We start from the raw sequence: 238328 nt of genomic DNA on the forward strand, positions 1-238328 counted from the left end.
AGTGAAACTCGTGCAATAGATTCAACAGAAATCACATTGACAGACGCGAAAACAACACAACACGGCACTATACAAATTCGACCAGGTATTTAAAACGTGCGTTCATTAAAAACCCTGCATTATGGGCCATGAGGCAGGCATGAAGTGCAATTTCAAGAGGCCGGAGAAGAGCAGACAAAAAGAGCCGGACATCAGGTCATCCAAAAAGAACTCAGGAGCAATGATCTTCCTGCTTGGGATTTAACAGGGCTTCAGTCTGATCAGATGAACAAAATGGCAGAGGAAGACAAAAAAAAATAAAAAAAAAATGAAACTAAACAAAAAATAAACAACAACTCAGGAATGAAAAGGGACTTTATTTATGTCAATGAAAGACAAAAAAAAAAAAAAAAAAGTTAAACACAATCCCACAATTTCTGCTTTTAATTTTCACCATGCTGAATAAACTCCTTATGGTCTGCATCAATAATTTACAAAACATACAGTGAGGAAATCAGCATAAATGGAGGTTCTCCTTTTTTTGGCATTTTATGATAAATATAGATAAGAAAAAGTTGCTGCATTGCTCCCCTGGGCTGATACACGGGGATGATGGCGCTTCTACTGATTACATATCTCTAAATATATACTGCATATATCTCTGTAACAGAAAAATAAGGATAAAACGATGCTTATATGAATGTAGCACACATAAAAAAGCCATTAAAGCCAGGAAAGCTCCATGACAAGACAACGCAAAGGTGAAGAGGATCCTGAACACCAAGCATCCCCACTAGAGGTCTAAGACGTGTGGCACACGCTGACACATCGTTTCTGAAAGGCCGCTGCTGAGCTGAGTTTCCCAGGCCAGATAATGAGACGAGCCAAGGCGTATGAAATCAGGCTAAGTAGTTCAGAAGTACTCTGGATTTGGCTGCTCTTCAGTCTGGCTGAGTGCTCAAGATAAAGGATTTGAGTCTAATACACTCAGACATTTGCTTTGTGTGCACAACCGCCCCATAAACACCAAACAAAAGACTCGGGTCAAAGTCTACCAGCTGTTTGTCTGAAACATGGCACACAGTGACCACAAGGGGGAGCTGTGAGAACAAGAACGTCTCTCTGCATAGCAGTGGTGGTGCTGCTAAATATACATGAAAGTTTATTTCTTGAACTTGGTTTAACTTAGCTAAACCAAGTTTTTTTTTTTTTTTTTTAAAGGGCCTTTGGTGTAATCCAAAAGCGGTACTCTCATAGGTCGCCAAATAAACGTGCATTTTAAGACACATTGTTCACCACAGGCAGGGCTGCTAATGCATGCCGAGCTTTTAACTAACGTTATAGTTTTAAAAAGACAAAATATGGCTGAAAGAAAGAAAATGTGGAAAAGCTGTGCTCAACGGCATGTGCCAAGGACCAGAAACTGAAGATTACCATGGAAACCCCGGCTCGTGATAGAACCCTTGCACATCTTGAGATCTTTCACCCTCCCTGAAGCTCACGATCATATATTCACTCTCTCGCTCACGCACACACACTGCCTCCGGTGACGGGATAATAGAATAGTAATAGACCCTAATTAAACAACATCGCTCCTCAGTGCCCCGTTACCTTGCAAACCCAGCGAGAGTATCAACATTGAGCCTGCATATAAAAAGCATTCGGTCTGAAGCAGCTGGACCCTGACAGCGCTCAAAGGAGAATAACCTCACAAGCTTGTTAAGAGTCACTCAACAAGGAATTAGTAACCCACTCACACACACAAATAAGCAAGCAGAGAAACACGATGCACATTGTTTCTTCAGAAGGGAGCACACAGCAACGGTGTGGAACTTGTGCTGATGATTTTTAGCAACACACACACACAAGCAAGCGATGACCACACTTGACCTGCTGGAAGGTCAAACTCAGACTTAAAGGTATAGTTCACCCAAAAATGAAAATTCTGTCATCACGTACTCAACCTTATATCGTTCCAACCTAACCTTATAACTTCCTATCTCACAAAAGATGGTATTTTGAAGAATGTTGGTGACTAAACAGTTTTGACTATCATTGTCAAGTCAATGGGAACCAAAACGGTTTGGTATCAACATTCTTCCAAATATATATTTTGAAATGCATACAGGTTTGAAACGACATGAGGGCGAGTAAATGATGACAGAATTAACATTTTTGGGTGGACTACCCTTTTAAGTGGGCTGAACCTGGTGCAAATAAATGCGAAAGGATTAAGCTTACAAATCCCCCAAACCATTCTGATAACAATGTGCACATGACTGACTGTTATAAACATGTCATAACAGCTCTATAACATGCCTTACAGGTGTAAAGAGGAGTTTTGTTTTGTTTTGTTTTGTTATAAAAAAGGCTTATCACAGGTGGAACTAAGAACTGCATTGCTTGGCAGAAGGATTATTTGATATATCAATAAATTAAATGTTTGAAACGTTTCTATCCTGTTTTATAAAAACCATGTGAATCCATGGTTTGCAGTGATTTTAGAACAGCTAAGCGGCGTTGTTAAACACAACCCAGAGTGGAGATTCTACAATCACTGTAAACCACGGCTTCACAGGGCTTATTGCTTTAATTTACTATGGCACAACCGCAACCACACTGTATCTCCACTGCCGTTCCATCAATCCATGCAGAATAAAAACTAAACATAGCATGAAGAAACAAAGCAGGAATTATGGGATGATGTGAAGGCTGGAGTGGAAACCTGCTCTATAAAGGGTTAAAGGGATTTCAGGAGGATAGAAAATGCTTTGGCTGCAAAAGCAAAAATAAAGATACCCTGTTAACAGTGCCCCGCATTTGAGGAACTGTACGAAAACAGACTAAAAGTAGATTTTAGCTATTGATTTTGGTTCCAAAGTTGGCAAACTCCAAACACGAGAAAGAATCGTGGTGTCAGGCGCTGGGTACAGGAGCTAGCTTATGGCATTTTTCGAATTACAAATGTACATAATTTGGCAACATAAAACAGACCAGTCATTCTCCGAAATAATCATGAAAAAAAAAATATATATATATATCTATATATAACATGCTTTCTAGGAAAAAAAAAAAAGATAAAAAACAAAGGATTGAACAAAACCCTTATTAGAAACAGATTTTTCTCCAATGCTTCCGGTCACCTGCTCTCAGGGTGGGCGGTACATGTGGGAGTGGTCTCAAAGTGTGAGATGTAGTCGTAAATACATGCATGTTTGGATAACACACAGAAGAGCAGGAGCAGATATGTTTATCAGTGTCCTGGAAGTGACAAAACAATGTGGGAGGCCAGTAAGAGGGGGCTCTTCATGTAACAACAGTTAATGTGCGTGCGTGCAAGACCACCATCGTGTCTGAAACGACAACCCCTAAACCAGTATAAACAAAGAAGAAGCACAGACGCCATCAGTAACGGTAAGACATGTTAATTGTTAACATTAGACTACTAAAGTTCTAGATATAAGAGACAATCTCAATGTTGTATATTATGTTACACATAAATGCATGTGTAAAGTGCTTGGGGGTGCAGAGCACCTTAAATAATGGGTCAAATTCTTTCCTTTTCTGTTCTGAAATGAGAAGCCAGGGCATTGTGTTAATGAACCATTTAAACAGGTTTATGATCTAGCAACCTGCATTTTCCTGAACTCAGCACAGGCATCTTCATAAGACAGCAAAAGATGAAAGTACCAGAAAGTCCACTGTAATGGGCTTCAGATTTAATTAATATTAATTGTGAAGAAAAAAAAGAAGAGTGCTTGGTGCCTGGTAATTTAATACTGGCAATAAAATCCACGATTTCCATGATGTATCACACCTGCCAGTAGACACAGTGCCCCAGGAAAGAAATAAACCCTAAGAGATGAGAAATGAAACACTGTGTGCACTCTCATTTGGTGTGTGTGTGTGTGTGTTGGGTGAGTCGTTTCAGACAGTGAGGTAAGCATTCTTGACACAAACACATTTCTCTCTATATGCACACTCTTTCTTTTTGTCTCGCCCTCCTTTTATCCGGTGGTATTCGGATCCTCCTCTCACTTGCTTGGTGTTCCTTTCAGACGTCTTGTTTGGCGCTCTGCTGAAGTGCTGCTTACATGAACTGCATCTGTAAAAAGACACACAAAGAGTTATAAATGAAGAAAACGGCATCAAATCGCTCAGTAAAGACAGTGTGAATGCAGCAGTACTGAATGTCTGTCAATGGAGCATCTGTGTACTTGCCACAGTCATGGAGCTGTGTGTGCGTGTGTGTGTGTGTGTGTGTGCGCGTGTGTGTGTGTACCTGGGCTCCGGGGATGGGGGTGAAAGGGTTAGTGGGTCTGAGAACAGGCTGGCTGTACAACATGGGTTGTTGGGTCATCACTGGAACCCCTCCCATCTGTCCCAGCTGAGGAGGGACCTAAATCCACACAATCATAACATCCAGTGTTAATTTCTTTTCAGCCACTGACCATTTAATTGTAAGGTCACAGTGCTCACCATTCCATACACAGGCACTTGAGGTGATGTCATGGGAAACGCCATGGGAGCAGGAGCCTGTGGGTAAAAAAGAAGTCACAAATCAACCATCAATGCGCTGACGGATCAAACAATGCTGCACTGATTAAGCGAACAACGACATACTGATCAAACACTACTGTATGCTAATTCAACACCATTGTGCTCACTAATCATGTTCATTTAAAGATCTGCTTTAATTGCACTCTTTTGTACCCACGACAGGTCAGGGGTACTTCAACTTTCCTGCATCTATTTCCTGGTCCACTCAACACATGCAACACTGGAGCAAAAACATATGACTCAAGGATTTGACACGTTCCTATTACTTAAAGTTTCACTGAACAATGACCCTTCAAAAGTTTGGGGTCAGTGTGATTAAAAAAAAAAAAAAGAGAGAGAGAGAAGTTAATACTTTTATTCTGCAAGGATGCATTAAATTGATCAAAAGTGAGAGTGAAGACATTTATAATGTAACTAAAGACTTCTATTTCAAATAAATGCTTTTCTTTTGAACTTTCAGTTAATCAAATCAATCATGGTTTTCACAAAATGATTAAGCAGCAAAACTCTTTTTAACATTGATAATAATAAGAAATGCTTTTTGAGCAGAAAATCTGCATATCAGAATGATTTCTGAAAGATCATGTGACACTGAAGACTGGAGTAATGATGCTGAAAATACAGCTTTGCATAAATGGAAACGGTTACATTTTAAAATGTATATCAAAATAGAAAAGTTATTTTAAATAGTAATTTTTGATCAAATAAATGCAGCCTTTCCAAAACATTAAAAAACAACTTACCAACCCCAAACTTTTGGATGGTAGTGTATGCCTGAAAGAGTTTTCCCTAAAACACTTACTTACCCGAATAACTGTCATGCACTTAAAAGCCTAACACCTCATTCTGAACATGACAAGCATTGATTTTTACTCATTGGCATATAGCATGTATTCATCAGTTTTGAATTGTAAGCAAGTTACGTAAAATGCAGTCCCTAAACACACATTTGCACAGGTCTGGTTTGCAAGTCAAAAGATGAATGCATCAAATGCTACAGAAAGGGCACGAAAGACCGAACAAACATCTATATGTCACAGGGAAATCAACATATGACATTTTCTGTGTTTATCAGGCATGAAGTGGAAAAAGAGGGTGTTGGAAGTCAGAGTAAAGGCCTATTCACACAGAGTATCCATTTTCAGCCTCTTCACACAGAATGTAAAAAATGCCTTTAAGTCAAAAGGTCTGGAACCAGAGACTCAAAGAGACATCAAATTATTGTTTTTTAATTAGTCTCAAGAGTGCATGAAACAAACAGTCATTGTGGTAAACAAGCTCAAGCTAAAAAAGAGTCACATTAAAAAAAACAATGCACCATATTATTAACAGCTTTGCCATAATTACTATTATTAGTTAAGGATTCGCCAATATTTAAAATCTGTCTAATGCTGTGATGTTTTATGTTACGCTTTTGTTTTAATCTATAAACTTTTTGTTTTACTATTTTGTCTAAATACATTAAAAACGGTAAAAACTAAAATCAATCATTTTAAATTATACAAGTGATTTTAGGCATCACAACATTATAATTTGACAGGGGTTTGTATGTTGCTTCAAAGTACATGAACATATTCATTTTCGTTCATAAACACAAGCTTTTCTAAATAACTAACCATTTTCACCCATGATTCATATCACTTTACTGAAAACCTATTTCATTAGACTGAATAGGTGTAGATAAAAAAAAAAAAAAATTGGTGTGGAGAAGGAGAGGGTAAATGTGAGGGAATAAAAGTCGATCCCTCTCAAATGATACTCAAGATAATAGAATTTTCAGTTATAGGAGGTACTTACATAACTAGTATAGAACATTCCAGTCTGCTGGGTTAAGCACAAGAAAGAAGATAGAGAGAAAGACAGAAACATACAGAGTGAGGAGAGATGAAGACGTTAGACGCGCGGAGAAACAGGCCAGAAAGATGCAGACCAAAGAAAAGGTGGAAGGAGACAGAAAGAAAGACATTGAAGGTTAGTCATTCACAGACATCTGCTCTCTCTCAACTCATGCAGTTCAGAGCTCAATCTACACTGAACGCTCTGAGTGAGACAGAAGAGGCGCCAAAAACACATGTAAACAGCTAAATCATCCCATCTCCTTCCTGTCTCAGAACACACTAACATCTCACCTGCCCGACTGGATCAATACACACAGCTTGAGAACAGGAAGTTAACACACTCACACTCATACTTCCTGAAAATACACATTATAGTACAATAGCAAATAAGAGTAGAACTTCTTGAAAACTTCTTTGGATCTAAATGAAATCTGGATATTTGCTGTGAATTAAGCTTTCCAGCAGATGGATTCTTTTATGTTTATAAATTTAAGAGTAGTTGAAATTGTGTGTGTGTGAGAATAACTGTTTACATCTGCAAGAACGTCTGTATATATTAAGTAGTGGTTAAATGTACAGTCATCCGGTCACAGGGTGATCAGGACAATTTGGCTATGACCCTACTTACATGGCTACAGTACTAATAAATACATGGACATGAAATATTGAGTGGAAATTATTGTTATGTGAGAAGAAATAGACTGCAGAGTGATATGAGAGACAATAAAAACTGCACAGAGATGTAGGAAATCATTTGCCTTGTAAATTATAGAGTTGAGTGTCCTTTGTCCAAAATAATTTGACTGCAGAAATCAATCTATTAGTGTTTGAATATACACTACCATTCAAAAGTTTGTGGTCGGTAAGAAATGAACACTATCATTCAGCAAGGATGCATTAATTTGATCAAAAGTGACAGTAAAGACTGTTAAATTGTTTTACGAAAGATTTATATTTAAAATAAATGCTTTTCTTTTTAACTTTCCACTCAAAGAATCCTGAAAAACTGCATCAGGGTTTCCACAAAAATACTAAGCAGCACAACTGTTTTCAGCATAAATAATAATAAGAAATAATAAGAAATGTTTCTTGAGAAGCAAATCAGCATATTCGAATGATTTCATGTGTCACTGAAGACTGGAGAGATGATGCTGAAAATTCAGCTTTGATATATCAGGGATAAATTACATTTTAAAATATATTCAAATAGGAAATGGTCATTTTAAACCATATTAATATTTGACAATATTACTGTATTTCATCCAATCAATGCAACTTCTTTCAAAAATCTTACTGACCTCAAACTTTTGAACAGTAGTGCAAGTATGTTTAGATTATGTTTGTGTGTTGGTGTATTTGCATGTGTGTGTTCTCACCATGTGTGGCATGGGCATGGCGGCAGGTGGCATGGCAGCGGGTGGCAGGGGGGCGGGGCTCCAGGCAGTGGTGCTGCTCATTGTCTTTGACTGCCAGTTAGTGCCACCAGTCAACTTCTTCTCTCCAGGCTGAGTCCAATGCATGTCAGATCTGCATGCAAACACACAAAGGGAGTCAGAGAAGCTAGACACTGCCTCTTATAACAGGTTGAAGCACACAACCAGAAATTATTCAGATAATTAAATGTAAATCCTCACTTTTTGACTAGTGCTCCCCCAAACTGCAGGTCTAAAAAGAGAGCGCGAGAAAGAAGAGACTGTTAAAACAGCCTCACATCAGCGTAATGTTGGAAGAGGTACAGCAGTGGAGGCATCAGAGACCTATTCATTTCCCATAAGCTGGGTTTAATTCATCTCTGTCCCACAAGCACACACACATAGCATCTAGCACCATATGGCTGCTGACTCTCTGTTCAGTAGAGTAGCACAAATGCAATTTGAAGGTCAGGGACTTATGACCAAGTAAATAAAACAAAGCCACACAAACAGACAAATAATGCCGCGAGGGAAAGGGACTCACTGCCTACGAGGTGAGCCAGAGACGAGTCCAGGTCATTGGCCAGCAGTTTACTGTCTGTGTGATGGGACATGACCGGCACCTGACTGTGAACCGTCACCGTGGGCTTCAACAAGTCTCCTAACGCATCATAACCTGAAAACAAAAAGACTGATTATTCCATTGATGAATCCATTAAAGTATTATGATATTGACAAACCACTTATTTTTGCTGCAGACTGGCACCTAACCAGAAGCGACACATCAAGCGACCAGCAATAAAAGCCATTAAGGACGTTTCATCATACGTTTGGTTACCAATTCTGCGGTGTTGAGTTTTTTTTTAATGAATTAGGTATCAGTTAGACTTGACCAAACCAAATTCGCTACTGTGTGTTAGTCGTGATTGTTACAATTAAGGATTGTTAAGGATCAAATTTCATTTGTACAGCAGTATCAGATCAGTGTTCTGTGTTCTACTGGTCTCGGGAAAGAAAAAACAGGATCAGCGCAATCAACTCAATATAATTGCCCATGAAATATCATACGCTCTCAATGGAGGTGAAAGTGTCACACTGAGTAGCTGTAACACTTTCAGCATGGACACATAAATTGCTAGTTGCTGGAAACTTAAATCGCATTGGGCTGGTTAGATCATAAATGTTATAGAGCAGACAAACAGGAGTAGGAAGAGAGAAAGCGTGCTGAAGTCCTGCTGATCTTTATAATGATGTGAGCAGCGGGGATGAGCCCTTGTGAGCCCACTCATGGCATGACAAAAGACCCACAAAGATGTAGAGTAGAGCATGAGGTCAGGATGGGAGGAACCACACTGAGATCTAAGAGGAAATAACATGGCAGGGGTCCTTAAAGAAACTGGAAATTTATGACATCCCTTTTTTCTTCTTATTGAGGCATAAAATTCAACATGAAAACAAAATACTGGCCCCATTTACCTTCTTAATACATGTTTCAGGTCTTATTGTGCATGATTAAAAATGTAATAAATCTTAAATGATTTTCCCTTTTTGGCTGACATCACATAGGCAACACAGGATATTGATTAAATGTTAACCAATAGGTATTTAATCTTCGTTTTGGACTTCTATGGTAGGTAATGCAGCCTGACCTTTAGCATCCACACATTTTTTGTTACCCTTTTTACAACTGACTGCATATTACAGCTCTGTCTAAATTTTTTTATATATAGATAGTCCACTTTTTACAATTCAATTAATATCAAAAGTCTTATACGGAATATAAAAATAAAAGCCAATGCAAAATATGAACAAATATTCTACTACATTTGTTTATAAACAATAATAAAATAGCACTGTTGTGAATGTCATTTCATGTTGACTCAAACAGTTCCATTAATTAAAGAGGCCTTTGATGGTTTTCAAATGGTAAATAACACAGGGCCTTTTGCTAATTCTTTCAGTAAATGAGAGAAAGCGAGAGAGGCAGTCTGCTGACACATGCCATATTTATACAGTTCTACTTCCTGCTTCGCCAGCAGGAACAAGACGGCCAAAAAAAAAAAAAAAAAAAAAGTACACTCACCACATCAGATCAGCCATCACAACCCAGGAGAGAGAGCAAAAAAAGAGGAAAAAGGGTTGGTTGGAGACAAACAAAAAGAGCGAAAGGTAAGAAAAAAAGAGGCCAAGGAAATTAAAAAGAGGAAGGAAAAGGGGCAGAGAGAGAAAGAGTATATTGGTGAGTGGAAATGTGTGTGCGTCTGTGTTCAGATAAGGAGTGTAACAAGCGATTAACAGATGGAGAAAAATGCCAGTCAGCACCACTAACACACACACACACACACACACACACACACACACACACACACACACACACACACACACACATAGTGGATGGATGAAGGGATGATAACAGACTGTCCACAGCCACAGAGCAGCGAAGTGAGCGAGTAAGTGGGGGGGGGGGAAAGCATGAGCGTTTCCCCAAAGAACATTCCCAATCTCTCCAGAACCGAGTCGGGCGGGCAGGTGCTGCAGCCGGCTGCAAAATTCGTTTCAGCTTTCCAGCAGCAAAGCTCCACAAACTCACCATACAGCAAAACCAGCAGAAGAGATTTATTTTGGGTGAAGGTTACTAAGTTTTGCAGATTTTAAGCGCCACAGCAAGGATCAAACTTTTAAAGATTAATAAGCGCAGTTATGAATAGATCACACTTGTGAGATATTTTACCAGCTGATGGCTTCACATCACTATTGGAAGCTTTAGTCCCAAATACAGCATCAAAATCTACATTCATGGTGGGAATGGAAGATGGGATGGGATGAAGAGTGCTGCTCTCTAGACCTGAGAGTAACACACACACACAAAACATGGAAAGATGTCACACAACACATTAGGATTGTTGCTCTCCAAAATACCTATGATACTGTTCCCAAATCTTTAGACCACTAAACTCCCATGACTTTTCCAGGCATTTGAGATTATTGGATAAGGATTGAAAAAGTTGCTTAGCAATTCACTATCAAAATTTCCTTGATATTCTATTGATTTTCATGGAATTTATTTTCAACCTGGAGGGGAGAATAAATCAATCAATCAATTCATCACAATTGCACCAAAATTAAAATTGGTTAGTTCAAATTCTCATCAAACATATATTATAGCCAGTATGTGCATGTCTCATTTGTGTATCCTATCGTTGAAAAGTTTAGGTCACTGAGAATTTTATTCAGCAACGGTGAATTAATGTCAATACAGATATTACAGACATTTATAGTTACAAAAGTAAATGCTTTTTTGAACTTTCTATTCATTAAAGAATCATGAAAAAAATATATATTTTACGGTTTCCGCAAAAAAATTAAGCAGGACAACAAAAAAGTATGAGATTTATTACTGTCCCCAAGTTTTTAAACGGTAGTGTACATGACCTCTTTTCTGGCAATATATCACAGATGAGCCACCATTTAAATAGATTTTATTTTGATGAATTGTGCATCTCTAGAATCAGAGTAATGATATGGCCTATTAAATCGCTGGCTTGTTAATCTAAAATGGCCTATTATTAATCTTGTTATTTTGTATATGTATTTTTGCCTGGATATCTAAATAACAGCAATTTTTTTTTTTTTAAATGTTCATCATATCACAATTTAAATCTCAATGCGTGTCTTAGTAAATCGCAATATACATTCTTTGGGGGCCAAATTGTGCAGCCCAGTTAAACTTGGACCATTTTACATGCATACTGTATCCTGTATATTAAAGTTTCTGATAACAGTTTCCATCCATCCAAGAATGCCATTAAATGCCGATTTTGTCTGAAAATGTTACTAAATACCATTTTCAGCCCAAGTGCTTCAGACAGCCGAAAATTCAGTGGATTCCTATAGTTATTGCACAATTTCTAACGTAAATAACAATATACAGCTTAAATCTGTGCCTGTGGCTCTTTCTCACTCCTCTGCTCATTACTCAGCAGTCCTTCCCTTTTTTTAAAACACCTCATTCCTCCATCTGTCTGCATTGGTGTGTCTTTGCGCTGTTAGTAGTATATGTGGGTCTCTAGAGGCCTGAATCTCATTGTGCGTCTGGCTAGCCCTCGGCGCACCTGCCCACTAGCTGTAAAGCGTACGCTCCAAGTGCATGCTGTGACCTACAAATCCTGGCATAGTTAAGAGTCTGGCAGTGTGTCTACACTCTGTACCTTGTGTCCTCAATTCACACTATCCCAGCAGATGTGCTGAACTGCTGAAAATGAACTTCTGACACTAAGCAAGGCTCCCAACCACAGAGATACTTGGTACTAATACTAATGGTACGCAAACCGGTCACGCTTCAGAATATCTAGAAAATGTTGTTCTAAACCGACACAATAGGATGGATGGGTACGAAAAAAAAAAAAAAAACATTGGTTAAAAACATTAACATCTAGACAACACTTCAGGACATCACCGGGCCTACGATGCTCTAAAATGATTCCTTACAGCACTGTCCTAAATGACGCACTTGATGTTGACTTCTCTCAAGTGTTTTCGTGAAGTCCACAAAATTGTAGGGTGTCTCATTTGTGATCTTATAAACTAGAAGAGTGCTCCCTTTGTGGTCGTGATGTACTCTTATTATGCATTTTTGCAAAACAAACATCACTGCACACAACAACCCAACAGTCTATACGACATTACACTATCAAAAGTTTGGAATAATTAAGAGTTAAGTTTTCAAAAGAAGAATCTCACTCACCAAGTCTGCACTTGTTTGAACAAAAATATGGTGAAATATTATTAACATTTTAAAGAACTGATTTCAAATGATTTTAAAATGTCATTTATTATTTAAAAAATATTGTTCATTGAACTTTCTACTCAAAGAATCCTGAAAAAAAAGGCATCACTGTTTCCACAAAAATATTAAGCAGCCGAGTCAGAGTTAAGATTGATAATAATAAGAGCCATTATTAAAAACTGAGCGCCAACAATTATTGATAATAACTGAGCAGAAATCAGCATATTAGAATGATTTCTGAAGGATCATGTGGCACTGAAGACTGGAGTAAAGGCTGCTGAAAATTCAGCTTTGCCATCACAGGAATAAATTAAATTGTAAAATATTCAAATAAAAAAAATAAAAACGTTCTTTAAACGGTAATATTTCACAATATTACTGTTTTACTGTACATGCAGCCTTGGTGAGTATAAGAGACTTCTTTCAAAAACATAAAAAAAGTATTTATTCCACATTTTAGTGTACAAAGTGTGAACTTGGAGGACACCCAGAGTGGCAGCATTTGGGAACACAAATACAGCTTGCAAGGATTTGAAACGGGTACATAAAATGTACATAGGAATGAACTAGCAAGTGAACAAATAAATAATTAAATGAACATTTACTGCAAGTTAACAAAGGATTGATCTGTTCTAATGATTTTTCCGGGACTATATTAAAGGTCAGCGATCTAAAGTGGTAAAGCAACAGAGGCGGCATTAGTGATGGGGTGTGTGTGTGGGTGTGGGTGGGTGGAGTGGGCCGCACCTCCCCAGGCACTGCTGCTGTTGGAGATAGGAACGCTCTGCACAGCAGGAACGAAGGCAGGCTGGAGGTCAAACAAGTCACTGGTGAGGTTTGGCATGCTGTGGGAAAAAAGGACATTAGTTCAAGAGTAATATATTCAAATACAACCACAGAGATTGTGTATATTTTGTAAATATATTGCAGTATTTTATGCTATTTTATAGAAAATGTTGTGTGTGAAAATATTTGAAGGTTTTCCATTAACTAGATCAGAGGTTCTCAACTTACAAGACAACTTATAAGCAACATTAAGACACACTGCCTTTCAAAGATTTGGGGAGGGAGTAAGTTTTTATTTTATTTTATTTTTTAAAGAAATTAATACTTTCATTCAGCAAGCATACATTTAACTTTTACATTGTAGATTTGCATTTCAAATAAAAAATTCGTTTGAAGTTTCTATTCATCAAATAATCCTGATATAAGGAATTTCCGATATCCACAAATATATTAATAAGAACCATGAATATTAAGAACCATTATAAATATTTGATCGCCAAATCTGCATATTAGAATAATTTATGAAGGATCATGTGACAAAACTGGAAAAATGGCTGATGCAAATTCAGCTGTGCCTTCACGATAAATTTAATTGTAACAAAATATTTAAATATTTATTATTTATTTTAAATTATAATAACGTTTGACAATTTTTACTGCATTTTTGATCAAATAAATGCAGCCTTGGTGAGTGAGACTTCTTTCCAAAAAAGAAACTTGCTCCAAACTACATACAGCGCTCCCCCAGTTTGAGAAATTATCGATTTACTGAGTTCGAGCGAGTGCCAAAATACGCACGGGGGGGACAGCGAGTATCAGTTTTCCGTGACAAAAACGCATGTCAAACCGAAAAATATCAGGCTTTTTCAAAGCCCTCATCTCTATCGAGCAACAACGCTGACGGCTGTGTCAGCATGAGAGAAAACAATGGAGACGTGTCAATGAATGAATATGCAAGTACTCTAAAAGTGCAGGAAGGCAGCATCTATTCCGTGCGCACAACGTGGATAAACTACAACAGATAAAACATCAGTTAAAAACGTCATTTTTAATTGATACTGATATGAATTCTTGTCCTAAATATCTTTTAATCTTTGCTGTTTTCTGTTACTGCTTGAACTTCACATTATTTGTAGCGCAGCCATCCATAATCGTACTTAACTGTTACCTTTAATATGTCACTTTTAATGTTTGTTAAGTTTAGTAAACAAATAAACTTTCAGCTTTCAAATTCTGTCAATTTCATCTCAAAATACAAGCAATAAATGTAGTTTTGGTGCTTTTTAATGTCCTGACAGATCAGACAATCAGCATTTCGACCTTGCAAAGAGCTTGTATAAAACAACTTGAGAACTTTTTACCTCAAAAAGGCCATGCTAAAACTCGTTAGTCAGCTAGAAAAATAACTATAGAAAGGGGCATTTTGCTAAATATATGCACTATATATCACATAATCCTTATATTTGAAACATGAGAAAGAATGGAATGGGCTAAAAAAATTATTCAATGCCGCCAATATAATTGCATGTGAAGGAAAGCCAATTTTTTTTCCTTCTAGGAGGCAATGGCTCCTTAAAAGATTTTTTTTGTCTGGAGCACTGTACAAGGCTTTTTCATTCTCACCAATGGCACATTTTCAGAGTCCAGAGCCAAAAAGCATTAAAAGTCAGACTGGGTGAAAAGATTGGGTCGTGACCACCTATCCACATCTTACGACAACCAACTCACATCATCGGCGAGGCTGACTCACACAACAATCACGAGATTCATGATGCCTACAGGAGTTTAAAGCCAGCAATCAACCCAAAAAGAGCCAAATGCAGTGTATAAATTCAACCAGACATCTTTAAGATTATTCAAAATCTCAAACTTTTGGACACTGTGTACTGTATTTTTTATGTGTTTATGCTGTGTGTCAAACATATTGTAGACGTATTGTGTCTTGTATTATCGTCTGGTATAAAATCTACTGCAGTCAATGACCTGTTTGTTGAGGGTGGGCTTGTGGTGTTGGTGAACAGGTCCATGCCCGCACTGTGGTTGTTGACACCGCCCATTGACTGTGTGCTGGGGGAGGCGGAGGGGGTGTGTATGCCGATCTCCTTCAGACGCTGGTTCTATACAAACACACAAAGCACAGGAAAAAACATTCACAGAGAATGTAAAATATGTAAAGAATGGGCTGTTTGGCTGAATACTATTGTAATGGTCACTGTAGAGAAGGACAGCACAGAGCATTTCCTTATCTGAGCTCTGTGAAATCAGACAGATTACAGCAACTCAGGCAGATGAAGTGGGTCTGTATTGTGGCTGTATCCACCGTTTTTCATGTTGCGTTTTGAATCATGGGAGGTACTCCTGGGTTGGTGAACTTCCACTCAAAAAGACTGAAACAAATTATGATGTTGCGCCAAAAATAATCCTTATCAGTCAGTTTGACTAAATGAGCTGTCAATTTACCTCGTTTGTTTTCAACTGATGCTTTAAAATGTAATTGTCTCTCTTTTTCACCTTTTATCCCTATTAGCAGTATGTTCTGGAACGTTGCTAAAGCAAGTAAATACAATATTTGCTATCAGTCAAAACGATGGAAAGAACTTTGAAAATATTATCACTCAGTGCTAACATTACATAATATACAGTAGATATAGACATATTACTATAGTTGTTTCACTCGTCTGTAATATTGCTGCAGAAATAATCAAGATTTTAGGGTTATTCATGGTCTGTTTTAGTAATCTGTTAATGCTTTTACACTTTTAAAGTTTCCTTTTAATGTTCGATGGTTGAAGGGTGAGTAGAAAAATGTTACTTCATTGTACCCAGCTATTTAAAAAAAAGGATTTATTGAGCTGCCGCTAACAGAGCGAGCCTTTCACTGATTGTTTACAGTTTAAAGGAAGTTACTCCCATAATTCGCGGAAAGCATCATGGGGCGTGGGAAAAAGGTGGATAAGAGATGGCTGAAATCAAAGAAGATCTCCCAAGTTACTTCCCTTGGCAGAAACTAGAACAGCCAAAACCAACCATATGAAAAGAACAAGAAAAGTCATAAATCAATAATATGTTGGACCATTTCGAGCCAAGCAAGTAACTAGAGTAAAATTTGTTGCCTTTAGATCAACCAAAACCTAGAGTCATGTCTGGTCTAAATGCTGCCCAGAAAAACATTAAACCAGGAGTGTCTTAAAAATGCAACAACAACAACAATAATAGTTATTATTATTAATTATAGTCATATCGACACAAAATATTTGGCCAAATGCAGCCCTACAAACAATCACAGCAAACCTGGAGCTTTTTTATTTATTTAAAATCTCATTTTAAATTGCCAGCTTTAATAAGAAAAACTGAACTTTTTCCAGCCCTAGATTTTCTAAAGAGAGAGGAAGTAGGTTGCGACATGTTGAGGTTTTATGCCTTTCGATATGCCCTTTACAACACTGAGAAAATGTGGAAAGAAAATAAAACAAGAGAAAGCGGTAGCTAGAAAACTTGCCCCTCCAGGAGTGTTGAGAAAACAATGAATCAAAAAGAAACACCAGTTCAATTTCACACAAACTTATTCGAACATGGGCTGTGTAAATATTTTGATGTTGGACTTTGAAATTGCTCTGAATGTTTGCACTATTCAGATACGGAGCCACGGTGCATCTGGGGCATACATTGTACATTGTGCGAGTCTGTGTGTGTATTTGTGTCCCACAAGGTATGACAGAACCTCCTGATGGGGACAAAGAAGTTTGATTAACCTCGCTCACCACTGACTGCTGGAGGCTAATCATTGAAGGTACAAGGGCGTATTGTATAAACAATCACGTATGTGTAGGACACAATGTTCCCAGAACACCAGCTCCAATCCAGCCAAATCTCGGTTGCAACAGCCTTCTCTAGGAGGAGTTGGGATATGCCTATATTGTATACTCTTTATATTCTCTCTCTCTCTTTTATATATCTCTCTCTATTTCTTATATATATAAAATCAAGAAGAGAACATGTTCATTCACAGATAATAATGGGAGAGATCAAGGCCTACCTTGAGTGCTTGCAGACGGGCTTGCTCCTCCTCCAGGGCTTGTTGCTTCTCCTTCTCGTCCATCCTGCTGGATGAGAAGGAGAAGGACATCCCGGTGTTGGACAGGGTCGACACCGCATTGGACAGAGTGTTGGCTCTGCAGACAAAAACACAGACCCACACAGAAGTGAGATTTCCCTTTCATTTCTTTAAGACCTGATCAATTTAACACTGTTCACAACCCCAAAATAAGTCAGTATGTGGCTATATATATAAATCTCTTGCTAATGGTTGTTGTTGCAGTTTCATTGCAGTGCTGTTAAGAGGTGGCATGAATTTGACTACATAATTTTGTTTTTCTGTTTTAAAATGTTGAGATAATTGAGATGCCATTAGCCTAATTAAAATTTAAAGTTTATTGCCAAATAAAAGCTGTTTTATTTTACACAAAATGGGGCGCTTATTGTGCCCCCATATGTTATAGTATGACCAGCCTGCTACTCAATTAATCTTATTCAATCAAGTGACTTTAATGCGCTATATTTATGATCAATAGCAGTGCAAAGTAATGGCAGTGAAAACCAAACACATGGTACCACCAAGAAAACATTTTTACAGTTTTTAAAAATATATATATAAATGTCAGTGAATGTTAGATTTGGTAGGTTCTGTAAAAAGGCTTTCTGGGACCTGTTATGGATCAAATCCAATGATCAACGCTTTTCTTGTTATCTCTGTTCATTACCATTAATTCATGGTAATGCAATCCTTTTTTCCCATCTATTGATAAATATGGTAAACATGGAAGGTCAACCGTGCTTGCTTCATGCGCAAGAACGAACCTCATTGGTTCTCGCGCATCATGTCAGCGCAGTTAAGTGTCTGTGTTTACCATATTTGATTAGCTCTAAGTGAGTTGTGTGAATCAAAGCCTAAATTAAACCTGTTCAACATGTATAGCAGTCGTGTTTGTTCAGAAGACTTGGATTAACAGCTCAATTCATATGGATTCATATAAGTCTTTATGAACCTTTCAAATGCGTGAAAGTTTAATTTGGTTGACAATTACTTCACAGACAAATGCCCAAATAGGGCTTTACAATGTGATTCTGGATTGTTTGGATCTGTAAGGTTTCGAACCTGTTGTCAGCGGAGAGCTCCTTGGTTTTCTTTCCCTCCAGAGAGGCCAGGTGCTGCTCAAGAGCCTCCAGGAGACTGCTGGGAGCCTGCAGGAGAAAAAAGATGAGTCAAGAACTCAACAAAAACATACAGCAACCGGTTTAAAGAGTACCACAGTCACACAGTCAAACACACTTAACACACACACACCCACTCGATCAACCCAAGTTTCAGCAAATAATAACAGGAGCATGCTTTAAGCTTTTGTGAAGAGGAGTACAGGCAAAGGATAAACAAGCTCAGAAAAGAGAGGAAGAGTACAAATATAAAAAGAGAGGAAGTGGCATGCACACTTGAAAATCCAAACCTCAAACTCATGACAGACCCATGAGGTCACCAATATAAAAATCCATGACATTAACCTCTTTACACTGGCTTTTGGAACTAGCACTTCAGGATTTCTGCGAGACATTCTTGTGTTTTGAGTCGCAAATCTAACTAAAACCTTCCTTTGAGCCTTTTATACCGATCTAGGATTTGTTTCCTTCGAAAATAATTATCTTAACGACATGAGGAATCATTAAACGATCCAGATCAGCAAACACGGAATGTGTATGTTAGCACCTAAGAGCAGAGCACACACACCTCGTGCTGCTTCATTCAAATGAGAGCAAATGTTAGCACAAGCTCAGAGCTCATGGTTGGTGAAAAGAGCAGGTGCTTTGAGCCAAGTTTCCAGAACAGACAAATCGTGTATAAACTGCTCTTACGAACTAAGGGGAAGGTAAGCTCTTTGACTGGGCCTAGCTGGCAGCGCTGGCCAACATGTCTGGATCTGATCTAGGTTGGCTTTTTCTCCACATCGCTGAGAGGGCAGTTTGGGTTTAATCCATCCCACACAAAACAGAAGCCAAAAGAGAGGAAAAATACATGTGCAGCAGTCTACTAGAAGTAGAAAACGAACATTTTAACTAAGCGGGAAAATGTATTACTTCCACAGAAGTGAGATAAAAAAAACAGAGATGAAAGGGTAACAGCTTTTAATTTGCTTCTTTCCTGTCTGATTTGATTTCCTCGGAGAAGAGACGACGAGAACAGGCTTTTGATTAAATGGCTACATTATAGATGTGCGTGCCGGCAACGCAAAGGACAAAGTGAGGTTACATGAATACTTCATCACAATCCTACAAACGAAGGGCCGCTGGGGCAGTTTTCTCACGTAAAGGCGAAACCAGGCATCGGGTAAAAAACATACAGTATAGCTCTCGTTCTGTGCTAGAGAGCTCCACCTTCTTCAACTTTGATGGCCAGGGGGTTTACAAGCATGAAGCCGCCATGCAACCCAGCAGGGGATTTGCTTTTATGCTGATCTGAGCCAACGATTTGATCAAACCATAAAGAGACAACTGCACGTCTGGTCTCAGATCAGCAGAAAAAAGCAATGTACAGCCATGCCTGCAAAGTGACAGGGCAGAAGATGGCAGTTTGAGACACATTTAATCAGTTAGCCTGGTTTTAAAGGGATGAATCTGCTGATGCAGTCAGGAACAAACTAGGGCTGGGAGATAAAGCTAAAAAAAGTTAACTCAATATTTACCATTTGATGATCTTTGAAATCTCAATATATATTTGCTCTTAAATTAGTGACTTTTCATTTAAGAAATAATTATTTCGGCCAGACCATTCAGATTTAAGATTCAGACTCAAACATTTCAGTTAAGAAATGAATTACAAATAATGCAAATAATTGTAAAAAATGTATGCATTTTTATTATTTATTAATACATTTTATTATTTTACATTATATATATATATATATATATATAATTAATCGATATTACATAGTACTATTATTATTAGATAAATATGCATTTATATTATTATTTTTATTTTTTAAATCATTCTTCTCAGTCCAATACTATGTGGAACAGTCCAACAATACATAGTAATAAACAAAAATAATTACCCAAATATTATCAGTTTTATTTTTTATATGCCCCTGGTTTCATAATATTTTTGTTAAAATATGAACATATTTATGTACCTATGATGAGTGCAAAACTGCCACAGGTTTCTTATAAACATAAATATTATGGCTGGGCATTAACACAAATTTCACAATTCGATTTTAATTCACAAGCTTGCGATTGGTTCAATTTAGATTAGATAGTCTATCAGGTACAGTACATGACAAATTTTCTCCAATGCTGTAAACTATACAGGGAACCCCCATTGGAACATCACTATAATATTAAAGGTTCAAATTAAATGATTTGTAGGCTACTTACATATAATTTATACATAAGGAAGTTTTTATAGTAATAATAATCATTTTTTTCCATGACATATGTATGTTTCTACAAATTTTTTTTATAAACATTTAAATGGTGGTTTTCATAAAAACATGACGTATTTATTCAAACATATTAAATATTAAAGAACAGGTTAAGCAAAAATTCAATGAATATGCATCAGTGCATATATTTAGCAAACTGCTCCTTTCAAGACAAGAAACGGATTTCGGTAAGTTGTACTTTATCTTTCAAAATACCTTTTCATGTTCTTTCATGTTTACCTTGTGCTACAAAGTTTTGTTCATTCACCAACTGAAACCAGCACAGACTAACAGATCGATTCCTGGGATTACCTAGATTAACCTAGCACTAATATATATTAACGATGATGGTTAACAACATTTTTAATATGTGGTAAATATTTGATTTATCACCCAGCACTAGTATTAGCCCAGATTATGTCAAATACAAGCAGTGCAAATAACCCACCACCTACAAGGTAAGATCCTCTAGTCGTCTGAAAGGAACAATAAACAATGTGTTACCACACAAGGAAATAACCTTTCATTCAGTGTGTTAACCCCACTCTGAAATGTCAACACATTCAAACACAGAGATCAAATTTGCAAAGTGTAGCTATACTGAAATGGTGTGATCATCACTAAACACACAATTGAAAGAGAACTAAACAGAGAGGGAGTGTTTGATATTTGATCGAACTTTTTAAAACCAAACACAAGAGAGAACGTCTAAGTAACAGTGAGCATGGGTACAAAAACAGCACATCAGACAACAAGAGATAGGACGAAGACAGGTGGAACACAGAGAGAAAAGAAAAAAGGAAGAGCGGTGGTGTGATGGACGACACAGCAGCAGCATAGTGAGGAAGAAGAGGGACAAACAGAAAGTGGAGATGAAATGTACACTGACCTGAGTGAGATCTGGGATGTCACCCTGATCAATCCCAACTTGCTGTGTCATAAACAAAACAACAAAAAAGGTAAACAAACAAATAAACGAGGGGGAGGGGGGAAAATATGAAAAAGAACAAACATAACGGATCAATACCTCATGCAGTGACTTAAAAATTAAAGAAATAAAAGTAACCGTGGTGTGGCATGCCGAGAGCCACGGAGGACCAATGGGAACGGACACAGACATTGATAAGATCTCACACAGCTGACTGTGCCGTGTGGAGTGGTTAACATTCAAAAACAATTTTGACAAATGATGACTTTTAAATGAGACCCAATGGGGGTAAAACAGCAAATTAGACAAGCATCTTACATTGTGACGGACACTGACTCATTTTCAAATCAAATCCCTGAGATATTTGACGCATCAGAAGAACAGCCAGTCTGAAAATAAACCAGACAGTCTAACGGCTGGCTGAATGGACGGAGCGGGGAATTGTGGGAAAGAAGGCAGCAGCATGGAAATTCATCAGTGTCAGAGAGAGAAGAGGGAGTGAGAGTCCTATTAGCACCAAACACAGATCTTCTTCTGGGCCAGAAGGAGAGAGAGACAGGACTCTGAAACTTTAAGGGTCTCAACTTAAGCCGTGTGAATCCACAGTACGAATGACAGCCATCAACGACCACAGTATGAATGGCAGGAGACAAATGATAAATGTTTCCACACTGTATACAGCGGACTTAGTGGGGTACAATCCATGTGCAGTGTTCCCGCACTTTTGGACCAATAACTTTACAGTCGTTCATGATTGGGTGAATGTACATATGTGCACTACCGTTATAGGGTTGGTAAGATTTTTATTTAATGTTTTTGAAAGTCTTTTATGCTCACCAAATCTGCATTTATTTGATAAAAAAAAAATACAGTAAAAACATTTATATTGTGAAATATTACAATATATAATAATCGTTTTCTATTTTAATTTTAATGTTTTAAAAAGTCATTTGGTTCCTGTGATGGCAAGCTTAATTTTACTCTTCAGTGTCACATGATCCTTTAATTAGCTTATTTGGTGCTCAAGAAATGTTTTTTAATTATTATCAATGTTGAAAACAGTTGCGGTGCTTAATATTTTAGTGGAAACCAATATATATGTAGAATGTTTACAATTTATAACTTTGGATAGAAATATTTTGCAAATTGAAATCTTTTTTAACATTATAAATCATTATAAATCTTTACATTTTTTGTTCTATCAAATATATAACAATATCAAATCAAGGTGAATATCAAATGAGACGTCAAATGCAGTGACAAACAAATCACTTTTGGCAGAGAAGGCACATTATGGGCACAGTCCATGAGGATTGTGCAAGGCAATGTAATGCAGTGCCGCAACACTAAATATGGTCTCTGTGCATGCAACTATCCAGAGAATATGAATGCCAGAGCATTGTGGGATAGAGATATCAGAGAGGGAGAGGGAGGGAGAGAGAAATAGTGGGAGCAGAGGGGTCTAGACAGCCTGTCTAATCTCAGACCTGTCATATCAAAATACCCTTGATTGTGTGTGTGTGCGTGTGTGCGCGTGTGTGTGTGTGTGTGTGTGTGTGTGTGTGTGTGTGTGTGTGTGTGTGTGTGTGTGTGTGTGTGTGTGTGTGTGTGTGTGTGTGTGTGTGTGTGTGTGTGTGTGTGCTTCTCTCATTGGTACCTCAGCCACTTTAAGGAACTCTGACAGCTTGGTCATCCTGTACAGAAACTTTTTATATATGTCCAAAGCATCTTTACACTGGTTTTTCTTCATATCAAAGTATTTCTCTGAAAAGGGAAGAGAGAGAGAGAGAGAGAGAGAACAGAGAGAACGATTAGCAGAGTGACTCAAATAGATAAAGACTGCAATTATCCATCAGAGGACTGTCAAAACACTCTGGGCTGACGGAGCCAGGGGCATATAAAAGCTGCTATAATGGTTCGCTCAAGGACAGCTAGCACTCTAATGTCTTTTCAAATCATCAACCTAAACGCCGTATGTTACGACATAAAACAAAATAATTAAAATCACGGAAAAATTACTGGCTTAACGACTGAATAATAAGAGCTTAAACAAAGAGCTTAAAAAAAAGAAATCTAAAACTAAATCTGACCTCACTTCATTAAAGGGCCATGAAACCCTAAAACACCTTCTTTTCTTTCTTTTTTTTTTGTTTATGTTATCAGATATGTACAGGTTGCACATCAATGCAAACAACAATAACACTCATTATGTTTATTATTGAATATGTTAGCCTTAAAGTTATCTATACGCTAATGTTCTCCAAAACAATGACAAAATTCGCATTTAGAAGATTTAAGCATTCGAAACTTACAGTCTCTCACTTCCGCCAATACAGATCAACGATTTTGATGACATTGCCCTGCACTTCAGCTTCTCATCAGATTTTTTGTCCAATCAAATGCTCTCTAGAATCTACAGCATCCCGCCCCAAATAGACGCCGAAGCTGTGGCTGAAATCAGTCACTTGTTCACACTATTACTATTTTATATAGAAGATAGGAAACAATTCATATAGTGTAAATATGCTTTCCATTGGGGCGAATGTAGTCTAGTTTCGCATTAGTCACGCGAACCGCCGGAGCGTGCACAGTCTGCTCCGGTCCACAGACACAATAGCTAAAAGTGGTATTTTTTTCTTTTTATGAGCCATTTCGTTCTTCCGGTTTAAAAAGCAAAGTTGAACCAATGTCACGAAAAGTGAGGTTCAACATCAACTGTACGGTTCTTTGCTCAGAAAGCAGAAAGACTTAACCCCTAAAGCAGAGTATGAGAGAAGAACGCTCTCTAGAGTAAGAGGGAGTAGATTACTCTTACCCAACAGGTTGATGACGCCCTCATTATAGGCAGCAAACAGACGGATGGAGTCTTTGAAAAGCAGCATGAAGGCAGCGTTGATCACTCCGTTAGTCAGCTCATTAGGGTTAGCCTACAGACACACACCCACACATCCACACGAGAGAGTACATATCATACCAAATAGCTTGGACTGAATCAACATCAACGTTGTTCAGTTAAAGTAGGGTTTTGCAACCTGGGGCTTAAGGGTTGCCAAGCCTACTTGAATTTATCACTTCAATCACAAGAGTAATCAAATAATCTGCAATGTAAACATTGACCCATCTTTCCAAACAGAGTGAAAAATCGCTTTCATTAAAAGAACAGAATAAGAAGCTTTTCACACTGTACATATTCATGCATTCTGTCTGCACAGATTTTAATTGTTTACATATGCACTAATGTTAAAAATGTGAGTTCTTAAAAATTCAGTAAGAAATTAATACTTCAGCAAGGATGCATTAAACGGATCAAAAAAAGACAGTAAACATTTATAATGTGTCAAAAGATTTCTATTTTAAATAAATGCAAAAATAGGAGAAAAAAAAACTATTTTTACAATTGATGATAATAATAATAAATGTTTCTTGAGCACCAAATCAAGCATATTAGAATGATTTCTGAAGGATCATGTGACACTGAAGACTGGAGTAATGGCAGCTGAAAATTCAGCGTTGTCTTCACGAGAATAAATTAAACTTTAGCATAGCTCAATTAAATTGTAATAATATTATATCACAATATTACAGCTTTTACAGTATTTTTAACAAATAAATGCAGCCTTAACCCTCTAGCCGCCACAGTCGAGTTTACTCGACAAGATGCGGCACTGAATAAAACGGCCGATTTTGTCAAACAGGGTGTCAAATTTCGTTCGACCTCCCCTCCACTAGTTAGCATACATGTCATACTTCATCCCCGACTCAAAAAAATGTCATGTTTCTATACAAAATCTTCGAGCTAGAGCGTGTTGAATCAGTGCGAACAAAAGCGGAGCTAGTGTGCGAGTGAGCCATTTTATCAGATCAATATTGTCAACGTCAGCGAGTATTTGCATTAGATTATTATTATTATTATCATCTAATGGCATCAATAAAGCTTACCCGCAATGAAGTGTTGGGTGTTCTATTCGCGGACCTTGATTCTGAAGGGGAATAACGTTATCTGCCTTCAGAAAATGACGGTGATTCTGAAAGTGAAAGTATAGCCCTACACCAAGCACAAACGGTGAATCCTTTGCCCAATATATATGGTCCTTTGCCCAATGTCAGTGGTGGGAACAATGTTTCCCGGGGTCGGAGTGTTCATTGCGAAGTTAGCAGGCGTGTTAGTGTTGTGGGGAACGAGGCGGGAGATGTTTACCGCGCTCGCCATGGTGACCGCGTGCCTCTCCGCAATCGCGGCGACAGTATTGTGGTGGAGGCTTTGTCTAATGCCACTGGGTATGTTAGACGAGGTCGAAGTATTCATAGGACAGTTAGGGGGCAACGAGGGGGCAACGTGGAGGCAGGGTGGGGAGTCGCAATGACAAAGACAGTAGTCCGAGCTGTGCACACTCGGCGCGCGCGCGAGACAGATCTGGCCGCGCCCGCGCTGCTCGTAGCAAGAGCAGAGGCGGTGTGACACGGAGCAGAGGGGCTATTAGTCTATCGCAAGACCACACCATGAAACACTACAAGAAATGTCACCTGGATGGATAGGGAGTCATTATCTCTACAGCAAAAGCTCTGCAACATAAATTTTTTTTTTTTTGTCTGCCATTTATTAGTAATGATTTACACTGTTGATTTACTATCTATTTCCCTGACCATTTTAGTGTACAATATGTGTTCTTTTTTGTGTGTTCATGTCCTTATGATGTGTGCGTCTATGTCAGCTAAAAAAACAACCAAAAAAAAAAAAAAAACACACACAAAAAAAAAAAAACTAACACTGTCTCTCGTCTTGTCTCGTCATCTCACTCATGATCTGTGGCATGCCATGGCGAGTGAGCTTTTGAACTAAACAGGTTTTGTCTACTTGTGTTTGTGTGTCATATGAATAATATGTGCACCATAATCAGAGTGCCTACTGTTTGTAGTAAATGGAAAATCTCTACAGCAAAAGGCCAACCGCTACATGCATTCAGTTTGTTTCTATTATTAGTAATGATTTACACAGTTTGTTCACTACTTACTATTTACCTGAGCATTCAGTATTGTGCAATATAGCATACAGAAGGTGAGGGACATTTTTGGGGGAAAGAAGTGCTGCATTTTATCTTTTAAACATGTGACTTTTCATCAGGGCCGGCCCGAGGCATAAGCGAACTAAGCGGCTGCTTGGGGCCCCGTCGCCACCAGGGGGCCCCCAAGCGATTATTATTATTTTTATTTTTTTTACATATTAATTAAATTAAACAAGTGACATAAATGAATGAATGGATTAATAATTCAAGACAAGAAAATTCTGATTTCATGATCAATATACCTGCCTACAACTGCTGCGGTGTCTGCCAGTGTTTGAGTGATGCGCATAACCTCGCGTGCATAGACAATTCGTGCGCAAAGTCACGGTAATGTTAAGCCATGTCGCAAAAATTTGATTTGATCAATGATTTATCCTTTAAATTTAATGATATTCAGAACAGAACAAGAATAAAAAAACAACTAAAAACAAGCCAAAACGAAATAATTTAAAGCGAAAGTGCTGGGCTCACGTATCTCTCTCATTAGAATCAAAATGTTTTAACATTCGCGATGGATTTGGATGGTAAACTATTCTTTATTATAGGCTTCTTTGTACTTCACCCACGTTCCAATATCGAGGGGAAAAAAAATCATTCTCTTCACATGCGCAAAAATGTGCTTGAAATCCAATATCGAGGGGAAAAAAAATCATTCTCTTCACATGCGCAAAAATGTGCTTGCAAATATCACAGTTGAGCGTTGCTAAGGCTACGCAGCGCTGAATACGAATTGTTGGCTTATTTAAACAGAGCAGTGCAATTTTTATATGTTAGGTTGACTATTTTATTACTATATTTTATTACGGCTTTAACGAACAGTCTGCGATGTCAAGATTGCAATGCTTGAATATGTTGTGTGTGTGTGTGTGTGTGTGTGTGTGTGTGTGTGTGTGTGTGTGTGTGTGTGTGTGTGAGGCGCGGGCGCGATCGAACAGTGGAAACATAAAAACATACTCCGTCATGTTCATACAAGACATCATTCAAACTGCAAAAACGTTGGAGGATATTTTTCAAATAAGTTTTTTTTTATATGTTTTGTGACAATTTGTTTTCAGAAGTTTCAAAGAGTTAGTAAAAGAGTAAAGAAAAAGTTAAAACATTTTTAAGTATCTATTTTTTATTAAGTATTTATTTTGTATTAATACATAACCTCATTGTATTAATTTATAATGTAACATTATAGAGTGACATTGTGTCAATAATCGTCAAGCACAGGTGACTTCGCGTGGTGGGAGGGGGCCCCCAAACCAAATTCTGCTTAGGGCCCCCAAAAGGCTCGGGCCGGCACTGCTTTTCATGAATATTCTATAATCCAAGATGGCCGCCACTATATGACGTCATAATATGCAAATTAGATGGGAAAATGTAATTCCTACATAAACTTTGGGTCATCCTTAATATTTCTCTAATTTACAGAAAGTCTCTATCTTTTATCACTTTTAATATATAGCCTTTTGAAATTAAGATGTCAAAATCGAACGTTTTAGGAAAAAACCTCTGGCGCCTAAAGGGTTAATGAGCATAAAAGACTTCAAAAATGCCCAATATTTTGAATGGTACTGCATGCATTTTTTAAATAGGGGTTATGAAGCATATAACTAGTAAAACAAAGACAAGATTAAAATCATTGGGAAGTTTTAAAGCATTTATGCATGTTCTCCATCACAAACCTGGAAATCCAGCAGCGCGTCCAGCTGGTTTTGAATGATAGGCAACGTTTTGATCAGCTTCTCTGTGTTCATGGTGCGCATGACTCCATCAATACTGCTCCATAAAAAGATAAACAAACAATCAGTACTCGCCACTTACTCGCAATCTTAATTAGCGCTTAAAAAAAAATCTACTTTAAAAACAACTTAATTATCGGAGTAATGAGCTAGCATGATTAGATTGTGTCCTGCTGAGACAATATGTTTGAACACAATCTTGACTCCAGGCAGAAGTGAGGTTTACCCACCCTCTTTTCATCTTGGTGAAGTCCACAGCCACCAGCCTATAGGAAAGAGCTTTCTCGTTGAGATATCTGCTGTACCGCCTGATGAATGTGGACATGTCATAACCTGAGGGCCAGAACGAGGGGTTTATCATCAGTGTGTGTGTGTGTGCATACAATGCTTTAGAGACAGTAAAGGTGTTTCTTACATACCTTGCAATGCACCTTTGTCAAGGAAATTGTTCAGATTGAAGAGCGTGTTTCTTGAGGCCAGATACTGAATGAAACGCTGCGGGTACAGAGAAGAGATGACACAAAAGAGTAAAGTTATATACTAGACGTAATTCTGCAGCTCTTAATCTGTCACTCTGCGGAAGCGACTTCATCCCTGACATGCGGAAACTCCCCTCTGCTGAATTTGCCGTACACTGTGTGAAATCTAGACCTGTGTACAAGACCAGACTCCTCTGAGCTCTCTTTGAGCTGCCAAGTATGTCTGCTGCTGCTCCTCTCCTCCGTACAGCCCCATCCCACCAGCTCACACAGCTGTGGGCTGAAGAAGAGAGCAAAGAGAAGCACACAGCATTCTGAGTGCTGTTGTGAACAGACATGATGGGAGTTTTGGGAATGCAGCAGATTTACACTAAGATATGATGCATTCCGACCTCATTCATGCATGTAGAGGACATGACGGGGGAAACAAAGTAAAACAGACTCTAGACCTGTGTACATATATAAATGAAGGTGACTGTGTACATATATAAATGAACGTGACTTTTGAAAGTTCATTGTACTAGGGGTGTAACAATACATCGATATATCGATCAAACGTCTAACGATACAATGCATAAAATATCGATATACGGTTCCTTTATTTTGACACTCTCCACATACTCATGTATCTTTTCTCAGATGAAATAGACGCCTGACAAGATCGACTGAACCCTAAACACGTTTTGTCACAAAATCCGGTAGGCATCGCAAGTTCATGTTTTTCAGCAGAAACCGACAAGCAGCACCCTTGTTGTTAGTGAACACAACCCAAAAAGTCAATTTTAGCGAATCAGCGCGCAGTATTCAGGTCAGGTGACAAGGCTGTTATAGTCACTTCGAAAATAGACTCGCTAACTGATAGGAGTTTCGTCAAAGCTGACTAAAAGTGATCGAGGATGGATAATTTCAACGAACTTGATCGGAACCTTGCTAAAGCAGCACGGTAGCTCCCTTTGCGTCTAATCACAACTACAAAGTTTGTCAGAGGAGATTAACGTTACAAAAATGTACTTTAAATATATAAAAAAAACACTTTCGATGAATTTTAATTAAGTTACCTGTATTTTTTATTTTATTATTACTTAATCAAAACAACCCAGCTGCAGTTTGATTGATATTACTTGGAATGCACAAAAAAAAAAACATGATTTATGAAAATGAACAAGACCGGAGTTATCTGTTTTTGCAAATTAGCCTAACTCTTCTGTTGTAAATGTTCCAACTGGGAGAGGGTGTGCAATTTTCAGAGTTTTCAGGCAATGTGCAGAGTTTAATTAAATGTATTATATATTTTGGTTGCATTTGTGAGTTAATAATTGTAACTGGTTGTGTAAACTTGGCACATAATATCTAAATATCGATAAATCAATCGATATAGCCCTGAAATCAAATCAAATCATATTGCAGAATTTGAGGTATCGGCAAATATCGTATTGCTGGCTGAGAGAATCAATATCGAATCGTGATGAACTGTCCGATTTACACCCCTACATTGTACCCTTACACAGACCTCAAAACCATCTGGTATAAATATTGTTTAGTAGTAGTTGAAGTAGTTAGTGATGAATAGAGGAATAATCATGTTCTAAAATGTTTTGTGGTCTGATCACGCTTATCATATTGTAATATAGCTAAAACGCAAGAGATTTTGCATTTGTGACACTGATCTACACAAAGCAACAATGGAATGCCCACTCACCTGTCAATCAACCACTTTACTAAAACAAAGGTTTAAAGTCATGATGTGACGGAAGGAGCAACAGATCTTTTCTGCCGTATTGTGACGTACATCCGAGTGAAACAGATTACGAAAAAGATAAAAGTGTAGGGCGAGGACTTAGTTGATTACATGGAGGAATATCTGAAGTTGATTGTAAGAAAGAGTTTAAGCAGAGAATTCCAACACAAGTCATCAGAGAGAAACGTGTAGTTTCACAGGAATATTAAGTTATGATATTTGAATGAATAATTACAAGATAAAAAAAATGAAACGTATGCCTGGATAATTATTCACAATAAGAGCAATAATATGCATTAAAAAAATGGATAGGGTGATTTTTAAAAAAGAAAAAAATCTAGAAAAGACTAGAACGCGTTACATGATAAGCAGATTTAATTTAAGCTCAACCGAGCCTGCTTATCACATGAGAACAAACGTCTTGCAGAAGCTCAAACGTGCTGTGTAACACACAAGGAGGAACCTCATGAGCAAGGAGGAGCTCATGTTTGAGCTTCTGTTTACCATAACTGATCTGTGAGTTGATGAAATTGTATATGTGAATAAAAGCCTAAACTCAATCTGTTCGTCATATAAAGCGATTCGATATCTTCAGAAAATGTGGACTAAACCGCTCAATTAATATGGATTAGTTTTACGATCTCTTAAAGAACTTTATGAAGCGTCAAAGTGGTAGTTGCGTAGCTGTCAATCGAGGAAAGATCTTATTTGTGTTCCGAAGATGAACAAAAGACTTACAGATTTGGAACGACATGAGCGTGAGTAATTAATGACAAAAAATTATTTCTGGGTGAACTATCCCTTTAATAACAGGTGCAAACAGCCTTCAACTGCCTGAAACACACTATAAGCTGGTACATCAACAAATAATTAGTAAGAAATTCTGAATAAAACTAATTGTGTTTCCTGGAACTGTATTCGTCAATGTGATTTATGGGACACTACAAAGTTATCAGCCACCAGAATGCAGTAGGTGTAACCTTGATCTTATTTTGTAAATCAGTGCACCAGAGAAAGAGTCAGCAGGAAATGTACTAGCTTTTACGTACTGGGATGAAGCCTTAGGCTTGTTTCACCTCAGGGGAGAACCAGCATGAGGACCCGGTGACAGGCCCAGCGGTCAGGCAAAATCTGCTTGGCGCAGAGGAATAAAATAGACCTGGCAGTGGCCATTTCTGCCCGTGGCAAAAGTATTCAAAGGTCGAGAGCCACTGAAATCACAGAAGGTTCCCAAAATGCATCTGAAGGAACGGGAGGTAAAAAAAAAAAAAACTGCATTCCTAGAGCTTTGCTTAAGTTGGAGGATCAAGAGTGGCGATCCACGGAGCAGTGGGCTGATAGTCTTGCGTGTAAATAGAGGGAAAGAGGCCACCCACCCTTTGAAAAAACCAATGATCTCTGATCTCAAAGGAGCTCCTGGTGCCTAGGGTGGCCCTGGTCATGTGATGGCTTTGAGTGAGTTTCCTCAATCTCTTTTACAGTTTGTGCAGCTCCATTTTACCATCATTCTAATATTAAAAAACGGACAATGGGGGAAATACTGATGAGCATGAGGGGGTACTGGGGGTACATGGAAAATATCAGCAAAAAAGGTAAAAAACAAACAAATATTATGACCACAGTCAGTTATTATTGACATCAGCCATAGTTTTAACAGCAGAAAATGAATAGAAATCTGCAATGAATAGGAATCTATTTAATTTTGCAAACAAAATGTCAAAAATCACACTTGCTATTTTTTTTACACGGTATAAAAGAAAATATACAGTGTTAGCTGTCTTAATATTTTTGGGAGTCCCTCGCAAGGTTATCAAATTTGGGGGGCATTAGCATCAAACATTTAGAAAATCCCTGATCTTGCAGTGTGTGTTCCCAATCATTCTCAAAGAAAATACTGGCAGTACTTTTGCTTTGCACCCGACCCGTGCCTCAAATGCTGGTCTAAAATCTTTCGGAATCAGATGAGAAGCGGAGTGAGGCAGACCGCATTCAGACCATGAAGAAAATCCCCAGGAAAGCAGCTGTGCGGAGAATGAGCAAGCTCTCTCTCTGGCACCGTGGCTTAACCTTGGAGAGAAATCTCTTGGAAAATGCATGGCCGTGCCAGTGAGCACCAAAATGCAGAGAATTTTGCTCCATTCCGGAGCGTAGATCAATATGGATTACTAATTCAGTGGAGTCTGCAAATCCACGCTCGCTCACCTGCTACTCTGCATGAACGTCTCTATCTTACATTGTTTAGGTTATTCAAAATGGATGTCAGAAGTAAGGACGATAAATATAGATTGATAGGCCAGGAAGGGTCCCGCATTCTCTGCTCAGCAAATAATTAATGTGAGAACAAACCTCAAGTAGTGTCAGAGTGAAGCATCATTTATTATTAAGGCAGGAGGCACTTCGGCAGGGAGCTTTCTCTCCCAAACAGAGGAGCTTCTATTAACACAGCCAGCAGCTCAGGCTGAGGGAAGATATCAGCAATCTGGGAACAGGGATTGCTCATGTTTTAGCCGCTGATTTTGCAAGTGCAGTCGGGAACTGATCCAGAAGCAACGCTCGAACTGCGTGTGAAAACTGCGTGCGTGTTTGTGCGCGAGAGCACTAGCCCCTCAGGGAACATGTGTAAATATGCTGCATGATGATGCCCCGATAATGCGCCGGCTGCTGGTCTTCGCTCTCTCGATCCATACATGTTCTGAGGTTTCTATGGATACGGCCTGAGCAATTACTACGGTTAGAAAAAAAAGAAAAGCTTAAAGAATAATGGCGAGCACAAAAAGATAATGACAGGATGTGAAAGGAGGCGAGTTGTTCGATAGCGATTATTTTCAAACACTAAACCCATTTTGCTTGTAAAGTTAAGAGCTGGAATTGCATCTGATTCAAAATGAACTAGAAAACAAAGTGAAAATGGGTCACTAAATTGAACAAAAGTACCAAACTTACACACCATGCAAAGCTGAAGTCGTTTCACGCTCACAAAATCTCACCAGCAAAAATGTAAGAAAAACAATGTAAATGTAAACAATTAAAAGAAAAAAAGAAAAATGACCCTATCACACATCAGTGTGGGCAACAGTTTTTTATAGCAATGAAGAAGTGTGACAAAGCATCATGGATAACTCTGCCCCCATGTCATTGCCACTACGTCGACCACCACAGAAAACAAATGGTCAATGTTTCGATCCAACAAGGTGAGTTCACCAATTCCCACATGTAGTTTATCCATACTCCCTACTTAAGCATTACTGATTACTGAGAAGCAGGTGTTTGTTTTCTGCCAAGATTTGCCATTCCTGCCTGCAGGGTAGAGAGGGAAAAAGACATCAGGGGAGTGAGAGAATGTTTCATAAAGGTAATAATTACCTTACCTAGCGCACATCACTCACAAACAGCATCCATTATGCAAACAGATCCCACACAGGGACCTGAACTCAAGAGTCAGCACATGGCCAGAATGCTAAACAGCCCAATTCACAGCTATGTCAGAAAAGCCTTCGAAGTCAACATGAAATAGCCTTTGCAGTCCATTCCTTTAGCATGTTACTTCAATAATGTGACGCATTTCCAAATTTGACTGGATAAACCAATAAATGTTTGTATGTATTTGTATGTACGAGTGTGTGTATGTAATGTATGAATATGTGTATATAACAATCTTTTTTTACCATGTTACTTGACAGATTTGGTCAGATCTCTCGAACAGACAGAATTAAAAGCCCAGAAAACAGAAGCAATTTCTTACACCCAATTACATGCACTTTTGAATTATGAAGGGAAGCAAGACCTTGCAACTTCCACGACTCCATAGATTATACATTGCATAGCATTATATACAGCAGCAACAAATTAATCTAGAGACCGCTCTCTGTAGTTCTTCAGAAAAATGCACCAGATGTCAGACGCAGAATCCCAGAGCACGCGCTGAGCACCTGTGTTCACACTCGCAGAGCATATTCAAGCCTGACATTTACACGGACCTAATAAAATTAGATCTTTAAATGCTGAAACTCTGTGGTCTTGTGTTGACATTAATCTTCTGTGTTAACTATCAGCGAGATTTCAGAAAGGCTGCATTAATTACAGCAACAGCCTTAAACAATGCCTACAGCTATTTGGCTATTGATTAACATTATACAGGAGCCCATGCGACCTACGTGACATCAGCTGCGCAAGAAAGACGTTTCAGATGTGGAAGTTAATTAAATTTCGATGAAAGATAAGACAACAATTTTTTTCCTTCTCTGGATTAATATGCACTGCATAATGAGACCAGGAGTAAATAAAGTAAATAGAGTCCATTTTGATTTTCTATAGACACAGTTGCAAGTCCAGTGATGAGACAACAATGAATAACACTTCATCAATGAAAAACTGATCACACTTTTTTTTTTTTTGCTGAAGCAAAATTATTAATTGTAAGGGACAAATGTTTGACACAATGTTTATACCACATTCATTAATTCCATTCAATCTTCTGGTCAATATTTGTGTATTTCCAATTATTAACAAGTGTTTGTTTTGTCTATGGGAAAATGTGTCTATTCAACTCAAATAATAGGGCCCTATGACTTCAGCAATGAGGAAAGCGTGGACAGAATCAAGGAATCCAATCCATAAAAATGGAATTCACAGTATAATGTGGAATGTCACGAAATTTGGCAAATAAAAAGTGGGAATGCACACTTAAATCGCAATATTAACCAGTGTCTGTGAATATTCAAACGCAAAAAGGATGCTATTTACTTCTGAAGTCTGCATGTTTTGCATGTCTCTGTGTGAATGAGTGGCACGGTTTCGTCAAGCAGACACATACTGAAACACGTGTGACGCTCGTGGTGTTTTCAGCATCTGCGGTCTCACTATAGGTAGACACTTCCCAGGGCTGAATCTCCAGAGTAAAAATAAATAAATTAAAGTTAGTCAGGATTAGTCCATCAAACCGTGATTCAGAAATATATATATATAAAAAAAAAGGATTTTGGAAAAATATTAAAATGAAAAAATAAAGCAGAATTTGGGGGGGGGGGGGGGGGGGGGGGGGGGGTAACTAGACATGGATTTTGATCACTAAAATTTAATTTATCCATAAGAATCCAGTTAAATTTAAATGGAAAAAAGGAAACCAGACAAATTAAACCTGAAAAAAGAATAAAATAAAACTATTTTACAGGGCCCCAAAAAAGTATTGACAGAGAAGTTAATGATGAAACCAAAAAGGACAATACACTCTTTATTAAACCAACCTTTATTTGAGCCTCCAGCTTCTAATAGAACCACTGACCTTCCCTCACACACGACCTCCCTCAAACTTATTAGCTCACTCGCACACTCAGTCTTCCTTCGGTACCCGAAACGAACCGTTCTAGATGGACAGCATCTTGCTTAACATACAAGGTTAAGCAATTTGTCTACTGTGTGACCCCGCATGAACCAGCTGATTAAAATTCCACCCGCTTCTCTTGCTGTCCCTTGCAATTTCTCTCTTTCTGCAAGTTCCTTATCCCTAAAGTTATCCTACCTAGATGTTTTTTTCACACCCCCCCTTCTTCTCCTATCTCTACCCTAGACAACATACAATCCCAGTGACGTCGTCACTATAGCAAATTGTACGTTCAGTATCTGGGCCATCGTTGAGTGACATCGCCCTTTTTCTGTCCTATTCGCACAAACGCATGGGCAAACGCCCTTATCAACAATACCTTATCTGTGGCCCTCCTGTGCCCTCTCACAGGACTATTGCTGACAAGACAAATGTCCTCCAAATGTCTCTGCTCCTCGACAGACAGTGATAACCAAACGTGTGTTTTTGAAACCATAATGGGGTAAAGGATTAAGACCAGTCCTGACCTGGGCCAGACGTTCAGCTCCGATAACAAAATCCACCCCTGGCTGATTAGTGCCCCGTCATGCCATAGAACAGGGTGTGCTGAAGGACAGTCCTCCACGCTCACTATCTCTGACACTGGCGAGCACAAGACGTATAGTGAAGGACTTTTTATTTTATAGTCCAAGGGAATGAACAAGGACACATGTGAGAGTCGCTAGCACAGCCATTGTTTTTGTGTGTGCGTGTGCCATTGTTTCCTGCAGAATCTATAGTGCCAGAAAAAGTAATTATATCCATCCCGAGTTGTGAGCTTGCAGTCTAAATTGAATGTGATGAGATAAAAAGGACAGTTCACTGCGCAATAATGCCAGGACAATACAATAGATGTGTTTTCTTCATTGGCTCCCCTTAAAAAAAAAAAACCTGTGCGACTAGTGTAGTACTGTACATTTCACAAAGTAAAGTAATGACTCAACTCTTTTAACGAATCGTGCAAACTTCTGACTCACTGAATCCCACAAGTTATCTAACAGGCAAACCGTCTCTTTCAGGACATGCTAAAAAAGTAACGGTGAAAACGAGTCAAAAACGTGTTCTTTTAATTCTAAAAATGCCAACAATTTGCATTTCGAAGTAGTGTAGTAGTAGTAAGAAATTGTCATTATTTACTCACCCTCATGTTGTTTCAAACCAGTATGCCTTCCTTTCTTTTGTGGAAAATAAAAGAAGATATTAAGAAATGTCTTGCTGTTTTTTTGTCCAAGTCCATGGTCAACTTCCATTAACATATCTTATTTTGTGTTCCACAAAAGAGAGAAATTCATACACGTTTGGAAAGACATGTGGGAGGGTAAATGATGAAAGAATTTAATTTTTTAGGTTAACTATACCTTTAAGGTCTGTAATAATTACAATTAGCTTTAGATAAAAAGAGAACAAGTATTTGGTATATTTAGATATTGTAGCTAGGTAAACGTGTGTGCATTTCTAGATGAGCTTATGTAGTAACAATGCATTAAGCAGGCCATGTGCACATCTAGGTCACGTCCTACTGTATATATCATTAATGTGTGTGTGTGTGTGTGTGTGTGTGTGTGTGTGTCATGTTCTCACCTACCTGCTGTTTATCATTAGTGGACTACATGTTTGTGCTTGTATAAGTATCTATTTCTATCTAACTCTTGTTGCTGCGCATAAACTGTACACGCTTTCAAACTCAAACACTGTATTGAACAATTAGCACATAAAAATGAATACTTTTATTCAACAAGGAAGCATTAAATGTATCAAAAGTGACTAATGTTACAAAATAAACTCAGCAAAAAAAAAGAAACATCTTTTCCTTTTTTCAAACTTTTTCGGGTCCTGCTACAGGACTGCAGATGTGGCCAGAGCAATAAACTGCAATGTCCGTAATGTAAGACGCATAAGACAGTGCTACAGGGAGACAGGAAGGACAGCAAATCATCCTTGCAGTGCCAAACCACGTGTAACCATATGTCCCTCCATTATTCCTTTTCTGTTCATCAGATGTCTCGTTTAGTCTTTCCAAGATTTCCAAGCAGGTCACTTTGACTCATTTAAAACATCACAGATTTACTGCAACTTAACACCAACTTTTCAGGATGACAATGTAAAATGCTTTCACTGTCTGTCACCATGTCTCACACACTCAGTCACAAACGGCACATTGTGACTGCTGAGCTGTGATTTGTCATGTAGGGTCAATTTGACCGAGCTATGCTGGATCTTCAATGGTAACTGCACAGAAGGTTGTCTGATATGAACCACAAATCCCCCCCCCAAAAAAAAATAAATAAAAGTATGAAGTTCAAGAGCAGAATCTCACCTCATTTCCATACATCATTAGGTGGTGTGTGGTGATGAGCGCTTTGAAGACCACAACCCAGCTGCTGTTGGTGGTTCTCTCAAACAGTGTGTCAGCCAGCTGGGGAACATTCACATTCATCTCATTGGTGCAGTGGATCAAGTCTGAAAACACACACGACACACACGTTAGAGCAACACACATCACTGATTCACATCTCGAATGGTTCTAAGACCCTGCACAAGATGTTTCAATAAACACAGCACATAGCAGGGCATTCACATTGCGTGAAACATATGAATGTATCTGCAGCGGGTGCTAATGGAAGCAGATCTCAGCGGAGTCTCATAATATCTCTCAGTATTCTACACAGAGGGTTAGACGGGCTTCTAACCAGTCGTTCTGTTATGCAACTCACAGACAAGCAGAGAAGATCCATAAAGAGAGTCGCATCTTTAAATATGCAGGAGCACCCCAGTTTTGCTTTGCGTACTCGCATACGAAAGCAGCATCTTTTGAACGGTGTCAGATGCTCGAAAACTCGTTTCTGTTCTGTCCTGTTTGCATAATGAAGACATTCCTACTTAAACCCAGTGTTCTTTTTAGTTCTTCAAAGGCAAAACTCTTTTCTCCCTTCCCTTGAGAGAAACATTCTTTTCACACACAGAGCAGGTAATGAGGGAGACGACTCCTCCGTATCTGTCGGATTTTGGCCCTGTGGGCCTGTCTGTTGTTCTAATAGGGAGTTCTAGTAGTAAGTAGTGCAGCTCCCAATTGGAGTCTGATGATGAATCACAAGGATCTGGTAAAAGAGACGGCACACTAGTATGTGCTATACATCTACAAAACACACTTACAGAATGCCAGCAAGGCACAAACGGCCTATAAATTGAGGATGTAATGCACTACAGTGTGGAAGCTAGAGTGCGTGTTGATAAGCCTCAGCCATGTTTTGTATACATAGTGGGTCATAATAATGAATGCCATAATTGTTATAATTCTGTAAAGAAATGCAATTTAATGTTTACTTCAGTTGGCATCAACAGCAGTTATTTGTTGAGATGATTATTATGTCCGTTAAATAAATAGAAATTAAATAAATAGCAGCACTAAGTTCATGGGTTTGATTCCCAGGGAATGCATGTAAAATGCATACCTTGGTAAATTGGTGTATGTACTAATATAGCAAGTATACGAATTTGAGATTGTTTGATTTTGCTCATTTGGTAATACTGTATTTAAAGAAAGGCAATAAACAGATTATTGTGCAGACAATAAAAATATATATAAAGAATTAATGTGTTAAATAATGTTTTAGTCTTTCCTTCCTGTTACAATAGCCCAAAAGCCTTTTGAAGTGTAAAGAGATAGTTCACCCAAAAATGAAATTTTATCATCATTTACTCCCCCTCTATGTTGAACACAATAGATGACATTTTTCAGAAATGTTGGTAATCAAACATTTCCATAGAAGGAAAAAAAATACTAGTCAATGGTCAATGGCTATGGTCAACTGTCTGGCTACCAACATTCTTCAAACTATCTTCCTTTGTGTTCAACAGAAGAAAGAAACATGAGGGTGAGTAAATGATGACAGAATTTTCAATAGTCACATTAGGCAGGATCGTGAAATTTAAGACCTCTTAAAATAACTAAGATTGTCCATTTATTTTTAATAATATAAGATATAAGATTTAGATATAAGACTTTCAATGGCCTTAAAATTGTTCAAACTGAGTTTAAGACATTTTAAGACTTTTTGAGGAGCTGCAGGGACTCAGTAACAGTATAGGCCAAATGCATACATGTATTAACAGCATAGTTTGAGTTGTGCGACTTTCTTTTCTTTTGTGGAACAGATAGAGAAGATATTTTGAAGAATGAATGGAACAGTTGAAATAACTGTCGAAAAAACTTTGGACTTTTTACTGAATAATAAAAATAAAATAAAAACACTGAGGCATTTTTCAAAATATCGTCTTTTGTGTTTCTCAAAAGACAGGTTTGGAATAAAAGGAGGGCAAGTAAATGACAGAATTTTTATTCTTGGATGAACTATGCCTTTAACTGAGAGAGATTTTCTTTCATACATTTTAAACGACTAATAAATGAAATATTTTGGAAATTTGGAATTGAATTGAGAGTTTTGAATAGGAATCAAATCTGGAGATCTGGGTAGTTGCTAGGTGGTTACTAGGTTATTATAGGTGGGTGTTTACTGGCCCAAATGCAAATGATATTTTGATCTCTATAAAACGCTCAGGGTCCCTCATGTCTGTGGTATCACCCACCAGGGAGAAAAACCTGATCACTTAGAAAAGTAATAGCACACAGAGGCACGCTTTGAGGTATCATTCATACCCGTAGCACAAACGAGTTACGTGCCAACGTTTAGTACTTAGGCTGAGCAACAGTAATTGTATTGCAAGCAGCATTAATAAATCTGTGCGATCCTGAAGATTCAAGTCAACTCCACTAAGCTATTCAGCATCTCTTCCCAAGATGAATGCATATTCACGTACTGTGACTACTATTAAAAACACACTGCAGCCTGTTGGGGGATGAGTTACGAGATTGCTGCCTATTCAACAGTGTTTTCCCCCATTTCTCTCTCTCGCTCTCTTTCCAGTACTGAACTGCACCATGGCTTTTGCTTCAGAGCTCGGTCTCCTTTCTTCTGTCTTGCTTGTTTTCTATGATGGTCAGAAGGAGAGCCTACGAGCTGATTGGCTCCTTTGGCGGGAGGGGGAGGGAAAAAGAACGAGAGTGAAAAACTCTTCTGAAGTGAGGATATGTGTTGATTTAATCAGATAAAACAGGGCACATTTGGTGGCATTGATCAAACATTTCATTGTTTTAAATGGAGAAAGACTAAGAGAGGCACAAATAACAGTTAATGCGAGCAAGAAACTCCCCACTCTGACCGTTTGAAGCACTGGGAATGTATGTGGTTGTGTGGCTGATTACACCCTGGATAAGAGCTTTCAGACATTGCATATCAGGGCTGTTTTCTTGCAATATTGTAATAATACTTTAAATCCATATATCAAATGCATTTTCACTAAACCAAAAAAGCAGGTTGCCTAAATAAGCACAAGCTATTAAACAGGCATTCCCCAGTCCAGTTAGAGATAGTTTTTTGGTCAGGTTACCATCCACATATTTTTGTCTCGGTTCCCTTCAGAGATACATTCATATAATTATTTAATTCTTATTCCCTCAGCATTCGACTGTAAAGGTTGTAGAGGTTGTTAAACGTTTTACTGCCTTGTGCCATGTTTTCACACAAAACAAAACTAATGTTCCCCCTGCGTGAGACTGTTGCTGGTTTTGCTTAATGCGGGACAGTATAAATCCCATAATGAAACAGTAATGCTAACCATCAGGGATTTTTATCATGGTTTATCGTCAAACCGGTAACCATTTCATCCCTACTTCAATTCTGATCAAATTAAATTGTGATGCAAAGCAATGTACTGAATTATGAAATATATTGTATTATACAACGTGTATCGCATCATGAGGTAGTTAGCGATAGCACATGATACTAGTCTCCAATTATCTCCTTTACAATGCTTCTCAGTGTCACAAACTAAGTTCACAAAAGTAGATTCCCAGAGTGACAGAGAACAGGCAGCGTTTCACACCGCAGCCTTTAAATAGAGTTTCTGACAGTGTTTCACTAAAACATACAATCACACTTCCATGTTATCCCTTACAAACACACACACACACACCTGCATGGTTCCATGCTGAGATGTGTGCACCAGAGCATGAAATGATGTGCAGTGGCGAGAATCGAATCCGAGAAAGGCGGTGAAAGGAAGCTGTGGCCCAATGATGTCACTGCAATGCAGCAAATGAAGAGTCTTTGAGCGATGAGGTCACACACTTTCAGTCTGCCTGTGTCAAAGTCTTATTGTTAGCCTGAAAGACAACGAAACCCTTTGGAAACGTTCCTACCGGGCTGAGCCTGCCACCAGTCAGAGTTGACAGAGGCTCAAAAAATCCTTGAGTTTCAAACGCACGCGTCGCTGCCATAATTGGCCGGTGGAGACTGGTTTGGAATTAAAACCAGCTCTATGCAAGAGTGAAAAATGAACAAAATTACAAATTAAAGCACTTTTGATTCAAAGCATGATTATTCTCGGCTAACAAATTAATCTGGATTGAGCCTTGATGAGGCACAGGAAGTTTGGCAGGAAGCCTCTCGTGTGTGTGTGTGTGTGTGTGTGTGTGTGTGTGTGTGTATGTATGTACACAAGGAAGTAAATTGACCAGGTGGCCGGACAGTCTGTCCAGCTGTCAGCCAGAAGACCGTAGCTGGTGCTCACCTCTGAACCGCCACAGCTGCCATGCAAATTACTTGATCCAAGTGTACTAATCACTGACTCCAGGTCAGTTCTCCATGGCCCTCTGCTTCTGGAATAATGCACTAGAGGTGGAGTGGGAATTGACATTTCAAAGTACTGCAATATGTTACTGCACAATATTCTCAGACAAAACCAGATCCCCAAACCAGTCTCGTTCACTAAGCATGCATGCGCACTAATTTGTGCATGAAATCTGCGTACAAACATTTTCACGAACAAATCATGATTCACTGCAATCAGCAATCAGAGAGCACCTATGTTTAGCAACGAAAGCTGTGAAGTAAAGGTTCTGCGGAAAGCCCTTATATGGAGATGGTTTGGGCGTGACTAACCTTGTGCACGTGGCGCTCAAGTAGAAAACTCCAAATTCACAAACATTAGAACGAAATTAAGAAGAAATTAGGGCTGCTCGATTATGGGAAAAATCATAATCACTATTATTTTGGTCAATATTGAAATCACGATTATGTAACACGATTATTTCACATGACTGGGAACGTGTTGCATTTATTAAAAAGACACGGTAACACTTTACAATAATGTTAATTAGTTAACATTAGTTAATGTATTAACTAACATGAACTAACAATGAGAAAAACATTTGTTACAGTATTTATTAATCTTGTTTAATGCTAGTTAATAAAAATACAGCTGTTCATTGTTTGTTCATGTTAGTTTACAGTGCATTAACTAATGTTAACAAATACAACCTTTCATTTTAATAACGTATTGGTAAATGGTGAAATTAATATTAACTAAGATGCTGTAGAATTATTGTTCATTATTAGTTAAATTTTAACAAAGGTAAGTTAGTTATAATGCTAATTAATGAACCTTATTGTAAAGTGTTACCAAAGACACCTTTCAACAATTCTTAAAAATCGAAATGTGAACATTGATTGTACTTTTTGACCTATTAAAATAAATAATGTAACAGATAATACTTCAATGAGTATTTTAATAATTCCCGCAGGTCTACCACTTATAATGCGGAAAATTCCCCACAAACATTGATTCACTTTAGCATGTAGATTGTATGAATATCTTAAATGAATCCACACAGATTATAAAATCAAATCAATAATTTTAAAACTTTCTCCAAGACGCAATTTCACAAACCGCGTGAGTGTTCAGCGGCGCTGCGTCTCCTCTCTCTCTCTCTCTGCCTCTCTGAATGTGCTGGACAAAAGCAAGCGTCGAAACTACACTTTCGCGTTTATGAGTCGGGACATGATGGAATTGTCACTTGTACAATCGGGCCAGCATTGCATCGTAACTAAAGTTTATCATTTTCACTTCTTTTTAAGTCTTATCAGTTTAAACATTCAAGCTGAGAGAGTTTACGGCATCGGGAGGGGCGGATGTGCGCGTGCGCGCGTCATTCAGAACACAAGACAAAATAAGAGCGTTCTTTTAAAACAGAAAATGGCAAAATAATCGTTTTTACTCGATTATACTAATTTGGTGATCGTTGGGAGCAAAAATCGAAATTGAAATTGAAATTCAATTAATTGCACAGCCCTAGAACAAATTCATGTGCGTATTAGGCTTGCTGCGATAGTCTGTGTTACACGGTGTTCAGCCGCAACACCAGTTACACAACTTTACCCACCGCGGGCGGCGAGATTTTTTCTGACGATGACATGCCAACTATCTATGCTAGTTTTATTGCTCTCCAATGAAATAAAAGTAGAAAGCTCAGTACTTCTTGTGCAAAGCAGTGAAGTCCAATGAAGATGAATGGGAAATTAGTTCAAAGTTAAACGCTCGCAATTTCACAGTTCTAATCGTAATAAACTAAACACAAAATGAAAATACTACTCTATCATGACACCGACGTCAATATAATATTTGTGTAGTGTGCAGACAAGTTTACTGACTATATGGACCTCCAAAGCAAGAGCATGAAAAGATTTATTAAAACAATCATTTCACTAAATAAAAAATGTATATCAAAAAGACTGTGATTTCCTTTGTGGAAAAGCTAATCACTAAGATTAGAGGACCCCCAGACCTGTTGAGATTTTACTCTATGCTCAAAAACAAATGCTAACCTCTCTAACCTGTAGATAAGAACAGCAAACCGTTTTGGATTTAATGAGCGCAGAGAGTCTTTTATCGGCTAACCGCTTCAGCTAGCTTGAAGGAGAACAGCAAGGAGAACTCTTCTCCAAATAAACAACTGTGCTCCCTCTGTCTGGGGAACCTGGGACCTCTATTAAATATAGCTGGGATTCTTTTTGAGAGCTTGTTTGCTATGTTTGTATCTCTGCCTCCATTTCCTTCAAGATGTGTGTTGATGGCCTTGTTGCTGTGATTGCGAAGTGCTGGAAAAGGAAATTATGCTTATCTGGTGGATGGTCTGAAATGTGGTGAGACGAGGTCGGTATTTGATCAGCGTTCTGGGAACATAAATGTGATGATGGTGACATTTTTGTAAAAGGCCCTATATGGGATTCCTGAACAGTGAGTTCAGTGACACAGTTCTGTGGAATACCGCAGCTATTCCTCACATGTCATTCCCATATTTCTCCCTCTCTCCCTCTCTTTTCTTTTTCACCACAGCTTTGCAACTAATCAGCAACCTGGGAGCACAGCTTGTAGAATTCTATAAAGCTCCAGTCTATAATAAAAAGGACAAAAGAAAGCCACACAATCATATATAAGATCAGCCGCCCATTATTTCTCACAAAGCCCAAGAAATGTAATTTAAGGCAAGGAATACCAGAAAGTAGAAAAATCAAATGCAAATCTTTAAGCATGAATGCTGACACGTTAATGTCTAATGTCCAAAATAGCATGATCAAATTAGGAAAGGTTAGGAAATTAGGAAACTAGAATAAAGATCATTTATATTTGTAGCCTATATATTTTATATATGCTTTAAAAAGGATAAATGAGAGGTTTAAGCTTACTGGAAGTCTATAGTTTTATGTGAATGTGCACCTCTATATTCGCAAACACCAAAGAAGGGTCATTCCGTGTCAACTCAACCAGATGACCCAGGCTAAAAAAAAATGTTTTTTTTTTTTTTTTATGCTGAAAGAAATACATAAATGAAGAAGAAAGCTGAAATCTTAAATTTAATGAATGTATATTGACCAAGTAATCCACTATTTTGTAGAGGAGGGTCAAAATGACAATTTTAACCTGAAATTTGGAGCCAAATTACAGGGGGGTAAAAATGACTTTAGAAAGATGGCAGAATCATCATTTTATTTTTACACGGAGATTGGGAGGTCTGTTAGTAAAATCTGTTGACTTTAACAATCTCTGTTGCATTATATGCCAACAGCGACAGTTCAAAAATGGGGAAAGCACTTCTTGTGTTTTTTTTTTACCCCAAGTTTGCATGCCCCCATTTGGCTCCAAATCTCAGGTGAAAATTGTCATTTTGACCCCCTCTACAAAATAGTGGATTACCCAGTAGGGCTGCACAATTAATCGAATTTCTAATCGCGATTACGATTATGGATGCCACGATTACGTAATCGTTCAATGCCAAAAAAAACAAAACAAAACAAAAAACACTCTGCATGCATTTTGAGCATGTTATAAGAGGCGAATCACAACTACTTCAGAAAACCCAGCACAATAGGAACTACCAGGCAGCGACGTATGTGTACGCTGAAATAAAAAGTCTTTCACCTCAGAAAAACGGACGTTCCTGTCATGTCAGTCACGAAATAAAAGTTAAATACCAATAAATCACGTTACTGGTATGTCGTGTGTTAGCTGAGAAGGATTTGCATGCAGGTATGATTTTCATTCTATTCACCAGGAGCAGTTTCCATGTTTCATTAACAGTTCTTGTTAATATTGTGTATTCACCATGGTAACTGTCGTTTCAATATTAACCCCAAAATGCCACTTTATTTTCACTTTGTGTTATTTTTTATATTTTTAAATGACTGTGGTGGCTCATACCAACATTGTATTAACAAAAGCTAGTTTGGGACTGCTATTTAATAGCTTTAGCATCCATACCTATAATGTTTTTCTTAGGAGTTTTTACGATTAGTCATATTCTTACAATTTATGTGTATGTTAAGTAAAGGGGGACAGTGTGTGTGTTCACAATTTTTAAGTAAACATGTATAATAATATGTCTATTATTAATTACGATAATATATATATATTCAATGTAAATTGTGATAATCGTAATTAATAATCGCAATTACAATTTCAAGGGAATAATCGGCAATTATGATTTTTGTCATAATTGTGCAGCCCTATTACCCAGTTAATATCCATTTATTACATTTCATATTTTGGCTTTCATCACTATTTATGTTTGTCTCTCCTCAAAAACTTTACAAAATCAAACAAAATTTGAGCCTGGGAAGTTTCTGAAATTTGGTTGATTTGACATGGAATGACCTAAAAAGGAATGACCTTTTTTTTTTTTTTACTGTCTTCAACATTACATTTCAAGGATTACTCTCAGACTTCAAACTTCCAATTATTATGCTTCTTTAGGACTGTCTGGTTTTTTTGTGAGGACAAGGATAGTTTTGTGCAATAAAAGGTTATAGTTTTGTAGTATCCGAAACTGAAAATATGTAGTTTCGCACATATGGGCATGAGAGAAAAAAAAAAGAGCTTTGAGAATTCTCTCCTCTGAGATGCGTCATAAATAAAGTCCCAGGTTTTGCAGAGGAGATGTCAGAAGACGAGCCAAGGGCTCTTATAAGGTACAAAACAAGCTATCAAACAGAGCCAAAGGCCCTCAGCAACTATAAATAGGCCACATCAGCACTATGAGCGTGAAGGGAACAGAAGCAATGTGTCATGCAGCATGTGGAAGCTCTCTTAAAGTGGTGCAGTTGTGTCCTCAAACTGAATGAAGCTCAGGAAACATTGATCAACTGCTTCTCTACCTAAAAAAAACTCCACTGAATCTGTGCTTCAAAGACATCCTCTTTGATCAGTCAACGGTAGCTCCTGGTTCTATTTCTGCTTGCTTGCGTCTAATACAACATGCTTCGGTGCTTAATAAATACAAATACAAACATCCATCATCCACAAAATTACAATGAGTTCATAAGTAAAAGCTACTTATCTGTGAAGCAGTTTGCTCCTGCAGAGGACAAACTGTTGACAAAGCATCCTGAAGGGTAATCTGTATTCTGAAAAGCTGGGTGGTATTTCCCAAGACATGTTTGAGAATGGCTGTTTTGTCTTTGCTGCACAGCATCATTTCAGCTGTCTAGTTCTAAATCAGAAGCACTTCACCTTTAACCCTGACACACTCCAGATTCAGACTGCTGCTAGTTGGATAGTCTCAGGATTATTGACTATGGGCGTAAAAGTCAGCTTTAGGCATGTGTAGAACCACACACATTCAAAATCAATTAGTCTGGTGGGTTAATTGAATGGCTAGTCAAATGATCAATCCTATGAATGGTATCTGCATCAAATGAAATGCTTTTTAAGACCTGCACAAATACATTAATACTATATGGGCACATTGGGCAGGGAAAAGCAATGTCTATGGTAACATCGTAAACCATTTCAATTCAAATACAGGTTTGATGAAAGTAATTATTTTCACTATCGACTATTGTTTAAAAATAACCAATGATCAGGGACGATTACATCCTGTCAAACAAAATCCGCAACTCACACTGTGTGAAGAAAATGTCTCATTTTGAATTTAGGGCTGTCGAAGTTAAAGGCAGGGTAGGTGATTTGTTCCAGAAACATTTTTTTGTTATTCTGGTTAACATCCTGATAGCAATCACTAAGTTAAATGGTCTAAATGTATTTATATCTATATATCTATATCTATATCTATATATCTATATCTATATCTATATCTATATATATATATATATATATATATCATCTGTGGAAGGCATAGGGCCATAAAATGTTTGACCAATCATTTTAGTTTTAGTACTACATTAAACTACTAAATATAATGTTGAATATAATGTATTATATTGCAATGGGGGAATATTTGTGGGTCCTGATAATGCCAAATGTATCATGTTACCAATAAAAAGTGGCCTACATTATTTTAAATATATCTAGTCAGTGACCGAGTGCAAGCATATTTGTCTAAAATATTTCTGTATTTTCAGTTTCAGAATCATCATGAATATTTATTAGATTCTGGTGTCACCACTGTCCTGTGCATTGTGTTACGAGCACCAAGTAACTCCTAACGTAATACCAAATTTAACATTTTAATCAACAGTACATTTACCATATGTATTGGAGTAATAATAGCAATAATATTTTATCAAGAGTTCAATATCGTGATATATATCGAATCGTGACATGAGAGTATCGTTACATCCCTAATATAGACTATAGTTGCGCCGCCTCTATTGCCGTGACATAATCGTAAACGCGACAAACAAACGTGCAACACAGGAGCATATCGATGGAATGGTGTTCTTGATTCTCGGCATGTGGATGTTTTTCACTGCAAAACGAAGAAGTTTGTTTGTTCAAGTTTGATGTCTCGTGTCGCAAATCCAATGACGCTGGTAGTGATGATTCTCTCTGACCAATCAGTGATCTGCAGTGTTTACACGTCACATTTTAGTATCGGTTTGGCTCGCTTGGAACCTTAACCGAGGTAGTACTATTTAAGTGAGCTGTAACGAGCTGTACCATGCAGTGTAAAAGCGGCTTTAGACAGACGTCACTAACCGAGCACTAGGGTTGGGTACCGAACTTGGTACTTTTAAGGACACCGACCGAATTACGTCGATACTACCGAGTGCCGATTTACATTAAATCAATCTGTGCCAAATTTCAGTACCCGAGAATGCATCTGGGCACGAGAGTAAGACTATCTACCGGTAAATACAAATCCTGCATGTCTGTGTGAATGTTATCATTCTATCGTCATTACGAAAACTATCGTCATATCAAAAACACACGGAAACTCAAAGGTCTTCACGGCAACCCGTCAAAATAAATGTTTGGTTTAACTTGACAAATATATTACTGTTGTACAGTAGAATTTAGATACGTCTCAATGTAATAATAATACTAACACTAATAATAAATTATTATTAACACCGTCAACGCCGAAATGAATCTGCAGCAGTCAGGGGGTACAGATCAGTTCTCTACGTTTTTTTTTTGTTCATCATTATTGTAATGTTATGTGCTTTGAGACATGAGGTAGTTTAACACCATCTCTCGTGACACTTATGTTTGCTCCCTGCTGTACACGTTCACTTGTTTTGAAGGATGCGTGGGTTTAGACAGCGCTCTGAAGGGAGGGTGGGATCTTATGCTTTCAAAGCTAGCTTGCTATAGATAGCCTGATTTAAAATTGCCTACCCTACCTTTAATTGGACAATGCATTAACAATTAAAAAAACAGCGGCGTAAAAGCAGGCTCTACCGACCCACAGTACAAGCCAGGGTTGCCAAGTCCAAGTTTTTTTACCTACATCAAACATTATTTATAGCATGCCTCCCATCCAAAAATCGCAAAGAGTGTTGTGCTTTGTTACTTCTGATAAGAAACAAAGTCTCAGCTTTCAAATTGTCCATTTTATCACAAAATTGTGTTTTGATGCTCTTGAATGTGAAGTGACAGATCATTGTAGCACTTTATTTCAAGCAGCAGCATGGAGCCCAAGTCTTTTCTTTCACTTTTCTAGCACGAAAAACATCAAAAGGTATGTCAAAAGATTCAGTACAGCTTACCAAAATGTATAATGTCTCATGTAATCGCTCAATCAGAGTTTCAACCGCGGAAAGACGTCAATAAAACAGCTTCTGGACAATGTCACTTGACCTTGCATTTACCCCATACAAACATTTAAGTTTTAAACAAACATTTTTATTAGAGTGTAATTTTATCTGAAAATAAATAGCAGTTAAAAATTGGTTGGGCTATTATTAACTCTCAATATGGTTGGGCAAAAATGTAAACTTTCATTGAAGTAAAAGAATTGAAATTGGGGGGTAAATCACATTATGAAATAAATGTTTTTCTCCAAAACACGCTGGCCATAATTGTTGGCACCCCTAGAATTTTTTATGAGAAAAATATCTCTGAAGTATATTCTCATTAATATTTAAATTTAAGCACACCAGGGTGACTAGGAACATGAAATTGTCCAGCTATGACTTCTTGTTTCACAGGAGTTTAAATATGAGGAAACACAAAGGCCAAATTCCCTTAATCATCCATCACAATGAGTAAAACCAAAGAATATAGTTCTGATGTGCAGCAAAAGATTGTTGAGCTTCACAAAATAGAAAGTGGCTGTAAGAAAATATCTAAAGAATTGAAAATCCCCATTTTGACCATCAGGGCAATAATTAAGAAGTTCCAATCAACTAAAGATGTTACGAATCTGCCTGGAAGAGGATGTGTGTCTATATTGTCTTAATGGATGGTGAGGAGGAAAGTTTGAGTGGCCAAAGACTCTCCAAGTATCACAGATGGAGAATTGCAGAGATTAGTTGAGTCTTGGGGGTCAGAAAGCCTAAAAAAATTTATCAAACAACCCCTACATCCCCACATGTTGTTTGGGAGGGTTTCAAGAAAAATCCTCCTCGCTCCTCCAAAAATAAACTCCAGCATATTCAGTTGTCAGACACGACTAGAACTTCAAAAGGGACCGGATTCTATGGTCAGATAAAATGAAAAAAAAGGGCTTTTTGGCAGCAAACCCAGCATATGTGTTTGGTGCAAACAGGGATGAAGAGTACCCCATGCCTACGGTTAAATATACTGCTGGATCTTATATGTTGTGGGCCTATTTATTTGCTGGAGGTCCTGGACATCTTGTTCAGATACATGGTATTATGGATTCTAGCAAATACAAACAGATAAAAAATCAAAACCTGACGGCCTCTGCTAGAAATCTTATAATGGGCCGTGGTTGGATCTTCCATCAGGACAACGGTCCAAAACAAACATCAAAATCAACACAAAAATGGGTAACTGAGCACAAAATTAAGCTTCTGCCATGACCGTCACAGTTCCCTGACCTGATGAGTGGAGTGAACTGAAGAGAAGAAGCACCAAAATGGATCTGGGAATCTGAAGGATCTGGAGAGATTCTGTATGGAGGAATGGTCTCTGATCTCTTGTCAGGTGTTCTCCAAACTCATCAGGCATTATAGAAGAAAACTCAGATCTGTTATCTTGGCAAAAGGAGGTTGCAAAAAGTATTTAATAACAGGGTGCCAACAATTATGGCCAGCGTGTTTTGGAGAAAAACATTTATTTCATAATGTGATTTACCCCCCACTTTCAATTCTATTACTTCACTGAAAGGTTAGATTTTTGTGCATTTTTTGAATGAAAGATCAAAAGGATAAACAATGCAGATTAATTTTTTACAGACATTTTTTATCATATTTATCAGGCCATCAATTTTGACCACCACTGTATATATATATATATATATATATATAAGCTGACTGCAATCATTACACACATGACTGGCAGATAAAGCAAGGCAGCCCTGAGACAAATAGAAAAACTACAAAATAAAATTCCTTGATACATAAAAACTTTTTCAAATATAACACTGGTAAATAAAATGAAAATAAATAAACAATAGAAAAAATATATATTAATTAATCAGCTTTGGCTGTGTGTCTGTCTGCGCAAGCACCACAGAGTCATTTTTCGTGGCTTATTGTGATTAATAACACTCTAACGTGTCAATAACTTTAAGTAGTACAGCGAGGTTTAAGAAATGTAACAATTTAGGAATATCGATTTTTGAAATTTGTGAATCAATGCGAATGGGCAGAAGATTGATTTTTCCCCCACCCCTAATAAATATAAATATAAATATACATGCATATACTCTTGAAGAAAAAAAACGATTGAATAGCTGACCTCCGGCATGTAACAGCACCGCTGCTGGAAAAATGTATAGGGGAAACACTGAGCTCTCAAAAATAAATACGATGCTACAAAGCTTCCAAACTTAGCTATTAGTTCTTACTCAGAAACTCTCATTAAAGCTGCTTAGTAATTAGTAAACACATTTTCCCCAGTGGACTAATAAAATCCAGTGCAACCTGTCACCCAAAAATTAGTAAAAGTAGCCTAAATTAGATTGGATATGTTGATTTAAGCCGTCTTTTGTCATTTTTGTGTGCAATATCCATCGAGGGGTCCTGTAAATGTTCAATGGAAAGTGAGAAATCTGAAACTGAGACATGTAGCAGTGTTATTTCTGTACCAATCCGAGAACAATTCCCCAGTTAGCTTCCTGGTTAGAATGTAAGACTGAGCACAGATCCCAGTTCAGTAAGCTCAAGTTCTACCAAAAGACAGTGTCCCACTCACTGCTTCCGAAGAGGTCAGAGTGCAAAATCTGTTTGTTGACTCAGTACAAATCTCACTGCTGTTTGCACAGAACAGGAAAGTGAGTGCAAACTGGACAAAACTACATAATAAAAGATAGAATCTACAAGAGAGAGAGAGAGAGAAAAAGTGTCACGTTAACTACTTTGTTAGCTATCTAAATTTCCAATCTCACAGACTGCTTTAGCCAGAATGAAAAAGCAATGAATAAACACTGGGCTTATTCTGGGAGATAGCTATGATAAATTACAGGGATGCAGTAATATTACATGTCTGGCAGAGACACAACACATAGCCTAAACCAATAATTATTTTAAAGTTATGGCTAATAATAATCAATACATGTTGATACGTTAAAATTGTACTATGTTGTCTAAATAAATAAAAACTACAAATTAAACCATTTATAATGTTGTGTTGCTCAAATACAGGTAACAAGTGAATTTGAGCAACACAACATTATAAATATAGGCTACAGATTACAGAATTAAAAACAGATATTCTTTTTAAGATGTGTTAAAGATTTCATGTTATTCAATTGTTTTAAAATAGTAAGTTTAATTGAGCGTTAGATTACGGCAAAAGTAATTTAAATGTAAAAAGTGGGGAAGTTACCGGTCACAATAAAATTTAAAATATCAACAACAAACATCAATAAATTGAAAAGAAAATCTCTAATATCAGCCGATAACCAATACTAACGCATTCTAATAAATAATTATGACGTATATGGTCTTGACACAACATACGTCAGGCTTCTGAAATTCCCCAATTCTAAGAACCGGTTTGAACAAGTCATGTGGAAATGTTTCTGGATATAATACTTCTCTGCTTTGAGCAAAAAAGAGGAAGTAAGCAACACTTGACCTTGTGTAATTCTGAAAAAATATTGTGTTATGCAGTGTTTGCAAGATTAAAACAGAAGCAATGAAGCAGGCAGATACTAGTACTACCGTACTAGGCCACATAACCCAGTGGCTAACACAGGAAACAAATCCAGACTAAACATGAGGCTGTGTTCTGCAAACACGGATGAATCAAAGACACAAACATAAAACAAACCAATCAGGTTTTTTCGTTTTCTTGGCTGCAAGTCAGCCTGTGGTCTTACAGCACGACAGGTGCCGAAGCAGCCAGCCTCCCTCATTCCATCGGGGAATCACAGATAAAGGTCTAATAAGAAAGAAATCCCTTGATGAAGAGCATCTTGCACCAAGATGCATTTGGCTGCGTTCAGAATGTCAGACACAAGTCGTACAAATACTTCAGCAGCCCTCTGTTCGTAATCTCTTTAGACACTGCCTATGCGAAAGTGAAACTGACGTGCTGCATTCTGCATTAACCCTGCTTTTGTCAAAAGAATCAATGCCTCAATGCTTCAATGCACACACGCCTGTATTGACCTTCATCACTCCCACACCATCTCGACGACGACTGTTAAAGAGGGATCACACAACAAGACGTGAAGACATTACGCACACCACATGACTTCAAACAGCTGCATTTACCGATTCAAGCAGAAGTGGTTATTATGAAGCAGATATTATTAAATATAAGCTGCAATTCAACATTGCTGCAATAACGCATATATAATTACAACAAAATTTAAAATGGACCACAAAGTCAGTAAATGACCCTATACTGCCGCGCTACAGTGGCATCAGCTCCTTGAACTGACAGCGTCTGAAGAGAGATCAGCATTCCCATCACGAGCTTGTTCCAATTCATCACTGGTGTCCAGACAGCTGAGGATGTGCAAGCCAAGGCTAGTGGAACTGCATGCCAGGGATGCAGTAACACTTTGAGCCTTTAAAAAGCACCCAAGAATACCTGCGAAGAGACTGTGCAAGTACAAATACAAGGATTTTTTTTTATCTTTTTGGCATACTCACAATCGAGGTGTTTCTTTTTTGGTCCACTGACTTCATGCGTTGTGGCCTTGCAGAGAGCTTTGCTGATGGCTGATCCAGTCATGCTGTGCTGGGCCGCAGCGATGCGATCCGTGATGGACTGTCCTGACATTTTTATTCAGCTCTGAGATACGAAAAATCAACACTAAACTTGACCTGGTCTCACTTGTAGACGTGTGTATTCTCACAACGATCTAGTATAGGAGTTGACAATTTTACAAAAATACACTGACTACGTTTGAACCGCCACCAAGTCAACTGGCACTAATTGATACACTTGTAGTAAAAAAAAAAGGGAAGGAAAGGTTGACTTAACTAGTAAAAATGTCACAACTAGATATGCCGTAACTAAATTGGAGGGGCGATCTGAACTTTTGTTAGCTAATATTACTCATAAACCATTGGCACCAAGAACAGATACTGGTATTACTGAAGTCTGAAGATACAAAACAACTGTTGGAAAATGTCATAGCTATCGGTCAGGCCAGCTCAGAGGATTCAGGCAGAAAATATCACCTGTCAGCCAGCTTGAGCCTCACCAATTAAGACCTTTTAAAAGAAAACAAACTGGATATAAGAAGCACCAGCAGACTAGATTGAGATCAGATAAGCAAAACTATTCTGTGGATTTTCTTGCCTTTATAAACCTGCTATTACACTGGAACCAAGACTTAAGAACTGTGACCGGTTTTCTTGCGAGAAATATGCATAGACATACAAACCAAACCCTATAAGTGACTTGGCAAAGAGGCGGTAAGAAAGGTGGATTAACTCAAAAATGTAACTATACAGGTAACAAAACAAAAGTATTATGTAACCAATCAATTTAGGCGATTTATCTAATCAACAACCTAAACTATCTGCCCAGCCAGCTGAGTAGATAAATCACATCTGAGCTTGAATTATTGCTCCAGCTTTCTTATATTTAGACAACTACTAACAAAAACCAATCCTGCTCGAGCCTAAGCTATTCCTAAATGCATAATCTTCAAAAAGAATGGTAAATGTTGTTAAAAAGAAGTCCAGCGTGCATCGCGACGAAGACAGCTGAAAGTGTCCGGCTCAAGTTGGACTCCAGCCCGGTGAGCCAGCGCGTCTAACCGGATGCCTGGTTCTCTGCCCTTCCGTCCCGCTTAAAGTCTCCTTTTAGTCCGCGTATACGACACGGTTCCGCCCGTTGTGAGAACGAGAGACGTCGAGTTGCTCGGGACTGAATTGAGGGGTGGTTTTGCTACAACCCCCCTGTCTGTCGCTGTATCTGTGGTTCGAACTGTCAGCTCTGTGTTATTCCGGTTTGGTGAAGAATGCGCTGGCGGAGCCGTTCAGGACAAAATGGCTTCGCTGTGATCAGGTGAACGAAGAGCTGGAGTTTGATTGGGCGGGAGCAAGTGGCGTTCACTAGTTCGTGGGAAATAGCGTTGCCACTCTCTCTACTTAAACTCTTGTTGTGATTCTGTTCTTGATGTTATTCCATAAATGGAGATTGCTTTTGAGAAAAACATTTGAACGAATATAACGAATAACATATGTAAACATATATATATATTGATATATATATAAATATATATATAGTAGTTTGTATATATATTTTTATTCCTCTACACATTTTATTTATATTTTTTAAAAACTATCAAAAATATGTCATTTAATTTGGCATTTCCAGTTGACATCACAACTTCGCGAACTTCCTGACCTGCAGTTCAATCATTAGCCGTTAGGGACTCGAAAATCCAGCTTGGGAATCAATAATGTTCATGAATGACATGGCTTTTTATCGAATAAAACATATTTTATGTTTTCATGGGATACATTTGATGTAGGAATTTAAAGTAGGCTAATGTAATTTAAGTAGAATGTTTTGTGCAAGGATCTTGTTTGCATTCCAAGTAGGCCTATTTGGAAATCAGAATCAAACAATCAGAGAAGTCGCCGAGCTACTCGTTGTCCAACAGCGAGACAATCGAGTGTGCCTCTGTCGAAATATTCTTACAGTTTTGGAGTAAAAATCTATTCAAAATTAATAATATGTGACCCTGGACCACAAAACCAGTCACATGGGTCAATTTCTTGAAATTGAGACGTCGTCTGGAAGCGTACTAAATAAGCTTTCCATTGATGTATGGTTTGTTAGGATAGGACAATATCTGGCCGAGATACAACTATTTGAAAATCTGGAATTGTGATTGTGCTGCATTCACTCACAAAAATAAATGTTTTATATATTTACAGTAGGAAATTTACAAATTATCTTCATGGAACATGATCTTTACTTAATATCCTAAAGATTTTTGGCATAAAAGAAAAATCGATAATTTTGACTCATACAATGTATTATTGTTGGCTATTGCCACAAATATACCTGTGCTACTTATGTGATCCAGGGTCACATATTTAGAAATTATTAGGCCTATTATTATTAACCGCGTAAATATGAATTTTAATTAGTTTTATTGTATTCTCTTAGTAATAATATATCAAGGAACTGTAAACATTCTTGCATAATTGAAGTTTATAAGCTCATCAGTATGTTCAAAATGTATCATAGAAAAGATGTCTGTCTTTCTGAAAACGACATCAGAAGCACAACAAAGCTTCATGTCTCTTTGCCCTTGTATATTATAAATGACTGACATAAATGTCTTGCGCTTTTCTCCATGACACCCATCAAATGGAGCAAAGCACAATGAAATGAAGATAAGAAAGTGTCCACCAGCATGAACAGAGTTGTTTTCTTTGTTTGCCTATATACTTCAGAGCAGTGAGACCATGTATTTTGGTTTAAAATGCCACAACATTGTCTGTAAAAAAAAAAAGAAAAAGTTGCTGCCTTAAATTTTTTAAGTACAATCAACTTGGATGTTTAAGTCATTTCAGCTCAAATTAGCCTACATTAAACTAAATTTAAAAAACATATTTGAATCTTGCATAACTTGTAAAAAAAAAAATGTTGCAAATTGTTTCACTTATTTTGATTAGTTAAAGCAATGTAAAAACATTTTGTCAACTTATTGATCATATAATAATTTTTTTACAGTGAAATAATACTTTAATGAAACACTAACAAGACAATTAAATAATTAAAATACACTATAAATACACATATAGATTCCACAAAGGGCATCATATGGCCAGTTACAAAATGCAATAGATAAACAAACATTTCACACATTTTGCCTGAACCTTTTTTTTTATTAGATTTATAAATACCACAATTATGTAGTGAACAAATGAATAGCAGTTAAATAAAAACATGACCTGTGACCTCTAAAGCATTAAAACCCAGTGTCAGAGTTGGTGTGAGCAAAAGGAAATGTTTTTAAGGGGAAGTACAACATTCAACACACCTTTCTGTATGAGGAAGTGGTTTAAAGAGCAAACCCACAATGGTGTCAACCATCGACTTCATTTGGGAGGAGCATGAGAACATATATTGTTTTGAAATACACTTTTTATGTATAAATAGCTTCATTTGAACTAGTGTCACATATGGCTACATAGTATACTTTAAAAACTGATGACACTCTCTGACTTTAAAATGACTAAAAGACTATTCACGCTGTGTTATTCTTGTGCACAAGGACAATGCATTTGCAATGAACATTCATGTGTTTACACTGGAATACACACACGCAACATTTAAGTAATCTACAAAAGTATTTCTACAAGATCTAATCTAGTCAGTTTTTGAATAGGCCTAGTTGCAGTTAGGCGATTTCAACAGCTGATGTGCCAGCCCCATCTAGAGGTAAGCAGATGCAATTATTTCCATGGCAACTAGATCCAGCAGTAGCCCTTGGCAACTGATCACTTCCCCAGGGAGCATCCTCCTTAATGAAACAAGAGATGTTGATATGTAAATAACATGTTATAGTTCAGATTCTGCAATTAAATGTAATAGAACGATGCATTGCATCACTTTATGGATCACTTTATTCTAAATATATATATATATATATATATATATATATATTCTGGATCACTTTAAAGAAAAAAAATACATCAATTCTGTGGACCAAGAAATTAAAAAATTTGCATTTTTCACATAAATGGTTTCATTTTTGTTAGTCCTAGTTTTTACAGTCTTTACATTGACTGAAAGTACAAGTGGCACTGACTGTCATACCAATGCAAACAGAGGATTTGTGAGAAGGATTTCTCTTGATTGACAGAGCATCCAAAACCTGCTTAAATGGTTTACCCCTCCCTCTCGTTCAGTCAACCTTTGCATCATCCATATAGTCATATGTCTGATTCTGTAGAGGCTAAATGAAATGCATTCACTGCCAACATACAGTCAGGCTTTTGAACTGAATTTAGTGATCATGTAGCAGGTACTTTTATCTAAAGTGACTTACAAATGAGGGACGTCACAAAAAAAATATTTTGCAAATTCTATCTTACAATAACATTCTGATGTCCTTAAGATGAGCCTTCAACTCTGTTACATGAATGAAAAAAAAAGAATGATTTTTTTGTTGCACGCAAGCTAACATAAACAGTCATGAAGACAGACACGCGTGCTGTCACACCACTCCAGACATGCTCTCATCTTCAGATCCAACAACTACAGGCTGGCAGCAGCCGGTGCAAATGTAGGCCTATGCAGCACGCAGAGTCACACTGTCGGACAGTCTCACGGCCAGGACCAACAGGATCAGACTCAGGTACGATGGCCAAGGCTGGTATGCAATTTCAGTGTGCATGTCACTGTCCATTACAGCGGGTATTTCAGAGATCTGCACTGGTGGACTGAGTTTTATTTAGCAATTCATTTATTATAAAAATCATATTATCATGGTCTATTAGAAATATTTTAACTACTGCTGAAATCTCAGTTTGATATACTCTCCAAAAAATTAGAATATCATGGAAAAGTTTATTTATTTCCATAATTCCATTCAAAACGTTAAACTTCCATAGATTGTAGATTCAGGGCCCACAACTTAAACGATTTCAAGTATTTAGTTGTTTATTTGTACATAATTTGGGCTTCCAGCTCATAAAACCCACGAAAACAGGATTTCAAAAAATTTGAATATTACATGAAATCACACAGTAATTACACAGTGATACCATGGTCATTGAACCAGGTTTTGGTTATTCTGGCAGTGTGGGCAGGTGCAAATCCTGCTGGAAAATGAAGGAAGTAAAGTGCTCTGAAAATGTCCTGGTAGACGGCTGCGTTGACTCTGGATTTAATAAAGCACAGTGGACCAAAGTCCTCTTTTCTGATGAGAGCAACTTTTGCATCTCATTTGGAAACCAAGGTCCCAGAGTCTGGAGGAAGAATGGAGAGGCACACAATCCAAGATGCTTGAAGTCGAAGTCTCCACAGTCTGTGTTGGTTTGGGGAGCCATGTCATCGGCTGGTGTTGGTCCACTGTGCTGTCCACTCAACGCAGCCGTCTACCAGGACATTTTCAGAGCACTTCATGCTTCCTTCATTTTCCAGCAGGATTTGCACCTGCCCACACTGCCAAAATAACCAAAACCTGGTTCAATGACCATGGTATCACTGTGTAATTACTGTGTGATTTCATGTAATATTCAAATTTTTTGAAATCCTGTTTTCGTGGGTTTTATGAGCTGGAAGCCCAAATGATGTACAAATAAACAACTAAATACTTGAAATTGTTTAAGTTGTGGGCCCTGAATCTATAATCTATGGAAGTTTAATGTTTTGAATGGAATTATGGAAATAAACTTTTCCATGATATTCAATTTTTTTGGAAAGGGTCTGTATTTATTAATTTATTTAAAAAAAAGCTATCTTCTTTTGTACATTGTAGGCTATTGCATAATGCACATGTATTCATTTTATTCCTTTATAAGGCTTGTATATGTGTTAATGAAGACATTAATTTTATGTTTTAATTTTGATGTGTGTTGTTTCAGGTTGTTTTGTGACTTTTTCTATTAATTTTACAGGTCCACCTTGAAATTCACTGAAACACTTTTATATAACAGAATAGATACACCAGTTAATAGACACACAGCATACAACTAAAAACTGTTACACTTACAAGATTAATAAATGAAGAGGAAGGCTGTCTGATAAGATAAAAAGCAATAATAAAAACACAATGGACCATATAAACAATATTTTATAAGCAAATGATTCAAGGCAGTACAATGGGAAAATAAAAAGAAGCAGCAATTCTGTCCCCATCCACAGCATCCTTGGAGGCAGCAAAACAATCTTTTTCATTTTATTTTTGAAAATTATATTGATGAATCACTTCTAAATGGCCTGTTTTGGATAGGCAGACATAATACCACCGTCACCCAGTTGTGCTGCAACAAAATATCTGCTCAAACTTGATTTCAAGAAAACATCTTGCACCGCCTCTCTTTCCGTTTTTTTCAAAGGTGATTTGGTCCCAACAGTCGTTGACCTTTCGACATCCCCGATGAGCAGAAAGCCGGTAGCCAAGTTTCCTGACCAAAGCACTTTTACGGATTTCCCTTTGCTCAGTCCGTAAAGACAACGCGGCGTGACACTATCGCCTTCGCATCATTCGGCTGCATGGAGTGTCGTCGAATGAGCAAGACTCCTTCACGGTTTTACTCCTACAACACAACTGTAAAGCAATCAATAGCCTATCCTCCGGGAATGCTGTCAGACCTACAATTATTGCCCAAGGCTGGAAATACAACACGCTTACAGTTACAGCACTGTGCGATGCTCTAATGCTCTATCATTAGCGCGTCCAGCTCACCCCTCATATTGTTCCAAACGATAACCATTACCTCTCAAAATCATATAGCTATCATCACCCTTCAGATGCACAATTAATAACGTTGGAAAGAAATCACGCCTCACTTGTTCTTAAGCATTTGATGTGTGTAATGATCTTTCCTGTGGGTAATTCTTATGATTAAGTGTCATCACACAATGGATCATTCATGGGTTGTTTAAAAAAAAAAAAAAGTTTAAAAAAGATTTTAAGCGTTGTATCACACGAAGATGCAATTATATAGTTCATATAATGCTGATATTATATCCAGTTTCAATTCATCAGTTCTTTACTAGCTGTACAAAATCATGTTGAGGGTTGAATATTTGACTGTCTCCTGCTGACAAACCATAGCAGCAGGAGTTCTTCTTTTTTTTAATTTATAGAATTGTACACCATTTTAATAAGGGGAATAATGATGGTAACGGTTTATTCATAATAGGACACAGCTTCAAGTCTTTTTAATATTATGCTCACTAAATTCGGAAATTATTTAAATAATTACTTTTATTTATTGTGTTGTTATTGTTATTATATCAAAATGTGCATATTTGCTAATACTGCAAGTTCTCAGGATAAACCATTAAAAACAGAAAAGCTTTGCATTGCTCAAGCTGTTGTGTACACGACATGCAAGTCAGTTTAGTTTTTGAGGAAAGACTTATGTCATATATAAGCACCATAAAATTATTCATCATCATGGCCTCTGAATAAAAAGTATAGGCTTAGTTAAAGGTCACTGTTAGACACGCTCTATGTGGCAGACTCTAATGAGGCAAAGAGGACTAAAGCAGTCCAACGAGCAGAGAGCAACAAATTGAGACATGATTACTGTACTGTGAGATGATAAACACATTGTATTGTAGCTACAAGATGCAATTATACAGATAAACAGTCCAAAACACTTCCTCAGATAATGTGGGAAAAGTGAAGCCTATTTAGTAGACAGATGGAAAATCAGTGGATTATGGCAAGTCAGGATAAACACAGTGAAAAATGACTGCTGTGAGCAGACAGAAAGCATATGGGTAACATGACATAAAAACATTCAAACATCCAGTGACACATTTACACTAGGCACGCGCCTCCTCAGCGTCAGCCGAGACAATTCAGTGCAATTACTTGTCTGAAGCAATTGCTTTCCTTTTTTCTTTTCTTTTTTGCATATGGGCGCACACAGACATAACACTCGACTGTGTGAATTCCATGCTATTCACAGTAATGGGATATATTTTGAATGCTGGCACATGACTGCTTTTCTTTGAATTTTATTCATATAAAATCATATCATTTCAAGATCTTACATCATCCATCATCCGATATAAAATACCTTATACACATCAAATAATAACTTTCTTTTTTGTATAAGCTATAACAAGTCAAATACTGTCATGTGTGCAGGCATATCTCTAAAGAAAGCACTACAGACAGTATTTGGTCTAGCTGGTTCAGATGGGCTTTCCATCTTTGGTCTGCATCTGTCCTAAAATTCCAAAAATATCTCAGGTTGATAAGCAGCAATGGGCTAGTCACTTAAAGTCGGCATGAAACGGAAGTTGCATTAGTCTATTCTTCCCTATTGTGACGTATATATCCAAATGAAACGGCTTCTCAAACAAAACAAAAATGTAGGGCGGGACTTGGTTCTTCTGTCACATTTCCAGGGTTCTCAGAAGCGGAAGCTGTTACACTTGGGTAAACTTCTAGCGGTGAACGGGAGATGACAGCAAATATAATTTTTGTATTTCAATTTGATCCAATAGCAAAAGAAAAAAAAAATGTAATAGTTTCCACGATTTTCCAAAAAAAGGGAAAAAATAAAGATTGATTATGTTGGTCAGAGAGAAAGATGTCAAATCGCAGCAGCGTTATTTCGTTTCTTGACATTTACTAACATGGCGTTATAAATGTGTAGGCTATTAATTTTTTTTATATGAAAATATGAAATTTGGGATGTTGATAACTGGAAACGCAGTCTGTGAAAAGGGTCTATCGGGAATTGATTGGATGGTTGTGGTAAACATGTCATCAAAGAGATGTCGGGAGGGAAAGTTATTTTGATTAACGATTACGAGGGCACATGAATTTTTTAAAAAGTATTGATGTGCACGGATAAATTATTTATAATAAATATCCCATAAAAAAAATAAGAATTGTCCATTTTGATTTCATGGTGACATTAACTGTGTTTTTGAAGCTCAAGTATCTGTTGAGTGTACATGAGCTTATAGTAGATTGGATTTAAAACAGCACACCCCCACACTATGTAAATGCATGCACACATTTTTAGGATGCAGCATTTAAGTCTGAGGCTTTAACAGATGCAGATGTGCACACTGTTTTTTTGCTGCAAGAGCTTTATTTAGTTGTGAGTCTAACATTAAGTATTTATCAGAGAAAACTCTTTGTAAACGCTGCATGTTTTATTGATGACATTGTTGTTTTTGGCATGTCTAAATGTAAGTGCATGTAAGTGTTAAGGCTTCATGGTCTTGTCTTTCCCACAAACGCTTACTTCAGCACAATTTGAAGGCCCAACAAAGGGTGTGACCTCTCTCTCTCTTTCTCTCTCACTCTCTCTCTGTATTTTTCTTCCCCACTCTGTTCTTTTCGCCATCTCACTCTATAATTCACTGTTGGGTTTTCAGCTGGACTGGAATTTTGTGCAGGCAGAACATCTAGAGTCACTGCGCTCTTTTAGGTTATAATCAAAAGCAGGCAGGATCAGTACACTGTTGTCTGATTCCACAGGAACATTCTCCTCATCGACGGCCATTATATTTTGCACAAGACACATGATGGCTGCATCAATGTTTGTGTTGTCCTGTTAAAAAAAAAAAGAGGAAGGAAGAATATGAGTAGAAATGTCTTTTAACATGTGCAGCTAGTACTAGCAAGGTTAATATAATAGTAAAAAAAAAAAGCCTATAATTTGTACCTTCGCAGACGTCTCATACCAACCCACAAAATTATGGTCCTTAGAGAAATTGTCGAGTTTGGGCATTTTGGAGCATAAACCATATCTCTGTTGGTCACACTTGTTGGCCAGCAGGACAGCTGGCAGAGGACGCCCACTGCCAAGGGCAACTTTAGAATCAAGATCTTTTTTCCATTTCAACACAGCTTGGAAAGTGGAGGCACGAGTCATGTCAAAAACCACAAGTGCCCCTACGGCCTCTCTGTAATACACGCGTGTCATGTTGCCATACCTCTCTTGTCCTGTGAATAAAGAAAAAAATAAGTGAAAGATAGTTTATGTTTTTTTATTTAAGTCATATTTTTTCTTGTTTTATGGTCTTGAAGTGCTATTTCACAATATTTTTTTCTTTTCTTAGACTGGCAAAACTTGAAATGGTTTCCTTGACTGCAGACAACATAGACATGACATGAGCTTGACCACACGGGAAAAGCTTAATTCTGTCAGAACGGATCCATTTGCATTTGCATTTGCATTTGAGAGCGGTTCACCATTCATCCCAGATTTCTCAGCATAGTTAGCTTATTGTGCTCAACCGTGCTGAAGAATTTAAAGAAACTTTTCCACTAAAAAGAACCTTTTGTGCAATGGATGTTAAAGGGTTAGTTCACCCAAAAATGACAATTCTGTCAGTAATCACTCACCCTCATGTTGGTCCAAGCCCGTAAGACTTTCGTTCATCTTCAGAACGCAAATTAAGATATTTTTGATGAAATCTGACAGCTGGCTCACTCCTTCATAGGCTTCATTGTACGTCAGAACGTAGGCTCACTATTGGCCAGCATCACACACATGACCAGTGTCGGCCAACAGTGAGCCTACGTTCTGACGTACAACCCAGAAGCGCTGCGCTGTTACACTACGTGAACTCACTCAGAGGCCCACACAGAAGAAAATGAAAGATTTTTTGTCGCTTGATAAACTTAAGGTTGAGCCACTGTAGTCACTTGGACTATTTAAACGATATCTTTACTAACTTTTCAGGGATGGCAGATATCGATTACCTAGCAGCCTATGAAGGAGTGAGACAGCTCTCAGATTTCATCAAAAATATCTTCATTTGTGTTCCGAAGATGAACGAAAGTCTTACGGGGTTGGAACAACATGAGGATGAGTAATTACTGACAGAATTTTCTTTTTTGGGTGAACTCTCCCTTTAAAGGTTCTTAAAGGGATAGTTCGGCCAAAAATTATATTTAACCCATGATTTACTCACCCTCAAGCCGTTCGAGATGCATATGTCAATCTTTTTTCAGACGAACACATTTTCAGTTATTTTGGAAAATGTCTTAGATCTTTCAGTGGTTATAGTGTGAAGCTATGGGGTCCACCTCCTCCAAGTCCCAAAATGTGCATGCATCCTTGACAAAAGTAATCCATCCGGCTCCAGGGGGATAAATGAAGGCCTTCTGAGGGTAATCTGTGCGGTTTTGTCGTAAAAATATACATATTTAAAACTTTATAAATGAAAATAACTGGCTTCCGGTAGCGGTCGACGCGCGTTCACGGAGATGGATGCTGGCGTATGACGTAGCGTAGGAAGCGTCGTGACGTAGAACGAACATAGATTTTTTGTTTTGCTCTGCTCTCTGGCTGCGCTGTCACGTTCGTTCTACGTCACGACGCTTCCTACGCTACGTCCTACGTCATACGCCAGCATCCATCTCCGTGAACGTGCGTCGACCGCTACCGGAATCCAGTTATTTTCATTTATAAAGTTTTAAATTATGTATATTTTTACGACAAAACCGCACGGATTACCCTCAGAAGGCATTGGAGGAGGTGGACCCCATAGCTTCACACTATAACCACTGAAAGATCTAAAACATTTTCTAAAATAACTGAAAATGTGTTCGTCTGAAAAAAGATTGACATATGCATCTCGAACGGCTTGAGGGTGAGTAAATCATGGGTTAAATATCATTTTTGGCCGAACTATCCCTTTAACGGAACCAAAGATGCCAAAAAACAACCTTTATTTTTAAGTATTTTTCCACACTCATTTTCATCAGCGAGGCACATTACGCTATAAGCTAACTCATTAATATATTACTCATATAATATTATGTCAATAAATATCCTTTGTGGCTAGTCTGGGAACTTTTACCTTTCTAATTACCATTCTACTCCTGATTTCACAGCACCACATGGGGGAAAAAAGATGGTGACGTAAACATGTCTGGATCAGCACGGTTTCACAACGAGGACCATTCGGCCTGATGGTGGAAAAAATAGGAATTTTGTGGAAGATCTTATATGGAGGACCTAATATGTAGCTATTAATGCGTTATCATGCTGAAAATCAAGGCAGACTGAGGCTAGTTAGACTGTCACAGCTAATACACAGGGTTCGCAGTGCAGTATCTTGAAATTCGATCTTATAAGGTCCTCTGTGAGGTCATAAACTACTGCATTCAATTGGGGATGAGACTGTCGTGCAATCTATTTTTCTCAGTTAAGTCCATGCTCAAGGGTGCAGTCATCCATATTACATGCTTTCACAGTCAATAAACTATGCTGATAGAAATCTTTATTTAAATCGTATCAGTGTTTGTGAATTTAACATCTTATTACAAACATGACAAACAAAAACCTAACTGTAATTTTCAGAGTTTTGTAAACACATCTCTGAGTATTCCATTCTGTCAGCCATGTTGAATTTAAAGCATTGTTTTCTGGTGCGATTTTGTGCACGTGAGAGCGATGGAAAGGTTTTTGAGTGTTCTCACATGAGACCAATATAAGCACGAGACCAGACCAGTTAATATAAACACGGGACACACATTCCTGCCCCTGTGCTTTAGTTTAATCTGAGCATAAACACAAAGAGGGATTCATAGCACTGTGAGGTCACTCACAACAGCTGAGAGAAGAAAAAATATCCCAAACAAGGCATGCTTTGGAATGCATGTATGGTGTCCAAGCCAAATGTTTAAGGCATTACTCCAGTAATATTATTCATCTCTTTCTTTCTTTTTGTGTGTGATTATTTTTCTTAAGATCAAGTATTATGTTGTAATGGTGCGCGATTCACTGTGGATGGTCAATAAAACATCAGTGCTAGGAAATTGGTTGTTAGAAATAATTTTTCTGACATCATGTTTTTTTTCTAAACACGGTTACAAATGTTTTCATCTTTTTATCTAATTTCATTTCCATTTAATTTGTTACTTTATTTAATTATTGTTAGTTCATTTGTGAGTTTCCAGGCTTTTTGCTCAATTTTCAGTAATTAAATTCAAAGTGGTATAAAAAGTACAATGAATTTATTGCTGAACATTGTTTTAGCACTTGATTTTATATTTAAGACAACATAAATATATAGCCTTATGGAATACTATCTGACAGACATCACAACAGCGACGTTTTCTTATAGGCCTATATCAAGAGTTTAGGTTATGTCCTAAAAACTGCATAGATAATGCAAGGAATGTAGCTAAGTAGCCTATACACGATTTAAACGTTTTGTTGAATGGTTTTAGAATGGTAGGCTATAGCATGTCAAATTGTAGGACACTGCTGTCACTGCTTGAAATCTCCTCTCAATTACCCATATGTTCATTTCTTTACATAGGCTTATTGGTTTTTTGATAAGGTAGCCTGTGACTTAACTTACTGACAATCATTAACATTGCAGGCAAAGGCAAGGAATGTATTGGCTACATCAGTAACTGACCTGCAATGTCCCACAGCTGCAGTCGAATGACTGTCCGGTGATCCCAATTCAGGACTTTCAGAGCAAAATCCACACCGATAGTTGCGCGGTAATGTTGAGAAAAAATCTGATGCACATAACGCTTTATGATGGAAGTCTTCCCCACACCTAAATCTCCAATGACAAGTACTTTGAGTAACCGCTCCTGCTGCATTTCAGCAATCTCAACTACATGACAAATATATGCAGAAGAAAGAAAGCTTTTATTTTTATTTCTGTAAAATTAAAGTCGTGTTAGGCGGAGCTGGCTGTTCTCTGCGTCTAGGTTTACGTGGATAGTAAAACTACAAAACAGAACAAAAAAACAAACTGCGTTTCGTTGGAGCCTTGGACGCGCCTGACAGTTGTCAAACTGTCGTTTTAAAAATGCGTTTCTTCGGAGGTGAGAAGTTTCACACTTAATTTGCCAGTCGACAACTTTTCATCGAGCGGTGGATCCACTGTAAAGCCTTTCCAATCAAGTGTATTTAGCCTAAGCCTTTCTGACCGATCTATTCAAGAAGCTCATATCTTCACAGTCTGCCTAACTGAACTTTAAGACTAGGAGGAGATTTTGCTCCAGCGTTTGGTATCAAGAATCGCCTATAAACTACAGCTCCCGTCATACTGATAAACTGGGGTGTTTGCTCATAAAACTTCAAATAGATGGCGCACATGAAAATACATTTACACTTCATCAATTCATTAAACCTAAAGGAAGTCTCAAGACGAAGTAGCCTACTACTTTTTGTGATGTTTCAACCATCCTAAATGCAAATGTAGGCTATTAAAACAATATTTAGGCTATAATTTCCATGTGATAGATGTGTGATATACAACATTCTTCAAAATATCTTCTTTTGTGTTCAACAGAAGAAATAAACTCATACAGGTTTGGAACAACATGAGGGTGAGTAGCCAAAATTATGACCTTTTTTTTTGTTTGCTGCATTTAAAAAAAAAGTGTTATTTTTTAAAAGCAAGGATGTGGTCAAAACACTGATCTGTTTAGCCTATTCGGTGGGCCAAAAAAACTGGGAAGTTTAAGGTAACATTTTGGGTGTAAAAAACGCTTTGGGTGTAACGTTACAGTAGTAGGCTACAACGCTATATAAATGCCTCATCCATTCATTCATTCATTTATTCATTCATTCAACCAAACCATACTGATCATCAACATAGGCTATAAAAAACTATGTGTAGCCTATTATTTAGTAGCCTAGTCTATATGATTAATGTTTAAAGAACAGCATTTTAGTTTGATGGTGAATTTCCAAGATGAAAATGGTGTACGAAACAATATAAATATCTGAAAAGAAGGAGGGAATAGGCTAATGTATGGGGTGTATGAAACGCGTTTGTTTTTCGCTGCTATTAGGAGGCTTATGGTACTGGTGCTGATGCGGAATGAGTCAGGCTATATGATGCTCCTGCTGTCGCTTCCATTTCATCAGCACAAAACATCCAAACATTTCTCCATCTTCCAATCGTGGATCAAAACATGACAGGCTTAAATCATCTTTGACTTCCACGCGACTTTGATCCCGGCAGGGACCATATTAACAACACGTCGACTCATATTTAGCAACATCCAAGCAAAATAGACCGCCTACGCGGAGCAGTTAAGGTTTGCACCTGTTTTTTTCTGTAGAGACGAATGTTTTGTTTATTATTCGGTATATTATAGTTTATGTCCGTCATTTCATCCAGCGGTTTCTAAAGAGGCTTCAATCCTTTAACGTTAAAGATAATGGAATCTACCATTTGGTAGCTTTGAAACAACCAAACAAAACAAAACAAACCACAACGTAAGTAAAGAGCGCCGAATAAGGGGTATTTTACACAAAAGCTTCTACACAAAGACAACGCTTGTTAAACAGTTGTCTGTTTTGTAGATTTAGAATTAGAAACATTCGTTATTATGACAAGGCAACGATAGCCAGCTACTAGACTAGCCCAGCCACCAGGCGAGCCTCAGTAGTCTTCAGGCTTCATATTTTGGTCATGGTAACTGTTAGAGTTTGTATTGAGTTTCCTGCATATGACTAAGGACCTATAAACTCAAATTACCAAAAATTACTTCGTAATTAGGTTAAATGTGACACTTAAGATTAATCATTTGTATTATTATGTGTAGCCTATATTCTTCCATTACTGAAAAAGTGCATAACGTTCATCCAAACATAGTATGGACATGGAATTGGCTTTGCCAGTTATCCCACTTTACTTGTATTCATCCTATATTTTACAAAAATGTCACGTTAAGATGAACTTTAGGGATAGGTCAAGTTTAAACCACCGGACGCTTATTTCTGTACGCCTTAAAATCAAAGACTAAAAGGATGATTTTGTGCCTCAACTACCTTTCTGTGCAGAGCAAGGATAGAGTTGACTGAGATGATTGTCATGCCATGATCATGTAATTGCTGTAATATTTATAACTACAACATTCCCAGATGAGGTTATAAATGAATTACAAAAGCTTTAAAGCGAACTTTACTATATTTCCTCCTTTTATGTCAAGCTGATTTGGGTGAATAAAATAAGGAATGTTTCTCTTTCTTTTATATTTTGTCTTTGTCTATGTTTTGGCAGTATCTAATTCACAGTATAATTTCTCTTCTCCACTTTTTGCTTTGACAGACCTGAATAGACATGGAAGCAATTTGGCTTTACCAATTTCGACTGATTGTCATCGGGGACTCCACTGTTGGAAAATCATGTTTAATCAGGCGATTCACAGAAGGCCGGTTTGCGCAGGTGTCGGACCCGACGGTCGGGGTGGATTTTTTCTCCCGCCTGGTGGAGATCGAACCTGGGAAACGCATTAAACTGCAGATTTGGGACACGGCAGGCCAGGAACGCTTCAGGTATTGTAAATCTTTATCTTAGATTATGTTACATGAGACCTTTCTCATGATTCTGCATCTCTGTAAATAATTGCCCAATGTGTATTTATGGTTCATAGGGATGGTTTACCTCAAAAATTTTAACCGTATATACCCCCAGTTACATAAAGATATACAGTATGTCTATATAATATCACTGATTCAGAAAGATTTTTATGCTTTTTTTTTACATATTTAACTTGGTACAGTGTGAAATAGTTGTTTACACAAAAGAAACCTCAACCGTATTAAGTTTCCATTAGATAAATCATCTTATCTGATCAGGAGTCCTTATCCATCCACATGATTGGTGTTTCCATGGTATCCGTGCTGATATATTTCTCCCAGATGACTTGATGACAGACTGATTCACACGTCACTAAAAATATTTTCCGCCTTAGGTGATTCAGAGACACTGTCTATATTTATTTATTAATAAATGCAGCTCAAAGGCCTCTTTACCAACACAGGGTTTTGTAGATCTCCTATAGGAAATAGAAATAATTGATGAATCACTGCCATCTACAATGTCACAAATGTCTTAAAACTTAAAGTGATGTCAGTAACTCCAGAGGTCCCTCAGCATTCTTCACAGCTCAGTGTGTTCCCAGTTGTACTCCTACACAATCTCAGACCTCTTTTACAGTCTTCACTCTGATGCCTTTTTACTTCTCTGCATTCTGTTGCAGTTTTACATTTCCTGTTATACACATAAATACCTTTCTCGGATCTATCTATTTGGCCAATAAACCTCAATCTTAAAGCTTTTTTCTAAACTATAAAACAAGGCTTTTTGAAGCCACCATTTAAAGTCTATTGTTGTGAAATGTGCTTTTCTAGTTAAAATTACAGTTATATGAATTTATTTGAAAATCACATAAAGCAAATAACGGCAGATCTTTTCTTCCATATTGTGATGTACAACCAAGCGAAAGAGATTATCAAAAAGAAAAAAAAAGTAGGACAGGGTCTAGGTTCAATCCAGTGGTTGTTGATTGGATAGAGCCAGATCTGAATGCAAGTCATTTGCAGTCATTTGTAAGAAAGACGTGGAGTTTAAGTGAACTCAGTGTCTGGTCCACTAGAAGATCCTACTATTCAACCTGTGCTTAAGGTCTGTGTGGAGGACGTGAGCCAAGTTTAAAAAAAAACTGAAGACCAGGAAAGCTTCAGGCCCAGATGGTGTTGCACCTGCCTCTTCGCTGGAGCAGTGTGAAGTTCCCTGCTGCTACAAACGCTCCACTATCATTCTGGTCCCCAAAAAAACCCAAATCACTGGACTTAATGACTACAGACCTGACACTCTCACATCTGTGGTCATGAAGTCATATGAGAGACTGGTGTTTGCCTACCTGAAGAACATCACTGGACCCCTGCTTGATCCTCTTCAGTTTACCTACAAATCAAACAAGTCTGTGGATGATGCAGTCAACATGGGACTGCATTATATCCTGCAAAATCTTGACAGACCTGGGACTTATGCAAGGATCTTATTTGTGGACTGCAGTTCGGTCTTCAAAACCATTATCCCTGATCTTCTCACAGCCAAACTGACCTAGCTCTCTGTGCCCACCCCAATCTGTCAGTGGATCACCAGCTTACTGATAGACAGGCAGCAGCAGTAAGACTGGGAAAACTCACATCCAGGACTCTAATCAGCGCTGGTGCTCCTCAGGGTTGCATCCTCTCTCTACTGCTCTTCTCACTGTATACAAATGACTGCACCTCTGAAGACCCCTCAGTCAAGCTCCTGAAGTTTGCAGACGACACCACCGTCATCGGCCTTATCCAGGATGGTGACGAGTCTGCATGCAGACAAGAGGTTGGAGAACAACTGGCTGCCTGGTGCAGTCATAATAACCTTGAGCTGAACACGCTCAAAACAGTGGAGATTATAGTGGACTTCAGGAGGAACACCCAAGCACTCCCCCCACTCACCATCTCGAGCAGCACTGTGGCAGCAGGGGCGTCATTCAGGTTCCTGGGCACCAGAACTGGGACAATCACATTGACTACCAGCAGAGGTTGCTGCCACAGGAGCTGCTGACAGCTATTCATTATTGGTGCCCCTCCTGCCCACCCTCCAGGACCTGTACACTTCCAGAGTGAGAAAAAGAGCAAAGTAAAATCATCACAGATTTCACCGGCTCACCCTGGCCACAACCTGGACGGCGTCTCAGATCATTAGGCACTATAACATCTAGGCACAGGAACAGTTTCTTCCCACAGGCTATTTCCCTCTTGAACAGTTAAATGCCTTCCAAGTGCAATACCCCACTTTTTGCAATATCCTTGTAAATTAATTTAGTCCTATTTATATTCACAATACTGTAAATATGTTCTTCATAATCTATAAATGCGTATTCTGACTAAACCTATCTGTGCCTCTATACTTTTTTATATTTTTTATTGTTAAATGTTTTGCTATAGTTATATGTGTGTACTGGAAGCTTCAATACCAAAGTAAATTCCTTGTGTGTGCAATCACTCTTGGTAATAAAGCTCTTTTTTTGATTTCTGAACATCCAGTTGACATTTTGATAAAAATAATGTATGGATAAATTGTTCATCGATCAGACCAACAACGTGCATTTAGAAAATAGATGGGGTGAATTTACAATGCATACCAAATGTAATGCTACCTTACATTTAAATTGTATATTACCTCAATTCAAATTCAATAACATTATTTCATTCTGTTATGCTTTCTTCAGGTCTATTACCAGAGCGTACTACCGTAACTCTGTGGGAGGTCTGCTGCTCTTCGACATAACCAACCGTCGCTCCTTCCAGAACGTTCACGAGTGGCTAGAGGAAGCACGCAGCCACGTGCAGCCCCACAGCATTGTCTTCCTGCTGGTCGGCCACAAATGTGATCTGGAACCACAGCGTCAGGTGAGCCGGCAAGAGGCCGAGAAGCTAGCGGCTGCGTACGGCATGCGCTATGTGGAAACTTCAGCACGTGACGCCATAAACGTGGAGAGGGCATTTACGGAGCTAACACGGGATATATTCGAGCTGGTAAAGAGTGGGGAGATTACCATCCAGGAAGGCTGGGAGGGAGTGAAGAGCGGGTTCGTACCAAACGTGGTGCATTCGTCAGAAGAAGTGACAAAGGGTGATCGTCGATGTTTCTGTTGAGTCAGCAATCACCACCCTGGTACCTATCAAACCTTTGGGCCCTGGTGGACAAAAGAAACGCTTCCTCCAATCACAGGGTCAGTCTTCAGTTCCCTGATTATGACATCATCATCCCCTTCCTGCCTGCTGAATGCCTAATCGAGTCCCACCATGCCCTACTGCTTCACTTTTCTATACTACTTTGCTCATTTCCCTAATCACACAATCTTGTATATGGCCAAAATGAACTCTGTTGACTGCTGAGAATGTAAGGTTAGGAAATAACCTATCGCAGAACCCATACCGAAAAGGCCAGTCAGAACTATATCTGCACTTTAACTGTATCTGCACATCTGCCATTATTCTATTGAGCCACGAAAGTTAAACTTCCCAAATAAAGATGTTTTAGCTTTGGATATCTCCCGTATCCGGGACTAAGCTCCAGGTATCTTCTACTGGTTTTTATCATGGGAGAGATAAAAGACTAACAGAAGTTTAACTTGCTTACTTCACAGATGAATGCTGGGATACCCATTTCTGGTGACTCAAAGATCTCAGACTTGAAAAATGTGATTGCTGGAGGTGTGATGTGTCCGATTATTGACTTTTAGCAACAGGAAAGACAAAAGGAAGGAGATAAAATGCAATATACTACATGAAGAATTCCAAGACTGAAAAAAACATGACTTAATGTTTCTGAATAATTCCCATATCAACCAAAACTAGATTTTCAATTTAAGTATGTCACTCAGATGGTATGATAGTCCATAATATCACCCAAGAGGTTTGTTTTAATGATCTAATGTGAAGATTCATAAGGGACTACTGAAAGTATATCAATGATCCCCAGATGGATTATTCAATTTGTGCATTATTTTACAATTAATAACATTTCACTTATCACACATTACCACAAGAGGCCTCTGGTGCTCACCAGAATTACAAATTACCTTAATCTGTTGTTAGGTACATCTTTTACACCTTTTATCCCAAAGAGTGTTTCTGATGTTACAGCTTGTGATTGTACTATCTAATGTGAAAAAAGCAAGCTCTTCCTTTAGGTTTCCACACTGCCCAGTGAGGGCCTTTGTACACGTTCATATATTCTGTATCCATAGAGCTTGCATTGCCATGTATTTAACCATTACTTTATTCATCTATAGCATCTTTACTTTTTGAAATGACTTGCTCTTCACTTTCACTCTCATCCCTAACAAAATAAACCCATAGCCGCTTTCTCAAATCTGATTGGAGATGATGTGTCAATACTGTAAATAACTGCACAATTGGCTGAGTAGTTAATCTGTCACATTATTGGATAAAATGAAGCCATTTCTAAACATGGCTGAAACAGGGTCTCAGGGAAGGACCAAAAGATTTTGAATTTTGTTGACCACTCGCTCGCTCTTTAAACTTTTTTTGATGCTGATGTGGATTTGCAAGGACTGGCTGTACAAACACTACTGACTCTGTACCTCTTTATCAAGGGAACTTGAAATGTACTACAGATTAAAGTAACATGTTAAATATGTTCTTGTTGTATATTATACAATATATCTACATTCCACCCACTATTTAGGGGTCATTTACAGTTTAATGAGGATATTATCAGTTTAATAGTTGTGCTGCTCCAAAAGAATGTAATTGAAAGGCAATGGAAGTTTAACACAAAATTAGCAGTTTCAGTAATGCACAAGTGCTTGCCAAAGATTGAAAGAAAGGGAAAGAATTGCAGGCACATATTTAATTAGTTGCACTCAAAGCTTATTCATCTCGTTCACTGCCAGAACCTCAATCAGACGAGGAATTATAAAAAGCTACGCAGATTAAAAACACAGACCAGCTCATCGATTTTGTGCCTTCTCAAAACGCTTCATTATTAGTTCCTTGTTCAGTGTTTAATGGCTACAATGTGACAAATGAGCACAGATGAAGGACAAGAGATGAAAAATAGACATCGGAGGAGGAAAAGGGAAGTGGAGAAGGAAGGAGGCTATTGAATGAAACAAGATGTCCCCCTGATATTCTGCATGCTGCATTTTGACAATGATCTCACCAAGACATGGCAAGAAAAATTCCAGAGAAAGAAATAGGACCATAGGAGTTCAGCTTTACAGTTTAGCTTTAACACAACTGAAATTGCCAATGTTTACCAAACATCAAATGAAAGGAAAAAGGGCACAGAGGAAGACAAATGTGTAGACCCTATGGAGAGAAGCCCCATCTGAAAAAGCTAATAATTCATCATAAAAAAACAAAACAAACAAAAAAAAAACTACAGTTATTATTTTCTTTGATGTTTTTCACCTTTTTACTTGAAAAAATACTTTAAAAAGTAATAAATCAATAGATAACAGTTGGTGCAAACAGACAGATGTTGGTGAATTTTTTGATGGGGAAGGAATTCGAGTGCGGTGGGACCAAACTAGGCCTCCTTTTCTAGGACTGCTCAGCAGATTTGAGGAGGTTGTCTTTGCTCCTTCTCTTGACATCCCAATTGTAAACACGTGCCATATCTGTGAGTAGTGGTTAAGGTGTATCTGAAAACTCGGGAAAAAGTTATTTCTGCTTTTTTCCTTACTCCACAACCAGGAGGAACATGTTCCACTATTTTTCCATCCAAAGTTGCGAATTTAACTTGTGCGCAAAATTGAAATATTGCATAAAACATTTGTGAATAATGGACCGTTTCCATCATGTGTTCAAGAGAACAAAATCATCACTTCAGGGGAAATTGGAGCAAAATATCTGTAATAAAAATAGATGTTGCATCTAAGAGTGAGCAGACGAAACGCAATAAACGTTGTCATGTTATCTTGCGTTCGGATGCCTGGTGTTTGGGAATATGATCATTTGAGACGCTTCTGAGAGGGAATTAAACCAAATAATGTTGATGACAGCCTTCGGCTCAGGCATTTCAGAATGATCAAACCAACGTTTGAGATTCTGTGCAATGAAACTGGTCCACTGGTTAGCCCAGGTATCCAATCACATCCTCTGTTGAGGCAAAGTAATTTGAGTTTTTTGCTATGCATCGAGGGATTTATTCAGTAAATTTGTTTTCGTTGTAGTTTATGTGCATGTCTTATCAGATAAAAAAAAAATTTTATCAGCCTCAATTAAGTGCATAAGTTTTGTATGCACATTTTTAGATCTTGCCAAAAAAATAGGTGGCTGGAAACATAGCTCATCTCTCTCACAAATGGGCTGCATTTCCACTGATTTGAGAGCCCGATAATGTAATTGACATGACTGTCAAGTCATACTCATCATAGCTTTGAGAACATTTTACCAACTAAAGTCATTAATTCAGAATCTTTATGCAATCACAAGCTGGCTTTTGAGGTAACAGTCAGAATGTATAAAACAAAATTCATTCAACCATGTCACACACACGATATTTATAAAAAATAAAAATTATATATAAATGTTTTTGGTGGAAATGTGTAGAATGGACCAGGTTGGGCGCAAACCAGGCGCAGATGTGGACTATGAGAACACAGCTACATCTCATTAATTTTAACCTCAAGGCTAAATCTGAACAAGATTTACTATTACTTAATCAATAACAAGAAACAAAGGGCAATGTCTCAATGCTCTCCATATTAAATAGTGATAATCTAAATACTGAACAGATTCATCTCTTTCGGATACATGCATATTTTTTTTAAGAAACTGACCTTTTTAATCAGCAGGGAATGCATTATTTATAGACATAATGTTAGAAAAATATCTAGGCTATTTCACCTAAATGTAGTTCTTTTGACATTTCTATTCATCAAAGAATCCTGAATCATGGTTTCCACAAAACAATATTAAGCAGTGACTGTTTTCACTGTGATGATAATAAAAATAAATACTTTGAGCAAAGGACTAATCAAACACAATGAGCACTATGGAAAATTATTAAATCAAACCTGATTCTCTATATTTGCCATAGTTTAAGGATACTGACTTCAGTGGTTGTGAACTGGTCTCTGAGGAAGTCCAGGTCCTCTTCCAGAGAGTCCAAATTACGGGAAGCTGTACCCAGGTTTTTTTCCAACAGCGCCTGAGCCTCATCAATATCATACTCCAACATGACATTAGCCTAATGAACCAAAACAATACCCATAAGCAAGTTTTCATAATAACAATTAAAGACATGTTTCTGGACATTATCAACATGAAAGTTTTTCAAACCCAAAAAGTTACTTGAGTTTTTGTCTTTTAGCAGAAATATTTTATTACATTTCACATGTTCAAATATAGGCAGTAATTATCAATGTCGTCAAAACAGGAATATTAAAGTCAACGTGATATGGTGTTCACAACTCATTTTACTTCTATTAAGTGATGCAGCCAATGACACAAATTAAAACAGTGATTGATTTTATCAGTCAGGAAATGATTGGACATGAAAAGTAATCTCTATATGACAGATGGTTAATAAAAAAAGTAAATTGGATCAATTTTTGATACAGCAATCAACACTTACCCCAAGCCACAAACACACTTTATCTGTGGGTGGGACAGAGGCCTTGCAATAGACGTTATCAGCCAACAGAAAATGTGTCTCCATGGGATCTGTAGTGTCCTGTGATTGGACATACATAATTCAGAACAGAAAAACAAACAAAACGAAGAGACACAGTGCAAGAGTGATTGAAAATGACAATGAACAAAACACTTGCAGCATCCCATTAAGCATACTATCCATCCTAAGTAGTAATTAGAATTAGTGTCCCTAATTATAGTATGTGGAAATGAGTGTCCAAAAAGTACACGGATAGTCTACTATATCCAGTGAGTGCAGATTCGAATTTCAGATCCATGAACACTCTAATATTAACCACAACCTATTGCACTGTGGAGGAGCATTAAAAACCTACAAACATGGAAGACATGCAAGACTGATGTTAAGTAGAGAGGTTTAGATAAAAGGGTTTGAGTCATTCATTTCTAACCTGCAACAACATTGTTAAATTTGCATGCAGGACCCATGACTGGCAGATCAATGTGCTACTTCTTTTCTCTCCAATACGGTAAGAAGAATTGTTGAGTAGCATAAATTCAATTAACTGAAAAGTGGAATGTGCGTACGAGGATGTTAAAATCACAATACAACAAAAGTAGCAACAGATCACAATAAGATCTATAACATGCACTCAGCAAAAAATAAAGGGTGAACTTTCATTTTAAGCAGACCTTAACTGTGATAAGATAATTGACCCTTCGCTAAGCCACGCCCGAAAACCGCCACTGGCCAATCGTGGCTTAGCAACCGTAACTAGGCGCGGGAGGTCTGGCAAGCTTTCGAGCGAGGGAAACATGCCGAAGCGTTGTGCGTATGGATTGTGCGAATCTGATACCCGGTATCCTAAAAGTTTGGACGGGGTGGTGGATTTTGTTCCCTTCCCGAAACCTAAAACCCAAGGGGAGAAATGCCGGGCGTCATCTTCATTTATATAGCGCTTTTAACAATGCATATTGTTCCAAAGCAGCTTTACATTGATAATAGGACATTAAAAGAAAAGTGTTTTGGCTTTATAGCTCTAGAATAAAGTTATTGTCCAGCTCATGGATCAAGCAGTGTGATTAAAGGCAAGACGGAGGCTCACTGACATAACGCTACTTAAAAATATATTTCAGCATTTTGTTAATCGACCGCTAAACTAGTACCCCAATCCGATCGCAACTCTCCCGGTGTTAGTTCTAGTATAAGTAAAAGGTAGTTAGTAAAAGGAGGGAACATCAGTGGGCTTGCTGGAGATCTCCAAGGAAAAGGTTGGTATGCAAACTTAATCAGTTCATAACAGTAACGTTAGTCACTTATGTGACCCACGACGTGTGAGCAGTAGCCTGGCGCACTAAAAATATAAGCGGGAGAATGTTATCATTGCAAAGTGGTCAGGCTAATGTCTTGTGTTTATTCCACAATACTTATGGATAAGCTGTTTGATTTATAAATATTAGATGTTCAAATTTCACTCACCCTGCTGTGCATGCACATAGCTGTTCCTCAATTTGTGTGTTTCCCATTTGAATGGTCAGCGTATGAGGCGGCTGCTGCTTGCGCTGGGACCTAACGATCTAGGCTTTAGCTTCAATTTTGATGAAATTATTCTCTAATCGTTTGCATATTATGTCGTGGATATATCCCTCGAATGCATACTGCAGTCCCTTTTGTTTTGCTCTCTCAGATTTTCACCTGTTCGCCAAAAATGACTAATTATCTCCTTGGGAATGTCTGAAACCGGTGCATACATACTGTAATAGACGTGCCAGGCGCAAAAGCTTGACAGGCGTAGCAACAGTAACTAAGGAGGGCGGGGCTTAGCGAAGGGTCAATTGACAGGCCAGTTTACGGTGACAGGATGCACTATGTAACAGCGCAACCCATTAAAAACGCAATTATGACTTAGTAGTATGTTCCTAAACTTGCCTACTCTTCTGCTACACACTCTTTTCTAAACAAAAAGAGTACTCACTTTTAGGGCATAGTACAAGTAAAAGAATTGGGATGGGGCAACATTTAGAAGCAATATTTTTAGGAATTAGAAAGCGGATCTTTGATTTGCGTCACATATATGGAGATACAGGAGTTAAAGCTGATCTTAAGGAGTGATGGGCTTACCTTCTTTTTCTGCATGTGCCGTAGAATTTCTAACGTCTGTTTGATTTGTGGAATCTGGCTTTTCAACCTAAGAAAGACCAAAAACAGGTCAGCTTCTAGTAAATTCAGCAACAATATTTTTCCTTACTCTGTGTGATAAGTTAGATTCATTAAACGCAGTAGTAACCCTAACCCTTTAAAGGACAATAGTAGTCTACAACAATGCAAGGAACCCAATACAGACGCAGAGCATCCTTTAGAATTGACACAGAAACTAAACATCACTGTACAACGTACTAAAACGAATCATAGACAAACCTGAGTTTCTTCTGAGACAGATTGAGCTCCATATATTTATATTTCTGATATTGTTCATCCAGCTTCCTCAGCACGGCGTCTGCTGTGTCATTGCCTGGCTGCTTCATGAAGGCATCCACATCTTCCTACAGAACCACAGTAATAGTTAGCATCTTATGTGCTTCATTAATAAATTTATCCTATCAAGTATTTAAATACTGGTTAATCATGTTTTATGTGTCACTCAAAGCTCACTACTCCTTCAAGACATAAGCAAGCAATGCCTGCAGCCTTATAAGGAGAAGAGCAGGGCGCTTTCTACCTAAGAAAGCCGTTTAAAAAACCAACACAACAACACAGAGATTTCACGGGAAACTATCGACAATACGGACATGAAAATCAACTATATGTCATATTCCCACTGACCACAAATATTGCTTCGGGGATTCCGAGGTGTTTTTTCTTATTTGCAGCTCCTGCATTGCCACTCTCTATGGTCGTCGCCATTTTGGAGAGACTTGCGGCTCTTCCTCTTGACGCACGCGCCCGTTGCTCTTACGCACGCACGAGCGCTGCCTGCATAATAAAAGTTGAAGGAATCTGCCTCTAAACCGTGATGTATTTTAAGGGTCAACCTATGTTTTTTGTTTTGTTTTGTTTTTCATATTCTCATTAATCGTGCTTCGAAATGTTCCTGATGTTCAAATTCAGTACTTTATTCAAATTTAGTGAGCGTTTTGTACGCTTCGTCACTTAACAAATCAGCCTGCAGATGTCAGTGTTGCCCAAACGACCCCGAGAAAGAGCACGAGGCGGTGGCCGTGACGTATGCAGTGGGTGGTAGACCAGAAGTTTGATCTAATACATTTGGTCTGACATTTTTTTTTTAAATCGATAAATACAATAACCATTTATCTTCAATTTGATTTTCAATGATATTGAGTCAGGTCTCTGTTCTGCATATTAAAACAATAGGCTATACAAGAGGTGCAGACAGACACGTGTTTTGTTACTGCCACCTTCAGCACAGGCCTTCACTGTGTGCATTGCAAGTGAAAGTGAGTAAGTGAGTCTGCGCACGAGCCAGTGTGTGTGTGTACTAGAATAGGGCTGAACTCGGAACCGCATACTAACAGCATACTACTCTTACTATTTCTGCCATAGAAAGATGTGAAAAAAGTTGCACGAGTCGGAGTATGCAGTTGGGAAATCAGTATTGTTTAGTGTAAAACATAACATTATACATGCACTTTCGATCAAATGCAAATATTATGATACAATTATGCATATAAATTATCAACTAAATATTTTATAAAGCTCACAGACGTTTAAATTATTTTCATCACGTCCTCGTAGAGCTCGTAATTACAGCTCGTAAAATTGGGAATTTTCTGAGAGCTCATACTTGTACCACGTAACCACTGTTCCACCTGAACGCTGCAGATTAATTTCAGTCCCTGGTCCGTGGACGTGTGAACAGCTAGCCTTGTTTGTGTTTGATAGACTCGCCTTCCTTCTGTGATTGCTTGAAATGACTTTACCTTCATGCCTAGCTGTCATTGAAAAGACTTACAGTTGTATCCCTATGCTTGAATAAACTCCCGCAGTTGGGTTCATCACCCTATCTCTGACGTCGTGGTGAATCGTGACAATCACATTCGCCAGAAAAGATAAAAATGTCCAATTTGCCGTCACAGTCGTTGTATTAGAAACGTGTATTAGAAATTAGAATTCGTGTTTTTACTGACTGACAACAAGGTAGCCTAATATAACACAATATATAGCGTTATAAATGTGTATTAAATGTTTTATTTTATTTTTATTAAGTATGAAAAACTTTAGATTTGCAATGTTGATGACTGTGGAAACGTGTCATCACAGTCTGTGAAAAGGGAGGCTCTGTTTACGAGTGAATGTTTACTGTTACAGCTGAAAATCACATTATTTCAATGTGGCTGTTGCTAAAATCAGTGTCCATCTACATTCAAGAGCCCATTTACAAGATGGAGTTTATATGGCTTCATTTAAACCAGTGGCTCTCTAACTTTTTGACTCATATTGTCAATTCAGAGGCCCCTTCATGCCTAGGCAAGAGAGAATACTTCCTTGGATCTGCTGTAATGATGAAAAATATTGTTCTTTTTTATTCCTTTATTTGGTGAATATAAACTAGGAATGTCAGTAGATGAAAATAATTAACCATGCACTAAACCACAAATAATTGTATGATTCCAGATGTTTTAAGAATATATGATCTTCAATAAAAGTTGAGGAGACAAGATACACAAAATAAGAAATATGATGTCAGTTTACATTTTGAATCATTTTAACTTAGGTAGATTATTTAATATAGCCTGCTATTTATTTGGAGTCACCACCACAAATGCTGAAAAAGGTGAGGGCTCTTTCTATTTTAGATGATTACTGCAGTATTGATTATGGACTCTTCTATGGAAAACTTCAAACTGATTAAGAAAGATGTGAAGGTGACACCATCAAGCAGATTTTAATTGATGAGCATCTTAATTGATTAAACAGATATTAAATGAGGACTGAAAGATGTAGATGACAGGGACGTTACCATTTCCAAACGAAGAGCTAAATTAGGGCCTAAAAGACGTAAGACCATACATTGCTGGCAAAAGAACACAATAAAAACAGGTCCACTCCCAGTTTTTTTTTATGTGTGTATTTACGTTAATAGACCCACTGCAAAGACCATTTCACCTGGAACTTCTACAGACACGTTTGCTAACACACAAGCCGTAAACTCTTGGCAATCAAAATGATTAACAGGCCTGATCAGTGCGCAGGGCAGTGATTTCAGATGCTGTGTTCGTCAGAACTGCGTCAGAAGCGATGAACTCACTAGAGGAGAGAAGGATTGGGGAGGCGACGCTTTTCAGGCACACTCATAGCGCAGCGAGTATCAGCACTGGGCGGGTGTGAAGAAACCTCTGGGAAAGGAGGAAAATCTTGCTAGTTCTGTTTTGTATAACAACAATAAACAGGCGTACATTTTTAATCTACTACAACCAATAAATTATTCAGTCTTGTGTCTCTCTCCGCCTAAAGTGAAAGACGGGCGAGTGTAACGTGCGGTGAAGAATCGTGGAAGCATCTTTTCAGGACCTTGGACAGAGCGCGCGCATATAATGGCTCCAGTGACGACAGAAGAAGAACATTTCGGTAAGTAAATGGTTGTTATTTATCATAGTCGGTGAACAAATCTTATTTGTGCATGGCTAAAGATCTGTTATTACATTTTTTGAAAACGTAATGTGGCTCAGTAATGATTTCTCTGATGCGCGGGCACAGACATAAATAGGCGCGTGCTCTATTAGTAGCCTATGACATCACTGGTGTATGAAAATGTTTGAAACGCGTTGAGATCCTTGTCAGCAGCTTTTAAAAATTACTTAATAATCACAGAAAGGTACATGATTTGTTTTCTGAGAGAAAGACAAAATAAGGCTGACAGAGCACCTTAGCTAATTCAACACAGAGGTGCTGCACCCACCTTGAAAACGGAAATTTCCATTTTCCCAGACACTACTAACTGCACTACCACATGATTGTGAGTTCTCAGGCTTTCATAGCCAAATCGATATTTGCAGTCCAAATAGTATGATTTTATATTTTAGAAGTGGCATTATTTTTCTTTTGCATTGTTTTGCTGTTAACATCAGCACAACTGTTAACATCAACACATGTCAGTGTCTGTGTTGCCTATGATGCAAATACATTTATATAATCTCCGTATTCCTTTCCTGGTTGAAGGTGTTTTAATATTTCTTGGCAACAATAAGACTACATATATCTATAAAAAATCTAAATATATATTATTGTTTTTTCTCCCCCTCATTTTCCTGTTTCATACATAGCGGAGGTTCCTGTGAGTGTGGCAGTTGTGAGTGTGTTTGGCCTGGTCTTCAGCGTCTCCATCTTTGCATGGATTTGCTGTCAGCGCAAAACCAACAAGACCAATACCAAGACCCCACCCTATAAGTTTGTCCACATGCTGAAGGGGGTTGACATCTATCCTGAGAGTCTGAATGGAAAGAAGAAGTTTGGAGGAGAAAAGACACCCGAAGCCCATGGAAAACAGACCCTCAGTCCCAATGGTGGGCGGCCAGAGCTCCATCTGGACCTGGAGAATCGAGATCTTAATGGAAACTTTACCTCCAAGCCACCAACCCTCCAACTGAAAGTGCGCAGTTCCCCGGACCTGGACATCCCGCCTCTTGGGCTGTGTGGTAATCAGGATGCTGGTACTCCAGAAAGCATCCTATCCAGTCAGACACCAACACCGGCCGTGGAAAAATCTCAGGACAAAGATGGTGGCCTGGGGACTCTCTTCTTTTCAGTTGAGTACAACTTTGACAAGAAGGCTTTCATGGTTCACATCAAGGAAGCACATGGATTGTCCCCCACGGATGAACAGTCGTTGACCTCTGACCCATATATTAAGCTGACCTTGCTGCCTGAGAAGAAGCACAAGGTGAAGACACGTGTACTCAGGAAGACTCTGGACCCGGCCTTCGACGAGACCTTCAGCTTCTACGGAATCCCATATGCACGAGTTTCCCAGCTGGCTTTGCACTTTATGGTGCTGAGTTTCGACCGCTTTTCACGTGATGAGGTGATCGGAGAGACCCTCGTTCCTCTGGCTGACATCGACTTGTCTGAAGGGCGGGTCCTCATGAGCCGGGACATTATTAAAAGGAATGTCAGGGTAAGAACAGCTTTAATTATAGTTTCCTGTATTTCTCTGTTACAACCTATATATAATTTTATACTGTTATTATTTGATATATTCATTTTAATGATTGTATGTTTGTATATAGATTTATAAGTTTAAGTTAATGTCTATTTATATTTTTTTAATTTATATGTTTTTACATGCTCTTATAGATTGCACAGCTAATTTTAATATGAAAGCACATACATGTACTGTACCTTTGGAAGAGGACAGAGATTTTGGTTATTTTTTAAGGTCTTAACATACCAGTCCCAGCTCATGTGACAACTGAGACAATAGTTTGGTCTTATTTAATGTGGGCAGTCAATGACACACCCAAGCCTGGAAAGAGAAAACAACTAATGGTGTCTGGTTTTCCATTGGGGTCAATAATGAGTCCTTGCCATCCATCTTAAGGCCCACAGGTTGTTAATTTTTAATTGACCCTCTAATGGACCACTCACAGCAATTTTTTTTCTGCCTTTACAGACTTACTTAGTATTCAGGCTCATAATAACTGTACTAACATGTTAACAAAGAGTCTACATCAATTTTCTTGTCACATTTAATGCACTTCTTCATGCACAAACGACTTTAAAAGTATGTGGAAGGCTACTAATTTAAAAGATTGTGAACAGGGCAGAAGTCATCATCTTTGACAGTCTTGTTTTGGCAACACAATTGTACTGTTATGCACATAAGAATTCGCCCCATTTGAGCTGAAAGGAAGACTATTATGTTTCACTGGTGACTTTGACTGCATATAGTTAAACACACATAATGATGCTTCATCGGTTGAGAGACATTGGAAGTCATCGCCGTGGCAGCAGCAGAACCCTGCTGAAGTGTTGCCAGGGCAACATGCTGCCATGTTCACACATAATTGGAGTCATACATTGGTGTTGTGCCAAGGGAATGATTCGCAGTCAGTTTCTCGTAACAATAAGGCGCTGTTTAGAAGTTGCCCGCTCTAACCTGCCTAGGGTTAGTTGTCCAGACATGACATTATAAAATAAACCATTTTGGGTTTTTGATGCTGATTGTGTCCAAACCAGAAAAAAAACTGTAGACTTTTTCTTTATCTGTAGAGGAGTGCTGGTCGAGGAGAGCTTCTTCTGTCCCTGTGTTATCAGTCTACCACCAGTACTCTGACTGTGGTGGTCCTGAAAGCCCGTCACCTGCCCAAGGCTGACTCCAGCGGACCCTCAGGTGAGGTCAGAGTGTGTGGGGCAGATAGTAGTAGTCATTAGCAGAAGCATCATGCTTAATATAGTGCATTTTAGGTCTATTATATGGTCTATTTTATATATGGGATGGATGGATGAATGGATGAATGGATGGACGGACGGACAGATGACAATGGATGGATAGATAGATAGATAGATAGACAGACAGACAGACAGATGGACAGATGATGGATGGATGGATGGATGGATGGATGGATGGGTGGACGGACGGACGGACAGACGGACAGATGACGGATGGATGGATGGATAAATAGATAGATAGATAGATAGACAGACAGACAGATGGACAGATGGATGGACAGATAATGGATGGATGGATGGGTGGACAGACAAATGACGGATGGATGGATAGATAGATAGATATGGATAGATATGGGATGGATGGATGGATGGATGGATGGGTGGATGGATGGATTTCAGTTTAATTGGAGTTATAATAACCCTGATTAGTACATCAATGTGTCGGACACTAATGAAACCATACAGCAGAGATGTGATCTCCCAGTGCACAATGTATCATTTCCTGCACATCGACTAAAGTATTGATTTCTGTCTCACTCTGTTTATTTCTTTTTCTCCCATCTTTTTTAGACCCTTACGTGAAGGTGAACTTGTTCCAGGGGAAGAAGCGAGTGTGTAAGAAGAAGACGCACGTGAAAAAGTGTGCCCCCAACCCCGTCTTCAACGAGCTCTTCGTTTTCGACCTGCCCTCGGAAGACGGCCTGCGAGACACCAGCGTGGAGCTCCTCCTGCTGGACTCCGACAGAACGTCCCGCACACCTGTCATCGGCCGGCTCCTCCTCGGCACCTCGTCCCCCGGCACCGCCGGCGAGCACTGGCGCGAGATCTGCGACCACCCGCGCCGACAGATCGCTAAGTGGCACGCGCTGTCCGAAGACTAGCTCTGCTGGTCGCCATGCTGACAGATGCCCAGGAACTGTCATTGGAATTCATGGTTGAGTGGGCAGGATTTGAACTGTGGACTTGTCGCGAGTAATATCTGTCAATCAACTGATCTCAGTCATACAAGTCATATCATTGGGGTGGGGCTTCTTCTAAAGGGGGAGGCGCCAGCTGAACCCGGCCAATTATTGATTCCAAAGACTGTCTCAGATGACCAATGGCGCTTTTTCTTCATGCTTCATTCGAAACCTGATCGATCACCACCTTGTGCAGTACGAAATGTCATGTTGCTATTGCTGTTCTTCTCTACTCACTGTTAATAATACTCCATCATGCGATACAATTAAGATAATCCTGGTAATGTGATGATGTAAATTAACTGAATGATCTGTTTATTTTTTAAAAGATGCTTCTATCTTTTGTTTATTCTGATGTTGAAACTCATTTAATCTCTTCCTTTTATACTTGATTTCTCGACTTTGGTTTGTTTTTGCATTTTTTGCAAGTTAACACGGTGTGGAAGCAGCCTAAATTAGGCACAAACAAGCAGAGACTGATGTGTTAAAGCAGGACGACTGCACGAACTGAACAGGACCGCATGCAGTGTGCGTGTACGTGTGAATGTGAGCGTGTGTGCGTGTATCTGTGTGTTCTGTATATAAATGTGTATGTGTGTGTTAGTTCAGTTCCAGTGGAGTGTGCGACAGAGTATTGTTCTCTTCACTGTGAGCACAACGGTGGAAGTGATGTATATGTGTATTACTATAAAACATCAAGTTCTGAGAAAGAAATATTGTATGTCTCCTGTGTCATTTAGTTCATCTAAATTTATTCCATCTGATCATTTTAATGTTATTTACTGTGATGACTAAGTCTGAGTCAGTGGTTTTGCGTCACAGTCAAATCAATAATAGTAATTAACATTAGAGAGATGATGTAATGTGAAAAAATGAATCACTTTATTTAGCAAGGATGGATTAAATTGACAGTAAAGACAATTAGAATGTTACAAAACATATATATCAAATTATATATAAAAAAATATTGTTCTTTTTGAACTCTCTATTCATCAAAGAATCCAGAATTTTGCTATATTTTTTCAATACTTATAATATTTCTTGAGCAACAAATCAGCATATTATAATGATAAATGAAGGATCATGTGACATTGCCATCACAGGAATTAAATACATTTTAAAATATATTCCATTAGAAAACAAAGTATTTTAAATATTACTGTTTTACTGTACTTTTTATCAAATAAATGCAGCCTTGGTGAGATTACAAGATAATTATTTTGAATTATAGTGTATGTTTCCTCCCTCCTCCTTTCTTATTTGAGGGCAGTCAGCAGGAGTTAAAGTCATTTGATGTATGACATCAGGAAGAAATCTATACTCACAAAACCTGCGGGTGGGATGCCAAGGCTTAGAATATCAAGGGCCTGAATGTTCTGTTTCTCCTTGGATCTGTGGCAAAATGAGCTAAAGCTCTATTACTTGCCATCTACGTCAGTCCATTGAGTACAGTACTGGTGTGTCAGTGCGCCGTGCACGTTTCTAAAAAACATGTGTTATTTAGCACACGCGTGAGCACCCACGCTTACCATAAATAGTGAATTACCACATAAGGTTCACACACGTTTGTGAGACTATAGAGCAACAAGAAAAAGAGAAGCTGAGAGACGCTTAAAATGACACTCATGCACTCAAATAAACACACACACAGGCTGTCATGTTTATTGATTTCAGTCAAATTTATTTACATGACATTGCATGTACAGAGGATTGATAAAGGAAAATAGTGTGATAAAAGGGAGATCACATATACAGAGGTTTGTGTAAAGATCATTCCATGTCAAATTTGTAGATCTCACAGTAAGAGTCATGCTGAGGTGAGAAGAGAAATATCAAAAGAGTGAGAGAAAAGGTAGAGAGAGGGAAATTGTCAAGTGACAGGAATAGTGAAAAGGTGTGTGTGTGTGTGTGTGTGTGTGTGTGTGTGTGTGTGTGTGTGTGTGTGTGTGTGTGTGTGTGTGTGTGTGTGTGTGTGTGTGTGTGTGTGTGTGTCTTGTGCAGGCAAGTAAATGGATGAGATGACTGAAGTTCTGACGTCAGGCAATACAACGATGCATCAGTTGGCTGTTGTACATCAGAGTATAGGTCAGCATTAAGAGCACTGGTCAAACCACACACATACATACTAAACCATCAGACAGATCTGCCTCCACACCTGTCTGGCCAAAAAAAAAAAATGAAGAGAATAATGTCAAAAGAGAGATTCAGATTCTATCATCAGTTTCTGCACACCTGAGAAACTGATCCTCTCAGTCACTAGAACTGCTGGGATGGATGGATGGATGGATGACCAGACAGACAGACAGACAGACAGACAGACAGATAGACAGATAGACAGACAGATAGACAGATAGATAGATAGATCTTTCTACTGACTCTGAAAAACACCAGAAGAAAGATGCCCAGGGTCCCTGATCACCTGTGTGAACATGCCATAGTCCTGCTACAGGAAAGCATGAGGACTGCAGATGTGGCCAGTAAACTGCCATGTCCGTATAAGACGCCTAAGACAGTGCAACTAACTAGGTTTTGGAACAAAGCTAATATCTGAAAAGACCAGCACTGTCCACATTAGAGACCACCCCCTGCAGTCCGACACAAACCCCCGCCCTGTTCAGTCCAGCTCTGCGGGAGCTGCAATATCAAGCTGTGAATCAGCTCAGACGTTTGCGTGTGTGTGCTTGCACGCTGGGATTTTTTATAGCGCTCAGATGTAATGGAAATGCATTTTAAATGAGGCAGTGTTTCATGGAACGACAAATGAAGGATTGCTGTCTCCTGGCTGAGAGAGAGCGAGTGAATGAGGCAAAGAGGTTATTGTCTAAACTTTTACATCTTTGACAACACAAAAGTGCTTTCATTTGTCTTGCCGATAAAGAATAAAATGAAACTAGGGAGTGAGGAACTTAAAAGTGGGAGAGAACATGAAAGAAATAGATGAAGAGATACAAAGTACAAGTGGAAGAGGATGGTTTTCTGGCTGGAGAACGGTTAAAACTGAAATAGTCATAAACCGAAAGACAAAAACAAGGTGGAAATGAAATAGAGGGAGAGCGATAAAGGCAAAGGGAAAGAATTAGAAAGATAAAAAAGGAGAGAACATTGAGTCTGCCAAGCAGTGTGTTTTCTGGAGGAAGCAGATGAAATATAGGGTGATGTGAGAGAGATAGAGGATGTGAGACACGTGAGGTTGAGTCTCTGACTTTTTGGTATTCAGAGCAGCCGATGTCTGTCTCGTCAAGAAATAAATTATTAAATGGATGAAAATAAGAAGAAAAGGAAAAGGACCACCATGATACGGGCTGAAGAACACGAACACACACACACACACACACACACACACACACACACACACATAGCAGTGCCTTAAGTTATTAGTAAAACTCACTGATGACACACATGTACTTGTTGGTCATGTCGCATCTGTGCACAAAATCTACAAGTATATTACCGATGTTCTATTTTTGCCACAGAAAATAGCAGACCTGAAGAGGGCTGTGCACATGCAGGATATGTGTTTGTAATTTTACAGACCTGGAATGTTTTTGCAAACAAGAGTGGGAAAATATTCCCAAGTCCTGCACAGTCACCAGATCTGAATATTATTGAGCCACTTTTGGGGGTTTTGGAGGAGCAAGTCAGGAAATGTTTTTCCAGCATCACGTAGTGACCTGGCCACTGTTCTGTGGCTCAAAATCCCACTGTGCAGGACTTGTATCTGTCATTCCCAAGACCAACTGATCCTGTATTGTTCTGAACTGTTTAACAGGGTCCTGGGGCATATGCTCCCCCGTGAGGGATATTTATAGCCAAATGGTCTTTTGCAAAATGGTCCAAACATGCAAATTGGTTGATAACATAACTGCAATAAAGTAGCCTATATTTCACAATACCTTGTTTACAAAGTGCAATGGTAAGTCAAACTATCTTTACTTAAGATTTTCTTAAACTGAACATGTTAATTTCCTGTCATCTCTTGGAATATCTGAAAGCAGGTTTTTCTTCAAATCTGTCATTATTAGCAGAAAACATTTAACACATGGGGAAAAACAATTGTTTAGTCGATAATTCAATAAGGTCCGTATTTTAAATCTCTTTCTAACTTGTGCTCGGCCTTAAAAGTAACATCTTGTAATTGTTTAACATAGCATTTGTTGCAATAAGGATTTAATTATAAGTAAGACTATTGGTGGCTCGTCATTACTATGCTTAGGCTAATGTTAACTTTTTTTCTTTCTTTTTTTATCTATAGCATTTGTTATGAAAAATAGAAACCTACACATTTAGAAACTATAGCTACAACATGCCACAGCTGTAATATAAATCTTTAGAGAAAAATATATTCCCTTAACAGAGATTATCTATTATAAATTGTACAACTAGTCAAAATTTAACAATAAATACGAAAAAGCTTTCTAATTAATGTTGGTGCAGGATGATGTTTTCCCCTTTTTTTCATCAGTCTTTTTAGTGGCTGTTTTAGATCATGTTTGACTTTCTCTGAAGCGTTTTACTACATTCTCAATAGAATTCAAATGGGTTGCACATTTTATCATCAGTGTCGCATAGGAACGGCTAGTGCAAATTTGATTACACTTTTGGAGAGCGTGGTGAACTCGCCTACGGTGATTCACGCGCCACTCATGCAAAATGAAACAATTGGGCTTCAGTCACAGTCATATTACGCAGATAATTGACCCGTTCAATTCGTACAGCTTAAAAGCTCCGAACACGCGATGTATACATGTAATTAATAGCCTGATTCTGTTTCTGTGTGTGTGCTCAGCAACATGTGAGAAGTGCCAGTACGCAAGAAAAAGTGAGGGTACTCTGCTGATTAAAATATAGAAGTGCAGATATTGTATATCGGTCCGTACCAGCCCAATTCAAGCACTGGATGTGAGCATGTAAGATATGCTGCTGCTGCATAAATAGGCATAGATAAATCCCATATTAGACAGATTTAGACAGGTGGAGCTGGGGGAGGTGGATGTTTCAGAGAGCTCTGATGCACAGCACGACTAGCTTACAACAAACAATGAACCAGACTATTTAAATGTTGAGCAAGCAATCTCATTGACTGCAGGATCATCAGAGGCCAATCTACTTGTGCCATGTGGTAATGATGTGATTCCTTGCAGACTGCATGTAAAGGACCGATCATCTTGCACCCTCTAAAGTTTGACTTAACATGATATTTATCTTTGTTTCTTTCTTTTTTTACATCACAAAAACCAGCTGTTTTAACAGGGGTGTATAGACATTATTTTTTCTTAAAGGTACACAGGTCTCATCAAGAAATAAATTATTAAATGGATGAAGATAAGAATAAACCAGAGAAAAGAAAAGGGTCACCATGATATGGGCTGAAGAGCAGACACACATAGCAGTGCCTTGAGGTATTCTGAGTAAAACTCACTGTCGACACACTATGTGTGGGTCATGTTGCATCTGTGCGCAAAATCTACTTTCCAATGTTCTATTTTTGTCTCATTATAGGCTTGATACCCAAACCCCTCCACACACAACATACACACTCTCATTCACAGGCGTATCTCCCAGAGACTGTCATCACAAGCTCAGGAGAGAATACAACCTATAATGCTTAGCAAGGCACCGCATCATCTATTCAGATCGATTATTACCTAAAATGAAAAAGTAAAACTGTCTCAGATCAGCAGAAATTGAACTATTGTGCTCACTGTTGCTTGAGTGTGAGATCACCTGGTGTGAACCAGAGAGCAATTAGTGAATTAGTGAATTTGTGAAAGAAAGAGAGATGCAGAGGTGTATTTGTATCCACTTTATTTAAAGGTAAAATTCTGGTCTCTCTATCGCCATCTGTGGTTGATACATAACATTGCATATCACTTGCTAGGAACATTTTACATTATTTTTATTCTCCTATGCATGTCCTACAATATGTGCATATCAAAATATGTAATATGAGCAATTAAACCTTCTGTGTTTATAGAAATTATTAAATTTCCAGCCAAATCGGGGAAAAAAATCATAATTACAATCTTACCATAATGCCTCAGGATGACACAAAAAACTGATTTTTAATGTACTGATTAAATAAATCATTTGTTTAAATAAGTAAACAAGAAAAACTCTGTTGTGTACCATGGAAGTCGGCATGAAACATAAGTTGCGATAGTATTTTCTTAATGTATAAAATGTAGGACGGGACTTTGTGGATTTTGTGCAATGGGAATTGATTGGATCGTTGGATCATTGGATCATTGTGGTTTGCTATTGCAGTGATGTCATGTGAGTGACAGGTTGTCCTGCCTTTTATTTTTTTATTAAAGATAACGAGGGCATACAAATGTAAAAACAAATAATGATATAGGCTACGTGGATAAATCATTTTTGATAAATACTGCAGTAGCCTACATAAAAAATAAGAATTGTCCATTTTGATTTCATGATGACTTTGAGAAAACATTATCTATAAAAGCCTCGTATTTTCTGTTGGGAAACTGAAGTGCTTTTGAAATGGTTGAAATGGGCTGGCTATAAAAAAGTAAAACAGTCAAAGTGACAAACTGGGTGAATGGAACATATTGAATTAAATTGATTCACCACTTTCTGGCCTAAATGTCCTTAATAACAGGTGAATGTGTCCAGCTGCATGATAGGCCACTGGAGGAGCAGTATGCTGACTCATAAAGCTAAAACTACACAACCTTCAACAGAAAGGACAATTAAAGAACCACAGAACCTTTTAAAGGGCTCTCATTCTTCTTTCCCAACACACACTCTCAAATAAATATATAAATAACAGCTTTAATTGGAGACCTTTTACAAAAGTGTCTGGATATGAATTAATTTGCGTGAGGTCCTCTGTCTGCTACTGACTGGATGAGTCCTTCTATGGCTGTTGGCTAGATTCAACAACATAGAACTCTGCAAATGGATTGATGGTTGGATGTAACAAGTTAAATATAGTTAGACAGCATAAATGTAAAGACTGTCTCAAATTGTTGGTTAAAAGAAATGCTGTCTTCTGAAGTAACTCATTTTGGCTAAAAATGTCTTTGGCAACATCCAAGATGGCAGATGAAAAATGCATTATAGTAAAAACAGCAATACTGTGAAAATGATTCTTGACCACTAAATCAGCCTATTAGAATGATTTCTGAAGGATCATGTGACCCTGAAGACTGTAGTAATGACTGTTGAAAATTCATATATATAATGTATTAAAATAGACAACATTATTTTTTGACAAAATTACTTTTTTTTACTGTATTTTTGATCAAACAAATTCAGCTTAGGTAAGCATAAGAGACTTCAGCTGCAGATGTAGGAATAACTATCCTTTAAATCTCACCCAAATCTTTCTGGCTTTTTACATATTCATTATACATCATCTTTATTAAAGGGATAGTTCACCCAAAAAAGTAAATCTGTCATCATTTACTCACCCTCAAGTTGTTCCAAACCTTGCTGAACACAAAAGAAGATATTTTGAAGAATGTGGGTAACCAAACAGTTGATAGACCCCATTGACTTCCATAGTATGGAAACAAATACTGTGGAAGTCAATGGGGCCCATCTGTTTGATTACAAACACTCTTCAAAATATCATCTTTTGTGTTCAACAGAAGAAAGAAATTCATAAAGGTTTGGAACAACTTGAGGGGGAGTAAATTCAGAATTTGAATTTTTGGGTGAACTGTCCCTTTAAGACATCTTCATTGTTGACTGTTGGCTGCTCAACACACACAACGTATAGGTGATTTTATCCTTGTGGGGACATTTGGTCCTCAAGATGTTGATAAAACCTGTCCAGACACACAGACACACAAATCAGGTGTCATGTCTCAGTGACCCATCCCACTTCAGCAGGTATCAGCACAAATATAATAAAAAATACTCAATTAAAAAAATACTGTGTGTGTGTGTGTGTGTGTGTGTGTCAGATGCCTATAGCCGAGGGAGTTTTGCTTGCTAGCCTCAGTGAATACAAGACAGTTGCACCTGAAAGACTGTGTGAGTATGAATTTCTGAACACAGCTCAGAAAAGACACCACTCCACCAAACTATCAAGGCTAAACTCCTTTGGTTGTTATGGAGACGGAGAAGGTGAATGAACGAGGGAGGGAGGATGGATGGAGGGAGTGAGTGAGAAAAAGAGGGAGCAGTCGTGAAAGGGAGAAAGTATGCCCGGCGGGCCAAAATCAAACTGGCAGGAGTGTGACATGACAAATTGTTGCTGCGCCCACAAAACGCTGGGAGACATGATGGATGGTGAACCAGCACACAAACAGCTAAGCACACACACATATAAACGGTAAATAAGTCTTGTGATAATGATAGTGTGTGATTTGAATTCCAGGCAGAAACGCTTCCAAGGAAGGCACATTACCAGGATGAAAGGAGAGAGAGAGAGAGAGAGAGAGAGAGAGAGAGAGAGAGAGAGAGAGAGAGAGAGAGAGAGAGAGAGAGAGAGAGAGAGAGAGAGAGAGAGAGAGCAAATGAACACAACTCAGGAATTATGGGCTTTTTCTCCATTTACACAGAGGTCGAATAAAAAAAATGTAATAATAAAAAAATTAACCCAGATTATTCACACAATACAACGTCTGTCCAACGTTGGAGATTAATGTCAGTCTGGCGTTGGATTCTGACATCAACCTGATTTTCGAATTTCGTCATTGTTTTGGAGCACACTAGCTTATACAGTAACAGTAAGGCTAACATATTCATACTAAAAGAAAAAAAAAAAAAAATAGGGCAGTATTTGAGGGAACAGCCATTTGGGGCACAATTTCCGAAACCATTGTGGACGTTATTGAGTGCACTTATTCAATCTCACATTCAATCCCACTACTGGACCTGTGTTCTAGAAATAAATTTGATATTGATATGAGGGTAGGCAGGCATTCAGAGGCATAAGGTACTAAGTATTACATACAACAGTGCAACAATAATAAAACAATGCATTGACATTTACTTTTTACTTTTGAAAAATCGGTCTTTACAACTTTTACTTGTAACGAAGTAATATGTGACCAGTAGCATCTGTACTTTCACTCAAGTAAGGAAGTTGTGTGCTTTGTCCACCTCTGCATTTACATGAACACTGGACCCCAGGCTGCCCTCCAAGTTTGGTCTGCCATGTGTACTGAGACTGATCTGTGAGTTGGGATCATAAAGATTTATTTAAGGAAAACAATTTTAAAGAACAGATTTTTTTTATTTCCATTGCCAAATGATGACATAAATTGAAAACATTATACATAAAACAATTCTTGCAAAAGGAAATATTTGCCATTCTTTCAAAGGTTGCAAAATTCTTGCAAAAACCTTGTAAAAGGCATTTTAATAACTTTTTATATGTGACTTTGAAGGTGTCATAAATTGAGAAATCGAAATTTCCTTGATCCTTTGATATGTAAGAGGTCATTATTATAAAGTTTCAGAACTCAAAACTTCCTTGTATAGTCCAAAAACAGCTTTTATTGAAACCAAGCTCAGAAGACAACTCATTTGGGATTTTGTCACATTATGACGTAATAGTGCGACAAAAGGCCGCCTCTGCATCAGATAAAGGCCTACTTCTACATCATCACGTCTTTGGCCCCGCCCACTGGCGCGCGAGGTGAGATGAAAATGGCCTTTTATTCCTAAATTATGACCATTTTTTGTGCAATATGCAGCAAACGACCAGTGCATCTACCGCAGTCAGTCCATGGATGTGTTGTCTGAGACTAAGACTATGTTAAAAGAAACTGTCTTTAGTTAATAGATAGGGAGGAAGATAAAGAGAGATTGGGGAAGGCAGAAAAGTTAAGCAAGGGTTTAAACCGTTTTCTCAGTTTCCTCTTGTGCTAAAAGACTCTCTTGAACAATTTATCTCCTCTCACACTATCTCACTCTCATTCTATCCATATCCATATCTCATTTCTGCTCCCTCCTGCTAAACTCATCTGTTCCCTGTGGTCATCTGAAGACTCACTATGAACAGGCATTAGTCAGCTCAGCTGATGGCATACATTCTTTAAACTACTCTCTCTCTCTCTCACACACACACACACACACACACACACACACTCATTATTGCTCTCTCTCTCTCTTTCTCTCTGCAAACATTAGTCTCTCTCTGCTGTTGAAAACTGAACCGGATCATATATCCTCTATCGATCAGCCTCAGATCTAATCGGCCAGCCCAGCTTCCCTTCTTTATCTCCTCCTTGTACTTTGTGGAACCTAATTTGTGCTTGCTGCTTCTAGCAAGACCGACCTTTAAAAGGACACAAAGACTGGAAGTGGAGCTAAATGGCAAAGTCAAATAACTCACAAAACTCATCTCTGTCTCCCATCTTACAACTTTTGAGTTAGTATTTTAGTTTAAAATGAAAATTAAACATAAAAGAGGTAATGAGAGGCTTATGTTGTTGGGTGAAGAAATATTTTACCCTGTAAAAACAAACTGCAAGTACATCATATAGGAATATATGACCTTACAATATGGAGTTATATAAGTTAAGTGCAGGAATCAAAAAACAAGCACATTGATTCTTGGAAAGGAAAGAAAAAAAACATTAAAAGCGTCTCCTAGAAGCACACAATGTAGAATAACATGCATATCCATAAAATGGAACTAGACTCTTACAGCTCTCAATGTCATTTGTCTGGGTTTGTCAGTGTAACCTTTAAGGTGGTTGTTGCTTATTCAATCAGTGACATTGAGGAATATATATAGTGTGTGTGTGTGTGTGTGTGTGTGTGCTGAATATCAGCAGTCCTACGAAATGAGGCTGCTGCTTACACCAACACCACCTACAATCCTCAATACAAGCGCACACACACTTACACATAGAGGGATGAAGAATATGTCTCATATAGAGGGATGTTTAATGTATCCGTGTGCTTCTCTTTCTTATTAAATCCAAAGCCTCCACTACACTACAGCAAAGTACTCTGAATGGATTCGAATTTATAGCCCTTATGTAGCCCCGCCCCTTTTCGGCACCGTGCTCATTGTGTTCTGTCTTACAGTTTGTATTTCCACAGCATGAAGGTAAGATCTTACGGATTTATTTATGAACCACTCATTTTAAAATCTTCCTGGTCAACTGTGATTTGTTATGACATCCGCTTCAAACATTACAACGCTCATAACTTACATTAACTCTACAAAGAGTAAATCCACTTCACGAGGTAATTTCTCTTCAACTGTGATGCCATAGAAATATACACAGCTACCACAAAACACAAAACTCTAAAGATGGCTGCGCGCTTGTTTCTCTGCATGGCGCAAGGACTGTACACTCTTAGAAGAAAAGGTTATATATAGAACTTTAAAGGGTTCTTTCAGGCACTTCATATAGTGTTTCCCATCATGGGATCGGTTTATGGATTTAATTTTATTTAATTAATTAGTTTGAATTCATATTTAACCCTCTATTGCATGAAATATTACTTAGACATGGTAAAAAAAATGTGCATGTTTTTATTACTTAAAATGAGCTAAATAACAGATATATAAAAAAAAAAATTTAAAGGGGGGTCGTTGGTAAATTGTTGGCATATGGCAACAATATGCAATCGTGGAAAGTACCAGAAAATAAAATAAAAATGTCAAAAAACGAATTTTATTTAAAACAAGACTCAACAAATCCATCTCATACTTAGTGAAATGTTTAAAGAAACATTTATACAGTAAAAACATTATATCATTTCAACAGTTATCTGAAATGTCTGGTAATAATAACCAGGAACCTGGAACCTGTCTCACTGAAATACACTATTCATTCGTTTCATTTCATTCAGTCATTTTTTTGCCGTTTCATTTCATTTAATTCTCTTCATGCCTTGTGAAAGTCAGTGAAGCAGAGGAAAACTAAACACTTGGAGCACTTGCTTCTCACAATGCCCTTGCATCCTGGCATTTTGCATCTGCCCTTTTCAGATGCATGCAAGGGCCAGTGGTCTGTGCGGTCTCTGCGGACAGGATCTGGCGGGACAAAGCTTTGTGGCCCTCTTTTATTTTTCCCCACCACAACAGCTTGTGAAGGTCTAATGTTTTTTCCTTTAAAATATAAGAAAAAGTTGTAAACATAGTCTCAGAGTAGTTTCATGCTATGTAAGTCAATGGGACTCCATTAGGTTGAATGCCAGGACGTTTCCATATTTGCATATAGTTGCCATATGGCAACAAATGTATTTTAGCATATTACAAAAAACTTATAAAATCAAAACTGAATTTAATGTTAAAAAATGTGTTTACTTACCCCAGATAGTGATTTAATTTTTTTATTTGATGAAAATTTTCCAAAATTCTTAATAAAAGGCAATCTTCAGGAGCCCCAGACAGTGATGTTTGCATGTCAATGTCCATGAGCAAAAAGGACTGGCAAACAGGATATCCTGGTCATGTGACCTCATAAATTGTATTTTCTTAAAAGTTAAAGCCTCCCCTTTTCACAACTAACTGTAAAAACATAGATTTTATATCACAGCTTTTTAGAAAATTAAGATAAAGTAATAGTTGCCATATGGCAACGCTATGCAATAGAGGGTTAATTGTATTAAACAGTTTGTAAACATACTTTATCACTCAAATAACCTGTTAAACAAGAAAGTATTATGCAATCATAATCAGTAATATGCAAATATGCAATTCCAAAGCAACAATGCACCAAGTTGACTTTCATTATGAATTAAAAAAAAAAAAACACTGAGACATTTTAAAAATATCTTCTTTTGTGTCCCAAAGAAGAAAGAAAGTCATATGGGGTTGGAATGAATAAAATGACAGAATTTTCATTTTTGGGTGAACTGTCCCTTTAAGAAAATAACATTTCCAGTTTCAACATGGCAGCTTTACCCAGATCAGAGCTCTGTGGGTGGGGTGAATTGGTGCACAGATCACGAGGCCACTGCACTACACAGCCAGATAATTGAGTCCACATGCGGGGCTAACAATCTACAACTGGCCAGACAGTCTGTGCATCCTTAATTAGAGCCTGTGTGTGTGTGAGAGACGTTGTAAATGAGCAAGCATCGACCAGTTTTGTCCAGGCAAGGAGAATGGCACCCAAATCGCAAGATCACAATGTCCTCTGTGTCATTCAAAAAGGCTTCACACACCCAACCCATCATTAGCATGTGAAAAATGCACACTAGCCTCAATATATCACATTCACATTTATCGCCTTGTTTTCTGTAGTATTTTCTACTCGATATTGCATACTCTGATTTCTCTTCTCTCCATTTCACTCCATCCATCTCTTCATCAGTGAGACCTCTGAGACTTTGAGTCAGGGTGACTATCAATCAATGGTAGGGTGTGTGTGTGCTTCTGGGTTGCCTCAACCCACACACATATGCACTTACTGAAAAATTGATGACTGAAAAAAAGAGGTGTAAGAAAGGGAGGGAGAGAGACTGGATAACAACTCTGCGCACACCAGCATTTGCTTCTTTGATATTACATATGCAGAAATGAAAGCTGTTTGGGGAAAACATATCATTCACATGCCTACAAATTATGCACCTATTTTATTTTCATGCAGGCCTGACTGTGAGTAGATTGTCAAGGCCATAGTAGAGCACATTTTTATGCAATTCACAAATATCCCGTAAACATTATCAGAAGGGAAGGGCTGGACAATTACCTTTGGTTTCCCTCTCTGTGCTTATGTGGGTGTCTTTGTGTTTCTGTCTGGTTTCTGCTGGCAGTCTATGATTCAACATCGCCCCAGTCAATAATTCAACCTATTCAACTAAATCATTCATCTATCTATCTGTCTGTCTGTCTGTCTGTCAAACCCCACCTCCCTCTGGAGCTCCAAACAGAAACAGGTTTACAACATTTCTGGACAGACTCAGTTAGACTACAAATTGCTTTCTCTCCGACCCCTTTTACGTTGAAAGTAAATCTCTTTTTGTTCAGGCAACACTCTTTTATTATGCAACAGACATGCCCAAACACTGACCCTTCTTACAGCATTGCCTGCTGATTACATAATGCAACTATACACAGGTGCAGTTCTAATTCTGTTCTTTTACTTTTTAATGTCTATTCATTTTTAAAGAGGAGCTGTGTTGTCTATTACATCATTAGTTTTGCATTATCTATTTTGAAATGATGCCTATAAAATAGCTTAAGGACTTAACAGATAAAAATAAAAAAGGAGAAAATTGATTTGATTTGATTTGAAGTGATAGATGACAAAAAAATAAATAATAAATGCAGTACACCGATACGTTCTTTCACATGGTAATTTGGGTAACAAAATGTAACAGAAAGGGTAACGGAAATGTGAATGATTGAGGAAGACAGAAGATGCTACAGATTAACTTTGCCCGGCTCTGCCCAGCCAGGGCAAATGTGTTACAGTACGTGAGTTAAAAAATATATAATATTAACCTTCACATGTCAAGAGAGAACAGGGGAAGTAGAGAGAGAACAGAAATCACAATGTCTAGAAGAAAAAGACTGGGGAGAGGGGGAGAAAAAGGGGCGAGGACAGTTGAAGTAAGGAAGTGGAAGTGCGATTATCAGAGAGTTCAGTCTGAAATTCCCTAGTTAGATGCATGATTTCGACTGGCAACATGTGGATTTTGGAAAAAAATACACCTCAGCAGCCCGGAGGCCTACAACAGCGTGTCATCGGTGCCCTGCTGTACTGCACTGGAGAAATGAAACAATTACACACTCACATACAGGGTAAGAGACCACCATCCTACAGTACACAACATTCAGCTCATACTAATATAATGTACCAGTACTTTTGAATGTAAAAGTAAAGGAGTTTATAAGTTCACAACCTATAGAAAATATAGTTTTTTTCCTGAAAATAAAAAGCATGATACAATTACTTAAACTAAGTAAACTGTGCTGAATCAAATTTGCATGGATGCACATTGCACACATTATTAAAGTTGATAAATGTTGTTAAAGTATATAAATGTATTATGACTATTAATGTTTCAAGAAAACATGTATTATACCCTCTTCTCCCTCAAAAGAGGTCAGAGGCAGTGTGGAAAGTTAAAAGTAATGCATTACAATATTGCGTTACTCCCTTAAAAAGTAACTGTTACTTAGTTACTTTTTAAGAAAAGGAATGCGTTACACTATTTTTGCGTTACTTTTTCTCACCTAGTCTGCGCGTTTTATAACAAAAAAGTGCTATGTTTGGCCAAATGTAAAGACCCTTTCACACCAAAATTGAAATAATAAGTCTCAGACTGAAGGAAGTTCAAGTTCACACGTGTACAGTAGAGGGCACAGCTCAAACACACCTTTCAGGATTGGAGAAGAATAGGACGCAGGAGAAAAAAAAGTTGAACCCTTACTTTAATTAAAACAAAAAATATAAAGTAATTATAAAGTTTTTGCTTCAGCAGCAAGTACATTGGTCAATAAAGTGAAATTAAATGCATAAAAATGTATGTTTTGAGTAAATTGAGATGAGTAAATGCACGACACATTTAGTCTAGAACTACAATAACCATCATGTTTACACACAACGCCTCTGCACTTACGATTTTTCTCAACATTGGGACAAGAGAGCTGTCAGTCAATAAATGGGAAAACAAAGTAACTTGCGTTACTTTTTTGAAAAAGTAATTGAGATATTTTGTTGTAAATTTTAAAAGTAATGCATTACTTTACTAGTTACTTGAAAAAGTAATCTGATTACGTAACTCAAGTTACTTGTAATGCGTGTTCCCCAACACTGATCAGAGGGTTGTGTGAATGCATGGATAAATGTGAATTTCATGCATAGCTAGCAATAGCTCACTCAAAAAAGGAAATTTACACAACCTCATGTCATTTACACAGCCTCATGTCTGTTATGTTTGCTGAGAGACGAGGCAGAGAGAGACGCATGCTTTTAATGACAAGACTCCACATGACTAGACAGGAACATCTAGGAACGATCCACCACAAAACAACGACTAGCCAAGACCAACTTAAAAGCACAAGCTTAAATACACAGAGAAATCAATGATGGTTACTGTAAAGACAAGTGTAAATAATAATGGTAACTATAACAACTAAAACGACAACAAGGAGAGACTGAACTAAACAGGAAGCGAACATGGAAACAATGAGAACAGAGAATGCACTTCAACATAGAATCAATACAAAACAAAAGACAAAGAACCGGGATCATGACAATGTCTTTTGAAACCCGTATGACTTTCTCTTTTCTGTGGAATAAACATTTATCTAACCATTGAAAGTATGAAAGTGAATGGTGACCATGGCTGTTAAGTAAGATTTTCAAGGCAAAATTTCAGACAAAATTTTCACATAATGCTATCATAGCATCAGAAGGTGTGGAATATATTGCATGAATTGTCTACATTTATGAGGCTTTGATGCTTTTGTGGTGCTTTTTTGTGGCACATCCACATTCTTTGTGAAGAGACCTGCAATATCTGCTACATATTGACAATGACATTGACAGATATACTGCTAAACATTTTTTGTATTCCACAGAAAAAAAGAAAGCTATATAGGTTTGAAATATATGATGACAGAATTTTTATTTTTGGTGAACTATCCCTTTAACGCTCTATGTATCTCTCAACATCATCTCTTTCCCTCTTTTCCTACATACTCTCCCAGATAAATCCTTCCCGCTGCAGCTCTCTGAGTGCTGTTTACGTGGGATCTCGCGGGTGATTCTGCTAAACAACCCCCTGAGTGGAGCTCTGATTCTGGCAGCATTGCTGCTGGAGAGCCCGTGGCAGGCTCTGCTGGGGATGCTCGGCCTTTTGGCCTCCACCCTCACAGCTATAATCCTGGGACAGGACTGGTGAGGAATTACACACCCACACATGCACAAAAGCATACACATAGACCAAAACATGCACAAATAAATGCATACTCGGGCAGCCAAGTATGCATGAATAAAACACAAAGGACGTGCCTATAGCAAAAAAAAACCAAACAAATAAAAACCATATATTATGCACAACAGAATGCACAAAAGCACAAGCAATTACAAGAATAAACAGATGCACATCTACAAAAACAAACCTCAGAGGGAAAAAATGCTTTTACAGCTGCAGTCTAGATGAGTGATGTTTTGACAAAATTCTGTTGTCAACTGATTTTTAACAAACAGGTACCAAAAAAATAATAGTTCTTGAAGTCTGTGTTCACACACACTTTTTGATTTTTGATGTTGTTGATTCACTAAAAAGAAACGGCTCATAAGAGTCATTCGTGCGGGAATCGGACTTCATGTTTGCTAGTGATTAACTAAAAAGAATCAGAGGGGAGCGCGGGGCACAAACGCGGGGTTAAATGTAACACGGACCTTTTACATAGTTAGTCAGGGTCAAGCAGGTTGTGTTTCCGCTTATTTTCTCTCGCTGCCAGAAGACGGTCTCCCGCGGATTTGTGGAAAGTTTTGATTAGATTTCGTGAAGATACTGGACAAAGAGTGTTGTGACACCATGCATTTTTTCATCATACGTTTTTTTTTCTGGTTTCTGAGCTGGGTTTGTAGGCTAAATCACCAAATCTAACTGTATATTACCTTAATCACTGTCTTGTTGGCTAAAACATAGCACCAACATTTTTGCCACATTTAACTTTGTTGGACTTTCACAAACAATGTTGGAATTTAAATGTCAAAGTATGATTTCTTTTTTCACATTTGTTTACTATGCATTGATCACTTTTTTTATTTATTAAGAATAGCCTATAGCCTGTTTTCATGCAATAAACCCTTTAAAATGTGATTTTAAGCTCGTTTTTATTATTATTACTGTTATTATTATTATTATTATTATTAATAATAATTTTGCATGCAGCTGCCACACACAAATGTAATTCAATTGCATTTACAATATTTGATGATTTTATTTATTTATTGATATTGATATTGATCCATAATAAGGATGACAATATCAAACTATACAGATAAAATAGTACTGAATTATGTGTGTTACACACAAGTGTTACAACTAACCCCTCTGTCTGTTACAATTAACCCCGGATATGGGGTAAGTTGTAACATTTGCACTTCTGTCACTTTCAGTGCAACTGTATGAAAATGGTAGGTCCTAGTGTTCATTTGTAGCTGAGATGTGTGTGTTGCTTGTGTAAAAAAAAAAGATGAATCTACCCTAATAATTTTTTTGATAATTGAGCCAAAACCCAAATGTGTTAGGTTGTGCCCCTGATATCCCCTATGTTACTGATTCACTAAATAGAACCGGCTCACAAGAGGCATTCTTGCGGAATCGGACTTTGTCATGCACACAGAAAACACACATGCTGCATCCAGTAACGCTCATAGTGTGTTAAAAAGCACATTTTATCTAAGCACTTGACTAGCGTGGCTAAAAGAGAAGCACAAGCTATTTTCCAATCTCACATGTGATCCTACCCTGCAAGTGTGTGTGTGTGTCTGCAGGGAGGAGGTTTCCAGTGGCCTTCATGGTTTTAATGGGATGCTGGTGGCTCTGCTGATGGGAGTGTTCAGCTCTGCTGGAGATTGGTACTGGTGGCTTCTGCTGCCTGTGTGTCTCGGTGGAGCTACAACGTAAGAGCAAGTTTACTGATACCAAATAGATTGTTCTGTCTTTTTCTGTCACATATTCACATATACAAATTATTGCTGACCCTCCCAAACCCAAACAACCCTTTTTCTCTCCTGTCTTAGAACTTTTCTTTCCAGCAGTTTGGCTCCGGTTCTGGAACGCTGGGATTTACCAGTTAGCGTCTTCCCCTTTAACACAGTCATCGTGCTGTATTTGGCCTGTACTGGCACTTCTAACCCCTATTTTCCAAACTATCCTGCCCAGCCACCAGGGGCGCCAGAGAGCACCAACCACACCCAACTACATGTTCCACAGGTGAGAGGATGAAACAGAATGGAAGCAAAAAATGAGGAATTGAGGATGACAGAGAACATGAGAGTGATGTGAAAAGGCAAAAGCAAATTATTTGCCATTAATGCTTTTAAAATATCCTGTCATCTTTTTGATTAGGTTTTATTGTATATTCTGCCTCTCATTCCCAGTAGCTCTCTCTGACTTTTGTGTTTGTCATCTTCTTGTTTTACCTTTTTAACCTCCATTTTCTGCACACACAATGCAGATTCCTTCCTCAATCTACCTTCATCATCCTTCCATTTTGCATCTCTCCTGAGATGTGTGAGTGTGAGTGTTTAGATCTTTTATGTCATGATGATGATCGTATTTATTGCATTACTCTGGTCTGTTGCATGGCATTAGGTTGCGATGGGCTGATCCACTCTCTGGCACACTATAGCAACTGACTATTATGGGCTGTTTATAGCCAACATATTTATGCACTAATTGTATCTGGTGCTTTTAGCACATCTCCATGGAGACAGCTACATAGGGCAGAAAGAAATAATGAAAAATTATATTTATTTTGTATCTGTTTTTATCTCTCTCTGTCATGAATATTCAATGTGAAAGAAGCAGAGTTAAAAGCCCATTAAAATAGGCTTTTAAAATTAGCTCATATTATATCTAGCCAGAGTCAGCAAATGACTAATTCACAATATTGTGACAGGATTATAATATGGGAGATATCAGTATAAATATAAATTTGTATCTATGCTTGCATACTTCCAAAAGGTGACAAATCAACCTTTAGCAGGGATACACATTTAATTTAGATAATGACTATGAAAAATAGATGTCCTCAGCTTCCTGTTTAATTAGGAAATACAATAGAGTATGGAAGAAAAATATTTTGTATTTTCCATCAGCTCCTGCAGGGGATGGCGCTTGGCGTGGGGCAGATCTTTGCATGTGACACTCTAGGCCCATCTCTGCTTATCCTGGGTGCTGTTTTTCTCTTCTCACCCATTCTGGCCGTACATGCCCTCCTGGGATCTGTCATTAGCACTGTGGCAAGTAAGTCAAAAAGAAATAAGAAAACTATTTTTGCAGGGTTATTATTTTGAAGGTCTCAAATAATATCTCAAAAGTTTCTGCTGGACAGCAATGAGACTGAATGGAGACCAAATCGAGATCTGATTTTTCAAGATACCAGTCTGCAAGATCTAAATATTATTATTTTTTTATCAAAATATTCAAAACCACATTATCGGGGAAAATGCCATCCAAACTCATTTTATAGCTGTTTCTGTATACCAACAATTTTCTCATTTGTTTCTATTTCCATTTCAGAATTGATACTTAAACATTATTGACAATGCTTTTGAGCTATAAAAGAGACACATCTGAGCAATATATATTCTCTGTCTGTATGGTGTTTAAAAAGGATTTGGGATAGAGATGCTTGCATGGACGGAACAAATCAAACATTGGTGGTTAAATCCTGTCTAGGGTTTTGTGCTGAATATTCTGGCTGTGTAGCTGTGTTTTACTCAGTCGAAGCAGGCTCCAAACAGATTCCCTCAAACGCCCACTATGCATAAGATGATCATTTGCGTCTGCGGCTTGATAATTAGCCAGTTTTACTGCTGCGTTTGCCACCTCAAGGCCGTGAAGGTGTTTTTACCCTGTCACTCATTCTCTTTTTCATACACACAGACACACACACACACACACACACACACACACACACACACACACATACTCTCTATCTTTTTTATATTTTATATAGTACACAGCTGTACACATATGAGTCATCGCAGACACAAAGACACTTCAGAGGTAGGGGTAGACTGTGTGTGTGTGTGTGTGTGTGTGTGGTAGAAGAGACTGATGTAAGATACCTCGTCCCCAGCACAGCACCCACTCACTGTTTCATTTCATCCCCTGCGTGATTCACACTCACAAACTTCAAAGCTCTCATGTAATATTCCATAAGGGAGCATCAGAGAGTCTTTGGTCTTAATGGAGACTCTGCAGTATATCCATGTGTGAGGGTGTAGGCAGCTGTCTGTTATTCTCCATAGTAGTGAGGGGGTTGATTTTAGAAAGGAAAAGCCCCATTTCTGGCTTTTTCCTCTTCTCTTACCCTGTCTGTGTGTCAGCAGAATATTGACATTTAATTCGTAATGGTTCAGAATGCTACAGGGTTTGAAGACAGATGGAAAGAATGAGAGAAAGCAATGCTGGATTATGGATGGGGCCAGTGGCTCTGACTGTCAGGGGCTGCATTTCAAATAATGCATATAAATCAGCATATTGGAATGATTTCTGAAGGATCATGTGACACTGAAGACTGGAGTAATGGCTTCTGAAAACTGCTTTTTAAAATATAAGTATAAAAAAAATATATATATATATATTTAAAATATATTTATAAGAAAAGAGTTGTTTTAAATTGTAATAATACTTCACAATATTACTGTCACAGAGTCAGCCACACCGTCACAGCCCCAATCATCACTCAATCATCAGGACCCGCCCACTATATTTTGAAATGCAACTACAGTTTTTCTCCACCGAACGGGCACGTATCAACTTCATGATTTCCCTGCTATCTAGACGCGCACTCCATTGGGCCAATCCATCTGGCACGCCAACGGCCTGGTCACGACTTCATTGGCATCCTTCATCTGTCACTTCAAGGAAGTCTTCGGCAGGGTGAGCCTCCTTGACTCCATCCATGCACCTTCTATTCCAAGAAGCTGTCCCCAGCGCAGCAGAACTACGACATCGGAAATTGTGAGCTGCTCGCCATTAAGCTTGCTGTGGAGGAATGGAGACACTGGCTGGAGGGAGCTCATCACTGCTTCGAGGTCATCACTGATCACCGGAACCTAGAGTATCTTCGAGAGGCCAAGCGGCTCAACCCACGACTAGCCCGTTGGGCGCTATTCTTCACACGGTTCGATTTCACCGTGACCTACCGACCCGGTACCAAGAATTGCAAGGCGGATGCCTAATTCCGTCTGTATCATCCTGAACCTGAAACCTGTCCTCCAGAACTAGTTCACCCTCCAGCCATGGTAGACAGCCCAATCCAATAGTCCCTTGACGATCAGATCCTCCAAGCCACCCGCACCGAACCTGCTCCACCGGGAGGTCCTGAGGGACTGTTGTATGTACCATCCGTCTGTCCCTCATGGACTCAGCACACACCTCTCCGGGCTCTTGATACCCAGGTAGCCAGCAAACCCTCTCGCTCCTACAGGATCGCTACTGGTGGCCCAACATGGCCCAGGATATCTCCTGATGCGTCAGAGAGTGCTCAGTCTGTGCCATCACCAACACGCCAAGGAAGCTACCCGAGGTAAAGTTAGTACCTCTGCCGATACCCAGACGTCCCTGGTCCCACCTTGGCATTGACTTCATGACAGACCTTCCTCTGTCCAATCATCACACCTGTGTATTTGTCGACCGCTTCTCCAAGGCCTGTAAACTCATTCCTATCAAGGGCCTGCCCACCGCATTCGAAGCTGCAGAACTCCTGTTCCAACAAGTATTCCATCATTTTATGGTCTACCAGAAGACATCGTATCGGATAGAGGTCCCCAGTTTATCTCCCTGGTCTGGAAGGCTTTCAAACTCCTTGGCGTCTCAGTGAATCTATCATCAGGTTACCATCCGCAAACCAACGGCCAGACTGAGCGCAAGATCCAGGAGATCGGGAGCTACCTGCAGTCATACTGCCACCAGCACCAAGACAGCTGGAGCCGCTACCTCCCCTGGGCGAAGTATGCCCAGAATTCCCTGCGCCAATCCACCACTGGGCTTACTCCGTTCCAATGTATCCTCAGCTACCAACCTCCTCTCTTCCCCTGGTCTGGAGAACCCTCAGAGGTTCTAGCTGTCAATCACTGGTTCGAAGAGAGTGAGAGGGTATGGGACTCAGCGCACGTGCATCTCCAGCGGGCAGTGTGAAGACACCAACTCCAAGCGGATGTCCGTAGAGCTGAAGCCACCCAATACCAGCCAGGACAAAGGGTTTGGCGGTCCACCCGTGACATCCGTCTTCGCCTGCCCTTCCCCTACAGAACCTACCATGGCCGAAGTACCTCCTCCAGATGTCGCTGACGAGGACCTAGTGTACCGAGTCCATACCATCCTCAACTGGACCCGTTGCTACTCACCCAGTTCCACGAAGATCACCCTGACCGTCCAGCCCACCGAGGTCGAGGCCGACCCCGTCACAGAGTCCGTCAGGAGCCGGCCATGGAAGAGGGGGTACTGTCACAGAGTCAGCCACACTGTCACAACCCCAATCATCACTCAATCACCAGGACCCGCCCACTCATTCACAATCACCAGAGTACTGACTCGCTGCACCTGCACTCCATCAACACACCCTTTATATGCCCCTTTCACTCCTTGTCTGGTCTCGTTGCAGTATACACTACTTTATGTCAGACTCCTTACCAATCTACTCACCCGAGATCGTCTCGTCCGTCTAAGACGTGCTAAGGGGCCTTGCAGGAACCATGATCCCGCCCTGATTGTAAGACTACCTAAGACCTGTTATCTGAAGACTGTGCCACACACTCTCTAAACATCCTCACCCTGTAATCAATAACACTCTCATCCCTCCACTCATCTTACCATTCCATCCTCTTTTTTTCATTGATCAATGATTCAATCTTTTCTCCCGGGTGTAGAATTTCTCTCTTACTACGGTGTGAAATTACATCTGTATTTTACAAGACAAAAGCCTACAGAGAAAGACTCCCTTTACAAGATTTAACTTTCAGAGTTCTTCACAATCAAGATCAAGCCAATGCGCTGTGTTTGCTGGTCTTATATCCTAAATAATGTTAAACATGTTGACCATCAACCTTGTGAGCTGAAAATAAATATTATATGAGCTGGTTTATTTCCTATTTATTTATATATTTATTATTGGTAACTGTGGGTACGTTTACATGACAACGATGTACTAAATATGGAAACGGTTTCCCTAAAAACGCTGTATTATGCTGCCAGGCCAGTAGTTGGTGATATCACTTTGTAAAGAAACACCACACGCCTATAGACTGACACATAATATGCATGTGCATGGCGTCACTGTTTTCACAAATATGCAAATATGCGTTTTTGTAGTTTACACCGATACGATAACGGTATCGTTTTCAAAACCGTGCACTTTGAAACCCGTTTTCAAATGGTTGCATTTTCAGGCCCCCAAAACGCTGTTGTTATGTAAATGAACGGCCAAAACACATACAAAATTGTACGTTTTTAGTTGAAAACAGTGTCGTGTAAACGGCCCAAGAAGTTACTTTGGCTTTACGGAATAGTGTGACACTATTCTGCAGACTTGATCAAACTTTACGCTATTATAATAGATGATGTGGTGTAATTTATCACATGTGATGTCACTTCCTTCCTACCTTACACAATCAAGTCCAATCTATAGGTTGAAACAAATTAAGTTAATTGTCAAGACCTTCTACACCAAACTAATTTTTTGTTGTAGTAGTGGAATGGTGGAATAGTGCAATAGTACCAAAGGTAGTTTATGTATTTGTTTGTCTAGAGATTTCACTGAATCGAAGCATAGGAACCGCTAACGTTATTACGCAGCATGAATTGTGGTCCACTGATAATGAGATCTGGTGTTTAGCAGACAGTCTGTTCATGTTGTCCTCTCTACATGACTCATAGTATAAACCCACTAAAGTTAGCATGGGTTCACAACTGATGATCCCGCACTTATGACCAAACAGGAGTCCGTAACCATGGCGAGATGGAAAACAGGAATAATTAATCCATTCTGGGTCACAGATGTTGAATTTAGGTTATATAATTGCATAGATAGCATATATCATTCAATTGTAAGCATTATAACTGCATCAAGAGAGTATGAGTAATGAAAACACTGGAAAAAACATGCTTTGTGATTCACAGCATTTGCATTGGAAATGAAGACCCTCTCACCCTGACACTGATTCCCTGCTGCATTCAAGATCGTGTGTCTGTATGTGTGTCTTTTGCTACTATTCTTCAAGTCTCAAACTATTTCAGTGACACACTAATCATTACATTTTCCACATAACACAATCTGTTTTACAATTAGTCATCTGCGGATGTTTACCAATTTGCAGCAGCTTGAAATCTGGAGATCTGTACAACCATGCAAAACGATTCATATGATGCATAAAAACGTTTATAAAAAGGAAACAAATATGTGAGAGAAAGAAACAGTGAACAGACGTATGACCATCCTGGGTCACATTGCTGTTCAGATGGGAAAGAGAAAGAGAGAATTCTGGGTGTGTCCTTCCTTCTGCTGCTGCTATTCGGTTTTCATCTCAGAGCTCTTTTATTGGCATCCTATACTGAGGAGTCCTTCACTACAAAACAGCGAAACATAAAGAGTCCCAAAAGAGCAGTCAGAAAGATGCACTCACAGTAGAGCTCATTTTCTTTTCAATGCCCCTGCATACATTACTTGGCATTTTCAATGAACGGGGTACAAATTGAGACTTAAAAATGCTTCAAAGTAATTTTATTCAGGGTTTTTTTTTCATCAAATGGTCAATAAAAGGGTGTGCTTAACTTTATGAATGTTCATCATTATCTGTAATGGGGACGCAGGGGCGAGGAGAGTTGAGGATCTGTTAACAAGCAGTCTTTATTCTATAGACACAGAAACATAATCCAAACAGGAAGCCGATGGCAATAATTCAAACATGAAGACAGGAAACGCATCAGCTTTACATAGAGGTGAAAAGACAATGACCGACAAACAAGGACTGAAACGCAGAGTATAAATACACTGGATAACAACAGGCTACCAAGGAACAGGTGAAGGTGATTAGTTGTCATGGTGACTAACAAGGGTAGCTATAGACATTATGTAGCCCCGCCCCTTTTCAGCGCTGCACTCGTTGTCTTTTGACTTCCGGTCTGTATTTTCACAGCGATTCTGCGTGTTTATTAATGAACGGCTTGTTTTAAAATATTCCCGGTCGATTGACATTTGTTAAAACATCTGCTTTAAACATTACAGTCATCATGATAACTTTTGTTAACTTTACATTAAGTAAATCCACGGTAACACTTTAGAATACTGTTCCTTCATTAATGAATAATTACACAGGAACAAACGAGTAACGCATTATTAACATTCTAGTAACTACTATTAACTAACAAGAAACTCTGATTAACAAATTAGTAAGTAATAGCGCTCAGATGAATGTAGTAGTTCATTATTAGCTAATCAATAACTACTATTTTTTTCATACCTCCCAGAGAACTATTATCTACAGGTTCATAATTAACATGAATAATGCATAATTTATAATAAAAGGTAATGGTAACCCACTAGTAATGACTCAAGTATTACTACATCATTCTAAAGGAACTACTAATTATTTGGATCAGTATTCTAAAGTGGAAAACCTAATATTGACTGAAGTCATTGTAAGCTTTTGAGATTTGTGTAAGATTTTGAATAGTAATTCCTTCCAATGGATTTGGTAACACTTTAGTCATTACTAGTGTGTTCCCATGATCTTCACTTTAGAATACTGATCCAAATAATTAGTAGTTCCTTTAGAAAGATGTAGTAACACTTGAGTCATTACTATCAAAAACCTTACAAAAGCCTTAAAACTTACAATGACTTCAGTCAATATTAGGTATTTATCATGTTTTTCACTTTAGAATACTGATCCAAATTATTAGTAGTTCCTTTAGAAGGATGTAGTAACACTTGATTAATTACTAATGAGTTACCATTACCTTATTATATATTATGCATTATTAATATTAATTATGAACCTGTATATAGTAGTTCTTAGTAGTCTTCAGTGAGGTATGAAAAATAGTAGTTACTGATTAGCTAATAGTGAACTACCACATTCGACTGAACGCTATGACTTACTAATTTGTTAATCAGAGTTTCTTGTTAGTTAATAGTAGTTACTACAATGTTAATAGTGCGTTACTCATTTGTTCCTGTGTAGTTATTCATTAATGAAGGAACAGTATTCTAAAGTGTTACCAAATCCACTTCAAAAGCGAATTACTCCTGGACAGCAATGCCATAGAAATATACAGAGCGACCGCAAAAACGGAAGTTAAAAGACAATATTGTAAAGATGGCGGCGCCCTCGTTTCTCTGGCGCATAAGGTCTATAGAAACTAAGGTAAACAGGAACTAAACCACAGGAACTGAACACAGGCACAGCAATGCAGCAAGACAAAAGGATATCAAAATGTGAAACAAAAAATGCAAAAAAAACATTTCATTTTCTATTAATTTTCTATACACTACCATTCAAATGTTTGGGGTCTGTAAGATTTTTTTGTTTTAAAATGTTTTTGACTCTTTTGTTTGCATTCATTTGATCAAAAATACAGTAAAAACAGTCATGTTACTGTAAAAACAGTAATTACAAAAAATGTCATTTACATTAAATGTAATGACATATACATTTAAAAAATAATTGTAATGTAATTTATTCCTGTGAAAATTTCGGTCATATATGATCCTTCAGAAATCATTCTAATATTCTGATTTAGTGTTCAAGAAACATTTATTATTATTATTATTATGTTGAAAACAGCTGTGCTGCTTAATATATTTGTGTAAACTGTGATACATGTTTTTTTCATGAATAGAATGTTTGATCAGTTTTAAGTGTCCTTGTTGAATAAGGGTATTACAGTTTGTTTTTTTATTCGCTTTGGTACAATACACAAAATCACAAAGTATTCTTTTCACAACACAAAATGACTGTTTCATCTATATAAAAAATTGTATTTACAGTAACTGCCTTTCATAAAGCTCTTACAATCAAACTTTTGATTTGCATCTCTTCTCATTCAGTTTAATACATTTGTCTATTATTTAATCCAACTGCACTTAATGGTTATTCAATGAATAATAGATTTCTATAGATATTGATTTATATAAGACTGTGTCTATAGAACTTTGTTTGCAATTTACGATATGAATAACCAAATGTAATGAATTATTTTTTACATAAGTGTTTTATAAATAACCACCATATGTTCAAAGTGTGTACACACTCGTTTGTGTGTGTGTGTGTGTGTGTGTGTGTGTGTGTGTGTGTGTGTGTGTGTGTGTGTGTGTGTGTGTGTGTGTGAGTGAGTATAACATCAGAATGATCAGAGATGCATCAGTAGAAGGGAGACAGATGGCATTAAATACAGCATTTTACATTACAGTGTGTATGCCATGTGATACTGTAAACAGATTACCATGCAGAGACTGCCACATTACTTTAACTCACCCTTCATCTGTGTAAAGGTCAACTACAGTATAGATTCAGTCATATGGCACAGTGAAAACATGTATTGTATTGCCAGCAAACTCTTGTTCCAGCACAAAACCTCATGGCAGTTTCATAACTTCAATTGATACTATTATACAAACATCATGAATTCAATAACATAATTTAGGTAATGTAAGTGTATTTTCTAATGTGACAACTGTAGCCTGTAATAGTGTAATAGTGTAAAACAGTATCTTGCATCGTTTGCTGTTGAATGAACTGATTGTTAAACATTTTAAATTAAATTAAATTGAAAGAAGATCATACTGCTGTGTTTCGGTGATTAAACCAAATGTTCTCATTACATATTACAATAATCTTGTGTTTGAAAAAATGATTATGTGGACTGAAATGTGTATAACTGTAACAAATACACGGGATCAGGTTTTGAAAGAATGACTATAGCTGTGTTACAAGTGTGATAAGTTTAGATTTTTGTTCAAAGAGTTTTGAAAATGTACACTTGTGAAAATAGTACCAAAGAGAATATAAAAAAAACTGTAATTCTTTCTTCCAAACAAAAACATCTTACTGTCCCCAAACGTTTGAATGGAAATCTTGTAACTGTTGGACAACATAAATTCAAAATGTTTTTTTTTATAGACAGATCGAATAAACAGATAAACAGAGCAATAGGCACTATAGATAGATAGATAGACAGACAGACAGACAGACAGGAAAGGTGCCAGTTCATGGTATACAAAGTAATGGTGATTTTGACATTTCTTGGTTTCTGAGAGAGCAAGAGCTCCTGAGAGCAATTCCATGTTATGAAGGCAGCTGTACAAATAAAACAGGGTAAATTGAGGGGAAGGTGAACATGGCTTTCTCTGAAGGTTAACTGATGAATGACAGAGAAGTTGTGTTTTTTAATCTTTTTCAGACAGTCTCAGGGTCAGAGCTTTCTTGTTCAGTATAGTGAATCCAGACAGAAAGATGATAGGCTATCATAATACCAAAAATGCTTGTGACATATTTAAGTAAATCAATTTTTTTCAAAAAACATTGCTGAGTAATATAAATATATATTCCAAAGCACTGACTGTTTAAATAAACAAAAAACAAAAAAATTATCAAGTCAATTATCAAGTGTGAGCATGTGGTCATGCAATATAAAATATTAGATAGGCTTACTGTATACAAGACCTCTCAAGAGACATGTTTTTGAGTTTATCGAATAGATTCATGCTGCAAAAAAAAAAATGCATAAAGAGAGAGAGCATTAGAGAGAGAAAGAAAGATGCTACAATAAAAGAAAGCTCTTGGGAATGGTGGGTGGTTAGTGAAGTCTGAAAGCTTGGACGGGAATGTGGGGGCAGCAACTACAGACTGAAACCTATATTCTGTAATGAATCTACACTGCCACCTTCAGATCATGAACAGAACTACCATGAACCCAAGATCTTAGTGTAGTTCCATGTAGGCACTTGTCGGCAACCGCCTTTTTCAAGACAAGTAAAAGGTTTTAAAAAAAGTTTCAAGGAGGTATTACTGATGCATTTTATGTCATATAATAAAATGGGAAAATATCTTGAGCTTGTGTTAACATCTGACCTTATTTTAGGCATTTAACCAAAAACCCATTGACTTTGGGATGATGGAACAGGAAGTGCATAAAAGTTAACCCGGAAAGGGTTTTGTCCCAATATGTCATCAAGGGGGTAATCCATCAGCCGGAAACTGAAGCTTCCCCGGGGGCCGCCATTGATTAGCGGACCATCACCTGCTGTTAGCATTCCATTGACTCCCATTCATTTTGGCGTCACTTTGACAGCGAATAACTTTACATCTGAGGTGTTTAAAGACTCCATTTGTCCATTATTTATTTCTAAAGAAACACGAAAATGTATGAAAGGCTCCATTACCTTGTATCTTACGTTATGGCCCCGTAGAAGCAGTTTTTGTAAAAATAGGCTAACGATTGCATCATAACCACGCGACTCTCTGTCGCACAGTAGAGAAATTACCGTATGGACAGGAGGAGAAGCTCGCGGGCAATCGGGGGGAAGTGGACGTGGAGGCAAAATGACAAAATAATTCATCAGAATACTTAGCAAAAGTTTCTCCTGCTCCTAGCTCATGGACACCTCCTACTCACACTCTCCGTCTCTGCAAGTTTCGGAAGGGAATGATTCAGATTTCTTTTGGCACAGCTACTAGAAGACAGACAGGTTGCTCACGTCACATCTACGTCGTCAAGCTCAGTTTGAGTCTGCGCAGTACGGTCAGCCATAAGGAAGTGAGTGCTTCTAATTGACTTCACTTTTCTCCGTTGAATCCAATGGGGTCGCTGTGTCCATTTCTTTTACTGTCTACACTGTTAAAAATTTATTGTAATTTTACAGGAAATTCCTGGCAACTAATTGCAGTAAATTTACAGCAAGTAATACAGGATTATTACTGTTTATAATTACAATAAAGTAATGTATTTATACAGCAGTGCTACTGTGATTATAGTAGCATTATTACAGTAAAATGCTGTAATTTATTTAAATTTACTGTATATTTACTGCAACTCAGTTGCCAGGAATTTCCTGTATTTTCACAGGACAGAATTTTATATTGTAATTCAATGTACTGTATCCTGTTATTTGTAAATATCACAAAACAATGCTGTAATTATCCGTATTAGGCAATTAAAAACACAACAATGATTTCTTTTAAATCTTTTATTAAAAACTGTTTTCTTGGGAGGGTGTAAACCGGTGCGTTGAGCCCGTATCTCTTCTCTGCTTTGCAGCCCGTCTGGGAGTTGATTCCACAAAAAGTTCTGAAAACCGAGAGAGGAAAAAAAGTTTTAAGTTTTCATATCTGTTAAATAATGACAAATACTGTGTAAAAAAACAAAAGTAACCTATTCCTACTTTGTCATAAAAGAAAATTACTTTGATGTATTTATTTAATATTAACAACATAACATTTAGAATTACATTGGCTTTTACATTGTTTTTTGTAAATATATAATGTCATTGTATGCATGCATGCACTGTATATCGAATGACGCTTTGGACAAAAGCATCTGCTAAATACCTTAACCACACTTCAAAATGTTTTATTTAATGAATTAATGAAAGTCGTAATGTTAAAGGGATAGTTCACACAAAAATGAAAATGCTGTCATTATTTACTCTTCCTCAAGTTGTTCCAAACCTGTATGACTTTCTCTCTTCTGCTTAACACAAAAGAAGATATTTTGAAGAAAGTCGGTAACCAAACGACTGATGGACACTATTTACTTCCATAGTAGGACAAAAAAAAAAAAATACTATGGAAGTCAATGGGGACCAGCAACTGTTTAATTACCAACCTTCTTTAAAATATCTTCTTTTGTGTTAAGCAGAAGAGAGAAAGTCATACAGGTTTGGGACAACTTGAGGAAGAGTAAATAATGACAGCATTTTTATTTTTGGGTGAACTATCCCTTTAAACTGCTGTCTGTCAGACTCTTCTGTTTACACATAAATGTCCTGCATGGGAATACCAACTCTAGGTAGAACAAACACTTAACAGTAATAGCTGGGCCTCCATCCAACTTTTTAATGCACATTTTAACCATTTGAAAAAGAAACCTGACCTGAAACGGATAAAATTCACAATCTGAGTTATATTAATAAACACTCTGATGCTTTCGAGCTTTATAATGGCAGTGGATTGCAACATCAGTTTGAAGTTCAAAAAAGTCCATCTATCCATCATAAAAGTGCTTCACACAGTTCTGAGGGATTAATAAAGGCCTTCTGAAGCAAAGCAATGAGTTTGTTAAGTTTTAAATATTAATATTTTTCTTACATGAAGTAAAATTACTAGCTTCCGGCCAAAAGAACAATAACATACAGATTTTACTCTAAAGCGCAACTTATGCAACGTACTGCTGATATTTACACTACGCCATGACGCACTACACTACTTCTGACGTCATAAGTTGTGTAAGTTGCACTTTGAATGCAAGTAGACTGTGTATGGCCGTAAGCTAGAATTTTACTTTGTGACGTGTTAAATATGGATATTTTTCTTATACAAACTCTTCGCTTCAGGAGGCCTATTTTAACCGCTCAGAGCTGCGTGGAGCTCATTTATGATGGATAAATGCGCTTGTTTGAGCTTCAAACTGATCCACGGCCATTATAAAGCTGGGAAGTGTCCGGTTTTTTTTTGTGTGTGTTTTTTTTTTTTGTATAACTCAGATTGTATTTGTCTGAAAGAATGGCTTGGAGGTAAGTAAATCATGGGGTAATTTTCATTTAGGGAAGAATATACCTTTTACAATTAAGCAGGGTGTGCTTGGTAGGGTCTCTCTCTGGATATCAGCAGCTGTGGCAGAGGGCTAGGGAATAAAAAATGTAAACATTACCAAATGTATTAGGCTACCAATTACACAACAAATACCAATTACAAATCTATTATTATTTTAATATTCCATACAGTCTGCCAGGCAGCCACATATAATTTGAGACAAACAAAATGTTTAACTTGATTTTAATACTCCTGATAATTTGCTGCCTTCTCTGAAGACAAAGAGAGCAGTGAAACCCTTTCAACAGAACCCAGGATCCGAAAACATATTTAAAGGGATAGTTCGCCCAAAAATGATATTTAGCCCATGATTTACTCACCCTCAAGCCGTTCGAGATGCATATGTCAATCTTTTTTCAGACGAACACATTTTCAGTTATTTTAGAAAATAGATCTAATTCTTAATAGATCTAAGATCTTATTTTAGAAAATAGATTGCTTCACATTCTAACCACTGAAAGATCTAAGACATTTTCTAAAATAACTGAAAATGTGTTCGTCTGAAAAAAGATTGACATATACATCTCGAATGGCTTGAGGGTGAGTAAATCATGGGCTAAATATCATTTTTGGGCGAACTATCCCTTTAATGACGATGCTGGTTGGTTTAAGTTGCGCACGCGCAGTTTATTTTAGATAAAGACAGCTTACCTTACATGACTGCTTTTTCACCCTGGACTGGTTGGCCAAGCACAAAGTAAAGTTATAACATCTGAACATACCAGATGCTATATTCAGCTTTTATCACAGTTAACGTTATAGCTAACTTACAGAATTAAAAGAAGATACCAACATTGTCATTTAATTAAAGCCCATATTTCAATCTCGTTATTTGAAATATTAATTAAATTAAAATCCTGGTATCTTAATTTAATTCTCTAAGTAACGTTATTCAGTGACCATAAAATCTGCAAGCTACGTTTATGCTAAAGTTAGTGTGCAAACCACCACGACTTCAAGACAGCAAAACAGAAGTCCTAATAACGTTACAACAGCCTGTCCGGTAGCAAGTGTAATCAATGCAATGATAACCTGAGCTAAGGAAGCTTACCGGGCAAACGTTAATGCTTATTTTTACAGTCTGGGCTAACGTCATTTGAGCTATCGTCATTGTGGTGGTTTTCCATTAACGTTACATTACAAGCTCAGCTCGACTCGATTCTACTCACCATGTTTGTTTTTCCATCGTGAATATCTAGTGTCTTGTACCTGATGTGGTAACTTACCCTTTTCCTTATGGATTGTGTGTAAGACGCCGCCACTTCACCGTTGTCAGTTCAGGTTGTTTACTATACCGGGAGTGAGCGAGTCGAGTCGGGGCGAGTTGAGCCAACATTCTAGGGATCTAACGTGTCTAGCTAATGTCACTAAAATATACCAAACGAAAAATTGAGAATATCTCGTACCTTTACACCTGCATGTGGTCCTTTTCCGTATGGATTGAGTAAGAATACGCCACTTCACCGCGGTCAGTTCAGGTTGTTTTTTTAGTCGACTCGGGGCGAACGTCACTGAAGCCAATGTCACTGAAATATACCAAATGAAACAATCAGCAGCACTCACTCATATCAACGGTATTAATATATCCATATACTTATATGATATATTTCATGTTAACGTTTCATACCTGAGATGTGTTCTTCTTCCAAAAATGTTTGATTCTCTGGTACAGTTGGCCGCCATGGCCGCGCAATTTCAAAATTCAAACAGCAGCTATCCCACAATGCTATGCGGTGGCTGTAAAATAATGCTTCTACAGTGTAGTTACAATAAAATTACAGGACTGTCCATAAATTTCCCATCATGCATCTGCATTTACAATAAAAAAATGAATACAATATGTTGTTGTAAAATTTATTGTAAAAATTACATCAATTGCTAACAGTGTATGTATGTCATCCCTGCAGCACTCTATTGCAAATTCAGTCTATATGATTTGTTCCATGCCAGTCTATTATATTTCAGATAGCCCAAAATGGCACGTAAAACAAAAAAGAACCTGTCAAAGCGGGTGGTTCTTGGCAATAATAATCTAAAGTGTGGACTGTTAGGCCTTGTCCCAAATGGCATCCTAAACCATTTTCCTACAAATCTGCACTTTCGCAACGTAACGCTGCTTTGACTCAGAGTCTGCAGCAAATGCTGCTCAGAACCAAATGACATCCAGCTCCACCTCTCTGGACATGATAGGTGGAGTTAAGTTTAAGGAAGGGCTATAGGTAGGATTAGGATGTGGTTTGACCGTCTAGCTCTAGCTCTACCCATTACGTCCAGCAAGGGGGAGCTGGACGTCAAGCTCCACCCATTTTGGCGTGCCAAAAGCTGAATTGCTACAACAGAAACTAACCCCTAACCCTGCCCCATACCCTGACAGACAGTTTTCATGAACATTGACCTTTCTTCACGCTTATACCTCTCGGCACGCCCCACCCTTTTGTCCCGCAGAAATCCACACTTGCAGAAAGGGTACCAAGGGCATATATAAAACACAAAGGGGGTGCTCGCGAGCACACTTCTGAAAACGAAATTAAGTTTTATGTAACAAAGTTCGGGAGGAGCACGTTCAGGTAATCAACCAATCAGCACAAGAGGAAGCCGGTATAAATATAGCCTTCCCTCACCTCTGTCCCGACAGTTTCACAGCATCCCTCCACCACCTCTTCACCTCACTCTTGGCTGGTTTTCTATCCCAGTCAAAAGGGGGGAGTACTCTGGGTTCGGGCACAAATTCCGAGCTCGGAGCCCTCTCCCGGACAGCACGCCAAATACACATAAATTACTATATCTGATTTCATGTACGTGTGAACTTGTGAAAATTACATATGGGACACGATAGTCTCCTGGACTTCTCGATCATGCACACACTGCAGCCAATGTAAGTCCACAAGACCGTAAGTGCATATGATGTGTGCCGTTTGGGACAGGGCCTTAGTATAATGTAATGAATAACTGGACTGAAGTTCTCTCTGTTGCCCCCTGCAGGCATGTATATGTCGGTGCAGTACAGCTTTCTGTACTCAGGCCTCTCAGGGTTTAATGGTGCTCTGGGATGCATGGTCGTGGGGGCATTTTTCATATTTAGTTGGAGAACACATCTCTTATCTATTGCAAGTGGTGAGTAATGCACAGATATGTCCTTTGTAGTGTTGTTTTATTGTTCTACAACTAAATTATATATTCCCTCTGTAGCCTTACTTTCAGCTTACACAGACATTGCCTTGAGCAACCTGCTAGGAGTTGTGAGTAGACACACACTCACACACACACACTCTGTCGAGCTCATCCTCTGGGTTTCAAATTCATCCAGTGTTTGTTTGTATTCCTTTTACCTGTGCAGGTGGGTCTCCCAGCAAGCAGTTGGGCTGCAACTTTGACAGGCACTCTCATGCTGTTGCTGACAGGGGAAAACCTTAAAGAATACAGAATCCCTACCGGAAAAGTAACCTCACCAGAACAGAACTTGCACTCACACAAGCAATGGTCTGCGGCCAATACAAATGCAACTGATGCATAGTGTTAATAAATTCGTATATAATATAGAAATATACCGCTGTGACTGCACGACATTTAAAAATAAAAATCCATTTATTCAGCAAGAATGGATTAAATTGATCAAAAGTGACAGTAAAAAATGTTGTAATGTTTAAAAATATATATATTTCATATAAATGTCTTACAATTCTTCAAAAATACTGCAAAAATGTAACACGGTTTCCACAAGAATATTAAGCAGCACTGTTTTTAATGATAATAATAATAATAATAAATATAGCTGAAAGCAGCAATTATCAGGGTTCAAGCGTTTTAAGGCCTTTAAGTGCATGAGATCAGAGATGGAAAAAGACCATTTACAGCCAATACAGGCAATTTACTCAGGAAATATATGTTTTTTTAAGCGTTTTAACAGTTATAGCGCCAGCTATGGTCCGATCTTGATAAAAGTTGGCATGCTTTCTTCAGAATCATATGCTGCATGTGCTCATCTAATTGAATCGAAATGTATATACATACTGTATATATACATATACATATATCAGATATGACTAAGGCAGTGAAATTAATATAATGTAAATATAGAACATACACATAAACAAAAGAGACATTTTTTCCAGAAAGGAAAGATTTTAATGATGCTGTAAACACGTTTTATTCCATTATTACAAAACCTGCAGTTGTACTGTACCATAATCTTTAAAAACATTAAATGCAATCAATTTAACATTTAATATTACTACCTAAGCTTAGACCTTTCAGTGTACATATCACAATTCTGACATTAAAACCTGCAGAAATAGTAAAAGTGCTCTAAAAATTTAAAACTGGATGCCTTAAAGTTAGCATGCACAATCAAAAGTGTCTTTTACAATAAATGTACAAAAATACCAGAAACTATAGCAAAGCAAAACTCAAAATCAATGAGATTACATCAAAACAATATCAAATCAATGGAACAAAAAAGCAATTTAATTTATGTTTTTTTATGATTGCCCATGGGGATTAAAGAAGGCTATTGGTTAAAGATCAGAAGGCATATTGTTGAACTTGTGGACGGACGTGCATACAACTGAGTGAGCGAGTGCGTGTATGTGTGTAAAAGGACAAAGTGAGATGGCTAGAGCTAACAATTTTGCCTCCGAAAATTAGTGAGTGTGTGTGTGAGAAAGAGAGAGAATTCATTCAAAGGAAGAGCTATAAAAAGATACACCATGATTCATCAATCTTGTAGCAGTGGCGGTCAAGGCTCCTTCAGCACATTGGAGGAGCTATTATGTGTCTTCAAGAGTCTGCTTTGTGAGTATGTCCATGACTGGCTGGAGGGAAAATTGCTTGTGTGTGTGCGTACACTGAATACAAAAGAGAAATATTGTGCTTTTTGCTCCTACAGCCATCCACAGCTGCAACACAGAAACTTTCAATAAAAAAAACAGCAAGTTTTATTACCTCCCAAAAGCAGAGCCAAAGGTTTGTGCGAAGACTGCGAACCAATAGGAGAGCTCCAGATGCACAGTGCAGTGAGAAAGCAAACAGAATGCTAATTAGTAAAGATGAAGCTGTAAACAAGTCATCACATATTAAATTATCATTTTGTCCCTTATGTTTTATTAGTAATGTTTTATCTGCCCCAGCTTTGACCATGAAGCCTAAAGGCCTGTTCACACCAAGTTCAATGTGACTAAATTTCAGGAAATTATAAAATAATCACAAAAAGTGCCTACAGACAATCTCTGATAATCCCACAACTACTATCAACTGTTTTGTTTTTCTTAGACCACATACCTATACCTACATTTCACTATATTCCTGTCCTATTGTTAAATTTTTTGTTTTTTGTTAAATGTTTTCATACATTTTTACTGTGGCTTGCACTATTATAAATAAAATATTAACAAACAAAATATTTTCGCACTCAAACAAATCACAATCTGTCCAATGCCAAATTTTAGTTAGTCTCTGAAAAGAAAATGTATCCAAACGATTTCAGAAAAGTCAGATCATGATAGTATGATATTTTTTTATCTGATCGTAGATTTGATTTTGGCATGCAGTATGCATTGTTTAATTCGATTATTTCCTGCCAAAATTCAGACCTGTGAATCGACCTTAACACTTCACCAAGCACTTTCTAAACCCAGCCATTTTTCTAAGTACAACCATAACCACAGCTCTGGTCTCAAACATGGCAACATGTTGATCTAAAAACTTGATCTAAGACTGGATCCTGTGTGTTTTGACTATTCGCTTATAACAGCCTCCCTAAAACAACGCCCTCTCTAGGTTGTGCTTCTCCACGGAGGATCTCCAGAAATCCCAACTTTGTCAGAAATTCCATCCGTAATCCATCTGTAGGCTGGACCTCGCAGAATACACCCTGTGAACCTGAGGAAGAAATACTCGGTTATCAGGGCTAATATCTTGTATAAAAGGCTAAAATGCTTCAAATTACGATCAGTGTTAGTGCACCGTTAGCTTTGAGGGCCGTTAGCAAGGCCGTGAGGAGACTACGACTGACGCTACAGTCCACCAGATCAGGAAGAGCCTCAAGCCTGAGCTGAGATGGGAAATGATATAGCAGTGAGTCTGGGTAGTCGTGTTCTTCATGGAAAAACAGCAGCGCCTCCTAGGGTTTCAGGGAGGAGAAAGTGCAATTAGGTTACTACTGCACCATTTTAGAAGTACTGTGGTTTAGTTGTGTCTCTGTGTAGCTTTGTGTTTAGCTGTAACTCTGACCTTTGTTGCAGTATGTCCACTGGCTCCATGGGGGCGTGAAGGATATTTGTCCCTCATAGCAGGTAGCCAGGTGGCCTGACATCGTTTGGCAAAAGAGCGGAGATCCAGAATGCCCACAGCGCACCCACATACACCTAGTTCATCCTCCAGAACTAAGCTGTACTCTGGGCACAAGGCCAGAGACGCACCCAGACACCTGAAACACAAACACAAACAGGTTGATATTTCTCATATACCTCAACTGATTTTTTTCAAGACAAAGAAGAAATATATTAAGGCATTATGCTTGAGTGCAACCTCCTTTTTCAGCTATTTCCTCACAGAATCGGTCTTCCCTATATACACACAACCGTTTGTGAAAGAAGTCTCTTATGCTCACCAAGGCTGCATTTGATTGATCAAACAGTAAAACATTAAAATATCTGTTTTGTAGTTTAATATATTTTTTAATATCATTTATATTTGCGATGCCAAAGCTGCATTTTCAGTGTCACTTGAAATATGATGTACATTATAAATGTCTTTGATGTCACTTTTGATCAATTTAATGCATCCTTGCTAAATAAAAGTACTAATTTCTTCTCTTTTTTTAACCTTAGAGACCCCAAACTTTTTAAAATAAGAATGTATATACAGTACATATAGTGCAAAAAGTATTTAATAAAAGGGGGGTTGGAGAAAAACATTTATTTCATAATGTGATTTCCCCCCCAATTTCAATTCTTTTACTTCAATGAAAGGTTTTTAAATAAAATATCAAAAGGATTAACAATGCAGATTTATTTTTTACAGCCATCTTTGATCATATTTACCAAGGGGGCAAATAATTCTGACCAGCACTGTATTTGTTTTTATAAGTTAAAAGGATTACATATTGTATTTTGATCAATGTAGTGTCATCATTTTCAAATACTTCAATCAAATAAATATTAAACATCAAATTAAATGGCTTATTTGTGTATTGTGATTCCTATTTATTTCAAAGTGGAAATGTGTTGATTTTAAACTCTTTTTTTTTTATATCAGGAATCAAAGACTGCAATTATAGATAATAGATATAGTTTCTTAATTCTTACTCAGATGGAGGCATCTATTAAAAAATAGAGATAACAGAACATTTTATATGTGGGCTGTGATATGCTTGAGAGCAATTCTTGCCTGTCCCCAATGAAGTCAGGATGGGAGATGGCAGCGTCCTGGCTCGCTTTACCCCTCTGATGCAACTGATGCACCATTCGGTACAGCTCCACCTAAAGGTTTGTGAAGAAAACAACAACGATAAGAGTCATAAATGTATAATGAGGTGCGAGTCAGTGGGTTAACAAATATGCTTGAGTCACCTTGTCTTTTTGCTGGAATGGCCGTATGTTGTAAAGTCGAGAGGTGGGGAACAGAGGGGGAGGGTGACTGAATAACTCACTGATGGTCCCCACAGGCAGAAGCATCTGATTCACACCAACACCAGAGAAAGAAAGAAAAAAAAACAAGAATGAGACAGGAAAAGATCAAGAGACTGTAAAAAAACTACACCAAATGGATCTGGCAATTTATACTAATTTAATGAAATTCATAACTGTTTTTTTTAAACTGAATCATTAATTATGTCATTCCCACCTGCACCTCTCCAGACAGCCCCCCTTTAAACACCCATGGCTCCGCCTCCACACCATGTAGCTCCACCCCTGAGGAAGCTCCACACCCTGTCAACAATCTCAAAGCATCAATCATCAACAATATCAAAGCGTCAGTTTTTATGCATCATGCTACTGTTCAATAGTTTGAGGTTAGTCAAAAGTCTCTGCATTTATTTGATAAAAACGGAGTAAAAACATTGGAATAGTGGAATGTTATTAAAATTTTAAATAGCAGTTTTCTCTTTTAAAATATTTGAACATGTAAAGTATTCCTGTGATGGCAAAGTCGAAGTTTCAGCAGCCATTACTCCAGCCTTCATTCTGATTTGGTGCTCAAAAAACATTTCTTTTTTATTATTAATGCTGAAAACAGTTTTTGTGGAAACCGTGATTAAAAAAAATTCCAGGATTTTTTGAAGATTAGAAAGTTCAAAAGAACAGCAAATATTTGAAAAAGAAATACTCTGTAACATTATAAATCTTGAGCAAAAAATACTGAGCAAAAGATTCTTTCAAGAAAAGGTGTTACTGACCCCAAACTTTTGTACAGTAGTAGCGCAAGAGAACCAGTCAATGATGACTTAAATTTCTGTATTTTCCTCACACAAAGCTAGTATATGGCTTCAGAAAACTATGCAGAAATGAATATGCTACAGTATATATGTGCATGTTTGACACTCACAGTGGAAGCAGTTTTTCCAAGAGTCTAGCGGAAAACCTTCACTCAGTATACGACCCTCTGTGGAAGGAAATATGCTTGTGAAAAGATGGGAGATGAGGGTGGGAAACTGGAGGGAAGGGCGATCTACAGGACAAAACTTCAACGGTGATTCACGCTCAAAATACAAAGTTCATTTACTTCTCATTTATCACATGGCGGAAAAATACCTGCTTGAGAAGACAAGATCCTCACTTCTTAATCATCCATTCTACAGTATCTCTCTCACCTAGCCAGCAGATGAAGGCCTTGGCCACCAGCAGGGTGTTTCTCAGGTCCCAGATGTAAGGGTAAAGGTCATAGAGAACAGCCCTATTGATGCTGTTCACAACAGCACTGTGCAGTATTGCCACATCATCACACACGGCCAGGAAACGGCCTGCACGGGCCCGCCAGTCCTCTACCTGAGAGAGCAAGAGAAATATTACCAACCGAGAACACAAAGTACAACACATTCCATATTAAATACAAATATTTAAATAAATATTTGGGGTTGTCGTGCACATTAAACACATATTATGAACTACATCCATGTTGAATCATTACTATAATTTCAGTAGCATTCACAAGCAGATCGAATGACATATGAATCAGTGGTGAATAGAAAATATTGAATAAAAAGCATGTTTTCACCTTCTGTGGCGAGGCCTTCTTGCCGTTGCGGTTGATACTGACGCAGTGACAGTTGGCTTTGAGCCACGTGAGATCCTGCAGGAGATTCTGAGCGGGCGGCCCGTGTTCATGTGGCAGGTAGTACAGGCCAACCAGCAGCCGGACCTGGGCCTCGCTGAGAGGAGCCCTCCCAGAACACAATCCCCTTCTAGAGCTCTTTTCATGGCTGGTGCTCCTGGAGACCTGGTTCTCCCCAGCTTTCAGATCCTGGCTCATAACCGGGTCTGCTGGGATTTCATCGCTAGCAAGAGCCCCTGTGCTCTGGGAAGAGGTTATGGGACATTTGGGCTGGGCTTCACATTGATTGTCTGAGCTGTCGGAGGACTTTGATTTAACAGAGAGTTTTGAGAGCTTGGGGTCTGTTGGCCTCAACTGGCGTCCTAAAAGAAAAATTTCAGAAACTTGTGTGAAATAACTGGACTAAAAGATCCGATTCATGTCAGCAAAGAGATTCTTTGTGACCCGTGGACAGCGTTGAGGGTAACGCATTTAAAGTAATGTGAGTTACGTAATCAGATTACTTTTTTCAAGTAACTAGTAAAGTAACGCATTACTTTTACATTTACAACAAAATATCAGTTACTTTTGCGAATAAGTAATGCAAGTTACTTTGTTTTCCCATTTATTGACTGACAGTTCTTTTGTCCCCATGTTGAGAAAAATCGTAAGTGCAGAGGCGTTGTGTGTAAACATGATGGTTATTATCGTTCTAGACTAAATATGAGCAGGCATTACTCATCTCACTTAAACAAAAAAAGATATTCCTCAAAATGAATAAAATCAGTGAAATGCAAAATCAGCATACTACATAAACCTCCAATAATTAAATATGTTAAATAAAAAAATAATATTTTAATGCATTTGATCTCACTTTATTGACCGATGTACTTGATGCTGACCCAAGCAAAAATGACTTTAGATTTTTTTTGTTTTTATTTTTAAAGTAAGTGTTAAACTTACCACTCCTGTATCCTATTCTTCTGCAATCCAGAATGTCAGCACAGGTGAAAGGTTTGTTTGAGCTGTGCCCTCTACTGTACACATGTGAATTTGCATTTCCTTCAGCCTTTTTATTTTAATTTTGGTGTGAAAGGGCCTTTACATTTGTCCAAAAATAAAACTTTTTTGTTATAAAAATCTAAGTCCAGCCTAGCTGAGAAAAAGTAACGCACCGCATTACTTTTCTTAAAAAGTAATTAAGTAACGCAATTAAGTAAAGTAATTTTGTAATGCATTACTTTTCAAAGTAACTTTCCCCAACACTGCCTGTGGAGGACTAGGAGTGCCACTTAAAAATAAACTGAAGAAATCATTGATCAGTGTATTAATTCAAATATCAGTTGGTAACTAAAAGTAAACCTATTAAGAATTGTTTTCGTTAATTAAAATTAAGCTGAAATAAAATAAAATGAGAAAAACTTGTTTTGGAAACTAGCTGAAATACATTGAAGTATTAAAATTACTAAAACTACATATACTTTTAAAAAATATATAAATTAAAGCTAAATAGAACAAAAAAATTTAAATGACAAAAGCACATAAAATTACTAAAACTAAAATTAAAATATAAATTATAAAAATTAAAGCTAATTCAAAATATGTAAAAATACAATAATAGTATAAATAATACTAAAATAACACGGTCAAAAATCAATATAATATAATCATTTATTTTTATTACATAATAAAGAAAAACTAAATAAATTACATGTACATTCATGTACATTTTAAAACAGCTTGTTAAATGTAACAATTTATATTACAGTGATTTATTATTATAATATATATATATATATATATATATATATATATATATATGTATATATATATATATATTATTATTATTATTATTAATGGTAAAGTGATTTTTAATTAAGTATTTTATTGTTACAATAACTACATCTTTAAACATGAATTAAACAGCTAACAAAAAAAAAAGCATTTTATTCCTACTTGTGAATACACGCGTGTAAACTCAGATGTGATCAATAATTTTAAAGGTAAAGTGTATTTTTTTCAATGTCTATCCCAGTTGTATATGGGTGTAATAACTAATGTTAGGGTGTAAAAACTGTGTAAGGGTGGATGTTGTACCAGGCTGTAGAGGAAGGCTGAGTTCCTTCATCCAGTCTTGCAGGGCGGCTGACAGTGCTCTATCCACACGATAGGCCTCTTCATCACCTACAGAGGCCAAACTGTGTCAGCAAGGAGCAGAATGTTCCTTTATACACTTTATTTTACTTTTTTACATTTATGCATTGGGCAGATGCTTTTGTCCAAAACAACTTTCCTTGCATTCAAGATATACATTTTATCATTTATGCATTCACTGGGAATCAATCTCAAAGCCTTGGCATTGCTTTTTTCATGCTATAATATTTGAGCTTCTCCCTGTTCTCATTCCTCTCTATCCTCCTTTACTCTGTACGCCCCATTCTGCTCTCACCTTTCCCCTCTTCCTTCACTTCTTTATGCCAGCTTCCCAAGGTATGCAAAGGGATGAAGTTGGCTTCAAACTCGCAGTTTGGATTAAGCAGCAGACCCCTCAGATGAGACCTGAGTCCGGGGGGGCGGCCCTTAAAAGGCCCCAGGAAGACACGTCGGGAGTCATAATCATTAGCATGGAGGTTGTCCCAAATGAGTGGTGGCCGTCGCAGCACCATCTGAACCTCTGCTAATGATTCGGCACTCAGTTCCCGTGATATCACCTTATTTCCTACAGAGAGTGAAGGACAAATATGTAATGTTATAAATGTGGTTTACGTTTATGTAACCAACTGAAATTAGCTATGTCTCCATCCACCTATTTTTATGCCCATTTTGGGACATCGCATAAAAAAAATTATGGAAATGCCAAGATGCGGATCAATTCAAAAAAATGTGCAGAATTGGATAAATGGACCAGTGGACCTCATCGCACACATCTCAAATGTTGGGTTTAGTCATTCTGAAATGCATGAGCCAAAGTCTGTCATCAAAAGGGTTGGCTGGAATTCCCTCCCAGAAGCTTCTCACATGATTGCATTCACAAACACCAGCCATCCGAACACAAGATAACATCACAGCGTTCATGGCGTTATGTCTGCGCGCTCTGAGACGAAAGTCATTTATGATGTACAAAAAAGAGCCACAGTAGCTTCCCCGATTACACCAACTTCTATTTTTATTACATAATGCATATTTTGTGCCAATTTTGCAGGAAGTAACCATTTTATTCTCTTGAACACATGGGATGGAAACTGTGCTTTATTCGCAAATGTTTTATGCGATATTCTAGTTTTGCGTATAAGTTGGATGACATAGCTATTGTGTGTGAATTTTTAAAGGACACACTGCACATGTCTCTCACCGGTCCAGATGACAGAGATGCCAGGGAGAAGATCCTCCCCAATCATCAGCATGTAGGGAGACTTTGACACGCTAGGAGTGCACAGAGAACTACAGTACTCTAGAGAGAAAAGAAATAACAGCACTGTACTGTTTTATGGGAAGGAATGAGAGAAAAAGGTAAGGAAAGACAGTGAGAATGTAGATGGGGCATTAAGACGAGAAAAGCAGTATTTCTTTTCTTCTAAGGTATCATTAAGTAAATTTGTCACTCCATTAAAATGATTTTTGTCCTACTGAACTAAGCTTGATATATTTATGTATCGGCCTACCAGTGGGACAGAAAAGGAAGACAGGTGGTTCCCCCAGGAAACGGAAGATCTCATTGGCCACGGTGACCTGGGCGTGAGCGAATGAGGAAAAGGCCTCTGTATCTGACTGGCACATGGAGTGATCAATGTCATCAAATAGGAGGGCAAAAGCCTGACAGCCAAGGTCTGACACCTAGTGGTGAAATTAAAGAGAACAATGCATTCATGAACTTTACAAATTAGTCAAACAGCAAAACAATTGTGCAGATGCTAAAGTTGGAACAATATTACCATGAAATAAACTGTAAAAATGTGTCTTTGATCACAACAAAGTGGGATAAAAATGAAAAGATACCGAGGCAGAAAACAAGCGAGTTTGCTTACCTGTCTGAGTTTGCGTTTGAGTAGTGTGAGGTCACAAGAGCTGGAGAAGACGATGTCCTGACCCGGAGAAAGAGCGTATACAAACGTCAGACCCCTCGACTCTGCTTCACTCACCAGAGCTTTCAACTGAGCTGGAGACGGTGAGAGAATGAAAAAGTGAAAGGTTTCCAGGTGTGAAATGGCCCTAAAAAAACTGTCATGGATAAAAGCTAGCATGTCAAATATGGCACCTTTATCATACTGGAATTGCACTATATTATTGCAATACTAATGATTCATTATTCATTACAATAAATATATCAAGTTTTAGACAGGTTATGATATGAAACTTACAGGTTACGATATGAAAGCCTACACTGTACAAAATGATATGATCAATAAGTTATGAAGACATATGTTTTTACATTGCTTTAACTCAACAAAATAAGTTATTTTTTATAAGTTATACAAGATTCAACTATTTTTTTTATGTGGGTTTCACCCAAAAATGAAATTTCTGTCATTAATTACTCACCCTTGTGTCATTCCAAACCCGTAAGACCTTCGTTCATCTTTGGAACACAAATTAAAGATATTTTTGATGAAATCCGAGAGGTTTCTGAACCAGCCATGCAGCAACGCCACTGCACCTTTCAAGGCTCAGAAAGGTAGCAAAGACATCGTTAAAATAGTCCATGTGACTACAGTGGTTCAACCTTGATGTTATGAAGTGACAAGACTACTTTTTGTGCGCAAAAAGAAACGACTTTATTCAACATTTTCTTCTCGTCTGTGTCAGTCTCCTACGCTGCTGATCTGGTAAGCACAGTCAAAGACTTTAAAGGGACTTTGACACAGTGCAGCTCATAATTGGCAGGCTCCAGCGTCAGCATCACACGCAAGCATTGTGGTGCTCACGTGAACAGCGTCGACCAATAATGAGCTGGCGCTCTGACGTAGAACCCAGAAGCGGGTTTGGAATGACATGAGGGTGAGTAATTAATACAGAAATTTCATTTTTTGGTGAACTAACCCTTTAAGTTGAAATAACTTAAACATCCAAGTTGATTGTACTTAAAACTTTTTTTTTTACAGTGTAATAACAAAAGTACTGTAACCCCCATACTTCAACATACCCTCTTCCTCTGCTGAATAAACTTCCCTCCACAGTAACCTGTGCTTCAGATCATCTTTAGGACCATACAGATATGTGTTCAAACCCCACATCTGCATCCTGAAAGGGACAATGGGTGCATCATAATAAGAAAAATAATTTCAGAATTTAGAATGGATCATGTTTAAAGAATATTGTGTAAGAAGAGAGCAAGACACGACAGGGAGAAAGAGAGAGAGACAGGCAGAAAATACAGACATGCATCTCTTGATGATCTTGCATTATTAATGATCTTGCATAATTAATGATATAAGAGGTCACATTTCCTGCAGAGAATGAGTCTGAGTTTAAAAACAGCAAATGGTCGATTCCTTTGCAGAGACATTTTTTTTCATGGTCTGTCCCTCTATGAATTTCAATCTATCTGTAAAGAAAAATAATTTATCTGCAGTGCAATATTTTATTGTTATTTTTTGTACAACCATTTCAATACCATGCCACTGACAATGTCCTCTAAACAAATATTGTAGGAAGATCATGATTACTGGATAAAGTTAATAACGGGTGATAATGGAAGATCATGTTTTAACTAGAACATTCAAGACCCAAGGGATAATGTTTCAATTAACTCCTTTTTATGATATGAAGGTCACATTAAAACTAGGGAACTTCTCACCATGCCTTCATTGTTTGTTTTTGCTATTTTTAATTGAATTATTTAAACCCAAATCTTAATAGTAAAATCTTTCATTCGAAAAAAACTGTCAATCTACACAATGGGCCCTATCATACACCCGGCGCAATGCGGCGCCAGGCGCGACGTAGGCTAAGTGTTTTTTACTAGTTTCAGCCTGACACAGTTATCTTTTTCACGTCCTGTGCCACGTTGTTAAAATAGCAAATGCATTTGTGCCCATCTGTTCGCCCATGGGCGTGCTGGTCTGAAAATGAGGTGTGTTCTGGCGCATTGTTGGTACGTTGCTATTTTGAGGCAACTTAAATAGACTTCGCCATTGACCAACTGAAACCTGGTCTAAAGTCAATGGTGCAGTATATTATTATTTTTATTTAAAGGGCGCATTAGTAATATGCACCTATAGGCGGGTCCACAACGCGCATACACTCTGCTTATTACACACAATGCACAGCAGCACACAAACTAGCCAAATATTAAAAATAAAAGGATTACAATGTAAAAGACTCATATTGTGTACATAAAGATAAGGTGGAATCCGGCCTGTCCTGTAGATGGTCTGCTTGCGCGACGAGCTGATCCGTTTCCCAATATACTGGCAACTGGCTTTTAAAGGGAATAGGAAATTACACTCTGATTGGTTTATTGCACGTTAAACCCAAAACACACCCTATACTCATTAAGAGAATAGGGACAACTATTTAAGACCATGCGCCGGGCGTGCCGACCATTTTTCCCCTCGTTAAACTAGCAAAAGTGGATTTGGACACGGCCTAAGTGCACTTGCGCCGTGCGCTTTAGACCATGCGCTTAGATCATTAAAATAGGGCCCAATGAGTGAAGAAATTTTTTTATTTTTCCCTTTAAAAATAACAAAAAAATAAAAGTTTGTACATGGTAACCAGCATGTCAGTGAGATGAAATATAAGATACTAAATGTGAAGAAAATAAATAAAAATTACAAGTTAATTCACCCCAAAATTGAGGGCGAGTAATTAATGACAGAATTTTGGGGTGAACTAACCCTTTAATGTAAATTTCATAATCTAAAATATCAAATAAAAAAGTTAAAATATCAATATTTTAATGCATCATTTACAATCAAGCCCTACATTTTTCCAACAATATTAAAAACATATTATTTAATACTACTTACCAAACATAAAATGCCAGCTATTACATAAAATTGAAGACAAAGGAGTAGGCCATTTGTTTAAATAAAAAATAATGTGAAAAGTGTTGTAAGAGAGTTTATTTTATAATTCTCAACAAGACAAGTAAAAAACTGAGATAAAACAAGGTTTGTACTAAATCATTCAATTTCACAAGTGTCTCTGTGTGTGTGTGTGTGTGTGTGTGTGTGTGTGTGTGTGTGTGTGTGTGTGTGTGTGTGTGTGTGTGTGTGTGTGTGTGTGTGTGTGTGTGTGTGTGTGTGTGTGTCCTCTCATGAGAAAAGCAGATTCCCTAAATAGACTGAGGCTGAGTAAGTGATTGTCTAAAATATTAAAGAATCTCCCCAAATGTTAACCTCAAGCAAACGTGTGTGTACAATCACACACACACACACACACACACACACACACACACACACACACACACACACACACACACACACACACACACACACAGCTAATTTTGGGTCTCTCCCTCTCCAACCTATTTAAAATGCTAATACACAGATTGAATCTATCATTCTCTCATTTCTCATTTCATTCTCCCCCTCTTCCTCTTTCTCCTATTCTATTCCTTCATCTACTGCATCAGCACAATCGCTCCGCTCTCACTCAAGCGTGTAAAAGTTCTCATCCCCCTTCTTTCACCTGCACTATTAATCTTTTCATCCAGGGCTGAGTTTGGACCAATGCTTTGGACCCTTCTAAATCAGTTATATTTTACATAGTAATCCATTGTTTAAAGATCTATGAAGATGGCATGTAATTATATAGCTGTGTTGCCATATAATATTCACATTCCCTTATATCAAAGAATAAGAAATGGGAAAGAATGAGTGAATCATATGCAATAAATCATAATTAATATATATATATTTTTTTAAGTTAAAGATCATAAGAAGCTGTACTAAGCTTAAAGGGAGGAGAACTTGAGTTCAGCAAATCAAACACAGATCTGCCAGTCCATGCCAGCTCACTGGGTAAAGTGTGAGTTTGTTCATAATGCAGCAGCAGAGAGAGAAAAACTGCTTTATGACTGAAGGGGAGCAGGGACTCAATACAGGACAGCATACAGTATACCTGTTTTAGATGCTGGTGTGTTGGTGTCACCATTAGGCCTATTAACTATACCTAAACCAAGAAGATTTCCTAGGTTAACCAGCTTGACCAACACAGTTTTGCTGGAAAACATAATGGCTACCAGCTAGACCAGCACTAAACCAGATCAGAACAGAAAGATTGGCTTTTCAGCAGGGATACCTTGTTTACAATCTGTTGTTTCTTTCTCTTTCATTAAACCACTGTATGACATTTATTATCCTATTAGCTCAAAGTCTCACTATATAACACAACAACAACAATTACGATAATAAATTATCATCATCATCAAATAATATATAAAATAACAAATGAGAAAGAATGAATCAAGCACAAGCAATTATTTAAAAAAATATATGTTTAAGAAAATAAAACTTAAAATAATAATATAATTTTCAAATAAATGTTTTATTATTATTATTATTAGCATCTTATTTCTATGTCTTGCTCTTTTTCAACTTCAGCCTTTCTCTGATTCAAAGATGCAAGGGAAAATGGACTTGTTCCTTGCCATTGGTTTCATCATGGTGTATAAAGATGTGTGAAACTGTGGCTCAGTGGAGTCATGCTGGCACCAATGTCCAGCCATTAGTCATAAAAAGCCATTTGTCTCTCTGCCCACAGGCTTTTACACCTCTGCAACACACCAGCTGCTCTGTGCTGCCCCCTGGGCAGCCTTACTGCACTGCTCTGATACCACCATGTTACCAACATGATCCAAATCAATATTGCATATTACATTGTATAACCCCAGACTTATAATATGTAACATTTTGTGTTCTTTTAGTAATACAAGTGCATATAAAGAGCAATCTCATCATCCCATTTAACTGTGTGTGTGTAGTCACTGATCCAATACTCACCATTGAAATAGTACCTTCCTTTGTTCCATTGACCAGGGTCTCCCATAGAAACCTAAGGAGTAGAGTATATATATCACACATGCAGACACATACCTGATTTTTTCTCCATTTACACAAGGCAGCATTTCATAACCGTCACAAATCTTCAGTATTTCTGTTCTTTTCCACCTCCTCTTCACTGCAACCCACTCAAAACAGGCAGGTTTTGGGCAGACTCTGAAATATGGGCTTGGCGCATCCATCCCATACTGGACCAATTATATAATTCCGGCCAGGGTCATCACCAGAGGTATGAGGCACTCTTAAGCAAATAATCTGCATAGTTTTAAGGGTTGTCTGATGACTCATCACAAAGTTTATACATATATTCCGCTATTTTTACAGTGTTTTCTGTACAACATTTCACAGAGACTGCCATGACAAAAGTCTTGGATTTGCTCTGAACACTCTTTCTGTCTAAGTGGGTAGTTCTTGGCCAGAATAAGCTGCGATGAGAAGCAGACCTTTTTGCGAAAACAGCCTCCATTGGTTTCTGCTTGCTTGTGCATTGATTGATTGTAATTCATTAAATAAAAGTATTTATAAAACTATGGTACATATCATTAAATACGTTACATCCATATCCACATTTTCACGCATCCATCTTCAATACCTCTACTGAGAGCTAATGAATACATTTTGAAAAATTCCAAACACTTTTATAAGTTGTCACTGACAGTGTTTGGGATCACACATCAGTATGTCGTTCTAGCATAGATTTTGCTGACAGTGGTTGGTTATAATTTATTATTCATGTTGGCTGCCATGCTGATGGAAAAACATACCACACATATTTTCTTGTGTGCTTAGAAGAAGCTTGATTTGCTTCAGTAATTATGAATATGAAGTGATTGGCCCTACTGGTATGTGAACAATACAGTAGCTTAACAGAAAATAATGATGTTAATGTTCATAATATCTTAATATCGAATGCCTTGTAGTCACATTTAACAGATTGGAGATGGGTAATGAGGCCAGCTAGTGAGAGCTGTGCAGGTAAAACCTCACTCCCCTGATCTCAAGAGGCAGGCTAGCGGATGCAGTCTTTAGCGTAATTGTTAGCGCGCCCACCTCCCATGCCGGAGACCCAGATTCGAATCCCGCTCAAAGGGGGGTAGAGTCAGACTGGTTACACAACGATATAAACAAGCAGTTGAAACTTGTTATATAGTATGTAGGCCTATCTCTATTCTTGGGTATATGTGTGCAAATGATGTTGGATATACTTAAATATCCAACTTTATACAGTATATAATCACATAGCCGAGATTTTCTATATAATAGGCATCACTTTACGCAAGTGTGCAAATTAAGCTGGATTTACTCATAGTAGCCTAAATCTACTTTAATGTAAAGTATCACTAGCTTTGATGTTATAGATCATAAAGTGTGACTCCCCTCTTCACTTCCACAAGTTCTAGCTACAAGTTTGCAGCTGTAAAACATGTGGGTCAGAAAGAAAAAACTACTGGAATCCCGCAGGGTTCTCTGGAGAGAAGAGACAAATTGCCCACCGATCCAATAATATGACACTGAGCTACAAACAAGAGTAAGGCCAATTAGGAGATATGCACAACATGCATGTGTGTGTGTGTGTGTGTGTGTGTGTGTGTGTGTGTGTGTGTGTGTGTGCGCGCACAGTGGATGGAGATGGAGATGTGAGTGTGTGTGTGTGTGTGTGTGTGTGTTACGGTTTCTGGCCAGCTGCTTCCTATCACACTCCAGTATAAATATGGAAATAAATACCCAGGATGCTCCACGTCGGCTTAGTAAGATGAATTGCATTGCACTACTAGCCCATAAATGAGAAATTGGTTATTTTAAAGGTTAATTATATGTGTCAGTATAGCGTGGTGCTTATTTTTCTTTCCGTAAACAATTAATTGTAGTAAATAATGCTTCGAAGATACATAACCACACCAATTCACGTTAAACATGCATTTTAACGAATACATATATATTTGTGGCTCCCTGACAAGCATTCAGAAAAATAATGTGTGCGTAAACTTACCCTCAACAACCCCGCATAAAAACTCGTGTCGTCCCTCCATCGTCGCTATGATTGTCTATCAGGATGCGGATTCAGTCTCTCCGGACTGAAGTCTTCAGCCGCGCATCCTCCCCTCCGACACACACAGAGCGCGTGAACTGAAACCGCAAGCCATGAAGAGAGAAAAGAATTGCGTTTTTTATTGCAGTTAAGTGTTGTTGTTGTTTTCAGTCTTCAAACATTGGAAAACTATCAAACGTGGACGTTTCTTCAGTAGGCTATGTGAGCTCGATTCAGCCTCCTGTCTATTCGCTCAGTGCACTCTACGCTTTGTTGCCAGATCTCTCAAGAGAAACAAGCAACCTGATTCCAATAATGGTTTGAAAGAAAGAAAGAAAGAATATACACCATCTTAGGTGTTTATGACTTCTTTCAGCCAAACACAATCAGAGTTATATTTTTTTTTAAAATATATATCCTGGCTCTTCCATGCTGTTTTATACTGGGAGTGAATGGTACCTTGTTTTTTGAAGCCCAAAAAAGCACATCCATTCTCCAGGGGGTTGATAAAGGCCTTCTTAAGTGAAGCAATGCGTTTTTGTAATAAAAATATTTATAACTTGATAAACTATAATGACTGGCTTCCAGCTATATATAAGTCGAGTTCCAGTGGAAGAGTGACCTTTTTGACCCCATGTAGTGACAAATGGGGAAGTGGAAGCACAGAGGATAGAGCAAAACTGAACACCAGTCACGAATTAGAAGTCTAAAACAAGAACTTTTAAAGAGAAATGTCGGAGGAGCTTGAGTTTGTTGCCTTGTTTCCCCTGTTTGTTTGAACCGTGACAGGCGTAAAAGCTTACGCTACTTCTACAGTCCATGCCACGTCATATGCTGGAACTCAACTCTCTCATGAATGCGCTTTACCCCCGTTACCGGAAGCTAATGATTATGGTTTATAAAGTTATGATTATGGATATTTTTCTTACAAAATATTATATAATTTGCGCTATGTAAACAATGTGAACAATTTTGAGGGACCAACCGGGAGAGGTGGAATGTGTCTCTATCCCATTTTTGTAAGAGACAAACAAGAAAAACAAGTCCAAAGTAGTTTATAATATGCGGACATGGCAACACTGACTCTACCGGTAAAGCACTTTGCTCCACCAAGCGGTCAGCGTGTATAATATCAACACAACAAATATCAATCACTGCTGCCTGTTCACAATTTGATTTTCCTAAATAAAATTTAATTTAAATTAGAATTAGAATTAATAATAAATCGAGTAGGCGCTGGATATTAGTGGTAGAAATAGATTATTAAAACTCGTTTTGGATTTATAGCGAATGTTAGGCCTATGTCTGGTTGTCTTGGTTACACAGTGCAACCAACTGTGGGAGTGGAAAACGGCGCATGAACTTGATTAAATACGTTAGATTTCCTTTTGCTGTTGTAAGTGTGCTGTATTCGAGATAACAGCTTGTCTAGGAGGTTTCACGATGTCATCAAAGAAGAAAAGCGAGTCAAAGCACCAACAGGACGCAAATGTCTCGGCTGAGAGCGCAGAACAGGGTGAATCACAGAGAGAGATGCTGTTACACAGGGAGTGAGTTGCCTCGACTCTGTAGAGATTCAAAGAACAGTTTAAATCACTTTTAGACTATTCATTAATCTAGTTAATATTGCTTTGCATCCATAGATATGATACTCTTACTGAGGACCTAAGCACACTGAAGAGGAGAGTTGAACTACTGTATCCTTTTGCACAAACAGTAACAAAATTCCTTGCTGAAACCAGCCTACGACTTTCCACTGGCTGGGTACATACAAAACACACTTTCACTAGTCTTTCACACACTAGTATCCACGAATGACATTTCCTCACTCTATTTAAGTGAAACCGGGTTTCACACTTGTGTTTCTGTGTAAAACACATTAGCATTTACTTGCTGTATTTTGAGAGTGCGCATACTCGTGGAAGTGACCGAAAGCTTGATGAAGCCGTACAGTACAGCCTACTGCAATATTGTAAACGCACCAACCATGTGTTTTCATGTCGATTTACCAATAATACTAATGCAGTCCAGCCAGTAGCTCAAACTGACAGATATTATGGATCTATATTTGTGTTAATGTTTGACAGTTTAACACACAATCAACTCCAGACGTAAAGAAAATGAGTTTCTTCAGAACGAGGTAGTTCAGACACGTAAAGAAAATGTAAGTTCTCACAAATTAACACAACTGTTTTTAAAATTAATATTAATTATAAATTATAATCATAATAATTAATAATATTTGTTCTTGGCCTATATATAAAATCATAGTCATTCTCATTTTCTATGCTGTGCAGGCAGAGTACATCTCATATCTTTCTACGGCGGCGGAGAAGAGACAGAATGCTATAGTCACTCTGAGTGATCAGAGCCATCAGGAACTTGAGGAGCTGCAGAGACAGAGACAGAACATGCAGGATAAACATGAGGAGAAGAAGAACGGTAAGACAAGTGTGTATGTATCTGTACAGGAAATTAAGGCTAATCGTAATCGTGTGGTTATATTTTCTGTAAATGGCTGAAAATGTAGTTTGTAATGCCCATACATTATTACAAGTCATTTTACCAACAACAGGTACAATCAATTGCTCACTACAGTTAGTTAGCCAGATAGTAGCTACTTGGTTAGATTTGAAACATCAATTGTTGCACTTCAAGTGTGTTGTTGTGTTTTCAGAGTTGCAGAGAGAGATCCTGCAGACGGAAAATCAGCTGGCCAAGCTAAATATTGAAATTGCAGACCTAAAAGAGGTTAAGGTAGCAGGATCTCTCTTTTTTATTATTCCTTTTTGTGTGTGTGTGTGTGTGTGTGTGTGTGTGTGTGTGTGTGTGTGTGTGTGTGTGTGTGTGTGTGTGTGTTTGTACAGTTGAATTAACCAAATTAAATGAGAAATATTACGAAAAGTTTGTTGTACTTAATTGAAAAAAGTTAAGTGAACTCAATAACTGATTATATTCAGGGAGGGTAGGTGATTTGTTCCAGAATTTTTTTTTGTTATGCTGGTTGAAAGTGTCTTCACATCCTAATTGCAATCACTAATACATTTAGACCATTAGTTAAGTGGTCTAAATGTATTTATATGTATATATATATATCATCTGTGGAAGGCGAATGACCATAAAATGTTCATCCAATCATTGCAATCAGTTCGAATGCAATGATACGATGTCCTATCTGCCTGTCAACGCATGTATTTTATTACCTCCGGTCACCCAGCTCACGCAGACATCACACGTCATCAGCGTGTTTCATGCTATGCAGAGTTAGACAGACGTCAGTCACCGAGCACGGCAACCGAAACAGCAGCTACATTTCCTCCTTACCAAAACAACAATTCACTCCATAACTACTGTCATCATACTGGAAGAGATGGAAACTTGTGACGTTATACTCTGAGTGGTTTATGACCCGAATTTATGCATTTCAATGGCAACACTATAAATTCCGAAATGAATCTGCAGCTGTCAGCTGGTACAGGTCATTACTCTTTGAGTTGTTTATGTTCATTATTATTTTAATGTAATGTGCTTTGAGATATGAGGTAGTTTAACGCCGTCTCGAGTCTCTTGACGCTTTTGTTTGCTCCCTGGTTCATGTGTTCTGAAGGATGCGTGGGTTTAGACAGCACTCTGAAGGGAGGGTGGGATATTATGCTTTCAAAGCTAGCTTGCTATTTAGCTAGCCTTTCAGAAAATTGCCTACCCTACCTTTCAGCTGAACTTACATGGAATGAGTTCAGCAGAGTTCTAGTTCCCAGCATGCTTCGCGTCAGACTACCAACGGAGAATAAATGTGTTATTTTGTCTGTTTTGTCTTAGTATTTAATCTTCTGTTATGTTGGGGCTTATAGGGTCTCTGTTATGTTGTGTAGCTGTGTTTTGTAGTCTATAATTTAGTGTTTTACCATTGTAGTGAACAGTGGAGCCTGTGGTTAGGTGGAGGATGGACTGCACTGTTTGTAGACTATGTAAATGGCATGTTCCGTACATGCACATGTATAGTGATCTGCTGCATTGGAAATCGAATACTTTCCTACTATATAATATGTGAAAAACAGTGCGATAAAAGATTAGTATGTCCGAAATTCTCAGAATACAAAGTATTAGAAAAACAGTAGGCGAAAAGTTCCCAATGACTCACTACCAAAGCCACTTCATTTGTTCATTCAAGCTGCTTTGAAATTATGTGTATTGTGAAAAGCGCTATACAAATAAATGTGAATTGAATTGAATTTTCAAAGCTCATGTGCTGTATAGGTTCTGAAATAGTGTCAGCATTTTCATATAGTTGAGGATTACATAATTGTTTTTATACTGCACTGAGATGGAATGGCTTTTTATATACATATTTATGTATTTGTGTTTGACATAGACTCTACAACAGCAGCAGTTGTGTTGTATCACTGAGCTGGAGAGGGAGCTGACTTCTTTGCAGTGTCATCATTCAAAGACTCTGGTTGCTCTCAAGGCTGATTTCAATAGAAAGATGAAGAGCCAGGTGCAACAGGCAGAAGACCAGATGCAAGCTTGGACTATCTCAGCCAACAAGGTGAGTGAATGCTAGTTGTGAAGTCAATCAGCATGGTTGTTTGTCAAAGCACCATGGGAGGCACTGAGTCAAGGCTCTTCCCTCTCCCTAGGAGGCATCTCACAACATGATGTCCTATTCAAATAAGGTGTATCAGGAGAATAAAAGCCTGTGTGCGGAGTTTAAAAACATTTTCCAGAGAGATGAGGCGCTACACAGGCAACGGGATGCTCTACTGAATCATCAACGACAACTGTTGCTGGAGCGAGAGTATGTGCAGAAGCTTCGCACCCAACGCATTTCCTCATGCTCAAAATCCACAACACCAGCGGGTGCAAACAACAAAGAACACCCCCGGAGCAACCACCAATAACTGGAGCCAGTTCAATTGCAGTACAAGGGAATTGTTCATGTCATTTTTCCACAGTCACTTTCAATAAACATATGAATACATTGTAAGACTCGAGAAGAATTTGCTGAATGAAATGAGAAAAATAATGCTTTTTTTAAGTGATCTCTATATATCTCAGTAGACCAAGATACAGAAAGAGCACCAGTTGGTCCCATAGTTTGAAAATTGTGAAACACATACACAAAGAGGTGTATAGATAGGTGTAACTGACGTAGGCCGGTAAAAGCTGTGCGTGTTTTACTCACTCCCCTGATCTCAAGAGGTGCTCTAGCGACAGACGTTAAGAGGCTGTGAATTTTAGCCTCTTTGTTAGAGCGCCCGCCTCTCACACCGGAGACCACAGTTTGAGTCCCGCTCAGAGCGTTTAGGGTAGAATCGCTTATATAGGCATCAGTTCAAGTGGCACTTTTCTCAAATCTTGTTAAAATTCTCACATTCATTTTTCTTGTATAAACACAATACCAATAAAGTTTGTGTACAGTTGATTTTTTTCACTCATTAAATGGTGTAAAGTGCACCATTTTTGCACTTTTTTGTCCATACTGTACAATGAAAGTCAGTGGGGTCTAATGTTATATGGACAAAAACAGTTGAAACAGTTTTCAAAATGTTAAGCAATAGAAAGTCATTTAGGTTTTGAATAAATAATGACTACAATTTGGGGTATATTATCCTTTTAATTATTTGAATAAACCTGAACTGAATATAAATACAAACTCAGAAGCTACCAAAGAAAATGCAGATGTAGTTTTAAGTGGCATAAAGATTTATAAGTCATGAAGTGGTTCATCAAAGCTACACTGTGTAGGATTTTCTCCCATCTAGCGGTGAAATTGTTTATGACTACCAACTGAATATTACTTTCTATGCCCCTCCCATTCCAAGGGCGTTTTAACTCCTACGGTGGCCGTATTATTTCAAATCTGCCGGCAGTAGCGAGTAATCTCCCTCTCGCATTCGTCACGGTGCCACTGAGTGTAAAAACGCGAAAGGCGAAGCTTGAATTTCCAGGTATGTCCCTCTTTGGCTAATGTATTTTCAAGATGGAGGCGCAACATGGCTGCCGCCATTCAAGCGACTCGCCCGTATGTATTCTAAATGGCAGATTCTACGCTTACGAGAATACTTGATTAGTTGGTAGCAGTAATTACACATTAATGAGCACATATTTTGAAAGAGCAAAGTGTTTTTTGCTAAGAATCAACTTAAAAAAATTACACACTGTAGCTTTAACATTTATATTTTCAAATTTTTATTTCAGCTTTATTACAATTAATGACTTTTTAAAATATATATTTGTACTCTTAGTTAACGATAACAACAGTGAAACCGACAAGTATAGGCATCTAGATGGGGTTTGTTGAATGATGTGTGTGCGTGTGCGCCTTTTACTGTGAGTGTTTGGTGTTTGTGATTTTCTGGTTTGTCTGGTTTTTCTCTAAAGGAAGTGATAGCAAGTCTTTCAAAGATTGTGTTTACAGCTGAAAGGCGAATCAGGTAAGCATTTGGACTAAATCATTATTTGTATTTATTTTATTCAATGCATAGCATACTATTTGTAATAAATGCCCTGACTTTTCTTTTATACAGTGGAGCAATTGTTTCTTTGCAGGGATGAAGTTGGTTGGAGTGGCTCTGATTTTTTGTGCACTTACAGATTTAACATCAGGTAATCATTCTCACCTTAAAAAAAAAAAAAAACAGACAGTGTTGACATTATAAAGATGCAGTGCTACCAAGTCTATATAATGTGGTTAATAAAACCACATGTCTTAACATGTTGAGCTGTAGTCACTAATCTTTTACAACCAGTTCAGACATGGTTTTCTTTGTCTTAGAGCTGTATAATGTTGTGGGACCTGCAGCGCCTCTCTTCACTGTCGCTGGTGAAGACGTGATCCTGCCCTGTTATATCAACCCCAACACCAGTGCTGTGGACATGAAAGTGGAATGGTTTAGACTTGACAAAGATGAAATAGTGCATCTCTATGTAAATCGTGAAAACAGAATCACGGAGCACAGTGAGTCTTACAGAGGGAGAACGGCACTGTTCCAAGATCTACTACAGAATGGAAATGCGTCGCTCAAACTATCAACAGTCCAAGTCTCTGATGAAGGAGTTTACAAGTGTTTTATTGAGTCCAACTCCTGGTATGATGATATCACTGTTACTGTTAATGTTGGAGGTGAGCAGACTACTGAAATTATATTATTTTCATAAAAGTGATCTTTTTAGTTCTTGGATGTTCTTTGCAACAAATTCACACAAAAACTATAGCTCAGGCATAAATATTCTCTCAGATTTACAGCGCCTTTGAAATAAACGTAAAAGTTCACAAAATGTACAAAAGTACAATATGAATTATTGTTATCCTTGATCTCTGCAGCTATAGGAACTCATCCACTGATCATTATAGAGGAGTTTGATCATTCAGGAGGGCTTCGTCTGCTGTGTGCATGTGAAGGCTGGAACCCTGAACCTGAGCTTCTGTGGCTGGACAGTGAAGGAAATGTTTTGATTTCTGATACTAAAGAAGCGCATAAAGATGCAGATGCAAAGGCAAAGGGCTTCAGCGTGAAACACAGGATCACTGTGCATAACAGTGAGACCAAGTATCACTGCAGAGTCAAACTGAAACATCATATGCTGCAAACGGAAATCAGTGTCTCAAGTAAGTATGATTTTGGTAGTTTGTCATGTTGTAGAAAAAGGCTTCCCCTCTTTGCAAGAAATCACTCAAGTCGAGAAGTTCCAGATGGCAAAGATTAGACTTTATTGGTCCAGTCAACAAAGACGAAGCACCAGCTGATCATCTAACAATCTCATTTGGAACTTTCATTCTTATACATTTACTTCCAACCTATTTAACCAATGAGCATTGGGTTATCTTCCATTTTTATTTCGCCTGCCACAGTTATTTAATCATCCTTCTGGCTTCTCTTTAATAGTGGCGTGCCGCCAAGTGCTCTGTTTTTTTTAAAAGATCATTCAGCGACCATGTTAAAACCATTTATCAAGAAAGTGTACATAACAGGTAAATCCCAGAACTTCCCCACTCTTTACCATAAAGTTGAGGTATAAAACAGTAATCACAGAGACTCGCAGCTTACTGAGGCCTAGTTTCATTAATATAGTATCCAGACTATTCTGCAAACATCTTTTATATATTTAATTAAAAAATATACTACAATCATTTTCACATTTTCAGGGTATTTTGATGCAGTCGTGATGATTCATAATGAATTATGATTTAATCACAGATTTGCTAATTTATTGTTGCCTAAATGTTTTAGTACAGAAAATGTACTGTTCGCCTTTGTTTGTTTGTCTGTATTTAACATTAAATATCTAGGCCTATCTATTGCTCACGTGTCATGCTGTATGGTGGTTTTTGTTACAGGTAAAATATTTCACGTTTGGAGAACATCAGTCATTTGGATCTCAATTACAGTTGTGTTCGGCATCATTACTACAGTTGCAATTGCTACTTTTGTTTACATAAGAAGAGGTGATATCTGTTTTTCATTGATTCATTTTAATGCAAAATAATATATATATATTTTTAAGGCTTCATTTTGTAGTTGCATCTGAACGGAAAGAAATTGTTGTGCAATTATAATTATATAATTGTGATATAATTGTTTATATTTTACAATTTCTTCAGTTCGCTATTTGAGGAGGATTCGAAAAGGTGAGAATGCATTTCAATCTTATGAGATTTGTGGAGTGATGATTTCTGTGTTCAACTAACTTCATTTTAAATACATTTCAAATAATTTCTGTTTTTAGAGATCGCAAAGAGAAGAAAATATGCTGGTGAGTAGAAACAAAAATAATTTATGTCTTTTTAATCCATGGTGATATGGCATCAGTATATTAGTGATGCATCAGCCCCTCAATATGTCCGTAATGTATGTGATGTTAATAGAAATATAATCATTTTCTAATTTTTATTAGTGGATGTGACGCTGGATCCAGATACAGCTCATAAATCTCTCATCTTGTCTGACGATGGCAAACAAGTGCGACGTGGAGAAAAAAACCAGAATGTCCCAGACAACCCTGCGAGGTTTGATAAATGTGGTAATGTCCTGGGAAAGCAGGGATTCTCTTCTGGAAGGTTTTATTTTGACGTGCAGGTGAAGGGAAAAACTGATTGGGATTTAGGAGTTGCCAAAGAATCCATTAACAGAAAGGGGAAGATCACGCTGAGTCCTCAGAATGGATACTGGACAGTGCGGTTGAGAAATGGGAACCAGTATAGTGCCTGTGCTGGAACCTCTGTCTCTCTTTCGCTGAGAGTGAAGCCCCATAAGGTGGGTGTGTTTGTGGATTATGAAGAGGGTCTGGTCTCCTTTTATGATGTGGAGTCCAAGTCTCATATCTACTCTTTCACTGATCAGTGGTTCACTGAGGAACTTTATCCATTCTTAAACCCATGTACAAACATTAAAAGCGCATTCTCAGCCCCAATGATCATCTCACCTGTCAATTTCAGCGAATGAATGAACTCACTAATAAGTCAATATAAATTAAAAACAGTTGTGTTAATTAGATTGTATTAAATATGATTCCTAATCAACATATTTTATCATTATTTGTCAACTTTCTTTACATTTACATTTGGCAAACACTTTTATCCAAAGCAACTTATTGCATTTCATATACATGGGAATCAAACCCATGACCTCGATTTTACTAGCACCATTACAAAGAATAGAGAAGTACATTCATAATATTGAGTTTGTACATTTCCAACTAGACTGTGTTTTTTTTTATTTGTGAAAGACACTGAGTTAGATTGAGGATAAGTTCCCCAGTATTTAACCTGCTAATGTCACGCAGTTTGAGAATGACTTTGAGAATTTACTCTTAAAAAAAAAAAAAAGGTTTTCATTAGAACTATTTTTGGTTCCCCATAGAACCTTTCACAGAACAGTTCTTAAAAGCACATTTTTTCTTTGTGTGAAACACTTTTTAATAATCTGAAGAACCTTTTTTCCACTATAAAGAACATTCTGTGAAGTGGAAAGTACTAAAGATGCCAAAAAATTATCTCTTATTGGTGGTAAATTGGGGTTGCTGAGGAAGTGTGAATTGAAAGAGTAACTGCCCTTAGCTTTTCAAGCAATAATTTATTTATTTTAAACATGATAATTGATATTTAACATCACTTACATCTCTTTAACATCACATTGATTTGATCACACGAGAGGTAAGAGCTGCTGATCTTCTTGTTTCTCTTCACATATTCAGAACGTTTTGTTACAAATGTAATAAGATCTCTCTCTGTCTTCACTATGAGTCTGAGAGTTAAAACCATCTAAGACTCTCTTCATATACACAGAAACTGACCTTTGGATTCGGTTTGCAGTATTTTCATGGTGCATGTTAATATATTACTAATGAAATTATATTTGCTAAAGAGATGTTTATCATGGTTCATTTGTGACCTTTATTCTTTTACTTGGACAATTTTTATTTCATCCTTGAAATTTTATTTTATATTTGTTCCATGGGGAATCATGACTCATGTCTCACTTTATTTTTATAAAGGTTAAATTAAAACATTTAAAACGTATATTCATTAAAAAGAAAATTGATTTAACTACTTTATTATCATCTTCAGTTCTTCAAGTTTTCAGCAATAATCATTATTGTTCTACTTTGTACAACAAATACATCAAAAGAAACAAAAGTGACATGCTGGTGTAAAGTTTGACACAACAAATATCACACACAATTGTTAAAATTCAATTCCACTGTGCCTATGAAGAATTGTCAGTTGACTTTACACATCATCTTGTCTAATTATATGCATGACAGAAATACCTCACAGAATACTTTTAAATGTATCATCTTAAGAAAGAGATTCTTCATCCAGAAGATGGATGATGAGGAGTCCAGGATGCTAAAAAAAATCAATACGTTTATTTAGAATTTTTTATTGCAGTTGGAATAGACTCATCTCCTCTCTAATCACTTAGAACTTAAGCATTTGGGTACTATGATTTAGTATGCATTTACATAAGAACATAATTACAATTCTTCATGAGAACTTGCTTTAAAATAAGATTAAATGAGTGCTTAAGTAAGCTTTAAAAAATATATTTTTACAAGTAACAAAAAAAACTTTTATTTAATTAAAAATATCATTCCTAATATATAAACAAAATGATGAACAAGAATAGAAAATAAAAAACAATGCGTTACAATGATCCTTTTGCCATTTTCATCTCTGATTATTGTTTGATCACACAGAGTATTTCTGTATATGAACTGCCATCTGCAACATATCGGTCATTTTGTCTAGTGTTGCTTTTGGTTTGTAGAGTTGTGTTTTCCAAGGCAAAAAAGGGGCAAAGTCTGTAGTTCATATTTGTTTTGAGTTGACACAGTAAAAAACCTTTGGTTGGTTTGTTTCTGCTGTAAAAGGTTAGCAGCTGTGAAGTATAGTCCCAGGTCGCTTCTATCTTCCATGGACTGTTGGCCGGGAATTCATGTGGCACGTGCAATTCAGATCCAGACCTAACCCTGTTGTGATGCTGTGGTGTATACACACTGTGTGATTGTTGGGTCTTCAGTGATATAATGCTATTTTCTTCATATGTGTTTTTAAAAGAAGAGAGATTATTATTGCTTTTCTTCAATCCGTATACCTCTGAATGACAACAGTTAGTGGCTGAGCCTGAGGTTTCACAAAGACCTATGGTCCAGTCAAAATGTTCGGAGAGTTGGAAGACCCAGCGCACACTGTCTGTTCGAAAATGTTGCAGGCAGCGAACAATGTGATGATCGGCCAGTTTCGTCGCAGAGGAGTTGAAGCACAGTGTTTTAAGATCTTTAGACAGAGTCATCCCGGGCTCTAGAGTCAGAGGGTCAAAGGTCAGCTCAGAGACCACGCTTGCTTCATTCTGTGCAAATGGGTGATATTCAGGGTCAGCAAAAGCAAGAAACTTTTCCTGGAGTTTATCCTCCTGTTTCTTAATCATTTGTCCAGTCTTTTTGATTTTTTCAATTAATTTAGTGCGATTGGGTTTTGACTCCAAGCCCACTTTCAGATCCACTATGCGAGCGTCCATGATAGCTTTCTGTACACTGGCAAATTTCTGCAAGAAGCTGAAATGATCCCTTTCCTTCAGAGCTGAACTGATAGCTTGCTGGGCTTTCTGAAGTGTCCTCAGTCTGGCTGATACTGAGGTCTCTAAACGTGTAAAGACCAGATCCTTCAGGGCTGATCCGGTCCTCATGAGCTGACTAACACAGTCCTCCAGAGTCTGCATTTGGTCTATATGCCACATTTCCAGCTTCTTTGCCTGATTCTGCCTCTTAGCCAGTGTCTCTAACTCTTTTTTCAGTTGGTCCACCAGCTCCAGATAGGCAGTCTGTAGCGTCTTCATGTTATGCAGGCGATGTCCTTCCTCGATGGCACAAGACATGCACACCAATACACGATCATCCAGGCAGTAGTATTCCACTAGCTTGCCGTGAGCTGAGCATTTGCTGGCCATTTGTCTAGAGGAACCTGATTCTACAGGGTTAGTCAGCGGATGGGTTTGCAGCAGCACTGGAGTGGTCAGGTGGGTCTGTAGGTGCTGAGCACACATAGAGATTTCACACTTCAAGCAGGTCTTCAGTGCCGGAGTTTTCACCTCCACACATAAATCACAGCTCACAAATAAGTGTTTCTCTGGAACTTCATGCGTGGCCGACATACCTGCTGCTGATCTTCTCGGTTTCACTTCAAATATTCAGAACGTTTTGTTACAAGATCACTCTCTGTCTTCACTATGAGTCTGTAAGTTAAAACCCTACTCTCTTTATATACACAGAAACTGACCTTTGGTTCCTATTTACAGTATTTTTATGGTGCATGTTAATATATTACTAATGAAATTATATTTACAGAGATGTTTATGATGGTTCGTGTGACCTTTTATTCTTTTACTATGTGGACAAAACATTTACTGATAAGTTTTCTGCGATAATCATTATTGTTCTACATTGATGTTAAACCAGTACAAATTAAATGACAAGATTTATATGTTTGAAATCTTACAGATGTTTTTTCAAGTGTTTCAAGATCAAATTGAGACAATTTACATTTCCAGTAAATTGAAAGCATTTCACTGCTGATTATAAGAAGACTGAATCAGTATCAATAAATGATAATATCTTAATTAACATTCTTAGTTGATTGTATATAAGTTCAGAGTCAGACACACTAGTAAAATTGAATGGAAGAAATAATTTCATCATTTATTAGATCAAAATACATATCAATTCCGTAACAAAGCACATAGGCCTACATTTCTGAATAAAAAAAGAGAAAGAATTTATTTTATTTATTTTTTTATTGACTTTGTCATTTCTACTTCTCAAAAGTAATGTCAAGTGAAGTCCATGACCAATCACATTGACACACACACACACACACACACACACACATCTTTTTGTTTATGGCTTTTATATCAAGCAAATTATAAATGCTAGACTAATATCTAATCCTAAAGAAACCATTGTTAAAATGTATTTGGTAACAGTGTTTGTAAATGAGGACATCCCTGAAAGGTTTTGTCTTATGATTAAACATAACCTGTTCTTGTTGTTTTACTTATTTTATTATATTTGTATATGTGCAAATGTGTGTATATATAGGCTATATACTGTTACTAATGTTTTGGAAATGTAAAGCTATTTTACCATCTCAATAAAACTTCTTGAATCAGAAAAGAGAAAGCGGCTGTCAATGAACTTTTATTTTGAAGCCGCTCTGGCTTCACACTCGGAGGATGCGACAAACCAAACCTATGACAGCTTTCTGGACAACTGTGCGACCCATAGGCGAGTGCAATTGGCTCGGAGTGGCACCTGTAATTGCCTTATTTCTTAAGTAACTACATCTAATGAAGGATAGAAAAACAATAAATAAACCAGTTTGCATCCGAGCTGGCTATTTTTACTTTTTTATGCTTCTGTGTGAAGCAAACAAGACAAGCTCTTGTGCTAGCTCGCTGGCTAGCCAGCCTTTGTTCCATACTCTGACCAGTGTGGCCATAAATTCGGATTCAGCATTCAACTCTTGCATGTGGACTCCGTATACATATATTTTATTCAAATGAAACTCGTTGCATCCTTTGGAGTATTGCGCATCGACTTTGTTGTGGGTGAAATTTAGCTACCTGATCTCTGTGTTAGCTTGTATGAATTGCGTCTTGGCTAGGTCGTGCATAGGTTGCCATGGAGCAGTGCGCAGCTCCGCAGCTCGAGAGCGCAAGCACGCACTCTTCACCACCAGACCCAGCGGAGAACCCTGGAGGAGATGCTGGGGAGACGGTTAAGGATGCTTACGAGTGTCGGATTTGTGGTTATAAAGCGCAAGATGTTAAATGTCTCAGTCAGCACCTGCACGCCGCTCACCCTGTGACCAGCCTTTCTGACTCGGTGAGGAACGAGCGATGTGGAGCGCTCGAGGAGGAGCGAGTGGGTGACCTGGGAAAAAGCTTTGTCAAGGATAAAGTAAGTAAAGTTTTGTGTTAATATCAGTATTTATTGTTAGCTGTGTGGTCCACTAAAGATTCTGTAAATAGAGTATTTGTTTAAATGTAAATAATTTCTCCTATTACGGCTTAATATGCAGAGAGCTTTACGCTATTCCTGAACTGTAAAAACTATTGTTTGGGGCGGGGCTAACTCTTTGACAAACCAATGGCACTGGCAGAGGTAGAGTGTTGGGAGGGGGACCTATTTGAAAACATGCATAATTGCATTTCCGTTGGTTGCATTTGTCGGTTGCATACCGTCACTTGCATACCGACACTGAGGCTGTATCAGAAAAGCAACCACTATAAAACAGACTCTTATACCTAGTGAAGTGTAAATACTGTAAAACAGCCTCAATGACGTATGCAGCCAACAAATGTGACCTCTAAAGGACACTGGACAAGCTGCGTACAAATTCAGAGGCTGCATCCTTCGAAGGGCGTATTCGAAGGCTCCTTCAAATGTGTTCTCCGTTTCCGTGAAATGAAGGATACAACAGATGGATCCTTCGCGACCTTGCCTACCCAAGAATTAATTGCGCGCCAGTGACGAGTGCTGACGACAGAAATTTTTTCTAGAGAAATTGCCGAACTATACTTTTAAAAGTAAGTATTCGGTTTCAGCTCAATCAAATGATACAAATGTAAACAAAAAAACCTTTAAGCAGTTAAAATATTGACTTTTATTTTACTAATATGCAATTATATATAGTTTATATACCCTTAATATATACAGAAAAGGACCATGGTGAACATATTTAGACAGATTGTGAACCCTGTTTTGTTTTCAGACAGTTTAATATAACTTTTTTTAAAAGTCCAATACAAACATTACTGCCGCTCGCCACAATTGCTAGGCGACAAGACCAATCCTACATAGGCTAGACCGTCACATTTAAAGGGATGGTTCGGAGTAATTTCAACCTAGGGTCCTTTGCACCATAGAGATATCAGCCGAATGGCTTAGTGCAGGTGCTAACGGATCCAAGGTTGTATCTCGTAAATTACCCCACTAATAATGCCCAGAATGGTACCAAACTTCTACAGTAGTACAAATAGGTTCTGTACTCATAAAACGAGGCATTGGAAAGTTTGTAAGTACATCAGGAGTTTATTTAAATAACACTTGCCTGATGGCTTATGTTACCGCTAACCCGGACATCGAGGTCACTGCCGTGATTTGGGAAAATTCCGGGCTTTATTAGTGGGGTAATTTACGAGATACAACCTTGGATCCATTAGTGCCTGCACCAAGCCATTCGGCTGATATCTCTAAATAAGCTCTAACTTTAATAATGTTCGACCAAGGGAAAAAAAGCTTCTGGGGGGGGTGTTTGGCTCGAGGTCATGGTGCAAAGGACCCTAGGTTGAAATTACTCCGAACCATCCATTTAACAACGCTGGGTGTGACCTTCGCTGCCTTTGAAGGATGCAGCCTCTGAATTTGGACACAGACAATATGTTAAAGTCAAAATGAAATAAAAATCGCCAATTTTTATTGTTTATGGAAGATCACAGTGCCCTAGTAATCTAATTGCTGTGATGCCATGTGAGTGACAGTATGCTGGAGGGGAAGCATCATTGTCCAGCCCTCGCATTAGTGCACATTTCATCAGAGAAGAGATATCATTGCAAAGGGGGAGGAAAAGTTAATATTAAAGATTACAAGGGCTTATGAATTTAAAAAAAGAATGATGTGCATGGGTAAATAATTTATAATAAACACTGCAGTATTCCATAAAAAAAAATTATAATTGTCAATTTTGATTTCATGTTGACTTTAACTGCAGTGATTGCCTTTTGTGGCATTTTAACCTTATTGGAGAAATTTGTCAATTATGAATTTTTCACCTGATGCATTTTGTATTCATATTTCTTGATCTCACTCTTTTCAGCCAGTCACCACTGAGGGATCTGAATCTACTTCACTTCAGACTCCCGAAGACTCAAATGAGACGACATCCTCCATGGAGGCAAAAGAACAAGAGAAGATGGACGTCTCGCCTGCTCCTGAAAAAACGCAGAGCTCATCCCCCGAATTACCTCAGGAGAAGGCACCCTGCTCTTCAGGGACTAAGAAGTCCTGCCAAAAGAAGCAAACGGCCTCCTCTGGCACATCAACACACAACCAGGCTAACCTAGTCTGTCTACCATTGGTATCCGAGGGGTTAAAGCTCATCTGGGTGCGCTCGGAGCAGGTCCACGAGCTGGATGCCGTGTCAGAACTCGTGGAAGCGTTTAATGAGTTCCCATACCCCACATCACAGGAGGCGAGCGCTCTAGCTCGAAAGTGTGAATTACCGCCGGAGAGAGTCAAAGCGTGGTTCATGATGCAACGGGTACGTTACGGAATTAGCTGGGCTGATGACGACATCCAAGAAACGCGACGCAAGCTGTGGCGAATTCAGAAAAAAGCAGTCGCCGAGGAGTGTGTGGAAATCAACGACGAGGAGGATTGTTTAGGACGTGATGAAACTCAACAGGATTTTATACCGCCACCTGCAGCAGATGCCCATGTAGATCAGAGAGACCACACGCCTAAACCCAGCCGTACTGTTCCTCAACACATCATCAGTGACCAAAACCGCTTGCATTTTAGCCAGAATAATGCTTCCCAATCCAATAAAGGTGTGCAGCAGTTGCTCAGTTCTAATGTCGTGTACAAAAACGGTCTTGGACCTGCATCCCAAGTTCCTCAAGTTAATCCCCACTTCCAAAGTGATAGTAGAAACGTACCTCCTAATAATACCGGAGTCCAGCTGCTCGATGCCTATGGACGTTCACCGTTCGTGATTATGAACGATCAACAGACCGCAATGCCATACCCCGAACTCCCCGAGCTGTCACAGTCTCTACACTGCTTGCCAGGGAAAAAATCGAAAGCGCAGCTGATGGCCCTGCGCCGCAGTTTTGTACAGAAGTCTTGGCCCTCTGACGGCGAGGTTCAGCGGCTCCAGAAAATGACTGGACTTAATCGACGTGAAATCCGCAAATGGTTCGCTGACAGTCGCTACCAGCTCCGCAAGAACGGCCGGGCGTGGCTAGCCAAGCTCGCGGGGCGCAATCGGTCAATGCAGCTCCCCAAACAGAACTCTCAGAACGAGCTGGAGAACGATGCTCTACCTGGTGCTGATTTTTATGACAACGACGAGGCTGACGACGCAGTGGCGGGGTTTGAGGTTGATGTGGATGTGGCTGACGATGAGGAACCAATCAACCAATCAAATGAGACCAAGGAGGAAGTAAGTGACGAAGGTGAATTTGATGACAGCAACGCTTCCGTTCAGCAGTACTCTGCGGATATCTCCCCTTCTCCTTCCCCGTCTCCTTCTCCGTCTCCGTCATTCCTCCGCGGGCGGGTAGAACCAAACGTGCGACTTCGTAAGAAGACGAGGGAGCAGTTGGAAATTTTGCGGCAAAACTTCCTTCGCTGCCAGTGGCCCACAAGCGACGACTACTTGATTCTCCAGCAGAAGACTGGCCTGACAAGGACAGAGATCATCCAGTGGTACGGAGACACACGTTACCATGTCAAACACAATCAGATGCGCTGGATGACCTCACAGGAGAGGGAACGCATCATCGCTGTCATAATGCAACAACAGAAAAGGGGCGGGAAGTATTCACGGGGAAGAGTCTCATTTGAGAACATGGGCTCTGGGTTGAGTTTGGGTCATTCTACTGTAGTCAACGGAGGTGGAGGGGGCGAAGCAACAAACTGGAATGAACTTTTTAGAGGAGGAACCCCAGTTTTGCCTGAGGGTGAACTCTGACCTCGGCAGCAAAGTCAGTTTGCAATGGCATTTGTAGCTGTGCAGATAGGTGGAAACTGAATTCCACATCACTGCCAAAGATGTTACACAAATACTTTTTTTTTCTCTTAACCTATCTGGATATTTCTATCCCAATTTAATGCTATGACCAGGGCCTTGTAGAACCTCTCTCACAACATTGTTATGCAATATGTATCTCCAAACCTAAGCATCTTACTTGAATCAAAAGTATTTAGTATTAGAATATGTACTTTAAAGTAATCGAAACAAAACTGTGTATGGCAAGGCACTGAATTTATAGTACAATGTATTTTGTTTGGTAGCTTGTTTTATCAGAGGTCTAATGAATTCTCTGTGTGACTCAACAGAGCGAATGCATGCATGTTGCCATTTTCATGTTTAAGTTGCACCTTGTGCTTAGATATGTAGATGTTTGCCTTTACAAAGGTCAATTGTATTTAAGGTTATTAGCAGCATAACTAAAATCTTTTAGCTCCACACATGTGCTACACAGATATGTTTCTTTGACGGAAACATTGTTCTGACATAATACTACATAATTTATGTGCTTGTTTTTTTTTTTTTTTTTTTTTTTTTTTTTTTCTCGAATCATAATATTTGTGATCCTTTTTTTTGTTGAAAACTAATTAAAATCTTGAGTAGTATCTTTTTGAAGTTGATTAGTCTATGCATTAACTAAGCTGATTAGAAAGACTGTCTTTTTTTGTGCTGAAGCTTTTTGTACCAGTTTGGTTTTACTTAATAAATTGATCTTAAAAACATGTTTATTTTCTAAACATTCACCATTACAACAATTTTGTATTTACATTTTTACATTTATTCATTTAGCTGACACTTCTATCCAAAGCGACTATACTGTAAAAGGTGAACTTTAAAAAAGTGAGGAAACCCGCTGCTTTAAAATGAAAAATTATAAAGTAATAAACTTCATGCCTATTTGAGAAAATTAAGTTAAGTTTATTCACTTAATTGGTTTAAGGCAATGGGTTTCCTCGCCTTTTTTTTTTTTAAAGTTAAGTCAATTGATCACTTTTTTCAGTGTATCAAATGGACAAGATAAAATTATAATACAGTGGTTTATCATGTAAACATATTGAATGGTACAACTGAAATGAACATGTATAAAGAGAGTCAAACACACAGAATAAGTAACACTGGTAGTCCTAAACTAAAAATAAAAAAATTACTCTTAAAAGGCATAGAAACTTATGTTTTCATAGAAACCTAAGCATTTTCCTGGAGCAACTTTTTCCATGAATTGTCCATAAAACCAGCAAGGTATAAATGGTAACTTTACAATTTACAATAAAGTTCATTAACATTAGTTAATGCATTAGGTATCATCTAACAATGGTTAACAATTTTTACAGCATTTATTAAAAATTCAAATAAATGCTGATCTTTTGAAATTTCTATTCGTCAAAGAATCCTGGAGAAATGAATTAAATATTAACCAGTACAACTTTTTCCAACATAAGTTGGAACAATAATATTAAGTGTTAGTTGAGCAGTGAATCAGCATATTAGAATGATTTCTGAAGGATCATGTGACACTGAAGACTGTAATGATGCTGAAAATTCAGCTCTGCAATCACGTTACATTTTTAAATATATTCAAATAAAAAAGTTACTTTAAATTGAAATAATATTTCAAAATATTAATGTTTTAGTGTGTTTTGATCAAATAAATCCAGTCTTGGTAAGCATAAGAGATTTCTATCAAAAACATTAAAAAAATATTACCAACCCCAAACTTTTGAACCCTATAGTATAGAAAAGAACATTTACCTAGATTAATAAATGTTGTAAAATTGTTGTTCATCCATGTTACCTAATGTATTAATGTTAAATTGAACCTTAATGTTACCATATAAATCTATAGGAAACACCTCAAAGTCTCAGAAAAAGAAAAGAAAAAATCTCTCCCTCAGTTACATTCTTTGTGATATCGGATTCAAGTCTTAAAATATAGATTTCTCCAGTTATTCCCAATACTCGACAGGCTGGGTACGTTGGGCTTGAAGAAGATCCGCCCCTTGGATAATGCGGCGAATTACAGCAGCCGATGAGATCAGCAAGTGTCCAGCAGCACTGAGGAGACTGGATATGACTCTGAGCGCCTCCCTGAGACACAACAAATGGGTTGAATACAATTCATTGACTTAATTGATAAAGATTATTTTGTGCAAATAACTAGTAAAACAAACCCTTAAAATGCTTAGAGTTTCCATCTGTAATCTATATTGCTGTATTAAGAGGGGATCCCTGCTTACCTCAGGACTTTTTTTGGTCCCAAGCATTGAAAATCTGCACTGACAGAGTAGAGCCCTTGGAATGTGGCTTTCACATTCAGTGAGCCGAATACATCTTTGGGGTGCGTACGGTAAAGGTCAAAGGTGATCTGAGCGATGTCTTTTCCTGTCCTTGGCTTATTATCACCTGGTTTGATGCTACCCCTTTGAAGTAACTAGAAGGGAGGAAGTTAGTGAAAAGATAAGGCACCGAACAATACAAATAATATACTGATAAGTGAATGAATCTTAAAAAAGTCATTAATATTTTGCTTCTTGATTTGAAGTGTGATGATGTATTTTACCACCTTTCTAATGTTGAAGAAGTCAGATTAGTGGTGAAACACCTTAAAGCAACTAATAATTCCAGATGAAATCAAAAAATGGTTTCTGCTTGACATAAACACACATACATACAGGATGAGGTTTCCAGATCTCTCCAGGGTTCAGGGCCATGAAAACGGTGTTGTCCGGCAGGGCTATGAGGAACTCATCGGAGTCAACCTCTGTCCCATCTTCCTCACACACCAAAGTCAGCTCAGACGATACCAAGAGAGCCTGAGCTGCCTGAGGTAAGAATCACAGTATAAAAATGTCCCACAGCATTATCAAATATGTAAAAACTTTCAGTTGAACTAAAACGGGGGTTTTCTTTTCATACCTTCTCTTGGAGCTCCTCTATGGTTCCTGCAGTGATTCCTTTTTTGACCTCTCTGTTCCAGGAACACACTCTGAACGGACGCTGAGGGGGAGACCAAACCCGCCGAGACACTGACCTGAAAGAAAGAGAGATTGGAAATGAGATTGGAAAACATTAAAACAAATCTATACTAGTTGATATGACTGATCAAGCCTTCTGAAGCCATATACGATAGCTTTGTGTGGAATTTGATATTCACTGACAATCTGGACATCCTCCTTAGCTGTTCTTGGCATTTTTAATGAGAGAATTAGTGATGCCTGAACAATTTGTTCTTTTTATTTGATCATTGAATCATCTCCTGTCTAAATCATTATGATCTGGTTCTCAAGTTCAACTGACTCACTGATCTGATAGCAGCTCACTTGAACGGGAAGATTATAACTAAAATATCATTTAAGATTTAAGACTTAAGACTTCGGTCTGTTTATAACACAAAGCTATCCAATGTCTTATGTAGGCCTATTTGTGTCTTATGTAGGCCTATTTTTTTGTGTGTGTGTGTGTGTGTGTGTTTTTGTGTCCTTTCTTAAGTTTGGAACCTTTAGAACTACAGTCCGCATTCTTTAGAACTACATGGAGAAGAGCAACCAAAAAGCCACAGAGGTTTGGAACAACATGAGGATGTGTAAAAAATAAGATTTTGAATAAGATTTTTTATTCTTTAATAATCAATGTCTCCTTTAAAAGTGGGACAAGCACAGACACATGGCCGTAATCAGACTCTCTCTTATCTAAAGAGCTGTTAACGGAATAAAACAAATGTGCTGTGAAACCAACAGTTAAAGTCCAATGTTTCAAGACTTACAGACAAACAATGATATAACTTTTTAAAGAAAAAATATAAATATATGTATTTTTTATCTATTTACTATCACCATTGGTCAATTAATTTGGCCTAAATATGTAAATTTGGCTACTTTTTAAAGCATATACTTCTAAAGGTATATTATAAATAACAGAATTTATTGTCAACAAATTTTACATTACTAAACTTACCTTAACAGGGAGGACGTTGTTTCCATTATGCTCTGTGGTCGAGGTCCTATGTCTATTCGCTCAATTTCGGTTGTTTACAGTCCCTTCTGCCTCACTGTTTGAAGTAAACTGGTCATACTGAGTCACAGCTTGTGATGAATATCTTTTTGAGAATAATGTGTACTGTGATTCTAGCCAAGTGGACTTTGACTTTGCAGGATGATTTAGTCTGATAGCATGTGTCATTGGGCAAGGTCTCTTGAATGTACTGTTTAGGAGCCAAGGTGTGCATGATGTATGTATGGGGAGACTGGGGGGAGTGTTGTAACACTTATTGCTGACTGTGTGCTTGAAACTTTGAAATGATTTTCCCACATGTATCTGTTACAAATTCATTAAAGTTATTTTGAAACCAATAACTTATCCCTATACTGTAAATAAATGCTATCTCACAACACTAATAGAAAACATAAACATCATTTTACATTTGCATGATTTTTCTTTGCTAATGAACTTTTTAGGTATGTTATTTATCTCATTATTAGGATATATTTCAGAGTTTTAAAGGGGTGGTTGATTATGATTTCACTTTTCTAACTTTAGTTAGTGTGTAATATTGCTGTTTGAGCATAAACAACATCTGCAAAGTTACAACGCTCAAAGTTCAAAGCAAAGGGAGATCTTTTATTTTAAAGAAATTGCTTTTTAAGGACTACAACAAACGGCTGGTAGGGACTACACGACATTCCTCTCAGGTTAGTGACATCACAAACCCTAAAATTTACATAAACCCCGCCCCCGGAACACGATTTATAGATTATCATGGCAGAATATGCTAATCAATGACTAGAAGATAACTACACATAAGCTACATAAATTCATCAACTAACCATTCGGGAGTGTCCTGTTGCTTTTACATGTTGTCACTTCTTCTTGAGTCTCACCATCATTGTCTGACTCAGGTTTGAACATGAAAGGCTAAAAGTTTTTGAAATTTTCAGTGCATGTTTGTGTGAGGTAAAAGAACACGAGCTATTGAAGCTCCGCCCTCTGTGCCAAGAGCAGTAGCTCATTTGCATTTAAAGGGACAGACACAACAACTGTGTGTTTTTGCTCACCCTCAAAAAGTGACAATTACAACATGCTATATAAAAAATATCTGTGGTTTATTTTGAGCTAAAACTTCATATACACACTCTGGGGACATCAAAGACTCATTTTACATCTTATGAAAAGGGCATTATACCACCCCTTTAAAATCTGCTCTTTTGAAACCTGCAGGTTTTTACATGACCAAATTGTTTTTTATATCCAATATCTATTTGTAGTTATTCTGTGGATGTTAATGCATTTAGTCAGTGAACAAACCTAGTGCTGTGGTGGGAGCATCTATTTTAATTCACAATACTTGAACTGGGAAGACTTTTATTTTGATAGCCAAAACAACAGACGAAACTACACATCTTACTGGAAAAAAAGCAAAGAAACATGGGCATAACTTTGATTAAAAATAAAATAAAGTATTGCATATTGTAAAGAATTGTAATATCATTCCAATAAAAAAAGGCTGCCTACAAACATTTGTGACTAACGTTACTATGTTCAGCTATGTTTTTTTTTCTGTTTAACAGCTCTCATATTGGCGTATTTCACACCGGAAACAGTATTTCGTCACTTTGGCGCGTGAAGTGGATTCTTGCTGCGACCTGCGTTATTTCCGTATGCATCATGTATTGTCTGTAAATATAGATCATACGACAAAAAAAGCCTTACCGTTATCTCACAGTGTTGTCCAATTGTCCTTTACCCTCTGAATATTGTAGATGACTGTTTATGCTAACGTATATAAAGGATTTAATTTTTTTTTTTTAAATCAAATTAGCGATTTTCAAAACATCCGAGTTGTTTGTTTTCAGGACGGACAGGACAACGAAAACAGCAGCGATCAACTCGATGGATGAAGGTGGGTCTGCATTGTAGCTCGTAATAATCTACTAATAAAAGAAGAGTAATCTGATTTTATGTTTAATTTTCGTGCATTTGCTGTCATTAGATGCAAGAAATGTCCTATTCACATTTAGTTCCAGCTAATGTGTCAAAATATATAACGTTAGATGAGCATGTCATAGCTGTAATTTAATCATAAAATGTCTGTGTTGGCAGTTTACATTTTAAGCATTGACATGCTGTACTTTTTAAGACTTTATTTTGTTACCGTATTTAAAAACAAATGTTATTTTAATGTAATTTTAGCTCATATCTATATAATACTTATAAAGGCTATACACATATTATATAGACCGGTGTGAATTGAAAAATTGAAGACACACACATATACATATAAAACTAAGCTATATATAACTTAATGGTAATGATGAATAATAACACTGAGATTCAGTACGGTTTGCTTGTTATAATTGTTTCAGGTCTTTTTTCAACAGATACACCTCTACCCCTGTCAGCTCTGCAGCTTTTAGCTCCACCACTGCGGCTAATGTCCGCAGCCATGTGGAAGGTGATGCTGAAGAGGGATGTAGTGTATTATGGTAAACTGGAGGAGATCGTAACAACACTCTGTGAGACTGTACCTGGGTTGCTCCAATACAGACATCAGGCCAGGCTGACAATGGGTTTGCGGGCACTGGTAAGATTACTAAAAAGTACTGTTACATTTGAAACAAAACAAAAAAAAAGTAAACCAACAGCTGATCCTTTTTTATGTAATATCATCTATCTTTCTAACATAATGTCTATTACTGTTTAAGCTCAGTGTGGTTCGGTGAAGTAGCTTTTGATCCTATATTTAAAGCTTGTTTTCCACGATTTAGTTTGCAAATAATAAGAACATTTCTTTGATTCTTACCTTGTTAATCTGGAGATGATCTTAGAGGAGCTTCGTCGATCCGACACTCCTGATGCTCAGCATGTTCTCGAGGAGCTGTGCAAGCTGGAAGCTTCCTCCATTCCCAATGGAAGGGTGAGTTTGGCCCGGACATTGGTGCGGTCTTTTTCCTTGCTTGTTTGTCTCATCTTACTCTGTCTCATCTAGCTTCTTTAGAAGTTTAAATGATTGTTCTTGCATGTTGTTTCACAATGGTTCGATGCATCAGCAAGTGATGTACATTCTTTTATCCTCAGAGGAAGGATCAAAAGGTGGAGGAAGCTAAGGACAACTTCAAAACCCTGGTGCACTCTCTCCTAAAGAACGCAGCAGCCAGAAAACAATTCTTCAAGGTAAAGCAAAAAAAAAAAAAACTCCTCAAAACCTCATTCACATATCCCACCGGATATATTTTTATGAGGGTGCTTTAAAGTACCCCAATTATGCTATTTTAAAGGCTCCTAATTTTGTTTTGGAGGTCTACTACAACAGGTTTACATGCATCCAAGGTCAAAAAACATTTTTATTTTGTCATATTATACATTACAGCATCACCTCTTTTCTCACAATGTCTAAAACAGGTTCGATCAAGAATTTAATTAGTTCAAGAATCAGTTATTTCTTTTGGGAGACTCCATTATCCAGTGATCTTTAAAACTTTGCAGACCTTTTACATTCACAAACAGCTATTACACACTACGTAAAAGTTAATATCCAAAAAAGCATAAGGTTAAATTTTGTTCTGTTAATGACAGAAGGTAGTTGTAAATAATCCATAAATGTTTTTAAAATTTTGTAAATGCCTGAAAATCTTGAGTTATTAATGCTACCTCTGATTTATGCATGCTGACATTTTGTCTTTGACTCCAGGAGGAATTCCATCTTCACTATGGAGAAAACTATGTAGCCAGTCTAGAGAAGCTAATGTGGGAGTTTATAATCCGAGTGGACAAGCTATTACCTGTTCCAGATCTTGCTCAGGTATAATTCATCATATAGTTCAGGACAATAACCTTATTTTTCATTTTTAGAAAATCAGATTTTTTTTTTTTCTTACAGTGCTGTAAGAGTTAATTGTTTGTTACTGTATTTTAAACTTCTCTGTTCATGCCATGAAAATAACCTTTAGTGCTAACATCATGACATATAATAAAGAAAAAAATATTTTCTCGATTTTTTCTTAATGTTGTTTAATGCCTTTAATGTTGTTTCAGAGAGGAATTATAAAAATGTCTAAAATATTTGGAAAGGAGGAAATACTTTCTTGCACTACTTAAAGATGTTATCACAAATGTTATGTGTGAGTTTTTTTGTTGTTAAATGTTGTAATGCTTTGTGTATTACTTAGTTGATGTTTAATAAAAAAGATATTCAAGTGTGGGTTGTAAGTATGGTCCTTTACACTGTATTTGCTTATAATAATTAAAAAGTGAAGAAGTGAATTGACTGATTGAAATATTCAAGTTCACACTTGCTGACTAGGTCAAACGCTGACTGCAAGTGCTGATGGTGCCATTTGGGTCATGGCCAGTATTTTGTTTCCGCTCACTGTGCTGTCCATTTCAGACAGTCTCGTGGCTCAGTGGTGCCCCTGCTGTTCTGGAGGAGTGTGCACGCTCTGCCTCGCAGCCCCAGCTCATCAGGACTCTGCTGCATCATGAAAGATGCCTCGGACACCTCGGCTCAAGTATGTCTTGGAGCTGAAATAGTAAAGTAATTGCATATCAAGAAGTACAAGATTAAATATACACGTACTCTGTCTACTTTTTTTGCCTCCCAATATCTTTATTGTAATTTTTTTTTTTTCTTTGTTTCAGCATCTCTTCTGTCATCCACTGGTGACTTGATCCTGACTTCTCTTTCCCTCCCTCTTTCGGGTAGAGTGCTACAGACTGTACAATCCGAATCCACTCCCACATCCAACAGAGTCTCAAATCTGGCCCCGCCAACAGCCAGAGTTACTCGCAGAACAGCAAATGAAGCCCAGTTACAGGTCACACCTGTGATTGTGTCCATTTCCAATGACGATCTCCCTAAAAACAATGAGAAAGAAGCATCCGGTTTAGGGCAAGAAGTCGAATCAACTTCAGAGATACCCAGAAATACCAGGAGCAAACTAATATTGTGTTCTAAAAAACAGATTTTGGAAAAGGATCCAGAAGAGGACTGTTTTGTCGGGAATATGTTGGTCACAGTGATCAGTCAGTCATCTGGCAGTGAAGTAGAAGAGGAGGAGGAAAAGGGCAGCAAAGAAGATATGGAGGGGAGTGATGTGAGTGCAAACAGACCCAAAAAGACTGAAGTCAAGAACGGAAATGAAGAAAGAGTTGATGTTACCAGGAAATATTCCGCTAATAGAAACTCAGAGGCCATCGAGTCACAGGAAGAAGCACTCCGCATTTCCTGCGTGACGCGTCAACTAAGAGTTGTCCTTCCCAGATTAAACATCAGCAATGCCAATCTTCCTGTCCGCCTGAATCATCCGTCTGATGAGCAGGAAATTAAAAGGTCTCCAAGCCAGGTTACTTTAAAAGACAGAGGGGGAAACAGTGTCTCTGAGCTGCGGAAAAGGAAATTTATTGAGTTGAGTTCAACGCCTGAAAAACACCTGACTTTATCAGTCAAAAAGTTGTAAGAATTTATTTATTAAAATTATAATTTAATTATTTATTGTAGTTAATTATGTATGTTGTGTCTGATTCATTCTTGTCTAAATTGCTTGTTTTTTAAGAACTTCTGCATACTCTCCGTGTGTTCCACTTGTGCGTCTTCCAATCGGTATTCCAGGTGACTACAAATTTTATTAATTTAATGTGTTTCATTTAGGTTTTTGTATGCCAGAGGTCTAACTTTTGTTTTTCCATCTGTTGAAGAAACACCATCTCCCTCAGTGAAGTCATCAGATGACATTATAGATGATTCTGATGATGACACAACAGGCAATGTGAAGAGAAAGGTTTGTAACTCCACCTACAGTACGTGACTCAAACCACCAATTACGTTTTATGTTATGTAGAAACAGTGAGTAGAGTGAAAGTCCAGAGCTTCTCAAGAGAGTTGTACAGTACTTCTGGTTCCTGTGGCCACGTACACACTGCAGTTAAATACAGTTTGTCACTCTTCTGAGTTCTTTTTTTGTGTTCTGTACACAAAAAGAGTTTGGTTATCACAATTAAATCCATGTAGTGTTGTACAAGACCATACTGAGCAATTAGTTAATGCTGTGACTTCACTCTCTTTTAGACTCTGAAAGCGAGTCTGCAATGTGTGTCTCTTCTCCAGGAGTGGTGATAGCAAATCACAGAGAAGGAAGTATGTCTCTCTTAAATCTGTCTCTACTCCTTAGTTGCTCCCACCAGCCCTGCGAATACAATACTGAGAGATGTTTCTAAGTCGCAACTTTATGTGCATACAACACATGACAGTGGTTTTTAAACAGTTGCCAGACAATATTACGTTTTCAGTTATTGGGACATTGGGGACTATGGCAAGTTCACAGACACCACAAAATTATGTAAAAGTGGTTTTCATCCTCAAAACTTTGCAGTGTGTATGTGGCCCTATATAGTCTTCAAAATAGTGTTGTTTCTGTTTGAATGTCATTTGCAGAAAATTCCTGAACATTATGTAAATTATCTTCAACCAAAAAGGCCTTTTAAGAAGACTTGTTTCCAAAACCTTTGGGTCTAGGGCTTGGTGTAATTTGTGTGTGAACTGTGGTCGTTTCAATCTGATTTCTGTTTTTTGTGACTTCTCGCCTTTTTTCTTGTAAATTCCCTGTCAGGTATTCAATCAGCAGTATTTCAAAACAAAGAATGGTACATATGTGCCCACTCTCCGGGAGTTCTGGAATCCTTTGTTTTGTCCCCCTTTGTCTCCTGGAAGCAGACACTGATGCAGTTGCATGGGGACATCATTCTTGCTTAAAGACTTAGATGCTGCAGTTTTTGTTGTTACAGATTGTACAAATCTTATATTTTATCAAGAGACAGAAGGTCATTACTGTGTCGTATGTTTGTAACCAAGGAAGTATACCTGCTTTTTTTTTTCTTTTCTTTTTTTTTAAGGAAGTGTGCACATTTATAATTATAAACTTATTTTATTTTTAATGTATGTATCTGTTGGTATAATGTAAGATGATGATGTTGTGAATATATTAAAATGAAGAATTTTTAGTACTAGATCTGTTGTGTACTCTTTGAAGGAAATTGATCATTCTAAACAGGGTGCTCACTGTCATAGAAAACTTGGAAATATCAGAAAAAATCCTTAGTTCTGTCTATGCCAAGCAAAAATTGTTTATTAGGCTAATCTTTAGTGTAATTTTTTTATCTTAAAAAAAAAAAGCCATTTAATATCAGTGATTCCCAGTGACTGGAAAAGTCATGCAAATTCACTGATTGAAAGATGTAAGAATCCCAAGTAATACATTAAAATGACTAAATAAATGGAAAAAATTTGTAAAAATCATTTTATTAAACATTTTTAATTGTATTTCTTCATCAACTGTTACAAGTGTGTCACTGAATTAGTAGGTTTCCCTCTTATGTGCAAATACATAACTGTTATAATGCCTCTATGCCAGTCCTCTTACAGTCTGCAGTTCATGCCTCCAGTTACAGTGATGGTCTCTCCGGTGATGTACGAGGCTTCGTCTGAGCAGAGGAACGCAATCACGCCACCTATATCCTCTGGCTCCCCGAGTCTAAGAAATCAAGGCATAACATACGAATCAGGTTACCTGAACCAGAACGTAAGAGCTGTATAAAAGCTTATGAAAAGGAAGCAATTTTTTGGAAAACTGCTGCAAGTCTACAAGTCTTACAGTTAATCATAGACTTTACCTATTAAAGAGACAAGAGTGGTGCAGAATATTAAAGGGATAGTTCACCCAAAAATTTTAATTAGCCCATGATTTACTCGCCCTCAAGCCATCTGAGGTGTATATGACATTCTTCTTCCAGATGAATACAGTCTGAGTTATATAAAAAAAATTCCAGCTTTATAATGGCAGCGAATGGCTGTTTCTGTTTTGAAGTCTATAAAAGTGCATCTATCCATCATAAAAGTACTCCACACGGCTCCAGGGGTTAATAAAGGCCTTCTGAAGTGAAGCGATGTGTTTGTGTAAGAAAAATATCCATGTTTAAAACTTTATAAAGTAAAATAATTAACAGTAGCTTCCGGCCAAACGAACACATGGATTACACTTAAAGGAACACTCCACCGTTTTTTCATATTAAACTATGTTATTCCCTTAACTAAGACGAGTTGATACATACCTCTCTCGTCTCAGTGCGTGCACTCGATCGCTCTGGCGCGCGGCGACACTTTGATAGCACTTAGCTTAGCCCAGTTAATTCATTAGGGACCAAACACCTCCACGTTTTCCCTATTTAAATACAGTTACACGAGTATTTAGTAGCACTTCGACTCGGCGCAGTAAAAAGTCACGTTGGTTCTAATGACAGAAGTGAGAGGGAGAGGGGGAGAGGATTTTTCAGGCGTGAGTTTTTATTGCGCCGAGTCGAAGTGCTCCCAAGTGCTATTCCGCCATACATTATAGTTATCCTTTTTACCCGCTGAGAAAAGCGCCACGTTTTATTTTGTGTCACCATACTTGGTCGTGTAACTACTCGTGTAACTGTATTTAAATAGGGAAAACGTGGAGGTGTTTGGTTGCTTCTAACTTCATCTCTGTTTGGTCCCTAATGAATGAACTGGGCTAAGCTAAGTGCTATCAAAGTGTCGCCGCGCGCCAGAGCGATTGAGTGCACGCACTGAGACGAGAGAGGTATGTATCAACTCGTCTTAGTTAAGGGAATAACATAGTTTAATATGAAAAAACGGTGGAGTGTTCCTTTAAGTCTAAAGCGCAACTTACGCGAGTAATGCGACGTACTGCTGATATTTACGCTACGTCATGACGCACTATGCTACTTCCGACGTCACTAATTTTATTTTGTAATTAAAATATTAATATTTTTCTTACACGAACGTATCGCTTCACTTCAGAAGGCCTTAATTAACCCCCGGAGCCGCGTGGAGTTCGTTTATGATGGATACATGCACTTTTATGGACTTCAAAACAGAAACAGCCATTCACTGCCATTATAAAGCTTGGAAGAGCCAGGACATTTTTTAATATAACTCCGATTGTATTCATCTGAAAGAAGAATGTCATATACACCTAGGATGACTTGAGGGAGAGTATTTCAAGGGCCAATTAAAATTTTGAGGTGAACTATCCCTTTAAATATATAATATTTTTGTTGCATAATTCTGGTGTCACCATTCAGTTAATTCTCCTACTCATGCGGTAATGCAAATCTTAAACATTGAAGTCTAAGTAAAAGTTTCCTGTGACCCTTAGGTATGATTATTCAAGCTCCACTTCCACTGCTAGGTTTAAAACAATTGAATTGCCTTGACAGCAAATGCACGGACCTTTTTATGCTTGTCTGTTTCAAGAACTCGTCCAGCACACCCTCATTTTCCCAGAGCTACAGAAGAACAGAAGCAAAGGGTTATACAGCTGAACGTTGTAAAGACTATAACTGATGTCTCCTCTGTCAAATTACAATTAGACAAAAAGATTAGTCTCTCAGAAGCTCTGAAAGTGAAAGCAATCAAAAAAAGAAGTGTAGGAAATACTTACAGCAGCGCTGAAACGTGTCTTGATGATACCAGGGGCGACACAGTTGACCCGGATGTTACTCTGGGCGAGATCAGGAGCAAGCGCTCGGGTTAAACCAAGCAGGGCGGTCTTACTCACACTATAGGGGCCCAGACCCTAAGAGTTGAAGAATAACATAAAGGGGAACTCTCAACTAGTGCGAAACAAGTAACAGATGATAAAAGTCGACAAACAACAGTGTTATTATCAGTGAATTGACATGGCTGTTGCATCATTAAACTTATAGGTCTTCATACTTGCATTGGCTGGTATCCTGCGACTGAAGAGACAATGACAACTGATCCACCTCTGAAAATGAAAGTGTATTCACAGACATAGTTTATTTTTTAATACTTCTGTTTCTTCCTCTTTCCCCCCTATTTTTACTTGTCTCTCACCCTCTTTTCTCCATGTGAGGCACGACTTGTTTTATGAGAAGGAAAGAAGCCTTCACATTCACTCCAAGTATCTGCAGATATAAAGCAAATGTCAATAAAATGTCAGTAAAATTTAGATATTATAATACGTTATATATTATATTAATAAAATATGTACACTACTACGGACACTACTGTTTTATTTTTTTGCTTAATTTCTTTTATTAAGGTTTAATAACTTTGTCATACTTTGTCCCAGACTTCTTCGGTGGATTCTAAAATGTTCCCAAAAAATGGGTTCACTGCTGCATTAGACACCAGTATGTCCACACCGCCACACTGCTCGATTGTCTGCAATAAACGAAGTAAACAGCAACATTTAAAGTCGCCATGAAACGGAAGTTGCGATATTCTTTTCTTCTCTATTGTGACATATGCAAGTGAAACTGCTTCTCGAACAAGAAACAAATTGTAGGGTGGGACTTGATTTTGTACATTGGGAATTGATTGGATTGTTGGATCATTGTGGATTGTTACTGCAGTGATGTCATGTGAGTGACAGGTTGTCCCGCCCTCACGCCAGTAAACGCATCATCAGAGAAGAGATGTCGCTGCAAGAGGTTGGGGAAGTTACTTTGATTAAAGATTACGAGGGCACGTGAATTAAAGAAAAATAATGATGTGCAAGGATAAATCATTTATTATAAATGCAATATTCCATAAAAAAAAATAAAAAAAAGTACATTTTGATTTCATGGTGACTTTAACATTTGTTGCCAAAGTATATTATACATTTGCAAATCTTTTTTAACTTTTTTGGACGTTTACTCCTTTCAGCACATAATTCCCTAAATATATTTGACAAAAACAAAACTCCTCACCATGTTAATGAGCTTCTCTCTGTCTTCTGCCTTCCCAACATTGCATGTTGTACCTATTACTTGTATATTTTTGCTGCGCAGGAGTAAAACCGCCTTGTCAACGTTGGTTTGACGTCGACTGCTCACAACCACATGCGCTCCCCTCTGACCCAAGGCCTCTGCGGCTGCGAGCCCAATCCTGAGAACAACGGTCAGTGCAAGGGTCTGTCAGTTATGTAAATTTTGACAAATATAGTTTTACTAGCAGTTGTAGCAGTTATTACCAGAGGGACCTTTCTTTTCTTTTCTATTTTGAGGGTCTGAAACTAAAGAACAGTGGGCTAAGATTGGAAATCAAGCATCATACCCATCTGTGGATGCAGTTACTATGGCAACTTTTCCAGACAAATTTGGTGATATATGATGGGACAGCATTCTTCTGCCAGCAACAGAATTTGACCAAAGGCACCTGGTTACAGCCTTCAACATTGCCTTGAGACAGACAGACAGAAAGAGAGTCTGCATAATAATTGGTCATTATTACAGCTCTTAGTTGGACAGTGGGCTAAAGGTCATGTAGGGTAAAAGTCAGAGGTACACAAAACAGTTTTCCTTTAATATTAATAAAACGATTACATTCCTTGCCAAGAATGTGAGGTGAGAAGGTGTTTCTGTGACTTATTTCAGAAACCAGCAAGTTATCCTGCTTAAAGTTAACGTTACTTAGAGATAACTGCACAACACCGCGTGGTTGAGCTAAGCCAAGAGCGAATCAAAGGAAGTTATTTTAAACCTTCAGAACTTGATAAATTGTGATTAATAAAAGTATAGCTTAATAACCAGAAATAAAGCTTTACCTGCGCGCTGAGAAGGTCTACTCTATTGTTCTGTTGGCACTTTCGCAAGAGTGATAATGGTCAACGCCTCCCTCTACGTCATTGCCGTAGAAATGATCAACTAGTAGATTGCGTGTTTGTGTCCGACAAATGGCGGTGATAAACGGTGCTAGCTTGGAGATTAGGTTGTTATATGGTATCTGCAACTTTTTACAGCGCTGGTGAGGACGGACCAATCACAGATCATTGTGATTACTGTAGCCTATATTCTTCTTATATGTAATTTTATAAAGATTGATTGGCCAGATTTTCATTTGTTTGCCAGGTATTAGAAGTTGTAATCAGCGGAATAAATAACTATACATTTTAGTGCAAATGTAACTAAATGTAGACTTTTAAATGCCTTGCCGATATTTTCTTTTAGGATTACATTTTCTGAGCCCTCAAGCGCCCTCTGGTGGAAGATACTTTTAGTCTCAAGGAATATTGTCCTAATAATTAATGGCTGTGAGCTTGCGGATATACAGTAAAATAGTCCATTGCATTATTCAGAGTTATGATTACCTATTCTCTTATGCGTAATAGGCTATTATTACAGTTTATATTTAACAACATAATTGATTTGACTGCACTGACACTGTTGGATGAGAACTGAACTGAGCTGCATGATGACATCACTGTTTTATAGATGAAATTAACTCATTTAATAATTGATAATTTTTTACAACGGAACTGTATCACCACTGAACTGACTTCAGCTGAACAATGACACTATTTTTTGTTTGTTTAGAGCTGCTGTATACAGCCGAAATTAACAGTTTTCCTGGTATCACTGAAAAGCTTTTTGTCAAAAAATCTGTAATGTAAAAGCGCTTTATAAATAAAGGTGACTTGATGTAATATATGAGTAAAACATTTTAGTTCAATTCAAGTAAACTTAAACCAAATCTCTGGTGAAATTTAAATGGTAGATTGCATAAGATTTCTAAAATTGGAGCTTTTAGAAATTGTGTGCCCATGGTTTTGCACTTGCACCTGTCCCTTTATCACTGCAGAGACTCTTCTTCTTGGTGCACCTTTAATAAAAATATGAGTGTAGGGTTAGAGTTAAAGAGAAAAGTTCAGTTTTGTGAGGGTAACACACATTTAAACATCACCATCAAATAGGCCTACCTTGCAGTTACCCTTTCATTTTGTTCTATAACAAAGCTTTGTGTTTGTTCAGCATGTAGTTCCTGTTATTAATTCCTCTTGTTAGCTGTATGTTACATAAGTTTTCACTAAAGCATAATCTTGGTAATGGGGATACTGTGGATACCATGGGATTAGCCTACGAAATACCGTGTGGAACTGCTCAGTTAATATTCTGAACATGTTCAGTCAAGATAATCTAACTACCACAACCACTCTTTTAATATACTATATATATATATATATATAGCCTAATATAAAAAAAAAATCTCCCATGGCCTTTTTTCTTCTTCTTCTTAATGTCTTTGAACAGTCACTCAGCCTATTGTTGAATCACAGCATGTATGCTGATGCCCAGCCACTAAAGGTAAATTCAAATACATGATATAACAACAAAAATGTGACTAAAAATTTGTGCCATCGGTGGCTTATCTTTTTCATGGCTAGTACACATTAATATGAATTTTATAATGCGTTTCCTTTACTATTTTTATTTAGAGGTAATGCAGTACCAGCTTATGCAGAACACTTTTTTGGACAGAAGCCTCCTGAGGAATCTATAAGAGGAAATTCCTAAGATGTCTAGTTAGAAAGAGATAGCCTACTCGTTTAATATGAATTTGGTCGTAAGCTTAGCCTACATTAGAGGCGCAGCTGCAACCTTTAGAAGCAACATTTTAAAATGTCCATAAGTGGACAAAAATAACAAGACCATAGATAGATAGATAGATAGATAGATAGATAGATAGATAGATAGATAGATAGATAGATAGATAGATAGATAGATAGATAGATAGATAGATAGATAGATAGATAGATGGTCTTCCACTAGAGGGCGTGACGCACTGTAGCACTCGCGCGCTGTCGGGCACAATGAGGGGGGAGCGACCATATGCGCTCAACTGTAATTCAAAACCAAGAAGGCCAGGGTAGGGCGAAGCCTGGCGGAGCGAGACGTGGTGTATCCCTAAAGAAAGAAAAGAAAAACAACAGCCGTGCATTGTAGCCTTTTGAGAAGATATGATTTGCGAGGTTTGACTCTATTTGTGTATTTCCAAATGCTATTTCCAGACATGTGAACGGTAAGACGAGCATTGCTCATTAAGTTAACATTTACACTGGGTAAAACGCCGCTTGTTTGCGTCTTTGTGACTGAAATAAATGCATCCTGTATTTTGAAAGAACGCTATTCATATGTCTAATGCCTTCGGCACTAGCTTATGCGGGGAATGGGAGCTTTTCCTTGTTTTATTTCTTTTATTTCTCCGTTCTTTTAGACCTCTGTTTGTCTCATTGGGGTTCTACTGCATGAAAGAAACCTTGAGATGTCTTGGATGGAAAACGAAACGTGGCTTACTTCTGTGATTTTTTTTTCTGATGCAGCCTAGTGCATTTTAAAAGACTTGAAATAGGCTTGGAAAGCATGAATATAATTCGTCTTTTTTTATTTCGTAAAAACAATAGGCCAGTGTCTTTGCGTTTAGGCTGTTGTGCCACATCTGCTGAAGTGATTTTATTTATTTATTTCATTCCTTTAAATTGAGAGAAGTATGGTAATCCTAATAAACATATAGTATATGTAAAACTTTAATGAACAAATAGAGAACATATGTCTCATCCTATATTAACCCATAATTACTCATTTATGATGTCATATAGCCCCTTTAATTATCCATCTAATTGTGATGGGCATATTTAAATACCAAATTGCAGCTGTACTTAAAAATGTTAACTGCCAAATTCCCATGAAATAAGATCTTTATCTGTCTGAACTCCTCTAGTGGAGCCCGACGACTGGTTTGACTAGTTTCACCATTCCAGCTGACTGTTTCTTAAGGGTTTAGCAAAGTAAATTCTGTATTACTACTATCTTAATATGATTTAACAATAAAATGTTTGTTTTGATCCTCCAGGTTCATATGCACAGCAACTGTCAAGATGTGATGAAAGTCACAGACTGCAAGGGACAACGATCATGGTTTTGAGAAATTGATCTTTCTGGAAATAAAGGCCATCGTATTTACCACCACTGCACAGCTCAGGTTAATGGAAAACCAGATCTGCAAAACATGCAGATGAGTCACACAGTGCACATGTAAATGGGATACATCTTCTGTGGAGAGCCCATGTGGAATTAACATCCAAAAACTGTGGAGAACCAGCTTCAATCATGTCCCTTTCGGTAAGTGTGTAAGTTGCCACTGTAAAGGTCTTTGCTGTCCCATCCGTAATATTCATATCCATGGCTAGTATGGAGGAGGGGGAACTGGAGCTCAGCTTGCCTCAGAGCACCACATCCCCTGGGGGGAATGAAAGAATGAAAGGGAAATTTAGAGGTATAGACTGGGGTGACAAAAGGACCTAAAACAGGGGGACAGATGTTGAGCCCCTCCCCCAAGAGTCTTCCTCATTATCATCAACTCAGCGCCTCTTTTCCCTTAATCACTAATTCTCTCTCTACCATAATCACAGACCTCTGCCCTTACTTATGCATTCTCTCTATCAATATTGATTTACCCATGAAGGCAGTAGCGTTGTGTTCTGAATACAAAAGACCTTAAGGCCAACCCATTACATTCATAACGTCACTCGAACTGTACAGCTTATATGTGCTGCCCTTATTCAGATGCTTTTAAAGGAGCAGTTCTTCTGTAGGTTTTATGTATGCCAAGAATTTAGGTCAGCAATTTCATTGCTATGTACTACTTAGTCTAAGCTATATTTGTATAATAGCGTTTTTTTTTTAATGTTTGTGTCAACTGTGAGACTCATTTGTTGCCGTGATGATGTGCTAGTTCTGTTTAAGTAAATGGGAAAACAAATTGATTTATGCCCACTGGATTCCTGCTACACAGGTTGAAGAACTTGGTGGAAGTGGCCAGATTAGATCCTCTATGTTGTATCCTTTTTTTTGTTTTACTTCCCTTACTAACACAATGGGGCTCTAATGCTACAGAAGTAGAGTCAGCTGAAGGCTAAAATAAATTAATTTTAACTGAGTACATCGAATTTAAACAAAAATTTAATTACATTGTTGCTAGCAGTCTAGTGAAATCTAGCGTTTCTACTGCACTATCGCTGTCCTTCCCCATTCTCATCAGAGGACCATGTAAATGCCTTTTTTCTCTCTTTCTCTTTTCTTTTTTTAAGCAGAATTTTATTATGTTTTGCTGCTTTTGTTGCATTTGCATTTAAGCCTTTAAAAGACACTTTTATTCAAAGCAACTTATAACAGAAGAGCATAAGCAATATTTGTCACAGAGCCAAAAATATTCATAGAGTACAATGTCAGGTTTATTAGAAAGCTAGACTAGGAAACAAGCAAGTGCTGCAGAGGTGATTTATGTCTTGGTATGTTTTATTTAAAGCCTTTGGATCCTCCTCCTCCTAATATTGTCTTGTTTTTTTTTTATTTTCTTGTAGACGGTGCTCGCAAAGGCTCTTTTTGACAATGCCGCTGAAAGTCCTGAGGAGTTGGCATTCCGCAAAGGTGATATCTTGATGGTTCTGGACCAGGAGCAGGACGGCGGACCAGGGTGGTGGCTTTGCTCTTTACATGGCCGCCAAGGCATTGCCCCTGCCAACCGATTACGCCTCCTCCAAACTGCTCCTACTCCCGCTTTGAGTGCAGGTACAGATCCCCGACGGGCTCCTAGTGTGGACTCTGTCCATCTATCGTCTAGCCAGCAATGCAGGGTAAATGGATTGAGCGCTGAAGATTCAGATGGGGTGTATCTCTCACCACCCAGCTTAGCTGAAGGAGTGTACCAGAGCCCTGGGGCTGCTCCGTCTCCAATCAGGTCTGAAGAGCTACGTCACTCTGATGCAGGAAGACCCCGATCGCATTCTAGTTCTGGAACCAGGCCTCGTCCGGACTGGGGGGATGTGGGTGTGGCGGGACGACCCCGCTCACCCTCACTTAGAGGACGGGGTGGTGAGTCAGGGACCCTCTACCAGACACCCACCTCGCCTGCACCACTGGCGGCACAACACAGATCACAAGGTGCACTGGCATCAGACTCAGTGTACCTGACTCCAAGTGCTGTTCCCAGGTCTGCTGCAGAAACAGCAGAGGAGGCAAGATATTTAAGTCCACGAGACGCAGGGGCTGGGCATTCTGATGGATGCTATTTGGTGCCTAGACCAGCTGTCACTGTGTTGACCAGTGAGAATTTGTATCAGACTCCTACAAGTGGTACCCCAGTGGCAGGACAGTGCGTACCGGGAATGACTTCAAGACTTGCGGATGGGATTGCACCCAAAAGCAGCTTGACTTCTTCCATTAGTCCTTCTCAGAATAAGACTGGCCAGGATGTCCCAGGAATGTACCAAACCCCAACCCCGCCTGGGGGAGCCATATCAAGGACCCCTCAATCTGAGCGCAAACACCCTGTTGGAACTGTAGGAGTGTCTGGTGCCTCAACACCAGGCCAAAATCTTAAGCAAACACCTCCTTCTGCCCGAGGATCCCAGAAGGGTACTACTTCAACTCCTCCTGCTGGTCGAGGAAAACTGGCCCAGAGTGTCCTCAGAGATTCCCCTCTACTCGCCAGGATGGTAAAGTCCGGAGTACCAGGGTCCCCAAACCTTGGCCGCAAACCCCCTCCGCCAGCACCTCCTGTTAGAAGTGTAACCAGGAAGGATTCACCACAGTCTAACTCAATTCCACCCACTAAACCTGTTCTTCAGGCTCAACCTGCACCCCCACTGACAAATATGTTGGAGGCAGAGAGACATGGAAGTAAAAAGGGACACACGCAAGCAGAAGAGATGAAGAAGGTCAGTGAAATGGTGACCAAGAGGGAGAGTGCAAGTTCTCAGGATGAGAAACTCAGTGAGGAGGTGAGATAAATGAGAACTTGTTTGGAAGTAGGAAAGCAATTGTTGTTCTGCAGAAATGGTAGAGATCGCCAATGAGATTTTGAATGCTTATCCTTGTTTCTTCAGGTATATGATACACCACCCACTAATAGGTGGCAACATCCAGTTTCTGCTATGCCTTCTGAGGAGGAGGATGGGATCTATAACACACCTCGTGCTCTACCCCTACACACTGACCAGGCTTCTGAGGTAAGAAATCAAACACAAAAGGAAATGCTAGGGTCTCTCCAGAATCAAGAGTTGATTCTGCTTTTGTCCATACAGTGAAAATTAAGGTGGGTCGAGTTCCAAAAAGAGTCAAGAAGCACCATAAAAGTAGTCCAAACCATGTCTTATGAAGCAATATGATAGCTTTGTGTGAGGAACAGACTGGAACTTTTATTCACTGAAAATCTTGCCTTCTTCCATAGCTCTCATATCACTTTTAAACTGCGGCACATTCAGACTAGTAGGCCTGCATTGCGGTCTGTCATGAGCCACACAAGTACCAATGGTCATTAGTGTGATTGGCATCAAAAGCTAATGCAACATGTCTTCACATAGCAAATTTGAAAATGCACTACTGTTATAAATTTTGGGGTTGGTAAGAATTTTTTTAATATTTTCGAAATCTATTATGTTCTCCAAGGCTGCATTTATTTGATAAAAAATACAGTCAAAACATTAATACTATGAAATATTATTACAATTTAAAATAACTGTTTTCTATTTTAATATATTTAAAATTTAAATGTATTTATGTGATGGCAAAGCTGAATTTTCAGTAGCCATTACTCCAGTATTCAGTGTTTCAGTGTCACATAATCCTTTAGAAATCATTCTAATATGCTGATTTGCTGCTCAAGAAGCCTTTCTTATCATCATCACAGTTGAAATTGGTTGTGCTGCTTAATAATTTTGAGGGATCCTTCATAAAAAAAAAAATTCAGAATTTTTTGATGAATAGAAGGTTCAAAAGAACAGCATTTATTTGAAATAGAAATGTTCTTTTATGAAATAGTAACATTTTGAATGTATTTACTGTCATTTTCAATCAATTGAATTTAATTGCAGAATAAAAATATTAATTTCTTCTTTTTTTTAAATCTTGCTAACCCAAACATTTTGAACGGTTTTGTACATTAATGTAAATAAGACTTGAGCTTCAGTGTAGGGGACTATTTTTCATTGTAAGAGTGAGTAAATAATGACTTTTAGAGAGATTATTATTTGCTGAAAATTGATTAAATATAAGAGGTTTTGCACATTTATGTATCTCTATATTTCTGCTGCACATTGCACTTCTTGCACTTTAGTCTATTTGTGGCCCCTGTCTGTATGATAAATTGTTGTGAGCTTTGTGTAGCCTATATTTTGAGGTGTGCGGATCTTCGTTTTTTTAATTTTTTATTATTACATTTACACATAATCTCTCCTCTTGCTGTTTTTACCTCACTGTTTTTCTTGTTCTGTGTTTCTCATTTCTCTCACTCCTCTCCTATTTCTTTGTTTTTAAAACCACACCTTTATTTCTGCTATGAGCTAATCCCATCTAATACTTTTTGTCTTGTTCACACAAGTCACAGCTGCCTGTTGGCCTGGGCTGATCAGCCAGACCCATGTGGCTCTCTTCAGAGAGGCTCTCTTTCTATCCTCTATCCTATTTTCCTATTAATCCCTATTGAATGCTCAGCAGTGGATTTTTGTGCTTTACACAGAGAACCAACTGTAAATACGAATGTAGCAACCATATAATTATGTCTTTTGTTTACGGATTTTTGTTCTTAATAAATAGATGTTGTTAGTCAGTGTCAAAATGGAACCTTTCACATGGCAAATTAGTCTTACAGAGGCTCTAGTAACATATTGATAGCGGCGACACACAAGAGACACTCCAAGGTCATTAAACTGTGCACTGTTAGATAACATATATACTAAAGGCTGGAATACACAACACAAATTTTGCCCAGTTTTTTTGTGCTGATTGCAGTCTGGAGGAGTCGACATTAGCTGCTGAAAGTCAGAGCCAGTCTACAGATTATGGGCAGCCAGTTGATAGATTTCACAGAAAATCGCGTAGTGTATGAAGGGCACATATACTGTGATTTAACTTCACACTATAATTCGGTCCAGTTAGAGGATACCAGACATGTTTGATATTTTAAGCTGGTTTTGAAACTCAAAATGACTTGATAGTCTGTTAGTGTGTGATCCTCAGTCGTTTAATGAATGATCCCCAGCTATTCTCTGTAATCATTTACAAAGTCTGCAAGTGTATGATGCCTAGTGTTTTAAAATCTGTTAAAAATCTGTGTAGTGTATTCCAGCCTTAAGTTGATCAGTAGCCAATCCTTTGTGTTCCCACACAACAGTTAAAGAAAGCATTAAGGCACAATGGCATTTATGATCACTATAGTGCGTAAGTTTGAGATCCAAAATCGGTTGTAACTATGTTGTCGTCTCTCAATTCTTTCAGATTTATGATGTTCCCACTCTGGCCCTGAATACCTCTTCTGACCATCAGCAGCAAACCTACAATATTCTGGGATCAGCTGCTGTGGCTGGAGATGCAGAGGATGAGGATGTGTACAGTGTTCCCAGTCTTCCTGGTTTACCCATGGAGGCGAGCGAGGGATTAACTGCAGAAACCGCTGGAAATGGACGTAGCTATTCGATTTCCAGTCCAAGAAAGCAAGACTTAACCTCTGAGGATGTGTCAGAACCTGACGGAGGCATCTACGACATGCCTGCCCTCACTCTGGAAATCCCAACACGGCGTTTGTCTGTATCAAGCACCGGCTCCGGGGACGTCCAGTGGAAGGCGTCTCTCTCTGCTCTCGTTCAATCCGCTCTGACCTCCACCTCTCTCACCACCACCCCCTCCCGAGACCTCGCCACGGCATTGGCTGAGATCCTTTCCGTCTGGAAGGCTGGCCATGTTGGTGATGTTCCTCCAGTTCTCCAGCAGCTTTGGTCCCGTCTCTCTGACCTGCTTCCTGCCCTCTCTGTGTGCGGTATGGCCCCTCCAGCTGATGGTCTGCTCACGATGGTCCGCTGCGCTCTTGAAGACTCCGCTTCCCTTTTACAGAGTCAAGCGCGACCTCGTCTACCTTCTCAGGAGTCTCTGTCCCGGAGACCTCTACCTGCTTTGCCGGTGGCGGAGGTCAAACCGATCTCAGGGGACATGGGTTCACGGAAGGGCAGCTGGATCCAGGAACGACCACTGCCGCCTCCGCCACCCACAGCTTTCCCATTGCCCTCGGCACCAGTTCCTTTAGCCCCTACTGTGGGAAGGATGGAGGATGAGGAACAAGGGAATGAGTATGCAGGAATCGGTCTAACTCCTACTCCGCTGCCTTCATATCCTGTAGGTGATAGTGTGGGATACGTCAAACTGCAGGTTAGACACCTGTTTTATAGAGAAATTGTGGAGTACGTATGGATATAATGCTGGAAACAAATGTCCAAACACTGATGGTATTGCTCCAAATTTTATTCAACAAGTAAGTATGAGCACAAGTGCTCATCAGGCAGAGGGTTTCAAAAATTGCACTTGTCAAATACAATTTGGAACAATAACATCAGTTAACTTTTTCTCTCAATTTATCTTTCTGTCTTGTTCATTCAGTCAGACATTTACTTCTCTTTCACTCTGTCCATGTGTTGGTGCCTGTAGTCGCCTTTGTTGAAACATTTCTGTGGTCTGCAGTTCTCTTTTTGCAGACATTTAAAAAAAAATTGTTGTTCTGAATTAGGGGAAGCCAGAGCCTCCACCAGACATCCTTACAGAGCACAGTTCTTCACAGCTTATCACCACAACTGATAATAAAGTAAGTCTTTGATTTTCTCAGTTCACAGTTATGCCCCCAAAACACACACACACACACACACACACACACACACACACACTAAGGGTCAGTCATACAGAAGGTGTTTTTGCATCCTGGCTATTATTTTGTCAGTGGATTATACGTTTCGGAGTGACATCTTTGTCTGTTGCAATGCATTTAGCTGGTTTTTTTGTATCTTTCACCAAGAGGATTGCATTTTAAACACTCAAAGAGCCACTGTAGAGAAATTGCGACACTATAATAATACTTAAAATTATACCTAAAAACAGAATATGGGTTTAAACTACAAATAACAGCCCACTCACACACTGAAATGCATCATCATAACAATTTTGGGAGGAAAATATTTGCATGTTGAATGCCAAAGTCACAAAACATGGTCACTGCCTACTGACGCTATTCTCAATAGTACCTCATAAATGCACTTTCATTCAAAAGTTTGTTGTCAGTAATTTTATTCAGCATCGTTCAGTTAATCAAAAAGGACAGTATTGTTACTAAAAATAATCAAAGAATCCTGAAAAAGTGTATCAGTTTCTTCACAAAAGTATTTGGCAGCACAACAGTGATAATAATTAGAAAAATATTACTTGAGCACCAAATCAGCATATTAGAATGATTTCTGAAGGATCATGTGACTGAAGACTGTTGGCAACGCTGAATTTTTAACAGCTACTTCTCCAAAGGAATAAATTACATTTGAAAATATATTCAAATAGAAAACTGTTATTTTAAATTGTATTAATGTTCCACAATATTACTGTTTTTTACTGTATTTTGTATCAAATAAGTGCTCCCTTGGTGAGCATACAAAAGTTCTTTTAAAAATCTTAGACTTCAAAAATTCAAACCCCAACCGAACCCTTTCATAGATAAGCTACTCTGAATGATTTTCAACTAGGCCTAATGAAACTTTACAGAGTCTAAGAGGACTGTTCTGAGATTAACATACTTGCAACTGTGCTGTAGGCCTCTAAATATGCATTTTTAGATATTTTATAGGGCGCTAGTATCTGTTCTGTATCTTTATATACAGTATATTGTGTGTATAAATTAATGATCTTATTCTCTATTTCTCTACAGTTGACTCCTTCACCTCAAGTCTCTCTGACTCTGGAAGATTCAGAGCTGCTCTCCTTCTATTCCTCCCAAAGTCTCTCTCATCTTTCTTGCCTGGCCGATGCCATCGACTCCCTGTTCACAAGTGTCCAAGGGAACCAACCACCCCGAGTCTTTGTTTCCAGGGGGAAAAGTCTCATCGTGACTGCACACAAACTTGTCTTTATTGGAGACACACTTGCACGGCTTCTCAGCTCTTCAGACCTCAGAGCAAAGGTTAGAACATGGATACTCTGGTTAGAAATGTTATTAGAGGTTTTGTTAATATGTTATGGTACAAATTCTTGATTACAAGTGAATGTACTTGATTCATGCCACGACAAGTCAAATTGTGAGTCATGGTTGATAACCCAAGGGCAACAGTCAACAAGAACAGTCCGGGAAATGAACAAGCTGTTGGTAAACATGTTGACTGGTCAGTTTCCAGCAATGTGCTAATTATAAACAGGTGACATTATTTAAACACATTTACACACAATTGCTATTTGTCTCCTCAGGTCACCACCTCCAGTGGACGCCTCTGCCAAGCTCTAAAGGCCGTTGTCGTGGCGACCAAGGGTGCAGCCCAGAATTATCCTTCGGTCCCTGCTACGCAAGAAATGGTGGACAGAGTAGCTGATCTATCCCAGCATGCAGCTGGGTTCTCTGGGCTTTTGCAGCGATTAGCCGAGATATCTTGATGTTATTTGTGTGGGATTTAACTTTTATTATTTTTCACAGTGGAATGCCTTATTATTTTTGTTATTTTTATATATATATATATATATATTTCACAATTGATTGCGTTTGAGGAGGTATCAAAAGCGTGTCACTGCTTGTATCGGTTCAACTATGAAAAATGGTGATCAGACAGTTTGTGAGTATGTGTTGGAGTGTATCTGCTTGCCTGTGGAGGTTTTTGACACTTTAGATTGGTGTTTCTTTTTTTTTTTTTTTTTTTTTTTTTGTGGTGCCAAGCACACTTAAAACGTTTTAATAACTTATTGATGGATGTTTTTGTTTGAAGATGTTTGCAACCTCAGGCACATTTTAATAGCTTTATTTTGTCCCCTTAACCATATTGATATCAATGAGGTAAAAGTGATTTTCGCTATTTAAGGGTGCTCTTGTAAACTGGTTTAATTATTCAGTTTGTGTGTAAATGTGAAGTGGCCTTGGTGTTATAGAGATTGAAGTGACTAATTTGACAGCCCAGGAGGTTTCAGTTGTGTTGCAAATGTAACTAAAACAGATAAAGTTAAACTAGTTTCCGAAGTTGAACAAGAAGGAATGCTTGATTATAAACAGACATGAAGAACAATACTTTTTGAGTGAGAGATTTAATGTTGAATTGAATTTTTGGGAGAGATGTTAGATAGCGTTTTCCCACAGTGCTGATTCAGAGATAAACCTGTCTGTCAGGTCCACTCAACCTCTTTTTCACACTCTTTGTTTCCCGTAATTCTCACACTCCCACAGTCAGTTTCTGCACATGCTCACAAAGGCAGCTTAAGGGTGAAGCAGTTTGAGCAACAGCTCTTGCACAACTAATATTATACAGGGTTTTTGGTTTTTTAAATATGCTATGCAGCATTTCTGAGCAATATTATCTATTCGCTTCCAGAGTGGCAGTTGAAATGCTGGTGCTTACAATAATTCATTTGTGAACAGGCTTAGTTCTAACGAGACTGAGCTTTGTGTATTTTACCCATGTAAGAGTGCTTACACAGGTTGAAACATGCACCTGTTTCCCTCCTGTCTTGAAAAATCAAGTCTGTGTCATAAATGTACTCTCGTGTTTACAAGACGCCCTCATAGTCTGTACCTCAGAGTCCATGTCCACCTGTTAATTCCTCCTGCTCTCTCTCTCTCTCTCTCTCTCTCTGCTCCTTCCCCCATCTCTGTCTGTAAATGCCCACGTCTCATCATTTTATATTCAGGATTTACATGTTGGCCACCGGTATAATGCTATCAGTGTTATTCTTGCTGTTTGACTTAAGTTTAGGTTGACTGATTTATTTGGCTCATTATGACTTCACAGTGATCAACGTGGAATAAAACTTGCAATTAAATGAATCAGCCATAAAATGTCATAATTTAAATCTCAAGTAGCCTTCTATATATTTCTGCCTTTAAAAAAAAGTGGCCTTTTTAGTTTTCACATATTTTGTCAGTCCTATCACAATGGATGCAGTGGACTTGGTGTTAAAAAGTGTTGAAAAGTCCAATTGAGTGGATTAAGTTTTGAGGTTTTTTTAGATTGTTTACCCTGGTGTTGGTGTGTTAGTAGTTGACTCAAAGTGCCATCTGGTGGGCTTTATCAGTATTACTATACAACCTACTTGGAAAAGTAAAAAAAAGAAAAGAACCTCACCTCAACAGGTACTTCAAAATATACTTTTAAACATTTTCTGGTAGATGGACAAAACTATAGATTTTTTTTTTCTTTTGAAGGAGCTCTTCTATCCTTCTGTACAAAATATCTATGTATTATGTATATATAAACACTGCAATTATCCAGTAGTCCTCAACAAGCAAGCTTTCCCCTGAAAAGGCTCACATATCTTGTTTGTCTTAAGTTCTTAAATTAAGTGCTTATAGTAATGCTTAGATTTGATGGCCCTATATAGTTATATTTATTTGGTTTTGTTAATCAAATGTCTGCATGGCTTTAAGTTGCTTATTAAAGAAATATATGCACATGTAACCAGGGATGTTTCACGCAACTTTGTATTAATAATTCAAAGTCTGCTTTAAGAATGTGATTTTTCTTTATTTGGTACCAGAATGTATTTTTGACATGCATATTTTGTGCTTCTTTACACTATGTTAATGTTTTGACATTATGTTTGTAAGACACGCTCCACAGGTACTTTGCATAGAGAGTCTTTGGTACTTGCCAAATGGTGAGATTCTTCAAAATACATTTTTGTTACTGAACACAGACAGTTGTGGTTATTTCAATTGTTTTGTCCTGTGTCATGGTTTGCTTGTTTAAAATGTTGTATATGTTTCACTGATAACCAGCATTTACTGGTCTAGCTAGTCTCGCAGCCTGGTCAAATGGTTTCCCAGCCTATAAACCCAGACGCTTCTTGTAGTAGCTTAACTTATGAAGGACACAGGGATCACAACATTAAATGACTACCTTGCAATGTCAAACTGTTGCTGTATTGTAATACTCTGGATGCATATTGCAAGGAACAGCTAAAAGCATCGTTTATGCCCGTTCTTTGTGTGTATGCACGTGTTTTTATATTTGCCCGGCTCTCTCTTCCGGAGATCAGCGAGCGGTGACGCGCATACTGCTCGTGCACGGCCCCAGAAGTTCGAGCGCTCGGGTGAAGCAAAATGGCGGAAAGCGAGGATGTTACGTTAGACGGCAAACCGCTTCATTCGCTTCGTGTGGCGGATTTAAAAACCGCCTTGGAGCAAAGAGGACTCGCCAAAAGTGGACAGAAAAATGCACTTATTAAAAGGCTGAAAGGGGTGAGTTTGGTTACAGGGCGGGCTTTTAATACCGTGCGCTTACTGTCAAGTTGAGCTGAAGACGAGACCCGACAGGCAGGCCAAGTATCGGGTGCTTCGAGAGCGGGAATGTTTGTCGAGTGCATATGGAGTTTGGGTCGTTTACCGCTTCGCACAGCAGTTTTTTTTCTATAATTTTGCAGTTGTAACACGCAACTTGTATAATACATTCATACGGATGTTTTCGAAACAGTCTGGGTCATGACAAGCCGAGGTCTCAGAGTTGACATCGTGCCCGCGCGTCGTATGTTTGTAGTTGGGGGCGCGCTTGTCAGTCTCATGTGATGGATGTGCGTGGACACTTGCACAACATTTATAAACATGACCATTTGTTTCTAGTTACTAGGTGAAAACAAAAATGCTAAACACGCTCATTAATTCAGTTTGGGCGATTCCCATGGACTATTTCTATGCAAATGACAACCGTAATTTGGTTTTAAATACGGCGTTTTAGGAGAATATTTCACACTTCTTTCCCTCGTTCGAAATCGCATTAACGCGAGAGACTTTTTCTTTCAGTCCCTGTTTTCCATCGACAATTAGCGTAACGACCGGTAAACTGTCAGATTAACGAAGTCATCCGCTAAGTATGCGCTAACGTAGTGAATAATTTGAAAGGCTAATGCCACTCCCACCAGTAATATAAACACTTCATTCAGCGATCCTAAACACTCATTTGAATCGAGTCGCAAGCGGTCATGTGGTGCTGGTCGGGTGAGTGAGATATTTATGGGAGCTGTCGGAGCTTTTCTTTATATGAACACTATTAAATAGGTTTGTATCTCAAGCAACACGCTTGATCAGATTTAAGAACCTAAACAGAGCGTTTGCCATTAAAAAAAAAAAAAAACTGTTGATTTGTTTCTTGGGTGTGCTTGGAATATTTTCTATAGCTGTATTTTAAATGTGCAATCTGCTGTGTTTGTGAAGGCTATTATGTTGGAGAATCTCCAACGAACATCAACCCATCACATTGGTCTTCAGCCCAACTCTCAGGTAAGAGATTTTTGTTTTTACCCTTTTTTTTCTCATTTCCATTGTTGATATATTTGTCTAAATCATCAACATGATCAAATCTTTGCTAAAAACACAATATACTACATGCCACCTTCTTTCTGAGTGATAGTTCGTACTTTTTAGTAAGTTTTGTTTACATGTGCCTGTTTGCAGTGAAATATTTAATTATTTTTATAAAGTAAACTTTAGAATAACTTTTATACTGGTACTAATATTAATATGATATAATCAATAGGAACATTTTTCTGGTCTGAAGCAACTTGGGTTTACTTGATTATCCATAAAAAAGAAATAAAATAAAAAAGACATTATTATTATTATTGCGAGATAAAGAGTGACCAGTGATCTTTATATGCATTCTTGAAAGAAATCTGTTATAATAAAAAAAAAATCGAATTGATTTACATTACAACTGTTAGAATTTCTTCATATAAATAACATATCCACCAAATTGCATATTTTTGTTCAGGTTTGGCCTCTTAAAAAATCTGGAGCTTCTTGGCTCCAGCAGTTGTAAATGAGATGACCTTGATTGGAGTATGCTTTCTCTTTATGTATTTCAGATTGGGGAGGAGATGAGTCAGAACAGCTTTATAAAGCAGTACCTGGCAAAACAGCAGGAGCTCCTCCGACAGAGACTGGAGAGAGAAGCCCGGGAGGCCACCGAGGCAGATGGTAGGCAGACCCACACGTACATATACACACAGGTTATAACACTGACTTGACAACACCATCTGTGCAGGCATTCTCAACATACAGTAATGCATAATGTTTAAAGTCTCATACACTCATTTAGTATTTCCTATGATGAGCCTGCCATGCTAATACTGATGCACCAGTGTTTGTCTGGGTGTACATGAGTTAACTTGACTTCTCACACTTGCAGTGTGCTCTGAGGAAATACTAGGGGGTTTTCAGTGTCATTAAACAGTCATACTCTTTGTTTGCTGCTTATTAGATTACGTTTTTTCTTCACCTGTATGTTATTGTTGCTGTGCACTCATAGCTTTCATAGGGACTTTCACTCAAGCTTATGCTCGCATTTTATTTTCAGACTCTTTAGTTCGTAAGATACTTTTTTTTCCCTCCTTCAATAAGCTAAATTCATGACCTTTGCAATACGCTGCTTTCAGAGAAACAGAGTCCTGCTGGCCCTGAGGAGGATGACCACATGTCGAAGGGTAGCACTTCCTTTCTCCCAGAGAAGGTAAGAAGCTAGTCTTTGTATAAAAGTGCCTTAAATGTTTGCACAAAGTAAACCTTCATTTGGTGTAGTACATTTGTGCCTGCTATCAGATTTATTTGATCAGCAAATACACAAACTGATTTTTTTGTGGTATATAATTTACTAGGGCCAGATACTGGCTCAGATTTTTCAATGTGATTCGTAAGCTCTAGATTTGATTCGATTCTAGTTATATTTTAGTTACAATGTCAAAAGGCCTGTTTGAATTCATTCTAACATTCATTTGAAATCATTCTATGACCGCTATAGTGCAATTCATGCTTTTTTGACTGTAACTCATCATTTATGATCACTTTATTCACTATATACACAACCATTTGATTGTTTGGGGTCAGTAAGATTTTTTTTGTGTGTGTGTAAGAAAATGTTATAGATTTATTCAGCAAGTATGCATTAAATTGATCAAAAAAGACAGACATAATGTTACAAATGATTTCTATTGTAAATAAATGCTGGTTCTTTAAACTTCCTATTCATCAGAAAATCAAGAAAAATATGTATCATGTTTTCCACACAAATATATAGTTTTTAAATGCTTCCTGAGCACCACGGCAGAATATTAGAATGATTTGTGAAGGATCATGTGACAATTCATCTTGACCGTCACAGGAATAAATAACATTTTAAATTGTACTAATATTTCACAGTATTACTTATTTGATATTTTTGATCAAATAAACACAGCCTTGTTAAGCATAAAAGAGAAAAAAATCTTACCAACCCTAAACCTTTGAACAGCATTGTACATGTACATATTTTTAAAATATTTTCAAGTCATTTCAATAGAGAGAGAAGTGCAGCACAGAGAGCTGTCCATTAAAAAACGTTGCCTGCTATGACAACATTGGTTTTCTATGAGAGCAGTCAGAATGAATAGCCCACACATGCACTCAGGTAAAAGCGGTAGTCTTACATACTCATGTGGTGCTTCCAATGATGAGCCTGCCATGCTAATACTGATGCACCAGAGTTTGTCTCTCTGGGTGTAAGTGAGTTCAACTGAATTTCTCACACTTGCAGTGTGCTCTGAGGGAAAAGTAGGCAGCTTTCATTTACTGTCAAGCAATCATATTCGTTTTGCTTATTGTGTAAATTGTGCTTATGTATGTGTTTAATATTTAATTTACAATGTTTTCCAGCATCACATCGGAAGCATTCATCTGTCTGTAAACCAGGCGGGTGGAGGAGGGTTGCCGCAGGACCCCGGGTTAATGGGATCACACAGGTTGGATACAGGCCCTGTTCCTGTATCTCAAGAATCACCTGATACTAAAGCTGGGAGGATCTGGCATCCTTCGTTCCTCCCCGGCCATGAGGAGGTCGCAACACCCTCCCCTCCACGAGCAGTTGCCTCCTTGTCTGTGCGTGTGGTTGGACAACCAGAGCGTCAAGGCCTGCCAATCATGATGCCCCGTTCCCAAGAGAGAGAGGGAACAGCGCCAGTTGAAGCAGGTCCTGCCCATTCAGTGTTGCAGCTCAGCCGTTCTGCAGGGGCAGCAGCTTGTTCTCAAGTTGATAGCAATGATGATGACGAGGATGATGATGATGATGATAGTGGCGATGATGATGAATGGGGCCCTTCCTCACATGGGAAAAAGGACCAACGGGCTCCTCCGGTACACCCTCCAGCTGCAGCTGCAGCCCCCCAAAGATCCCGTCGGAAGCTTCAGCCCCCACAACACATCCCTCCCCAGCCTCAACCAGTCCACCAGCCGCCTCTGCAGCTCCGTCAACCCACTCCTCCCCCATCACCACCTCCAGAGTTGTCTTTCCCGCTACCTGACACTCCCAAACAGAGCCCACATGACCAAGATGAGCCAGCCGGCATAGCAGAAGATGCTGCTCCAGGGGCAGGAATGGTCTCTCCATCCCTCAAAAGACAGGAGTCCAGCTCCAGTTCTAGATCCAGCAGCCCAGAACCCCCATCCACACGGAGACCTGGTCCCCTTAGCCTGCTGGTCCGAAAAATGGAGTCTGAGGGTGTGTTTGGTGCACAGAAGGTAGGGATGGAGGGAGAAGGAGAAATGGAAGTTGAAGAGCAGGAGGGTGGTGAACCAGCAGCACAAGACTCAGCTCAGCAGCTTCTCGGGTCAGAGGTGTCCATGTCAGTTCCCACATTGACCCCTGCTCAACGTGATGCTCAAGATCCTGAGTTGAAGAAAGAGAAAGATGAGGAGAAAGAAAATAAGAAAGTAGATGAGACCTCTGCACCATTCCGTTTGACATCACCCACAACTTTCCCACCTAGGAGAAAACCAATTTTCTCAGAGGTCCCACCACCTGAGTCACTTAAGTCACCCTCCAAACCTCAGGTGTCAGTCCTCATCACAGGGCCGAAGTGCTCTGAAGACATTGCTATGGAAATAGAGGCCTCTACAGCAATGGCTGAATCAAAACATAAGGGGGTCAAACAAATGAAGGTTCTGGAGAAAGAGGCACCTAAACAGTCACTTAAACCAGCTACACACGCTACTAAAGAAGGAGAAATAGATAAAACAAGAGAAAGTTCACTGAGAGAAAAATCTCCTGGACGGCGCGCATCAACGTCAAGTCAGTCATCATCATCTGACACAGATTCAGAATCATCATCCTCTCGTTCTTCAAGCTCTCCTTCACAGGAAAAGTCTAGCCCAGCCAGCCGAAAGAAGGTGAGTAATTGTCCTATTTACACGTCAGACCTATGGTTTTTAATTTTGTTGGTTAATTCTGCCGTTGGTGTGTTTTGATGATGATCCTGCCATGCTAATACTGATGCACCAGTCTGACTTGTGTCTCTGGGTGTACATGAGTTCAGCACAACTTCTCACACTCATAGTGTGATCTGAAGACAAACACAAAGGATATTTGTTCAAACAATCAATAGAAAAGTACATAATGGAATGAATTCACTGTAAATATGATCTTTGATGATATTGTCTTCTAGGATGAGAAAGAGAAAAGAAGAGATGTTGAAGAAAAAAAGAAGGCTCGGTCTTTCAGGTCAGCAAAGTATTTCATTGACACACTACATTGCCTTGAACAGGTTAAAAAAAATCATATTATTTATTAATGAGCTTTAAACAATAAAATGAAACCATTAAGATGCATTCTCAGACACAATATAATTTTTTTAATCTTTCTGATTCTGCTGTATCTCTTTTTTTTGAAGTACTTACAGAATATAACGTTAAAATTACTCCCTTTTTTTTTTAGGTATGCACAACATATTTATTCTCTATGTAATTTTTATTTAATTTTTTTAATCCATCAAGCTAAAATAACTGAAAAATGTACAGAAATCCACTGGTCAAACAGTGGGAAATTCAAGTTACAAGCATTCTTTATTGTCTTTCTCATCTCATTGAATTATCTCATAACCATTGTCTTCCCTTTGACCTCTTTGGAATCTGAGAGATTTGTCTTAATGCAGGACCACCCACCATGTGTGAGCTCAGAAATGCATGAGCTCAAACTCTTCCTTCTGTTGTCATGCATAGTTTAGTGAGATTGCTACATCCAGCAGATGGGAGTCCCTCATGTCATCATTTACTCACCCTCATGTCGTTTCAAACCCATTTCTTCGAAACACAAATAAAGAAATTTTAAATGAAATCTGAGAGATTTCTGTCCCTCCATTGACAGTCTATGCAACTGACACTAAGTTTAAAAAGAGATTGTAAAACTATCCAAATGAATTGAGGGTTTTAGTCCAAATTTCCAAAGATACTTGATCGCTTTATATGATGAACAGATTGTTTTTAGGCTTTTACTCGCATATAAACATTGATCAGTGAACCGTACTTGCCTGACGCATGAGAACAAACCTCTTTAAATCTCAAACGTGCTGTGTAACACACGAGAATGAACCTCATTGGTTCTCGCACGTCTCTCAGCTTTTGTTTACCATATCTGATGTGTGTTTTGTTGAATGTTTATATGTGAATAAAAGCCTAAATTCAATCTGTTCATCATATAATGCGATAGTGTCTCTTCAGAAAATTTGGACTAAACCGCTCAATTCATGGATTAGTTTTACGACCTCTTTATTAACATTTTCAAAGTGTCAAAGTGGTAGTTGCTTGGACTGTCAATGGAGGGACAGAAAGCTCTCAGATTTAATTAAAATATCTTAATTTGTGTTTCAAACATGAACAAAAGTCTGACTGGTTTGGAATGACATGAGGGTGAGTAAATGATGACAGAACTTTCATTTTTGGGTGAACTAACCCTTTAATGCTATATTGAGTAATGTGTTGGATAATTTTAATAATGCAGTGAGGAGAGCTGTGAGATTTTATGAAGAAAATACTGAATAACGGTTATTGTTGTGTGTAGTTTTCTAAGAAGGACTACAATCATTAATTCAGACAAATAATTAATAAAATAAATAAAATCTTTTTTGAAGTACTTACAGAATGTAACGTTAAAATTACTCCATGTTTTTTGAGGTATGCACAACATATTTATTCTCTATGTAATAATAATATTATTTTATTTTTTTAAATCCATCGAGCTCAAATAACTGAAACATTTACAGAAATTCACTGGTCAAACAGTGGGAAATGAAACCAAAAACATCCTAATAAACTTCTCATTGTATACATACTATAAATGTTTTTAGATCCCGGGGGTTGTATTACAAGAGTTCTACAGTGACACTAGAAAGTTAGACATTTCTGTACTTCATCAAAAAGTGCTAGAACTAAATAGAGAGAACCTGATAAAAACAAATAAGTGCAAATTAACAATGTATTATGTATTAAGCAAACTGATCTGAGAGTGTAAAAGTATGTGAACCTTTGCTTTCAGTATCTAGTGTAACCTCTTTTTTAGCAGCAGAATGGCAGCCACACGTTTCCAGTGTGGATCAGTCCTGCACTTTATCAGTTTGGAGGAAATTTAGCCAGTTCTTCTACAACACTGCTTAACTCTGATGTTGTTGGACTTCCTTGCTTGAATTACTTAAATATCTAGCCTAACTATTTTATCTAAATAGGAAATCTATTTTTTACCCAATATGCTGGACCTAAAACCATTTAGAAATAGCTTTGCAACCTTTTCCAGCCAAGCAAGCATCAACGTTTTTTAAACGACACTCTCTTGGATAATTTTGGTCAATAAAAAAGTTGAAAATGCTAACATTTGTGTATTAATTGTTTAACTGGATTCTCTTTATCTAGTTGGATGAAGAATATTATGATAACTAAAGTAAAATGTATGCATAAATAAATCAATCTTAAAGGGATAGTTCTCAAAAAACAATTTAAATTCGGTCATTTTACCTTAATCTCATGTGGTTCAAAATCTATGATTTTCGTTCTTCTGTGGAACATTAAAGAATAAATGTCTGTGTATTTTCGGGTTGGTTACCAGCAGTCTTCAAAATATCATCGTTTGAGCTCTGCAGAAGAAAGTAAGTCATACAGGTTTTGGTTTTGAACCAAATAAGCCTGATTACTTTTTTTTTTTTGTCAACTATCCCTTTAAGGGTTCACAAACGTAATCTTTCTGTTACTTCTGGTCATTGGCTAGAAACGTACTATACAGTCTTATCCAAATATATATTTAAAGCTTGTTCAAGCAGTAGTTAATTTGACTGTTTTGATGTGAAATGTAAGAGCGGTTACATTTTTAATCAGGCGTTCTATGTGACAGCCTATCAACCGGCGTGGCCTTGGAGGAGGGGTCCTGCTTGTACTCCTCACACTTCCCCCAGCGCTGCTCAATATGGCTGCTCTGTGAGCGCCGCCGTGACTATACCGACGCATTGCACAAGAGAGAGAAAAAAACACAGCTTTGCAGCGCGTCCGCTTCTCACATTTCTTCCTACGCATCCGTGACCGGCAGAACCGGCATAGAATCGGTCGTCGCGGTCCAGGTTACAGCCTGACATTATGCTGTCGGACGGCAACAAAAACGGGTAAGGGTTTAGACGAGAGAGCGAGAGTGGGAGAGGTGGTTTCTAGAAATACCCTACGGCGCTAGGTTGGCTCATCGTTGAGGTGATAGATATTTATATTATGGTCATAATCGATCGAGCGATTGTCTTTGTACGGTGGACCCTGTACTATCTTTAGTTAAATGTGAAACGAAACGTCGTTTTATCTTTAGTGCTGTCTCGAAATGCGGGCTTGGCTGTGTTTTAAAACCCAGTGAGCTGCCTACCAATATAGCATTTTTGGCGTCGTCATGATCGGATTGAATTAGATCCCGCATATGATGTCCAAAAATGCTTATAATGGTACCTCATTGGGGTTTTAAACGCAGACGTTTTCGTCATGATGTTGGGGGAAGGGGTTCTTGTTCAGGCACTTGGGTTCTTTAAAGGATGTGGGCAATTCTCTGGCATTTTTAATCATTAGAGATGCATGTAGTGTTTAATTAGTAATGGAGATACCCGTGTCCACGATGGCCTGCATGAAAAGGATTTCAGCATCTCATGTTATGAATAAAACAATGTTAACTCGGCTTGCATTTCACTCAAATCCATTTAACAGCGTAGCTATTTATGTAAGCAATTAGGTGTAGTTTAAGTGTTGCTTGGCGCTTGATATTGTGGTTAGGAAACACGAAGAATGATCCATAGTTAAAATTCGTATGCCTAAAGTTAAATAATCCAAATGTTACCACATATATATGTGTATTGGGTTTCAACTATTTTGCTTGAAGGACAGCAAATCCTAAGCATGGTGTTCATATGCTAGTTATTGAAAGTCTTCAGGAGGAAAAGGGATGCACCCTAGTGACCGATTCTCTATATGAATATTATTTTTAGTCAGTCTGGATAGATTATTATTCGTTCAATGTTACTAAGTCTCTTACTGCATGGAAAATGAACTCTGGGGCCACTGTAGTTCCGTTTGAGGCGGTCTTTCAGGTTTTCCTCTTGGTCCTTGCCAGCTTTGCATTCATGTGTAAATGCTAAGTATTCTAAGCGCTTGGCTTTTTTGTCCATGGGGGATCTAGCTACCCGTCCCCCTTCCCCTCAGCATGTGTTGACTGCTTTAATACAAAGGCAAAGGGTTGTGCTCAGAGAACCCAGAGGCAGTTTTTCCCTCCTCGGAGCAAATGGCATCAGGGCTGTGTTGTCTCTGGAGACCACGGTGCCAAGGTGTGCTGCACAGGTGTATGTTTATGTGTGTGCGAGAGGGATTGGTTATCTATAGAACAATGAATGCGATTGAATCCCCTGTAGGAATTAGAATGTCAGGAGCCGGTTAATCTGTTCCCCTGCCAGTGCTTTGTTTGCGACGGTTTAAATTGGTTATATCCAAAAGTGTTGCATACGATACAGTCAAATCTGAAAACTGTCGTATGTGCTTAAACGGTTTTATTGTTGTGAGAGCTAATGGCATTGGCGGCTCATGAATGTCATCAGAAGTAGGCTACACTATTCAAAAGTTTGAGGCTGGTAAGATTTTTTTAAATGTTATTGAGAGAAGTCTCTTGTGCACAGCAAGGCTGCATTTATTATATTACAAATACAGTAAAACAGTAGTAATACTGTGGAATATTACAATTTAAAAAAAACTATTTTCTTATTTATTATTTAAAAATGTAATTTATTCCTGTGATGCGAAGCTGAATTTTCAGCATCATCACTTCAGTCTTCAGTGTCGCATTATTCTTCAGAAATCATTCTAAAATGCTGATTTGCTGCTCAGGAAACATTTCTTATTAATATCAATGTTGAAAACAGTTGTGCTGTTTAATATTTTTGTGGAAACAGTGATGAACCCTCAGTAATGACTTTGATGAAGCCCTGGGAAGTTTTCATGAGAGAGCGTGCACACTTATGTGGTGGAAAGTTCAAGGGCAACAAAGCAGATTATTTGTAACGTCAAGCAACCGTTCACTTGATTATTTATTTATTTTTTATTAGAACTTGTATTAACAAGGTGAGTGGACTGTGTATGCAAAGCATTACAATTTTAATGCATCAATGAAATAGTTATAAATGTACTGAGATTCGTATGCATTGTATTACATACTAGTGGTTTCATGAATCAGAATTTTTTTTTTTTTTTTTTTATCAGACTCACAGCTGCACGCATGTTGCATCAATTTTATACTTAAATTTAATTGATATACTTGAATTTATCTTCCCTTTAATTAATCTGTTTGCAGTTGTATTTCCTCTCTAGCTGTACAACAATTCAGTAGTACAGATAACTCATAATTCACACCAATTTAATTTGTGAATTTATTTAAATGTGTATACAGGTCTTGGTTAATGACAATATGGAAGTGTTTTATTGGTATTTCCCTCCCATTGTTTGCAAGTTTTCTGACTGTGGTTGAAATGTCTTGTGTGTATGTGTGTAATGCTGGATGTGAGAGTCATTTAGCCAGGCAGTTATTTATAGGTGGAGTGACCCAGATCAAGCAGCCTCAGCCCCCTTACCCCTTACTCTCTTTCTGTCTCTCTTTCTCTTGTTCACTGACTCTTTTTCTCTAGGGAGGTAAAGCAGGAAGCTCTCTCTGAGCCTGCAGGCCAAGTTGCTATGGAGCTGGAGGGCCGCTCGCATTCAGAGAGTGCTATGCAACCGTCTGACCAACAGGGGGCAGAATCAAGCGACTCCCACCCCGAGGAGGTAAGAAGGCCCACAGAACGAAGACCCAGTGGAAACTATAACACTGAAATATGACATGGGGATAACTGAAGTTTGTGAGGCAGTGCTAGCTGAACCTTTTGAAGCCAAAGTGATTTCAAATTGTCATCTTTCTTCAGATTCAGTTCAGGATTGGATATTAGATTACTGTTACCATTGTTTCATTTAACTCAGTAGCAGCAGCTGTAGCAATGTCTGGGGGATGTGGATGGCTAATAATGTGTGAAATTAGAAACAGAGTAGGTCATTGCGTGTGTGAGAGGGAATGAATCAGTGCTAATTTTAGATGGGCGTTTTACATTTTTGTGTTAAATATAAATCTTTTTGTAGCCTACAAGATTTTTAGATGGGTTGGAGTGGTCAACTAGTTGTCCATTGACCAGATAGTTGATTGAGGTCAGCAATTTTCACTTATTTTACTGTCAGTATTTTTAGAAGTGGTACTTTAGAGAAGTTTAGAGATGCTTTTTGCAATCTCCATCTGATAATCCTCTTTTGAAAAGTTACATCTCTATATTAATCACTTTTTATAAAACAATCCCCCTTTTCATATATTGTGCCTTAAGTGTCTATGTAAATAGTGCACAGTGTGTATATTTGAGTTGTAGGGAGCAGATGATAGACCCTGGCAACATGTAGTTAGAGATGTAGGCTCTCTCTGTCTTCTCTACTCCCTTTTTTTCCCCCTGCTATTTCTATCTCTCTGCCGCTCTGTCTTTTGCTCTTGTTCCCTTTCTCTTTTTATCTCTGGATCTGGTAGTATGACTGTTTTGTGGTTTAAAATCCCATTGATTGCTTTGTTGTGAAGGTGCCCTCCCCTCTTCCATTGCTCATACTGGTACCTGCATACTGCCACCACCTCTTCTCCTCTACCACCTCCATCACCTGCCCCGCTATGCCCAAGCGTCTCGGCTGTACCTGAGCTAGGCCCCCAGAGTCGCCACTGCACACTTAGCCTGACGGAACCGGCCGGATCATTGGCCACTACCTCGTCATACAAAACTGATGTGGCCTCCTGATGGAACTGCTTAAGAGAAGCCAAAATAGCTGGTGAGATGGAGGCGTCAGTCGTATTTGTGGAAAACAAAGAATGCTGCTCAGCAACAAAGACATTTTTCAAAGTGTGAATGCTAACCAAACACAAACATCAGATGGACTTCTGTCATCATGATGGGAACAGTCTTGACGCCTCCTGCTATTTTCGCTCACACTTTAGTACTTGAATGAACTGATATCTGCACAGACTCTACACAAACACCTGCTGCTTCTCACATGCCTGTGGACTGATTTCAGAGAGTCGAGCAGTCTGAGATAATGAAGCGATGCTTATGGACTAATCACTGGATTTACTACCAACTATTTTTCCTGTCATTATTCAGTTTGTCAACAGCCATGCAGCACTAATACAAATGGACTTGCTGGGATATTTCAAAGAACTTTATGCTCCAGTCTGACAAAAATGACCTTTCCAGAAAATTCTCAGATAAACTTGTGGACAGCATGAGATCCTTTGCAAAACGTTGAAAAAGGAAACCATCTTTACCAATGTGTCACAGGTGTTTTTGTGGCACACCATGTGTACAAAGGACTTTCAGTTTATGCGGATGATAAAATGCTGTGACAGATTGCTACCAGAATTTTGGCTTGTCAAACATCACGTGATTCTCTTTGTTTTGTAATGAGGATGCTATCACCACAGCCAGTGAGGACACCGGGAGTTTTTGCCATGCTTCCGTTGCTTCCTGAACACTCAACAACTTTAAAGACTTTCAAAGAACATTGGGATCACAAATCCCACCACAAGAAAAAAAGAAAAAAAAAACCAGCCATTGAAACAAAAAGTGCAGTTCCTGTCAGCCGGCCAATCAGCACACTCAATTGTGATCGTATCTCGCCCTCACTTCTCAGCCTCCTCTGATTGGACCTTTGTTGCCTAGATACAGTGCACACTGCTGTGCGGTTGGGCCATAGCCAAGCCAGAGAGGAATCAGGTGTCAATGGTACCAGGAAAACCCTTTTTCCCAAGATGTATTTGTTTTTAAATAACTTAAAGTGGAAAGCAGGTTTTTTTGCTTTGTTAATGATGAGGTTAGAGGGTGTTGGTAATCCTAAACATTTTTTACAGCACATATGGGAAAGTAGGGAAATTTAATCAAGCATTTGTTAGCTAAAGTTATGTTAAAGTAAAAACTAAAGCTATAGCAATGTAGGGGACTTTTAAATCCAGAAACAGTTTATAATAATGGTGGGATTCTCAAAGCAACTGTACGTTATTGGTGTAACTGATAGCTGTGCATCTGTTCTTCCCCCTCTCCTTTCTCTCATTCCCCTCCTCTTCCCAATGTCTCTTTTGTCCGTTGTGTCTGTCTCTTCCTCCACACATCCACTGGGATCTTGTTTCTCCTCCTCTCTATTTCATTTCAGAGCTCCACTGCAAAATCGTTTGCTGCCCGAAAGATCTCCCTGAGCAGTAAGTGTCTTCAAAATGTTCCTTTCTCTCACCCCTTGTCTACTGACAGGTTGCTGCAGCCCATTCTGTGCATTTCTCTCCTAAGAAAAGTAATAATTGCCTCTGCCCTGCCTATTTAAACCTGCTGATCTAGAACTTTAACCAGTAACGGGTGGGATGCTGTCCTCACCAAGTACAGTTTTTAAAACAACAACTCTGGCTAGGGTGATGCAAATTAAATTACGTTGCTCCAAAAATCGTCTGTCCACTTTGAAAGCAGTGCATTGCAACATCATGTGCTGTGCATTGTGTTCAAATAAACACTGTTCCAATTGTTGAGCTGCAAAGTTAACAACTTTTCTCTTTTTTATCTGAAATGTTTCTATGTTCAAATAACTGAATTGTTCGCCAAATTGATTGCCATAATTGCATCTGTTAAATGTTAATTTAACTTCTATATATTACATTATAGCCTGTCCTTACATGCTTAAAGAAGCTAAGAAGTAAATTGCAGTACCATTCATGTGAAAAGAGGGATTACAGAGTCATTTAGGAATTATGTTTCGCTATGCTCCTTTACCAGTCATTTACAGCTGGATCTGGATCTGCAGTTTTGTGATTAATTTTTCTTGGCACTAGGTAAAACCGAGGTTGCATCATCTGAGTCAGAGCCTGTGGGCGGAGCCAGTAGGAAGAGAAGGTGGGGATCTAGTACAGCAGTCACTGCCAAAAAGCCGTCAATCAGCATCACCACTGAATCGCTGAAGGTAAATCATCCAAGACCACTCCCACATGACCTTAGCAGATACGCAATGAATAACTGCCTGTTTTTGACAGCCCTGCTGCTTGGATAAATTCCACGTTATATGTTGCGGTATTCTCAAGTTTTATTTGATGAAAAGCTTAAATGTATAGACCATGTATAGTTTGGACAGAGTTTAACTGAATAGGATTATCGGTTCTGTGTTTTAATAGTACTGCATAAAAGTATTTTTACATGACTTAAAAATTGTCATCTTTACAGACACTGATTCCAGACATCAAGCCCCTACAGGAGGCGGTGGTCGAACTGCACCCAGATGAGAGCCGTCTCTCTGTGGATGAGGACTCATCCGGGCCTCGTGAGCGAGAGGAGCCAGAAGAGGATCAGGGTCTCAAGATCAGACGCACAGTGACACAGGTGAGCACAGGCTTGTGACAGGTAGCTGACAAAACAAATGTTAAGGTTTGACTTAGTAGGAATAGTATAGGAGGAACACCAGTGCTGAAGACTGCGGCACAATAGTGGAGAATTAACTTTAGTAATTTTAAAGCATTAAGTGACTTAAGGAGTGAATCTTTTTATAGGAAAGCTTTTTGTCATTGTCTTTAAAAGTTGATGTTTTGTCCCTGCCATTCAGTGAACTTTTTTTCTTGTCCCTTTAAACTTTGGTTCAGATTGTTCCGTCTGAGGGACATGAGAATGGGCAGAAAGAAATGGAGGAGGAGGATGACGACGAAGAGCCGAAATGGACAGGAGGAGAGAAGGAAATACATAGGAAACAGGAGAGTTCCCCTGATGCTAGCATAGAAACACAGGAAGGTGATTCCAAGAAAGGTAATTCCTTAATTTTCTACTGTTATCCCCACATATCTTTTTTTTTTTTTTTTTTTTACAAGCAAGATTATAATTGCCTTTATTTTCCTCTCTCAGTCACTCCCAATGATTCTTTGGTGCGGCGCTCTATCAGTCAGCAGAAATCAGGAGTGTCCATAACTATTGACGACCCCATAAGGACGGGTCGCCAGTTGTCTCCTCCTCGTGGAAAAACCTCCAAAATCATACACGTATGCAACCTGGTAAGCACCAGATGACGTTGTTCATTTCACTGCTCAGTGTCTCACTGTAATGTGGGGAAGTCTCAAATAAAATATTTTAAGAGTGTGTGAATAGTGCCACTGAACTCTTATAAGGAACATTATACTTCAGGGTCAGATTTCTTCTGTGTTGTGGTGGAGGCACTAAAAGTTTTGCTGATCTTTTGACCCCTGCTCTTAACTGTTTCTCTCTAGGTGCGACCTTTCACATTAGGGCAGCTGAAGGAGTTGTTAAATCGGACTGGTGCATTGGTGGAGGAGGGTTTCTGGATCGATAAGATCAAATCTCACTGCTATGTCACAGTAAGATTACTATTTATTATTATTAAAGTTCATTATTATTATTATTATTACACTACCATTCAAAAGATTTTTTGGGACATCAAAGATTAAATTATAAAGATTTAAATTATGAAAAAAATTATTTCAAATAAATGCTTTTCTTTTGAATCAAAGAATCCTAAAAAATATGTCTGTTTCCACAAAAATAATAAGCAGCAAAATGTTTTTAACATTGATAATAAGAAATATTTCTTGAACACCAAATCCACATATTATAATCATTTCTGAAGGATCATGTGACACTGAAGACGAGCAAAATTCAGCTTTGCATCACAGGAATAAACTTTTCAATTAAATACATTTTCAAATATATTAAATTGAAATATTTTAATTTGTAATATTTCACAATATTACTATATATTTTTTTCATATAAATCCTTAGTGAGCATAAGGGACAAAATCATAAAAAAAAAAAAAATCTTACTGACACCAAACTTTTGAATGGTTGTGGATTTGTTTTATTCTGTATTTTTTTTTATTTTTGTCCCCTGATGCATTAGTTTATTTTAACCTTCCTTCTGTCATGTTCTACCTCAGTACTCCACTATAGAGGAAGCAGCGGCCACTCGAGAAGCACTGCATGGTGTGAAATGGCCTGCGAGTAATCCCAAAGTACTACGGGTGGATTTTTGCGAGCAGGATGAGGTCGGAACAGTTTGGCACAATTTGCTTCACTTGTTTTTATTGCTGTCACCATTCTCTTGTCATAATTTAGTCATTCTCATGTTATTAATCAAATTTTGTATGCTTCTCATTTTGTGATTTCTTCTGTGTCTAGTTGGACTTCCATAAAGGTAACGTGTCCAGTGACCGTGTAGGTCATGACCCTCAAGCCTCAGGCCGCCCTGCCGCACATCCGCCACTCCCACCTCCAAACCACGAAAAAGAGAAGGACCGAGAAAGAGAGCGAGACGGAGGGGCCACAGCTGTGAGAGACCAGTGGGCCGAGAGAGAAAGAGCGATGGAGAGGAGAGAGAGGACTCGTTCTGAGCGGGAGTGGGACCGGGATAAAGTGAAGGATTTCGGTAAGGAAGACCGAAACGACAAAACGAGAAGGTCTCGATCACGGGACCGAAGACGCAGAGAGAGAGGCAAGAGCAAAGAGAAGAGAGTGGAAAAGAAAGGTGAGGGAAACTAAATCTGGTCAAATGTTTACTGATCTCATTCCCCCCCCCCTTTTTGGCTTGATTTGACATCATCTCCATTTTCCAGATAAACCAGAAGAACCTCCTGTAAAACTTCTTGATGACCTGTTCCACAAAACTAAAGCAGCTCCCTGTATATACTGGTTACCCCTCACAGATGAACAGGTCAGCATGACTTCCTCTAATCACATACAACCCTCAACTTCCACCCCCCTCCCCTCCTCAATTTAAGTCTTTGCTTATTTCCAGGCAACACAGAGAGCCCTGGAGCGTGCTGAGCGCAAAAAGGAGCGAGAGAAGAGGAGGCAGGAACTCCAGGAGGAAGAGGACAAAAAACGAGAAGAATGGAGGGGGAGAGCAAAAGGCCGTGACAGAGAGGGAGGGAACACAGGAGGAGCAGGAGCAGGTGTTGTGAGACGTTCAACTGAGGGAGAGAGAGACAGAGGGAAGGAAAGAGAGAGAGAAAGAGGCAGAGAGGCAGAACAGAGGAGAGATGGCCACAGAGGCCGCGGTAGCGACTCCAAACCTGCAGGGGGCAGCAGACGCTCACAGAGCCGTAGCAGCACCTCCAGAGACAGACGCCACTGAGTGTACAAGCGTGTTTGAGCGAGTGGATAAGTGTGAGGGGGATTTGTAAGATCAGAGTCATCAGCATGATGACAGGCTCTGCCGGTCTTTTTCACTCATTAAAGGTATAGTCCTGACAAAAATGAAAGTTTTGTCATTTACTCACCCTCACGCTCTTCCAAACCTGTATGACTTTCCTCTGCAGAGAAGATATTTTAAATGTTTCAGCTGGTTTTGTCTATCCAATAGAGTCAAAAACATTGAACCAACCCCACTGACTTTTATTGTATGGACAAAACTACTTTTCTTTTTCTTTTCTTTTTTACTTCAAAATTCAAAATATTTCTTGTTCTGTTCCACACACAGGTTTGGAACAACATTGATGGTCAGCAAATAACTGAACTTTCATTTTAAGTGAACTGTTCCGCTAACACTTCAGTCACTCAACACTGGTTTAGGTGAAACTGTTTTTTTTTTTTTTTTTGTCTTCCCAAAAATCTCAAATGAATCAGGACTAATACTAATGAAGCGTCTGGTGAATGTTGTTTATTTTTAGAACTAATTAGGCTTGTGTATGTGTTTGTGTATCAGTGTGCTGTTTAAAGCTCACAAACACCAAAGTCAAGAGACTATCAGTCATATTTTGCTTCTCTCCACCCCCGCAGTCCTCGCTTGTATTTTTATTTATAGTTTAACTAGAGCCACTTTAGGCTAGAAGGTTGTTAAATCAGTGCATAATTGTGGGACTTGAAATACTGTGTCCAGATTCAATTAATATATTTCCAAATGGATGGAATAAAAAGTCCCCTGTCCAGATGTTTGAGCCACTATTGTGAGTTAACAGAGCCAGTCCAGCTGTCGACGCTGATCTCGTAAGATCTGATTTATTAAAGTAACTACTACTGATGTCCAATCCTATGAACCACACTGTAGATTCATTTGTTAGATTCTCATCTCCACCTTCGCCTGCTCTCTTCTTTCCCTGGTCTTATGAAGTTGTGTACTGTTCATCTCTGAATCAGACAAGGTATAAGTTTAACCTTTGTAGAGAAGATAGCAAGAGGCCTTTTAATATTTTAATGTTTTAGTTTTGAAGATAAATTGCAAAATATTCTCTTTTTGGATTATTTTCTTTATGAATGTGCAGAATGTACAAAGAATAATAAAAAACGGAAGGAAATTTTTTTTTGGGATGTGTTGAAGTTTTTTTTCATCGATGCCAAGAATAATTGTGGCAATAACCAGTAGCAGTTGGAGAGGATGCTACACTATAAATTGCTGAAGTCAGCAGTGACATTTACAGGTCCAGGTGTGAAATATATTTTCTAAAAATGATGTTCAGATATTTTCCTTACAGCTTGTCAACTGATTTTTTCCAGACTTCAGAAATCCATTCTGTAGCAAATTGCTCTAAAATATTGTTCCTATATAACATTGTAAATATTGTTGCCTATATATTGTTCTTTTGCGTGTTTTCACAGGCTTAAAATTGAATACAAAACGGTGTGAAACGGTCTTTTGAGTCATTTCTACACTAAACCATTGTTTAAATCTAATCATTCAGACCAGCAGCATTCAATTGAGAAATTACCCAGAAAGCTTTAGAAAAGAAACAACTTCATTAGTGATGAGTGACAAAAAAATCATCTATCCATAGCAGCCTCCTTTCATTAATCCCATTAATAATGGTCATTAGTGTTCGGATGTGTGAACTGCACAAGAAAACAACACACTCATTCATACACACAGATATTTATTAATCAAAACAGATACAGGAATGTTTTTAACCTTTTGCAATCACTTTATTAAAAAAAATTCTCTTAATAGGTAAACATGTTTAAGTGCAAAATCTTTGCTAGTGATATTAAATATAAAAAAAAAATTGTTAAGCAAAAAAATCCCTTGTTCTTTCCCTACAGCAAACAGTAGATATGGGAGTAAAACAGTGTTCTGTGATATTTCAACTCCCTCTAGTAATGAAGCAGGCGATAATCTTAAACTCCGAGAACTTGTATAGAAATATTCTGTTCAGCAGGATTCAGTTGCTGCATTTCCCAGCCACTAGGGGGTGATATAGTTTTTACCAGTGCTGGTATTTGCATTTGAAATGTACTATGACCTCATGTCTCAGTAAGAGTGTTTTCTCCCCTCTCACTATCTTCAAAAATAGAGTTGCCATAGAAGAGACACACATTAGAAAGGCAACAATTTACAGTGGTCACTAGTGTGCATATGAGAGTACAGAGTAGTTTTATGTTGGTCAGGCACATTAGTTCTCCTTTCAGTGTGTGTCGTGAGGGGAAAGGTTATGTGTGACACACCCTGGTCATGTGGCAAGAGTGGCAGAGGAGGTGGGAATCCAGAGGGAAGCACTGAGATCCAAGCTCATCAGACAGCTGCTTCCCACACTCCTGAAGAAGAGGAAGAAAGGATTACAAGCCTGTGCGATAACATGTAGACACGCTCTTATCTGACGCAACAAAATGACGACAATCGGCTTATCCAAACTACTTTCCAAAATACCTACCTCACAGTGATAGCACTCAAAGTGATAATCTTTGTTCATTGACACCACCCTGAGGATCTCCTCACTGCCCTGAAACACACACACACAAAATCAAGATCTTGAACATTCTCCTGAAAACATCTGTGAAACGAGAAACGACTGGGGAATTATTTACCTCAGCAGGTAATATGGGTTGTAAACAGGCAGCGCATTTGGGAGCAAATGTCCTGAGGAACAGAAGAGAAAAAAAAAAAAAAAAATGTAATCCACATTAACAGCTTGTAAAATGCAAATGTTTTGGAGGTGCCCAGTGATGATGGAACATTCAGACACCGCAACAATCAGACGACACTACAGCAATTAATAGCTGACTAGTGTGACAGTCTTTTGCCAAACTTTTCACAAAATGCAACTGCTATGCTATCTTTTAAATTCAAATTAATTACTATCAATTTGATTGTGATTATTTCACAAAAAAAAAATTTTAATCGGAGCAACATTTGTAAAACTTAAACTTTATTTGATCAAAAATACAGTAAAAACAGGAATATTGTGAAATATTATTACATTTTAAAATAACACTTTTCTGTTTGAATATATTTTATAATTTAATTTATTCCTGTGATGTCAAAGCTGAATTTTCAGCATCATTACTCCAGTCTTCAGTGTCACATGATCCTTCAGAAATCATTCTAATATGCTGATATCAAGTAACATTTCCTATTTTTATCACAGGAAAAGGTTGTGCTGCTTAATATTGTAGAAATTGATACATTTTTTAGGATTCTTTGATGAATAGAAAATGTAAAAACAATATATATTTTGTTATAATTTTTTTGTAACAATTTAAAAGTTACTTTTAATCAATTGAATGTGTCCTTTCTGAATGAAAGTATTAATTTCTTTAAAAGAATAGTACAGGGAATTGGATCGACATGCTCCTTTTCAATGTTTTTCTTTTTTCTTTTTTTTTCAGTAAATAGAAAAACAATGCATTAATCTTCAACACTTAAATAATACACCAATCTTTTAAAAGAGATAAAGGGCATTGTTTGTATATATATATAGATTTTTTTTTTTTTTTTTTACTTTGTACATGTTGTATGTGGTTCTGCCACACTTTTAACAATTTGATTAAAAAATAAAACTAAATAATTAAATATTTTTTAGCAATGTTCATCTCACGACTAAACCTCAACAGCAACAAATCTGGAAAAAATGGTTTCGGAGCAGTTGTTAATGTTAGACAAATTGCATATAGTTTTGTTGTCATGTCATTTGTAACACTGTTCAGTCTAACAGACCTGTTGTAGTCGGAGACGCAGTAGACGTTGTTGAGGTAGTCCACTGTGAATGGCACTCCGTCCAAAGCCTTTGAGCAGACCGTACAGCGGAAACATCCTGGGTGATAAGAGTTCCCTAGAGCCTGCAGAATCTGAGTTACACACACAAACAGAGAGCTGTGAACACACACCCTACGCAACCTTCAAACACTGACACTGACCTCACGCAAAGACCACAAACCTGCTCCAAGATGAGGTGACCACAAACACTGCACTTCTCAGCTGCATCCTGGAAGCCTGAGAACTAATGGACACAAGGGAAAGATTAGGAAAATGAGAAAAATACTGAATATAAAAAGAGTGTACAACATTTTAAATAATAACAATACATTTAAAATATATATTCTAAATATCATCATCATTATTTAAATTATTAAATAAATTAGATATATTTGATATATATTTTAATATATATTTTTAAACAACCTATCTTTTTAAAGTAAAACATAAATTTAAGACTTAAAAAAGAAGGAAATATTAAATTTATATTATTTATTATATTAAATTTTTTTTTTTTTATTGCAAAAAATAGAACATACTTCCACATCTCATTAGGAAATACCACTTAATATATTTTTGTATCTTATTCTCTATCAGGAATGCCCATTGTTTTTTCTTCTTTTTTTCTTTCTTTCTTTGAGTGGCATATTTGAGTAATATATATATTTTTTAATATATTATTTTTACACACACACACAAAATTTTAGAACAACTTCAACCCCTATACACTGGCTAAAATGAATATGAGAATTAACACATGAAGTCAAAATGAAAAAAAAATATATATTTTTTTTTAGCCTGAAGTTATTCTTACCATGTAATCCTCTTTACAGTAAACCGAGCCACTGACATTGTAAAAGTCCTTGTTTCGGAGAGTTCGTCCTACAAGTAAAAACAAGATAAGAGAGATGTTCAGACCATCATGAGAGATACTGACCCAAATGAAGAGGTACTGCAATACCGGCCTTGGTTTTGACTCAGTGTTACACTACTGATTCCTGGGGACTGATAACTCACCACAGGAAACGCATATGAAGCAGCGGGTGTGATACAGGCTGTCCAGAGCCTGGCAAGCATTATCTGCACCATATACGCCTTTACCACACTTCACACACGTACCTGAAAGTAAGAATACAACCACAAACACTGTTTGAGTATACTACAAACAGATGCATCACAACACACACACACACACAACTCTATTTAGGACAATGAGGTCATCATCCAATCATAACCAATTACATAAAACACGGTGGCAGAGCTGTCTGGACTCAAAAATACATGTCTCTGCATTCTTCCCCCATAATACCAGCCAGTGGGTTTGTTTCTTGTAGTAACAGTACACACACACACACCGATAAATCTGACCTGAGCTCCACAACCCCTTCATTACTGGGAAAAAAAGGCTAATAGGCTGTTGGATACAGGAATTAGATATTGTAATGTGTCGGAATGAGGTAATGTCTTAAACTTTATACAGGTGCTTTTCAGACAACAGGGAGGTTTCCTCGTCGCAACAAAGCACTACACACACATAAGGCACAAACACACACCCTACCCTCACAATTAAATGTGTGAGAGAGCCTTCCCTCAGGACTCAAATACCTGAGCTAAACAAGCACACGCCAGCACACGCTAGTGCACGCTAACACACATGAACACACCCTCGCTCAAACTGTGGCTGGTCGAAAGCTGAGAGCGCTTATACACACACAGCCTCGGTCCTACTGTATTACTCACAGCTCTTTGGTATGACCAGCGTACCACAGAGCCTGTAATTTAGGGTCATGCATAATCACTATGCTCGTTCTAGGCAGATATTTTTGACTTTGGAGTCTGTTCAGAATACTATGTAGCCTTGGGTGGAGGGGTTATACATTCGCTCGGTGACTTGCAAGTTAATTATTATGGTTAGTTAGAGAAACGGGCTGAAAAAGGAGGGCTAGTATGTATTTTTGAAGTCTGAATGGATGCGTTTTATGTCTTGCTTTTTGCTTCAGAGAATGTTTGCAGGTTTTAGCAGGTCTGAAGCAGTTTTCATCTCACCACATCACACACATTGTCTATTGCCAGAGAGGCACATCATTAGTCATAAACAAACTAGCCAAATTGGATGAGTAAGTGATCTCACCAAAGTACTCCTGTCTGTCCCCAGATATCGACGATTCCCTTCCAGCTGACTGTTCTTCCAGGGATTTCCCTGGAACTCCGGCCGTGGCTGGGGTAGATGCGGAGCTGGCTAGAATGGTGGCAGACACAGGTTGTTCTTTTAACGTCAGACCCCCAAGTAACGCTTCTCCCTCCAGGGCAGCATCTCTCAATATCAGGCGGGTGAGCTCCTGCTGGTAGCGGGTTCCTGGCAAGTCGGAGTGTCGTGCCCTCTCGCCCCCATCGTCACCTCTTGATCCCCGCTGGTCAATGGGACCCCATTCTGGTTCTGCTCGGTGGAAGGTTGCAGTGTGTGTGCTCAGTGCAGGCGGATATGAGTGACGGCTGTCGTGCGCACTTCCTCCCGACACTGTTTCCCTCCAAATCTCCACAGGGGGCACTCCAGTTTTCCCTGATGCCAGTACAGAGTACACCTGACCCGAGGTGGCGCCACCGAGTTGGGTCGAGGAGAGCTGCAGCTGCTGGCCGGGCCCAGGTGTATGGCGGGTGTCGTAGCCCAAACTGATGCCGCTCGTCCGGTTACTGCTGCACCGACTTCCCATGGGACTCCCACCGCCGCCGCCCCCTCCACTTGCGGTACTGCTCGCAAAACTGGACCGAGGGCTCGCCAACACGGACTCCTGCAAGCTGAAAGAAGAGCAGGGGCTCAACGCTGGTGCAGGGGGGAAGTAGAAACCCCCTACGCCACTGTCATGGGTCCTCTGCGGTGGATGAGAGAGGGAAGCCGGGCGTCCGCTGTCCCAGGGTTCGCCACCCGAACTCAAGCGCTTGTAGAACAGAGCTTCCTGCAGGGACAAGCGCTTATGACGCTCTAAGTCGTGGAGGAAGCTGGGCTCCATGGCAGACGAACGGGGGTACGGGTACGGAGGTGGTACAGACGACAGCGGAGGCGGCTGAGCGAGAAGCTGCTGGCGGCGAACAAGCTGCTGGAGCTCCAGAGAATAACGGCGCTGCTTCAAGGCCTCACGAGAATTTGGGCTGTACGCCCCCAGCGGGTCACCTTCGCATCTGGGCGAGTCGCCTCGTCTCAACTGGTCACACATACTGCGGCCCTCAGCCGTTTCAGGCAAGTAGCACGATGCTCGCTGCTGGGGCGACCGGCGCCGAAGAGGGGCGAGAGTAGACGGGTGATGTTCGATCCCAGGCCCACAGTCCTCAGGTACCACAGCCGAGGTGGTATTTGAGGGTGTGATTCTCTGAGAAGTGCCCAATTTGCCAGGTCTTCCAGCTGACTGTCCACACACCTCTACGGAGGTGTGAGGGAACTGAGACGTGCTCACGGGTGCATTGATCTGTGTGGCGGTTCCATTATTGGCATTGTTGCTATTACTGTTGTTATTTGCGTTGGCCAAGTCATTTTTCTTTTTGCTGAATTTGACACTTCCAGAGTCACTCAGTTTGAGCTTTTGCTTCAGTTTGCTGCCAAGTCGATCCATTGTGTTTTAATATAAGCTCAACTACAATATAAAATATAAAGTACGAATTGAACTTCTCTTAGATGCCACCTGAAAACGTCTACAGTTTAAATAGTATTCTACATAAATACAGTGAAATACAGTGTGGACACAAGCACAATTCAAGTGATTCAACAGCAGATGAGATAACAGACCAAAAGATATGAGACAACAATAACAAAAGTCAATAACAAAACAATAACAACAACAAAAAACAAATCCACATAAAAACGAAATGTTAAAAACTAATACTTTCTGATGAGCTACAAAAATAAATATTTAACTTTGAAGATAAATAAAAAACACTATGACATTTTCTGCAGGCTACATGTCGTACTAGTTAGACTTGAAAACAAGCAGTTTGTTTCCAAACTGTTTGCTTGTGATGAATTCGCTGGACATGCGTGTGAACAGAAGCATGTTGATCCATTTGATTGCGATCCTCTTTTTGCAGCTACTTGTGGCCTTGTCTTCGGCAGTGAGCAAATGAACGTGTGGGAACTACCGTCAGGCTTCAAAGAGTCTTTAATTCTCGTCCCTGACTCGCGCAGAACTGGTCCATTCAAACGACGAGTCTCACAGTCACATCCGCAATACTGTTGTCGGAACCACTCGCAAGTCTTGTAATTACCACTTGGATTTTGTCTCTGTGGATTTATCCTAAACGGCACTGCCGGTTGTTTAAAAAAAAAAAGAACAATAGAGTTTAAATGCTGAATAAATTTCCAGCGCGTTAAACACACAGGTTATGGGATACACCACGGCCCCTTCCTGCCTCAACTAGCGGCTTTCAAAAAGGCAAGTTGAAAACGTTTATCTGTGCGGATAAATGAGTCGTCCGTATCCGCGAACTCAAAAGCGTTTATTCCTCAGCCAAAAAAGTACAAGGCATATCAAAGCCTCTTGTTGTCCCGCAGAATTTGTCCAGTCCAGTTTGAAAGAAAATGACCATTATTCCCCAAAAGTGGAAGTCTTCAAAACCGCGTAACAATACAAAAAAAAGCTGCAGCGAGTCGAAGAGAAGATCGCGTATCGCTCACCCAAACATATTCGCATAGATAAACACACACTGCGCAGCCTACGCCGGAAAACTGTGCTAAAATGTTCAACGTAGAGTTTCTTTCTTTCCAAATTTTTTTCCTTCCTCCCCCTTTCTTCTTCCTCTGTGGCTTTTTTTTTCCCGACCGGAACACCTTTCCCCCGGGCAGCGCGCATGAATAGCATCCCACTATTTCGTCACACAGACCAAACTTCTTTAAACAGACTGTGCCCATTGGTTCAGCCTACTGTTTGGACTTACACAAACAACCTTGACATAATCGCACACTTTTTTTGAAATCTCTTAAATGAAAAAGACACATAGCCTACATTATGCTAGTCTAAGGGGAAAGAACGCGTGGTTTAATTAGTTGATATAATTAAGTGAACTATCTGTAGGCAAAATGAGACAAACTCAAAAATAAAGGTAAATGCAGCCGTGAATCAAATTGTTTATTTTTTTGTTTAGAACACCGTAAGATGTTTAGTACACATAATGTGGCTTCACGTGACGGAAATTCGATTAAGTGACGTTTATTAGATTTAAAACAATGTTTAAATGAACGGAAACCTAAAAACATGTAAATGGCTCGAAGACCTTACATATTTTCTATGTCATTTTTCCAACCCTAAGGCCTAATTGGTCGTGTCGTGCCTTTCGTCTGTGGAATGTGCGGAGGGATACCTCGAAGTTCCCTGGGACAGCGTGAGTCGGCTGGTGTGTGCTTTTCGCGAGCGCAACAATGTAACTGCTTTTCTTTTCTTCCCTCGCGGAAAATGCCTCTCACTGCTCCATAGTTACCGAGAGGCATAAATTCCGGTGACAACTGACCTGCAGTCGTATGGTTACTGTATTCAACCCCACAGAGACCCTAAAAAGACCCAGTGCTGTTCTTTTGTTTAAAACCTCGTTTTTTCCCTACCCCGGAGCTCCCTCCTCCCATTCTGGTCTTGTCTGCAGCTTCTCCTGCGGTTTTGTGGGAGCGCGCACGAGCTCGCGCGCACTGTGGCGAGTGTGGACTTGTCTGGGAGCGCGCGCGGGAATGTTTCAGCGCTTACTCAGCACTGCTCGAGCCAGAGGAATGAAGGGGATCGGCGGTGCTGAAAGACAATTTAATATTTAAGCGGAAGGTGTAAAGGCCGTTCTTCAGAGGCGCCTCTGTGTCGTGTTTTTACAAGATGTTTTGTCACCTTAAGACTGTATAATGAATGAAAACATACCAGTCAGTTATTCAAATCAATTTGTGATTGAATCAAATAAGCAATTCAATTCTATAGACTATTTAAAATCTATTCTAAACACCACACGGAGAACATTTAATTGTATTGTATACATAAAAACACATTATAAACTCGATCCTGGTAGCCACAAGATTTCCCAGATTACACGTTGTAACACGTTTTATGTTAGCTTATCTTTTGTTTTGAGATCGAGTTGTGATTAGAAAGGCTGAAAATAAACTGCAGTTTATTCAACAGGTGAATCAGGCAAGCCTGTGTGTTGTCTTTAATGAGACCACAGCATCATCTACTGGTAGAAATAAGTCACGCCACCTTACACCATTGCAGAGTCTTTGTTTTGTCCCTCTTGCTTACCGTAGTTGTTATAATCCAAAATGGCAGTATCCTTGAGGACGATTTGTACCGCAGGTGAGACAGTCTGTTAGTCAAGTTATAGCTTCTTCTTTTTTTAACGTGTCATGCTTTTTGCCAAATTTCTGCATTATGTTTTGGGCTCAGGAATTATATCTGAACGTTATTCTTTTAAAACCTCGCTGTCAGCCTGCGTGTTAATAAATGTCCATGGTAGTACACTGTGTCACAATGTAACAACTGATGAGTGAACAGTAATATTTTTAAAACAGTAAATTCTTATTAATGGGTCATTTTTATTTTCACATCATTTACAGTGTCGAGGCAGTCAATACGCTCATTTTCATCGACGTGTGTGAGCCATGCAGGAAAGAAGTGGAGACTGGAGTGAGTTTCATATGCAGTTTGACTATAACAAATTGTATTTAAAAAAGGCAATTAGGTTGATGACTAATAAGAATATTTAAGCTGATATGAAATCCAGTTTAAACAAACGAACCATTTCTACAAAAACAATGTGACTTAATACCTGCTGGAAAAAAACCCAGATAAAATCACAATGTTTTCATACATTACATTCTATTATGGTTAATCTTGATACCAGCGTTTTGGTTTGTTCAAATACATTCTCCATTGCCGTGCTCCCTTTTTGTCTTCAGAAATGGTTTAGCACGTGGCGGATCAGAGTATGGACCGATAACAGATCTACCTGACTGGTCATTTGCAGGTGAACTTTATTTTATGTTTTCTTGACAGTCAAAAGCAACAATGTGGTGTTAAGCACAGACGTATTGTGCTTGTCAATTCTATTGTATGCATCAGTTGTAAGGTGTTTGTCAAACAGTAATTCTAGGAATGTAAATATGAGCTCTGACAAGGATTTGTATTGTTTGTTATGTGATTTTCAGATGGAAGGCCTGCACCTCCACTGAAAGGACAGATCCGCAGACAAAAGCAAAGAGAGGAGTTTGCTGTAAGACTCTTTTTTTAATCTGTTGATATTTAACTTCAGAAACAAACTTTAATGTTTACATTTGTGTCTCTATTTAGAGAAGAGCAGTGTATCTCAATACAGAGGTGGATGAAGGGATGAAGCGATGGTGTGAGAGGAAGGAAGCCGAGAAACAGAAAGAAGAGCACCTGAAATCCGTATTGCTGAAACCTAAGGGAAATCTATTATTAAAGAACAAAAAATAAAGATACTTGGGGACAAAAAAAGCTTCTGTTTCTAATGCTAAACACACCAACACACTAAAATAATTAATATTTTCTGTTATAGTGATGGGAAGAAGAAAAAGAAACAATCTTTTTGTATTATAAAGGTGGTCATGCATTATTTTGTTGGAGGACAGTACATTGTATAGGCAGATGCTTTAGTATTTCCAGTACACTTATTGCAGGGATAAAATCTGATTATGATAGCTTACAGGTCATAAACCTACAAATATTTGGACTGGATTGGATAAAGCCTACTGAATTTGTTTTGCATAATCTTTTGATCTGGCCTGTAGTGAATATTCATTGTGCCTTTATTTGAATTTTGAACTTTACAATTATATACTATTACAAATGAGAAGGTATTCAAACTTTTTTTTACAGATACTGTACATTCAAATATATTTACTCACATGCACAACTAAAAGGCAATTAATGCAGTTTATCCCTGTTTGATTTAAGCTGAAAGTGTTTGAGATGGCTGTGAAACAGGGAAAGGTATCCCTAATATGTGTTATGAAGGTCTGTTCCCACTGATCTTTATTATGTGAAGTACAAAACTGGAAAAACAATACTTAGACACCGCATTGCATATAATACATTGATGCTTTTATGAATTGAAAAGTTTAGGGTTGTTAAGTATTTTGTCATTATATATTTTGTTATAACATTTCTATTTTGTTATATATTTAAAATGCATTTTTTTCCTGTCATGGCAATCATGATCCTTCAGAAAACATCGCTTATCAGTATTGAAAACAGTTGTGAGCTTAATTATTTGTGGAAATATGGATATTTTTTAAGGATTATTTGATGAATAGAAGGTTCAAAGGAACAGAATTTATTTGAGATGTAAAACTTTTATAACAGTATACTTTCAAAACTATCACTTTAGATCATCCTTGCTGGTTTTTTTCTTTCACATTTTCACATTTCACAAAACTTTTTTTTTTTTTTTTTTTTACTTACTGACCCCAAAAACCTTTGAATGGTAGTGTATTTTATAAAAAAATAAATAAAAAAAAAGCTTTACATTATATTAAAACTAAATCTGCATATATTACATTTGATCAATACATCTTACAGTTAAAAACAGACTTATAAAAATATGCCATATTGACATAATCTCTCGCTCCACTAGGCTGCAGTGTTTCTCCATGCCTCTCTGATGATCTTCTGGCAGCCATTTTTCTCTAACCTTGTCTCAGAAAGTTTCTGCATATAATGCAGGCTGTAATATTCTCTTTTTCAGCTTCCTGCTTTTTAGTATATATATATGTATATTATTTTTTCTAATCTTTTGTGGTCATCTGTTGTTGTTTTTGTTTTTTTTACAAAGATGTGCTGTTATACAATAGATTCCAAGGTACAGACTAACATCGAGATGAGACCATTGCCATTCCATCTCCTGCCTGAGAAAGTAATTAAGGGTGTTGCTATAGTGACTCTATTTTATATTAGCCGCAAAATGCCATTTCGCTTTTCAGAGAACCTCTGAATCTTGAAAATCAATTAGTACGGCCGTGAAATATAAGGGCTTTTTATAGTAATCATTCTCTGTACAGTAGCTTTTGTCTTAAACATTAATTCGTACTTCTATCTATTTTTAATACTTAGGTCTTCGGAAGGAATCTATATGGAACTCCAACATGACTGTTCTCTCTCTCTCTCTCTCTCTCTCTCTCTCTCTCTCTCTCTCTTCCAGAGACATATACACACACACCGGTCTTCCTGCTGATTTCAGCAGCCTCTCTCCATAATTATGGCTCCAGTTGCTGAACTGCAGATTTTTTCCTCTGGAGTTTTACTGGACCCTGGATCAGATTCAACCATTTTTGTCAGCACTATGAAACCATTTTGTTTAAGATGTAAGCTGATAAAAACAACAGAAACCCAAGGTTTCTCTCACTCAGCTGAATACTTCTGAACCACAGTTATGATTACATATATTTTATGTACATAGCTTTAAGTTTTATAGAACCAATATCCTCCTGTCTCCTGGGTCTGTTTAATTCAGGTTAATTTATTCCTTGAACAATAATAAATATTATTGTTCAAGGCATTGAGACAAATCAAGATGTGTTTTTATGTACTCATTTTTCACATATTGTTTGATTTCCACCAACAGATTTTTTTTTTCTTTTGTTCATTTCCCCGCCTTTCTCTATCTCTCTCACTCTGTCGCTCTCTCATGTTGTTTTGGTTTTCCACAGAATGAGATCCAGATGTTTTATGAAGTGCAGGAGGAGAGAGAGCAGAGGACAGGAAGGGTAGGAAAGGGACGAAAGATGAGGTGAATGTGCAGTCCTTTAACATACATACAGGAAAAGACGAGAAAAAAAATAGGGGAAAAGACGGTGTAGAGTTGAAGCCAGCCAAGAAACATTAGAGTATGGAGCAAAAGTGTGTGATGATGGCAGATTGAGGGGCTAGAGGTATATATATATATGTATGTTGGAGGGCTTCCTGACAGGATATGACACAGCTAAGGTTACAGTATGTGTTTGGCCAAGGGTTTTGGATATAGCAATACACTTCCTACTCGAATAAGGGAGCGATAAAAAGATTTTGACCTTGATATCGCTTTATTTTCTTCACACAACATATCTCACATTTCATATCAAGCATAACCCAACACTCTTTTCTTCTTGATGTTTAAAAATATGACGATGTAGACAAAGAGTGAAATAATAAACCTTTTCACTATTTGCTGTCTGAAAATAGTTGATATGCAAGACTATTTTGCCCTAATACATTTTTCCCCCCAAAAGTTAGTAACTTATTTATCATGTAATTCATATTTTTATAAAGAATTTTCAAATTAAAAGTTTGGGACTGGGTAAAACAATCTACGGAGCCCCTAAAGGGACATGGTGGTGGAAAAAATTTGGGATGGGAGAAAATTTTTTTTTCTAATCTTTTGCGTTCCCTAAACAAACAGTAGGCCTATATATATATATATATATATATAAAAATAAGATTTTTTTTTACGTTTTAATAAAAATCAAAAGTGCTCAGAACTGAAGAAACACCCAATGGGGAAAATCTACAAAATTCTTCATGGTGGATTTTAATATACAGAGAAGTACATAGAGAAGTGATAGAGTTGAGAGTACTTACCCTCTTATGAAACTTCCAAAAATATTTATTAAACAAACATGCGAGGGGTAGGGGATTATACAACCGAACTGTCTGCCCGAACTTCTTCTTTTTTTCTGTGGCTGCTGATTCAGGCCTATTTAGGACTTATTTCGTGTTATGGTTGGTTGCTTTTCCAGTATATGCAACTTTGAACTATAGCAATGGGGTTCTCTAAGCCACCTGCTTTCCTGCTCCTCTCCCGCAGGAACACATTTACACAGTCTAAATTGCAAGCAACTGTCCAGGCCACGTCCTGTTCGCCAGCTCAGCGTGTATGTGGGCGTTTGTGTACTTTTTCCCCGGCCATCCGAACACCAAGCTCACCAAACATGACTAGAGCTCTTCCACACCACCATAACGAGAGCCAGACTTCCTGTCCTTAGCTCATCTGTCCATCCAATAAACAGATGATAGTTTCAGTAAAAATTATAGGTCTATAGGTAATATCAAGAAAAATGACAGGCTTATGCATGTTTTAAAAATCTACTTGCGGAACATTAATAATAATATTAATAATGGAAGCCACAATTTCTAGAAAATCTAAACCGGATGTTTTTTTGTAGGTGAAGAAATTGCAGACTTTTCACCAGAAGTGGATAGTGTGCCAGAGAGAGAGAGAGAAGAAATAGAAGAGTAATTTAACAAGTCAGTTCATGGAATTTTTATCATGCTGAACTGGCATTTTTAGTCATCTGACTACCTATTCAAAAAGAATGCAAAAAGTAACACAGAGCGAAGAGGGATTCAAAGATGAGGGGAGAAATAGATTTGAAAGGGAGGGGACAGGAAATACAGCACAGAGATGTTTGTGGTGGGCCGTTCATTAAAAAACGCCTCATAAAAGAGAACAATTTTGCTGTGTGGAGAAACGGGGAGGGAGGGAGGGAAGCAGGAGGGGGAGAACCGGAAATGGCAGAGCGCTGTTTTTTCTGACTTTGTCAGCTGGAACAGTTTTAAAACACTTTGAAGAAAAGCATACACTCCTCCTTCACTACAAAGTACAGTCATATGTCTCTCTAGTACAGTCCCTTGTTCTCTCAGATATGAGGATATGTGCAAACACTCATCGGTTTTCTGTCCAAAACAAAGATAGATAGATAGATAGATAGATAGATAGATAGATAGATAGATAGATAGATAGATAGATAGATAGATAGATAGATAGATAGACAGACAGACAGTTAATATAGATATATAGACAGTTCAGATAGATAAATAGATAGACAGTTAGATAGATAGATAGATAGATAGATAGATAGACAGACAGACAGTTAATATAGATATATAGACAGTTCAGATAGATAAATAGATAGACAGTTAGATAGATAGATAGATAGACAGACAGACAGACAGATAGATAGACAGACAGATAGATTGATAGGTAGATAGACAGTTAGATAGATAGATAGATAGATAGATAGATAGATAGATAGATAGATAGATAGATAAAGATAGATAGACAGATAGATAGATTGATAAGTAGATAGACAGTTAGATAGATAGAGTTAAGATAGATAGATAGATAGATAGATAGACAGACAGTTAGATAGATAGATAGATAGATAGATAGAGAGTTAAGACAGATAGATAGATAGACAGTTAGATAGATAGACAGTTAGATAGATAGATAGACAGACAGATAGATAGTTAGATAGATAGACAGTTAGATAGATAGATAGATAGATAGACAGATAGATAGATAGATAGATAGATTGATAGGTAGATAGACAGTTAGATAGATAGATAGATAGATAGATAGATAGACAGATAGATTGATAAGTAGATAGACAGTTAGATAGATAGTTAGATAGATAGACAGTTAGATAGATAGATAGATAGAGTTAAGATAGATAGATAGATAGATAGATAGACAGTTAGATAGATAGATAGATAGATAGATAGATAGAGTTAAGATAGATAGATAGACAGTTAGATAGATAGTTAGATAGATAGACAGACAGATAGATAGACAGTTAGATAGATAGACAGACAGACATATAGATAGATAGATAGACAGACAGACAGACAGACAGACAGACAGACAGACAGACAGATAGATAGATAGATAGATAGATAGATAGATAGATAGATAGATAGATAGATAGATAGATAGATAGATAGATAGATAGTCAGTCCATGGAACTTTTCAGTACATTTGAAACTCACTCATGAGAGAATTTTATTTCTTAAGGTCCAGGAAAGAGAGAATAACGTTAAAAAAAGGAACTTTATTTAATTTTCATTTCCAAGTACAAAAAGTATGAAACAGGCAAAAATGTCATTCCTTTACATTTACACTATAACACTATCATTATAAATATCATTACCATTATCATTGTTAAAACTAATTCAGAAATGTCTAATAAATGATGTATTCAGTCTTGTTACAGAAAACCATTAGCACCATTACTGTTCATAAATAATTATTTATTTGTTTCTGGAAGGTGGAGAGCGAGAAAAACGTCTCACCTCCAGCCTCTTCTATTATAGAAACCTGACTAATTTGAAATAAGTCACATTCTGCCTGTGTCCAGCAGGACTTGAAATGACAATTTAAAATAGGCAAGACTACACTAGGAGAACAATAATAACAATAACCATAGTCATAATAACAATGCCAATCATTAATGACATACTTAAACATAGTAAATACCAAATGCATTGCAATAACAATAGCATTTTGAGTTGAAACAGATGGACAGCTCTGCTCTATAAGTGTATTTAAAACTGGCCTACTCCAGAAGCTGCTGGGCTTCTCTCTCCCTGAACCTTGACCTTTAACCTTTGACCTTTCACGTACAGCAGGTCTCTACAGTCGAGCCATACTTTGTGCAAATATCTTTGTGGTGAATAAAAGGTGCAAGGAAGGTCAATTATGATAGTCCTTCCATTCTATTAATTCAATGGCAAAGGCACTTTATGGGATACAGGAGGTTTTCACTGGATTAGCAATGTTAAAAGCAAAATCTGAATTAATGAAGCATGTCAAAGTGAGATCAATTAATGTATAGAACATGTCAATCAAACAGCCGGCCGGCTGGAGTCAAGTTCGGATCTGGAGAGGGAGATTTTCAGAGAGGATAAAGGAGGGATTATATACCGAAGAGAAGACTGAAGGAACAAAAGTGCATTTCACTGAGTGATAAACCGTAACCATGTAAGAGATGGAGGAGGGCTCGTGTCTGTCTCTCTTATCTCCCACTCCATTTCGGATTTCTTATTAATGGCAGAGAAGTACATGTAAATAGAAAAACATACAATACACATCCCTTTTCATCTCTCCCTGCCTGCAGACCTGTAAACCAAACTTTACTGTCTGACATTCATTTTCACTCCATCCTAATACAATCTTTCCAAATGGCATCTACTTGTATCCCTCTTACACTTCTCTTCCCATGCCTTTCATGTTCATCTCTAAACCTTATCGAGCAGAGAGCGGTGACAGTAGAGGAGGCGTCGAGGGGTACCATAGTGGTGGAAGAACAGCAGAGCCCCCAAAGTGACAAGCACACAGGCCAAAAGAAAGAGCGGGATGACGATGGTCGCGGCTCTTCCCATGCCTCCGCCTTCTGACTCGTCCATCTCAATGATAAGCACTTCCTCATCTGTGCCGGCCCTCTTCATGGGATCCTCCCCGTCACAGCCCATCCAGTTAGTCAGGACGGATTTGGGGAAGCCTGGCTCCACCTTCAGTTGCTGATTGTTAAACTTCCAGTACTTGTTGGCTTTGTAGAAGTAGGTGTGGGCTGAAAAATTGTGGAAAAAGATGATTCAGTAAAAGTGGCTCTAAATTTCTAAATCTCTATCTCTATTGCATTTTTGTATTGCGATATATTGTGACACAACAAAATAAAATAAAAAAATAATAAAAAAATGAATAAATGTATTACTACATTATTTTAAATATATCTAGTCAGTGATAGAGTGCAAGCCTATTCATTTACACCCACAATGTAATTGTGTTTTTATCATATGTCTTGGAGTATCGCAATAATATCGTATTGTTAGTTCAGTATTGTGATATGTATCGAAATAAATTACATTTAAAAATATATTAAAATGAAAAACAGTTATTTTAAATTGCAAAAATATTTCAGAATATTGCTGTTTTTACTAGGGTTGTCGGTACTGAAATTTAAAAAATTTGACTATACCAGCAGTTCTGCTGTACCAGTAGTTAACAAGTACCGGGCATATTCGGTACCCACTGATAGGCGGTTGCTTTCAAACGCTCCCGTGTGTATCTGTGTAAGCACTCTGTGAAGAGTGTCAAAGGTTTCTATTTACAACTGTTTTTGAAGGACTGATCATTGTAGCCAATCACAGACATATCTGTTGAGTGTGTGAATGCAATGGCCAATCAGAGGTGATTAAGTTAGTCAGAAGTTTTCACAGGAGTGGTGTTCTCAGTGAGCAGGCGCTGAAGTGATCGATAGCTTCAGCTCTTTGCTCGCTTTCTGTTTATAACTCATATACACTTGAATAAAAGTTTTGTTTTTCATGCTGCTCAGTACACTGCAAAATTTCTGCATTTACAACTGTATTTAAATGCGTGATTGAATCCGAAACGGCAATGATTGACAGTGATATAACCACAGCAACAGACGGGATAAAAATATGATACTGTATGCCAAAATAGATGTACATAAAAACTCTTAAGAGTGTAAGTGGTTGTATATAAAAAATTTTTTTTGAAGGATAGTGAATATATACGATATATACAATATGAATATATAGTGAACGATAGTGGAGAACAAAAGCTTCTGTACCTCCATCCTCGCTCATGAAGGCCCCTTTGATATTATCTGGTACTCCTTGCCATACAGTGATGGGTTTGGGGTAGTCTGAATCCACAGATCTGCTTTCCTCATTGAAACGGTAATATCTGAGAAAACAGAAAAGGCATGAATGGGGAAGAAAAACAATAATAGAAAGGGAGAAGTTCACAAAAAAAGAAGAGGAAATATTTTTCTCCGTATGACATGAAATCACATGGATTTATAATCAGACACTGAGTAAGATAATGGTAAGTGACACTGGAAACTTACTTGGTTCCTCTGAAGAAGTAAGTGTTGCCAGTGGGTGTGTAGAAAACAGCTGCGTCCAGCTTGTCTCTTGGTAGGCCTGTGCCAAGTTCCTTGAAAGTTTTTGGATAACCTTCCTCCATTTTAGCCTCATTGAAAACCCAGTACTTATCACCTAGTGAGAGGAGAGACAAACAAGAATCATTGCATAATTTGAGACACCTATTAGAACCAGAGATGCAATGTGTAGAAACATATATTTTCCTAATACATGAAGTCATTCCAAAAAAGTTTATTGCCTGTTATTGCATCAGTGCATTTTCATTGCATTTTAGGACTATACCTATAAAAAGCCTTTTGCACTATTTACATGGTGTTCCACTGTGTTGTTGCAGTTCATTTTTACTTGCTCACCCCTTTCCCATCGTTCTCTCTCTCTCTCTCACACACACACACACACACGCACACACAAATTAGCCATTACATTTGTGTTGCGGTTATGAGGGGGTCCTTGGAATTTTTTCTGCCCTATTTTCAGACAGCGTGAGAACCCCTGGTCTAGACACCTTTATTTATATAGCGCTTTATGCAAAACAAATTATTTCAGTGATAACAGGAAATGATGCATTTAGGCTGAAGTAGTTTCGGTGTTGATTCAGTTCCATTGTGAAGATCATCAGATATTAAATTAGCTCATTTCATCTCTAAAGCAGTTCTGCAAAACATGATATCATTGTTCAGCCCAGTTCAGTTCTCATACAACAGCACCAGTACATTCAGATCAATAATATTGTTGAGTATTAAGTGTCCCCAACTATGTAAGCCAGAGGTAACAGTGGCAAGGAACCCAAACTCTATCAGGTGACAGAATGGAGAAAAAAATCTTGTGAGAAACCAGGCTCAGTGAGGGGCCAGTTCTCCTCTAACGAACGAATGAACGAACGCGGTGTCATTATGATTCAGGCTGCATCACAAGTCAGAATTCAGATCGGGATCGGGATCGGGATCGGTAGCATTAAAATATTTTGTCTACAACGAAAGGCAAAATGATAAAGAAGACAGACAGACGCACCTTTGAAGAAAACGAATTTTCCATCAGAACGTTCGTAGGCTGCGTTGATAGAGGGAGGCAGTCCCTTCCAGAAGTGTCCAATGGGCATGGGATACCCCTGCTGAGGTTTACCATCACGCATTCTCCAGAACCACTTTTCCTGTGAAGTAGAGGGGGAGTAAATATATATAAAAATATATATAAAAAAAGTACTCCACACAAAACAGTTTCGTTTTGCATTCTGTTGTACCTTGAACACGAACATCTCTCCCCTGAGGAAAGCGATGGTGTCAAAGTGTCCCTCACATATGTTGGGGCCAAAGGAAGGGCGGTCTGGCCTGGGAGTGGGGGGCCGGGGTGCCGGCGGGTGGGGCTTTTCACCAGACCGAGCACCTGCCGAAAGACACACGTCATGTCTGTTTTTAATTTGGTTTTACATTCATGTTTCCTGTCATATCATGTGATTCCCTGCTCCCCTCATGCGATCTGGTCATGTGGTTCCTTTGTTTCATGTATTATGTTTTCTTTAGGTTTGTTTGACTTGAAGCGGCACTGCATAGACTGATCAGCGTACGATATCAAAGTATGGCTTTAGAATCGCTCTCATGGTACTTTGATGTCATACACCGATCGGTCTGCGCAGCGCCGCTTCATGTCAAACACACTTATTGATTACTCTCAGGTGTATCTTTTCAGTCATTAGTCTTTATGTATTTATAGCCCTCATGTTTCCATTTTCTCTTGACTAGTTTTTTTCTATGTAACCTGTCGTTGATGAGTTTGGTCAAGCCTGTTTATGCCACGCTCTAGTCAAATGCTCATGTTTATGTCATGTCTTAGTTCTGTTTGTTTTGTATCCGGTTTTTCGTTTGTCAATAAAACTGCACATGTAAAATTATTATAAAAATGATGAATAAGTAAATAAAAATAAATATATGTATGCAATGCAAACTGACTGCCATATATCTGCTGGATCCCCCGTCTGTCATCATCGGGCAGCGCAAAGTTCTCAGTGTCCATCCACTGGTAAAACGGAGCCATGATGGCAGAGGGATCGCCTGAGTGTTCCAAACCAAGAGCATGACCTAATTCATGCACTGCCACCAGAAACACATCATTACCTGAAAGAGAGGCAGAACAATGATACTCTAAATGTAAAATAACACAGACTTCACACGCACACATTACGCATGACAGAAACATTTTCACATTCTCTCATCCTTTGCTCACCTCCCTGATCAACATTGCCTGTCGTCCAAGGCTCTGCTGCGTCAAAATGGGTATCACCTCCGATACCTTGACCGGGGAAGTACGCGTGGGCCAGGAAACCTCCCTCGCCGTCAAATGGGGTGCTGTCTCCGTGATAGCCTTCCGCGAAGGAAAGCATGATATCTGCAAACTTGTCCACCTTGCCACTGATTTGACTGTATGGGATTTCACGGAACTTGAGTGGTATCACGGCCTCCCAGACCTTGAAGGCCTTCCTGATGGCCTCATGTGTGGCAGACTCACCAACTTTAGGAGTGTAGTTCTGGATACTGGGTGAAGAAAACATGTGTGCTTAATTGCTAAATCTGAGTGTTCCTTTCAGTAAGGAAGTGTAGAGACTGGTCATTCTTAAATAAATAGGTAAAGTTTGGTAACTATTTCCACTTCTGAAAAAGAAGAAGTAGTCTAATAATGTTTTGAAGAAGTTAGTCATCATTTACGTTCATCATCACTAATCTTGCACCTGAATGCAAAGTGTAAATGCAATCCAGCTTGCTCCATCCAGAATACTGTCTGAATACAAAAATGCATGTTAATGGCAGGTGTATCCACCTTATTTAGCAATTTTGTGAGCTATTTTCTGTAAATGCTTGAGACTTCAGATTCATTACCTGCTATAGGTAAATAACTAGAAGAATAACTAAGTGCAGTATATGGTAAAACTATTTGAGCTACAAACCAGTGTTTATGATTATGATTAGAAATAAAAATAATATGATAACAAATATCAGTATGCAATATCAAGCAGCACAACGGACTGTTAACTAAAATAGCTGGAAGAGGGTGACACCGGAAGCCTCGCACATTCAGGTTACAAATGGCTGCGTCTGCTTATACATTAAAATGAAGGTGGATAGAGTGCCATTAAATATTACTATTATAAATCAGGCCTTAGGCTGTCAATTACAGTTCCATACCTGAATGTGACCTCGCTTTTGTCCCATTTTAAGCCCTGGATGACATAGCGCTTCTTTCGTAGGTTGCTCTTCAGTTCAGAGCCGAATTTATCTGGAACACCGCACCTCGGCCGCTGCATCGCCCTAACAACATCATGTTAATGCAAGACATAAAGACACTCAATCATACGTGACTCAGTCACCTAAGAAAACTGGCTGCAAATCAGATGTTTAATTCTCTATCAGGTCATCCATTTGTGGACAAAGATTGTCAGTCATTAGCATAAATAATGTAACTATTGAGTAACATATTGCACATTATCTTTAAATGGTCACAATTAACCAGTGGTGAACAGTAATGAAGTTACATTTTTCAAGTGTCTGTACTTTATCAGAGTACTTTTATTTTGGTAAACTTTTACTTCACTACATTCCAAAGCATATTATCGCACTTTTTTATTCGTTATTTTGAGCTGAAGAAATCACCACCCGATACCCAAACCAAGATGCGATAACGATTCATGAATGAGCTGATTCTTTCCAGTGAAACTGCTGAATTTGTTCACAAATTGCACTGAATGATTCATTCTTGAACTGGACTAATCCAATTGCAGCTGTGCTTGAGCAGCGCAAAAAAGTAAGTTACTAATAGTTAATACATTTAGAATGTCACTGTAAATTAAAATAGTTTTTAGGTCATGACTGTCAGTTATTTGTGAACTAAATGTGTATTAGTATAATAATAGGTATAATGTATAATAAGCTTTGGATATAAAATAAAAAGTTTGCTTATTCTCAGATCAACATACACGTTAAATGTCTGAACTGATTTTTCTTATTATTGCTGACAAATGACTAGTACTGGCTAGAGTAAATAATCAACGTGGTTCATTGATCAGTGCTTTTTATTTTTAATAATTAAGTTAAGTACATTAAATGACTTTTGTACTTTTCAAGTAATACTGAAAATGAGTACATACTAGTAGTATTTTATTAGGGTATATATACTTTTACTCAAGTACTTCATCTGTACCACTGTAATTAACAAAATAGAGATGTACGAGACTGGGCAAGACTTACAATAATGTAGCTGGATCCATAGTGCCGCTGACAGTGAGGCCATAGAATTTCTGCATGGCGGATATAGCGGAGGTGATGGATTTAGGAGAGCGGATTGCCTGAGCCCGAACATCGCCAGGAGGAAGATACCCATACTGCTGGAGCCATGCCTGAGAGAGAATGAACGTCACATTAGCACACAACACACATTAACATGCAGCTGTCCCATAACTATTCTTCTTAATTATAATAAACCAAATTCAACGTGAATAAAAGACACACACACGCGCACACGCACAAAAAGTTTCTCTGGAAAACATCACAACTTCTGTCAGAGCATGAAATAGCACAGGTGTCATGGCTGTGACCTCAGTGAATTAAAGGTTGGGCTGAATGTTTTTGAAGTGTCCTCACTGTTCCAAATGTCTCAGTGCAGCACCACATCCACATGACATGCTGTCTGAATTTATAAAATCTAATTGTACATAAACCTGCCAAAGTCCACAAACATCAGTGATGAACCGCAGTGCAAGCACAAAGATGTGTGTGTGCTTATGACCTGGTTAAACTTTTGTGAGTAAAGGAGTATGTATGGATGCTCAACAATTTTAAAGGCTTTAACTATGTGTTGTAACTGTAAGTAACAGTGTGTCAGAGACTTTATGACCACAATATAACTTGTACATGTGTGTTTCCAACCTAGTTATACTTTGGGGATATATTTGCTGAAGAAAAGCAAATAACTTTTATTATTTAAAAATGCTAAATGTTTTCTTTTAGGGGTGGGATTAGGGCTAGACACACTTGGGTAAAGACAGACTGACTTTGAATTAAAACTGTTCTTTTGTTTTCTGGCTTACTGAAATTAACACTGAGAACATGAAAAGAGAGAAAAAGGAAAACTAACAATAAAATCTAAATATATCTTATAATGTACAGCTAAACAAACGACAATGGTAATGTAATTATGTAGCTTCAAAGAAATTAAATCTTCAAGTGTTTCATGTGCTTATGACTTGCGCTCAAAGAAAACATGTTATATATATGTTCACTGTAAAGAAGCAAAAACCCACATGATAAACTGGTATTCTGAATACTGAAGGGACGTGTCCCTCTCATGTCTATGGTAGTTATGGCCCTGATTATAGCTGTGCAGGTGGTTGTAGACTAATGCGCTGATCTGGGCTGTTAACAAAGGTTACAGGTTTAGGAGTGACTGTCTGTTAGAATAAATGGGTAAATGTCTCATTTTAAGGATCAGACAGCCAGTGTCTCCAGTCCAACCACAAAGAGTGTCAGCAAAAATTACAAGCATTTTTCAGTAATCCTTGTGACCTCAGACTGCCTCCCTTTCTTATTTTCTTTCTTTCTTTCTTTTCTAAGTATAAGCAGTATCTGTATCGGCTACAAGCAGAATTGAGAAAAAGAAGGACGAGCATGATGGCATAGAGACCGTTCAGATTTACAATGGTTGAAATGAAGGCATAATTATGTTCATAAAGCTAATTATACTGTAAAAAACAACAACAACATATTTTCCAGTTTCTGGGACATTTTGATTCACTTACGAAATGTGAATTACTTGGAACTAAATATTAACTTATGTTGGTCTATGTGCAACGTTCTAAAACTATATCCCAGATGTCTTTGCATTTTAGGGTTATTGTGCCTTTAGAAAGCATAGTTCACTTCACATACAATATTAAACTGGAAATTTGTTGAGCAATAAATCTGTAGTCGTCTCAATGAATTTATTGGCTTAGTGAATAAACAAGTTCAAATTGACTAAACAAACTATCGTAACATTTTTAAGACAAAAGCTTAGATAAAAATCTGTGTATACTGCTCAATTCTATGGCACTTACTCCTATTATTTACACATTATACTCTTTAAAATGGACGAAACACCTCAACAAACCTGTATCTTAGCCTACAATACTACAGTGATTAAGAAACCACATCCAGAGAGCAACTTCACTAAATCAGTGAGTGCTTTCACACGGGTTCCTTCACATTGTAGCTTTTCCGATGTGACTGGTCTACACTGACCATTTTGGTCGCGGAAGTATATAACTGGATAGGGCACTATGGTGTAGTGTTAACCTGGTCACCCTTTCTCCATTTTTCTTTCTCATTCAATTCCTCCTTCTTTATGAGTGCTTTCTGTGTGTGGTGCCTCCGCTGTGGTGACGCGCCCCGTTTTTGTAAAAACACTAACTCATGAGGATGAAAATGTTTCCCTTTCTCTCTTACTCCCTCTGAAGGCCACTCTTCTCCCTCCTGAAAAGCCTCAGGTCTCCTCTTAATGCAGCCAGCAATCCCAGCATGCTCCGCTGCCCTGGAACTCCCAGTGGTGGGTGTCAAAGCTTCTATTTAGAACACCTCTGCAGTTCCTTGACTGAGGAAGAGCGAGTCACTGTGTGGCCATGCGTCAGGTATTACCATGCAGACAGCTAGCCTTTATTGAGTCTCGGGCTGTCTGGGTAAGTTTTATGTACTAATTACGCTGCCGTTATACACAGATCTGGGAACAGAGTTCAACAGTACCATTAACTCACACATGATAGTGACTGGCATATACAGAAGACATGAGGTTATGTGTAATCACCATGCTATGACATCACTGCCACACATGCTACAGCAAAAATTAAATCTATTGTGCTTTTTTACTTTTACAACATTCTTTAGTGTGTAATGTTGACATTTGAGCACGAAAAGGGTCTGCAAAGTTACGAAGCACAAAGTCATTCCAAAGGGAGTTATTCTCTATATTAGTACCCACTGTTTCTGAACTCCCTGAAACGCCTCCATTGTAGTCTTGGGTTTTCTTCCGGGAACGATCACATCACATAATTCCTCATTTAAATAATTCCCATCCAAGGCATAGGCAAAAAAACACGCTCAAAGAGGTTGACCAATCACAACACACTGGTTCAGCCGACCAATCAGGGTACATTGCGCTTTCCGGAAGAAGGGGCTTAGAGAAATGAACTAAACTGAGCATTACTGACACACTGAGATGGTGCTGTAAAAATAATAATTCACTAAACATTCAAGCATGAAAACCTATCCTCGTACACCCCAAAACCAAAATCAAGACTTCGTAAATATGGCCTCTTTAAAACTCTGAAATGGAGCCAGTGTGATGAAGTGCTTTCTAAGACGCCACTTTCTGGAAAACAATTTCATCAGTTTTAGTGTTGCGACATTCCAAACATGTTGTTTTGCTACTTATGTGTGCACAGTTTTAACCCTAATCTCTGATTTTTATAGTTTCTCTGCAGAAAATATTGCTGTCAGACTTTCCAGGCTCAGAGGGGGGAAAAAAACTGCATTTATGATTTTAACAGCTGATCTGCTGCTCCTAAGGCATTAAAGAGGGAGAAAAAGAAGTTGGAGAGAAAAAAACAAAACCTAAGTGAGGTCCTAGAGATTTTTTTAAAAGCTAGAAATATAAAAACAAAGGGTAGAAGAAAAAGAAAAGGAGAAGAAAAAAAGGAGGCCAGAGGTGAGTCTGAATGCACGACAGAAGGACTGAGTCAGTCGTTCCTCCTTGTCTGTGCCAATGGAAAAAACTGAAAGTTTTTCAGGCATTAGTGCCTGTGTCTCACTCTGCATCTTCACGTGGAGGATCAGATCACTGACCCATTTACTGAGCAGCTGAACTAATTCTGACACAGGATATTAATCACAATCCAAAAAAAAAAATGCTAACTCAAAAATATCTTGCGGTTTCTATTAATTTGAGATCACAGAAAATAAATTACCACCAATGTCTAATTCCAGCAGTTACAGATGCATGACATTATCATCCATATATAATCCACATATTTATATATATACTGCAGAACTACATTGTTTTTCCATGTAAACAAAACAAGAAGCAAAAAGAGAAATTGTGGAGTTTGAGTCTTACTGAATGAAATCTCAACATATGATTTGTTTTCTTCTAAACTGCAAATAACAAACACTTTTTCAAGCCTCTTTAAGTGATGAAGGTCTGCAAGATTCAGCTGAGTTTCAACAGATGCTTTGCATCTGTAATACTACTTAAACAAATACATCATCTCTCGTCTATGGTCTGGAGGGGGGAGGGGGAGGGGGTGGGGGGGCAATACCCAGCTGTTTTCCATAAGGAATATGGCTGAATTTCTTCCTTTTTTCGCCGTTTTAGTACAGTATTCAAAACAAAAGCACCTGTAACAACAGAAAAAGTGCAGCGCAAAGTCATAATAACCTAATGTAAAGCATTTAGTTCATTAGAAGTAAAGTTCAGAATTCTTAGGCTGTACAACTTAGGAAAACCAAAAAACTTAAGAAATATTGTAAACGTCAACCAAAAGTCTAAAGGCATCTGGGATTTGACCTTTTGCGTGACCTTACTCTCTGATCATGCGACTCTCACATGAGACTGTTATTGTCTTTGAAAACCTTGGAAAGCTTTCGGTGGAATCTGGAGTGCTGAATGTTTTTCACACTAGCCTTGGGTATGGGTACATCTCTCAACCATCTCAGAAATGTAAAGGAGTGCGAGAGAAAGGAATGCAAATAGACAGTTATTAAAATGTCTTTAAGTGTTACTTCACCCAAAAATGTAAATTCTGCTTTCGTAAAGGCTTTCGTTCATCTTCGGAACACAAATGAAGATCTTTTCAATAAAATCTGAGTGATTTCTGTCCCTCCGTTGACAGTCTATGCAACTACCACTTTGATGCTTCAAAATGTTCATAAGGGGATCGTAATCCAAATGAATTAAGTGGTTTAGTCCAAATTTTCTGAAAAGACACAATCGCTTTATATGATGAACGGATTAAATTTAGGCTTTTATTCATATAAACATTCATTAACACACACATCCATTAAGATAAAAGCCTAAAATGAATCTGTTCATCATATAAAGCGATTGTGTCTCTTTAGAAAATGGTAGTTGCTAAAACTGTCACTGGAGAGTACAGAACTGGCTCAGATTTATTTAAAAATATCTTCATTATAGTGTTCCGATGATGAACGAAAGTCTAATGCGTTAGGAACAACATGAGGGTGAGTAAATGATGGCAGAATAAAAATTTTTGGGTGAACTAACTCTTCAAATCCTCTCTCTGATCTTGTTTTCTTTATTTTAGACCGTTCAGATTTCCTGGCTTGCATCTGTGACAGAGATGCCAAAACGTCCTGAAAAACAGTAATTCGTTCTCTTCCCCCTCACAGTTATGTGTCTACCAGACATAGGCCTATTTCTGAAACAAACATTAGGATGGCTCTGGGGTGTACAGACAAACTGATATATCTAATGATATAGCCTTCTTTTTTCTGTCAAAGCAAATAGAAAGAAGAAATGTGATTTTATAGAGGCAGTAGGCTACAGAAACCACAGAATTGCAACACTTTAATAACTAACTAGGAGCCCTGGAGCCTCTGACTCACTCCTGTTTTTGTTTTACCTTGATATTTAGGGATCCGAAAAGACACAGTTTTTCATCTGAAACAGATGAACCAAACTTCATCTGACCCCTCATTTGTATTCAACTGTGAATTATGAGGTACATGAATACACTTCATGAAGGAAATCCTGACATGCGGAAACATCTGAGTGTATCTGTGTCCAACAATACAGGCTTGATAGAGAGATACACACACACAAACAGACCGCTGGCAGGTCCCCACAATGTAGTTTTATATCCTTTTGGGGGCATTTGGTCCCCACAATGTTGGTTAATTCTGCACACACACACACACACACACACACACACACACACACACACAATACACAATACTAGAACAACACTGGCTGTGCATTTACCTCTGGTCTGACTTCTTTGTCACTGGTCCCGCTTTGCACCAGAAACACGCTTGCGAGGGCGAGCGGCAGTAGCCGCGGTAACGTCTGGAGTTTCGGTAACATTCCTCAGTGCGCGAGAGTACTGGGCTCGGGACACAAAAATGCTTTAGGCTCCGTTCTTAAAGTTTTCTCCTCTAAGTTTTCCTCAGTAGATTTTCCTAAATCAGACCATTCCAACAGTGAAAACGTTTCCTTAAAACTCTGCCCAGAAGTTTTTCCAAAGTAGCTACAAAAAGAATAAAAACCGACTTATGCCTAGCCTATAAAGTATTTAATCATAATTATTGAAAACTTTTCCCAAAGTAAAGCTGGACCATACGCTTTCCAGCCGAAGAGAGAAGGCTATCTTCAGATGTGAATTTTTTTTTTTTTATCTTAGATCTGCGCTACATTTCTCATCTTGCACTGGAGTTTTCTTTTGTCCTCCGCTGATCTCTCTTTCCTCCACAGGCGGCTTCACTGTCAGATTGGAGACGTGGTTGTTTCTTACGTCCCCTGCGGTAATCTGATTGCACTACAGACTCAGAGCTTCTAACTGGGAGGAGTTGAAAGAGAATCGACGCTGCAGATGTGCATTTTTCCCAGTGTGCTAATTATTCAATGACTTTCCGGGGGTTGCATTTTTCTCTCCGAAATTCAACCGTCTTTTGCCGCCTCTAGAACAGATAGCCAAACTTAAAATACGTTTTTAAACAAAACACCTATTTCGCTATTTGTGATAGTGATAGGCTAAATGTAATAGAGTAAAGTATGAAAACAAGTCGCATTGGTGACAATGTCTGAGCTGATGGATCTGTGGGCTATTCTCCCCCCATAAATTGTTGCCTATTTAAAGTGTTTTATGAGACATCGACAGACTATGGCAAGCCGTTTTAGCTTAAATTGTAGGCCTACCCATGCAGCGTTACTCGTAGGTAATAATTACAATTACTGAGCTCTCTAATTCAATTCTTACTAGTAACAATTCCAATTAGAGAGCTCTACAAATTAATTTTTACTAGTCATATGTCTCCATTGACTTCCATTCATTTTTAATTACAGAGCTCTACAATTGAATTATTACTAGTAAGAATTACAATTAGAGAGCTCTCTAATTAAATTATTATTAATAACAATTCCAATAAGAGAGCTCTCTAATTTAATTTTTACTAGTAAAAAAACGAATTAAAGACATGTATAATTGCAGAGCTCTGTAATTGAATTAAAGAGCTCTGCGATTGCATTCTTACTAGTAACAACTGAATTAGAGAGCTCTTCAATTGGAATTGTTACTAGTAATAACTGGATTAGAGAGCTCTCTATTTAAATTGTTACTAGTAAGAATTGAATTAAAGAGCTCTGCAATTGCATTCTTACTAGTAACAATTCAATTGTAGAGCTCTGTAATTAAAAATGAATGGAAGTCAATGAAGACATATGACTAGTAAAAATTCATTTGTAGAGCTCTCTAATTGGAATTGTTACTAGTAAGAATTGAATTAGAGAGCTCAGTAATTGTCATTTTTACTAGTAATAATTGAATTAGAGAGCTCTCTAATTGTAATTGCTACTATAAGAATTGAATTGTAGAGCTCTCTAATTGAATTCTTACTAGTAAAAATGCAATTACGACAAATAACGCTGGGTACAATTTAAGCTAAATTGGCTTGCCATAATAGTCTCTTTTAAAGTTTTAGATACACTACTAGGCTACAAGTCAAACTAGTGGATCTTAAAAACCTTTAAATGCTTGAACTTAGTTTTATGGACACCAGGCCTATACGTTGTGCGCACGTAGCCTATTCGTTACTTTACAAAACAATTTTTTTTTATTATTATTAATACTGTTATTAAATAAAATAAAAATGATATTTGAACATTTCTTTATTGAGTGTGTTGAATCACATATTGAAGAAAAAACGGTCGGATAAAGCTACACGGATAAAAAAAAAAATAAGGAAAAAATCCAAAACTTAAATGCTTTCTCATTTTTACTCATAGAGGACAATTTAAGATCTTACAGACGTTACTGGCAAACTGGGACACCTAGTTTTTAAATAAAACAATAACATTTAATTGTAAATAATAATAATAATAATAAAAAAAAA

At 38.2% G+C, this 238328-nt stretch overlaps 18 protein-coding genes across 28 annotated transcripts; 10 read left to right on the forward strand and 8 right to left on the reverse strand.

The window, feature by feature from the left end:
- Window positions 1-3073: 3073 nt before the first annotated feature.
- Window positions 3074-56356, reverse strand: LOC311286933 (phosphatidylinositol-binding clathrin assembly protein). 3 transcript variants are annotated; one of them, XM_084403399.1, is made up of 19 exons: window positions 54994-56356; window positions 38442-38584; window positions 28968-29043; window positions 28779-28881; window positions 28492-28585; window positions 24574-24685; window positions 23416-23522; window positions 21720-21761; window positions 18517-18602; window positions 17398-17533; window positions 15345-15478; window positions 13323-13420; window positions 10521-10634; window positions 8334-8465; window positions 8012-8042; window positions 7754-7904; window positions 4459-4515; window positions 4262-4378; window positions 3074-4084 (listed from the first exon to the last, which is right to left on the reverse strand). In XM_084403399.1, the coding sequence occupies exons 1-19, from the start codon at window positions 55121-55123 to the stop codon at window positions 4070-4072; spliced, it is 1878 nt and encodes a 625-aa protein (XP_084259525.1). In that variant the 5' UTR covers window positions 55124-56356; the 3' UTR covers window positions 3074-4069. The 3 variants fall into 3 exon arrangements, with proteins under 3 accessions (XP_084259525.1, XP_084259526.1, XP_084259527.1); XM_084403400.1 differs by lacking the exon at window positions 21720-21761 and having other exon boundaries at window positions 54994-56314; XM_084403401.1 differs by lacking the exon at window positions 10521-10634 and having other exon boundaries at window positions 54994-56314.
- Window positions 56357-62586: 6230 nt separating this feature from the next.
- Window positions 62587-69026, reverse strand: LOC311286952 (ras-related protein Rab-32). Its single transcript, XM_084403427.1, has 3 exons — window positions 68402-69026; window positions 64687-64967; window positions 62587-64572 (listed from the first exon to the last, which is right to left on the reverse strand). Exons 1-3 carry the CDS (start codon window positions 68592-68594, stop codon window positions 64393-64395), a joined length of 654 nt encoding a protein of 217 aa, XP_084259553.1. The 5' UTR covers window positions 68595-69026; the 3' UTR covers window positions 62587-64392.
- Window positions 69027-69812: 786 nt separating this feature from the next.
- rab39bb (RAB39B, member RAS oncogene family b) lies at window positions 69813-76687 on the forward strand. 3 transcript variants are annotated; one of them, XR_014626674.1, is made up of 4 exons: window positions 69813-70046; window positions 71063-71289; window positions 74022-74525; window positions 74943-75951. XR_014626674.1 is itself a non-coding variant. In XM_084403429.1 (3 exons), the coding sequence occupies exons 2-3, from the start codon at window positions 71075-71077 to the stop codon at window positions 74446-74448; spliced, it is 642 nt and encodes a 213-aa protein (XP_084259555.1). In that variant the 5' UTR covers window positions 69819-70227; window positions 71063-71074; the 3' UTR covers window positions 74449-76687. The 3 variants fall into 3 exon arrangements, 2 of the variants coding, with proteins under 2 accessions (XP_084259555.1, XP_084259554.1); XM_084403429.1 differs by having other exon boundaries at window positions 69819-70227; window positions 74022-76687; XM_084403428.1 differs by having other exon boundaries at window positions 69822-70046; window positions 74022-76687.
- vbp1 (von Hippel-Lindau binding protein 1) lies at window positions 76002-81888 on the reverse strand. Its single transcript, XM_084403431.1, has 6 exons — window positions 81746-81888; window positions 81341-81465; window positions 81044-81110; window positions 78905-79003; window positions 78379-78517; window positions 76002-76943 (listed from the first exon to the last, which is right to left on the reverse strand). Exons 1-6 carry the CDS (start codon window positions 81824-81826, stop codon window positions 76867-76869), a joined length of 588 nt encoding a protein of 195 aa, XP_084259557.1. The 5' UTR covers window positions 81827-81888; the 3' UTR covers window positions 76002-76866.
- Window positions 81889-84189: 2301 nt separating this feature from the next.
- Window positions 84190-88994, forward strand: syt4 (synaptotagmin IV). Its single transcript, XM_084403417.1, has 4 exons — window positions 84190-84508; window positions 85204-86054; window positions 87149-87269; window positions 87899-88994. The coding sequence occupies exons 1-4, from the start codon at window positions 84475-84477 to the stop codon at window positions 88207-88209; spliced, it is 1317 nt and encodes a 438-aa protein (XP_084259543.1). The 5' UTR covers window positions 84190-84474; the 3' UTR covers window positions 88210-88994.
- Window positions 88995-102771: 13777 nt separating this feature from the next.
- LOC311286946 (urea transporter 2) lies at window positions 102772-124358 on the forward strand. Its single transcript, XM_084403419.1, has 8 exons — window positions 102772-102976; window positions 104891-105080; window positions 106692-106820; window positions 106941-107133; window positions 108021-108168; window positions 123726-123857; window positions 123933-123982; window positions 124081-124358. The coding sequence occupies exons 1-8, from the start codon at window positions 102844-102846 to the stop codon at window positions 124255-124257; spliced, it is 1152 nt and encodes a 383-aa protein (XP_084259545.1). The 5' UTR covers window positions 102772-102843; the 3' UTR covers window positions 124258-124358.
- A 493-nt stretch (window positions 124359-124851) lies between these two features.
- Window positions 124852-141590, reverse strand: LOC311286929 (protein O-GlcNAcase). Of its 2 annotated transcripts, XM_084403394.1 has the most exons (18): window positions 141486-141590; window positions 140988-141124; window positions 138938-138989; window positions 135133-135230; window positions 134018-134148; window positions 133655-133826; window positions 133345-133443; window positions 132442-132711; window positions 132090-132176; window positions 129957-130375; window positions 129553-129727; window positions 129288-129344; window positions 128586-128671; window positions 128312-128416; window positions 128130-128221; window positions 126972-127167; window positions 126705-126861; window positions 124852-126620 (listed from the first exon to the last, which is right to left on the reverse strand). In XM_084403394.1, exons 2-18 carry the CDS (start codon window positions 141025-141027, stop codon window positions 126484-126486), a joined length of 2373 nt encoding a protein of 790 aa, XP_084259520.1. In that variant the 5' UTR covers window positions 141028-141124; window positions 141486-141590; the 3' UTR covers window positions 124852-126483. The 2 variants fall into 2 exon arrangements, with proteins under 2 accessions (XP_084259520.1, XP_084259519.1); XM_084403393.1 differs by lacking the exon at window positions 141486-141590 and having other exon boundaries at window positions 140988-141298.
- On the forward strand, window positions 140727-146038 carry ccdc166 (coiled-coil domain containing 166). Its single transcript, XM_084403425.1, has 8 exons — window positions 140727-140745; window positions 142428-142576; window positions 142670-142723; window positions 143136-143190; window positions 143324-143468; window positions 143704-143783; window positions 145399-145575; window positions 145667-146038. The coding sequence occupies exons 1-8, from the start codon at window positions 140728-140730 to the stop codon at window positions 145925-145927; spliced, it is 939 nt and encodes a 312-aa protein (XP_084259551.1). The 5' UTR covers window position 140727; the 3' UTR covers window positions 145928-146038.
- Window positions 146039-147415: 1377 nt separating this feature from the next.
- Window positions 147416-150841, forward strand: LOC311286943 (butyrophilin subfamily 1 member A1-like). Of its 2 annotated transcripts, none has more exons than XM_084403415.1 (8): window positions 147416-147463; window positions 147557-147635; window positions 147805-148152; window positions 148354-148638; window positions 149368-149475; window positions 149632-149658; window positions 149757-149783; window positions 149925-150841. In XM_084403415.1, the coding sequence occupies exons 2-8, from the start codon at window positions 147581-147583 to the stop codon at window positions 150470-150472; spliced, it is 1398 nt and encodes a 465-aa protein (XP_084259541.1). In that variant the 5' UTR covers window positions 147416-147463; window positions 147557-147580; the 3' UTR covers window positions 150473-150841. The 2 variants fall into 2 exon arrangements, with proteins under 2 accessions (XP_084259541.1, XP_084259542.1); XM_084403416.1 differs by having other exon boundaries at window positions 147422-147463; window positions 147579-147635.
- A 3909-nt stretch (window positions 150842-154750) lies between these two features.
- On the forward strand, window positions 154751-160092 carry homezb (homeobox and leucine zipper encoding b). The gene is made up of 2 exons (XM_084403397.1): window positions 154751-155486; window positions 157405-160092. Exons 1-2 carry the CDS (start codon window positions 155208-155210, stop codon window positions 159280-159282), a joined length of 2157 nt encoding a protein of 718 aa, XP_084259523.1. The 5' UTR covers window positions 154751-155207; the 3' UTR covers window positions 159283-160092.
- A 224-nt stretch (window positions 160093-160316) lies between these two features.
- On the reverse strand, window positions 160317-163447 carry cideb (cell death inducing DFFA like effector b). Its single transcript, XM_084403430.1, has 5 exons — window positions 163294-163447; window positions 162256-162370; window positions 162012-162161; window positions 161577-161770; window positions 160317-161427 (listed from the first exon to the last, which is right to left on the reverse strand). Exons 1-5 carry the CDS (start codon window positions 163317-163319, stop codon window positions 161286-161288), a joined length of 627 nt encoding a protein of 208 aa, XP_084259556.1. The 5' UTR covers window positions 163320-163447; the 3' UTR covers window positions 160317-161285.
- Window positions 163448-164925: 1478 nt separating this feature from the next.
- tinf2 (TERF1 (TRF1)-interacting nuclear factor 2) lies at window positions 164926-170334 on the forward strand. 4 transcript variants are annotated; one of them, XM_084403405.1, is made up of 11 exons: window positions 164926-164991; window positions 165189-165235; window positions 165714-165916; window positions 166151-166249; window positions 166411-166506; window positions 167024-167134; window positions 167720-167840; window positions 167971-168784; window positions 168885-168940; window positions 169027-169109; window positions 169938-170334. In XM_084403405.1, exons 2-11 carry the CDS (start codon window positions 165226-165228, stop codon window positions 170046-170048), a joined length of 1704 nt encoding a protein of 567 aa, XP_084259531.1. In that variant the 5' UTR covers window positions 164926-164991; window positions 165189-165225; the 3' UTR covers window positions 170049-170334. The 4 variants fall into 4 exon arrangements, with proteins under 4 accessions (XP_084259531.1, XP_084259533.1, XP_084259530.1 ...); XM_084403407.1 differs by adding an exon at window positions 169397-169465 and having other exon boundaries at window positions 164936-165235; XM_084403404.1 differs by having other exon boundaries at window positions 164936-165235.
- A 273-nt stretch (window positions 170335-170607) lies between these two features.
- Window positions 170608-175057, reverse strand: dhrs4 (dehydrogenase/reductase (SDR family) member 4). The gene is made up of 9 exons (XM_084403426.1): window positions 174924-175057; window positions 174434-174558; window positions 174088-174265; window positions 173456-173557; window positions 173228-173298; window positions 173087-173138; window positions 172812-172946; window positions 172601-172656; window positions 170608-170858 (listed from the first exon to the last, which is right to left on the reverse strand). Exons 2-9 carry the CDS (start codon window positions 174553-174555, stop codon window positions 170744-170746), a joined length of 831 nt encoding a protein of 276 aa, XP_084259552.1. The 5' UTR covers window positions 174556-174558; window positions 174924-175057; the 3' UTR covers window positions 170608-170743.
- A 3063-nt stretch (window positions 175058-178120) lies between these two features.
- efs (embryonal Fyn-associated substrate) lies at window positions 178121-186747 on the forward strand. Its single transcript, XM_084403392.1, has 7 exons — window positions 178121-178275; window positions 179517-180935; window positions 181041-181163; window positions 183430-184353; window positions 184709-184783; window positions 185888-186139; window positions 186421-186747. The coding sequence occupies exons 1-7, from the start codon at window positions 178264-178266 to the stop codon at window positions 186601-186603; spliced, it is 2988 nt and encodes a 995-aa protein (XP_084259518.1). The 5' UTR covers window positions 178121-178263; the 3' UTR covers window positions 186604-186747.
- Window positions 186748-189181: 2434 nt separating this feature from the next.
- Window positions 189182-207827, forward strand: acin1b (apoptotic chromatin condensation inducer 1b). The gene is made up of 17 exons (XM_084403383.1): window positions 189182-189391; window positions 190361-190426; window positions 191011-191122; window positions 191581-191654; window positions 192833-194341; window positions 194617-194672; window positions 200131-200266; window positions 202709-202754; window positions 203373-203500; window positions 203758-203913; window positions 204171-204330; window positions 204427-204572; window positions 204786-204893; window positions 205470-205577; window positions 205711-206056; window positions 206145-206242; window positions 206327-207827. The coding sequence occupies exons 1-17, from the start codon at window positions 189254-189256 to the stop codon at window positions 206663-206665; spliced, it is 3726 nt and encodes a 1241-aa protein (XP_084259509.1). The 5' UTR covers window positions 189182-189253; the 3' UTR covers window positions 206666-207827.
- Window positions 207828-208382: 555 nt separating this feature from the next.
- Window positions 208383-215307, reverse strand: ajuba (ajuba LIM protein). The gene is made up of 8 exons (XM_084403398.1): window positions 212625-215307; window positions 211511-211612; window positions 211308-211375; window positions 210675-210737; window positions 210455-210585; window positions 209326-209377; window positions 209172-209240; window positions 208383-209055 (listed from the first exon to the last, which is right to left on the reverse strand). Exons 1-8 carry the CDS (start codon window positions 214096-214098, stop codon window positions 208951-208953), a joined length of 2064 nt encoding a protein of 687 aa, XP_084259524.1. The 5' UTR covers window positions 214099-215307; the 3' UTR covers window positions 208383-208950.
- Window positions 215308-215358: 51 nt separating this feature from the next.
- mrpl52 (mitochondrial ribosomal protein L52) lies at window positions 215359-218577 on the forward strand. 2 transcript variants are annotated; one of them, XM_084403433.1, is made up of 6 exons: window positions 215359-215581; window positions 216634-216804; window positions 217065-217134; window positions 217407-217474; window positions 217656-217720; window positions 217798-218577. In XM_084403433.1, the coding sequence occupies exons 2-6, from the start codon at window positions 216771-216773 to the stop codon at window positions 217942-217944; spliced, it is 384 nt and encodes a 127-aa protein (XP_084259559.1). In that variant the 5' UTR covers window positions 215359-215581; window positions 216634-216770; the 3' UTR covers window positions 217945-218577. The 2 variants fall into 2 exon arrangements, with proteins under 2 accessions (XP_084259559.1, XP_084259558.1); XM_084403432.1 differs by lacking the exon at window positions 215359-215581 and adding an exon at window positions 215789-216285.
- A 4739-nt stretch (window positions 218578-223316) lies between these two features.
- Window positions 223317-236716, reverse strand: mmp14a (matrix metallopeptidase 14a (membrane-inserted)). The gene is made up of 10 exons (XM_084403402.1): window positions 236203-236716; window positions 230424-230572; window positions 229365-229487; window positions 228409-228716; window positions 228135-228299; window positions 227429-227571; window positions 227200-227338; window positions 226152-226302; window positions 225873-225988; window positions 223317-224849 (listed from the first exon to the last, which is right to left on the reverse strand). Exons 1-10 carry the CDS (start codon window positions 236302-236304, stop codon window positions 224518-224520), a joined length of 1728 nt encoding a protein of 575 aa, XP_084259528.1. The 5' UTR covers window positions 236305-236716; the 3' UTR covers window positions 223317-224517.
- Window positions 236717-238328: the final 1612 nt, after the last annotated feature.

This window comes from Rutilus rutilus (assembly GCF_951802725.1).
Source record: "Rutilus rutilus genome assembly, chromosome: 3".
NCBI lineage: Eukaryota > Metazoa > Chordata > Actinopteri > Cypriniformes > Leuciscidae > Rutilus > Rutilus rutilus.

Coding starts and splice junctions, on each gene's coding strand:
- LOC311286933 (XM_084403399.1), bottom strand. CDS start 55,123: ATGTCAGGACAGTCCATCACGGATCGCATCGCTGCGGCCCAGCACAGC. Junction 29,044..38,441: donor TAATGATGTATGGAAATGAG/GTGAGATTCTGC, acceptor CTGTACCCGCAG/CGTTTCATTCAGTATCTGGC. Junction 21,762..23,415: donor AGTTCCTTAAAGTGGCTGAG/GTACCAATGAGA, acceptor TTTATGACACAG/CAAGTTGGGATTGATCAGGG.
- LOC311286952 (XM_084403427.1), bottom strand. CDS start 68,594: ATGCAGCAGGAGCGGTTACTCAAAGTACTTGTCATTGGAGATTTAGGT. Junction 64,968..68,401: donor GCAGCTGTGGGACATTGCAG/GTCAGTTACTGA, acceptor CTTTATTCACAG/GACAAGAGAGGTATGGCAAC. Junction 64,573..64,686: donor GGTATGAGACGTCTGCGAAG/GTACAAATTATA, acceptor TTTTTTTAACAG/GACAACACAAACATTGATGC.
- rab39bb (XM_084403429.1), top strand. CDS start 71,075: ATGGAAGCAATTTGGCTTTACCAATTTCGACTGATTGTCATCGGGGAC. Junction 71,290..74,021: donor GCAGGCCAGGAACGCTTCAG/GTATTGTAAATC, acceptor TGCTTTCTTCAG/GTCTATTACCAGAGCGTACT.
- vbp1 (XM_084403431.1), bottom strand. CDS start 81,826: ATGGCGACGACCATAGAGAGTGGCAATGCAGGAGCTGCAAATAAGAAA. Junction 78,518..78,904: donor AAGTGTGTTTGTGGCTTGGG/GTAAGTGTTGAT, acceptor TTGGTTCATTAG/GCTAATGTCATGTTGGAGTA. Junction 76,944..78,378: donor GTTCACAACCACTGAAGTCA/GTATCCTTAAAC, acceptor CACTACTCACAG/ATATGGCACGTGTTTACAAT.
- syt4 (XM_084403417.1), top strand. CDS start 84,475: ATGGCTCCAGTGACGACAGAAGAAGAACATTTCG. Junction 84,509..85,203: donor GACAGAAGAAGAACATTTCG/GTAAGTAAATGG, acceptor TTTCATACATAG/CGGAGGTTCCTGTGAGTGTG. Junction 87,270..87,898: donor TGACTCCAGCGGACCCTCAG/GTGAGGTCAGAG, acceptor CATCTTTTTTAG/ACCCTTACGTGAAGGTGAAC.
- LOC311286946 (XM_084403419.1), top strand. CDS start 102,844: ATGATTTCGACTGGCAACATGTGGATTTTGGAAAAAAATACACCTCAG. Junction 102,977..104,890: donor ATTACACACTCACATACAGG/GTAAGAGACCAC, acceptor ATACTCTCCCAG/ATAAATCCTTCCCGCTGCAG. Junction 105,081..106,691: donor ATAATCCTGGGACAGGACTG/GTGAGGAATTAC, acceptor GTGTGTCTGCAG/GGAGGAGGTTTCCAGTGGCC.
- ccdc166 (XM_084403425.1), top strand. Junction 143,191..143,323: donor TTCAGACACGTAAAGAAAAT/GTAAGTTCTCAC, acceptor TATGCTGTGCAG/GCAGAGTACATCTCATATCT. Junction 143,784..145,398: donor CAGACCTAAAAGAGGTTAAG/GTAGCAGGATCT, acceptor TGTTTGACATAG/ACTCTACAACAGCAGCAGTT.
- LOC311286929 (XM_084403394.1), bottom strand. CDS start 141,027: ATGGAGGGACGACACGAGTTTTTATGCGGGGTTGTTGAGG. Junction 132,177..132,441: donor AGTGAAGGAAGAGGGGAAAG/GTGAGAGCAGAA, acceptor TGGCCTCTGTAG/GTGATGAAGAGGCCTATCGT. Junction 128,222..128,311: donor CATTCCAGCAAAAAGACAAG/GTGACTCAAGCA, acceptor ACAAACCTTTAG/GTGGAGCTGTACCGAATGGT.
- LOC311286943 (XM_084403415.1), top strand. CDS start 147,581: ATGAAGTTGGTTGGAGTGGCTCTGATTTTTTGTGCACTTACAGATTTA. Junction 148,153..148,353: donor TGTTACTGTTAATGTTGGAG/GTGAGCAGACTA, acceptor TGATCTCTGCAG/CTATAGGAACTCATCCACTG. Junction 149,659..149,756: donor TTTGAGGAGGATTCGAAAAG/GTGAGAATGCAT, acceptor TTCTGTTTTTAG/AGATCGCAAAGAGAAGAAAA.
- homezb (XM_084403397.1), top strand. CDS start 155,208: ATGGAGCAGTGCGCAGCTCCGCAGCTCGAGAGCGCAAGCACGCACTCT. Junction 155,487..157,404: donor AAAGCTTTGTCAAGGATAAA/GTAAGTAAAGTT, acceptor CACTCTTTTCAG/CCAGTCACCACTGAGGGATC.
- cideb (XM_084403430.1), bottom strand. CDS start 163,319: ATGGAAACAACGTCCTCCCTGTTAAG. Junction 162,162..162,255: donor TAGAGGAGCTCCAAGAGAAG/GTATGAAAAGAA, acceptor TTCTTACCTCAG/GCAGCTCAGGCTCTCTTGGT. Junction 161,428..161,576: donor GGACCAAAAAAAGTCCTGAG/GTAAGCAGGGAT, acceptor GTTGTGTCTCAG/GGAGGCGCTCAGAGTCATAT.
- tinf2 (XM_084403405.1), top strand. Junction 166,250..166,410: donor CCTCCATTCCCAATGGAAGG/GTGAGTTTGGCC, acceptor TTTTATCCTCAG/AGGAAGGATCAAAAGGTGGA. Junction 168,941..169,026: donor TCTTCCAATCGGTATTCCAG/GTGACTACAAAT, acceptor CATCTGTTGAAG/AAACACCATCTCCCTCAGTG.
- dhrs4 (XM_084403426.1), bottom strand. CDS start 174,555: ATGTTGAAGGCTGTAACCAGGTGCCTTTGGTCAAATTCTGTTGCTGGC. Junction 173,558..174,087: donor GAGAGAAGCTCATTAACATG/GTGAGGAGTTTT, acceptor CGTTTATTGCAG/ACAATCGAGCAGTGTGGCGG. Junction 170,859..172,600: donor AAACAGACAAGCATAAAAAG/GTCCGTGCATTT, acceptor TTGATTTCTTAG/ACTCGGGGAGCCAGAGGATA.
- efs (XM_084403392.1), top strand. Junction 181,164..183,429: donor ACACTGACCAGGCTTCTGAG/GTAAGAAATCAA, acceptor CAATTCTTTCAG/ATTTATGATGTTCCCACTCT. Junction 184,784..185,887: donor TCACCACAACTGATAATAAA/GTAAGTCTTTGA, acceptor ATTTCTCTACAG/TTGACTCCTTCACCTCAAGT.
- acin1b (XM_084403383.1), top strand. CDS start 189,254: ATGGCGGAAAGCGAGGATGTTACGTTAGACGGCAAACCGCTTCATTCG. Junction 190,427..191,010: donor GTCTTCAGCCCAACTCTCAG/GTAAGAGATTTT, acceptor TATGTATTTCAG/ATTGGGGAGGAGATGAGTCA. Junction 200,267..202,708: donor GCGACTCCCACCCCGAGGAG/GTAAGAAGGCCC, acceptor ATTTCATTTCAG/AGCTCCACTGCAAAATCGTT.
- ajuba (XM_084403398.1), bottom strand. CDS start 214,098: ATGGATCGACTTGGCAGCAAACTGAAGCAAAAGCTCAAACTGAGTGAC. Junction 211,613..212,624: donor GGACAGACAGGAGTACTTTG/GTGAGATCACTT, acceptor TCTTACTTTCAG/GTACGTGTGTGAAGTGTGGT. Junction 209,378..210,454: donor TGCGTCTCCGACTACAACAG/GTCTGTTAGACT, acceptor TCTGTTCCTCAG/GACATTTGCTCCCAAATGCG.
- mrpl52 (XM_084403433.1), top strand. CDS start 216,771: ATGGCAGTATCCTTGAGGACGATTTGTACCGCAG. Junction 217,135..217,406: donor GGAAAGAAGTGGAGACTGGA/GTGAGTTTCATA, acceptor TTTTGTCTTCAG/AAATGGTTTAGCACGTGGCG. Junction 217,721..217,797: donor AGCAAAGAGAGGAGTTTGCT/GTAAGACTCTTT, acceptor GTCTCTATTTAG/AGAAGAGCAGTGTATCTCAA.
- mmp14a (XM_084403402.1), bottom strand. CDS start 236,304: ATGTTACCGAAACTCCAGACGTTACCGCGGCTACTGCCGCTCGCCCTC. Junction 228,300..228,408: donor AGGCAATGTTGATCAGGGAG/GTGAGCAAAGGA, acceptor CCTCTCTTTCAG/GTAATGATGTGTTTCTGGTG. Junction 226,303..227,199: donor AAAATTCGTTTTCTTCAAAG/GTGCGTCTGTCT, acceptor TCCTCTCACTAG/GTGATAAGTACTGGGTTTTC.